Source organism: Antedon mediterranea, chromosome 4 (assembly GCF_964355755.1).
Source record: "Antedon mediterranea chromosome 4, ecAntMedi1.1, whole genome shotgun sequence".
In the NCBI taxonomy this organism is placed as follows: domain Eukaryota; kingdom Metazoa; phylum Echinodermata; class Crinoidea; order Comatulida; family Antedonidae; genus Antedon; species Antedon mediterranea.
Genome location: NC_092673.1, coordinates 22,903,456 through 23,147,248, shown reverse-complemented (window position 1 = coordinate 23,147,248; position 243,793 = coordinate 22,903,456). Strand labels below are relative to the sequence as shown.

General features: G+C 34.6%; 9 protein-coding genes, 1 long non-coding RNA gene, 2 other non-coding genes and 1 pseudogene across 19 annotated transcripts; 6 read left to right on the top strand and 7 right to left on the bottom strand.

The window, feature by feature from the left end:
- Nucleotides 1-3,091: 3,091 nt before the first annotated feature.
- On the bottom strand, nucleotides 3,092-48,814 carry LOC140046954 (N-glycosylase/DNA lyase-like). Its single transcript, XM_072091730.1, has 5 exons — nucleotides 48,602-48,814; nucleotides 4,502-5,156; nucleotides 4,180-4,374; nucleotides 3,931-3,981; nucleotides 3,092-3,652 (listed from the first exon to the last, which is right to left on the bottom strand). The coding sequence occupies exons 1-5, from the start codon at nucleotides 48,679-48,681 to the stop codon at nucleotides 3,518-3,520; spliced, it is 1,116 nt and encodes a 371-aa protein (XP_071947831.1). The 5' UTR covers nucleotides 48,682-48,814; the 3' UTR covers nucleotides 3,092-3,517.
- On the top strand, nucleotides 40,840-45,811 carry LOC140046612 (uncharacterized; annotated as a pseudogene).
- LOC140046955 (uncharacterized) lies at nucleotides 46,947-48,399 on the top strand. Its single transcript, XR_011844885.1, has 3 exons — nucleotides 46,947-47,042; nucleotides 47,559-47,620; nucleotides 47,750-48,399. It is a non-coding gene; the product is annotated as an uncharacterized lncRNA (long non-coding RNA).
- A 1,399-nt stretch (nucleotides 48,815-50,213) lies between the features above and the next one.
- Nucleotides 50,214-60,171, top strand: LOC140046953 (AP-3 complex subunit mu-1-like). The gene is made up of 13 exons (XM_072091729.1): nucleotides 50,214-50,334; nucleotides 50,653-50,731; nucleotides 50,919-51,024; nucleotides 51,445-51,557; nucleotides 51,843-51,964; nucleotides 53,280-53,406; nucleotides 54,407-54,553; nucleotides 55,231-55,304; nucleotides 55,907-56,009; nucleotides 56,488-56,646; nucleotides 57,222-57,272; nucleotides 58,043-58,111; nucleotides 58,557-60,171. Exons 1-13 carry the CDS (start codon nucleotides 50,300-50,302, stop codon nucleotides 58,620-58,622), a joined length of 1,251 nt encoding a protein of 416 aa, XP_071947830.1. The 5' UTR covers nucleotides 50,214-50,299; the 3' UTR covers nucleotides 58,623-60,171.
- Nucleotides 60,172-61,363: 1,192 nt separating this feature from the next.
- LOC140048127 (heparan sulfate glucosamine 3-O-sulfotransferase 1-like) lies at nucleotides 61,364-66,211 on the top strand. Its single transcript, XM_072093162.1, has 2 exons — nucleotides 61,364-61,480; nucleotides 64,272-66,211. Exon 2 carries the CDS (start codon nucleotides 64,410-64,412, stop codon nucleotides 65,718-65,720), a length of 1,311 nt encoding a protein of 436 aa, XP_071949263.1. The 5' UTR covers nucleotides 61,364-61,480; nucleotides 64,272-64,409; the 3' UTR covers nucleotides 65,721-66,211.
- Nucleotides 66,212-71,301: 5,090 nt separating this feature from the next.
- LOC140047707 (guanylate-binding protein 6-like) lies at nucleotides 71,302-98,169 on the bottom strand. Its single transcript, XM_072092744.1, has 20 exons — nucleotides 98,103-98,169; nucleotides 97,301-97,410; nucleotides 96,828-96,995; nucleotides 95,125-95,185; nucleotides 94,745-94,893; nucleotides 93,972-94,058; nucleotides 93,620-93,811; nucleotides 93,130-93,303; nucleotides 92,527-92,723; nucleotides 92,103-92,232; nucleotides 91,274-91,438; nucleotides 90,914-91,004; nucleotides 85,892-86,058; nucleotides 79,781-79,855; nucleotides 79,589-79,674; nucleotides 78,911-78,959; nucleotides 76,957-77,070; nucleotides 76,450-76,533; nucleotides 74,242-74,453; nucleotides 71,302-72,992 (listed from the first exon to the last, which is right to left on the bottom strand). Coding segments are annotated over exons 1-20 (2,379 nt in total). The 3' UTR covers nucleotides 71,302-72,991.
- Nucleotides 98,170-98,746: 577 nt separating this feature from the next.
- LOC140046949 (bromodomain-containing protein 2-like) lies at nucleotides 98,747-123,866 on the bottom strand. 3 transcript variants are annotated; one of them, XM_072091722.1, is made up of 22 exons: nucleotides 123,730-123,866; nucleotides 120,252-120,423; nucleotides 119,780-119,938; nucleotides 119,178-119,324; nucleotides 118,464-118,632; nucleotides 117,969-118,174; nucleotides 117,371-117,628; nucleotides 116,705-116,806; nucleotides 116,190-116,318; nucleotides 115,535-115,732; nucleotides 114,656-114,969; nucleotides 114,093-114,241; nucleotides 113,468-113,638; nucleotides 112,953-113,084; nucleotides 112,260-112,397; nucleotides 107,832-107,890; nucleotides 107,167-107,275; nucleotides 105,429-106,520; nucleotides 105,200-105,267; nucleotides 104,310-104,444; nucleotides 103,391-103,482; nucleotides 98,747-103,120 (listed from the first exon to the last, which is right to left on the bottom strand). In XM_072091722.1, exons 1-22 carry the CDS (start codon nucleotides 123,792-123,794, stop codon nucleotides 102,931-102,933), a joined length of 4,254 nt encoding a protein of 1,417 aa, XP_071947823.1. In that variant the 5' UTR covers nucleotides 123,795-123,866; the 3' UTR covers nucleotides 98,747-102,930. The 3 variants fall into 3 exon arrangements, with proteins under 3 accessions (XP_071947823.1, XP_071947824.1, XP_071947825.1); XM_072091723.1 differs by having other exon boundaries at nucleotides 118,485-118,632; XM_072091724.1 differs by lacking the exon at nucleotides 123,730-123,866 and adding an exon at nucleotides 123,565-123,722.
- Nucleotides 115,110-115,250, bottom strand: LOC140048161 (small nucleolar RNA SNORD10). The gene has a single exon (XR_011845067.1). It is a non-coding gene; the product is annotated as a small nucleolar RNA SNORD10 (small nucleolar RNA).
- On the bottom strand, nucleotides 115,849-115,988 carry LOC140048160 (small nucleolar RNA SNORD10). The gene has a single exon (XR_011845066.1). It is a non-coding gene; the product is annotated as a small nucleolar RNA SNORD10 (small nucleolar RNA).
- A 1,156-nt stretch (nucleotides 123,867-125,022) lies between the features above and the next one.
- On the top strand, nucleotides 125,023-132,648 carry LOC140046952 (WD repeat-containing protein 5). Of its 2 annotated transcripts, none has more exons than XM_072091726.1 (13): nucleotides 125,023-125,131; nucleotides 125,977-126,093; nucleotides 126,227-126,323; nucleotides 126,697-126,770; nucleotides 126,877-126,966; nucleotides 127,475-127,564; nucleotides 127,859-127,942; nucleotides 128,374-128,429; nucleotides 128,710-128,756; nucleotides 128,970-129,045; nucleotides 129,617-129,725; nucleotides 130,163-130,250; nucleotides 131,289-132,648. In XM_072091726.1, the coding sequence occupies exons 2-13, from the start codon at nucleotides 125,989-125,991 to the stop codon at nucleotides 131,387-131,389; spliced, it is 1,017 nt and encodes a 338-aa protein (XP_071947827.1). In that variant the 5' UTR covers nucleotides 125,023-125,131; nucleotides 125,977-125,988; the 3' UTR covers nucleotides 131,390-132,648. The 2 variants fall into 2 exon arrangements, with proteins under 2 accessions (XP_071947827.1, XP_071947828.1); XM_072091727.1 differs by having other exon boundaries at nucleotides 125,023-125,161.
- Nucleotides 132,649-133,902: 1,254 nt separating this feature from the next.
- Nucleotides 133,903-165,455, top strand: LOC140046951 (dual specificity testis-specific protein kinase 1-like). The gene is made up of 9 exons (XM_072091725.1): nucleotides 133,903-134,075; nucleotides 155,897-156,023; nucleotides 157,698-158,008; nucleotides 159,699-159,838; nucleotides 160,287-160,335; nucleotides 160,847-160,996; nucleotides 161,763-162,020; nucleotides 162,668-162,754; nucleotides 162,960-165,455. The coding sequence occupies exons 3-9, from the start codon at nucleotides 157,811-157,813 to the stop codon at nucleotides 163,719-163,721; spliced, it is 1,644 nt and encodes a 547-aa protein (XP_071947826.1). The 5' UTR covers nucleotides 133,903-134,075; nucleotides 155,897-156,023; nucleotides 157,698-157,810; the 3' UTR covers nucleotides 163,722-165,455.
- On the bottom strand, nucleotides 138,687-146,617 carry LOC140048124 (uncharacterized). 5 transcript variants are annotated; one of them, XM_072093158.1, is made up of 8 exons: nucleotides 146,513-146,617; nucleotides 142,787-143,026; nucleotides 142,422-142,673; nucleotides 142,059-142,325; nucleotides 141,591-141,966; nucleotides 141,306-141,475; nucleotides 141,021-141,182; nucleotides 138,687-140,869 (listed from the first exon to the last, which is right to left on the bottom strand). In XM_072093158.1, the coding sequence occupies exons 1-7, from the start codon at nucleotides 146,552-146,554 to the stop codon at nucleotides 141,033-141,035; spliced, it is 1,497 nt and encodes a 498-aa protein (XP_071949259.1). In that variant the 5' UTR covers nucleotides 146,555-146,617; the 3' UTR covers nucleotides 138,687-140,869; nucleotides 141,021-141,032. The 5 variants fall into 5 exon arrangements, with proteins under 5 accessions (XP_071949259.1, XP_071949260.1, XP_071949255.1 ...); XM_072093159.1 differs by lacking the exon at nucleotides 146,513-146,617 and adding exons at nucleotides 144,165-144,218; nucleotides 144,846-144,936 and having other exon boundaries at nucleotides 142,059-142,673; XM_072093154.1 differs by having other exon boundaries at nucleotides 142,059-142,673.
- A 186-nt stretch (nucleotides 165,456-165,641) lies between the features above and the next one.
- Nucleotides 165,642-199,958, bottom strand: LOC140046948 (uncharacterized). Its single transcript, XM_072091721.1, has 32 exons — nucleotides 199,839-199,958; nucleotides 191,160-191,372; nucleotides 190,614-190,885; nucleotides 189,865-190,319; nucleotides 189,200-189,293; nucleotides 188,514-188,655; nucleotides 187,891-188,089; nucleotides 187,415-187,650; nucleotides 186,828-187,043; nucleotides 186,595-186,717; nucleotides 186,071-186,404; nucleotides 184,350-185,473; nucleotides 183,898-184,038; nucleotides 183,383-183,599; nucleotides 182,029-182,297; nucleotides 181,537-181,740; nucleotides 180,748-181,134; nucleotides 179,992-180,219; nucleotides 179,475-179,588; nucleotides 178,796-178,906; nucleotides 178,389-178,496; nucleotides 177,877-178,064; nucleotides 177,377-177,724; nucleotides 176,502-176,822; nucleotides 176,109-176,268; nucleotides 175,747-175,891; nucleotides 175,053-175,276; nucleotides 174,420-174,644; nucleotides 173,647-173,835; nucleotides 173,193-173,456; nucleotides 170,971-172,710; nucleotides 165,642-169,436 (listed from the first exon to the last, which is right to left on the bottom strand). The coding sequence occupies exons 2-32, from the start codon at nucleotides 191,251-191,253 to the stop codon at nucleotides 169,213-169,215; spliced, it is 9,096 nt and encodes a 3,031-aa protein (XP_071947822.1). The 5' UTR covers nucleotides 191,254-191,372; nucleotides 199,839-199,958; the 3' UTR covers nucleotides 165,642-169,212.
- Between the last annotated feature and the right edge of the window lie 43,835 nt (nucleotides 199,959-243,793).

The window sequence follows — 243,793 nt, the reverse complement described above, 5'->3', positions numbered from 1 at the left end:
CGTATTGTAAAATATTGATTGACGTCATGTACCGATACGAGGGCTACCCTTTTTCTACACGTAACCACCGCATCATTTCATAGAAAAACTTTCAATTTTTTGAGACGTCATGTACAGATACGAGGGCTACGCTTTTTCTACACGTAACCACCGCATCATTTCATATAAATTCCTATTACCAACCGATAACAGAATTTGTGGCACTTTCAAAATACTATGCTAATGTACTGTAGATCCTTTACATGCTACTGAATTTAACGTTAATTTAAATCCTGATTGGAACGGAAGTAGTAGCCGTAACTTCATAATAAATAGAGGGAAATATCCATGTGTTATAGGCCTAGGCCCTCAAGATTTCGTCTGATTACGGACACATGAAGGGTTTAAGCACATGCAGATCACATGTATTAAACGCGTCGAAAGTAGAATATCAGCATAAGTTTTGCTAATCGATAGTTTAATAATGGCATTGTTTACGTACAGATCCCAGATTTTGTCCTATGACCGAAAGTAAGTGTTTTAAGCACGACATTGCCGATCACGTGTTTATTGACCGATAAAATATAAGAATAACGTTTGCTAATCGATTGTTTACGTAAAAATATAAGTTAATTATGTTTTTTTTTAATGAACCAGACATTTCAAAACAATGGGAGTGACTAAAAGTACAATAAAACGCGTTTTTATCTCAGGATACGGTACTTAATGTGAACGTTTTACTCTTTTTAAAAATATGTTTAATGTAGCCGGTCCAATTACATTTCATTAATGAGTGATTGACAAAAAAAACTAAATTGGGCAAACTTGAGCGGCCTTGACCATCTAAAAGTATTAATATTCACATCCGTAATAAGATAACATTATGATGTACATTGCCGTACCTCAATAAAGCTTGGTTCCCAGTAGACACAACTCAAAGACATTTACGCAACGTAAGGCGTTTTCCAATCTCAAGCAATAATTATTGTTAGTGGTAATTTGTATAACCGCCCCACCCCCTGCCGTTTCAAATCCGGTTTAACACAAACCACGTGAAGTATAGTATTTATTTTATTAAATAATGACAAATAAGAAATAAACATTTTGCATATGCATTTTAAACTATAAAAAAATCTATAATTTTTGGAAACACGGGCGGGCGGGTTTGGGAGAAATGCGAGCGGGCGCAAACAATGTGTGTAGCTAATGTGCCATGACAATGCGCATTGCAACAGGCAACACATTATTTTCTAAATTGATATTGAACTTTATCGGAACCGGAAAAATTCTTACGGTTTCATTTTGTTAGATTTCATTGTCGTTTTTTGCTAAGTCAATAATTATAGGATACTGTAAATTATTAAGAATAAACTAGTTAACGTTTTGTAAAAATTACAGTCGTTTTACATAGAAATCTTAAAAGATATTTTTAATTATTTTTAAGACGAATACATTTTTATTATTTATTTGTCTTGAAGTCATATAGGCCCTAATTATTTATATTCGTTATTATTAAATTCTTCAAGAATTCGTGGTGATTCTGGGAGCGAAAGATTGGCGTCACGTTCTCAAACACCAACAGGTAGGTGTCGTTTCTTTGTCAACCATCAAATATTGTCAGTAACATCATTCGTGAATTTCACATTTATATATGTTGTTTGATTTACCTTGTACAGTTTTTGTTTTCTTCTTAACTTAAAGAGAGAAATGAGTCATCAGACATCAGGGCAAATGAAAAAGACAACAAGAAGAAAAACCAGCGGAAGCCAAAAAAGAGACAGGGAGAGAGGAGTCTCCTGGAAATTGCAAATCCATCCGGGAAGACTACTGTAGTCTTCTCCAACAACTACGTACCTCTAGTCTTTCTGGAAGGAATGTGAGCGAGGACGAACAATGCCAAGAAGCTTCTGATGAACGAACGACAAGTTTTCTACAAAGTCTTCGACCAGACAGGACGACGTTGATTAATCAACCTATGACGAGTGATATCCAATGTATCTTGGAAAATAATATTAATAATTCGAAGAAAAAAGAAATAATAGAACAAGTTCAAGAAGGAATCAAAGAGAGAACCAGAGGATTTTGAAACCACTGATAGACTAATTTGTTTCGAAGACACTGACATCATACCACAGCTCACGGCGTGATGCGTATCTTACAATGACCGAAATCGACCAATGGGGACAACGATCGAGTGACTTGGAACCCCTCAAAGTGGTTTCAAAAGCTGCCCGGAAAACCAACAAAAAAAAGTTTGCTTCAGGCAGAAACCAGGAAGGCAACACGCTGTAGAAGATTATTACATGCTTCATTACATCAACCACAAAATGTCCCCTAAGTCAACAGATTTTATTCAGCCCAGAAAAAATACTTTTGAATTCATGTTCAGCTGATATAATGTCTTTTAAAATTGAGGTAGGCCTAATTAAATTATGAAATGTAGAATTTTCCTATGTTTAATTGTTGTATATCTTGATCTATAAGGTATTACAGTAAAACAGGATTATATTTTGATTAATCAACCAATGACGAGTGACATACAGTGTATTTTGAAAAATAACATTGACCGACGAAGCTCGAAAAAAGAGAAGTTCAAGAATAAAGAAAAGAAGTCTAAAAAGAAGGAACCAAAGGAAACAGCAGATGATTTTTAAATTGTTGAAAGACTCGTCGAAGACACTGATTTCGAACGACAGCTCTCCATACCTGCACCACGGCGTGATGCGTATATCTCACCATGACCGAAATTGACCAATGGGGACAAAGATCGAGTGACTTGGAACTTTGTTATCATCATGCCGGGACATTTTAGAGGAAGTAGGCCTAGTGCAATGCAAATATTGTGTGAAGCTTAGAATATGATTTTACCTTATTTTGGTTATCTACCTCAAATCTTCAGTGAGAATATGCATGGAGTGCCAAGGAGAAATTAATTATGATGAAAAGTTGTACAATTACGTAAAGTGATTTGGAACCCCATGAATTAAATAAAATATATTAAAATATCTGCTTATAAAGGTTTATTTATTAAACAACAAAGTAGCAATAACAAGTAAAATTATCTCATGATTTAAAATGATATTAAAATAATCTTAATATTTTAATTACTTGATTAAAAAGTCTGTTTATTTTTTATTTTTGTTTGTTATTTTGTTACTGTTCATACCAGTAGTGAATAAATGTGTTATTAAACATTACATAATAAAAAGGATCAACTATTTTGATTATCTACCTAATATTAAAAACCACGTCTTCCATTTTTGATATGTTATCACAAATGGCTATTTCCAGTATAAATAAAGCAGTGTTCAGGAAAGCAACACACTTGACCAACATTTAAATCGGAAGAGATCCTTTAAAGCAAGCATCCTGTCACTCAAATTAGTAATAACAACAAAATTCCTGGTCTGGCTTGAACCTCAATGACTTCCCTTTTTCCTGTTTCCCCATTTCCTTCATCAATCCAGATTATCCCAAAGGAAATCATTTTCTATATTTAGTTTTTAATTTTCAGTTTTTTCTGTCAAAATATTTCCCTTTATTCTATCTCGGTTTTGATTCTCTTTGCTACTTCTTTCTCGGTTTTTACCAATTTTCTTGCCTGCCTTTTACGATTTTTCTGCTTTTCAGTAGTTGAACCATGTTCTCTCTTAATTTCTAATCCAGGTTCATGCTTCCATGAGAAAAAGCAATAATTTATAAATAAAATATAGTTGATCAAAATTGGATTATAGGCAAGATATTTCAGATTATACTAGGGCATCCTACAGCACACTCCTTAGATTGCCAAAAGGAAAGTTCTATTACCTTTTAAAATTCTGCAGAATTAAACTTTTTTGAGTGCTGCCCTCTCTTTATTTGCATTTATTCCACATAGTGGAAGAGGGCGCTATAATAGTACTGTACTTGATTTTTCTAGGAAACTGTGTTAAACAATGTAATTGCATTTACCTGTTTTTCTTGAAGTTCTTTGAATTTTCGAAGATCAGCACTGAAAAGAACCTAAAAAATAATGAACAAATGAATAGAATTTTAACTTGTGATACAAAGCAAGTACCGCAAACAATAGTACTCAATTTAAGCTAGTAAGTCACATGTTAGTATCTGTATAATGTGGTGTTTAGTATTCATATTTTTGGGGGACTAAAAGTTGAGAAATCACAATAATGTTGCATGGAAAATAATTTAAAGATTATTTACAGAGTGCGCCCATCCTGCATATTGTCCAAACAGCTGCCGGTAACAGTTCCCTATTTCCTGATAGACTTTGGCTGTTAATGATTTTGTTTTCGTCAACTTCGGCATGTAGTCGCGTGCAGTAATCTGCCATACATGTGTATCAACCGGGATAGCTTCAGTTTTGTCCAATGAAAACAAACACACACAATCTGCTACCTGTAATAAAGGATTAAAAGTATAAACAACAATCAAATTGATTGGAAAATCGAAGTATGTGCAATCTAAATTTTAGCTAACAGATTCTGAAGCATACGTAACATTGATGAAAACAATTATAATTAACCTTTGGTCCGACGCCCTTAAGTTTCAATAGTGATTCCTTAGCTTCAGCATACGTAACGTTTCTTAAAGATTTCACCCATTCAGTTCCGCCATTCTGCATTATGAAATCAGCTGAGCTGCTGATGTAACCAGCTCTGTATCCAAATCCTAGCTTCCTAAGCTTCGTTTCAACATCTGGCCCAGTAAGGCAGGCTGCATCTGGAAAAGAATACCACTTTTCGCCATCCATTTCCATCAGCATGTCTCCATAATTGGTGCACATTGCTTCAACCATACCAGTAATGCGAGAGATGTTGTTGTTTGATGAACAAATAAATGAAATTAGGTTTTCTGTTGGGTCTATGCGTAGTGTTCTGACGCCAACAAACTTTGAAGCAATCTTTGAAAAGTTTGAATCAGCTTTGGACCATTGATCGTATAAATCTTTTAACGAGGTGTTTAATTGAAAGTAATCTTTAAGAATGTCTTCATCCGTAAGTTGAAATTTGGTCTTTGTTGTTGCATGTGTGGTAACTCTGCATTTGTTAGACAGTTTGTGTTTTGGTGTTTCTGGTCGGTTAACTTCATATAGTACGTCGCCTTCATTGGTTTGTGTCAACGTCCAGACGCCACCAGCCAAGACACTACGAAAAACACCTGGTTTGATTTCTTTCCATCTGAAACAAAATTAATGAAAGAAAAACGATTATTACCACTAGCGAATATATATTTGATTCCAGCTAGCAGTAGAATGCTCATTTAACCGCTGAAACACTGTTTTTTTTTAACTTCACAAGTCACTTTTGTAGCAAGCATTTTGCAAATCTGCTGCAATTTCCACTATCCACGTTAAATTATGTACTTTTTGTTTTAATTAAGAAGTTTTTTCTTTTGTTCCTGTTCTATTGTTTTCGATCCACCTGTATCAAATCTGCATAGCCAGGTACTATAAGTAAGCTAGGCTTGGCTAGAAGAGAGCATTTTTAAGTAATACCATACCAATGCCAATCTGTGAAATAATTATTAACAAAGGTTTTTCAGTGGATTCATGTTCTAATGGCTTGCATCCCAAGTTATCCCAAAAAATTCCTCCGTGAATTTTGAGCTGGGGAAAGGGGGTAATTTTGAGGTCAAAGGTCATTTGTTGTCACATTAGAGATACGTCTGTTATTCTTTTAATAACATTGTGAATTTTAAATGTACCTCATTTTATTTAGTATCAAATTTAGCTTATTAAATTAAACAAATATTTGTTTACTTGATATAGGTTAATTACGCATTTTACTATAACATTGTAGTGATAGCATAAATAAATAAACAATTGATATAGTGATATAGGTAGGCTTCATTGTTTGCCATAATTAATAAACTGTGTTGGACTTCCGAGGTCTAGGCCTAGTGGAAAGTAAATTCATGTGGGATGTCATTATTATTTACTAGTTAGACAAAATCGGCCTGGGCCGGCCTATATGAAGTTTCTAGAATGTGATTTGATCAAGAGTATTGTCTTTGTGCTAGGCCTAGTGGGACAAAATATAGTTAACGCCTCAGGGCCAACCTGCAAGGTGCCTATTCATTTAGGATTAGCACTTGTAATAGACCACAGGTTTGCTTCGAAATGGCTGGTAAATGTGCTACATAAACTTGGGTACTGTTCGAGTTATAGCGAAATGTCAAATTATAAGTACACCTACTTAAACACTTATGCTGAGGGTGAAACTAACAGCAGTGATGGTGGAACACCTTTAGAAGAGAACAGATTGCAACAGTTTGTTGGTGATAATATTGACCATGACATTACACTGAATGGACATGTTGGGTTCCATGCAATGGGGTTAATCGAAATCGTCACTCCAGAAAACCAAAGTGTTCAAAAAATGAACAACTCTAAGAGAGTACCAATGTCATATCAAAAGTAGGGATAAAAGCAGCAGCAACCTACAGTAGTTGTCCAAAAGAGTTCCATGGGTTGTTATCATAAAAGTTTAAACCGTATAATGATATCATATGTTCTTCCAGAACTGGTAGGTCTGTTTACATGCATACACAATACCAAGGAACTACTGAGAAGTAAACTATCAGATATTTGCCAATCATCAACAGTAACCCTAATGAGTTATCGACCATCTTCAGTACTTTGACTTTCTGTATCACACACACTACCTGCAGTGGTCACATTTGACCAACCCCTCTATATAAAAGCATGTCAGATACAACAGGAAAAGAATCTTCCAGTCGTCCTAAGATTAGGTGGATTCCATATGTTAAAGAGCTATCTTGGATGTATCGGTAACATAATGAAGGGATCTGGCTTACAGTAGATGAAATTCTTGGAATCGAATATGGACAAGTAACAACAAAGCATGTGTTATCTGGAGGTGCATACTCAAAGGCACTGTGAGCCCATTTCCTCACTGATGCAGCATTAATGTATCAAATGCTCAATGATGATAATAAAAGTAGCATCCCAGTTGCAGTTACTGATCCAGATCTCATGAAAATTAAAATTTCAGAGGTTTCATCTTCAAGAACAGGCCAGTTATGGGTCCAGTACCACAACATGATTACTACAATTATGCATTTCATTAAGGCAGAAAGACTAAGTGACTGGAATTTGCACCTTGCCACAGTTAGAGCAATGCTACCAATTTTTGCTGCAGCGGGGCATACAAAATATGCAAAATGCAGTCGGTTGTATTTGCAGCAGATGTTACAACTAAACGCAGATCATCATACATTGTATAAGAAGTTTGAAGATGGTTACCACACCACACGATATTCAGAAAATAAGTATGGAGGAGTATGGTCTGACCTGACAATTGAACAGACATTAATGAGGTTTTCTAAATCTTCTGGCGGTCTCATTCATGGACGCATGAGGAATACTGGGTCAGCTGATGTCTTGTGGGTGTGGACTCTTTCATATCTATCGGAATTGCGTACGTTGTTCGATTCAAGACTTGGCATAAATGACATGAAAACCGTTCATACAGAATGTGGGGAATCTCGTATGAAGAAGGACTTTGAAACATTTAAGTGTTTTGTAGAGTGGTTTAGAGGGCATAACCCCTTTGAGAGATGTGAGGATAATGAATGCATCAAGTCTTTATCGACTGGATTAACAACAACAGATATGAATGAAGTTAACTGTGAACGAGCATACTCAATTGGAACAGCGATACAGAAATCTATGGATGACAAAACATACAATGATACAATGTCCAAATCCAAGCAATTAAAACCATTGAGTTCTCTAGAAATGCCCATCAAAGTTGATAGCAAAAAGATCCACGTTGAAAAAACCATTATGTTCACTCGTCTAGCATTACTAGCAGAACGTGATGGAATAAATGAAGACTTATTCAAGTAAGAACTCACTCCTGTGCCTACCGCATTATTTCTTATTGACAGAACTATGAGGAAAGTGGACAAAGCAGCATTTGGACGTAGCATGAAAGATACAAATGTTGTAAATTCAGAAAGTCTGAACATAGGAGCAACTATCATTGATGGAGGATGGCTCTTACATCAAGTTCCATGGGAATTGAATTATTCGTACAGCCACATTTGTCACAACTATCTGAGCTACATAAGAAAAAGATACTGTAACTGTGTTATAATGTTTGATGGTTATCCATCAATACCTACAACCAAAGACCATGAGCATTTCAGAAGAATGAAAGGTAAAAGTTCATGTAGAGTAATCGACATCAGAGGTGACCTAATCTGTCAGAACAGTAAACAAAAGAAGATGCTGACACAAAAATAGTAAAAGTTGCAGTTGAGACCAGAGTACCTAATGGGAAAAATATCATGGTAGTTGCAGATGACACTGATGTTCTTGTTTTATTGTGCTAGTGTACCACAGTAAATACGACAATATAGTTTTGAAAACATCGAATGAAATGTATTTAGTGAAAAGTCTTCAAAACAAAATTGAAAATGCCGAAAAGTTTCTTTTCACATATGCATGGTCAGGTTGTGATACTACATCTTCCATTTTTGGAACATTAAGCTCAGTACAGCAAGATACAGATGTTATTCCAAGCAAGCTGTGAAAGGCAAAATAATACCAGACAAGTTGCCTCCCAGTAGTGGATCCACTAAACAACATTCACAAACACAAATGTTATTGTTATTGATGCTGTAGGAAGTGTAATGGACTGTGTTCAAATGGTCAAAAGAAATGTGAAGATTCTGAAGAATCTGATTTAGATCATTAAAGAGAACATCAGGAGACATAATTAACTTTTTGGAATAGGGATACATTATATAGAAGAACGAAATATGAGGTCAGGAGACATAATTAACTTTTTGGGATAGGGATACATTATATACAAGAATGAAATATGTGAGGTCAGGAGACATAATTGACTTTTTGGGATAGGGATAAATTATATACAAGAACAAAATATGTGAGGTCAGGAGACATAATTAACTTTTTGGGATAGGAATAAATTATATACAAGAACGAAATATATGAGGTCAGGAGACATAATTAACTTTTTGAGATAGGGATAAATTATATACAAGAACAAAATATGTGAGATCAGGAGACATAATTGACTTTTTGGGATAGGGATAAATTATATACAAGAACGAAATATGTGAGGTCAGGAGACATAATTGACTTTTTGGGATAGGGATAAATTTACAAGAACGAAATATGTGAGGTCAGGAGACATAATTAACTTTTTGAGATAGGGATAAATTATATACAAGAACAAAATATGTGAGGTCAGGAGACATAATTAACTTTTTGGGATAGGGAAACATTATATACAAGAATGAAATATGTGAGGTCAGGAGACATAATTAACTTTTTGAGATAGGGATAAATTATATACAAGAACAAAATATGTGAGGTCAGGAGACATAATTAACTTTTTGGGATAGGGAAACATTATATACAAGAATGAAATATGTGAGGTCAGGAGACATAATTAACTTTTTGGGGTAGGGATAAATTATATACAAGAATGAAATATGTGAGGTCAGGAGACATAATTGACTTTTTGAGATAGGGATAAATTATATACAAGAACGAAATATATGAGGTCAGGAGACATAATTAACTTTTTGGGGTACTGTAGGGGTAAATTATATACAAGAACTAAATATGTGAGGTCAGGAGACATAATTCACTTTTTGGGATAGGGATACATTATATACAAGAACGAAATATGTGAGGTCAGGAGACATAATTAACTTTTTGGAATAGGGATACATTATCAAGAACGAAATATGTGAGGTCAGGAGATATTGAAATATTTGATTGGGATAAATGTTTTTCAGCATTGAATAAAGCTTTTTGGTTAATAAGTAAAGCATATTCATATCTTGTAATAAAGTCTCTACTTCTTCAGAATTACAACTTCATGACTAAGGTTATGATTTTCTAGGACCAAGGATCGCCGAGATACACATGTTATATGCCTTATATGGTCAAAGGTAGATTTCCACCATTTCTAATGGATTTTTGAAAAAAAACTTCATGATAGGAAATATAAATATGTATATAAGGAACATTTTGGTGCAAAAATTAAGTCTCTCGGACCAACGGTTGCTGAGATACACATGTTTTATACCTTAAAAGGTCAAAGGTCATTTTCCACCATTTCTAATGGATTTTTGAAAAAATATTTCATTATAGGAAATATAAATATGTATATAAGAAACATTTTGGTGCAAAAACTAAATCTCTCAGGCCAATGGTTACTGAGATAGTGTCACAGGAATTGTAAGGTCAAAGGTCAGATTTAACCATTTTCCCCATCCCCTAATGTCTGGAGGAATTTTTTGGTGTATGAATCTGCAAAAAAACCTTTGTTAATAAATTTTTTCACAGAAAATCAAGATATTCCCTAACTAATTGGACATTATACCTTATTGGATACTACTGTACCTTGTTGAAATTGAATTGTTGGATACTCCTTGTATTGCTGTTGTTTTGTTTATTATATGTGATTGGTGGTTTGTATTGTTGTATAGTCCCTAGGGTGGATAAAACAGGGGGGTGGTGTTGCAATTTTGTTTAAGCCTACCTTAGTTGTAAACATGTAAACATTATTGTTATTCCACTGTTTTTTAATTGTGCTCTTTCTCTGGTTTGTACAGTAGGCGCTAATAAATTTGCTTTGAAGGAGCACAACATTTAATACGTGATACCGCTCCCCGGAGACCCAGGTACCCGGACAAGCGCAAAGACCAACCACAGTCTCCATTGACTGGCAACAAATGGAGCGTCATCACCATCACTGTAATGATATTAATTGATAAAACTAGTATAGCTCTTGATAAGACACATAACATGGTGATACAATCGTATACTTGGAATACATTAAAGTTATACAGTAGTTTAAAGATAAGTTTTATAATCCTATTATTAACTAGGCGAAACTAAGAGGCGTACGTTATTCGTTCAGGATAGAAAAGTGCTAGGCTAGATTACTGTTGTGGGCATGTGCTGGTGAACGGTTGAACCGCCTATCACGATACGGCTAGTTTAGTTAGTGCGTGGTAAAGTAGTCGGTATCTTGCTTCACAAGCGACTGTCCTAGACACTTGGAAACCTGCTGTTCCAGCAAACGGTGATGTCCCTGCCCAGCCAGCAGAAAAAATTAATTTGAGGCTTATACAAAGCCCAAAGGAAACAAAATACGAGCTACTGTTGAATTTAACAACAGAATTCAAAGAGATGGGAGAAACCTTTAACAACTTTCTTACAGACATGCGTGTACTGGTTAAGGCATGCGGGTTTAAAGAGGAAGACAGAATGTTACGGGACGCCATCGTCCTGCGGTCAAAGCATGCACGAGTGCAGGAAAGGCGTCTAGAGGAAGGTGATGAGCTGACACTGGCGAAAGCAATACAAATTGGCCTGACACATGAAACATCGCAAACTAGTCTCAGTGTAATGAGCAACGACAAAACCCGTAGACATGGTGAGGTCACATAGAAGGTCACAAAAAACTGGCGGGCATAACAACAAACACAGACCTACCAATGAAAAAAAATGCCAACGATGTGGTACAACACATCCTCCAAAGTCATGCCCAGCATGGGGTAAAAAATGTAATAAATGTCATGGTCTCAACCACTGGGCCAAGTGTTGTCGAACCAAATCAGTCAAATCACTGTATTTAGTTCTAGTTCCACAGTATCTAGGAGAAGATCTATTTCTTCAATTGGTGGTGTAGAAGTGCCATTCAAATTAGATACTGGAGCACAGGTAAATATCCTCCCTGCTAATTTCTACAGAAAGCTGATAGATAAACCTCCACTTGACAGATCTGATGTAAAAATTAGTGGATACTCCGGTACCATTATACCGATAGATGGTAGCTGTACTACTAAAGTAGCGTACAAAGGACGTAATGCAAAGCTTTCGTTCCTTGTGACCACAATTGATGCCAGCTCTTCAAAGCAACATCAACCAGTGTTAGGTCTTAAAGCATGCCAGCAACTGCAACTGATTAAAGCTGCATGGAATGTTGATATGGATGACCTACATACGCACAGAATACTAGACCAATATAAAAATGTTTTATTAACTTAGGGTGTATGCCAACAGAACACAAAGTACATGTGGATACGTCAGTGGCACCGGTACAACATGCTGGTCGAAAAATTCCATTCAAACTACGTGAAAACGTCAAGAAAGAAAGAGGAACCAACTGATTGGGTCAGCAGCTTAGTAACTGTCAAGAAAAAAAATGGTGACATTAGAGTTTGCCTGGACCCAAGAGGTCTTAATCGAGCGATAAAAAGGGAACATCTTAAGTTGCCGTCACGTGAAGAAATCATGGCAGAATTTGCAGGGGCAAAGGTGTTTAGCAAGCTAGATTCTTCATCAGGCTTCTGGCAAATTAAATTGGACAAGGAAAGTTCAAAACTAACATGTTTCATCACACCATACAGGAGATATGTCTATCGCAGATTACCATTTGGTCTAAATATGGCGCCGGAGGCATATCATCAACGTGTCCATCGACTATTTGAAAAGATTGATGGAGTAAACACGATGATGGATGATGTTCGTTTTGTGTAGATCCCCACACGATTATACTTGGAATACATTAAAGTCATTAGTTAGTTTTACTTTTATATACAATTTTAAATTTAGTATTTTTCTGCTTTTTACTTTATCATTTTCGTTAAAATCTAGCCACCATTATTTCAATAATTTGCTGTTGATTTTTTGTTAACCAATGTTATTTAATAATAACAATTTTGTTTGTACATGCTAATTACTTACTTATTTTACAATGCCTCTATTTGAGGAATTCCTTGTGCCGAAATGCGGAATCGGGTAAGTTTCGTATAATCCAGGACTTGTCGTACCCATGCAGGGCTTCCGGTATTGCTCATGAAGTCTCGCAAGTAAGTTACAACACTATTTATTGCTTTAGTACTAAATAACGGGCCCGGTTCAATTGATGTCGAAAACTGACATTGAGGAGGCCTTTCGAAATAATTTCAATTCACCATGATATTCCAAAATAAAAAGATGAATGAATGAATGAATGTCATCTTTTGGGTACTACTATGACTGCTGCCTCCCAATGGGTGCCAGTCGATCCTGTAATATATTTGAGTCTTTCAGTACGGCCTTATCATCTAAAATGCGAGAAATGTCCAAAAAATTCGGACGTTTGCCAAAATGTACTACAGTAATCGTTATATATATCGATGGTGGGTCTCCTCAATTACGCATGTAGCATAGTATTATAAATCTTTTGTCGCTGGCAAAACATCCAACAAGTTTTATCCGTATGCAAATTTTTCGCCGCGACGAAAAAGTGTTTTTCTTTTTTTTCAGTTGAGTTCTTGCAGAAGCAAATGAAGAACAGTTTGAAGAAATGCCTAGACAAGCGAACCCAACTGACGAGATCTGGTGCTGACGCATCGGTGTTGCCAAAGTCGAACAAATGAGGTTTTTACATGACCGCACAGCTAACAAACCCACCAAAAGCAACCTTCAACCAGAACCAGGGACCATTGAAAATGATGCAGCAACATCCAGTGATACTAGTATTAACAATCCGATTGTTTGTGCCAAACGAAAAATTACTGAAACACCGGCACCCCCTCCTAAAAACAGACACGAGTCAAAGGGGCGTCAGTCATCGGATCCACTTAATACAATTCTGCTATGATGAACATTCACTGATGCCAGTGTAGTCACAATTGAGTTTAGTTTTATATTGTATTGTATCAACGTTGATAAATCACTCTCCAGTAGTTCATTCATCTAAAAACACATCGCGTGAAGTTACAGTACGATTCACCAGTTGCCTTTACCATTCTTGCCCTTTATTATTGAAATAATGCATATAGTCTTGTTGGACTGTAGCAGCATTGTTTGAATAATTGTTAGAACCAAGTCGCTGCATAGATTGCAATCCCCTCCTGTAAATCCGGATGGTCCGTCACGGTCAACAAAGTTTGGTGGACAATAATTGTTATTATTAATTGCATTTGTTTTCATCAAAAAGTTATGAATTACAACAATGGCTTTTGTGATTAGGATACTTTTTGTACACTGGCAATAATGGCCCTTCGTAAGACGCGTTTATCCATAGATCAATTCTGTGACGGAAATGGTTGCATCATATAGGGTTTCAATCCAAATGCATCGTCTCCAATAAATACAAATGGAAGACGTTTGTCTGAATTTGGGAGCCGTCGTGGTCCTGGGATGTGTAACAAATTATTTTCAATAGCATACCCCAAATGACTATTAATCTATCAAAGTAAATTGGCAATACATTTCCATTCATCCTCCGACGATGGGTGTTTGATGTAACCTTCCTGGTTTAGGACCGTCCAGAGAACATTACACGTTTCATTTATTATAATTCCTACTGTTGCTGGGCTCATGTGGTAACTTGCACCTATTGTTACTTGTGCATCTCCAGTCAGTAAGTATCTCAGACAAACGAGAAGATGGAATTCTCCCTTTTGCTCACGTTCTTCATATATCTTCCTTACCCAAAACCGTCGTCTTCTTCTAAATTGATGCATCCGTGTCTGTTGTCTAACATTCACTGCAGCCATTTTCATTTCGCGCTAATCATCGCTAATGGCGCGAAAACTACCGAGCGAATCGAATCACGAATTGCTAGTGTAAAATAAAATATACAATCGTACAAACTTTTTCGCCGCGAAATAATTTGTGTCGCGCGAATAAATTCGTCTAGTGTAAAATAGGCTTAAGGATAATGTCGACACACTGGTCATTTTAGGCATACCACTGGTATATTGGTTTCAACTCAGTTCATTTCGGCAAAATTAACAGAGCTATCTCATTTATTGGCCTGGATCCTTCTAAATACAAAGGGCACAGTATTCAAATTGGCGCAGCAACACACCCAGCGTCACTTGGCTTGTCTGAAAGCAATGTTGTAAGTAATGTCAGGTTTATTTTGTTGCATATTTGATAAGGCAACTTGCTGACATTAATATACCCAACAGTAATTATGAATGAATAAAATCAGTACCTTTTAAATTTGAATGCGACATGTTTTGAGAAACTAATCTTATCTTTGAAAAGCAGCTACACTCCCAAAGATTGTTAGTTGTTCTGCTGCTTTCTCCCACCAACTCACTCCATCCTTATTTGTGGATGTTACTTGGCTTCTTATAGTGCAATTTCGGTTAATTCTCGCTCGTAGGCCTTTTTGCGACGGCGCGGAACGCTCAGCTTTCGACCTATTGCAGCCGGTTCCAAGAAGCTCAAGCGTGGCATATGCGTTCCCACCGATCTCTCTCCTTCCGCTCGTGTTGTCGCATGTTCATCGCCATCACTGCCGTGTGCTCCTAGTGGCTCCATACTGGACGCGCCAGTCATGGTTCCCACTCCTCTACAGCTTACTGTACGATCACCCACTGCAACTACCGGTCCGAGCGGACCTTCTATCGCAGGGCACAGCACATCTCTTACTAACAAACATCCGATCCCTGCGCCTGACTGCCTGGCCATTGTCAGGGATCGCCTCAGAGATATCCAACTTGAAATAAATAGTCTGTGAAGGTCTGGAAGAAATAAATCAGTCACACTCATAGGAGAGGATACAGACCTTCTTATCCTCCTTTTGCATCATATCCGTCTAAGCTTCAATAAGATAATTTTTAGATCCGACAAAGCATCAGCTACAACGACGCGACATGATAGGCAAAATCGCAGCGGCGGAGGGATCATCATGTATGTTCGTGAACACCTATCTTATTGAGTTTGGTCTGAACTTAATAACGAATCACTATTATATATTCATATTTTAGTCTACTCTGTAGCAATGTTAGTATACTTATAGGCATATGGGAGTCACGACTTAAAGCGATGAGCGATGTTTTTAATGCACCTACTAAAGAATCACCTTTAGGACTGTCTGATCACAACGTCATCGTATGCACCCCAATCGTAGGAACATTTAAGTCGCCTAACGTCTTCGCTTACCATACAAAACGTAGCTGTAAACCGGGTGCCAAGGAAAACTTCGAACGCGACATTAACAACATTGGATGGCAAGATCTATATTGAATGTATGGATGCTGTAACCAGTTTGAACTGTATCATAAGAACATTTCTGAACTCTTAAATTTACACTTCCCCCAAGTAACGATTAAAAGACTTCTTAAAGAAGCCATGGGTAAATAATGCGTTTAAAGGTTTCTAGACGGCAAGCAGCTTTTGCAATTGACCCCATGTCTGCCGAATATAAGAAACTTAGAAATTTATCTAACCGAATGGCTAAATCTTTGAGAGGTGATTTTTATCGTAATAGCCTGCTTATAATAGCATTTGGACCGCCAATTGCGCCAGGTAAATGCTGAGGCAAGGTGTTCGCTCTTACCTTAGAACCAAGTCGGAGGTAATTGTGGAGGGTGCAGCTAGTAGTTAATGAACTGCATCGAATCAGAGCCCTCGGTGAGCGAGGTGCTCTTTTGAAAAGGATATCGTCAGAGCCACTAAAGAGTTGTGAATCGATGCACGGACTTGGGAAACCGAACGTTACCTGTGCCGCTGTTGTGCACCATCTGTCCACAGAGGCATGATGGTGAACACATTACCTTGGACAGCTCCGCAAACCTTGCGCCTGTAGCCACATCAGTGATGGACACACAAAGCTCATTGGTAGCTTGTCTCCCACCGCCGATTAGTACCTAGTCCGGTGCTACACTGGCATTTGTCGGTTTATCCAGGTAAGCTAGGCAAGTAATAGACTACACAAACCAGAAATGTAACGGTAACGTATACGATCTTACCACGAAAGTTAGTGGTTTTTTTCCAGTCCCTTACTTCTGAGTTCAAACCCCTTGAACCAAAAACCAATGATAGTAACACTGTAGTTCCACCCCATTTAATTATCACGCCAGAGACAATTGAGTCTAAGCTTAAACTTGTGAAATGTAATACTGTAAGCCCCAGGCCCAGACGGAATCACTCCGTGGGTACTACATGATTTTGCCAATGTCCTTTCCAAGCCAATAAGTGCAATAACTCCAGTTTAAGGAAAGGGGTTCTCCCCATCCTTTGGAAGTCAGCCGATATAATCCCCATTCCAAAGGTTAACCCACCTTAGGTTCTTGAGAATGACTTGCGTCCTATTTCGTTGACTTCCACCACCATGAAAGTTATTGAAGGGATCGTAGGGGAAATGATTTGGGTCTAAATTAAAGATAAAATCAAGTTGAATCAATTTGGTTGCTCTAAGGGTGTGTCTACCACTGACGCTCTTTTAAATTTGTTAACATTTTGAATATATATTTATTGTGTTTATAATAAGTGATATTTAATTGTAATTTTGTTTTAATAATTTGATTGTATGTTCTACCTTTCAATCTTTCGTTTGATTGCAATAAAGTTCTATTCGTATTCGTAATTTGTTGGGCCTAATTGTGCAACCGATTTTCATAGTCAAAGGTCAGATTATGACATGGTCTATGAATGATACAGATATGGTGTTATCAGAGTGGAGATGGAAGGAAGAAGACAACTGCCTAGTTCCACAAATGACAACCAAGGATGCTGCACCACCTCATCTGCTCAAAATGATACATTGCAATTGTAAGACTGTACAGCCAAATTCGGATCATACACAATGATCGATTTATAGAGAAACAAATTTCTTTATACCCAACTTGTCCAGGTAAGACATGTACCTCATTGATAGACATGTTGTGATTGTTGTATGTTACAAGAGGAAAAAAAGGATGCAGCAACAAAGGCAGACCCAGGCAACACATTCTTCCAAAGTGACCTGAAGGCAAATGGACAGGTTTAGGCTCTGAACAAGCCATCAAATTAGCGGAATCACCAGCATCCCAATAACAACATTTACAGAATTGCCCACAATAAACACATGCAGTGTGGTGCTTAGACTTCCCACTATCCACTCGGAGTACATCAAATTTAAGAAGCTATGGAGTTTGGTATCCTAAATTATGCGGTATCCAAAACCAGATGAGGTTCTTCAAAAGAGAGCATCTACGAGGGGTAACCGAATAAAGAATATTTTAGCACAACACAAAGAGAATTTTAAAGAAAATGTAAACATAAAATATTTAGTAGAATCTTGAAGATAAACAGAAGCTTATCACAAAGAAACAAATATTAAACAAAAGTTTATTACAAAAGTATCAAATGCATTCCTCTGGAATTTAACAAATGCTCCTGGGTGGCGCAGATGGTGTACTGTATCACACTTTTATTTGAATCTGCTATTTAGTAGAATTGTAAAAAGAATACAAATTACAATCTGAAACTATTTAGCATAACCAAGTATTACAGAGAAGTTTAAATTAATATAAAGTATTTCATCAAGCCAATATTAAGTAGAAGCTAATTTTTGTAGTCAGTGAAATTGTATAATCTAACTATTGAAAAGAAGCAGACAAAAAATATCGACAAAGAGAAAGAGAAATAATTAAATTATATATTCTTTTTTGTTTCTAATTTCTATTTTCAAATTTAATACTCAAGGCTTATCAAAGGGAGTTGAAGAGAAAGATTCCTCAAATCTTTAATGTTAAAAAGAATAACATCACCATCACCATCACCATCATCGCCAACTTCTCCAGCATCTCTTCCAATCTTACCAACATTGCGGTGGATGATGTTGACCACTATTTCAAACTATTGAAGCTGTACTAATGCCTACGTTTCCCGTGATCAATCACAAGACTATTTTAACACTTTGACTGCCAAACACAAAGATCTTCGTGTTTGGAAACACAACGCTTGACTTTCGTGTTTCGTGTTTTTTTACGAAATGCGGTAGATAGGTTAATTGTTGGTATACTATAAATATGGACACTATATTCGGTCTGAACCGTCAGTATTTTATTATTTGAAAGTAACTAATCTGGTTACAAACGACTGTCAAATTGGTACCTGTCGAAATAACATACACCGCACATCACAGGCGCGTAGAGCGATGGGTTGGCGCATTGTGTATCGGTCGCGCGCTAGCTATGCCGCCGAAGCATTACAAAGGTTTTTGTGGATTGGCATCCTATCTTCAATGCTGAAGCAGCATTAACATCCGTCTCAGGTGAACATAATGATCTGGAACCTCTCACGCCAAATCATCTACTCCTACTTAACAAGTTTACCTCCAGGATTATTCCAAAAGAACGACATCTATGCTTGTTGCCGTTGGAAGCAAGTTCAGTATGGCAGACGTGTTTTGGAGAAGATGGCTGAAAGTATTTGCCGGCCTTACAAGAGAGACAGAAATGGATGAGATCAAAGAGAAATGTTGAACCTGGTGATGTCGTACTTGTAGTCGACAATGCAGCACCTAGGAATGTATGGCTATTAGGAAAGATAACAAAAGTTAAACCAGATAGCAACGGAGTAGTTAGAATTGTTGAAGTACAGACAAAGAATTCTGTATTTGAATGTCCAATATCAAAATTAGTCATTTTATTGGAAAATGATAACTAGTAGTAGAAGGATTTGTATTACCATTTAGATTTATATATATATATATATATGGGATTTGTAACAAATATTAAATCTATTGTTGTTTTAGTAATTTCAGTTATCCTTGTAAAATCCTTTACAATTTGGTGTAGGCTACTTTGTTTTACCAAATTATTAATTTTTCTTAGGTTCATCCTCATATAGTGTGGTACATTGCTGGAACATCAAATCTAGTTTAGATAAATAGTCTGCATTTGCACTGGGTGGTCTATATACAGTTCCAACTAGCATAGGTTTTGTATAGGGTAGATTAACTTCAACCCAGAGAGCCTCAATATCATCATGTCTAAGAGTATTTACCTCTTTGTGTACAATACCACATTTGACATAGCATATTGTTAGTAAGCCATGATTCAGAGATACACAGTATGTCAAATTTGTTTGTGTGTAAAAAAGCTCTTAAATGATCATTGAATGTTTAGATGACCAATTCTAAAACCTTTATCAGGGGGGCATCTAAGGTCAATTAACCCATCATTAAAAGGAAGTTCATTAAGTGCAATTTTAAAGAAGCAACAATGGCAAAGCCAATTACTTTCCTGATTTTGATTATCAATTACACAATTTGCATGAAAATCTTAGGAACAATTAGCACATGAATATATTGAATCTAAAGAAAGTATGTTTTTTAAACATTCACCACATTTTCCAGTAACTATTTTATACGTTTTGTTATCAGTTAGCGAATGAAGATTAGAAGTTTGTCTTGCACAAAATCGCGAATATCTCGACTTTCTTGCGCGAAACTACAAAAAACTCAAAAAGTGGGTTACTTTTATTTTACTATTACGATTTACATATTGCGATTTGAAAATCAATGATACCATTGTAAAGCTAAAATCTTTATGATTATTTTAGTCTAAATTACATATAAATCAGATCACATACATAGTTTCAATCAGCTTTAATAAAAACATCGAATTGGGCTAAAAACGCTGGCGGTGGCAGTTTCTATAAGGAGTGGTTGATGACCACAAATACAAGCACTGCAGACACCGATTCATTGAAAAAAACAAATAAGCAGCCGAAATCAAGTGGTGGTACTAGGCCAAAGAACCCACCAAATTAAAAAATGGGTACGAGGAAAGAAGTCCCCACCGTCTTGTCACCCACCACGCCAACAACACGGCATAGCGAAGGATGGTGCACCTGAAGTGAGCCCACTATCACTGAATTTGATTATGCTACCTACACATGGAATCTTGTTTACCAAATTCAAATTGAAAACCATTCCACAATGATCCAGCAAGAGAGCTGGGTATTGTCAGCAACTTGCTAGTTGCTGTACAATCGACAAGCATGACGATCGGGTTTGATGCGACAACCCAGGATGGGATCCATGTGAATTAGATACACATTAGCGTACTGCTGACAAAATTTCTATAGTTTTAGCTCTCGATGAGTTGCCTGGTGGTAACGCAATATACTATGCAAACTGGCATATTTACATAGCTTGTACATGAAAAACAAAGAAACAAAAGCAAAGATTAAAAATCATATTTTTCAACATTAATAAAAAATGTAAAATTGTAGTAAATATTGTAACTGGTTTAAGAGTTACCAAAGTGATTGAAACTACTTGTATAAATGGTATCAAATCTGATTACTTAAGTATCAAGTGTGGAATGTCACAGGAAGAGGATAGACGAAATTCATGCTAGAGGTATCCAACTTGAAATAAATAGTCTGTGAAGGTCTGGAAGAAAGAGGATACAGACCTTCTTATCCTCCTTTTGCATCATACCCGTCTAAGCTTCAATAGGATAATTTTTAGATCCGACAACGCATCAGCTACAACAGCGACAGATATCTCCCCTTAAAGAAAGCACTTGGATCTAACCTTCGTTCAAAGGCAGCTTTTAAAAAGCTGCTTGGTGATGATAAAGTTCTAAGCTCTTATTTGCAGATTATGACAACACCATATCTGTATCATTCATAGACCATGTCAGAGTGGGGATGGAAGGAAGAATACAACCGCCTAGTTCTACAAATGACAACCGAGGATGCTGCACCACCTCATCTGCTCAAAATGATACATTGCAATTGTAAGACTGGACGTGGTACACCTCAATGTGGCTGCAGACGATATGGCCTACAGTGTACATCTACATCTGGATCATGCCAGCTAGAAGGATGCGAAAATTGACAGGGTAATGCCATATTTATAAAATATTATCATCAATATAATATTATTTAATTATTATTTTAATTTTCGCACCTGTCGCCGTATAGCGTGGCTCATTTGAATAGTATTTAAGCACCTGAATGACTCGTTATGTATACGTAGTTCTAGGTTGACGAATCACTATACATTCGTCATGCTAGGGATTGTATCGTGCGATGCTGGTGCATTTACAATATACTGACTTAACTTAACCTAAAACTGATCTTGATAGATTACTACGTTATTATCTTAGTACAAATAGGCCAATTATTTATAATAGCTTTCTCCCCGGCATTGGCTGGCGTGGTACTTTTTTGTAGGTAACACTTCACATAGCCGGGATTTGCAAATTGTGTGCCCGATGGGCTTGGCTCCCGTGCTCTATTATTTACACATTTGTTATTCATATTGTTATTATTTCAACAACAGGAAAAAAAGGATGCAGCAACAAAGTGACGTATTGTCAGCGACTTGCTAGTTGCTGTACAATCGGCAAGCATGACAATCAGGTTTGGAATCCATGTGAATTAGATACACTACTGAAAAAGGGACAAAAAAGAAAACGAAAAGAATGTTTTTCATCTTGTCATTAGTAAGTTTTACTTTTATATACAATTTTAAATGTTTTACCCTGTTTTTAATATTTAGTATTTTTTTTTTTTCGGTGTAAATAAGCAGTGAGTATTTTACCCCCATGATACCGCATCTATTGCCATTGGCTCGCCGTTGAAAGCACTGCAAGGTTAACTATTACTGTGCTAGCCATATTCAAATCAAAATCCTTCAATAAGGTTTCCAAACATCTGCGTCACTTATGCAAATTAGTAAATTTGGCCGAAATTACCAGCTGTGATTGTGACCCGATATGTAAAACAGTGGTGGTACTGTATAAAAGTAAGTGTAATCATGGCCCCGAAGTTAGATGTTGATAAGCTGAAGAAAGACTTGCTTCAGGAGCTGACTACTTCTATTACTGAAACATTAAACAAAGCATTTGATAAGCTGCAGGAGCAAATCAGTAATATTGAAACCAGATTGGACTATTTAGAACAATATTCACGTCGCAATAACCTTAGATTCTACGGTTTACAGGACTCGACAAAGTCAACTGATGATTTGGTGGCGGAGGTTATTCGCGACAAAATGGGTATCACTTTCAAGTCCGACGATATTGAAGTATCTCATCGAATCGGTCCTATTACTGACAAGCCTAGGCCAATAATTGTTCGGTTCAATTCAATCAGGACCCGTAACAATGTGTTTGCAGCCAAATCCAAACTGAAGGGTATGCCGGTTTATATCTCGGAAGACTTAACAAAAGCAAATTTCAATCTCTTTTGGAAGGTAAGACACCATGATGGAGTTCAACGTGCCTGGACTAACAGATGCCCTGTGTAAAGGTGAAGAAAAACCGAAGCATATCAAGAATGAAAATGATTTTGAACGACTGATTGCTGAACATTAAGAACGTTTAGACTGTGCGCTGTGTCATTAACAGTTCGTTTCTTACCGACGGAATATGACCATTATTTGTTGATTTTAGATAGCAAAAACGTGTTCTCTTGTTTTTATTTCAATGTTTACTATGTTCGTTTGGCTAAGTGTTCTCATATGTGCTAGCGTTTTTAAAGTGAGTACTTTACTTATTTTTTTTACTGATAATGGATAATTTATTTATCATAAATTTGGGGCGCAATAATGTTGCTATCAAATTAAGTATTCTAATGTGCATGCTTTTAATGTGCGGCGTTGATCATGTTGTCAGAAAGGCCAATAGGCTGCTTGGGCTGATGTGGCGCAATTGCAAACATTTTTCTCCATACACCAAACGTGCGCTTTATCTTTCCCTCGTCCAACCATCTTTTAATTTCTGTTCAATTATTTACAATTCACTCTCTGCTTCTCAAAGCCTCCAGAATTGATCGGACCCATAACAAGTTCTTGCGCTTTGTCGGCCCAGCAGCCAACCTGCCTCCTATTGTTTCCCCGACATCTAGGAGAGCAAGACAGGACTTGCACTTCCTGTATAAATGTCTTACTTCTAAGTTTGATTGTGATCTTGTTTCGTTGTTTTATTTTAATGTTCCTGTTCGTAATCTTCGTAGTAAACCCGTTTTTCATGTTAAATTTTCTCGTGTCAATGTTTGTAAAAATGGTATTTTCTGTAGACTCTCGTCATTGTACAATTCTTGTATTTAAAAAAATAATTCTTTAGATATTTTTAACTGTAATTTTTCTCAATTTAAATGTATTATTAATGAAATTATTATTATTTAAATTATTTAAATTTTCTTTTTCATTTGTATATATTTATATTGGCTCATATTTTATAGTTTAGCTTTTATTTTCAACCTGTTATTGGTGTTTTACACTGTTGGTTTGATATAAAGAATAAATGGAATAAAGAATAAATATACATCCAAATCCTGGTCCGGAACAGTTTACAGTTTGCCATATTAACATACGTAGTCTAATCGTTCCAGGTAAACTAGCTGAAATTCAACACCTAGCAAATTTAAATAACTATGATATTATTGCTTTAACAGAAACATGGCTAGATCAAACTATCTTGAACCATGACATTTTACTAGACGGTTATCAAGAACCTATTAGAAATGATAGAAACCGCCATGGCGGCGGATGTGCTCTTTACATATCTAATTCTATACACTTAGTTGATTCCCGTATTTGTAATGATCTCTTGTCAGATGTGATAAGGTGTGAAATACAAGTTTCAAACTGGACGATTTTGACTTATGTATGTTATAGGCCACCACAAAGTGATGTTAAATCTGATCAGGATCTACTTGACTATTTTCAAAACAGTACTAATAACTTTGTTTTATAGAGTTGGAATTAAGACTTGAAATAAAGAGTTGGAATTAAAACTTGAAATAAAGAGTTGGAATTAAAACTGGAAATAAAAAGTTGGAATTAAAACTTGAAATAAAAAGTTGGAATTACTTTTATACACAATTACCCTGTGTTTATATTTAGTATTTTTCTGTTTTTTACTTTATTTGAAAATTTCTGTGAAGGTCTGGAAGACACGAATAGCAGAAAACTGATTTTGAAATTTAATTGTATACAGCTTCCTTTAAAGAGAATGAAGAAGCGATCACCACCACCGTAAAAATGGAAACTGGCAGCAAGTACATCTGCTGTAGTACGGCATTACAAACAACAGAGAATGCGCCTCATCCCACATGGCTTCATTTGTTAGAGATTTGCAGTGACAGGAATTTGTGGAAGATAAGTATTAGCATTGTTATGTATTTTATTACATGCACTCATTGATTGGTCCTACTACAGAGGGATTTAGATAATTTGACTGAAATGACCATGTAGTGAAAAAATGAGCTGGACTGTGCTTAATAGAATTATGTATTTGTTTAATAACTAATGAAGGCACACATCAATTTTATACTGTAATTTATATTTCTCAGAGTGCTGCTCCAAAAATTAATATCAAGCATAAAAGGTATCAAATTAAAGAAGCTATGGAGTTTGCTATCCTAAATTTTGCGGTATCCAAAACCAGATGATACCCACTACCATAGGCCTAGGTTCTTCAAAAGAGAGTATCTACGAGGGGTAACTGAATAAAGAATGTGAAATGCGTGATTCAATTCCTGGGCGGCAGATGGTGTACTGTATCACACTTTTATTTGAATCTGCTATTTATTAGAATTTTTAGAAGAAGAGAAGTTTACATTAATATAAAGTATTTCATCAAGCCAATATTAAGTAGAAGCTAATTTTTGTAGTCGGTGAAATTGTATAATCTGACTATTGAAAATAAGCAGACAAAAAATATCGACAAAGAGAAAGAGAAATGATTAAATTAACAAGAATAACAAACATCACTATCACCATCATCACCAACCTCTCCAGCATCATCCCCAACATTATATGAGTTAAAAGTTGAGTATTATTATTACACTGAAACAAAATTCAGTACAGACTATCCACTGGAATGCCATTCAACAAGACCGCGAATCAATTTGGTTGTGCGAAATCAACTGCTTGCATGGTCTGTTTCCCGTGATCAATCACAAGACTATTTTAACAGAAAGGAGTATTTTAGAATTGTTCTTTAAGGAGTGGTTAATGGAGACAGCAGGGAGGCAGTACTTTTTTTAAAAAAAGTTCCCGACCACAAATACAAGCACTGCAGACACGGATTCATTAAAAAAAAAACAAATAAGCAGCCGACATCAACTGGTGGTGCTAGGCCAAAGAACCCACCAAATTAAAAAATGGGTACGAGGAAAGAAGGCCCCGTAGCCGTCTTGTCATCCTCCACGCAAACAACAGGGCATAGCGGAGGATGTCGCAGCTGAAGTGAGCCCGCTATCACTGAATGCGATTATGCTATACATGGAATCTTGTTTACCAAAGAGAATGGTTGGTGGATTCTAATTGAAAAACATTCCACAACGATCCAGCAAGAGAGCTGGGTATTGTCAGCGACTTGCTAGTTGCTGTACAATCGGCAAGCATGACAATCAGGTTTGGAATCCATGTGAATTAGATACACTACTGAAAAAAGGACAAAAAAGAAAACGAAAAGAATGTTTTTCATCTTAAAAAAAAAAGATTGTCATTGGTAAGTTTTACTTTTATATACAATTTTAAATGTTTTACCCTGCGTTTATATTTAGTACTTTTCTGCCTTTTGCTTTATCGTTTTCATTAAGATCTAGCCACCATCATTTCAATAATTTGTGATCAATAGCAGGACTATTTAAAACATTACATCCAACTAACAGATGGGCCAAACACGGTGGATCTATCTTTGTGGGGAACCCACACGTCCATAGATCTGGTCATGGACCAAAAGATACAAGCGAGTGGCGTTTTGGTAACCGAATACAAAAATGTCAAGCGGATAGATTCGACAACATCAATGTCTGTAGAGGTAGGAGTTGGAATTAAAACTTGAAATAAAGAGTTTGAATTAAAACTTGAAATAATTGAAATTCTAATTTGTCACCATCCAAGGAAGTAAGTAATGATGGAGTTATTTCCAAAGCTTACAGAAGGTGGTGGCTATGAGCTGCTTTCATGTTCCGGAAACAATAGGATTTTAGTCGCAAGAAGTTGTGCATACACACAAAAAAACATCAAAGATAGAACTGTGTCTGGACGTATTTATATCCGACCGATTTAAAACAGTGACTACTTCGCATGCAGCTAAAGTAAGTGACGTTGAAGCGTGTCGTCACAGAATCTCATGCATATATGCAAACGGATGTTTTCTCCAGGTTTTGTCTCTGCTTGATTTGAATCGTACACTGTTAGTTCTGCAGATAGGACAGCAACAACAGGCTAGGCTGTAACCACCAAGGCCTAGCAGGTTGAATACAACCGAATGGTGCCATTGCGGCAATTGTAGGCTTATGCTGTAGGAATGTCGCTGTTGACACACGGCAGATGAATTTACTGTACAAGAAAGAGAGTAAATGACCTGGAATGTATTGCATTAACAGAATGTTTTAAGAAAATTTGCCTAGACTAGTAAGGAACTGTTAGGCGAGAACTTTTTTTATAGAACTTTTTTTATAGACTTACTGCAAGCTAACAAAGAGTGGAACAGAGGTAACTGCATACTGCATAAAGGCAACTGATGGTAGACTCGGTAGTGGAAAATGGAAAAGAAATGCAACATTCACAATTTATTTGAACGTTTCTTACTATTAAATGACAATCCCAGAAGACAAGCCACAAATACATTTACAGTACATCTCTCCTGGTGGTGATTCGATTGAGGACTTTTTATTATATACTTATTATTATCCTCCAGTCGTCGAAGTTGATGGTCACAAAAAAAATACCGTACCAAATTTGTGGATAAACTACGGTATTTAAAAATTTTTACCGTATTTTCTGTACCCTTTTCGGCTGCCAATAGAAAATGGCCTATATTTTTTTATCTGTGACATTATGAAAGTGATTTGATTTTGTGTATACTGTAGTATATAGATATAAATCTGTGAGGGGAAGCTAAAATTTCCGGATAACTAAAAGGCCACCACATTTATAAAGACATTTCTAAAAAAATTAAGCAGGATTATGGAATAACAACATTGGAAAAAAAATAACTCCGAGTCTGGGAGGGACAGAATTGCTTGTTCCCATTACGAGGTTTTGGACAGAATATTAGGAGATCGAGCCACACAGCTGTTCCTCATTACCTAATGGATCGAAACCAGGTACAAAGTAGTAGAAAGTGAGGCGTAAAACTAAAAATAAAGCAGAATTACGGCATAGACTTGTCTCTAAAACAAGTAAACTCAAAGCTGAAGAGCCTGCGAAAGCATTACAACAAAAAAAATAACAAGAGTGGAGTTACAGCGCACACGCTCAGTATACTTGGGTCAAACACGGACTTCCGGCTCGCGTACAGTTTCAGTAAAAGGATGAAATACCACCGAAATATTTTTTACGTACGGGGTACTAAAAACTATAGCCAAATACCAAGTTCAGCTATGAATATGATAAATGGGTCAAAAAAAAGAGAAGGTACAGAAGAACAGGGAAAAGTTGTTTATTCATTAAATTAAAGAAACTGAAAAAAAAAATGAAATATGTACTAAAATTGAACAATACAAAAATTACAATTTGGACAATTTTGATATTATATCGCATCAATTTAAATATAACTTTCTTTTATTTGTAAATCGTGAGCCCCCGAAATATGTTTGTAAAATGTAAAATAGGATATTTTTTAGAAATAGTGTTACATTCAAATATAATAAAAATAAATCTGGGAAAAATGGCGAACGTTTTACAATTCTTTAAGAAATTGGTCTTAACAAGAAGGTCGCCAAAGCATACATCAATTTCTTAAAGAATAAAAATAATTTTTAAACACTCATTTGGATAATTTCTTCACACTTTGTTTCTTCTGAATATTTCCAAATTGATAAACATAATAAGGTCTTTTGAGACCTTTTAAAATGAGTATGGTACATTTGTTTCTTTTTCTATTGCGTTTCTTTTTGTTTCTATTTTGGTAAAACTGTTGTTACTAACCTGATGTTTTATGTGTTATCATACTTTACCAAAATTAAGTAACTCTGATGTTATATCTGTAAACAATGATTTTGATCTGACTTTCGAGGCATGTTATTTAACACGATTGACCACTGAATATCTGTTATTCAAATGCTTCTGGGCAGTCCTAAAGTGATTCCAGCTAGCATTCTTCCAATATATATATATCATCATATACCATATGTACAGTATTCATATTTGATTTTGAAGAATATCATTTTTCCTTGACATTGACAATCCATTTTATCCACTTCTTTTTCACGACATGTCTGGATTAATTTCAACTCAATCTCGTCATAGCCCTTGCATAATCATGTCTCAATGTTTTGAATGTTTCTCCTCTGTGTATTTGGTTATAATTCAGAGATGCGATTCCAATGACCAGTCCACATTGTGTACAATATAATACAACTTTTGAATGTACTGTACAGTAGTATCACATACTACTCAATCTGGATTTTAATAGATGTTTATCAACTTTCTCATCTTATCCATCTCTTATGTTGTTGTACAGTAGCACTTATTATTGTGTAGTATAGTATTTTTCCAGTGTACGAAAAAGGCTGCATTACAGGTAACATTACACAATATTTTTACACATCTACTACATAAGTTGCCTTAGTGCGAGGTTAGATTTCAGTTGCTCATAAGCATTGTTGCCATCGAACATCCTTCTTCACTTGCTCTTTTGCTTGAAGAAATTCCTTGTAAATTGTTAATCAGCATATGGCTTATTTTAAAGCAATGATAAAATCACTGGGACTCAGATGTATTCAAACAACAGATAGAAGAGGCTGGTTAACATCAATTAATAATCTAAGACCAGTGTTAGCTATAACATCAGGTTAACATAACCTTGGTAAAATATGATAAAACAACACATTGGGTAAGTAACAATTTTCATTTAAAAAAAATACAGTGAACTCTTTACAAGACTGTTCTCACAGAGGAACCAATTCGTGTTCAGAAATCACCTTGATTGAAATTTTACAAGATTATAATCTAAAAAGTTATTCTTTCAATGTGCATGTTGTTAAGATTTACATAAATTTAAAAAGTATTTTAACTTGTTATTATTTTTAAGCAATTCAATCTTTGTATGGTCAAAAAAGTTTTACCAAATCAGAACAAATAAAACAAACATTTAACATTGTAATAAATTCTTCAGAAAAATATTATGCAAACAAGCAGGCAGACACAGCTTCAAAGGAAGTCGAGTTCCATAAAAGAAATAGTGAAGGAACTGTAGCATCAGTTGGATCGCAGTGTAAATCATGAGGGGTTAGCTACTGCTATGGAATATGAAGGTAACACAAGAAATTTTAGATGTCAATCATCACCATAGGTGGTCTACATTACACATTGCTACACCATGGAGGTTAGCGCATACGAAAGCCTTCTAAGAAAAAAAAGTCAAGTTCATTGCTAAAAGCACTGATGTCAGTTATTTTTACTGAAAAAGAAATGGCGAATTGGCAAATAAGAAGCCATTGTGTCCAGACAAAATCACGGCAACCATCCTACAGGTGCAGAAGCAGTTTGGCGCTGCTTGTTTTAAGCCGAGAGAAGACGAGCTCACAGACAATTAAGTTCAAATGCAGATAGTACACTTTTAAGTTAAAAAACCACTAAGACAGAAATGAGGAAATTCTTGGTTACTATTACCAATAATCATTGGTGGGGGTCACTCATGTCATGAGCCATAAGATGCCTTTGCTGTGTGTAAAGACTTGCCAAATAGAGAGGTTCTTCAGATATTGATGTTAGTAATAGGTATTTCATCATCATTAGCATACAGGCGCAATCTGATATAGTGTAGAATCATCTTGGGCAACCTGACTTAATTAGAAAGGCATTTTCATATTAGCTTCCTGGTGGGAAATACTGTAAATAGATTTACAGGTATTGATGATCGTAATAGGAATATCATCGCATTAGAAATTTAGTTGTAATAATATCACGACAGTTGAAAAAGGATAACACAGTGTGCTTTCAGGCAACCGACATGCCATCTTGTGCAACCATCTTTCATAACAGAAAGGCATTGCAAAGATTATGTCCAGTGGGAAATACTGGACAATTTTACACCTTCTCACTCACTCAATAAATGATAGGAACAAAATTAGTACAGTGGAACCACAGAAGACACTACACAAAGAAACCAATTTTTAAAGGATAAAGTTACTTTAATTGCATAATTCTTAGCCTTTAAGAAATACAAACATTGTGCCCGAATAATCATATAAAACAAATGATATTCACTAGTATCACAAGTACAATTCTTATACAGGTATTGTATAAATGATTGAAATAATAACCATCATTTGTCAATTCATTGACATTTCATGAGTTAAAATGCAATGGGGGTCACTGATTAAGATTTACCGAATGGTGCCAAAGATAATAATAGCCAACTACTTTAGGCCTAAGTATAATGGAAGAGCTTAACAAAATTTTCAATCATAGAAAGATTTGTTGAGCAACAATTGAATGTTCCTGAATTGGATGATCAACAACACAAGTTAAAATGCAAGAGGAAGAAGATGAAGGAGACCAATGCTCTCACATTGCACCATAAAAAAAGTTAATCTGGATTTCAAGATGAAGGCAGTGTAGGGGTACCTGTAGGAAGTCATCGATCTTGTCCACGTGGTGAGTTAAGTCAAATTATTTAGTTCCAGATCATATAATACTATTTAAGTTGTAACTGTAATTTGTCGTTAAAAGAAAAGTTTGATTCTTAGCCTCGATCCATCCCCCGGCGCAGCGGGTGACGTGTGGCACCATGGGCCGGAATACAAACAAATCCAAACTCTAATGTAAATTTCTTTTTAGCTTATGGTTAGGTTTTTGCAGGTAAAGCTAATTTAAACCCCACGAATTATCAATATACCTCCTAAACAGCAAAAAGGTAGAATTGTGTACATCAAAAAAGCAATGGTGAAGAAAGCGACATCGAACTCACAATAATTCAAGATGGTGGTGGTGTGCCGCCATCTTGAAGCAGTCAAAGCTGGAATTAATAAATCGTAACTTAATGTCATGAAGGGTGTTAAAAGAGAATGGTTAAGTGAATACCTAGACGAGTTCATGTGAAGGCAGCTTACTGCTATAGCAGGTATATACTAGGTATACTGTAGATATTTGCCATGTAATACATGTTCCACAACGAACTGGACAGTGGGACGCATCCTACCAGGTCGAACAGAGCCCTTCTAAATTCTAAATAAATATGGATACCACTCCCCTGTGTTTTTTATTGAAAAGATTAACATTAGTGCAAAGAGCCACTAGGCGAGACAAGCCACACTAGAAAGGTAAGTAACACCGCCAGCGATAAGTTAAAAGAACATGCAAAGTCATGTACAAGTGGGGTGAGAGTATTTGGATTACTGACCATTACATAAAGCGAGCTCCGAATGCCAGTTTAAGTTATGTGGAAAGTAAGATAGCGCATAAATGCAATAAGACGTTGGAATGGCTTCAACAAAATCAGATAAGGAAGAATTACTTTCAAAGGGCAGAATGTTTTGTTTGCGAAACAAAAAAATTGATCATATGCAGAAAGAACACAAACCTTAGCAGAAGACAAGATGCAGCACTTAGATGACAATCGCAAAGGCATGGTGGAAAAAGCTGATAGAGCTGGGCTGTTGAACAAAAACACGCTAAACAACTTGATGCAGTATGGAGAGCTGCGGCATGACAAGTATGAATTTGAATTTGGAGGTTTAGGAACGAAGAATAAACAAGAGTTAGCTTTAAAGGCGCAGCTACATGTCAGAAAAATTCAAGTTCTGGAAAGGGAACATTAAGGCAAAGATTTTACAGTGTAATGAAATACCCTTCCTGATAGTGGTTCAGCTTACCGCTATAGCAGGTATATACTAGGTATACTGTAGATATCTGCCATGTAATACATGTTCCACAACGAACTGGACAGTGGGACGCATCCTACCAGGTCGAACAGAGCCCTTCTAAATTCTAAATAAATATGGATACCACTCCCCTGTGTTTTTTTTTGAAAAGATTAACATTAGTGCAAAGAGCCACTGGGCGAGACAAGCCACTCTAGAAAGGTAAGTAACACCGCCAGCGATAAGTTAAAAGAACATGCAAAGTCATGTACAAGTGATGTGAGAGTATTTGGATTACTGACCATTACATAAAGCGAGCTCCGAATGCCAGTTTAAGTTATGTGGAAAGTAAGATAGTGCATAAATGCAATAAGACGTTGGAATGGCTTTCAACAAAATCAGATAAGGAAGAATTACTTTCAAAGACCAGAATGCTTTGTTTGCGAAACAAACAAATTGATGCAGAAAGAACACAAACCTTAGCAGAAGACAAGAAGCAGCACTTAGATGACAATCGCAAAGGCATGGTGGAAAAAGCTGATAGAGCTAGGCTGTTAAATGAAACACGCTAAACGACTTGATGCAGTATGGAGAGCTGCGGCATGACAAGTATGAATTTGAATTTGGAGGTTTAGGAACAAAGAAGAAACAAGTGTTAGCTTTAAAGGCGCAGCTAAATGTCAGAAAAATTCAGGTTATGGAAAGGGAACATTAATTAAGGCAAAGATTTTACAGTGTAATGAAATACCCTTCCTGATAGTGGTTCAGCTTACCGCTATAGCAGGTATATACTAGGTATACTGTAGATATCTGCCATGTAATACATGTTCCACAACGAACTGGACAGTGGGACGCATCCTACCAGGTCGAACAGAGCCCTTCTAAATTCTAAATAAATATGGATACCACTCCCCTGTGTTTTTTATTGAAAAGATTAACATTAGTGCAAAGAGCCACTGGGCGAGACAAGCCACACTAGAAAGGTAAGTAACACCGCCAGTGATAAGTTAAAAGAATATGCAAAGTCATGTACAAGTGGTGTGAGAGTATTTGGATTACTGACCATTACATAAAGCGAGCTCCGAATGCCAGTTTAAGTTATGTGGAAAGTAAGATAGCGCATAAATGCAATAAGACGTTGGAATGGCTTCAACAAAATCAGATAAGGAAGAATTACTTTCAAAGGGCAGAATGTTTTGTTTGCGAAACAAAAAAATTGATCATATGCAGAAAGAACACAAACCTTAGCAGAAGACAAGATGCAGCACTTAGATGACAATCGCAAAGGCATGGTGGAAAAAGTTGATAGAGCTAGGCTGTTGAACAAAAACACGCTAAACAACTTGATGCAGTATGGAGAGCTGCGGCATGACAAGTATGAATTTGAATTTGGAGGTTTAGGAACGAAGAAGAAACAAGAGTTAGCTTTAAAGGCGCAGCTACATGTCAGAAAAATTCAGGTTCTGGAAAGGGAACATTAAGGCAAAGATTTTACAGTGTAATGAAATACCCTTCCTGATAGTGGTTCAGCTTACCGCTATAGCAGGTATATACTAGGTATACTGTAGATATCTGCCATGTAATACATGTTCCACAACGAACTGGACAGTGGGACGCATCCTACCAGGTCGAACAGAGCCCTTCTAAATTCTAAATAAATATGGATACCACTCCCCTGTGTTTTTTTTTTAAAAGATTAACATTAGTGCAAAGAGCCACTGGGCGAGACAAGCCACTCTAGAAAGGTAAGTAACACCGCCAGCAATAAGTTAAAAGAACATGCAAAGTCATGTACAAGTGATGTGAGAGTATTTGGATTACTGACCATTACATAAAGCGAGCTCCGAATGCCAGTTTAAGTTATGTGGAAAGTAAGATAGTGCATAAATGCAATAAGACGTTGGAATGGCTTTCAACAAAATCAGATAAGGAAGAATTACTTTCAAAGGCCAGAATGCTTTGTTTGCGAAACAAACAAATTGATGCAGAAAGAACACAAACCTTAGCAGAAGATAAGAAGCAGCACTTAGATGACAATCGCAAAGGCATGGTGGAAAAGGCTGATAGAGCTAGGCTGTTAAATGAAAACACGCTAAACGACTTGATGCAGTATGGAGAGCTGCGAAATGACAAGTATGAATTTGAATTTGGAGGTTTAGGAACGAAGAAGAAACAAGAGTTAGCTTTAAAGGCGCAGCTAAATGTCAGAAAAATTCAGGTTCTGGAAAGGGAACATTAAGGCAAAGATTTTACAGTGTAATGAAATACCCTTCCTGATAGTGGTTTAGCTTACCGCTATAGCAGGTATATACTATAGGTATACTGTAGATATCTGCCATGTAATACATGTTCCACAACGAACTGGACAGTGGGACGCATCCTACCAGGTCAAACACAGCCCTTCTAAATTCTAAATCAATATGGATACCACTCCCCTGTGTTTTTTATTGAAAAGATTAACATTAGTGCAAAGAGCCACTGGGCGAGACAAGCCCCTCTAGAAAGGTAAGTAACACCGCCAGCGATAAGTTATAAGAACATGCAAAGTCATGTACAAGTGGTGTGAGAGTATTTGGATTACTGACCATTACATAAAGCGAGCTCCGAATACCAGTTTAAGTTATGTGGAAAGTAAGATAGTGCATAAATGCAATAAGATGTTGGAATGGCTTTCAACAAAATCAGATAAGGAAGAATTACTTTCAAAAGCCAGAATGCTTTGTTTGCGAAACAAACAAATTGATGCAGAAGAAAGAACACAAACCTTAGCAGAAGATAAGAAGCAGCACTTAGATGACAATCGCAAAGGCATGGTGGAAAAAGCTGATAGAGCTAGGCTGTGTAACGAAAACACTCTAAACGACTTGATGCAGTGTGGAGAGCTGCGGCATGACAAGTATGAATTTGAAGGTTCAGGAATAAAGAAGAAACAAGAGTTAGCTTTAAAGGCGCAGCTAAATGTTAGAAAAATTCAGGTTATGGAAAGGGAACATTAAGGCAAAGATTTTACAGTGTAATGAAATACCCTTCCTGATAGTGGTTCAGCTTACCGCTATAGCAGGTATATACTAGGTATACTGTAGATATCTGCCATGTAATACATGTTCCACAACAAACTGGACAGTGGGACGCATCCTACCAGGTCGAACAGAGGCCTTCTAAATTCTAAATAAATATGGATACCACTCCCCTGTGTTTTTTATTGAAAAGATTAACATTAGTGCAAAGAGCCACTGGGCGAGACAAGCCACTCTAGAAAGGTAAGTAACACCGCCAGCGATAAGTTAAAAGAACATGCAAATTCATGTACAAGTGGTGTGAGAGTATTTGGATTACTGACCATTACATAAAGCGAGCTCAGAATGCCAGTTTAAGTTATGTGGAAAGTAAGATAGTGCATAAATGCAATAAGACGTTGGAATGGCTTTCAACAAAATCAGATAAGGAAGAATTACTTTCAAAGGCCAGAATGCTTTGTTTGCGAAACAAACAAATTGATGCAGAAAGAACACAAACCTTAGCAGAAGATAAGAAGCAGCACTTAGATGACAATCGCAAAGGCATGGTGGAAAAGGCTGATAGAGCTAGGCTGTTGAACGAAAACACGCTAAACGACTTGATGCAGTATGGAGAGCTGCGAAAGGACAAGTATGAATTTGAATTTGGAGGTTTAGGAACGAAGAAGAAACAAGAGTTACTGTAGCTTTAAAGGCGCAGCTACATGTCAGAAAAATTCAGGTTCTGGAAAGGGAATATTAAGGCAAAGATTTTACAGTGTAATGAAATACCCTTCCTGATAGTGGTTCAGCTTACCGCTATAGCAGGTATATACTAGGTATACTGTAGGTATCTGCCATGTATTACATGTTCCACAATGAACTGGACAGTGGGACGCATCCTACCAGGTCGAACACAGCCCTTCTAAATTCTAAATCAATATGGATACCACTCCCCTGTGTTTTTTATTGAAAAGATTAACATTAGTGCAAAGAGCCACTGGGCGAGACAAGCCACTCTAGAAAGGTAAGTAACACAGCCAGCGATAAGTTAAAAGAACATGCAAAGTCATGTACAAGTGGTGTGAGAGTATTTGGATTAATACTGACCATTACATAAAGCGAGCTCCGAATACCAGTTTAAGTTATGTGGAAAGTAAGATAGTGCATAAATGCAATAAGACGTTGGAATGGCTTTCAACAAAATCAGATAAGGAAGAATTACTTTCAAAGGCCAGAATGCTTTGTTTGCGAAACAAACAAATTGATGCAGAAAGAACACAAACCTTAGCAGAAGACAAGAAGCAGCACTTAGATGACAATCGCAAAGGCATGGTGGAAAAAGTTGATAGAGCTAGGCTGTTAAATGAAAACACGCTAAACAACTTGATGCAGTATGGAGAGCTGCGGCATGACAAGTATGAATTTGAAGGTTTAGGAACAAAGAAGAAACAAGAATTAGCTTTAAAGGCGCAGCTAAATGTCAGAAAAATTCAGGTTCTGGAAAGGGAACATTAAGGCAAAGATTTTACAGTGTAATGAAATACCCTTCCTGATAGTGGTTTCAGCTTATGTACTGCTATAGCAGCTATATACTAGGTATACTGTAGATATCTGCCATGTAATACATGTTCCACAACGAACTGGACAGTGGGACGCATCCTACCAGGTCGAACAGAGCCTTTCTAAATTCTAAATCAATATGGATACCACTCCCCTGTGTTTTTTATTGAAAAGATTAACATTAGTGCAAAGAGCCACTGGGCGAGACAAGCCCCTCAAGAAAGGTAAGTAAAACCGCCAGTGATAAGTTAAAAGAACATGCAAAGTCATGTACAAGTGGTGTGAGAGTATTTGGATTACTGACCATTACATAAAGCGAGCTCCGAATGCCAGTTTAAGTTATGTGGAAAGTAAGATAGTGCATAAATGCAATAAGACGTTGGAATGGCTTTCAATAAAATCAGATAAGGAAGAATTACTTTCAAAGGCAAGAATGCTTTGTTTGCAAAACAAACAAATTGATGCAGAAAGAACACAAACCTTAAAAGAGAATGGTTAAGTGAATGCCTAGACGAGTTAATGTGAAGGCAAACAGAAAGGCAACGATTTTACAGTGTAGTGAAATACCCTTCCTGATAGTGGTTCAGCTTACCGCTATAGCAGGTATATACTAGGTATACTGTAGATATCTGCCATGTAATACATGTTCCACAACGAACTGGACAGTGGGACGCATCCTACCAGGTCGAACAGAGCCCTTCTAAATTCTAAATCAATATGGATACCACTCCCCTGTGTTTTTTATTGAAAAGATTAACATTAGTGCAAAGAGCCACTGGGCGAGACAAGCCCCTCAAGAAAGGTAAGCAACACCGCCTTGTGTGAATATGATCACACTTGACCAAATTGAATTTCTAAATAATAAAAAAACTAACAGAGAGAAGTATCTGCAGAAAGTGAAACAGAAATCTGCGAACACAGTTCAGGCGAACTACCGTAAGTACAGGTAGGTACTCATTATTTCACTCAAAACAAAGGTAATTTTATTGTACCAACATTTTTTTTGGCCATATTTGTATTTGTATTTGACGCTGCTACACACTTGGTAAGAAAATCCTCATGCGTCTACTTTATTTAAAAAAATGATTTTTAATTTAGATCATCAGGCAGTTGATGTCATTACCGGTGATTCCGCTAGAACACATACAGGCAGCGTTTAGACACCTTGAATCGACTGGAGACGTACTGGCGATGCAACAGCTAATGAGATACATGCGGTCATTTTGGATAGATGGAGCGGTGTTTGGACCGGAAGCTTTGGTAGTCTACAGACAGGCACCATCGATTCAACCGCAAAGGCAAACGTGGTAAGAAAAAAATCAAATAACTAAAAAATCTTAGATACAGCCTTTCTAAACATTATTAAGTGATTCGCCCCGCCCCCCCAGAAAACATGATGCTTCCTGTTCACACTGTGGCCGAGATAATAGTAAAACGTATTTGGTCATTGTTGAGCTTTATGAGTTCCATAAATTTCATAACAGTAGGACAAAAGATAACCCTGTTATGGCAGCAGATGAGGAAAGGCAGATCAACTGCTTGCAATTATGGAAGAAAACTGACAGCCAAAAAAGTAACGCCATCACTAGTGGACTCACTAGTGAATTTGAAGGATTTGTCGCGCATGAAGGCCATTGAGAATATTCGTAAACTTTGGACTGCTGCCGTTTCCCGTACAAGACTGAATTTCACCCCGTCTGACTACTCGGTCCTGTGTGCAACCATCATTATTCAGAAGAGGATTTCGAGGTTCGCTTCAGCCTCTCAGATGAATTTGATGTTTCTGGGAAACACAACAGAACATTAAAAAAGGGAGCCATACTCTCTAAATTTAAAAAAAAAAGAGAAGATCAGGGGCATACGAAGAGAGGGAGCGTGCAAGTTGAGTGAATGAGTCATGATTGCTAGGCCTATAGGCTAGCCTAGGATAGAAGAACAAAATTGTCTTCTCCCGACGGCAACAAACAACAAGCCTTATAACGGAAGAGACTCATGGTATGCAAATTAAGTTTACATTCCAACGCACGCCACCAACCGATTCTAATATAGCGGATAAAATCGAACCTTGCCATTCTATTAGTTACTGGTGCAGTAAGGACCACAATGGAAATAAGTTGAATTAATTTTAAACTTTTGTGTTATCCTTGTTATATTCATTTCTTTGTCTATGTAAGTTTATTTGTTACTTGTCGTCTCTTGTTTTATCAAATTGTATTGTATATTTATATATATATGGATATTTCGAAATAAATCAATCAATCAATGCGTTGATTTCAACAATGAAGGTATGATGAGTGATGACATGCCTGAAACTACAAGAATGTGTAACATTGCTGTGCAAACTGATGCATATGACGAGCACTGTGGTTGTTGTATTGGAAAAGTCAGGAAGACAATGGAGTGTTCTTCATTCCAGTTTGTCCCTAAAATGGCAGACAAAGGTATTTTCACATAAAAAAAAATTAATACTAACTATAACCTGCTCTCTCTTTTTCTCTTATTTTGTTAGACTACATACAGTACACTTTTTATTTTTAAAAAAATCTAATATTCCCCGATAGTGAAAGTGAAACCAACAGTGGTGGTAGTGATGTAATATTTTCTTATTAAAACTTTTTTTCACAGAGTTAGTCAACACATGTTTATAAATTATTAAGTTATTAAACAGTTAGACACCAACATATGGTAATTATATATATTATATTATATGGTTATAATCTAAAATTCCAATTTTACAGTTTGAAATATATGATTACTGCCTGTGTTGATAAAATATTATTAAAATATGGAATTGTCGTATTCGATTTAGACTTTCACCGTTGAGTACAGTTTTTCCGTTGAGTACTTCTTTAACGGAGTATTTTGAGCGTTGAGATTGTTCTTAACGAAAAAGCTTTCGTTTTCAACGTTTTCTATTCAAATGACTTTCTGCACAAATTTATAATTTGAATACAAAAAGTACTCAACGAATCTTTACGTTGACAACGAAAGTTCCCAATCGAATACGACAATTGAGAGTACAAATTAAATTTCTGAATGAATGAAAAATGTGTACTGTGTATTTTTTATGATATTGTTTATCTGGTAAACTAATACAATTTTTGTCCAATTTCTATCCCGTCAATTGAAAGGGAGTTTATTACTGTACATCCATTGTAATCATGTTACAGTACAGTTTTTTAAACAGTTCAAGGTATTTAAAATATTTTTTGATTAAAACAATTCAATTTTTTTTCAGAGTATGTTGACAAACTTTTGGACTCTGTGATCATATGCTGCACTGATGATGCTATTCAGCCAGAACTTAATGTCCCTCCACCTCTATGTAACAGATTTGAACAGCCTAACAAAGCAGAAGCTATTGCTGCTCACCGGACGCGCTTCCTTAGGTAAACATGCTGTAATTTACAAAGTTGGGTATTAAAACCCTTTGTATTTCTTCGACCTAAATTTATTTCTTATCTTGGAAACGGCACACGAAGGTATTACAGTACTACACGATTACTCTTGCCAATATAACCATGAGTCCACGTAATAAAATTGTTAAGAATATTATGTAATTTTAATATCAGAAACTCAAAATCATATACTGTACTCAAGTTCATCTTTAAGGCATCCTGTAATTGGCGATTTTCGCTGTTAGATGTGCTTGAAATAAAATAACCCATTTTCAAGCGCACGATTTTTGAAGTTTGATGTGCAAGTGTGTAATTATTTTACATTCCTCCTCATTTATCAAAAATGAAATACATCATAAAAAAAAGAACAATAATCAAGTGCAAAAACGGTATTTCTAAGCTGCGTACGGGCCAAGTGCGCAAAAGCAAGTTCGCAGCGCAATTTTTTTTTAAAAATGTGAAATGCTTAAAAATGCTCAGAAATTGTAGAGGGTGATTGCATAATGTCACGGGTCAATGATTTTCCGCTCGAGTTGCTTCTGGTAGACAAGCAAACTCTGAGTACAGCGTGGTCAGTGTGTTTACGTATAGACAATGGCAGTCAGCACCGCTAGTTTGTCGTTGCCAAACATTGTTTTATCAGCAATAACTGATAATTTATCAACAACTGAACGTCGAAGATATCTTCAGAAAATATCAGGTATCGGTAAAGACCCATACTTGATCAATAAAGATGAATTTTCGCACGAAATCGACAGTCTGTCGGACCTCACATCGATGGATATCATGGCATACTTAATCGCTACGCCAAGCCCATACACAGCTGAAAATTTTCAAGCCTACAAATCTACAGAGGCTTACAATCAATTTGCTAATGGATTTCTGTCGGATATGGGCATTTTTTGTCCCCCACACAGACCAGATTTTAAAGTTGTTAGAGGAGATGCAAGTAATATTGAATTTACTTTGTTGTAGTAGGTCTTCCGCCGCTAACTAGGAGGAGGCTAGTAGGCTAGTAATAGTATATTATTATTAGCAGTAGTAGCCTACAGCCTATGCCTTGTGTAAGACTGGGCCTAGCTAGATAGAAGGGATACAAACAATTGTACTACTTATTTATTTAATAATTTTATTAAGTTCTAACCTTTTTTGGAGAAAAGCCTATGCCCTTTTTTATGTACTGTATGTAAAACCATTATTTTATGGTACAACCATGAAGTTATTTTAATTTATATCCGGACCATGGATGGATAAGCATGGTTAATTACTGATAAGATAAGCAGGAAACCGACTGAAATAAACAATTATTAATAGTACTGTATAATTAATAAACACAATGCAATCTTTTATATAATGTCTGTAAACTAAAGGAATAATATTATTTGTTGTTAATATTATTTTATTGACTATTGTGTTGCACTCACAGTCGGTCTCTAAGAAACCGTTGTCACCTTGGGTTATCTGCAGTGAGGGCAAAATCCATGGTGCACATTGTGATTGTGTGGCAGGAATTGGAGGTGTGCACACATGTTTCAACCTTGCTATTTGGCATCGAAGCAGGTGTACGCATCAGAGAAAAGAAAATGGTAACCCAAGTTAAAGCTTATTGGATGGAACCAAACCGAAAGTATGTGGTGGCAAAACCAGTGGCTTCAATTGACGTTTCATCAGCAAAGGCCAAAAAAAGAAAACTAGATGAGTAAATTGATGAGGGCACCCCAGATCCACCAGTTTCAACTACTACACCATCAGTGGAAACATGCACAACGGCTTTCCATGTCATGAATGACCCAGGGCTTGCATTCCTTGTCGAGCAGCTGACACTGATTGCACCAAAATCTGTAGTCCTGAGTACTTTGCATAAATACTGTGAGGCATTTGTTCCAGTAGAGGTTGAGGAAAAGTTTCCACCTGTTATGAGCAAGCTGTATGATGCAGAGGCGCTGATGCTTTCGTATCCTGAGCTTGTTAAGAAATGTGAAAACATCCATTTGCATTTGACGAAAGAAGAAATTGTGAATGTTGAAAAACAGACCAGGGAACAAGCAAAGTCGAGCAGTTGGTTTCGTTACAGAGCGGGTAGAATTACAGCATCCAAAATGAAAGCGGTTTCCAGAACTGATGCTGGGGCACCAAGTGTAAGCCTAATAAAAAGCATCTGTTATCCAGAAACCATGAAATTTTCAACTGATGCGACTAGATGGGGCTGCAACCACGAGCTAGACAAAAGTATGAATCAATCACAAAGGCAAATCATGTCGAATTTAAAGTTACTGATTCTGGTCTAATGCTGAATGAGAAATGGCCGTTTATAGGTGCATCGCCTGATGGCTTTATAACATGCAATTGCTGCGGTGATGGTGTACTTGAGGTCAAATGCCCATTTTGTAAGAGAAACAAGAGCATTGAAGATTCTGCAATTGACAGAAAGTTTTGTTTGGAGGTGGCTGACCAATCAAATATATGTATATAAATATAGTCTAGGTTAACATACAATACTCAACTATGTTGAAAATCAAATACCTCCAATAAAATGTTTAGAAGATACACGATAATTTTCGATTTTGTTAACATTTATGTCCTCTCTATGATGAATGTTGGCTAGCCAGACCCTCTGCCTTTTAGCCTTTCCCTTTATTTCTTGCTTTTCAGCACCATGTACAGTACAGAAAGAAAATACTGCAACTTTACCTACGAAGTAGCTTTGTAGATAGAACGTAGGCAACGTTGTTGGCTTCGTAGGTTCCATTGTTTGGCTTCGTAACCTCAATAAACTTTCAATGAGCTACGTTCTGAACTTCGTAGGGAGTTCGTAACCAAAATAAACAACCCTACGATGTTCTTAGTAAAGTAAGGTGTGAAATTAATGTGTTAAATTTAATTGGCGGAGGACAAAGTTGTAAATTAATAAAAAATAAATAATATTTTTTAATCGTAATATTTTCCTTCGTGCGTGTTTACATAGTCATAGTCATAGTCATATATACTTTATTGTCCATTTAAAAACAGAAATGTGATTTGAAAACTGGCAAAATACAAAAATATAAAATACAATTTACAAAAACACACACAAAAAGTTAAGAGGCTAAAAATTGTTAAAATTAGATAAAAAATTATCGGTTACATTTTACCTTTGTACTCTGGAGTTATATAAGTGTATAGCATTACCTACTCAACGGCAAATATAAATTTCCCACGATGTATAACGTAGAGAGAGACACGATCCAACACAGGTGAACCGCAACGAACAGGCCAACTAATAAACATAATATAGCGAACGTCCCATCCAGAAACGATGCCGAGAAAAAAAGATCGTAAACAATTCATTCTAAATATAGCATCAGGACGTTCAATCGGTCGTTCAAAAAGACTGCCGACAGAACGACCGTAATTAATACAGACCTAGTTTTTTTTTGGGTCACTTGGCATGAAACGCGATACTCTCTGCTTACCGCAATCTCTCACATGTTTTTTTTTTTAGGGTGGCAACCGTCTGACGACGATAAAACAGTAATTAAGATCGTGTACCTGGATTTTGTGTCACATGACATGAAACTTAATACTCTCTTTAAACTGCTCAGCTCACATGTTTTTTCCCCTCCAAATTCTGGTCGGGCCTTTTTCTTTATACATGTCGTAATCATTTTAAAAGGCCTATTTATTTATGTTAAATCTTAATATGGAATATATATTTATTTTGCATATGTTTTGTTGGTGTCCTAGCCTAGTTGTCGTTGTTTTTATAATTCGCTAACCCAACAAGGTAGGAATAAATAATTTATAGTGTGGGCCGCCGAAACAGGCTAGCTAGGCCTAGCCTAGCCTCGACTCTCTCTACGTGAGCTGATGTCCACCGGCCCGATGTCGTTTCGTCGGCGGATTTCCGTCCAAATTAGGATAACAAACAATACATCGTAGGCTACAAACAATACATCGTAGGAGAGAACAATTACCTACAATGTAGGGCGGCTACAAAAATTGACCTACTATCTTTAGGTAGGATTTTAATTAGCAAACAATACATTGTTTGTTTGCATTGTCCATGCTTCTACGAACCACCCTACGATCGAGACGTAGCCTAGATTTCATAACAATACATCGTAGGCTACGAACAATACATCGTAGGTAGGAGAGAACAATACATCGTAGGCTACGAACAATACATCGTAGGAGAGAACAATGACCTACGTTCTACCTACGATCTACCTACGAAAGCCTACGCGTAGATACGAAGCAGTAATTTCTTTCTGTACTGTAGCCTCGAAACTTTAGGAATTCTAAAAAAAGAAACTCCTACATCTCTGTTTGAACGACTACCACAATCTTTCACTGCACAGAAACTTGGCATTACTCAAAAATAATATACAATTGAAGAGCAAATAATACATGTAATCACTGTGTGTGTAAACACCATGCCATGTGTGAGCATAGTAACTGGAGGTTGTTTGTCTACCAGGAGCATTGGAGCGTAGCGAGGTCAACTTTTATAACCTTTTGACCTCATATGCAATCACCCTAGAGGGCCTACTAGACTAGGCCTAGAAAGTTTATTTTATAAGAAATTGATTAGAAAATCGGTTAAGCAATGTACCCCTATTTTTTTAACGCCGTGGTTAGGATTCCGGCACCGGAACTCAACTGCCCACCGTTAGGGAATCCAACACGCTATTGCGCATGCCCAGAGCTCTGGGAAGTGAATTATAGCTTGCACGAATAGTGCCACACACACCACACCACCGAGAGTCGGAGTGTTATAGGGATTTACTGTAGCCTAGATAGTCGTTGCGCGAGCGAGAGAGCGATGGATGAAACTTGGCCTATGCCATACATGAATTAATAATTAAAATACGACTACGCCACGCATTAAAATAATTATAATGATATTAATAAGTATCAGTATCTATCTAAGAATCGTAATGCTGTTTTTAGCGTTGCGACCCTGACTTCCCGAACAGTTTTTTCACATCCACGCGGTGGCTGCCGTCAACAAATCAACTTGTGATTGCATGTTGTTATGTACAGTATAATGCGTTATGAAAAATCATAAAACTAGTCATGTACAGTATAGTAATTATATAATTCATAATGATAATTACAAAATAAATAGGCCGACTGGTCACGTCTAACTGGTAGCCCGTATTAGTAGGCATCTAGGCTAGTTCGCCGTGTGGCGCAGCTATGAAATGATCCATCGCTGTTGATAAGTATAGAGTCGCCGATTACCTCGCTCTGGGCATGCGCAATAGCGTGTCGGATTCCCTAACGCTGGGCAGTTGAGTTCCGGTGCCGGAATCCTAACCACGGCGTTTTTTTAATGAATAATGGAATCGCCGTGGTTAGGATTCCGGCACCGGAACTCAACTGCCCACCGTTTAGGGAATCCGACACGCTATTGCGCATGCCCAGAGCTCTGGGAAGTGAATTATAGCTTGCACTAATAGTGCCACACACACCACACCACCGAGAGTGGGAGTGTTATAGGGATTTACTGTAGCCTAGATAGTCGTTGCGCGAGCGAGAGAGTGATGGATGAAACTTGGCCTATGCCATACATGAATTAATAATTAAAATACGACTACGCCACGCGTTAAAATAATTATAATGATATTAATAAGTATCAGTATTTAAGAATCGTAATGCTGTTTTTAGCGTTGCGACCCTGACTTCCCGAACAGTTTTTTCACATCCACGCGGTGGCTGCCGTCAATAAATCAACTTGTGATTGCATGTTGTTATGTACAGTATAATGCGTTATGAAAAATCATAAAACTAGTCATGTACAGTAATTATATAATTCATAATGATATGAAGTTTATATATGAATGAAGCAACCACTTTTTAATTACAAAATAATGAGGCCCACTGGTCACGTCTAACTGGTAGCCCGTATTAGTAGGCATCTAGGCTAGTTCGCCGTGTGGCGCAGCTATGAAATGATCCATCGCTGTTGATAAGTATAGAGTCGCCAATTACCTCGCTCTGGGCATGCGCAATAGCGTGTCGGATTCCCAACGCTGTTGAGTTGAGTTCCGGTGCCGGAATCCTAACCACGGCGTAATACTAATGGAATACGCCACGGAGGTCACCATCTAAACAATGCATACAATATATAAACAATGCAAGCAAGCTTGGCGTTCCATACTAAATACATCCCGGTCAGGAGGTCTAGTCTAGCCCTACATCTCTGACTGTAGTGTAGAGGTAGGCCTAGCTAGTTAGGCTAGCGTACTAGCCTAGGCCTAGCTAGTACTAGTAGAGTAGGTCTCTAGTTAGGTATGTCAAGATACGTGACGTCACACACTGTGGGTTTCGTCGTGAAACTCGTTCCTGTTTTTTTCGTCTTCATAATGGTGCTTGATTTAAAAAATTAATTTAAAATGCTTATTGGCTGAATTTCACTAACCTTTGAACTTGTTTACATAGTGAACAGGTCAAAGTTTATTTTTGTCAAAAAAACAACATTTTTAGAAAAGCGATCGCGACGTGGTACACAAGTTAATTTTAGCATTGGAAAAACGCATTAATTTTACACATTTCGTAAGCATTGTCTTTTTCAAAAAATATCCTGTATTTTTCTTTATAATATAAACAGTATTCCTACTAAGTTTGAAGAAAATTGATCGTTAATCAATCACAGTTTAGCCCACAACAAATAACCCAACTTCAGAGCTGGGGGTTGAGAATGGATGTTGTTCAATACACTATATTCAATGAATAGTGCATGTTAAAGAAGATTAAAAATGCCATATTTGTTATGAAATCGACGTACTATAGCCAGATTTGTGACTAAAATGTCAAATATAAATATTAATTATTATTATTTTATACGATATTTGTTTAGATTCCAATGTAATTAATTAGATAATTTAAGATTAAAACACCATTTGAATAACTGGTGTGGTTTTGGAAATTGCATATGGCGGTGTACTATTCTGTCATTGGCTGATATATGCCACGTGACCATAATGGTGGTCTGCCATTGGATGATTTCAATAGTATAAGTAATAATCATCTTTTGTTTTATTTTAACTTTTTATTTTGCTTTATTTACAGTAGATATCAGACTTTAATTTCAAGAATCAAGAAATCCAACTATTATTTCAACGATTTGTCTGGTAAGACCATTCTATTAATTGAAAGTAATATAGAATTTTATTTAAATGCAATATTTATTTATTGTTTAAACTTGATTTTGTATGTTTTGAAAAATGTTATAGTTATGATTATATTTTATTTTTTTATAGAAATGTCAGGAACACATAAAAAAGAGAAGAGAATGCTACCAGTAAAAGTGAAAGGCGATTTATTAACGCAATATTAGCAGTACTGTATATAATTGTTTCCTGTATCTTCTGGGAGGGGGATAAAGTTTTAAATCATTTATTTCTAATTCATCTTGATGTACAGTATAGTTACATGATCTTGCCAATTAACCTGTGTGAAAAAAAAATTCAAATGATTTTTATGTGTTAAAATATGCTATGTTTATGGTTCAAATATCTATTTTGCGGGAGGGGGGTAACGTTTAAATATAATTTATTTTTAATTCATCTTAATGTACAGTGTAGATACATGATCTTGTCATTCAACCTGTGTGAATAACAAATTTCAAATGATTTTATGTGTTAAAATATGCTATGTTTATGGTTCCAGTATTTCTATTATTGGGGAGGGGGTAAAGTTTAAATACATTTTTTTTCTAAATCATCTTGATATACAGATGAATGTGTTGTGTTTGATGTTATCAGTTTGATATTCGACTGGTGTGAAAAAAGAATTAAAAAAGAATTACAAACAAAAAAGTTATGACTTTATATTTTCAGAAGTAAAAGAAAGGTCACAAAATTTTGTATACTTTGTATATACAATTTATCACCGAATTTGATTATTAAAAGAAATCGTATAAAAAAAAATAGTTGACTGATTTTGTTCATTTAAACTTTGTTGAATTCCATTTTTTAAATAGAATTATAAAAAAATAGTTTGGTTAAAATCAAATAAATTTGAAATTTTTCTTGACATACCTACTCTAGTGACTGACACAGTGAGTGTGTGGCTAGCTGTTGGGCTTCCTATACTCCATTGCTCCTTCATACCTGAAACTCTGACCACAAACTAAAGCAACATCCAGGCGTAATTCTTGTAATGTACACGTTAACTTCTTCCAATTCGTCATGTTCCAGGGTACGCGGTGCGTGATTGGGAATAGGCCTAGGCCGCGCCTACACTTCTTGTTTCATGTTATGCAGCAGCAGCTGAGCCCGCGTGTGTGTGTGTGTTGTGGTGGTGGTGGACGCGGTGTGTGTGTGTGGTTAGGGTTTTGGTTGGTTGATGAGCATCACGTGGTTCTTTTTTTAATCACGATGAACACCGCCACCATGCGTTCATAGTGGTGTTCCAATAATAAATCCTCAATCAATCAATTTTTTTTTTCAATTAGTGTTTTAAATAATAATAATAATATTAATTTATTTGGAGATTACACTTTTACATCAGTGGCACTCGACCAAATGGAAGGTGCCGCATCCAAAAGAAATGTAAAAAAAAAAACATGATATAGAAAATAACAATTACAATAAAAAGTCGAGGTAGGTCAACATGTCAAAACAATTCAACTACAGTACCATTGATAACACTACAGCAGCAGGAAACCCACTGACACCTAAAAATACAAAATTACAAGAAATAAACAATAATAGAATAGGTAGGAACTGTACAATATAAAATGAATTGGGCAACAACAATGTAGACCTAACACTATAATGAGATAGATATCAATCATTTAGTTTGATTGATATGAACATTACTCGCCTAGAACATTACATCTGTGTGCCTATGCTCTTTTAACATAGTGCTTACAGTAACAAAGACATTTGATATGGAATCGACGTCATACATATAATGATAGTAGTTATCAGTTCCACCTAATACAAGATTTAATTTGGTGTTCAGGTCACCAGAGATAAAATGTTCACATACTTCTAAACGATTGATATCGATTAACATATATTCAAGATCGTTTAAAACATCATCAATCTTTTTTCCTTCTTTTTAAAGTTCAACAATTTTTATGAGGATCGATCCCAAAAAGGTACTTATAGCTATAGGACCCGGCCAAAATAATGCTGCAATATAAGTACGAATTCTCAGAAAGAATCACAGGAGACGAGGACGCTATTATTAAACTAAGGAGGGATGTTTTTTAATCAGAATTTGAAAGAAGATGAAGCAGCGCCGGATCTCAAAGGAAGATATTTAAAGAAAGATGTAGCATGCATGAACTGTTAAGTTCTAAGTAGGGGAGAAGGAGACCATGGAGACACAGTACGCTGTGATTTAGTACGTACGCGATGCCGAACACCAACCTAATAAATGTAACATCACATTTCTTAGGCTTATATAATAACAATGTAATAATGTATATCGGCCATCAATTCAGTCAGTATCAACACTATTATCTCATCTCTTTTATTTATTTGTATTTATTATAAATTTTATTTAAATATTGGCCTCTTAATCATTAAGAACGGAACATAATGTGTCATTACTAATAGATAACAAAACTAGCTCTATATGAAGACCATAAGAAAGTCCCGTAAGTGACCTATAATCTAGCACGTAAGACATGAGGACGCGCATCAAATAAAAACCGTTAAATCGTGATAAGAATAAAAGGCCGGAAATATGAAAGGCATTTATGGCGTTTCATAACATATCGACAGAAAAGTCAATACTTCAATCGCGTAACAATTTTGTTTTTATAAATTCTGTATAATACAGACAAATCTATCAATATGATCAGCAGCTTATTTATGATAAACGGCTCCGGGTAAGTGTTTTAAATATACAGAAATTGGGCCCCTATAAATTGTTCATAATGTGTAGAAACTGCTAATCCAAGTGAGGTCTAGACCTAGGCTAGCTAGCCTAGCCTATATAGCCTAGGTTAGTAGAAGTAGGCTATTCTAGCTAGCTTGCCTGCGCCGAGACCGCCTTGACCTCTACGAATTAAGCCTGTCTATATATGTATGCAATATGCCCTGGCCCTGCCCACTGTAATTGGCCTAGGCCCTCTACTACACTAGACCTAGGCTCAGTAGTATCATCAATTCCAATATACTTATTTTCCTTTTGAATTGTTTGTTAGGGATATTTTCATGGAAAAGCATTGGCGAAGTGTTATATCAAGATCGGTGTGTGATTATTTCTTTGAAGCACAGAATAAGGTGATGATATTGTCAATTATAATCTATTATAAATAAGTGAACAAGATTTCTTATGTCAATAAAATGATGTACTAGTACTGTAGGCCTATTACTACTCTTCTCTACTTCGCCCACATGCTTTACAATTCTATAAAAATAGTAGACTACTATTAACACAATGAATTATAAACATAAATTTTTGATACAGGCCACTAGCAAGGAGAATGTGCCTCCTATCATCGCCACTCCTCATCATTACTTGATAAGCATATACCGCAACTCACTATTTTATGTAGCTGTAGTTCAAACAGAAGGTAAAGTGATTTAAGATTTTAATATTTAAAACTATTCTGAAGACCAAAAGCTTGTTCACACCTACTGTACAGGCTAAATAGTTTCATATTGCACACAGCATACAACACTGTATTTCTGAACTAAGATTAATAGTGAAAACCACCTACAACACTAAACTGGATTCATTTGAAAAAGCTCAATGTACAGATTACTGAGGGATAACAAAAAACTTAAATCAATCAAATTAAAATATGAAATCCTTTCCTATACAAAACCATTTCAGGTGTGAACATACCCTTATTTTTTTTGCTTTACAGTAACTACTTTGATGTTGGGTCATTCATTGAATATTTTGTACAATGTGAATACAACTTTCCTATAATATGTTTATTATATATATTACATAATAACTTTACACTGATTTCTCTATGTTATTTCAGCTCCACCTCTGTTTGTCATAGAGTTTCTTCATCGTATTGTGGACATGTTTATTGATTACTTTGGTGAATGTACAGAGACTAATATTAAAGATAATTATGTTGTAGTTTATGAGGTAACAACAGATAAGTATTTTATATTCTAAATAATATGATTGTATATAAAACAGATAATATATTTTATGTACATTTTTTTTATTTTATTATTATTTTTATTTTTTTTATTTTATTATTGAAATAACAATAATACCAGGCTTTTGAATTTAAAGATGTCAAATATTGTTTTAGCTGTTGGAAGAGATGCTGGATAATGGACATCCAACAAAATACGAATGAATTCATTAAAGTAAACGTTGATATTAATGAACTTATTTTAAACTTGACCTTTTTTTTTGCTTTAGTTGTTGGAAGAGATGCTTGATAATGGATATCCATTAGCCACAGAGTCTAATGTGTTGAAAGAACTCATTAAACCTCCAAATATTCTGAGATCTGTTGTCAATACAGTTACTGGCAGTTCTAAGTAAGTTCTATAAAGCAATCACATTATTATGAAATAGTCAATAGTAATAATAAAAACACCTTTAAAAAAACCAGATTTTAAATATTCTGAGATCTGTTGTCAATACAGTTACTGGCAGTTCAAAGTAAGTTCTATAAAACAATCACATTATTATGAAATAGTCAATAGTAATATTAAAAACACCTTTAAAAAAACCAGATTTTAAATATTCTGAGATCTGTTGTCAATACAGTTACTGGCAGTTCAAAGTATAAAACAATCACATTATTATCAAATATAGTCACATAAAAAATGCTTTTAAAAAGCGAATTTAAAATAATTAATTCATGAAAAATGAAGGGAAAATTGCAACAATAACGTTAATATGGTGGGCTTATATTGTTTTTATTAAAGCGTGGTTCCCACTAACGACGCAACACAAGGACGTAACGCAACGCAAGTGAATTGACCAATCACAAGCGATGGCTTATTCGCTTGTGATTGCTAACTGTCTATAACTTCGCTTGTCATTGGTTAAAACGTTTGCGTTGCGTTTACGTCCTTGCGTTACGTTCTAGTGGGAACCAAGCTTAAGAGTGTTTCTTTTGTTTTTGGAAAGACATTCTTAAACAAGCATAATAAGGTATAGTATTCCTAGAGTGTTTCCTATTTTCTGAAAGAGTGGGTTCCCTGGCTAGATCACACTACTGTAGGTCTTTGTATTGTAAATTACTTCCAACAACTTACTGGTACCCATGTCTGTCTGTACACATGGATAAGCAAGTAAAAAGTAAAACTCTAAAACGTTATGGCTGGTAGTGTAGATTTTTAGGTTCTTTTTTTGTGATTGAAATCACCACCCATAATATTAGACAATGGGTTGTTTCAAAGAAAATAATCGATTTTTTTTTTTTTTTTTTTTGAACGAGAAATAAAAAAAAATTAGTATCTGGGCGAACCTTTATTTGTCCTTGGTGCATTGCACATAGCAATTTAATTCAGAGTTTACATTATCTAGGGAAGGAAATAAAGTAATGTATGTCTTTTGTCTTGTTTGCATGCCAACAAAAAATAATGTTAACTATATATAAATGTGTTATTTTTTAATTCTTTTATTTTAAATGCTTCTGAAAGTAAATTTGTTATTCAGAATATAGTATATTTTTATTTTTATTTTATTTTATTCAAACTCATTCAACAGTGGGAAACCCGCCCCTTACAGAATGGAATAAACTATACCATATAAAAATATATATAAATCTTAAAATCTAACAATACAAAATTATACTAATTTTATTACAAAAACAATATAATTTCTGTGTGTGTTTTTCTTCAGTGTCAGTGATGTACTTCCAAGTGGCCAACTCTCAAATGTACCATGGAGGCGTAGTGGAGTCAAGTACACAAATAATGAGGCTTATTTTGACGTCGTTGAAGAAGTTGATTGCATAATTGATAAATCTGTACGTTTAAATGCCTAATAATATACATCTTAAAATGAAACTGTAGTGTTGATGCCTCTCTGGTGTAATATATTTACCCTCATATTGGGTCCCAATGCATTCATATGGGTAGCGGATAATCAACTATTATTAATATGATACGCATAAGTCGGTCTGTAATTACTATCATCCAATCTTTATTTACGATAGTACCTGTATCAGCAACTACAGTACCGCTGGTCTACCTGTCATCAAATGTGGAAGCTACACTGACGGGACATCCTGGTGTGTTTAACCAAGTCTTGTTACTAAAGCAAACTCTAAACTCTAGGATAGTTTATGGGTATAGATTTACTCAAGTGAAGTCCTGTGAGGCAAATTAGTGAACATTCTATGGTTTTAACCACTTCTGCAGTATCCCATTCATACACTTTGCCAAGATATACTTGGACTGGTTAATTGTCATATCTCTCCCAATGTCTTTTCCATAGGAAATGTTCACTTTGAAATGACTGAATGAATATACACATTATTTGGTCAATCATTTTTCAGTATGGTGCATACTTATCAAAGAACTTATAACACAAGAATCTCCTGTTCTTCAATTTGCATTCAAAACACAGTATCGGAAGTACAGGGTTAAAAGGTCAAACTGGGCGACGCCATTTCACAGCATGGAGCAGCGCCCCCTCCAAACTAGGAAGTCAATTACTCTACCCCCCCCCCCCCCCTAGAGTATTAGCAGATCCCCTCTATGATTTTGACTTTCTAATTTGATGCGGGCGCCCTACTCCTCAGTCAATTACTCTATCCCCCCTAGAGCATTAGCAGATCCCCTCTATGATTTTGACTTTCTAATTTGATGCGGGCGCCCTACTCCATGGCTCACAATGGCGCCACCCATAGCTCTATTCTATCCCACAATGCCTTTCGAAATTGTTACGCGCCTCGGACGAACAGGAGATTCTTGTGTTATAAGTTCTTTGATACTTATTAATATATCACAAATTATTTACTATAGGGTTCTACTGTGTTTGCCGACATCCAGGGTGCGATAGCTTGCACTGTCAAACTATCAGGAATGCCAGACCTTACAATGTCTTTTATGAATCACAGAATTATGGACGATGTCAGCTTCCATCCATGTGTCCGTTACAAACGATGGGAGGTGAGTAAAAAACAGGGCTGGCATTTATCTTTTATGTTTTAATCTTTTTATTATATCCAATCACAATTAATTGATGATATAAAAGAATTTGAAATTATCTTTTTGCTTAAGTGAAGATTATTAATAAGTGAAAATTGTTGTGAGTGAGGCTTTATTTATCGAAGCAGTTATTTATCTTATAAAATGGACATATTTATCTAAGTAAAACTATTTTTAACACACCATTTTTCTCACAAGAAACGCTGCTCGACCTTTTGACATAACGTTATTCTTTCTTCAGAAATAATGATTTATCATCAATTATTTTTGTTTAACAATCAGTAGTAAACATTTTGTGTAACATAAATTTAGTCTGGCCTACTGTACTGTCAAACTGTAGTACTATAGCTTCGCATGTGGTACTGCTAATTAATGTCCTCTGGGAATATAACTGCCTATGGCGTGGCGTGAAAACCTACAATTGTACCATAAAAAAACATTTTCATCTTTACTTTACTTTGTGCTTTGAGAAAGCACCTTTGCCTTTCTGCATGTTGTTTTCGTGTTATTGTTGTTGTTTCTGTGTTTTTTTAAATATATATTTATATTTGTCTTTAAGACTGTTATTGAGCATGACTGTTTATGTAAATGTGAAATAAAATAAGCATAAGAATTACTATAATTTTTTTTTCTTGTAGTCTGAGCGTGTGATTTCATTTGTACCTCCAGATGGCAACTTTCAGCTTTTAACATACCATGTTGGAGCATCTAAGTATGTTTATTTATTGCATTGCCTTTCTATTGCACGTAATCCCTTCAGTATTAGGAGTCTAAATAATCGATAAGTTTTTCAATTATAATGCTTTAATTGAGAGAGGTATACTTAGGAGTTTGTTAGGTGATCATAATAATTTATGCCAATAAATTCTTGAGAAATACATACTATATGTCAACAGATAATTCTTGCTCCTCTCTCCATGTTGGTTGTCACATAATACATACTATATGTCAACAGATAATTCTTGCTCCTCTCTCCATGTTGGTTGTCACATAATACATACTATATGTCAACAGATAATTCTTGCTCCTCTCTCCATGTTGGTTGTCACATAATTCTTTGTATTTCATTCTCTTTTTTTTTTATTGTATTGATAAGTTTCATATGGACAGTTTGTCTGAAATAAAGTTGAATTAAATTGAATACCTTTTGTATAAATACAGCACATAATTTATGCCAATAGATTTTAAAGAAATTAATAATTTGTGGAAAAATGAATAATTTATGCCAATAACATCTGGAGAAGTGAATAATTTATGCCAATAACATCTGGAGAAGTGAATAATTTATGCTAATAACTTTTCAATTTCTTCTAGTCTAACAGCTATTCCATTATACATCAAGCCTACTATATCATTTCGTGAAGGATCTGGTAAATTTGAATTGACAGTAGGACCAAAACAAACTATGGGAAAAGTTGTAAGTTCATCAAACTTGATGCTAAAATTAATATTTTGTATATATCTTAAAGATGGCTGTAAAAATCATATCTCTTAGTACTACCCATTGCTAAAGATAAATCCCCCCCCCCCCTCCCCATGAAAAAATGATAACGTAACACCTTGCTTTTCACACCTATTGTATCAGAAACAATTCTCTCCTATAGCTAGTTTCTATTCACTATTGTTCATGAGAAACAATGCTCTCCTATAACTAGTTTCCATTCACTATTGTTCATGAGAAACAATGCTCTTCTACAGCTAGTTTCAATCCCTCCCACTGTGCCCAAGTATGGTAGTGATATGCCCACCCTTGTCCACTTATATTCCAAGTTTCCTGGACTTTCTGTACCGCAAACTTATATCAACAACATAACATATGTGATATTGTTTAAAGTTTTTATGTTTTATGAATATATAAAATGTCACAATGCCTAATTACTAATTATTTACATTAGGTTGACAATGTTGTACTAACATGTGACATGCCTAAGACTGTACTCAACGTTACACTAACAACAACGCAAGGATCGCACAGCTTCGATCCCGTCTCAAAGGTGCTGAGTTGGGAGGTTGGCAAAATAACGCCACAGAAAATACCTTCAATCAAGGGAACTGTAAGATTATATATCTGTTTATCAATCATTAGTATTTACATATAAAAATTATGTATATTATCTTCCTAGCAAAATGAAATGAGCCAACATTAATATTATTAAGTTCTGTTCACACTATCAAACTAGTTTGATGTGTGATGTGCCCAAGTATGGTAGTGATATGCCCAAATGTAGTATGACATCATCATGTCCATATATGGGCACATTACATTTTTTTGTCACATAAAAATTCATAGTGTGGACAGAGCTTTATACCCCGATTTAGATGTGATTGTGATCCATTGTAGAAGTAGTGACATAGGATCGCACCCATTCACAATGTAAAATTGTGTGTGTGTGTGAACTAAACCTATAAGTAATTGATATTGCATTACAATTTGGTTTTACAATCTTTATTACTCCCAATCACAGATTCCACAGGCACTGATAACATCATAACCAAATTATGAATACAGTTATTTTTGCCAAGTTGCAGTTTAATATAGTAAATTACTAAATTTTATTTTAAAAAAGTTATAGAACAACAAACATCTTAATATTAACTATTATTTAATTTTTAATGTGTGTATTTTCAGTTGGCCCTTCAAGGTGGAGTTCCACCCCCAGAATCAAATCCTTCAATTAATGTAAGTATTATTACTATTCTTTTATACTGTATATATATATTGTTACTATTAACACACCAGCGTGTATATATATATATATATATATATAAGATTAGTTAATAGGAAATATCTAATTTGATGTTCCTCCTATCTTCTGTCATTGAGTTACTGCATGGAGTAAAGAATATTACTCCATGGTTACTGGTACATATTCAAGATGTTAGGACCTCTCCAGTCCACTCAGCTGTAAATAAGTACCTAGTTGGAGGATAAAGCAGCATGGAAAGGAACAGGCCACAAAATGCAGAGGCTTAGTACAATGAGCTCCTTCCCCTCGATACAGGACTTGCTATTCGACTCTATATATAGTCTGTTTATTAGCAAAGTGGTTAGGACATTTTACAGAAAGATTAGGGTTCCTCTCCTTTCCAGTCCACTTAGCTGCAAATGAGTACCTAGTTGGAAAGTGTAGATGTAATTTTTTCACAAGCTTTCTTGTACAGTATGTCCTCCTTAGTACATATCAGGTCAAAGATAGAAAAATGTATACACCTTCCATATGAAATTCAAACTGTAAAATATAAAAAAAAGCAGTTATATCTTGAGGTGGGTCAAACTTAAAGTCTTTCTGACTTATATGACTCTCCCCCCACATGAATACTTCATTGCATTTATTATTCTGTATGTATGTTATAATATTGTGGAAATAAATTGATTTGATTTGATGATTGGCTATGTCTGAAACATGCTCTTTGATTTATTTTCTGTACTGTATTATGTTTTCTATTAAGGTGCAATTTTCAATCTCCCAACTCGCCATATCAGGACTTAAAGTAAATCGTCTGGACATTTATGGAGAAGTAAGTTACTTCATTTATAATAATACTGTAGTATAATTATTATTATTATTATTTCATTCAATACCAAATCAATAATATACTAGAAATTCCCAGGGGTTATAATTATTGTTTTGATTCATGTGTGTGTATTTAAAGCAAATTTATAGTTATATAAAGTAAAGGTGTTTTACATTTGACTCATTTTTAACTCTGTCAACACTTTCAAACTTTATGTGACAAAAAATGTGATGTGTCCATATATGGACGTGTCATATCACTACCAATACCATATTTGGGCATATCACTAACATATTTGGGCACATCACACTTTTTTATCAAACTAGTTTGATAGTGTGAACAGGCATTAAGCATTTGTTTTTTCATAATTATAAACCATTTAAAGGAGTTAAGTATATAACATGATTGACTCTGTTTATCTAACATTAACTATTTGTTTTTTTTCTAGAAATATAAACCATTTAAAGGAGTTAAGTATATAACAAAAGCAGGCAAGTTCCAGGTACGAACATGAAGCATGCAATGAACAACAGCTAATCGGCAGTGAGATATAACAACAATATTGTACTTGAAAATGTCCATCCTTTATAAATATTATTAATATTCAAAAAGTGAGTTTTCTCTGGATTTCAAAATGTTATACATTCCTAACAATTCTGTTAACACAGTAAAATCATTTGTGGAGTAGCTTTGCGTCAGGGTGTTGAGTTATTGGTCAGATGTTTGCCCTACTCTAACTTAGTTACAAACAATTACAATCCTGTTTGTGCAGTACCTGCTGCTTAATACTTGTGCCCAAATCTAACTCCTAGCCGTCAGCACAACATCGGTCGTCTAGAGGTATGAACGCCAGGCTAGTGATCTGGAGGTCGTAGGTTCGAGTCCCACCCGAAAATTATTCTCAATGTACTTGGTATGCAAATTACGTCAAAGTAGGGCAAACATCTGACCAATTACAGTAAAATTACATGTTATTAATTAAGAAAATGCAAGAGCTTTGAAAACAGATTTCATATGAATTAAAGAAATATATACTTAAAGTCGAAAGGAATTTGCCATACCAGTAGGTAAATTGAGTAGTACATGGACCAACACTTTAGAGTGTACAGTACAGTAATGGTGTTACCCTTTCACCCTTTCACATCCCATAGTAAAATTTGAGTTTCCACACACTTGGCCGTCAATGCTAGAGTTTTGTATGCTGTGCGTCCTGTGTTTGTAAACTTCAAAGGTTTGCTAGGTTATGTGATTAGCTTTTAAACCATGCGTAATGTAATTTGAAGTTTAATTTATTCACACAACATATTATTTTAAAATGGATACGTGGCATATATTATGTTTATGCAATTGTGTTCAGAGAGACCAAATAATAATTTTATTCTACTTTAAAAAAAAATAATGATACTGTATAGTTGTTACTGTACATGTTATAGTGATAACATGTGATAGTTGTAACATGTGATAGTGATAACATGTTATAGTGATAACATGTGATTTGTGAATGTATTTATTGTTTCCCTTTTAAAACTAGTTTGATGTCACTTGTGTAATACCTTTAATATGATACAGTCAGCGCTCCTCTTTACTGTAGATTCCCTGAAAACCGGGATCTTTATTACCCAATATGTGAAAAAATTGCCCTTAAACCAGCCTTTCTTGGAAACAAACAATTTCGGTCGTTAAGCCCAAGGGTGTCCAGAGTTCTAAATTGAGAACATTTTAAATAAAAAATGTATTTATGTATAATGTTTAGTTTTCTGTATGATTAGGAAAAATAAGTATTACAAATTGTAAGAAAGTAAAGTCATAGATAGAAGAGTGTATGCTTTTGAGGTCCATGTTACTGGTGTCCGGTAATCATAACTTTATTTTATAATAGGCGATACACTTTTAAAAAAACTCTCTTGTGCAGTTTACGTCCTGTAACTACTGTATACGTTGAAACAACACATTTTGGGTCATGCATGAATAGTTTAGTTTTTTTTTATGCAGTATTCATAAAAACAAATAAATATATTATCCCTTTGACTTTATCTTCATTAGACACTCCCACTAGGACTCAATGACAAGCGACTGTCGAATAATCCATCACTTGTGATTGGTCAAATTCTGCTTGCATTGCATCCTAGTAACATATAACCTGTTTTTTTAAAGTAAATTAATCAAATATGTAGAGAATATATATAATAAAACTAATGTTATTAATTTAATATTTTGTTTCTACAAATGTTGGTAATTATGTAAAGAATTATAAAATATCTATAATAAATAATAATATGATGAAGTTATTTGTAATAATGATTAAATTATACTGAATTTATATCCCTGTTTAATGAAAAAGTGACGAATGTATACATTTTATATGGTATACTGTGTATATAATTTTAACGCTTTTAATCGCTTTTGATTGGTCAAACCACTGAAGCTTGGTTCCCACTAGAACGTAACGCAAGGACGTAAACGCAACGCAAGCGTTTTAACCAATGACAGGCGAAGTTATAGACAGTTAGCAATCACAAGCGAATAAGCCATCGCTTGTGATTGGTCAATTCACTTGCGTTGCGTTACGTCCTTGTGTTGCGTCGCTAGTGGGAACCACGCTTTACCGGTACATTGCGTTGCGTCTCAAGTGGGAACCAAGTATTACGTAATACGTAGGCCTACGCACATGTTATTCAATACGTACTTAAAGCGTGGTTCCCACTAAAACGCATCATGACGTATCGACGAAAAGTGCTGTATTGTTATTGCAATAATTGTAGGTTGCGTTACGTTGCGTCGCAAGTGGGAACAACAAAGCTTTATATAATAACACGATTCGCATAGCAATTGTTTTATATATTTTGCGTGAAATTAGAGACTATATTAAAGTCTAAAAGTGCTCCTACTCATGCTCTCCATGTCCAAACTACGCCTATGGCTTTTATTCATCATTCAAAAATTGATTTCAGAACACAATAGGCCTATACTTTAATAAAATTAAAATCATTTAATTAACTAATATTCTTTTGGTTTGATTTTATTCCAATTCTGAAATGGAAAAGACATTTATTTTGAGTTTAGTTTGATTTAAATTGTTTAATAAAAGTTACTAAAAACGCCCTCACTAATACATTTTTGGACTGTACCACAAAAATATCGGTGTTGTTTTAGCAAACCTATAAAATCTTTTTTGTTCTACACCTCTTTTTTTAATGGACTAGTCGATGAAAGGTCATGTTCTTGTAACCGGTTAAATTGTGGTATAAGGTTAAGATGTATAACATCGTTAAGCTTGACATACATTAAAAATGTGACGACCATACAGGTTATACTACAGTACAGTATCTAATAAAAACATCACAATTCGATAACCTAATAATTTGGTCAGAGGTAAGTACATGAAATTTTATTTATCTGCTTGACAGGAGCGCGTTGGACCATGCATTATAATAGGCGTAATTAGGGTATACACCCTGTGGGGTTGATCATCTGGAACCTATTTTTTTTTCCATTTAAAACTAAGATACCTGTTTGCATTACAGAGTAGGAGGATAGTAGACTACATTGTATTTCCAAATGAAAATAGTAAAAAAATAATAGGGCCAATAATGATATAAAAACCCACAACTTAGCCTATAATAAGTAGGCCTATCACATTATTATTCTAAGAGCCGAATTAATCAATACATTATTTATATTTACTAAATTTCCGTAAATCTTTTTAATAATTGTAATCCTGGGTTATTATTATTATTTGATTGTTTTTTAGAGTGGGTTACTATTAGAAGAGGGTTACTATTTAGAGTGTGGATTACTATTAGAAGATTTACGGTATATTAATGGCAGAAAAAAGATATATTAACAAACGAGCCCTTGTTTTGTTAGATTAGAAATATCTATCCTGATGCTTAAAGAAAATGTAAGGATATAATATAGAGACTAAGTCTACAGAGAACATAATGAGGAATACACGTTTTAGTTGGCAATATGTCTCAGACTTGTACAAACTTATGAGGATAATAACAATTGCAGAGCCTGTAGATATATATTCTTACTGATTGTGTATCGGAAGACACTTTTTAAAGAACCTTGAGAGATACAAAGACAACAGCCAGTAAATGACTTCCTCTTAATCTTATACTTTCCTACTGTATACTCTTTAAAACAACCGCACACACTTTATCAAACTTACATAGAAAATTGCCCCAACAATGGATAGGACAAATAATTGAGGCTCAGAATATGTACCTATAAATATAATTTATAGGATCCATCGCATGCCGGGATCCATGCTCAGAATACAAATACAACAGACGAACGAACATTATGACACATACCTCCATGATGACACTAAAACTATTTTACACTAGAACGATACGATACGACGATAAATAGATAAGCATGCATTTTCTTACATAAAACAAAAGAAATTAAACAGGTTTTCCTTCAAGAACTATAGAATAATCATTTATGCTGTCTTTGATAAAAAATAATATTTTTTTTAAACCCAATCAAATGATGTCATGATTAATAAAAACAATAAAATCGTTGTATTGTCACGATATTATTGATTGGACGTGTGAAAATATTATTTTCATCAAAAGAATCGTAGATGGTTATGGTTATCATAGGATGAAAAATTGAGCTTGAAAAATGCCTATTTATCGTCGATAGTTGTTGTAAAGTGTAAATAGGCCTTTTGTCTGTAAAAAAGATTAAAATCAATAAATGAATGACAAAATAATGGTAAAAACATTTTTATTGTTTATACACATAGGCCTAATCTTCAAATTCATTTTTTTAGCACCACTCAGCTACGATTATTGTGCGTTGAAGTACATAATAAAATGTCTCCATTCTATAAAATGTATTTCGTAATTGTAGACCTCCCAGACGGAGTTTTGTCTTAATATTAGTAAACAGATAAATATTTTGGCACATATGGCGTTTCATACGTATACTTGAGCTTGGATATTTTCAGACAAAAATCGAAATAAAATAAAATAAATAAGAAAAGACAATAAAAACAGACTTGGGGCAAGTCTATTGTAGACCTACCCACTCACTGCTCAAAACACTGAGAACACTTTTCACAAATGAACCGTCTGACACTGAGCTAAGACGCAACCTTTTAGTAGACAACAAATTAACACAGTGTAAATTGATCCTATTTTGTAATAATAACAAATAGTAAATTAGTCAAGAGCTCCAGTGGATTTATATGATTTGTTTTTTTAAAAACAAAGTGTATACATTTAAATCTCATCCATTTCCATTTCGATATCTTTGTATATATGCATAGGGTTAAACTATAGCTACGATTGTTTTCCTACGGGTCCTGCGATAGCCAACTGTCACGTACGATAATATTATGCCAGCCAACTTTAAAGAAGTGATATCGTTGAGAAATTTTCGATATTGTTTTATTTACAATCAGTATTAATATTTCGAAGATTTTAGCATTGACTAACTATATTTTAAATCTTATGCTCAACTTTATACCGATTGACTGATGATGTTACTGCAGCAGTTCATGATTCAATGGAAAAAATGTAGATGGATAATTGTACCAGATCTTATATTTTTTGAAGGTTTGCATGGCGAAATCAATGTTGATATAAAGTTTGCGGTACACCACGTGTATTAGTTCTGAAAAGAACTGTTGAGTTTCTCGACGTTTCGATCAATATACTTTGATCGTCCTCAGGAGTGAGAATGCATAAAGTCCAGGAAACTCGGAATATAAGTGGAAAGGGTGGGACTGGTGTGAAAGCCAGAAACAATGGCAAGTTCACACGGTGGGAAGGATTGAAACTAGCTATAGCAGAGCATTGTTTCTCAAGAACAATAGTGAATGGAAACTTGCTATAGAACAAAAAAACGTGATGTGCCCATAATGGACATGATGGTGTCATATCACTACCATATTTGAGACATCACAACCATATTTGGGTACATCGAACTTTTTTTTTTCAAACTAGTTTGATAGTGTAGACAGAGCTTTAGTATGAAATGCCAAACGTTCAGTTCTTAATTTTGTGAACATATCCTTTTGTGAATCAGGTCTTTATTTTTTTTTAGACAAAGACGAATTTAAATTAAACTATTTTAAATACTGTTATTATTATTTCTTGCTAAAACATTGTAAACTTTGTAAATCATGTCTTTGTATATTTTGTAGGTGCAAGTTATCGCCGACATCAACATATCATGACTACAAGTCACAATTTACAAGTATTGTCAAAACTCCATGATATTTGTTTTGGTAAATCACAAGTTTATACGAGCTGACGAACAGCGATTATTTTTATGAATCATCATGTCAGCCTTTACTTATAATGCCAGAAAGTTGTGTAGAATTGGCAAGAAAACTAGGCCTATACTGGTTATGACGACAGTTTGCCTGTTTTTGCTTGTGTTTAAGAAGAGTTTACTCAAGCTACAGAATGACTATCCTCAGCAGCAAGCTGTCCAGAAACCTATCCACGAGCGTAAATTACAGGAGCTTAACGCGGCAGACCAACCAGTGGTGACTGCACCAAAAAACACTTCATTTCATTTCCAAAGAACTAATAATAAGTTGAATAAACCTAAATCAAAACCGGTGAAGAAGTTGAAAGAGCCGGACGATGATCCAAACGCTAATCAATGTTATCAGACGCGCGATTGTGCGCGGATGAAGCCGGTATCGCCCAAGTTACGCAAGAAGAGGGGCTGTGAAAAACGTCTTCCAGATACTTTGATTGTCGGCGTGAAAAAGGCGGGAACCAGTGCATTGAAATCATTTTTGTGCTTTCACCCAGATGTTATTGCAAGTCATTTTGAATTGCATTACTTTGACGTGAGATACTTTCTTGGTATAGAATGGTACTTTGACAATCTACCTTATGCCACATCCAAACAGAAAGTAATGGAAAAAACGCCCAAATATTTTATATATCCAGATGTCCCTAGAAAAATATGCGACGACATATCTCCGAACGTGAAAATAATTATTATTGTACGTGATCCAGTGACGAGGGCTATCTCAGACTATGTTCACGAGGACGAATCACGTGCACGAATGAAGGTGGAGGGACAGCGAAAGGACCGTTTAACTCCATCTTTATCCCCTGAGATGGAGGCAATAAGAAACATTCATAGAAGAATAGACAAACAAAACATAGAAAGAGCTGGATTGAATATTTATTCTAAATTGGGTGAAACGTTTGAGGATAGCGTAGTTGACGAAAATGGTGACGTAGTACGCACAAACGCAATTGTGGATAGTGGAATTTATGTGGTTCATATCTTGCGGTGGATGGAATACTTTCCGCGTAACCAAATATTAATTATAGATGGCGATGCGTTTATTAAAGATCCCGTACCAGCTCTTCAAAAAGTTGAGGATTTCATTGGTGTAAACAGTTATTTTTCTAGAGACAATTTTTATTTTGACGAAGAGAAGCATTTTTACTGCGTATCAAAACCAGAAAAGTCATGTATGCCAAAAGTAAAAGGGCGTAAACATCCTAATATTGACCCGAAAGTTTTGAAAAAATTGAGAGAATTTTATAAACCTTACGATAAATGGCTTGTAGAAGTAACGGGACAAAACTACACGTGGATGAAGTATGATAAAGAATTTTAAAATCGATTTAGATCTTTATTATTGGCCATAATTTATATATTATTATTATTTTGTAACAATATTTTTTCATTCATAGTTAGAACTCTTTCGAGACCCAACAACAGAGTGTCCTCTGGCGAGAGATGAACACTACTGTATTTCTCAATTGAAAGACTATAAAGTGTAATACCATATTATTATACTTCGGGAGGAGTGGAGGTATGTTGGTCTCTTTCCTATCCCACTTTCTCTCTCCCTGTCTCTCCACTGCTTGATTTCAAAACTATCTGCTGATAACGTTCAATGTCTTTCATAAAAGTACAAACAAGTATATGGCATCGCAATAAAACTCTTGTAAAACAATGCGATGTTTACTATGTTTACTAAAAATTGCTGAAAATGTAGTTACTGTACTTTTTTATAATTATTATTACAAATGTCGCACGTAAATGTATTAATTTGAATTCATAATGCGTACTTTTTTAAAGTTTTTTAGATTTAAATAAATGTAACGGAATTTTTATCTCTAGGCTAATGTATTTTTCTTTCAGTCTATACTTTAGTGTACTGTAGAATTTACTCGCTAAGCTTGTTTCACGGGCACAGTTATCGCTACTTTGGTGGATAGGAACCAACCAGTTACTAAGCCCGAACGCACCCATTGACGCGTTTTTCCAGGAGGGTTTACCACTAAGCCCGAACGCACCCATTCACGCGTTTTTCCAGTTGGGTTTACCGCAATTCTAAGCCCGAACGCAACCATTGACGCGTTTCTCCAGAAGGGTTTACCGCAATTGTAAGCCCGAACGCACCCATTGACGCGTTTCTCCAGAAGGGTTTACCGCAATTCTAAGCCCGAACGCACCCATTAACCGCAATTTCTATCGGATAGCCTACATAATAATAGCCTAACATACATTTTACGTATTCAAATAAACAGCATATAGCACTCATGGAAGTACCATAAAAAGGGTCTTTAAACTGTGTGAGATTTAATCCATCCCAACCTTTGACCTTATCTCCATGCTTTACTCTTACTTGGATATCTGGACCCATACCGTAAACGAATTATGTACGAATGATTTAGGGCCATTGGTATTACGTTGTCGTAAAAGAGATATTTGAGAAACCATGAGTGGTATCGGTGTTTTTGGTTCATAATCATTTTCAAGGGTATTAATGATGAACAATAAAGCAGGAAGCACAAACAAATCATTTCGAATAATTAAACAAATACATTAATTTCCTTCCTATAAAACCAAAGAAATAGGCCACGGACATAGGGCGGGGGTGATGGCTGTATACCCGGGGCTTCGAGGAGCTTATTTTGATGATGATTGTTTTACATATATTTTATAAATTCGACATAATGAAAACTTTCGCTCATTCTTTATATTATCTTCACAACGCACATTATGTGATGTTTCCTTAACCAACTCTTATAAAAAAAAACTGAAAAACCACACTGCAGTATGACAAATGCTTTGTGGGGGACAAAAAAGCTGAAAAGAACAGATATTTTTTGCGAGAGTTGTTGATATTAATGTTATGTTATCCATGGAGGCATAACATTTACCCCCATGTGTTATCTGTCACTTAAATAGAGACAATGCAATGTATGAGACACTAACGTCAATTTGCATAATGCCTACAGTCAGACACGTCATCATGGTAATGCATATCTACTATAAAATCCACTAGACGGAAACTCCGTTGGCAGAATTCAAAATGTGTTTTCCGTAATTTTATCCGGGCTCTTACTTACCGTACAGCAATGAGGTAAAATAAAAAGGGCAGGGGTCGTACTTAAAGGCGTTGAACAAATTCAATTCACTAAAACTCAATTCCGAAACTGTTTTAATTTGTCTTTCGACAGACCACATCTTATAGCTATAGACCTATAGCTGTGTATTTTTAGAAGTATGGGCTATTGCAATTCTCTAATTTGAATTTAGGTTGGATAAGATGCTTTTTAGTTTATACATTAATATATTTAACTCATTCTTACAAACCTACAAGGCGTGGGCATTCAGTAATTAGAATAGTCATTAGGACGGATATTGGAGAGTGTGACTTAAAAGCCAGGCAACGTTAAGGCGATGGGGTGATCAACCAAGGCAATCAACAAGCGGTACCGAGTGGGAAATTTAATTAAGCTTTTCAGCCGATGATACCCAAATCCGACCTAAATTACCCACGAATTCTATACCAATAAGCCTGTTGTATCTTAAGCTATGTCTCACTATCAAATATGATGTGCTACACTACCATGGACATGCCCATTTTGGTCAAAGTGAATAACTATTATGTGACATTAAAGTGACAAATTCCATTTTCAAGGGGAAAAATACATCTTTGAACATAAATTAAATACTGTTAACTAACTAACTTTTCTGTACTTTTGTGATTCGTCGTGAAAATGAGGTGAAATATATTTTAAAGTAATCTACATGTAGGCCCACAACGGACTTGCCAGTCTACGGTTCTAGGTCATGTTGCATATTACCTCCGTATGTTTCCAAACATGAATGATTTTAACCTAATTGTTTGCTGGCCCACCGAGAACAATTAGCCTTGGTTGTTGTAATATCTGATGGTTGTATAAGCCTAGCTACACATTTGGCGTCATGGAAATCCTTAAAAAATACGTCATGCAAGATACGGTTCTATAGGCCTAACACGAAACATCATCACTTATGCTTGCGCGATTGCTTACGATATTTGTTTCGGCTATTACCATCTAAGAACAAGTGTTCGTATATAAATCATGGAGGAATTTAAGTAATCTCTTCCATGGTATATAATCAAAGTTTCCGTACGTGTAAAACATTATTCGATATTAGGCCTATAGATACATTCTAATCGATTATTGGAAATTTGAAAGGGGTGCAAATTCGCGCGTGCACGACTACAGTGTAAGGTCGCTTTCTGTGACATTTTAAAGCTAATAAGCCCAAGGCATCCTCATGAAAAAGGATACCATTGACTAACTTCTATCTGAAGACGGAATACAGTTCTTGGCAAGACCCAGTGGAGAAAAAAACCCATTATTTTACGAATGTATATAATATACTGTACTGTACAGAATTAAATATAAACCTTGCCATGGACACGGCAGATAATATTAAATTGTTAAATAGTTTGGGCCAAAAATAGGCTATGTCTATTATATCTTTTTAAGATGATTTGTGATTCAGGACAAATTATGTTGTATCCGATTTCCTGTGTATGTGTCAAACTCGTGTTTCCAATTTAGCAATAATGTTCCTTGTGACTTCAAATTAACATTTTCTGGACTAAATTTATGGGACTGAAAGTGATCTATCGGGTTAGGTTTCAAATCCAGGTAAGATCCTCGGAAATGAAGGCATCGTGCAATGGTTCCATCCAGGCCTCTAAAAATGGAAAATCTAATATAGGATTACCAAGTTCGGTATGTTAATATTAATCGATTTTTGCCGGTGTGATGGTGTGTGTTGAAAGTGGTCAGGAGTAAATCTGTGGGTTCCATCTAGGCCTCTAGAAATGGAAAATTAGAATATAGGATCTTCGGTATATTTATAGTATTAGTAATCACTTTTTGTCCGACGGTGATGGTGTGTCTTGAAGGAGGCCAGGTGTAAATCCCTATATTAGCTATTCATCGACAAGAAAGCTGGCTTTCATTTTTTTAGCAGAGGAATCCTATACGCATGTATGAAAGTGTGGGACGGGGAAGGTCAGTTAGACTGCAAGATACGCGACTCGGTGGGTATCACAGTATCGTAAACAATAGCTCAATACCGTACTATAACAACGAGTCGATAGGCTAAAGCTCTGTCTACACTAACAAACAAAAATGTGATGTGCCTAAATGGTCCTGATGATGTCATATCACTACCATATTTGGGAATATCAGTCCTATATTTGGGCACATCACACTATTTTTGTCAAACTATTGTCCATTGTTTCGTAAATTTAAACAGTTTCTAAATGAGTTTTGACAGCAAACCTTTGTGTCTTTAATGATTATGTCACGACGTATAACGCATTCTTTATCTCAAAATACTGTCCAACACGGTAGGCCTACACGACAAACCGATAGAACTACCAAACTTGCATTTCCAATTAAAGTTAAGTTGACGTTCACCAGAACATGCAGGTGTCATCACGGAAACATAAATTCGTATTTTGTGTCTTCAAAATCGACGGATAAAGTATAATAAACTTGAAGCTGGCGTCATTATACTTTTAATAAGTATACACACTCATCCTTTCAGAAACAATTATTATTGACCTGACGTGAATCTAAATCATCGTTTTCTTTATGGCAGTCTAGTTGCTGCACGCGGCACAACATTTTATTTCACAAATATTTTACTTGCAAAGGAAAATGACAGTAGGCGTAATATTGGAGAATCTATTAAGGATAAGAGGCTATTTTAGAAATATTATTAATGTAGGTCTGTTAATTAAATTTATGATTTATATGGCAAACACGGCGACACAAAAAAAAACCAATTTTTTTTTACACATGTACAAATTCAACGGATTTGCAATCAACCTCTTGATTGCAAGTCCAATGCTCTAGCCATTGCACCACAGTGCTCCACAATATTGGTCACCGGTTTTTACTGACGTTTTATGTTTCCCCGAGTTTCTACCTTCGTACTTGGGGAGGGATGATGTAGGGTGATGGGGAGGGTTTTGGACGGTATTCGTAAAATTATATAAACATTGTTTAAGGCCTAATCACCCAACGCATTGAAACAAATTTGTTCCATTCAATAAATTCGCCAAAGACAAAAACACATAGGCCTACGACACGTGGAATGAAATCTTGAACGGTAATATGCCTATTAATATTAATGTATTGCAGTAGGCCTACTAAATATAACAAAAGCAAAATTCATCAACAATAACATTCATTAATGTCGTATGGGAATAAACGGCGCCAACTGTAAGATAGGTTTATTAACACAAACAATAAGTACGTTGCTATTTGTCCAACAAATTAATATTGACGTTTTGTTGACGCGTTCGAAACACACGTCATGGTGCAACAGGTTCCCAAAGGTCGACGCATTTTCTAATTATGCGCATACTGATTTTAAGTGGGTGGTAATTGGCCAGATGACTATAATTCTCTTAGGAAACGATTCACACGGCAGAATATTTGCAGTGCGATTCTTTACCTCGTATACTAGGTCTACATTTTTGTATATAAACTCTGTCTACATTATCAAACTAGTTTGACAACAATATATGGCGGTGATGACATCATCATGTCCATATTGCACATGTTTTTGTCAAATAAAGTGTTATAGTCACGTAGACAAAGCTTTAGAACCATTGTTGAACGGCCAATATTTAGAAGAAACACTGCGAGAAATGATAAAACATAAAACTGTTTAGCACAGGCCAGTTTTATGTTCGAGTCTGGGAAAAAATGTGGGTCTAGGCCTATACGCAAATGATACTTCGATACTAATTAGGAATCCAGTAATACCCCTTTTTTAAGGGAGGGGGTGGGGGAGGGGGTAATTTCGGGACTCAACAAAGTGTCCCCAATATAGAGGTGTCCCTGAAAATGACAGTCGAATTAAGAGACGCCTTTAATCCCAACAAAGCCTCAGGGTTGTCCCTTACAATTGTAAAACCACACGGTATAATTCCGCCGTTCCTTCGTGGAAAAGTATCCCAAACAGAATAGGAAGGGGCGTCCTTCCTACACTTTTTTCGTCCGTTCTTTTTATAGGTGTCTCCCTGATTATGTGTGTATTGAAAGGAGTGGTTATAGTAAATGTACGCGATCATTTTTACACAGAACTATTCCATTCCGACAGGAAGGCGGGGCCGACGTCAAGTAGAATAAACTCCGTACTGAAAATATGTTAGTCCTCTGTAGGATTAGGTTTAATGTAATGTATTTTCAAAGCCATGAAATGTCATTCAACATTAATTCAAAGTAACATACAACTATTAAATTACATTATATAACGTTAAACATAAATCACATTTAGGCCATAACACTTTTCTAGTCAAAATATTTGACGTAAACCTTGATTAAATACTCAAGCTGAGACATATATTATAAACCACCTGCTATATGGCTACATGTGATGACATTTTGGTATTGTATATTTTTCTCCAAGCGTGATCTCGCTTGTTACATCGGGACGAAGTACCCCCCTAGGCTAATACGTAACTTCCCTTGATACCACTACCCCAGGCCAACGTCCCACTTGGCTAATATGTAACTTCCCTGTGTGATATCACATTTTTACAACATCATCGATTTCCCTGTAGGTTAAACAAGTTGTTGAGATTATTTTTACAATGTACCTATACGCAATTACATTTTTAAAAGACGTCGACGAAACGGCTTGTATGCGACGCCCGACTGTATGCATCTTTTAGACTTCTAACCAATCGGACGACAGGATATAAGATAACTGTCAAAATGTGTATCCTCTGATTTGTAAATTATTTGTTTTCAAACTTTTCCCAACACACGTCACGTGTCTCCACCCATCATAAGTGTCTGGGAAAACTTGCATTCAAATATTTATGATTATTTCCACAACCATCAATGTTGTAAAAAAGGAACCTGCATTTTTAAAACTCTGTAACGTTTTCCACATGACGTTAATTTACACCTACTGAAAATAAACACTTTAAAAAGAAACTACAAAAAAGTATAGATAAACAACATATTTTTATATAAATTTTTCGTTTTCCACACAACATTTGTCCCTATTGAAAAATAAACACCTTAAAAAGAAACTACAAAAAAGTATAGATAAACAACATATTTTTATATATATTTTTCTAATACTTCTGAAATTATAAGAAAATAAACTAGACAAATAAAAGATAAATACTTAATACTACTCACTGTTATCTATAAACATTCAAAGACTAATTTACATTTATAAACATTCAACAGAACAATTTACGTTCCAATCATGAATATTTAAATTAACATAATTTACATAGACTCTGATTATTTTAGTGTAATCATCATGTACATTGTAGCCTATAGATCCGTATGGTATAACATCTTTATTCAATATTATCCTTTCTTGCTAATTATATATTCATGAGATTTATCATTCACATGAATATTCATAATCTTAATATATAATTTGGTGTTTATAAAACCAATGCTACTTTGCATTGGTTGAAATTGCTTCCCCTGATGAATATGCATTATTGTAAACGCTCTTTTTTGGTGACACGTTGTGTTATGTCATCAAAGCCGCCGTTTGAGTGGCCTGACCTTCACCTATTTTGAGTGGCCTCATATTACATCTGCAAAACATTGTTTTAATAATAAATACATAAATGAAATACAAGATGTATATTAAACATGGGTAATAAACCTCACAGGATTTCATACAACATTTATAAGTGTCATTAAGTTTCTGTGAAACATAACAAAACACAATGTAATGTTGTATATGTGCAACTATATGAACAGAATATATATATATATATGCCCACATATGGACATGATGATGTCATATCACTACCATATTTGGACATATCACTACCAAATTTGGGCAAATCACACTTTTTTTTGTCAAACTAGTTTGATAGTGTAGACAGAGCTTAAAAGTAGGGCATCAACTGATAGTGATCTATATTACGTATGCGTAGTTTGTAGATTTTTTTCACAGAAGTTCTAAGGCATTGTTCTCCAAAAATAAATTTTAAGAATGTGCCATTTTAAAACATTGCAATTATTGTTGTATGGAATATGCCTTGACAAAAGATCAGAGAAGAGAATACAGTACAGCATTCCATTTACATCAGTCCCATGTGTAACTGAGGAAATCCTAAAGGACGTCCTAGTTATGTCATGTTAATTCATTGTGTGCATGGCGGGAAAGTTGGAACGTGCTTCCTCGCTACATCCCTTTCTTGTAGCGGCGGGAAATTCCCAGTGAATATAATAAACTTATTGACCATCACACTTACTAGTGGTGCAGTGAAATTTAAGCTTAGGGCCTGTTCAGACCTACAGACTTATGCTTCGTATTATACGCAGCGTAAAAAGTCATGTCTGAACCAGGAAAAGATTAGTGTAAGCCACCTCTTATGACACTGATCTTTCGTTGGTTACGAAGGTATAAGATTAGTGAACAACGCTTACAATATGAAAGCCATGTATCAATGATTTTGACCTCCAACCAATCAAATTTACTGCTGCATACCAGATTCACCCAAATCGGTGACACTTCTAACCAAAGCGTTAGTTAAGATAGTCTGAACACTTTGCTGCTACGCTAATTAAAATATGACATTGCTTGCGATACGAAAGCATAACCATGAACCTGAACATACCTTTAAACTACAAACAAATTAATAAAACATTATATAAACCAAATAAATAATTTTACACTTACTGTAAAGCAGGAATTCGTCCGTATGTGAGTAAAAACTCTATAGTTAACAAATTTTTTTTATATACAGTATTTATTTTGATTTCTTGTAAACGTTTGCGGTGGCCTGTTTTCATTAATTTTTTTTCTATAATTATATCAATTTGTATACTTACCATGAAATCACAAAAGACTTGAAATAATCCATGTTCCATCGCAGCCATTGTATAAAACCAATAATCGCAGAGTAAATACCTTGCCTGTCGTAGATTAGCTTTTGGATATCTGCATCATTTGCCATATACCTTTCAATTATGCTGATTTTTAGATAAACTGGCCAATTCGCAGCTTTACCTTCGTTTAGATTCAGCAAACATATTTCTTTAATCTAAAAAAAAATTGCTTGTCAAAAAAATGAAAAATGAACAAAAAATAAAATAAAAATAAAGGATGTAATATTTTACTGTTTCTGCTAAGACTAACTTTAATGTATCAGCACCCACTCTAAAATGACTAACTTTAATGTATCAGCATCCACTCTAAAATGACTAACTTTAATGTATCAGCATCCACTCTAAAATGACTAACTTTAATGTATCAGCATCCACTCTAAAATGACTAACTTTAATGTATCAGCATCCACTCTAAAATGACTAACTTTAATGTATCAGCACCCACTCTAAAATGACTAACTTTAATGTATCAGCACCCACTCTAAAATGACTAACTTTAATGTATCAGCATCCACTCTAAAATCATCTGATCCTGTCAGATTTCAACTACTACATCCCTGTGAAAGGGTTTTATTGCCACAGGCCTACAATTATTATATTCATGATGAAGGGGGGGGGGGGGGGGGAGAAAGAGAAGGTGGAGAAGAGATACAGACTCCTCTCCCTTCTTGTAAGCCCTTTTAACTGTTAATTCAACTTTCTAAAAAGGGAGGCATGAGTCTATGTAAAGGAAGCGCCTAATGAGTGGTAATATTTCAAAGTACTCCTACAACAGATACTGTCAATGCATACAGTAAATATAGTATTTTTATATAAATTTGTCAATATTAACTTTTAATCATTATGGAATACAATTTGGTTGTATGAATATTATTTAGGTTATAAGCATGGCACTAATAATTTTAAACATCCATCAGGAATTAACAACTATTAACACAGCTGTTACATTATCAGTTGAAATGTCTAGGTGTCCTTAAATCCTTAAGGAAAAAGAAATATGATTTCAGAAACTATTATAACATAACAATGAAAACAACAAAATAATTGTAATTGCATAATAATATATTGAATTATATATTTAATATCATTTTCATAAGACATCATAACATAACAAGAAAACAATAATCACATGAGGAATCATAGTCAGAGATTTGCAACCTCTGACAGGAGTAAAAAGAAAAAAGGGACCAAGAATCGTGATAAAAATCTGTCTGAAATAATAAAAAGTGGTCCAGAATTGGGATCCTGGTCCGGATCAAAACTTATCAAGAATTAGTCTGTCCGTAACCACATCACTATCTGTGGTTTAAATGTGGTAAAGATCTGTCTGTTGTTTTCATGTACTACCTATTGTAAAATAATAAAAAGTGGTCTAGAATTGGGATTCTGGTCAGGATTGCCTCCAAAATTTAATGGATTAATCCGTTATCGTATATCTATTTGTGGTTTAAATGTGGTAAACTCACTCACTTATACTACATTATTATAAGTAATTTTTTATTTATTGAAAATAATTTCTATAAATGAAAAATCATAATTGCAGAGTTTTACATCCGGCAGTATTGTGACAACTCCCACGAGAATAAAAAAGTGTTTTTGAAAAAAATATTAACCATGTACTTCCCTGTGAAACGTCCGCCCTTTGATCCTTGCATGATATGCCAATTTTAATTTACAATCAAGTTTAATAATGTATGAATATGCTTTACTGTAATTCAATACAGAATATTAATTTTTTATTGGCAAATATTACAAAAACAGGAAAAAAAAACCAGATACAATTTTGCAGACACAATAAATAATAAGGAGGAAAAGGTGTTTATAGATATTGTACTGTACTTATCCTTAGTTTGAGCATGTCGTACCATACATGTATTATCAGAAACATACACATATTTGGCTGGCCACGGCCATTGTCGCTTATTTAAATTGAAAATTCTCCCAATAAGGATCTGTTCAGTTCATATACAAAAAGCAGACCCTAAACCCAGTTGAATAACGCTGTTACAGAAACAAGAGGGAGCCCTATGTACCAATACAATGCGATGAAAGTAATCTAAACTATTTGTGTATATAGTGTGAAAAAATCTTAATTTAGGATATACAAAACAGTATATCTTTGATTTTGCGTTGAGCTTATAACAAACTTACGTATAGAGTTATGCTAAACACTGTGTCGTATCGATCTGCTGACAGCAATGCGATCCTTTTTGCTATATCAAGTGGCACACCAACCTTACACAGAAGAAACAATTGAAAATGAGACCACAAGAACAGAGATGAGTTTATGAGTTAAAAAGAAAAATTCTTTGCCCAAGTTGGACATAACAAAATTCTTAATGCACTTATCATACTTAATTCCTTTAATAAAGAAAACAGGAAAGATATGTGGTAATAGCAGGAAAACAGCATTAACCAAACCTTATTATTCTCTCAGCATATTCTTAAAAAATAGACCTTTTCCCCAATACATTATTGTCATACATGTTTGATCTTGCCTACTTTCTAAAGCTTGGTTCCCACTAGAAGACAACACAGGGATGTAACCGCAACATAAGAAATTAATTTGACAAATCATCTAAGAGACGAAGATGTGCATTGAGGGAATATTTCATGGGCTACTCAGGGGAGGGGCCTTAAATTGGAAAATATAGTTACCTCATGTTGATAAGCTGCCATGTTTTCATGTCGTCGTTCACCACAAACGTAGTGTAAAGATTTTGTTAGAAGGAGTATACCTTCCTGAAAGGCAGGCAGGTCTTTGAATTCATCCTGTAAATGACAAACACAATATCAATAGCTGCTTGTGTTTCATGGTGTGGGATGTGACACTAGAAAAATTGTGGTTGGTAGTGCATTGTTATCTGGTGAAGATGTGGTGGGTTGGTGCATTGTTATCTGGTGAAGTTGTGGTGGGTTGGTGCATTGTTATCTGGTGAAGATGTGGTGGGTTGGTTGATTGTCATCCGGTGAAGTGGTGGCACTGGTAGTGGCGTTGGTGAAGATGTGGTGGGTTGGTGCATTGTTATCTGGTGAAGATGTGGTGGGTTGGTTCATTGTCATCTGGTGAAGATGTGGTGGGTTAGTGCTTTGTCATCTGGTGAAGATGTGGTGGGTTGGTGCATTGTCATCTGGTGAAGATGTGGTGGGTTGGTGCATTGACATCTGGTGAAGATGTGGTGGGTTGGGTCATTGTCATCTGGTGAAGATGTGGTGGGTTGGTACGTTCATTGTTATCTGGTGAAGATGTGGTGGGTTAGTGCATTGTCATCTGGTGAAGATGTGGTGGGTTGGTGCATTGACATCTGGTGAAGATGTGGTGGGTTGGTGCATTGACATCTGGTGAATATGTGGCAGGTTGGTTCATTGTCATCTGGTGAAGTTGTGGTGGGTTGGTGCATTGTTATCTGGTGAAGATGTGGTGGGTTGGTGCATTGTTATCTGGTGAAGATGTGGTGGGTTGGTTCATTGTCATCTGGTGAAGATGTGGTGGGTTGGTACGTTCATTGTTATCTGGTGAAGATGTGGTGGGTTAGTGCATTGTCATCTGGTGAAGATGTGGTGGGTTGGTTCATTGTCATCTGGTGAAGATGTGGTGGGTTGGTGCATTGTCATCTGGTGAAGATATGGTGGGTTAGTGCATTGTCATCTGGTGAAGATGTGGTGGGTTGGTACGTTCATTGTTATCTGGTGAAGATGTGGTGGGTTAGTGCATTGTCATCTGGTGAAGATGTGGTGGGTTGGTTCATTGTCATCTGGTGAAGATGTGGTGGGTTGGTATTGAATTGTCATCTGGTGAAGTGGTGGCACTGGTAGTGGGTTGGTGACGTGGTGGTGTGTTGGTGAAGTGTTTGTGTGTTGGTAACCTGGTGCTGGATAGTGAAACATCATTGTGACATTAGAGAAGTGGTGGTGATAGTGGTATAGCATGTTCTGGTAATGTGGAGATGATAATATTGTTTCTTTCGCAAATATTGTTGTGGCAATAAAACACTGTGCATTGACAGGTCTATTTATACGCAGTATTACAATGCTTCATATAATATTCTGAACATAATTAATTTACTATGATCTGAACAGTCAGTAAGACAAAAAATACATTAGAACAGCCTAATTGAATGTTATCGCTTTAAGTAATAAATTAAAATAACAGAAAACGAACCTAATAAGTGTTTAAAATGATTGCATTAACAGAATGTTGAATGATTCAAACACATGATTTGGTAATAATAATAAGTCTTAGCTAAAAACACATAAAATGAATACATGATGTTTTAACTATTGATAGATTAGAATAAGTATATTACAATTAAAACACAAAAATTCAATACAACTCTTATTAGCTCAATATGTGGTATAAATTTAAGAACAATGCCTGATGTAAAAATGTTAAATCTCTGTCTACACTATCAAACTTTATGTGACAAAAATGCGATATATAAACTATCCATATATGATCATGATAATGTCATATCACTACCACATTTGGGCATTTCACTACTATATTTGAGCATATCACTACCATATTTGGGTACATCACACTTTTTTTTGGTTTGACAGTGTAGACAGAGCTTAAGTTTTGTTATTAATTCTTGTATCTAAACATTCCTACCAAATCTTGACTGAATCGATCCAAAACCTTGGCAGTTTCAGAGTAAAGTCTGCCAAAAAACACATACAAAAATGCAAAATTATTGCGAATAAATAATGGAAACTAAATATAGATACTGCAAATAATTATATAAAGGTTTCTCAATGATTTTATTTATAAAATGTGAATGTACGGTCACAGAATGGAGTCCAAAGGAAGCTTACGGTATGTGTCTTAAGCTCTGTCTACACATATCAAACAATTTTGACAAAAAAAGTTTGATGCGCCCAAATATGATTTCGATATTCCCAAATATGGTAGTGATATAACATCATCTTTTCCATATATGGGCACCACACATTTTTTGTCACATAAAATTTGTAGACAGAGCTTTACAGTAATGTTGTCTTTTTTTTAGCAACTAGCACTTTGCAGCAGATATGAATTGTCAAGGTAACTTATTAATCATCCTCATACCCTTTTGTTTTGTAAACTACCAAATCAACTGCCAGATATCAATTTGTCCTACAAAAAAGTTGCAGGAATGTTTTCAAAAGAAATTTTTTTGCAAATATTCTCAAGTATAAAGTACAAATTACGTCAGAGTAGGGCAAAACATCTGACCAATTATTCAGCACCCTGACGCAAAGCTACTTCCAGTAGTTACAAACAATTATGATATCAAATGTAACAACCTACATGTGATCAAGAGCGGTTTCATTCATTGGTAGAGGAGCTTTGGTAGCATCAGTATTGGCTTTCATCTGTTCTGTTAGATCATGAATCTATACATTCAATCAAAAATTAACATTGTCAGATATTTATTACACAGAGACAGATCCAGGATATTGAGTGGTTTTCCATGGAAAATAATCTAATTCTATGACTTACCTTTGAGTCTAATGTACTTTTCAGTAAATTGTTATTTCTCAATTCACATCCTTTGGCAACCTCTGTGAAACCATTCTGTAAATAAATATAAAATCAAATATTCATAGCATATCAGAATAGGCCTACATCATTTTAATTTAATTTTTTATACTAAGATATTTGTTCTTGTCTGCTTTTAATGAATGATTTGGCTACAGTGATCTTCTAATTGTAACCCTGGGTTATTATTCTTTGATTGCGTTTTAAGGTGGGTTACTATTAGAAGGTGGGTTACTATTAGAAGGTGGGTTACTATTAGAGTTTTGGGTTACTAATCTTAAATTAGGCACCTGAAAATAGTAACCCATCCCCAACTTTTCCGGTCAGCAACTCATAGCAAAATAATAAAACAGTACGAATAAACAAATTTGGTTGAACTATAACTTCATTTTATAAACTCAAAAACAATCAATCTTCCCCCACTCCCGAGATCAACACACATTATCTCCTTATTTTCAAAATACGACTGCATCATAAGTTTTTGTGACTCTAATCCATAGTGGGTTATTATTATAGATTGACTAAGGTGGGTTACTATTAGAAGGGGGGTTACTAATTAGAAGAATTATGGTATACAAAAACATATGTTATGAACTTAATTTATTATTTATCTAAAAAAATATAGTACCATATATTTGGCAATAGGCACCATATTTTCCATACCTTTTTTTCCGCCAGCCTGCAATATACTCTTGTTAATTTGCCTAAATCTTGTACATACACATACAAAATCGTTCATATGAACCAGAAGGAAATGATGGGAATTTTTATTTTTATTTAATTAAATAAATCAACGTTTTTCTTTTATTAAAGGATGGGATGTTTGTATTGTAAAGAACACTATATTGTAGACATCGGTAAATCAAAGCATCCAACCAGAAACTTTTTTTTCTTTGTGTAATAATGATGACATTTTAACAGGAACAGAAGAAATGTACACTGTATTTACAATATAGTTTACAGTATTTTAATACAGTATTTAAAGGATACACAGCAGAAACAAGTCATAGGACACCAACCATGAGCCAAGTTCTCAATGAACAATATATGGACACATAATGTAGTACATTCAAGGGAAGTGACGATAATGTGTTATAGATCAGAGCAAGATTAATGGCCTCCCTTGACAATATTATCTCAGAATAATAAATCCTCTAGATAAAAATCAATTCATCCGATTCATAAACGGACAATCATAACTTGATAACAACCAATCAAAAATCTTGCATCAAAATGACTAGATAGAGACGACAAGCGAATAAAATATATCTGGACCACTTTCTTGCTTAGTTGAAAAAAACAAATCTTCAATTCAGTTTGGAACTTTTATACTAGGTGTCTAATAGCAAAATATAATCATTGAAGTCTTTACGTTTTTTAGATCTAATTTAAAGTCACAAACTACATTTAATGTAAAAATAAATAAAACATGGTCCTATTACGATAAACTTCTTTTGTCTTTAAATGGTTACAATTTTGAAAATAAGTCGATATAATAATGTACATGGCCGGCTATAAATCACAATATGCATTGCGCGGATTGATGTTTTTGTTTTTTCTTCAGTAATTCACCCACTTTTTGATCCACCAGCTGGGCCAACAAAACTAAGTCTAGCTAGGCTAGGCCTAAAAGAACGTCCACAAGAGAACATTCACTGCATTATTTCTCTATTTTTATCATAATTTACCATAAATTTAAACATACTTTTAAGACAAGGAATGACCTGGCTTAATGTTTTAAAAGTAATATATATACATTATTTTTACAAAACATCAACAATTGTAGGAAATGGGTCTTTAATTTTAAGTAAGCTTGTACATTTGATGATTCTGAATGAAAACATCCTTGCCCAAATACGGAAATGGGAAGCATAGTTTTAGAGTAAACATCCTGAGGAATAAATGGAACATGATTAAATGGCAGACATCTTTGACGATAATAACATAAATTCTTTAGGGCAAAGGTCAAAAGTAATCTCAAAACATTCCCCCCATATGTTTTAACATAGGCTCTAAATGACGATTCACTTAATATTGCTAAAAAGATAAATATTTTTTTACAAATGGCATTTCATAGTATAATATGTTGATGATGGTGGTTGATATTAAAGGGGGGTTCCGGGTTTAAAATGAATAGTAAAAAATGTAAAATATATTTGTTTGTCTCTTGAACGGTAAAAGTTTCAATTTATATAAGCGCCCAGTGAAGCAGAACGAAGGCTGTGAAATCAGGCCAGATTACAAGTGCAGCTATGGCAAAATCACACTGTGGTTACAAAATAGGAAATTCGTGAAATGGTCCATCTTCCGACGACTCGTTATCATAAACCATATCAATTACTTTTGTAAAATTATACTTATCTGATGATCTGATTTTAGTCGGTCTTCCCATTTATAAAGTCAATTTTTTATGAAAATTCATCAAAACAGTGAAAAATTAGATATGTTTGCACTTTACGTTTGCCGATTTTCGCACCGACTTAGGGAAAAATCAAAATCAATGAAGCATAACGTATACTGTACATTCCTGCTGAGGATCAAGCGAGACGACGATACACGTGCTCTCTCTGCTGCCCATGCCTGGCATCGTCACGTGATAAGCAGATACAACAATACCAAACTGGTCGGGTCGAGTATACCCCGTCTATAATCACAACATGAACGATGTACAGTATTTGATTGAAGGTCGACTCGACCTACGGGAATGGTATAGATAATATAGCTCGAATGAGAGAGTTGGAATATTTGTGTAGTGCAGCCTATAGTAAAAGGCCTGGTAGTATCAATTCGCATAGGGTCTACTACACTAGCTAGCTCAATTTTTAACTGGGCCGGATCGGCTAGGTCTCCTTCCTACTACCTGGTCTACTTGCTTGATGCATGAGTATCCGCTTTTTTGGAGAGTAAACTAAACCTATTTATTTTAGGCCTACTTAGACGATCGGGACACCATACGTGTGGACGGCGATCGGACCTTGTTTTGCTCCCGGTTTTGCTTCAATATTTACAGCCGATTTTGTAGAATGTTTTAGGTTTAGATTGTTTAGGAGTTTGGTTGATAGGATGGGTTTTGTTATTTATGGGCCAATCATCTAGTAGTAGGCTAGCTAGGCCCATGGGCCCCATTGTTTTAACGTAGCCATCGTGGCATGGAATCCCTAGTCAGAATGGCTCTCGCCCATATTATTATTAGGCTAGGCCTAGAGGAGTATTGTACGTGAAGCCGATAATACGATCTGTACTATAGAGGTATAAAAATAGGCCTAGTATAATTTATGACTCCGTATCTGTACTAAATTTTGTATTTCATTAAATGTCAAATAAATATATGCTACTACTGTTATTATTACACTTTAGGCCTAGCTTAGAAAATCTACAAAAAATGTATTTCACAATGATCACAATGGTGGTCGTCGTTTGACAGGGGAGAGAGATGTAAATTAGTTGACAAACACAACGTACATGACGTCGCGAGTTTGGAATCCACTGGTGACGTGATTTTGTGAATATCTCATGAATATTAATGAGCTTCCCTAAGCTGCTAAAAAACAGACTTTCCATGAATTTACCCTAAAATGTATATGAAATTTAATTTTTTTAATTTCTCGTTATTACTTCTTCATTCTGAAATGTCTATATTGTTATAATATTTTTTATTTAATAAATAAATGATATTTAAAAGCAATTTTAAACCCAGAATCCCCCTTTAAAGGAAGGAAATTTTTGTTAAAGCAAAGGCCCTGGTGTTTATATATGGTTCACCTGCAACCAATCCCAGTATCTTCATTTGAGCTGCAAATAGGGATTTTACAGACAAAAATCGAATTGCAGACTGGTGCAAAAGAAAGTTTAGAAATAACATTAAACATGTCAGTAACTGTAAAATGTTTTGTCAGGTGTTTCTTAATCATATCAGTACATCAAAAAAACTTTTGTTGTTCTTGGATAGCTAGGGTTAGAATCGAGCCCAATGTAGAAGAGGGTACTGCACTCATAACTTCTAAAGTACAAGTGGATAAATTTGACTCAGGAAGTTCAGTTGATAAACTTAATGCAAACGTAGCTGCGACTACTTGCCGTAGGTACCATATGTTCTTGTGATGCAAGATATCTTATCTAATAGCTATAGTACCCTTGAACCATGGAAGAATTGATAATTTATCCATGCTTGAACTTAAGTTTCAATCTAGGCACATTATACTTTCGTGAACTTTATTTATTTTTTTTTTATTAATAATAATTTCTTTGAAAGTTATATGTTAATTCGTGGTTGAATCATGTCTGATATTACAGTATATTTCTTGAGGGTTCATAGAAAGTGTGTCTCAAATCCCTAGACAATCGGCATTGAATATACATCCATAGATCATAAATCAACTACATCAAAGACCACCTTAAAACATCACACACATTATAATACTTTTGAAATATAGAATTGCTGAATAATGATGCAACCATTAATATAAAGTATTTCATTGCATTGTTTTTGTGATTATACCGTTTATATTAGTTTGCTTTGAAGAGACTCTTTAGTAGACACCGGTTTTAATTAATGTATTGTATTATATAATGTAAATTTTTGCTTTTATAATCTAATTCTATCTGATGAAAATATTGTGACTGTGATTTTTTTAAATACACCTCAAATGAATGACTGAACTAGGTTTTCAATGACCCGAACACATTACATTAACTAATGTGTTGGTGCTATAAAATAAAAATATGGGAATGTCATGGTGTTATGTTTTTTTAATTTAAAGTGCACATGAGCTAGATGTGACCTACGGTTTATAGTCCTTATCCAAGAAGACTCGTTCTACCACCAGGACCGAGTCTCGAACGAACCCTTGCCGATGTTATGGCTCGGGCACTTACTCGCTTACTTTGATGGTGATGGAATTTAGGTCATTCTATAAACCCAGTAGTGCTTGAAATTCCCTTTATAATTTCCTTTTTATTCAAGATGTATTGTCCCCCAAAAACATGAAAAAATGAAGATTAAGTAAATCAGATTTGAATATGTTATTTTGTAGTTTTAATAAAGTTAATCAGTTCCGTAGAAAAAAAATTACAAAAAAATGTTTTAACTTATAAAAAGATAAAATACACCCTTTTTCAATCCAATTTTCGGTCAAAGTGGATATACTATTATATTACAATTTTACATTAAAATGGTATATTCATTCAACAAAAATGCTGTTAAGAATTATTTTTTCAGGGGGACAAAACATCTTTAAAGTGATTAAGTTTATTATGTGTATTTTGTTTATAAACATTAAATTATATGTGGCATAACACATGTATTTTTACAGCTTTGTTTCTATAATCTAAAGTATGCTATAAGATTGAACGCCTTGAGTTAACCATAATTACGACAACATTCATCTGTGTCTTGAGACTTGTGGTAAGGACATGAATAATGTTAGAAAACATCCGCTGATGCAGTTAAGGAAATCTCACTGCCACCTACATCAAAATAGCAATCTGAATATTCTGCCATGTATTCAGTAACATTTAAAATATTTTTGAATCATACTTTAAGTTAAGCTGTTAGGTTTCAACTGTATTGCCATGCGATTAAAAACAAAAGCTTGGTTCCCATTCAAATGCATTGCAAGTGATTTGGGCAATCACAAGCAAGTCAACCCACTTGTGTTGTGACTACGTCATTGCGTTGTATGGCGACCACACTAAAGGGTAAAATAGAACCTCTTCTTTGAAGGGGACATTTTCCCATAAATGAACAAGGGGAAATATATGTTTTAACACTACAGTCAACCATTATTGACAACCAAATAAATGTTTTTTTCTTAAATGTTTTTATTCAAATTGCTCTTAAAGTTGTTATCCAGAATTTAAAATTGTTTTTTATTAAGAATTTTTTCATTTAAATTTGGCCAAATATAAACATTTCTAGGTGAAATATGATTACAGTTACATCGAAGTGGGAACCAACCTGTGGCGAGTGCCCAAATATGGTAGTAATATGACACCATTTTTTTTCACATAAAGTTTGATAGTGTAGACAGAGATTTAGATAATTAAACTACATTTTTACAAATTAAAATTTACCTGCACAACATTCATGTACACATCATACTCCTTTTCTTTGTGGAAGTGTTCTGTATCCCTCCGGAAACGATCCAGTACCTTCTCCGAACTTTTCTTTATCAACCTCTTTAGGTCATTAGGGGTCATTGGGTCTTGAGAAGGGTGCATTGTAAGCAATTTTAATTCAGCTGAAATACATAATAAAGCATTTTAAAAATAAAAGTAAAAATATTTAATCTATTCCATAGTATTTCCATAGTAGAAATTCATTGATTGACATACAGTAATCTACAATTTACCAAGCATTTTGATACAATTTTTACTGTATTTTATCACTTCTCGATATTAATTGTGTTGTATTTAGGGGGTATTTATTTGATTAAACACTAAAAAAAATACACCTCCCTCGAATAAATGCCTCTCCGAATAAACTCCCCCTAAAAACCATCCTGAACAATCGAATTAATACGGTAGTTTAATCTTTGCAATCTGGTTATATTTAAATGTAAACAACTTATATCCATATGTAAACTATGATCAATATGAACTTATGTACATGTTAATAAGTCTAATAGTTTAATTGGAGTATAATTAGATTGATATAATACTCCTACTGCATATCCTATTAATCATAACATATTATATATATAATCTTTTTATAGACAGAAAAATAACTTTTTTAAATAATAAATGTATATTATAAATATGAAAATATAGATCCCAGTGGATATTGGACTTTAATATACAAATAAAATTTAACAGCTGGACGTAAAACGGACACTTCTTAATCCTGAGATAAGATGGGAAAGCCTAGAAGAAAACCGTCTATGCATCATGTAAGGCGACAGAGCTGACGTTGTAAGTCTTTAAAATCCAATGAGAAACATCTTCAAATCCGATGGGAGTTGTCCAATGAAGAGACAGTGTTTAAGTAGGGTGTTCCTGTTTATTAAAAATGAATTATTCATATCCATCTGGTTTCCTCTATTGCTGTGAAGCATTTGATTAACTAGTTTATGAATATGAATTAACCAAACTGACCAATCACAAAGTTTCTTCTAATCTGATGTCCAATAACAGACCCGGTAGAAATAATTTATCCTTGAAGGCAGACAAACGGGATTTTCTCCTTTGTACTTAGAAGCATTATCTCATGAATATGTATTAACTAACTAACTAAAAATGTTAAAACCCATTTTACTAGTATTTATAAAATCTTTTTTTCATACAATACAGTACGAACCCCTCATTTAGGTCAACTCGTCTAATCGGGGGGCACCCCTATTAAGGGGTTCCTTTCTCTGGAACTAGGTAATATATGTTTATACACTCAGTTTGAACAACCCGTCTAATCAGGGGGCACCCCTACTATGGTGTTCCTTTCTCAGGAACTAAGCAATATATGTTTATACACTGTGAATAACCCCTATTCAAGAGACATCCGTATTAAGGGGACAATTTGTTGGGCTCCAATATGTCCCCTTTAATTTATGTTTGCTTTTCTTCTGTCTCTTTCAGAAATAAAAACAAGTTTTTGCTTTTCTGGGTTCAGACTCTCTTGACTTGAAAGAAAGAAATAAATCTATTTATAAAATATAAACCATTTGCTTTGTACATTTTGAAAGTGAAACACTATCTATGTTGTTATCTTCTATTCAATTACTAAATGACATTTGAAATGAATGAATTTTTTATAAATTTAAAAACATCACATGAAATTATATTTATTTAGGCTTATTTGACCTGGATTTGCAATTATTTTTTGTTTCAATTCACACTTGGCAATGGGAAGCCGACCACTGTGACTTATGGAATGGAATCCGGAATACATTTAGCAATAAGAGACAACAGGAAAGATATCTACAAAAACAATTCCAGGCACTTAAACCTACTAAAAATATTTCTTGATTTTAGAATTAAATAAAGATAAATTATTATATAAAGAAATATCATTAGATTAGAGTAGAATCTATGAATTAAATGACCTAAACAAATAAATCCATTTATAAGTTTAGAGAAAGGACAACGTTTCTTACTTTTAACAGAAAGTGCAAATAATGAAAGAAGAAATTATCCCAAATAACTCCTTAAAGTAAAGATTATCATCTTATTAATAGTTATGTACATTCTTTACAATTTCATTTACATTACATTTTTTGAAAAATCAAAAAATATTTCAAAGGTAAAAAACAATGTTATTTATAGCTCATTTATTTCAAACTTATTTGAAAGGGTTATCCTTTTATCTAGAACCACAGGCTAGTTGAGATCCAGGGGTTCTCTATAATAAAATGATAGAATTTCTTTTAAATTAATGACAATGAATAACAATAAATCATAATGTGTTTGATGATGAAAAGAATGTCCCTTCCCCCAAAAGAGTTCATAAAAAAATAAAAGCCATGGATGAATTATGGTCTTATAATCTCTCCTTTATTTATCTGGAATTTACTGTTAATGTTCTATTTTCATTTCCTGTCTCCAAGGATTTTTTTTCTGTGAAGGTTGATGTGGTGTTATGTAATCCCTTTCTGCTCATTTGATGATTTTTACAGCTGTTTGAATGTCTGGGTAAGCTAAATGCATTTTATGTGCAGTGTAAATTGTTGGTACAACAGCAGGGGTGCAACTATTTTGTGTGGTTTTATGTTTGCATTGTGTCTGCTGAAACTGACCTGGTTCTGACCACTAGAATAGCAAGTACTGCTATCAGATTAATTGACAAGCAGTAGACATTGCAGCTAAAGACAATAAAAGAAATATTTTTGCTAAATTTTGGGTATTCAAGAAAAGGTGTAATCATATAATAGTTTTTATTAGGTAGTGTCACACTCCTTTTTCTTATTGTTTTTATATATTTATATTGTAAGTTGTGCAATATTATGAGTAAAACATTATTTATTGTTAATGTTAAGTTAATTCTTTCCTGGCTTGACAGCTTTGCTAAACTAATGTGTTGGTAATAAATGTAATGTTATCATGCAAAATAATAAACTTGTATATAATTATCAAAATATATACTGTATATATAAACACAGTAGGCAAAGAACACTAATTCTAAACCGCCCAGCGATATACCGAAATTTTATTAATTAATTTGAAACGATAAAAGATTAGGAAATCTGTGAGAATGAGAAAAAGATTTGAACCCGGAACCTTCTGCTTGATATGCAAATGTCCTAACCATTAGATCACTGATGCTTTCATGGTATTGTTCAAACTCGATTAGATAGCGACTCTTTAACACTCATGGAAAATATAAAATGAATGAATTAGAAAACATATATCCATCCTACTAAAGGAAAAAGAAATAAATAATATGTTTACAAAATAATAAATAAAACTGCATTAATTTTCGAATACAGTATAGTACTGAACATCCCATTAAATTCTTGCTTAAAGGAAAGGAACACCCTAATATCTTACCTAACTATTATAAAAGTAACCCTACCAACTTAATATTCAGCACAATTTATGTTTAAATCGGATTTGTAGTTTTCTAGTAAACAGGATTTTAAAGCTGTTTTCAAGACATTTGAAAATCGCCATCTTGTGCTCATGGCAGCCTGTTTGTGACGTCAGATACGGCCGACGAAAATTTTAAGATTCGCGGTTGCATTCAGCGCTTCTATTGGCTAAGCGAATACGCTAATATGATTGGCTAATAACGCGACATGCGGTCATGCAGGACGGCGATGACACGGTATGAGCATGCGCTGGCTTGGTAAACAAACCTTCGATCGATCTTTTCTTCTGCAAGCCAATTCGTAAATCTTTCAGCTATTGTTTATCTATTGTTACTTTTATTGCCTAGCTGTTTCAAACGGGATTTGGTAGAGGAATTAACTGGCAAACCTTCCAAACGGAGGCTGTTGGTTGACGATGCAGTGTCTACTTTATTTTCGTTAAACACGAGTTCTAGGCCTAGTAAGGCATACAGTACAGATACACTGGCCGAAAGTACACCATTCTTCGACGGCTTGTTATGCTCGAGAATGTTCTTCTTCTCTTCTTTTTTCCTCATCAGCACGACGCAAAACTAACTCTCTTTCTGTATATTCTGGTTCCAAATTTTTTGAATTATAAAAACTCCAAGCCATATTCCAAAAGTATTAGGTATGTTAGGCTATTTAATTGATTTTATTTATGGTTATATCCCGCACTTCCATATTGAAATACTGTACTAAGACGATGGGCGCTTGGATTTGCTTGAATGCGTCCACCTAATCTGACGTCACATAATTGCTCTTAACCTGTCAAAATGGCGCTGTTCAATTTTCGATATTTTGTCGTTTAAAAGTCTATTTTTTAACTTAATTGCTTACTATTGTACCTTGAACCATTGTAATCATGTTTTTATTACATTTATCTATAAGCACAGTGGCACATTTAGCCCAGGGTGTTCCTTTCCTTTAAAGTCAGTTTTTTTTCTAATAGTGTAATGTGCTTTATAACAACATTATTATACTGTAACACAATGCACTACTTCTTGCCTATCTGAGGAGGTTTCAGTTAATCCTATACGTTGCTTCCTCTGTTATTCCTAGGGTTCAAAAGTTGCTTTATCTCCGATTGGACTGCTCCATTATAGGCATAGGGATTTCCATGTACTTTGAAAACTAAAAACTGATACTGTATTGTTTTGTAAAATAGACATTATTTAACATTTTTATTTATAAATTTAAATGTGACAACGTAACTAATGAATTTATATAAAAAGAGAAGTCAAATTTTAATCATTTTAAAGAGGGCACCATTTCATTTTTAAATTTGAAATATTGAAAAAAAAAATACAGATCTGCCACACTGAAATACATAGAAATGTTAATCCTAGAGTTAAAGGCCCATTCACCATAGGAAGATATTGATCGCCCATAATAGAAAAATATCAAAGACAGCATAAATTGCTATCCTACAGTTCTAGAATGAAAACTTTTTGAATTTCTTTTGTTTTATGTAAGAAAAATGTATGTTTATCTATTTATCATCGATCGTTATCATCATAAGAGTGTTGCAGCCTTCAGGCGTAGTTGTTTAACTTACCAACCGCCGCTTTACTTGCATTTTCAAACATAGCTTCCAACGCCTTTGAATTTTTGAAAAGGTATGAATTCTTAACATTTTCTACAGAAGCCTGTAATGTAATGAAAATTAATTGTTATGTGAGTTTTGAATACTTTATTCAGTATTTATTCTGAATAAAACGTTCAGTGCTAAAGCATTGATCAAAATTAATTATTTTGTCTTTAATTAAGTAATCGTTATTTTTAGTCTTTTTTATGGAAATGTACAACTTTATTAAACTGCAAATGGCTGATTTTAAGTCTGATTTTATTAACCTTCACCTTATCATGTTTTTTAGGGAAAATACATCTTTAAATAATGCTGAACAACTGTTATTACCTTGAGTTGGTGTAGGTGTTTCCTGTAGGCTGTTGTTTCCTCAAGTTGTTCCAGCAGTTCAGCATATCCTGTGATAGCACCAGAGAGGGCTCCATTGTAAGTGCCAAGCAAACTTGATGTTTGTACTGGTAGAGATAGCTGCGATAGGACTTCTTCAACTTGTAGCTGAAGATAAACCACAAATTTATTAAATAAGTTAAAGAAAATACTAACATATAAAATCAGTGAATAACTTAATAAAGGTTACACGCACAAAAATAAAATATTATTCTTAAAATTATTTACATTCTTTTCAATTTTCTTTCATATTAATTCATGGTCAATATGGGGACAGGACAAGCAGTGATATGTCATCTCCCAGTGGCAAGAGTGTAAGAAAGCTGCCAAAACTGGTCCAGACAGAATTTTGGCCCCGAACCATATTTGCTGCGACACACCAAAACTGGTCCAGTCGGAATTTTGGCCCCGGACTATATTTTTCGCGACAGGCAAAAATTAGTCCAGTCTAAATTTTGGCCCCAGACCATATTTTCACGACAGACCAAAACTGGTCAAGCCAGAATTTCGGCTCCAGACCATATTGGTCGTGACAGGCCTAGTACAGACATTTTAGGTTTCTTCAAGTATACAGGGCCTCCCATTCTATTACATTTTTCAGGTGTTTGTACTGTATTATGAATGTTCAAAAGTTTTACAAACAAAAAAATAGTATTCTCTTGCACAATTTAAAAAAAAACAAACAAAAAACCATGTGCTCAGGCGTTAATTGAACATTTGAACCAAATTTGACAAGTATAACCACGGTTCAACTATAAAAGTAATAGCTAACCTCTTGTCTGTTTTGTATTTCTCCACAGCGGAGTTTAATCTTCTTCTCATTCATTTCGTTTGCCTTCTCAAAGTTTTCTTGTATTGTTGAGTTCATTTCTTTTGAAGATTCCACATATACATGTTCCAATCTAAACAATGAAATCATTAGCAACAACAATGTGCCCAAATATGGTAGTGATATGCCCAAATATGGTAGTGATATGACATCATCATGTCCATTTGGGCACATCACATTTTGTTGTCACAAAGTTTGATAGTGTAGACTGGTTCTACTGTAGTAGAAGTACTGTAACAAAAGAAAAGAGAAAAAACTACATGACACTACCATGAATGCCATGACATTAGCCCAACATTTAAGAAGCAACACAAAGAGATACTTCATGTTGAAGTGCTCATGCACGGCAAAAGTGACACTGACATACCCAAAGAGTACTTGTTGCAGAAGCCTCAATGTCTTCTTCTTAGCCATTTCATGCCATTCAAGAAGCTCATGCTGATTAATAGCTCCATGCAGGTGTTTCTCATGCAAGACCTCCATATCAGTGTCGTAAAACTTAAAGCAGTCCTGTACTGCAGACTGCTTCATGTCCTGGATGAACCCATGCCAGCGACTTGGTACCTGATGAACCAAAATAGTACAGCTGTAATTTTACGTTGTCTAAAACTTCTATGACTACATGAGGGATTAGAGAATTGTTAATTGTGTTTAGTGTTTTGTGTCTTCATTCTATTAATGAGTGTTTTCGCGATCCAAGAATCACAACTTAAAGTAAAATGCGTATAAATATTTACATTGGTTAGTGAGTATGAAAGCTAACAACTCTTAAGCTCTGTCAACACTATCAAACTAGTTTGACAAAAAAAGTGTGATGTTCCCAAATAGAGCAGTGATATGCCCAAATATGGTAGTGATATGACATCATCATGTTCATATATGGATACATCACATTTTTTTGTCACATAAAGTTTGATAGTGCAGACATACAGCGACACTAATTATTATCTATTAAACAATGTACAATTACCTGTGCAAGAGAGCCCTCATTTGCTGCTGTTACCAATATATCAATCAAAGTTGCCAGTTCAGGGCCTGTCATTGGACGATCATTTTTTCCTTTCGGTATGATTCCAAGCCTTAATTTTTGCAGAAGGTTATCTCGTTCTAACTTGTATTCTGCTGTTAAGTCTTCTTCTCTTGCCTAAGTGTAAAACATAACATTTGTAGGAATAACAACAATGAATTGTATGACATAAACCCCTATACATAACAGCAAAGTTCCGGTTATATACTCTAAACTGTGCAACAATTCAAACACAACATGTTTTAATTTGTTATTGTCAGGCCTGCTATTGAATGTGTGAAATAAAAGAAAATCAACAAATATTCAAACCATAATATATAGAGGGTGACCCTAAACAGCGTAGGCTGACAATCAAGGGGCCCTCTTGATGAGTGACAGTGTCTGTGTGTACTAGTACACTGGGGTAACCCCCTACCCGTCTTGAAAGATTTACCTGTGACAGGTCTTGCAAGAGATCTTTCCTTGTTGCAGGAAAGAACAATGTGTGACAGTTGACGGATTCAAACACATCCAGTAAACTGATCCTATGGTCTTCACTCTCCCATGTTGATGAGTCCATCATGCCTTGCAACCACTCCTTAGGGGACTTATCATCACCAATTGCTTGTACAAAATCTTGAACCACCTATCAGACAATTAATTTTGTATTAATATTCATCGTCAATTAAGGACATTCGGATTAGGTCTAACTGCAGCCACAGTGCAGAACCTACCAGAAACGACAGGGGCTGAGATGGGCCAGCACACCGCAAACCACATGTATTAAATTAACAAATTGTACTCACCCACATCAAAGGTGGAAATGTCAACAAATCATGGTTGAAATCACTTGCCCATTTGGCACGGGACATCTGTGAACGTAGAGCAAAAAGCTGTAAGGAAAAAAACATATAAAATGGGTTATTACCAAAGAATTCATGAACTTCGGAATCATGCATCCTCAACTAATAAAAACCAATACTTTGGGCATTGTATTGCAAGAGAAAACGTACTGGCTTACTGCCACATAGGGCTGAAACGAAGGTCCTCCGCTGAAGTTTTTTTTAAACGATAATTCTCTGGATATTTTTCGGGTGAGTTCAGTCTTCATTTCCTCCACAGGAGTGCAACTATACATTGATTTTACATTTTAAAAACCTCAGACACTCACAAATTTCACATTCCTGCCACTGGCATTGCATACTAGTGAGTGAGTGGCCGAGCGGTTAAGACAGTGGAACCGTAATCACGTAGCCATAACATCGGCAGGGGTTCGAGGCTCACTCACTCCATGGTTCTGGTGGTAGAACGAGTCTTCTCGGATAAGGACTATAAACCGTAGGTCCAGTGTACACAACTTGCTCGTGTGCACTTTAAAGAACCTAGTACATCTTTCGAGACGAGTAGGGGGTTACCCCGGTGTACTAGTACATCACAGCCACTGATCACCAACTGGGCCCTCTGGGAGATCAGTCTTTGACTGAAGAGGTCACCCAGTATAAAGATAAAACAAAACAAAACAAACACCTGACAATAGGCCTGTAAGTCCAGTCCATACAAAGATAAAAAGTGTACTCACCTGTGTCCTCCTTGCCAGAAGTTCTAAGTAATCCATATCAGCTTGGTCTATAATCTTTACTGAGTTATAGATAAGGTAGGAGCTGAGTAAGGTGGCAACAGCAAATATCTTTGCATCGTAACTTTCAGAAACATTATTAGCAGCAAAACCTTTAAGACATTCAAAACAACTTAACATTTAAAATCCAATTATTGAATAATTAAAGAGAAAGGAAGGGGGAAAATATAGATTTTTACAGGGATTTTAACCTAGTACCACCTTGATGGAGAAGTGTGCACTAGAAATCTTTATCATAAAAATTATTATTTATAATTATAGTCACTTAAAAAAATGTTCAGTTAGTTCACGAAGTTAAAAAATAAAAAATGTCCACACTTTACCTTCTGTATCTAAAAATATTAATGATATATTCTGCCCACTGGATAATGTTACTGGTAGTGGCTAGAAATAAAGAAATAATATTATTGAGATGCATTGAATGAATAGAGTTCTGCGGTGCTGACGTCACGACGCGTTGCTCCATGGTTGCTAGCCAATTAAAAAATGCTTTCAACCTGTCTGAGTGACTCCAAGGTCACCAATGGTTTGGAATAGGCTTATTGAAGTATTCATTTTAAAACTTAATAATTTTCAATAAAAACAAACTAAAATTTCAAAAGATCAGTTAAAAAAAAAGCTAAGATACATAATTTGATAGAAATACAGATCTATATAGTTTATTAACATAGTAGCATTGAATGCATTTTTTGGTTGGCTAGCAACCACGCAGTGCCATCTATCGTTGTGACGTCACACCGCAGAACTCTATGGTAATTACAATTACAAAGTATTCAAGTTCAAGAACCATTGACATATTCTGTAATACAAAATTTGTCTTATAAAAACCCTTCCTCATTATGGGTTAAGCAGTATCTGACAGACTAACATATTAGAGGTTATCATCATTTTTTACTCTCACTGTCTTTTCCTTTGGATCAGATGTAAAGTCGTTGGTCCGGTGTATATACAGTACATATATTGCACACTTTCATGATAAAGACATTGGTACACTCTTCAAAAAGATTAGGGTATGACAGCTGATCATGGTAAATGCTTTGACTTGAGTACAGTTTTACAGAAGGGGTCACCATAGCAGAGAAGAAATAATTCAAATCATTTTATCATTAAGACATCTCTAATTATCCTAAGACATTAAAACATTAGTACACTCTTCAAAAAGATTAAGGTATGATAGCTGATCACGGTAAATGCTTTGACTTGAGTACAGTTTTACAGAAGGGGTCACGACAGCAGAGAAGAAATAATTAAAATCATTTTTAACTTTAAGTCAATGGCTACCAGATGTCTCTGTGAGACGGTTATTTCCTTGGGAGGGGGGGGGGGGGTCACTCTTAAATATTTCAATACGGGGAGGTGCCGCATTTACGGGTATATTTTCGAGGGCCTGGTAGCACAAGTGTGGGAAAATATGGAGAGTTGGTAGCACAAGTGTGGGAAATGACAGGGTGAAATTAGTAGTTTAAGTCAATGGCCCGCCCACCCGTGTCAAAATGTCATGATTTATCGCAAAATTTTGCAGGTATTTTAGCATACTGGATGCTATAAGTCCGGCTATATAAGCCCATCGCTAAATACCTTTGAATAGGCCTAGAGTTTTCGCATCAGCAGAAGAAGACGAAACATAGCCTAGGACAAAATCATTCAACTGTGACCACTCTTGATCATCGTCGTCATGCACCGCGGACGCGCGATAAACTTGTCAAAACACGTTCGTGATTTTGCCATGAACGGTCTCTTTGGCCATGCGCAAATCATGCCGGGAACCAGTACAAATATTGCGCCCTCTCTGGCGTGGCCTTGTTTCTGCCGTCTTTTATTTTGGTAAATGGTAGTTCAAGTCCGTAGTATTTTTCAGTAAACAGGTAGCGCAAGTGCCTCATGTCTGGAAGTGGCTGCTGCCCCTCCCCACCCCCTTTTGGTTTATATACAAGTGACCCCCCGGGGGTTATTTGAACCAGTACCAGTATTAGGAACATGGACTAACGCTAAAATGTGACCCCTGTGAATATAAAACAGAACTTACCTTTCCCCACATCCAAATTCCCATAGTTTCTGGCTTGACAAAGGGTCCTATATTAAACCCAAAGCCCTGACGTTTGCCCATTAGCTGGTTGAGAAGAAAAGATTTGCCAGAATGATACTTTCCAACAATGGCAGCCACTGCAACTGGTCCTTCTATCTGATACAATGTCTGTTGAGATATGAATGATTTATTACTACTTTTCATCTTATTCAATAGTCATAAAGGATGGCATGAAATGACCATAGTTTTTAAAAACACTTAGACAGTCAGGCCGTTCAAAATATAAGTATCCCCTTACTTCGGTTTGGGTTTGTTTTTTAGCATGGTTGGAATCCCTTTTATCGTAGTGAAATGCCAAAAGGCTTCCTACATTCTAGGAGTTTATCAGATAATTTATATTGTTTTTACAACTTTTATAACATTAACATGACCACAGTGCTGATTTTGTAATGTTTACCCTAACTGTACTGTACCTTGACATAATCATGATTCAAAATCAACTGCTTATGTTGGATATCTGGCTTGACAAGCTGAAGTGGTTCATCTCTCAATAGGTTATAATCATTGCTACACCACACACATTCTTTAAAATAAAAGTGCTGTTTAAAAAGTGCTTGAATAACCAAAATAGAATGCTAGACGCGGTGAAACAAGAGAGACAATTTAAGTATTTTTTGCAGTAAAAACTAAAATACATTTTTTTTTAAGGTTACGGTAAATTTTCGATCCAGATTTTGGTAAAAGGGGGGTAACTAAAAGTGAATAACTATTACGTGGCATTAAGATGGCATATTCAACAAAAAATTTGAAGAGAAATATTTTTTTTAAGGGGACAATAAATATAGGCCAAGCCTAGGCCAATCAATGGGCCAATGCCTAATCTTTATTTAAAGATGTTTTTTACACAAATTTACTTTTTTTTAGCAGATTCCAAAATATCAATTTTTATATTGTTTTATACACCAAAACCAAACATTAAGATAAAAGTACCATCTCCTCAGCCTTGCTACTACTTGGGCCTAGCCTAACTAAGTAGATCTATCTATCATCATAAGGCTAGCTGGTGGTTTAAATGCCAGCAGCCTCACCATCATCGTCGGCGATCTCATCATCATGTATGATGACGATGTAGCATTTAGCCTAGCTAGGCCTAGGCCTAGGCTATGCCTAAAACTATCTTATTTACATCACTTTCTTGATCAGTGGGTATTAAAAAGCATGCATTTATTGGCGCCGCATTTATTTACAGGCAAAAGAAACTACAGAAATCTTTACCATTAACAAATATTATTAATGTTATGATCGCTGAAAAAATCCACGTTTTCCTCAACAAAAGCGCCATATTGAATGAGGTTAAAGTTAGCGCGTATTAAACGTCATATTATTAACTAACCAATCACAATGTATTATAATTTGCCACGTGACTAGGAAAATAAACTTTTTGAAAGTTTTTTTTCCTAACAAATACTATAGGCCCTATATCAAAATTTGCTGCCAACTGCTTTACATGTCTCCAGAAATGTTAACTTGTTTTATACTTGTAACTTTACTTGTTTTTTCTAGTAAAAAATAAATGAAAAATATAATATTTTACTAACTGATTTAAGTAGAGGTAGAATTATGCCTTTTTAATGAATGGTACCTTAGTAGTTGCATTGTTGATAATCTGGATTAAAAAAATAATAATGAAACATGTCTCGAAACTCATATAACTATCATAAGCAGCACAACATTTATTTTGACCAATCAACACATGCTGGATCATCATTTATCACGTCCTGATTGGTCAAATTATTTGGGTTGCCCTTACATCCTTGGGTTGCATCCTAGTGGGAACCAAGTTTTAATTTGGAATCCCTCATTTCATTTGTAAAAGACCTTGTAAAAGACTTTACAGTACAAACATGAGTCATACATTTTTTGAAGTATTTTATTGTAAATATTATAGACAACTTTCTTGTATTTCAAACATGTCAACGTACTATAATTTTAATACTATATCGCCTACAGAAAATAACGTTCAACATGAATATCATTAACATAGTCAAGTAATTAGCCACACCCACTCATATTGAACAAATCACAAAACAGAAAAACAATCACATGACACTTCTATTGATTTGTGTACAACAAGCAATATTACATACATAACAAAATAATTAACATATGAAGATATCAAACACATTTTTTTTTTTTTTGTTGCTTTTCTTATATTTTACTTTTTTTGGTATGAAAATAGTTTAATGACATTCTGTTTACTAAGATAGCCCAGTAGTGTATTTATCAATAACTAATTAGGCCATTTTTTAAGTATTGACTACAAACTAATTCTTTCCACTGATATTGCTTAAATTTAAATTACAAAAACAAATTATTTAATACACCCATCCCATTAATAGTCATCAATGTTTCGTATATCAATGATCGGGACCACTCATACCAATAAGACAATGGCAAGAGACATGTGCATTGGCACAACTAAACAACTTTCAGCTAATGTATTTTTATCTCACCAGTGCTGAGCCAAGTCAACAAATCGTCCCCCAAAAATAATTATTTTTACTTTAAATAATTAAGTTTAAAACAATTGACTGAAAATGAATATTTGTTTTATCATTTATCATTCACTAGGTGTGGAAATTCAGATACAAACAATTGTTCAATCACAAATAGTTTGCATGACTTTTCCCTTCAGTTTGAGTACTAAAGCATTTTGTTTTTGTCAAGTATTTACCTATGGGCTTATTAAGGGTGACTTATTTACCTAGGTAAGTTGGTTCCTATCCAGCATAGTTGTGCCTATGGAACCAACTTATCCAGGTAAATAACCAACAAGCCTTTTGTTCGCAATTTCAGTGTGTCACATTGTCATTTTCAGTAAGATAAGTGGGCCTTATAAACTTATAAAATAAGTTTTTATTAAAAACCATATACAAAATATCTCTACTTTTACTACTATAAAAATGAAAAATGTTTTTTATGTGTTTACTTATAATATCCAGAAAGTGAAAAATAAAATTTAAAACAAAAATAGAGTATAGTATGATATTCACTATTTTACATTTGAATATTAAACTTCAATTTAAAAATACCTCTAATTAAAGACCAATTGAATACCAATTCTACCTAAATACTGTAGTTAAAGATCAATAAATACAATTGAAACCTCTAATTGACCAAAATAAAAAACACTTTAATTTAAACTATTAATCAAATAAGAACTAAACTTTTATATTGTTTATCCAATTACTACTGTATATTCAAAAGTCCAAAATTTATTTGAAAAATAGCAAAATACAATGCCTAATAAAGCAATTGGATTTTCGTTTAAACCTCAACCATGGTGATGGTACTCTCTCTCTCTCTTATTGAACTTTTCCCATATTTATTATATAATACTAGTAGATGACCGAAATAAAATATTGATGCAGATCAAATTTTTCCAAGATACTAACTACAGCAATACATATTTCATGACAAATCTCCAAAGCTGAAATAACTTTAACTAATAGTTATATATATAGTTATGTATTACATATTGTTATAAGTATAGCAAAGTACCTTAAATTAAAAAACAAAACACTTTTTTTGCTAAACCGCATTAATCAAACAAACAACTGCTTAAAGTGGGTATAAGACATAAACATGTCACATACACACACACCTTTAATTACAGTACACAAAATCTATCTCTGAATATTTGAATTCTAATTATAGATTCCCAATTCTTAAATAATGGGCCGCCACCGGGGGTTGAAAAACTTGTTGATACTGGGAATATTCTGATCTTATATGATAATAATTACGACTATATAAATCTATTATGACATATATGGTCATAGTATGTCCTATGTAGTTACTATGACATATATGGTCATATTATGACTACATATGGACATATTATGGCAATCAAAATATTACATTTACATTTTGTCTATTAAATCATGTGGAAAATTGCTTTATTTTGAACTGTTACAGTATAACACAATGTAGTACGCAAGACACTAAAAAACGTCGCATAACCAACAAAGTGTTAAAATATACACGTTCATATGTTAATCATGTCTCATCAGATATGTTCCCAATCATATTATTTACAATTAAATAAAAAGTTATTTTTCTCTATATATAGTGTAATTTCAAACTTTTCTATTTATACAATCATGTATGTGACGTCGCCTTATGGGCAAGTACCTATCTCTATTCGTAATCTATTTAAAATTTTAACTATTTATAAAGCATGCTAGATTGTACAAAGCCAACATTTTCCAGATTATTATAATAAATTTTAGGACTCTAGCAATGCAACTAAACTTCCATCAGAGAGATGAAGCATTTTTTTTTTATTGTAATTATAATATTAAACCATAGTGTCTGACATTTCCACACAAGAATCTTTGGACGATAGTTCTGATTCCATTCATATAAAGACTGATATAATAAATATTAACAATTGAGAAGTATCGGATTTATTAAAAGATGGTTTGTCAAAATAAACCAGCAAACTATATTTTAGAATTTAGATATATATTACTTTTTAACGCAAATATGAAATTATAGAGTGAACAATCCCTACACAACTTTAATGTGTGAATTTAAAAAGCTATTTATGATTTACAATATACCACATTACATTCTACCACCATTCTGTTAGAATAACGTCTACACAAACATCAACATTAATACCATAGAAGATAAATAAAAACAAAAACAAGTCCTTTTTTTCTGGATTTTTCTATTTTTTTACATAGATTTTATTTTTATTCATTTTTAATTATATTTTATTTCTCTCTGTTACAAAAAGTTAAACAAAATTGTTTATTAAAAAATAACTGAAAAATTACAAAATACAAAAAAAAATTTACAGGACTGAGATAGAGAAGTTAAGCTCTGTCTATACTATCAAACTAATTTGACAAAGCATGATCTGCCCAAATATGGTAGTGATATGTCCACATATGTTAGTGATACGACATCATCATGTCCATATATAGGCATATCGCACTTTGTAAAACTAGTTTGATAGTGCATACAGAGCATTAGTTAATTATTGATATTAATTATCAAGATTTGTTATGGATTGGGGTTATTGATATCAAGGTGATTTAAAACAGACGTAAAGTTGTAGAGGTGTTTAATTTTATAACTTTTGTCCCAAGTTTAATATGAATTTTGAAAATATGTTTCAGAATATAAGAAAAATACTTTAGAATCAAAGATTCAAATTATGCATCCCATTTAAAACTTACATTATTTTCTAAGGCTTCTTTCTAGGTTTAAAAATCATTCACAAAAATAACTTAATTGTGATGGAAGAATTGTAAATTTGTCCTATACCACAAACTTGGTTCATTTGTCAGCTAAATAAAAGGTAATCATTTACAAATTAAGGCAGCTATATTATATATATTTTATGAAGTTTAATTTATTTTATTTTCTGACAGTGCACATTTTATAAATAGTGTCATGGATTTATTTATAATACTATAAAAAAAATCCATTAGTGGTTTTGTTATAATATAAAGTTTCAAACACATTATACCTGTTGAGACTGGAAAGGAAAGGTCAAAAGTCAAACAAATACCCACTGATCATATATACCAATCATAAAATTACTGACTGAAAGGTAAATCACCTTTGTAAGTATCTAGTGTTTTATTTTAAGTTATCCATTCTCAACGGTAATGCTTTCTGGAATAGTATTGTCTTTAGCTCGTTTATTCCACATAGCCCATAATGCTAGAAACATGTTTCACGCAATAGTGTTCACGACAGAATGTACGCGCACTTGGATGCGTGGACAGTTTAATAACGGTTTTATCAATCAAACCAGGTTTCTCAATATTCCGACAAATCCTTTCTTAGTATTGATTCCTTGTGATAAGCACCTTTGTGAAAGACATTTTGATCGCATGACAATGTTGTGACAGGAACGGACACCCTCAGCACGGGAATATTCTCCCCTGGGTGTCAATAATACACACAGAACCATTTCTTTACATTCATACATATCATTCTCCATCCAAATCATTGTGTTTTCAGCCATATAATAATGTTATGATTCAAATTTTTCCATGAAAATATTGAGCAGCAACGAATGAAATCAGAACATTTTTTCGAAATCCTTCATAACTTCCATTTGGGCATTCATATCAATGTTTCCGGCCATAGCTTCTCGCCTTCTTCTTTCTTGCTCTCGTAATCTTTCCCGCTCTTTCATTGACTGCTGTCTTTGCATGTTATCCTGCTGCGATTTACGAGCTCTATCAAAAGCTTCTTCCTCTTCTTTTTCTCTGCAAAATATGTTAATAATACAATTAATATGCAAAATTATTCACAATTGTTAAAATATGGCAGATGAAAATGATTAATATATGAAATATTATTAAAATATTTGCCATTTTTCTCTTTAAATGGCAACTGACGCTGTGCTATCTCTACACCATTACTAAAGTTTGTTGCGAGACATACCATCTTTCTGTAGTATCACAATTTTCCATGCAATGAGCATATTAGGCATCCTATGTTTACAAGGAGAAAATACATTTCATCCACAAACGTACCTTAATTTTTCACGTTCCATACGAATTCGGTCTCTTTCTGCTTGTTGCTTTTGTTGTTTTCGCAACTCTTCTTGATAAATAAACTGCTTTTGCTAAAGAAAACAAAATCATACAAGAATAAAATACAGTATTTAAAATATATCTTGTACTAAAAACTTACAAAAGAAGAATATAAATAACAATGTAAACTAGAGTACATGCATCAATATAGCTTTGTGTTGGGTGTTCACATCCACTTAAGTCTTCCACCTAGGTTACGTCTAATTTTTTAAACATTGTAAACTAGAGTACATACATCAATATAGCTTTGTGTTGGGTGTTCACATCCACTTAAGTCTTCCACCTAGGTTACGTCTAATTTTTTAAACATTGTAAACTAGAGTACATGCATCAATATAGCTTTGTGTTGGGTGTTCACAACCACTAAAGTCCAACCAGGTTACGTCTTTTTTTTTTTTTAGCCGATTTTTTTAAATTACCTATGCATCCAATAGAGTGTAAATTACAAGATGGATAAACTATTTAATAATTTATCATAAGTCTCATTTGAGGCTTAGGGAGTGGAGTTGAAGGAGTCGTGAGTTACAACCCTGGACCTAGGTCAGGATTGAACCCTGGACCTTAGGGCTGGAAGACAAGCATGTTAACCACCAAGCTACATCCACTACAATTTCCACAATCATCTATTTTAACCCATCTCATCTCTGAGCAAACCTTTCTGTTCTTAACTATTTGACACCCATCCCCTCTCTAGCTGCATCTCTGATTTAATAGTACAAATTGGGTGGCCCACTATGTTATTACAATACAATTAGTGAAGCCTGGTTTTGTACATTAAAGTGTCTGATTCATGTATAGTTTTTAGGGAAAAAGCCCAATATTGTTTACAAAAAGCAGGTGTAGTTAATGTTGTGCTTACCCTTTGTTTCTTTTCAATTGCCTGCTTCTTAAACATTTCAAAACTTGCTTTGGATGACGATTGTTTGACTGTGTTCTTGGGATTCATAGACGTAGCTAGATTAGACCACGAGTTGACATTGTGTATTCGTACATCCTAAAATAACAACAGAAGCCACATTTTTAAGAAGGGATAATACAAACACTCTAAAGCTCTATCTACACTATCAAAAGTGTGATGTACACAAATATGGTAGTGGTATACCCAAATATGGTAGCGATATGCCCAAATATGGTAGTGACACGACATCACATTTTTGTTTTTCACATAAAGTTTGATATTGTAGACAGTGCTTTGCAGTGTGTCATTTGGTGTAGTCAGCAGATGATGGAAATCACAATGATGAATTTTTGTATTCAAATCATATCGCCACTCTCTCCATGTGTTACAACTTTCCAATTGTTAAAAAAGCATTTGGTTTCTGTTGGTCATTTATGTTAATTATTACATAGTCTTCTATGTAAATATGGAAACTTTATTGGTCGAATGGCATCTGTGCATCCTGTATAAATCTTTATTTAGAATGCTAGACCATGAGTCGATAGTACTGTACACTTATGATGGCTATGCGTTAGGGATAAAGATCTCTAGTTGGAAAATAAGTAAATTTATCTCTTTCTAAATTTTTAATTATTTTCGGCAAACAGTTATACAGACATAACAATACAAAAAAATAGCTAGAGCGCCAAGGAGTAGCAAAAGAGGCCAACAGCTTCTGTCGCCGATTAGGCGTGCCACTCCAACAAAAAAGCTAAAACGAACAGTAATCAATATAAATATATAATAAAATTATATGGTTTATTAAAATCTTTAAAATGTGTGTTTCAGAAACATAATGTACTAGAGCTTACCTTTTTCTGGCCTGGAGTACTGTCAAGTTTCTTTAGGTTCTCAGAGCTGCCACTGTTAGACAATGTTTCTAATATATATATAAAAGTTAATTTTAAAGCATAAATAAGAAAAAAAAAATGAATATGGAAAACAAATGACAATGGTTTAGTAGCGATGATAAAAAATACTTAAATGATAGAGTAACTGTGAAAAGGTGTCAATGACATAAAAATGAATTCAGACACTTACCATGTTTGTTGTGCTCTTCCTGCTGTTGAACAATACCACCCTTTGTGGGTACGGAATCAGTTGGCACATCATCAGAGCCTATTGTGAATTTAACAGGAGAAGGTTCCTTGTTTCGATCAGGCACCGTACGTTGCTTCTTTTCAGAAACAGGTGCCGAAGCTGACATTGATCGGCCTTGCCTCTTTTGAACTGGTTGAGGTGGCTGAGAAACCAACATAGGTTGCGAATGCGAGTTTGGAGGAATAACAGGGCTTTCTGGTGATGACATGAAACTATCGTCAGAAGAGAGCTGCGCAGATGCTGGGGACTTTTGACGATTTCTAGGTGGTGTTGCTCTCCTCTGCGATGGAGAGGGCTTAGTTGTACTTGGGTATTGTCGTTTATTTGCAGAAGAAGGCTGAGCTGGTGTCTGTTGCAATGGTTGTTGGACATGGTTGACCTCGGCTGGTGGTTGTTGATTGGCAACTGGAGGTATCGGCAAGTCAGGACGAAACACAGGTGATACAGGTAACACTGGTTTGGTTCCAGAGTTTCTTCTCGTTTGCACTTGATGCATCTCTGGCTGTTGGTAGTCAAGTTGCTGTGGCATCTCTGACATTTGATGATGGTTGCCAGCAGGTTGTAAAATAGGCGCTTGTGTTTCGAATCCAGGTACATGGCTCTGTGCTACATGGCTCGGTGCTACATGAAGCTGCTGCGCCAACTCTGGCATGTTAGTATTTGTCTGTTGTTGTATATGTGGTATTGTAGCATGCTGCTGTGGTGGTATGTATGGCTGTGGTACATGTTGCTGAATTGCATGTGCCTGTGGCATATGTTGAGGCTGTGAGGGTGACATGATTGATGCCTGTCGGCTAGATGTTCTTCTTTGAGGTGTGGTCGTCATTAAGGATGGCTCCTCTGGTTCTGGTGAGGTCATTTCAGGTGCTGGTGGAATGGCCTGAGGTGCAGCATTCAATGGAATTTGATTACCTGCAGATGGTGGGGCTGGAATGGAGGTTCGGTTCTTAACAGGAAGAGGTGCTGCCTTACTTGATGGTCTACCAGGCAAGGCTGGCATTGAACGATGAGACATAGGAGTTGGTTTCGGTGCTGAAAAGAACAAATCAAAATTCCCTTCACTAAATGTTAAATATATTGACTATTACTGTATAAAACACGTAGGTTTATACCTTGCATTCTTCTCCAATATCAGTAATTAAGTGTTATTGCATTAATTTAATAAATGTTTACAAAAAGCTCAACATGCAGTAGCTGTGATGTCATTTGTAATATTTTTTAATTCATAAGTTTCTACTACTTGTAAAATCTTGATGTGTTTGACAAACAGTTTTTACTATTGTAAAATTATATAACTTCACATGACTTATTTAAAAAAAAAAAATAATTTGTCAACTATGCTAACATTCGAAATACATTTAATCATGTGAAGCTCACAATTACCGAAGTGTAAATGTTTGATTCATAATTATAATAATAAATAACATTATGTAAAGTCTCGGTTGGGGCGACTTTTTCTCATTCTCACATATTTCCTTATCTTATTGTTTCAAAATTAATTTATTAAATTTCAGTATATCACCGGGCGGTTTAGAATTTATTCTGTGCCTGTGATGTTTATATATAATTATATGGTTATATAACTATATAAAGCAAGGTAAAAACATTCATTTTAGGAACTAATTTAATTAGAAAGTAAGCTACAAACTAGACAAATTAGTAAATGACATGAACATACGTGTTTTTTCCCTTGGTGGTTGATGAGCTGCTGGTTGTGTAACAGTTTTTGCTGGTTGACTGACAGGTGTCTCAGTAACTGGAAGAGGTGTATTAGGCTGAGCATTTGCCTGTCGAATATAAAAGAAAAAAATAAGCCTATACAATCGATCAGTTTTCAACTACACAATTATAGATTATGGGATGCGACTTGATTTAGTAATTATACACAGCGGGAAAAATTTCTTTTTGTATAAGCGCCTTCGATAATTTCAAAAGGGTGCCATATTTACAAGGTCAATCGGGACAAAAATGTCCATCTTGGCCCTAACGCGGTGACGTGAATCGTCGCGCTAGCCTCAGGCCTAGATAGAACTTTTTGTCCCGATTGACCTTGTAAATATGGCGCACTCTGGAGTTATTGAAGTTGCTTATTGTGACCCAGATCCAAATAGTAAGCTCTGTTTACACTATCAAACTTTATGTGACAAAAAAATGTGATGTGCCCATATGGACATGTCACATCACTACCATATTTGGGCATATCACACTTCTTTTGTCAAACTAGTTTGATACTGTAATGTAGACAGAGCTTGTGAAATACACAGATGTGACGGAATCCTGCATGTGTTATTTAAGGACCTATTAATACTACCAGTTAACTAGAGCACAGTAGTAACATCTTACCATTTTAACATTGCGCGGTTTTGTTGAAGTTAACTTTTTTTTCTTTTTCGGTGATGGATCTAAAATAAAAAGCACAAAATCAGAGTAAATAAATAAATTTCATGAACATATTTATTAGTGTTGAGCACAATATTCTCAGTATTACACAGACAATAACATTGTGCATGAAATTATTAATAACTAGATAAAAACAAAACTTTCCTAGCCAAGTCATGAGAGAGGAAAATTGCAAAAACTAGTGGAAAGCATCATATCATAAGACTGAATAAATAAATATGCCATGCCCATATTAGGGTAAAAGCATACACTCAATGGTATAACTACACACTCTGGGGTGTACGCATTACAGTCAGGGTATAAGCAATACACTAAGGGGTATAACTACACACTCAGGGGTATAACTACACACTCAGAGGTATAAGCATTACCTTCAGGGTTATAAGCAATACACTCAGGGGGAAAAGAACACACTGGGGTATAAGCACACACTCAGGGGTATAAAAAATATACTCAGGGATATAAGAACACACTCATAGGTACAAGTACACATTCAGGGGTACAAGTACACACCCAGGGGTGTAAGTACACGCCTAGGGGTTTAAGCACACACCCAGTAGGTGTATAAGCAAAATCCAGGGGTACAAGCACACACTCAAAGGTATCGGCACACCCTCAGGGGTATAAGCACATACTCAGGGGGTGTAGATATACACTTAGGGGTATAGGCACACAGTTAGGAGTATAGATATATGCAAAGAGGTATAAGAACAAGGTGTATAAGCTCAAATCTAGGGGTACAGGTACACACTCAGGGGTATCGGCACACCCAAGGGTGTAATAATAAGCACATACCCTGGGGTTAGATATAAGCAAATACTCAAATAATATATTTATGTAATGCTTATAAGGTCCTTTAAATGTTTTTATAACCTTCATATGTTATGTCACACAACCAACTGGGCTGAATGTATAGTGTTTCAATATGTATCATTTTAATGTATTGTCATAACATGTTTTCGGTTGATCAACATTTGCGATTCATTTTGTCATAAACCTAGTTCAGAAAATGTAAAAAGTCCATCAAACTAGTTTGACAAAAAAGTATGATGTGCCCAAATATGGTACCGAAACGACATCATTGTATTCATTATTATAGGCACATCACATTTTTTGTCACATAATTTTGAGAGTGTAGACAGAGCTTAAAGTCCCATTACCTATGTTTTTTAGATCTAATTTAAGGTCACAAACTTTATTTAATCTAAAAATAAATACTATATAGTCATATCGCGATAACTCTTTTCATATTTAAAAGGTTAAAAATGTGAAAAATTAATTCTAGTAATTTAAGCGCCCCTCTATAAATCCCAACATGCATTGCGCACGGATTGATATTTTCGGTTTTCTTCTGTGATTCACCCACTTTCGATCGAGAGGGCAATCGACGCGAGCTACTTAGGTAGTGCATTTTTTCTCTCTTTTTATAACAATTTACCATAATACATTTAAGACAAGGAATGACCTGATTTAATGTTTTTAAATTAATATATATGCATTATTTTTACAAAATGTCAACAATTGTATGGAATGGGTCTTTAAGAAAGTGGTTTTTTTTTAGCCGAATTATTTCTGATCTTGCTTTCTTGGTGGTACAAACTTTACTCGATATTCCATCTATAAATTTATATGGTAGGTCGATTTATATAGATAGGTATTATGAATCAAAGGTTGTGTTAAAAAACAATTGTGAAATCGATGTAATGAAATGATGAAAATTGATAAAGTGTATTATTTGATCGTGCTTTTAATCTTATTACCTTTTGAATTGTTAAAATAGACAGATGGCAAAAAACCAGTATACTGTGTAATCTTTTACTATCATAGTTGTATAGCAAATCCAGATTGTTTAAATGATTTATCTAATATAGGCATCTATATCTATAAAGGCAATCAAAATTAATAAATAAAAATATTCAACCTGGTTAATATGTTTGCCACCTAAAACCAACTCAAAAGGAAACAAGTAAAAGCATGAGACAAAGTTGTAAAAGTTTGTTTTATTGAGAATCGTATAATATACAAGCATTCGTCCACACTACATCACAATTCACCCAAACAAACACCACTCTTTCATTCATATATTTTGAAATGTTTGTGTGTACCAACCCATGGCTGGCTGACAAAGAAAAACTACAACACATTTAGGCTGACAACCAAAGCTTTCATTTTCCTTCTGAAGAAAATTTCTCCAGTGTTTTATTGATTTAGCAGACTTGTTGTGTAGCCAATGAGACCACAGTATATCGGTTGACAAAAATGTAAAACACGTGGGTACATTGTATTTACAGACGAGCAAATTGGACTTATTTAGTCCACCTTCCTATTCCAACCAGCAGTGCTTCAAAAATTTGTGAAATACATGTATAACTTTACAAAAACAGACAAATAATATAAAAGAGGTAATTTTAAAAAACTAAACAATGAAAAATGTCTAGCAAAAATTTTAGAATGGGAATATTAACATGCTAGATTTTGTTTTTCTTTCAAATCTTTAAAATAATAATATAACTTTAACCACAATTTACAAAAGCTACCAAAAACTATTGTTCTAAAAAAAGAAAAAGCACCATGGAAGTTCGTTCCAAGACTTTTTTAAACCTAGTATCATACGTATAAGTAATTACACTATTAACAAAATCTAAGCTAAAGTCCACACATGAAGAATAAGCAGGCACAATTTACTTATTTACAAATGAAAACTGCCATCTTCAACAAGTATAGAATAAATCGTTACCCTCCCTGTCTGTGAAATGTATAATATATATTAAACTAAACAACATTTATCAATACAATAACATGATATCGATGACATCAATGTAAAAATCACATTACAACATTTGACACATATAAAATTATTCTTAATTTCAAACAAAGTGTGCATGTGTTTCTCAGAACCATGTAAGGGCAGGCTTTAACCTGCATATTGTCAGCCTTAAAAAAAAGTATTGTACTTTTCCTTTGTCAACCACTTTGGCACGCACAAACATTTTATTTAAAGCCTGTTTGGACCAGACCATTATTCATGTAGCGAATTTGTCCTCCACTATCAATCTACATACATGTAATACTAACAAGATTGATGAAAAGCACCATCCCACAACTCCCTCTCACACTAAATGAACATGTTCATGAAACTATGCAAAAACATATGAAAGTTCTTCAAAGAAAAATAAAACAGTGAAGACGTGATGCTAATGTAGACGGCTACATCCTGATGAACAAATTTGGATTTCAATCTTCAGATGCGTACGGACATAGAGTGGTTGAGATTTGCAGCTAGGCCGGTATGCTTGATGGCAAGCTTACCCCAACACGGATCTGAGCACACATGCCTCTCCCTTGGGCCTCTTCAGCGACAAGGAAAGATCACCTATCTGGGCTTGGCCCAACCTAAGCAAACAGCCTAACCAAAATATACACTTAAATTTGAGCAATGCATCCATGCATCTGCCTCATTCGGCATAAAAGTATCATTTTATGATTTTAATTGATAGCCGCATCGGCTCTAGTATACCAACGTACTTATCAAGCCAAACTGTAAATATTTAAAATAAATTAATAAAACACTGCAGTTTGCATTAATATATAAAGTTATATTACAGTTTACTACTTTTGACAAGGAAACCCTGAAGGATTAACAAGTTCTTTTTTTTCTCTCAATTTATATGAAATATTAAAATTAATCTCAATAGCACTGCTTCAGAATTTACAATTATATGTTAGAATTCATTTACACCTGTAAACTCATGATATCCATTATGTGGCAATTTTATAAACTTTGTTTCTCTTTGGTCACAAATTCATTGATGAAATATCAGCTCAATCATACATTTTTTAAGAAGATTTAATATATACATGTGAAATTTGAATCTTTTAAGTTAATACGAGTATCAATGGAATAAATTATATTAAAATTTGGTTAGTTTTTTTTTAAAATTTTGCATTTTTATTAATTCAACTAAGTTGAATATTAATTCATTTGTAAAGAAAGCTTGGAAAGAATTATAAAATGAAGTAATAGTGTCAATGTGGCAGTACTATGTACTCTATACTCGGTAAAATTTAAAACAATACCAACTATGGCTTAGTTGTTTTTCGGTAGGACCCCCTCATTGTAAGGCCACTTACCATATAATCAAGTGCCTAGTAGTACGGAAGTTTTTGTTTTTTTTTACAGATTGTTTAAACGAGCATAAAGTTAATAAAAATGTCAAAATTTACAACAATAATTAAAGACTTTTTAAATATCTGTAGGAAAATATAACCCCACTCAGATAATACCCAAACGAAAATAGTATTCTGGAGGGTCAGGGAGAGATTTGAGAAATGAGTGGTGGTGATGGTAGTACTGGATATTAGATCATTCACCTGTTTCTGAATCGCTACTGTCTGACGACGATGAACCACTACTGCTACTGCTGCCACTACCAGTATCAGATGAGCTGCTACTACTAGCACTTAACCTTGTTGGACCACTGATGCTGTCAACAGCTTCTTGTGTAGCAGCTAAAAAGCACAACAAAAAAACCAAATTAAACTAGAAATCACTAGTAAAGATGTTATATTTTTTCATTATAAGTATTAAAGTTAAAGAAAATACAGTACAACACATCTTTTGGAAAATCCCTTTCTTGTAAAATGAACAAAGTGTTTTAACACAATGGCCCACCACCAAAAGGACACATTTAGGAATTCTGAATGTGTCTCCTTAATGGGGTTCTATTGTAGTACACTGAAAACACTGTTAAACATAATTTTAATTAAGCCCTTCATGGTAAAATGCGGACTGTCAAAATTGAATCATTCTTCAGACATAACATTTGTTCCTATGGCATGAAACAGTCATCTCCACTATTTTCAGTAGTGACTGTGATTAACACAGGATGGATTACTATCACCTACATTGATTATAGATCTGTTTTATTGCCCTAGAAAGGACTAACATCCTTGCCCAATGAGGTACTGTTTTTATTTGTATAGTTTACCCAGTAAAATATTATGATTACAGCCAAAGCGTTGCACTAAATAGATATTTGGTATGTCCTTCATTTACCCACTAACCTTTCTTTGATTGCTTCTTGTTTGAATAGTTCAGGTCTAGTTGTCCACTAACATCTTCTAGACGCTTCTCAAGCTCTTTTTTCCTTTCCTTATCTAAATCTTCTTTTGACTTTCCAGTTTTATTTTTAGAGGCTAAAGAAAGAATATATTTCATTTATAAACATTGTTAGCTGACCACCGACAGACATGGACGTAGGCAGAAGCAAACTAGCACATTTGAAATCACAACCATCACATTTTAGCCAATTTAATATCAATCCACTAATCTGTAATTCACTAAAGAAATCTCAAGTATTTACACAATTTTTACACAGTTCTCTTTCACTCAAGTAAGTTCCCTTCAGTTTGATTTAACACTGGCTATTACTAAACTTTAAAATCAACGCAGAAAACTATTATCGCAAAAAAAAAAACACCCCTAGAAAAGCATTCAACCCAGTTCAACAGCATAGGACAAATGGCACACAACAGCTCTACTGGATGATTACACAATTTTCTATGACACTACAGCTTACAATAAGGTTTTCTTGGTTTCTTCCGCAAACATGACATGACGTATCTTTCAAGCTGTCGCAGTGTGGAGGGTTTTAATGTTTCAAAGTCGATTTCAATTTCATCTGGGTTGGAATCTTTTAGTGATGGTTCTCTCGATTGTATAATATGTACAACTCGTCCCAGCTTGTCACCTGTTCGGAAAACAAATTAGATGGTCAATTGCATGGATTTAATAATATTGCTAGGCAGATATATCTGCTTCTTCAGCCTTAATGCATTCTCTAAGCTAGGCTTCAACTACATCCTGAAATTATTATCGTAAAGGAAAAAATTCAATTTAACATTTATTATGGCTGGTAAAAAGATAAGAATTGTTTTATATATACAAATTACTTGTTCCCATGGCATGAAACAATCATCTCCACTATTTTCAGTAGTGACTGTGATTAACATGGAATGGATTACTATCACCTACATTGATTATAGATCTGTTTTATTGCCCTAGAAAGGACTAACATCCTTGCCCAATGAGGTAAAGTTGCGGCAAATTGTTGGCAACATTAGTGTGAAGCTAATATTTTAAAAGAACCATAAGTCAACTGAAGCTGGTTCATTCAAATTGAGACAAAATTTAGTTTATCTTACCAGGTAATTTATTAATATCTAAACTCAATTGTCTCTTCTCATCGTATGACATGGGTTTCGCATGATCTTCATCTTCACTCTCGTATGTACCTCCAGCAGCGGCTGCTGGCAATGATGCTCCTGCTGCACCTTTTTTCGACTTGCTAGACCTAAGGTGAAAGAGAGCAAATTATTATTTTTGCTAAACATTCGCACAGAAGCATAACAAATTTGAGAGCAATTCAAAATCTGGGTTTTTAGCATGGAAAGCAATAATTAACATGATTCAGTGTTGACAATAGGAAGCTTTCGATTTGCGATTACCAACGTAGGACTATCATGTGTCTATGGTAGACGTCTGGACCTAGAAAACATCTAAATGTCATGCCATAAGTTTGGTTGTCAGTTCTAGCAAAACGAAAGCTACGTAATAACTACAGAAAAAGTAAAGTTTATCTTGTCAACATAGCTGTTATTCCATGTAACAAAAAGGCAAGGTAAGGAAAAAACTTACGGACTGACCTTACCTAATATTAAGTACTGTTAAATAACATTTTGTACAAAAACGGAAGAGTATAACATACTTTGTAGTTGTTTTCGGTTTTCTTGGTTTACTTTCTTTTTTTGACTGCTTTGCCTTCTTTTCTTTCGCTTCTTTTGCCCGTTCTTCATCCCTTTTCTTCTCAAGAAGAGCCAGCTCTTCTCTGTGCTTTTCCTCTTCTTTTCTCTGTTCTTCTAATTTCTGTTCTTTCTTGTTTTTATCTTTCTTTTTCTTCTTTTTATGTTCTTTTGAATCTTTATCTTTCTTTTTCTTTGGCTTACTTCCTGAGGGGACTGCTAAAGATTGTGTGGCCGGAGAAGCTGTAAAGTGAGATAATTCCTTCTGAACTCGCTCCAGCTGAAATAAAGAGTTTATAAAAAAGTATATTTTAAAAGTTAAAATAATATACTTTTTTATTAAAAGTGTCATTACCTTGGAGAGGTTAAAAATAAAACAAATTTACACTTTACATATATATAATATCTGAAATTCTGTTTGTAATCAGATCACAATTTTAGATCCTACACCAAATCCTAGCACTATCATCAAGATTCGCTCAAAGGTAAAACACCAAGGAAAGAAATCAAGGATAAAAAGCTGGAAAGGCTCAGTTGACACGCATGAGATCATCATATTACATATCTTTGATAAAATATTTACAACAAATATTATAATTGTTATTACATTTTTGCAATCTTCATAGCTAAATTTAGATATTTAAGACAAGATAAAACTAGGTTTCCAATTCTAGGGTTGGGTTCGAAAAGAAGTTAGAGGTATCCCAATTTGTGTTGGGTGTGCACTGTTTTAATATTAGGCTGCATGGAAGGCTTTCAAATAAGTTCCAGACTCACTGTGTGGAAGCACCTGCCCACCTCCACCCTGCATAATTACATCTATTTCACAAAGTGCTTTTTCTTACCTGCGCTTGTAAATCGGCTAATCTCATTTCTCTTTCCGTTTCACTATCGCCATCTGAACTACTCGCCGACGAATCGCTGCTACCAGTGTGACTAACCCGTTCTGTACCTGTAGGTGCGCCTGGCACAGGTTCTTTTTCTTCTGGTTCCGAGTCCAGTAATTCATCTGGCATTTTTGCAAATTTTAATTCAAATACCTCCTACAATATTAATATAACTACCAGTTTGTAAAATGTATATAAGAAAAATACATGTCAAACAAAACTATATGCCGTAAATTGAATTGATTTATGCCTATACTCTATAAATTCTGTTTGTAATCAGATCACAATTTTAGATCCTACACCAGCTCCCAGCTTTCTTATCAAGTTTCTATCAATGGTAAAACACCAAGGAAAGAATCAAGGATAAAAAGCTGGAAAGGCTCAGTTGACACGCATGAGATCATCATATTACATATATTGAACTAAAAACATTTTGTACACAAAAACTTGTTTTCTCAATGCTATCTCTAGAACACTGTTGAAAAATGACAATTTTGTATTCAATTTTATCGAACAAAATATAAATAAATTAACAAACATACAAAAACTGGCAAAAACCAACAAATATTCTTTTACATAGATGACCAAAAAAACCCCAATTTATATTCTTTACCTGTAATTTTTTAGCCATGGCAACAACATCATGATCTGGTGGATTATATTTGTAACAATTTGTAAACATTACTCGTACATCAGCTGCAAACGCATTCGCACTTTTGTAGTCCCTCTTTTCCATTCGTGTCTGAAGAGAAAACAAAAACATTTGGAAATAATGTATTAATTGACAAGGCCAAAGTGTTTAGGCAAGAAACATGCCAATACAACTGGTGTTTGCTGATTGAGTTTGTTTACAGCAGATGTTATTTTCGAGACTTCTGCAGGAAATTTATTTATATTTATTAAACTTTGTGGGTAGCTCTACCCACTGTACTACTGTAGAGCAGTACAGCTGACTTGAAGAGGCCCTCTTGAAAATCACGGATTTCATTCAGTTACTCATAATCAAGAACATTATATTAGCTAGAGTACAAGGCCCTGTTTACAACAACATATAAACTTGTTATCACAATAATACATTTAGCTAATTGTGATTTAAAAAGTTACTGTACTGAAGCAGTAGTCACTAACCTTAATTGATCCAAGATCCATGGGTTTTTTAATAATATCATAATAGTCATGTAAGCCCAATGCATCCACATCCACTGGCTTGTGAAAAGGCCATGCATATGCCTGCAAAAAACAAAACGTATAGTACACTAAAGATTAATATAGTTTTGCAGTACAGTGTGTTTCAAGATAATGTTGAGAATTCCAACAGTCTTCTGAACCATCTTACAACATTCGTATAGATAAAGTTAAAGCTTGGTTCCCACTACACCTAGGATGTAAGCACAATGCAAGCTATCGACCAATGACAAGTTGTGGATCATCAAAACTGTTGCTTGCAATTGGTCAACTCACTAACATAGCACCTACATTGTTGATTTACGTCAAGTGGGAACCAAACACAACTGTAACAGATATATCAGGTTACATACAACACGTTCATAACATGCCAACATTTAAATATTGTGTAACGTTTCCTTCCAAACAACTACCTTGCCAAAATAGGTGTGAATTCCATGAGGTATATATTGCCACAGTAGATCACGGTAAACCAAAACAAACAAGTGTTCTTACTAAATGATGATCATTCTGTAGGCTACCTAAACCCCTTAGGTGAACGGTCTGATTGACCATTATTATTATCTATAGATAATGTATCTTATACAATTTTTCTGTAAGTTAACTTACAGCATGTTTTTTAGACATAAGTTCTTTGAGTATAATATTGCAATAACGTAATTGTTCCGATAGTTTTGCTTTCTTTCCTTTAGAATGTTGAGCTGTATCCGGTAGATCCCGTTGAACTGGTTTCTTTTCTCGCATACTCTCTCTCCGAGACGGTATTTTAGCAGGTTTTTCAACAATCATAAGGTCTGTAGGTGATATCGTTTCTTCTGTCATTGGAGTTGTGGTATCTGCTTTTCTTTTGATGCCTTTTGGTTTAACCTAAACAATATTTTAAAATATGTTAGCAATATGAATGCTTAAAACAAAACCTGATTTCATCTTGGCCACATCAGCAACGAAATGTCAATGATCAGGCTTATTAGTTCAAATAAAAAAATTGTATTTATACATGTAATTGTTCCTATGGCATGAAACAGTCATCTCCACTAGTTTCAGTAGTGACTGTGATTAACACAGGATGGATTACTATCACCTACATTGATTATAGATCTGTTTTATTGCCCTATAAAGGACTAACATCCTTGCCCAATGAGGTACTATATTATCAATATCGACATTCAGAATGAAAAATAGTGATTATTGTTCTATAAATTAGTACCTTGGCATGAAGTTGCGGTGTTGAGAGTAGAACTGGTGTAGCCGGAGGCGTTGGGGCAAGACCTGGCTTGTTGACTGCTGCAGGCGTTGCTACAGGCAAGTTGGCTGCTGGTGCATAATTCATTGGTTCGGTTCCGTCTCCTAGAGTATCTGGTGTTGTTGACACTGGTGCTAGATGTTGAAATGGTGCAGTCACTGGTAATTTCCCTAGATAAGAAATTTGAAAAGCGATATAAAGAGGATAAAAATAATTGTATTCATTATTTTTCCAGCAATTAAGACCAGTATTTTATAAACATGATTCTGCTTACCTGGATATTATTTATTATATTCTCCATTGAGAGATACAACTAAAAGAAATTGTACCAGATGGTGAAGTCCACAAATCATGCCCATAAGTGGGAGCATAAAATAGACAAATATATTTCACCTGAGCATATTGAACAAATCGGCTACAAATCAGAGCAGTGTATTTTCATACATTCCCTTCACTAACCTAAATAGCCGTTGTTCTCACCTCGTTGAGCCGCTGCTTTTTTGCCTTTCTTGCCATCCTCACCAGCACCTGGTTTGGTTGGAGGGGCAAGTTCAATTTCTTCCTGGGGCATTTGAGCCACTTTTGTTAAAAATAGTTTCTCCAATGCCTGCGCCATCAAAACAACATCCTATGAAATAAAGGGAATGAATAATTATAACTAAAACAATTTGAACCACCAAGTTCTATAAATAATTTTGGTGAAAGAAATACATTAAATGTTAATGTTCCGTGTTTACTGTGTGAACTACAGCTTTTTATAGTGGATTTCCTTTTTTAGAATGCAGTCGTTACAAGATTATCTAAACTTTCCTCAGTAAAAACAATTTTTCACCACTAGAATCAGTGTAGGTAAGGAAACATCACTGGAAAGTATTAACCAACACATTGAATAAATAATAAAATTTCACTTTTGAAAAGTCAAAAGTAAAGTTAAGCTTAACCAAAAACTGTTGGTTTAAGAGAAAATTTGATTATTTCTTATAAATAGTCTTCTATTATTGTGACATTAAAATGGCATATTTAAAAACAATTTTTTTTATAATTATTTGTTATGGGGAACAAAACATCTTAATATAGAATGAAATAATTACTTAGTAAAAGAGTGAAATGTTATTTCACTTGCATTTAAGCTCTGATTTCGCAGTTAAACGTCTGCCTTGCAATAATACATACCTCTCCTGGTTTATTGTATACATAACAATTGGTAAACATCAGATTATAGTCTGAAATGCAAGCTTTTGCACTGTAGTAATAATTTGTTTCGAGTCTCTTTTTTATTGTACCGAGATCCATTGGGTTTTTTATGATATCAAAATAATCCTGAAACAAAACAAATAAATCATTTAAAAACATTTTTAATAAATAATCCACATTGCAAATTCATCTATCACCTTCAATTATAGGTTAAAACTTATGTTCCACTACTTTTAAAAATAGATTTGAATTGCTATGTTTGAGGCTGGGTGGGCTTATCAACAAGAATCAAAATGCAGTGATTTGTTGCGAGTATATATATATATATATACTGATGAAGGGCTAGTGTTGCCCGAAAGCTCTGCTAACTTTTCTGGCTGTTTTACTTTGTCGTTTTGATTTAGCTTTTCGCTTTTTTTGTATCTCCATTGAGATCCAGCCACTGATACCCACAACATTGTCATTTTTTCAGTTATTTGCCTTTGGATTTATATATACACTTTCCTTGTCTCTGCTATGCTATCCCCCTGAAGCTCAATTTTTTATTTAACAAACGCAACAAAAATGATGTGTCTACTTACTGGAATACCTAATTTCTTTGGATCAACAGGCTGGTGAAAAGGCCAAGCAAATTGGTGTTTCCATACACTCTTCATGACTACTGTTTTGAGGTACATGAGTTGGTTTGTTATTCGCCCACTTTGTCTTTTGGGCACATTTGGCTGGGATATCTTCTTAGTCTAAAAGTTAAGAAATTAATTAATTTGTATTTCTCTATTTATCATAATGCATAAAATAATTATTAATTATAAGTATTTGTAATTTCTTTATTCTTCGTGATGGCTAAAACAATTATTTTAAAAAATAACATGGGTAAATGGTGATCACACTAAGTTTAATGAAGTTTATGTCATGGACCCCGATCCAATCCGGAATAGTAACATTCAGCATGACAAACTAAACAATCAAACAAATTGGATTGGGTTGTTACATTTAATTCATTTGCAGTAAGAACACTAAAAAAACTTTGGCTCAACCATAATGTCAACTTACCGCGTCTACTTCCATCATTAGTGGCGTGTTATTGGGCGTCGGCTTTCTGGTTTTGTTCTTTGCTACGACTGCAGCGGTCGCGGCTGCTGCAGCTGCTGATGCCGCATCAGCTTGTGTAACCGCCGTCACCCCGTTTACAGGGGCATCTCCTGTCAATGTCTTTTCGGAAGCTCTGTATTAATGAAAACAAATATAATTCTTATACTACTAGTGATTAATTTACTTTATTTACTAATTTAAGTACTTCAGATTGTTAATACTGTTTTTTGTGTGTTTCTTTGTGATATTTTATATGATTCAGTATTGGCCCTTCTCTAGGTTTTGTAACAAGCCATTTTGGGCTTTATGGGGGTTCCTTTTTTGTTTATGGGATGGTGAAGTACTTAAAAAAAATGAAAGTATAGCATAGCAATTTATGGAAATAGGTAAATTGCACTGTAGTTTTCATATTCAATAATATCGATCTAAAAAATTGATATATAGACATACGGTAGACATTTTTTAAATATAGACCAAACTCAAAAAACAATGTAAAACTGAGCCAGCACAGTAATTTATTTCGTCAAAGTTTGTATTTGTTCAGGTATGTTTTTCAAGGACAATGCTCCACAAATGTATTGTACAATACAGTAGGTCTATTTATTTATTGCATATCAAAAGATCTAGTCTGGGTTCCAGACGGAGTTTTGTCTTAATATTAGTAAAAAGATAAATATTTTGGCACATATGGCGTTTCATACGTATACTACTTGATTTTGGATACTCCGTCTGGGGAAACACGCACAAGTCACGTGGTTTGACACCAAGAATTCTTGGTGCATACGATTATCCGGTTGACTAGTTTCAGCTGCATGCGATTGGCTACTCACTCGTACACCGTATTAATATTCATATTTCAGAATTTCAAAGACTCAACAACTATAAAGATGATGCGCATGCGCTATGTTACGTTTAGACAATGTGTACTTGGGTACATTTATGAAAGTTTCTGACGGGGTTTCTGAAGGCTAGAAATAATTTTATATGCCTAGTAGTCTGGTAAACATTTGATGGGATTTTTCCCAAGAACATGAAAACTCGTCTTGATATGATAGGCTATGCTTCTCAGCTCCGCATTCCGCAAATCAAACATTGAATGGATCATTATTACGCGGAGATAATTTTGATTTAATTCCCACCCAGACCCTGTCCTGTTCTGTGTGGTGGTGTAGCCCTGTTGTTGTGTGCCGCCGGTGGTGGTATGTAGGCCTACTTTATTGGCGTTTTATTTGGCAGGTCATACGTGCGAATTGAGTAGGACCTACGAAAGAGGCCTAGGCCAAGGACTAAACAATTAATAAACAAAACAACTTGGCATTACGATTTTATATTTCAACAGTCTCGATCGTACATTCAGCACTGTACGTACTCGATCTTTTTCATTTTGAAACAAAATGATCATTGGTTGATTCGAAATCCATATTTACATACCGCCCGCCCCATATAGCCAAATACGGTATGATAACCTACGTCATTCTTATCGGATGTTTGCGGTCTGAAAATCGATTTCTATACGTGTTTCACAAGTCTGTATTTTCGGACAAAATCGCGGTCGAAATAAAAACAAATAAAAAAAAAAAAAAGATAATACAGACTTGGGGCAAGTCTACAAAAGATCATATGAACATTAATTTTCAAGATGGAATTTACTTTTATTTAATTTCTTTTAACCTTTGACAAAGAAATCGTTACTAACATTGAACAAAAAACAAGATCTATGCATTACACTGATAGAACAAAATTAACTACAGTGTCACGGTGGATAAATCACCTCAGAACAATCAAAGACAATGAAATGGTATTTTAAATACCCTACAATACAACCTACAGAATGTTGTTCAGTAATGTTCTTTTGTTTGGAAAAAATACAGAAACCAAGCATTGTTATTCAAATTCTTGAATCTTCTATTCCTTAGAAAGACTGGAATTAACATTTTCTTTCTTTAAAATGGGCACTACATAAACACTGGCTCATCACAATTAAATGATTCTATTTACTTGTTCAAATCTCATACTAATTTTTATTACGGGAAATTTAATTCAAATAATAAATATATTTAAATTAATTAATTTATAATATAATAATTTATTGTGGTCAGCATGTGGGTTGCAAATATAAAATTAAACTGAGTAGGCCTAGGCCTACTAGGTAGATCGGAATCTTTGATAGACATTTAGAAAAAAATAGAACAGCTCTACTCATGAAAATAATACGCCTTTTTCACGAAACGGAAGACATCTTCGATCGATGACAAACAATGCCGTGCAACAAAGCGTAACCAATAGAAATAACATAGCGTTTTCAGCCTATTTTCGGATTACAAGTTACTTGTACATACTTTCGTATGGACAACATTTTTACTGTAAAATGTTCTTAAAAGATTAGCCTACATAACTGTGTGATTGAAAAAAATTATAAAAATTAGTTTCACTACTTAAAATCCATTGAAAAAAACACCACAGTGTATAAGCATAGGCGCCGCAACTGCACAGCGAAAAAACGCCGGTGACAAACGCCAATTATGAATTTTTAAGTAACTTGTCATCCGAAAATAGGCTGAAAACGCTATGTTATTTCTGTTGGTTACGCTTTGTTGCACGGCATTGTTTGTCATCGATCGAAGATGTCTTCCGTTTCGTGAAAAAGGCGTATTTAATTCAATTCAGAACGTCATTATAACATTCATTTGTATTGAAGCTGAATACAGGTACTGTACCTCTTACAAAATTGTAGTGTAGACAACATCTAAGTAGGCTAAACCATTTTCTTTATTATTAGTTTTAGTAAAATTATGACATAGATAGGGCCTATGCATACCTCTTATCCTAATTAGCCTAAATAGAATGTAAATTGTGAGTGAGCAGGTCAAATTCAATCAATCAAAACCATAAAAATTAAACATTTCAAATTGTAACATTTTTATTATTTTATTGTAAAATATTTATAAACATGCATCACAAACTTTTAATGAATCAATATTCTTACACCACTAAATCAATTTTAAAGAACAAAAACATTATGTAAAGTAAATCCATAAGTACGATGGCCGGTGTGAGCCTAGCCTTACCTACAACAATCAACTTCACGGGACACATTCACATGTCCCTACGTATCGATCGGTAACACCTACCTATTGGGTGGCCTGGTTTACGCTGGCTAAATAACCAAATTTAAACTTCAAATTCTGTGCCTATTCTATCGATACTTACTACAAAATATATACCAATATGGTCTACAACTACTAAAGACATTTACTATACAAGAATTTCTTACATAAAATGGGCACTTTTCAGGAAACAGGTGAATTTTAGGACGGCTTTCTTCCTGGAAAAATGGCCAAACAATGGATCTCTCCTCAACTTCTCTTCCCGCCCTCTGATTTTTATCTAGTTTATCAATTCTAAACTAAATCATACAAGTAAAATGTTCGTTTAATACCCTTCAACAGTGTTCTTAGCGGCCTGCTGATAGCCTTGCATCGACGGATGGCTCTTAGTGTCCATTCCAAAATTCGGATTTCTTTATACACCCTGAGCTTCCGATCAACGGCAATGGCGGACCAGCAGTATAAGAAATCTTTTATTAAAAAAAATACAATATTGTGATTGGTTGAGGGCGGTCACATGGTTTACGTTTTGCAACTTATCGTTGCATTATTTTCCATTTATTTGTGATTTTAACTTACTTTTTGAGGCAATGGTATTATCATAGGTTCACATGAGTATTTGTGAATCAATATATTGCATTTTGGTGACAGCAAAGTGTCCAACTAAAAGGTACCACTAACAAATTTACTGTGGCGTCACACCTAAAACGACACTGCAAATGATGAAATTCTACTTCAACGTCAGCTAGCATCCTCTTTGTCTGATTGGTCAATTAACGTCAGCTGACAATTACTAAGTTCCTTTGTAGAGCGGAAACATTTTATTTATAATTACTGTATTCAGTAGGCCTTACTGCAGTAATAATAGGCTCGATGAGAAGGCCCTAATTAATAATTTGTAAAAGTTATATCAATGATGATATATAGATTACAGTCCATTATGATAATAAATATAATATATTAATAATTATAAAACATTGTTAGAATTAAATGTTAAATGGATAATAATATTTAATTTTCATATAGGGCTTCTATTTTGTCACTTCATATTCATGGTTTTCTTATTTAAAAAAATACATCTGAAATGCTAGACCATAGAGGTATAATAATGTTTGAGCCTTCATGAATCATGTACATTATGTTAAAATATATATTGTACCGACCGCTAAATTCAAAGTTTAGAAAACGGCGCTTTAACCCGTTGATTTAAGTCCAAATTAATCCGGTGCACCAAATATAAAAAACGTTTTGTCTTTTTTATCTTTACTCAGTGGGATAGGTTACAGTGCCATTAATACTGCTAAAAGTGCTATATCAACAGTTGCTAAATTTTATTAAGGAATTTTTAAATTTTAATCCATGCTTAAATCAACGGGTTAAAGCGCCGTTTTCTAAGTCATAGCTATATTGATGTAATGGCTAAAAAATAATAATCATTACAATGAATTAATGTTCAATTCTTAATTTGAAGAAGACAACAAAGATGTAGGCCTACTTACAGCCTACGATAACAAACAGATATAAAAGTTTAAAATTAAAAAGTTAAAGGATAAAAACGCATACAGAGTACTATGTACTAAATGTAATTGAGGGCGCACTTCAATTTTATTCAGCGCATGCCGAAATTAGATTTTAGGATATTTCTTTTGTTACTGAGTGTACAAGGACAGTAAAAAGCATAATTTGATTCAGAAAAACCTGAGCAGATGCTCAGATATTGTAGCTTAAGTAAAGGTATGTAATTATAGTGGAATTTGACATCAAGTAAGTACATTGCACACTTTTGTTGTCAGTTAGTTTGAGCCAAGCAAGTCCGATAGCGTTCTTTCCCGCCTGCTAAAAAAGAGCTGGCGTTGTTCTGCGTTTTGCAACCGGCTTGAACCTGGGTTTACTCTCCGTGTTTAGGCCTAGGCCTAAAACTATAGGGCCTAAGCCTACTACTGACCGAGTCGGTGCTGGTCTATGTTGTTGATTTACTGTTGTTTGAAAATTGCCATGGTCAATTATTTATAGATATTCAAGGCCTACTCTAAATTTTGAAATGGGAAGTGACATTTGATATTATTAATTAATAAATGATTATTAATATTATTAATTAATTAAATAAAAGTTTTAACTTTTATAATTAATCCTAGCTAGGCTCCCCAGCCAAAAAAATGTGCCACAACATACAACAACCTTATTAGCCTCATTAGCACAGAACAGAGGTGTGGCACCACGGCTATGCAGTGACAGCTTGGCCTATTCCTGGTGTTTCATGCCACAAACGTGCAACATTAACAATATAATTGGAGTTATTTACTTGTTTAACTTACTCCATTTATAGAGGACGTTTTTGCTTTTGATCTAAAGAACTGATTGAAGTTATTACCCCTCTTACAGATTTGCAAAATTATTTTGTTGAGAAAATAGATCAGTCTTGAAATATACAAAGTTTTGTATATTAATGAATAAATTCCTTGTTTTACATTTTGTTTTAGTAACTATTTTATTTATAGAATTCATTTATTTGATTATAGTTCATACTCAACTGAGCTACAGTAAACAAAAACAAACAATTTATTAAATTCTTTTTGTAGGGAAAACCTGTTATGATGACAACCCCTGAGACAAAACCTGCAAGTACAGAAAGTGCTACCAAGCCTGCCCCAGCAAAGGCACAAACAACTAGTTCGTCACTGTCGAGCCTTCCCAAGGTATGAAGAAGAGGGTGTTGTAGAAAACAAAAATTAAAAAGATCACTTCTTTCTGGTCAAATTCGAACATACTGTACTATGAAAGCCTCTCACTTTTTTTACCTTTACCCAATATGATCATTTGCTTTTTCAGAAACCAAACTACAGTTTAAAGTTCACTCTAGCGGGTCATACAAAAGCAGTTTCATCGGTCAAATTCAGTCCAAATGGAGAGTGGTTAGCAAGTTCTTGTAAGTTCATTGATAAGAGGAAAGCGATGGCATAATAATATTAAGGGACTAGCATGTGGGTTCGAGACCTACCATTGTCACATGGTTGCTTTTATTGCCGTGTCCTTCATTTGAAACATAAAGCCGTTCCATATACATACAATGCATAATAAAGAATTCTGCGTACCATTCTAAAAGAAATGATTGTCTAGTAGTGTACTGGTCATGGTAGGCACTGCACTGAGGACAATAATTGCTACAATAAAATTTATTTATGTGTAGCAATTTTTAAAAAGTGTTATTCTATGAGATATCATGTACTTTAACAGAAGTAAGACATGTTCAATTGTATTTATTTTCCTATTCTATTAAAATCATGTGTTTCTTTCTGTAGCTGCTGATAAACTAATCAAAATTTGGGGTGCATACGATGGAAAGTTTGAAAAGACCATAACAGGACATAAACTGGTAAGATTAGACCTTGTACTTTATATTAAAAAAAAAATAGTGTATACATTCGTATAGAGGACAGGGATTGAAAGTATTTGTTATTTTGTTATTATCTTATTTACAGGGTATATCAGATGTAGCATGGTCAAGCGACTCCAAGATTCTAGTGTCAGCGTCTGATGATAAAACATTAAAGATATGGGAAGTTAGCTCAGTAAGTAAATCCTCGTCACCATTTTTTATATGACCATACTGCATTGAAACACGGCTCTCGTCGGATCATTAAAGTTAAACAACGTTTCTTTTTTAATGCATAACGGTATATAACCACCCAATTTGTACATCTTGACCAAACAATTTTCCCAAATTCCATGATACTTCATCACATGGGACTACTGTGTCAAATGAAAAATTTCACATGTGATTCTGTATCTACCCTAATATAACCTTAAATGAATTCCTATGATACATTATATCACAGCATTTTCCTAGATACAGTAGGGATGAATTTGGTGTTTATGCAAGAAGGAAAATGATCTACCCTTCTTACAAAAATAAATCAATAAGCATATTTATTTATTGGGAATTGAAAATTTGTTAAAATCTTTTGAGCTATCAATTAGAAGATCATCCACCTCCTTAAAAAGAACTGTTTTTTGTTGGTTTCTTGTATGTGGCGTTAGCAAGAGAATTATAATATTGACATGTTGTTTCTATTTTAGGGAAAGTGTATGAAGACACTTAAAGGTCACACAAATTATGTATTTTGCTGTAATTTCAACCCACAATCGAACCTCATTGTCTCCGGATCGGTAAGTATACAACTTTATTATTATTCTGAATCATATCATATAGTAAATATGTTTTACATAGATATTATCATTAACATAAGTCATCAGTTCATCTATCTACACTATCAAACTAGTTTGACAAAAAAGTGTGATGTGCCCAAATATGGCGCTGATATGGCCAAATATAGTAGTAATATGACATCATCATGTCCATATATGGGCACATCACATTTTTGTGTCACTTAAAGTTTGATATAGTAGACAGAACATTACAATGAATAAATATTAATCATATTTATTTTTTAAATATTTCAGTTCGATGAAAGTGTTCGAATATGGGATGTAAAAACTGGCAAATGTTTGAAGACGCTGCCCGCCCATTCAGATCCAGTATCAGCCGTACGTACTACATACACGAGACAATCACAATGCAAAATATAGTATATATTGAGTAGTAATAACCTGTTACCAGTTATGTACAGGGATTCTACACTATGCTCCTCTCCAACAAGTTTTAGAAGCTATTAGGACCACGTCATATGACTGAATGAATGACTGGAAATGGTTAATTCATGTAGATCACCTTGTGTACAGGATTGGCACCATTATTTGAATATATGCCTAAATTAGAAAAACAGTAAATAAATGTACAAAGACCAATTAGACGATCGGTAAACGAAAAAATGGATCAGTAGCTTCCTGAGCATGTTTCCCCATCACCCGACTACTCCACGTTCTGGTTAAATGGTCATTAGAAATAACATAGATTCTGTATTTTTTTTATTGACCTTAAATGTGTAATTATTCATATTCATGGTACTTCTTTCTAGGTTGATTTTAACAGAGATGGATCTTTGATTGTATCTAGTAGTTATGATGGTTTATGGTAAGTAGTATTCTCTCTGTCTCTCTTTGTTCTTAAGCTCTGTCTACACTATCAAACTTTATGTGACAAAAAATGTGATTTGCCCATATATGGACATGATGATGTCATATCACTACCATATTTGGACACATCAAACTTGCTTTTTTGGTCAAACTAGTTTGATAGTGTAGACATTAATGTATGCCATAAATAGAATCAACACTATCAATGATATACAAGATGAAATAACATTTTTCAATTACTTTAACAAAATGGGAATTGCATTTATTAATCTTTTTAGTCGTATTTGGGACACGGCATCTGGTCAGTGCTTAAAGACACTCATTGGTAAGTTGGTGTAAAATAATATTATCTATGTCGTCAGATTTATCTGTAAGCTCTGTCGGCACTAAAAATAAATGTGATGTGCCATATATGGACAAAATGATGTAATATCACTACCATATTTGGGCATATCACTACCATATTGGGTCAAACTAGTTTGATAGAGCTTTATACATATGGTAAATTATCAACTAAAGAATTATGATTCATTTTTAGATGATGACAATCCTCCAGTATCTTATGTAAAATTCTCACCAAATGGAAAATACATCTTGGCTGCTACACTAGACAAGTAAGTCCTGAGTAATACAGTCAACTCTCCCAATACCCTACTCTCAAAACAAGACATATTTGGCCAGTCCAAAGTTTTTTTGGTGCTTGGACAGTTGACTGTATACGAACAAACTTATTCAATGCAAATATCAGTGGAAGTCTTCAAGACTCTATTTGTAGTGAAATAAAATTCATTCTGAAATCTTAATTAAAAAAGTTTGAAAAAACAAAATTACCTTTTGAATGCCATACGCAAAATAAGTGATTTCTTAATGAAATAGCAAAAATAAATCAAGACGTCAATTTCATTAGCATTACCAAAACATTACTTTCCCATGAGACAAGAGAAAAAGTTTTACACAGTGGCTGCAACTACACCTATGGCCTATTGCCTTAGCCTATAGTTGCAGGATTTGTGGACTGCCCATTCAGCCAATCGTCCTGCTTGCTTTAATGTCGATGTAATAGCACTCTCTATTTAAATGTAAACGTTTTAACACTACAACCAACACCTATTCAGGGGAATCCCTATTACTGGGACATATGATACAAAATACATTTTTTTTCTTCAAATTATTTTATCTGAACAGCACATTGAAACTGTGGGACTACAGTAAAGGAAAATGCCTAAAGACGTACTCAGGACATAAAAATGAGAAATACTGCATCTTTGCTAACTTCTCGGTCACTGGAGGAAAGGTAAGTGGACATTGGACGGTTTAGCAGCTAATAAAAGTTTTATCTTTATATATTATTTTAATACTGAATTGAAGAATTGTAAGCAAAATTTTGAATGGTTAGGTCGTGCATTTAATGTAAATAACTTATTGGTGATTTTGATGATAGAGGAAAACTACTATGTTACATTTTTATTTAATTATTTTAGATCAGCGCCATTGGATTAGATATTATTTTTGTCAATAATATGATTATGATTCAGTATAGGTCCTTGAAAGCCATATGCAGATGCTGTTAATAGCTATGCTAGATATTTAAAAATGTACAATCTTTACTATAATTTCTAATTTTGGATAAAAAATGAATAATCGTTTTAAAACATTTTTTTATTGGCAGACAATTAAAAAGATTTGAGAAACATTTTTTAATTAAAATTTAATGTAATCTTTTTTTGACAGTGGATAGTGTCTGGATCTGAAGACAACATGGTATATATATGGAATCTACAAACAAAGGAAATTGTACAGAAATTACAGGGACACACAGGTATAGGATTTTTATATGTTCTAGTAAACTTCACCAGTGCAATTGCGATCCTCTTGATACATCATGTGTAAGTGTGTGGATGTGTGGATGTGTAGATGTAGATGTGGATGTAGATATGTAGATGTGTAGATGTGTAGATGTAGATGTGTGGATGTAGATGTGTAGATATGTGGATGTAGATGTGTAGATATGTGGATGTAGATGTGTAGACGTAGATGTGTAAATATGTAGATGTGCGGATGTATATGTGTAGATGTGTAGATGTAGATATGTAGATGTTTAGATGTAGATATATGTAGATGTGTGGATGTAGATGTGTAGATGTAGATGTGTGGATGTTGATGTGTAGATGTGTAGATGTAGATGTAGATGTGTGGATGTAGATGTAGATGTGTAGATGTATTTTCATTTTACTTTTATTTCGGATACGTACATACATAGTTACAAAAGCAATTTCATAACATTAGAAAAAACAAGTTGAAAAAAAAAAGCAAACACACATACACAAAAGTATAGCAAACATCGTATAACAAACAAATCTCATCAAAAATTAAAATGTAATATATTTGTGTGTATTCCTTTTATTTACTTGATTCTGCATTAAAACCATTATATAATTACGGTACTTTAAAACAGCAGGTGTGTGTTCTAAAACAAATACAATGTATTTTTGAGAGAATATTTATTTATTTTTTTTTTCATACACATCTAACAGCGAGCACAAACTTGCCAATTACAGGATGGATAAACTATTTTACAATTTATCATGCTTATAAACTATGTCTCATTTGAGGCTTGGGGAGTCGTGAGTTACAACCCTGGTACTAGGTCTGGATTGAACCCCGGGCCCTGGGATTGAAAGGCAAGCATATTAACCACCAAGCTACAGCTCCACTACAGTTTAATGTTCCATTTAACTTGTCTCTGCCTTATGAATATGTTCATATCAATTATTTTACTAATTGGGTTAAAAATTATACACAGTAACCCAATGGTATTAAATGTTGACATACATTATAATGTTTTAACCTCTTACAGATGTTGTACTTTGCACAACTTGTCATCCATCAGAAAATATAATTGCATCAGCAGCACTGGAAAATGATAAAACCATCAAGATGTGGAGGTCCGACTGTTGATCTTAAGAACATTTACATTCAAGTTCTTCATTTTATAATAGTAATAATTTTACTGCCAACCCTTGATCGTAAACATGTTCTTCCTATTCTGAAAAAAATGTTCATTTCACAGTATAGTATGACTTGTAAAACCCCTATTAAAGCGTGGTTCCCACTAGTGACGCTACGCAAGGACGTAACGCAACGCAAGTGAATTGACCAATCACAAGCGATAGCTTATTCGCTTGTGCTTGCTAACTGTCTATAACTTCGCTTGTCATTGGTTAAAACTCCTGCGTTGCGTTTACGTCCTTGCGTTACGTTCTAGTGGGAACCAAGCTTTAGGGGACACCTTCAGAACCAGGAGTTCATTAATAGGGCTGTCCTTTGAATGGGGTTGTTTGTAGTGTTAAAACATATACTTCCCCATGTTTGTTTCAAAGGAAAGTGTCTCCTAAATGGGGATGTCCCCTGAGTAGGGGTGACCCAAAGGAGGTGTTCTGTATTTAATTTTTCTTAAAATCATGAAAAAATGGGTTCATTGTACAGTTTATTTTACAGACCAACTGGCATAGGTGTTTAGCACCTGTTTGGTCTTGCCTTTTATATTTTGTTTTGTCTTTTTCTTTGTATTGAATATGGCAGAAATTAAATAATAAATACATTTATTCCTTATTCCTTATTCAATAATGTTCACTGCCCTCTCAGTTTGAAACATAGGACTAAACAAGGTGCTAAGCCTGTACATGAATGAAAAAAGGGTTATCAACTGTCAAAATCAAATAAACTGTAAATAATTGAATTGTAAGCGCCCAAGTCTAATCTGCTATTTCATTTCTATATACTATATTCTGTTCCTAAATTTTGTGAAACAATTTGTTGTTGCAAAATCGGGTTACGTAACATTGTCCAGTATTATATGACAATTCTGTAATACAGTTTCACATATGCATCACATGTGACGTCTGTATGCTAATTTTAAATTATGATTGTGGCCTATGACACAAGCGTGATACATGTGTGACACCGTATCACAGAATGTGCCTATGATACAGTACAAATAGTATGAAGACTGTTTAAACTATCTTGTACAGTAACTGTAGGATAATATTTAAAATATTAGCTATCATTCTGTTTTTAAATAAAAATGGTTCATGTAAATGTTTTAATGTATACAAAGATATTTGTTTTTGTAAAATATAATTTAGGCTAAATTTAGGTTTTGGTCATCATTAGTGCGAAGACAATGTGTACCAGTTGTATACATTATGAATTTTGTTTGAATTGATATTAAAAATAAATTAAAGAAATAAAATGTGTATTTAAAGAATTCCTGTGTATCAACATTCATAAGGGCAGATATATTTCGGTTTCATCACATTTCATGAAGAGACGAAGTACAAGTCAATGAAGCACATGAATTAGAAAACAGAATATTTGTCACTGTCCTGCGCGGTTTGAAAACGCATTATTTTTCTACGTCCTTTGTTCTATTTATTGTATGTTGTCCTTTGTATAACTCAAAACAGCATAGGAACATGTATGAAGCCCTCCATACACGGGGTACACAATTATGAAGAAAAGAAAATTGTTGGCATCATTGTCTTTACAGAATAGTTAATAGGCGTACATCGTAACATTACGGCACAGTAATTTCATAACCTTTTTCTGTGTTTCAACCTCTAATCCTCTCTCTTACATTTTAAGAGAGATGTTTGTTAAAACGACAAACGTCATTCTGACGTTATAAATCGTCTATTGGAGTCTCCCGTGAGTTATGAATTCCGTGTAAACACACCAATAAAGTGTTTTTGTATAAAACGTCTAAAGCAATGAGACCCGGTGGTATTTTTGTTTCCTTTTCCAAAGAAATATCACAACTTGCTTTTTATTTAAACATAACATAATATTTTAACAATGGATGTGTGACGTCAAACGAATGCACTATCTCTGTATTTTCAATATCTGCACTTTGTAAGAAAGGTTTTGCTTTGAAATTACAAGTAAACGAAAAAACTATTTTATGTATAGCCTTACTATTCAAGGAATGTTAGCCCTCGAACAAAAAATAAGGCTTATTTTTCTAATATTTTTGTTGTATTGAAGAACAAATCTTGAAGGGGCCTCCTCCACTAGCATTTTCCTAAAATAGGGCCTCTGTGGCCGTTATTATAATGATTTCCTTGTTAGCTATCGTAAATTGATGTTATTACGATATATTATGAATTCGTACGAACTTGGTGCATCTGAGCGTTATGGGTACATTAACACCTACTACCAGTCCCTATGGGAATTACCTGTTTGTATTAATAATATCATAAATCATGGAATAGTGACATAGCTTCCACATGAGATTGTTAGATAGATCAGGGAGTTGTCTAATAACAACTCCCTGGATAGATCAATGCGAATTATATCCGATGGGTTCTGCTATCCGCACGGAGCTAATGTTCGCTTTTGCGATCAAGCGATTGGCTGAACCAGTTTATACAAAAGGTGTACAAGTCAGTGTCATCTGTCAGTCAAGACAGTAATAATACAGTACGGTATGCCATTTGGGATAGAATTACTACAATGAGTTAAAATGCACGTTTACCACGTCCGTTCGATGTAAACACGAGTTAGTAGTCTAGGACCTGGAACATTTCTTGGAATTTCGATTAGGTCTACTCAGGAACATAACCCAATTTTTGCATATTTATTACTGGTGAGTATTATTTTTTTCGATAGCTGGCTGGCTAAGAGTAGGTTAAGCAAGTAGGTCTACACCAAAGGCAATTGTGAAGTATTTTTAACCATGTGCTTAAATACTCTATTATTTATCAGGGATAAATAATAATATAACAATATTAAAGATTGTGCATTAGGATATAGGCCTAACAGAAGCCTATTTGTCAAAATGAAAGTAATAATATATTTGCAAAGTGCGAGGTCTACTGATCTTCAAATATGCGTAGGTCTATAACAAGACATTAAGAGGCACTACTAGGCCTACCTGTCCCACACATTGGCATTAGGACTACCTTTTTGTATACAAATAAAGCTTATAGAATTGTTCTTTCATGGGGAAGATGAGCACTGTGGCATGGAACGAGCTGGTCTTATTCGATAACAATTACTAAATGGTCTATGATACTTGATAGGATTAAGGGTATAGCCTAATCATTTCTTTATTATGCTTTATTTATTACTTCTCAAAGGCATACAGACTATGCTGCTAGCCTACATATTAATGCTGCTAATTATTATACATATTCTGAACATGGCTAAACGCGGCTTGCGTAAACAACGATTGATTGGTGTGATTTTGTGCTTCTGTAAATATCAGATAAAACCTACACTAATACTGGTAACTAAATCAATTGATTGAACAATCCTGCATACCGATAAATGCAACCTGCCACAGTGTCTGGTATGTATTTATTAAACATTGATTAATAATAGTACGGTGCTCTATTGTATGTTTCCAAACAAGACATGGAATAGGCATATTTGAATAGAGCTTTGTTTTATTGCTCAAATTTTGTAATGTCAATAACAAGCTAATATCTTAAATTTGGGTTACTTTTTGATGAATGTGATAACAGGTCTATACAATACAATATATTACAATATATATAACGAGGCAAATACTGTAACTATGACAAATGACATTCTACGGGTATCAGTGGCTGGATCTCAGTGAACAAATAAATAAGCAAAAAGCTAAATCAAAATACAGTAAAACAGCCAGAAACTTTTTCGAGAAACCCTAACTCTTCCTCACTACAATCATGAATTGGGGGGCTGACGGTTAACGTACAATATTAGAAAGAATACATCATTTATTCTTGTATGGTAATCCCCAACCATTGTGCCCTTATTCGCACAAAACAAATCAGGAATAAAACAACTTCTCTAAGACCTGTTAATCCGTTTAGGCTACTTAAAAGCTTTGTGTGTCCCCACACATCTGTACAAATTCGACCTGGGTAAATCTAACACTGACTGTACGAACATACCTTGGCAATTCCAATTGTTGTTTCAGCCGTAAGCAGCATGTTTCACAAGATAAAGTTCAATATAATTATAATATTCGATGACCAATTTGACCGAATTCAAGGTGATTGTGCGTCACCATAGCGATATAATTAGGGACCTTTTGTCTTTTCGGTTAAATAGTGCAATTTGGACATGCTGATCTTAGTTTTAGGCCCTACTTTGAACACATACCCTGTACTAATAGGCCCAACAGTGATCACAATTACATATCGATAGTTTTCCTTATGTTAAATTTTTTTTTAATAAAAGAACTGTCAAACTTGAATATTACATTTTTTGTTTTTATTTAACTTCAATATTTTTATTTTCGTGCTAAATAAGAAATTGTAGGCCTACACTCATATTTAGCGACCCGTGTCTAACCTACACACAGTCACACACAAAGACTGCGTATTTCTGTATTAAGCGTGGTTCTCACTAGCGACGCAACGCAAGGACGTAACGCAACGCTGGTGAATTGACCAATCACAAGCGATGGCTTATTCGCTTGTGATTGCTAACTGTCTATAACTTCGCTTGTCATTGGTTAAAACGCTTGCGTTGCGTTTACGTCCTTGCGTTACGTTCTAGTGGGAACCAAGCTTTACTATTATATCATTTTAGAAAAAAAAATTTTTTTTAAAGTTTTTTTTTCTCTCCATATTTCGTGCCCTAGGCCTACTGTACAGGCTTGTACCGTAATACTATTCATTTAGGTAAAATGTCAGTAGCACCATCTGCATCCAAGTAAAGTTCTGTGCATCACAAATTGTAGTGGACGTTACTGGTACTTCTTCGCCATAGAAAAATTGTGTCCATATTTCTGATATAAATATCTCTGCTCCTTTCCAGATATTGTACACGTCACCAGCTCCGGCCTTTATTTGTCATTGTATTCAAATCCACTTTCAATTTGGGTAATATATACTGCCACCTCACCATATTTAAATTGTGTGCATGTTTTAAAATATAAATAACCCGTCTCATTGATGTTAGTGCAACACTTCATGCAACATCCATGTACTGTACAATAATTTAATTGTATCAAAAGTCGGTGGATGGAACTATAATCTAATTAACTAAACTATCTCATTTGAATATATTGTTTTATATTGCACTAGACATTATTTCGGTCTGTCTGTCAATCTAGGTCTGTCCTATGTCAAACAAAATCTTAGTTAGGCTGTGGTACAAAACACTAATGAAATACGGACACCTTTAATATAGATATGTATATAATAATTTATTCAATGACGTATGGCTATAAATATATAAATAAGGCGGCAAGTAGGTGGGTTTGATTCGTATGAATATAACGGTAGGTTTCAGTTTAGCTCAACAAATTATCAATTATTCTCCCTCCAACAATATCCGAGATAAGAAGCTTGGAAATTCACATAAATCACATTAAATGAATGGAGCAGGCCGATGGGCTTAATGGTCAGTTATCGACAAACAATCGCTTAGTAGGGGTGTGAAACAAAGAAAACTATTCGCAGTAAGAGAGAGAGGGTAAAATCTGCCTATAAAGACATAATTTGATGTTATATTAAGCAGAAGACTATTTGTTGTATTTGTCAATTTTCGTTCTCATTGTATTGATGTTGTTAACAAAAATTTGTCATTTTTTGGCATTAAAACATTAATGCATCTGTGCACTATTTGTGCAGCATACGTTCGTTGCGTTGAATTCTTTGTGAAAATCAATCACTTAGTAGAGATGCGTAATAAAGCAAACTATTCGGTAAAAGAGCAAAGTGTAAAATGATTGTTGTATTTGTTAATTTTCGTTCTCATTGTATTGAAGTTGTAAAAATTATTGAAGTCATTTTTTGGCACACATTAATAATGCATTTGTTCACTATTTGTGCAGTATTCGTTCGTTACGTTGAATGCTCTGTGAAAAGCATTTTACCACCAGTATTATCGATATAAGACAATGTTATGCTGAACAATTTCGGTAAGAGAGAAGGCAGAGGGCAAAATCTGTCTATAAAGACATAATTTGATGTTATTAAGCAGAAAAAATTGGACTATTTGTTGTATTTGTTAATTTTCGTTCTCATTTTATTAATTTTGTTAAAACAAGTATTGATGTAATTGTTGGCAATAAATACATTATTGTATTTGTGCACTATTTGTGCAGAACACGTTACGTTGAAATGCTTTGTGAAAAGCATTTTACCAGTACTAGAGATAATAAGACAATTTTGTGCTGAACTTCATCATTGTATGTCACAAAAGATGTACCTAAGTGAATCGCAAATAGCAAACAGTCTGTGACGACATCGGATTGACACTGCGCATGCCTGCACAGATCCGAACTACCAACAATGCGCATGTCACATAGAAACGAGTGGCCTTACGTACCCAACTCCATTCCGAATGCGCACAGACAAATGGACCTACAACTACCATGTCGCGGCAGTTTAGAGGCGCCTCCACTTCAAACCTCATTTTGAGATTTATTCGACCCCAAGACACATCGAAAAGATCGCTACAACTAAAACACGATATTGAACCAATCTGCCGCCAACACATACCCATGGTCCAAGCCTAAACACCTCCCAATCCCATCTAGGTCTAATATTAGAAACATTAACGACTCCGATGAAATCTCCTATTTATCCCTGTAATGTTTCAGACCACCGCAAAAGTGTAAAGGTAGTAAATTAATTTTTTGGAAAAGCGTAATCTGATTGGTTGAAAGTTTCGTAGGAAGATAAACAAAATCCATAGCTGCGCATCATACGTTGATGGGACCTACACACTGTTTAAAATAAAATGGACAACCCATAGCTGCGCATCCATACGTTTATGGGACGTGCCTACACAATGTTTAAATTAAAATGGACAACCCATAGCTGCGCCTCCATACGTTTATGGGACCTACACAATGTTTAAAAATAAAATGGACAACCCATAGCTGCGCATCCATACGTTGATCGGACCTACACAGCATTTAAATTAAAATGGACAACCCATAGCTGCGCATGCATACGTTTATATTATGGGACATACCTACACAATGTTTAAATTAAAATGGACAACCCATAGCTGCGCATCCATACGTTGATGGGACCTACACAATGTTTAAAAATAAAATGGACAACCCATAGCTGCGCATGCATACGTTGATGGGACTTACACAATGTTTAAAATAAAATGGACAACAAATAGCTGCGCATCCATACGTACGTTGATGGGACTTACACAATGTTTAAAATAAAATGGACAACAAATAGCTGCGCATCCATACGTTGATGGGACCTACACGACGTTTAAATTAAAATCGAAAACCCATAGCTGCGCATTCATACTTTGATGGGACATACACAATTTTTAAATTAAAATGGACAACCCGTAGCTGCGCATCCATACTTTGATGGGACCTACACAATGTTGAAAATCAAATGGACAACCCATAGCTGCGCATGCACACGTTGATGAGACCTACACACTGTTTAATTAAAATGGACAACCCATAGCTGCGCATCCATACTTTGATGAGACCTACACACTGTTTAAATTATAATGGACAACCCATAGCTGCGCATCCATACGTTGATGGGACCTAGACAACGTTTAAATTAAAATGGACAACCCATAGCTGCGCATCCATACTTTGATGGACCTACACAATGTTGAAAATCAAATGGACAACCCATAGCTGCGCATGCACACGTTGATGAGACCTACACACTGTTTAAATTAAAATGGACAACCCATAGCTGCGCATCCATACTTTGATGAGACCTACACAATTTTTAAATTAAAATGGACAACCCATAGCTGCGCATCCATACTTTGATGGGACCTACACAATGTTGAAAATCAAATTGACAACCCATAGCTGCGCATGCACACGTTGATGAGACCTACACACTGTTTAATTAAAATGGACAACCCATAGCTGCGCATCCATACGTTGATGGGACCTACACAATGTTGATCGCAAAACAGACAGGTCATGGTTCACCGTCAACGTACAATCAAAAGGTTGTAGACCGATAACGCTGCCAATCGGAAAGGGTACTGCATCAATTTGTATAGGAAAATTACGTTTTTACAAATTATGAATTTACCTTTTGTTCGTTCTACTAAATACGGCAACAGTACACGATACCAGAAAACCTTTCTTTTCCATTGGATTAGCACTTATAAATTTACGCGGGAGCAGAAGATTTAAGCTTAATTTAAGATGCGATGTGTTAAGTCCTATATTGTACAGCTTTTCGGAGATTATATAATGCTACCATATTTAGTGAAAGGAAAACCTTCACCAATTGTAGTGAACGATCAATATTACTGAAATAAAAAAGATGTTCCAAAAGAGATGCTAATTTATTCAAATATTAGACCAATCAGAGGTTGAGTTAAATGTTAAGCATGCACCAATAAGCATGAATCTTTAACAGAGTGATTCAATTCCGTGTTCGAGTTGCAACGACCTTTTCAATGCATCTAAGAGTCGAACAAATCCCATGAGATTCAAAATGAAGGCACCTCTAACCAACCACGACACAGCAGATACAGATCCATTTGACATACGCATTCGGAATACAGTTGGGTTATAGCATAGAGATATTATAGTGAACCTCTATGGTTATAGACTACTCGCTTTCATATGTGCACACCCACTGATGGCAACCCTTTTCTGTGCATTCATCCGCAATGGCAAATAACCTTTGTCGTCAAATACTGCTTACCATTTGCCACTATGATGATCCATAAAATGATGAGATTTTTGTTTTGTTCAACTAACAAAATATTTACTTGTGTTGTGCATTATAAAATAGAATTGTTAAACAACCATTGCCTTTGTAAATGTTGTACAATCTTTTTGTTCAACTAACAAATATGTGCTGGTGCTGTGCATTATAAAATAAAATTGTTAAACAACCATTGTCTTTGTAAATGTTATACAATCTTTTTGTTCAAATAACAAATAATAATTTATGTGCTGGTGTTATAAAAATGTTGAACAACCATTGCATTAGTAAATGTTGTGCAATCTGTTTGTTCACCAGGTAAAAACGTTTAATTTCAAATTATGCCAAAATGTATTGTTAGATGTTGTTGAACAAATTAACAAATAATATTCACTGATGTTTTATATCTGCATTAAGATGTTAAACAGCCATTTGTTTATGTGCCTAATTCTGCATTATGCCATGTATGGCTTGTTATGATATTAAAAGCACCTCTTTTTTACTCTCTGTGTATGTAATTTCTCTTCCAATTTGCAATGTTTCATATCCCTATTTCAGCAAAAGTAAGTAAATAAAAGCACCACCAAACCCAGCAGTCATACCCCAAAACAAAAAACATAACCCATGTTGCAAACCGCACAACAAATCAACAAATATTTCAAAAGTTAAAAAAAAAGAGTCATTGAAGAGTTTCAAAATTCACCTACCGAAAATAAACACACTTACCGCCCCCAAAAACCCACCGCCAATAAGCCACACAAAACCATTCCTGCAAAGAGAATTAAATACAACCTTTTAAAGCTGATGGTCCAATGATCAAATAATAACTTTTAAACTATCTTTCAAAATAAGATAATATCAATATACTACTGACCAGTTAAATCATAACAAGTTAAAATCACAATTTTAATGTGTCTCACCTTAACTAAAACTTAGCAGACCATTCCAGGGATGGCTAGATCCACCCCTAGAATGAAGTTGCCAACCGTTTCTCTTTGGTTAACAGGTGTTGTAGGAGGTTGTAAGACTACATGGCGGGTCTGATAAATAACATCTTCAGTACAAATATCATCAAAGTCAGCCTAAATATAATAAATAATATAAATAATATAAAAGTGTAAATAAGTTATATCATTCTTTGTTACCATTGTCATTATTTTACATCCGTAAGTTCTATATTAGTAGCTAAACAAAATAAGTCTTACTTTGTATTTTTGTATTTTGTTCTTTTTAAATCCAAGTTTTCTTTTTAGTACATCGAAGAAACTAGCTTTAGGAATTTCAATCTCCTTCTCTTCATCAAACTCAGCCACTATCTCACATGCGCAGATAACAAATCCATCGTCAGGTCGTTCATCCGACTCTTCTGTAGAATCTGAATAACATTGATAATTGAATATTTAGTCGTAATTCATGTCATTTCCATTAATATTGCTTATTCACTATAGAATCATAACAATTGATTTAAGAAATAAATGCTATTATCATACCGTTTCCCTCATTTTTCTTATCCTTCTTCTGCTTCTTCATTTCTTTCTTTCTATTCTTTTCCTCCATATTCTTCTCCTTCTTTTCCTTCTTCTTTTCTTCCTTCCTCTCTTTTTCCTCCTTCTTCTTTTCTTCCATCCTTTCTTTCTTTTCCTTCTCCTCCTCTTTCTTTTTTTCTTTCTTTTCGTTCTTCTCCTCCTCTTTCTTTTCCTTCTGTTCTTTCTTCCTTTCTTTTTCTTCCTTCTTCTTTTCTTTCTTCTCCTCTTTTTTGTTCTTTCCCTTCTTCACATTCTTCTCATCTTCCTTGTCTTCCTCCTCCTCCTCATCATCAAATCTTTGGAGTGGTGTCACATTAATGATATTGTTTGCTGCTTCAGGCTTTAAGTAAAACAATTTTCATCTTTAAAATTAAGTTAATAAATATAGAATAAATGAATACACCAGAGTATTGTATTATTATTAATGATTACCATGTCCTTCTGTCTTTTCTCCTCTTTCTTTTTTTCTTTCTTTTCCTCTTTCATTTTTTCTTTCTTTTCCTTCTTCTCCTTATCTTTATTTTCCTTCATTTCTTTCTTTCTGTCCTTTATATTTTTATTTTTTTCTATTCTCTCCTCCTTTTTGTCATTTACATTCGTCACCTCCTCCTCGTCTTCCCAGTTTTCCCAGTCTTCCTCCTCCTCCTCGTCAGATCTTTCGATTGGTATCACATTAATGATATTGCCTGCCACTTCAGACTGTAAGTAAAATAAATGGTCAAGTTCATTTTCATCTGTAATTAAATTAATATAAAATAAATGAATAATTCCGAGTATTATCAATATATTGATTACTGTGTTATTGTTTTCTTTCTCTTCTTTCTTCTTTTCTTTCTTTTCTTTCTTCTCCTCATCCATCTTTTCTTTCTTCTCTTTCTTTTCCCTCTTCTCTTCCTCTTTCTTTTCATCCTTCTCCATTTTGGTCTTTCTTTTCTGCTCCTCCTTTTCCTGCTTCTTCTTCTTTTTATCCTCCTTGTTATCAGCTCCTTTCATTATGTGTGCATTATTCAGTGTACTACTTGTATCAATACTTGTGAGAACGCTAGACTATAAAGTATAATGTACGTAAATATAAAGTTATTGATGATACTTACTATCTGGCATGGTAAATGTTTAAAAAAAGACAGGCTGTTGTTAGGCCTAATTATTATTTGTCATACCTTTTGAGCATATCCATCGTAGAAATTTTTAAGCATTTTTTCAGCTTCATCTGCAGTTGCCAATGTCAACTCTTGGTCGAAACCATGATCAATAGCTACAGCAGCAGCATTGTTGGTGGCAGATGCAGCATTAGAGGCAGCTGCAGCGTTAAAGGCAGGTGTAGCTGCAGCAGCAGCAGCAGCGTTGGTTGTAGATACAGCTACATCGTTGGTGTCAGATGCAGCGGCAACTTGTATGACCTATAAAACATTTAATCAAATTTAATTAGCAAATGCATAAAACCATGAATGATGTAATGTATTGTAATAAAATCAAATAATGAATGACGTCACCAGCCAATCAACTATCACATAAGACCCCAAACAACTATTCTGTCATTGGTCAATCAATTATTTATCAATTATTGATAAATTTTTGAATAGATAATCTATAATAAAGTATAACGTTCAATAAGCCAATTTAAAATAATTTTTCAAAATAATTACAGCCTTCATAATTGAATTATTATATTTATTTATTATTAGGTGATTTTGATTACTTCGGTTGCTTTTTGATATCATGTTAAAGTTTCATTCATTAATTCATTATTATTATTTATTCATTATTATTTTAATTGATCAGATGATAATGATAAATTTATTCAATCAATAAGACCAATTATTAGTAAATAAATGATAATTTAACCAATAATTTATTAACAATTTATTTAAAGAAATTACCAAATTATTAGTTAATTTAAATCAATACTTAAATTCAATTCAATATACAAACTGTATCTAAGTTTGTTTATGCAAACATTAAAAAAAAACACGAAACATTTACAAGAATAGTTTTGTTAGAAGTGTTAGCCAAAACAAAACTCCATAGATAGAAGTAATTATGAATATCATTATTGCAGTAGTAATGAGAAAAATGTAAAGTACATTAGTTAGAAAAACATAAAATATAAACAACAACACAAGGTTTAGTTTATTACAACAAAACAACAATAGAAAAAAGTAATACTTTATTACTATGCTATAGTGAATATTATTCAATGAAAATTATAACATAGGCATAATAGAAGTAGAAGTGTTAGCCAAACAAAACACCATAGATAGAAGTAATTATGAATATAATATTGCAGTAGTAATGAGAAAAATGTAAAATACACACAACAACACAAGGTTTAGTTTATTACAACAAAACAACAATTGAAAAAAGTAATACTTTATTACTATACTATAGTGTATATTATTAATGTTATATAATCATTCAAATTAAATAAAAATGAAGATAAAGCTTTCACATTACTATATAACATTAACAAAACAATATGAAACATTCACTCAAAAGCAACGTGCCCCATCAAACTAATTAAAAATGAAGATATTTTACCCGTAGTGTTGTTTAGTCTTGATCTGGAAACATCTGGCCAATAATATATAGAGTCTAGGCGATAATAGTTATTGACAATACAATACAATGACATGTCATTTAAAATATACAAAGAAAAAGGCAAAACAGTATTTTTGTTTTAATCAGCCACACGGTTGTTGTGTAAGCTCACATTGCAATACACACAAAAATCGTATTACAAAATTCCCATCAAATTTATAATTACTAGGCCTAGTGTAGGCCCTACCTAGGTAGGCCTACTAGGCCTAGCCTAACTAGGCCTAGGCCCTCTTGCCTAGTTTAGGCCCAGCCTAGCTACTCTGGAAACTATTTGTTTTAAAATTAATTACTAGGGCCTAGCCATAGATAGGCCTACTACTAGGCATAGGCCTACGCCCTAGCTACGCAAACAATTAAAACAAAAACAAAAAAAACAGCAGGTTCCTACTAGCTAGGCCCTACTAACTACCTAGCTACGCTACTTCTAGTTGCGCAATATGTACAGGATTTCGCGTTACAAAATCAAGCGTGCAGTTATGAGATTCGGCACTCGCGCCACCTCGACAACTGTTGTTGGGGCTACTATCTCTAGTCTGCTTGGACGCTAGAATCAAACTTTAATTTTAACAAATAATCATTAATCTTTAAATAATATCTGGTATGGTATTATTATTAACTTACCAAGTGGACATTTGTTGAATTCTTTGTACAACAGAGCATTTTATTCAGTAGCAGCAAGAGATACAACAAGTTTGTTTCATTATTATTAACAATAAATGCAGAGTAAACAAACGACGTAACCAGGTAACAAATGCGCGTTTCCAATCGGTAAATCATGCGCGCGTTCAAGCTGACGGCGGAGAGCTCTCTCTTCGCGCTCTATCAATTTGGTTTCCTATTGTTTACATTGTTCATGTTCATGATAAACAAATGACGTGTGGTGTTTCACACATGTTCCGAATCGAACGTCAATGTTTCGTTTTTACGACGCTCTACGCGGCTCTCTATGCACCAATCGCGGCCGTTCGATATGTGCGTAGTCGCGTGAAAACGAAACCTTGTACATTGACGTTCGATTTATTGATGGAGCCGCCCGGACCGGAACAGGTGTGAATACCCTTTTTAGCCGCGACGTTTAAATCTTAAACATAAAGAACTAGGCCTAGGCCTCCTAGGCCTACTTAACAATTATTATTGATATTATTATTTTTTGTTCCAGGCTAATCAAATGGCAAAAACCCGACAATTATTATTGATATTATTTTTTGTTCCAGGCTAATCAAATGGCAAAAACCCGTTTAAAAAAAAAGCTTTTGCACAATTCAACAAGTCGATCGCGAAACGAGCGCGCCGATGTTCTGGCTTGAGCGCAGATGAAGGTCTCTCTCTCTCGGCGCCGCGTACCACACGTCACCCGCTGCGCCGACCCCCATGTGTGGGGCGCGCCGGGGATGGATGATCAAGGCTAAGAATCAAACTGTTCTTTTAACGACAAATTACAGTTAATTACCGAACTTAAATAGTAGGCCTAGTATATGATCTGGAAATAAATAATTTGACTTAACTTACCACGTGGACGACGCTGGTCGAATCCTTCTTACAACAGAGCATATTTTATACTTATAGATACAATAAAACTTGTTTATCAAAACTCGAAAAGTAATGTTGTGAAGGAGCCTACGCAAAGTAAACATACGTAACCAAGTAACCTTGCGCGCCTTTTCATCAGCACATGCGCACAAGCTAATACTTTTAATAAAGCGTGATTACGTAACTTCAACTATGCTTTGACAGGCGCCTGAACTTTGAAACTTTCTTATTTTTTCTGGTTGAAATGAAATTTATTATTACCCGTTAAAAAAATCATTATAGGCCTACTGTATACTATTTCGAAGATGAAGTATAAAGAACTAGGCCAACAGTATAATCATTAGAAATGATTCTATAATTACTAACCTATGGCTACTACTTTTAAATTAAATATTTATATTACTACAAATCAAATAATTAAAAAAAAATCATTATTCATATTATTATTTTTTGTTCCAGGCTTAGCCAAATCAAATGGCAAAAACCAGTTTCAATTTAAAAAAAAAAGCTTTTGCGCAACAAGTCGATCGCGAAACGAGCGCGCCGATGTTCTGGCTTGAGCGCAGCAGCAATGATGAAGGGTCTCTCTCTCTCACCCGGTGCCATACGTCACCCGCTGCGCCGGCCCATGTGTGGGCGCGCCGGGGGGATGGATCGAGGCTAAGAATCAAACTTTTCTTTTAACGACAAATTACAGTTAATTATCGAACTTAAATAGTATTGTATGATCTGGAACTAAATAATTTGACTTTACTTACCACGTGGACGACGCTGGTCGAGTCTTTCTTACAACAGAGCATATTTTATACTTATAGATACAATAAAACGTCTTCCTTAAAACTCGAAAAGTAAGGTTGTGAAGGAGCAACGCAAAGTAAACATACGTAACCAAGTAACCTTGCGCGCCTTTTCATCAGCATATGCGCACAAGCTAATATTTTTGATAAAGCGTGATTACGTAACTTCAACTATGCTTTGACAGGCGCCTAAACTTTGAAACTTTCTTATTTTTCCTGGTTGATATGAATCAACAGTTTAAACTTAATTGGTAAAACTAACCTAAAAGATATAGGCCTATGGCAGATTATCCCTTTCATTTATTCTGTTCTATATTATTGATACACACAATTACAACTTTTCTGCATTGCGAGGAAGGGGATCGAGGCACGCTTAACAACGCGATGAACTTTCAATGTAATCATTCTTGTCCATTTCTTCCTTTTCAAAAGTAGTAAATGTAGGCCATTTTGTTAAACTGTGCACCTTTAACAACAAAAAAGGACAAACAAATTGTCTGTAATGAACAATGCCTAAATATCGTTAGCCTGTGATGGCGAAACAAATATTGTCGGTGATTCGGTTAGAAACGTCAATGAATGCCCAATCCATTTTTGTAGGCCCATTGAAGTATTTTTCTTTCGTTTGGTCATAAAGTACCTACCTGTGGTCGGTTGAATTATCAGTGAATATAATATAATAGGCCTAACATTTTGTTGCTAAAAGGTTTAGTCATATTTGTAGTTGTCAACATTAGTGTTGATGGCTCTGTTGAATTATGATTTGTTGTCAAATGGTTTATAGGTCACACATGTGTGATATTGTTGTCCGATTTTTGTATTATTCCGGTGTATTAAATTGATAATGTAGGCCTATTGGTCCATGATCAAGTAGTGCCACCTGTAAATTGATTGTCAACACTCAAAGCTGACGAAGTTTGAAGTATAACGTTACGTCATGATTTGTTGTCACAGTTGACGTCACACGTTCTAAGATTGTGATAGTAAAAATTAGAAAAAATGAATCACTCACTTAACTTCTAGTTCATAGAATATGTTTACATATTTAGGACTATAACGTGTCGTCATACATTACGCGATATCGCCGTAATTTGAGATCGTATCGACTACCACCAACAATGTTATGGATTTCCATAAGTTGAACGCACGCTTGTAATAATAAAGCCCATGCTACATTAAACTACATGATAGGCTTATAGATTTAACAGAGTAGTATAATGTATTGATATTATCTCCACTCATCCGGTCCCTTGATGAGATACTCACCTTCGTCGCTGCAGAACTGAATCTTCTTTTCAATCATATATCCCACGTGTTACCAGAATTTGGAATAACTTACCCAGTGAAATCCGCAACTTAAATATTTCTGTTAGTTCTTTTAAAACCAAATTACTTAATTATCTCAATATTTATTTTTAAAATAATTTTGATATTGAAAATGTGTGTAGTTGTTCGCTTTCTTGTCGATGCTTTTATTGTAGAACGTAATTTATTTATTTTTCTCTGTTCTGGGTTGACCAACTAGCATAGGTTTTTAGCACCTGTTTGGTCTTTCCGTGCCTCCTTTTATAATTGTTTTGTCTTCTTTGTTATGTATATGGCAGAAATTGAATAAATAAAAAAACAAAAAACAAAGCTGCTGCGGCAAAACGAAATGCGATTGATAAATTTTACGCAACACGTAACGCACATCATTTTCATAGGATGATACAAACTAATTAAACTAGGCCTAGAGAGAAATTAGAAATGATATACTTAATTGTTTGTGTTCCATATTTTGATTCTCTTGGTTTTTCACCTCCGACGCTCGTTGCCAACATTTTCAATTTGCTGCTATTTTTTTGTGTAGATTATTTGTATGAAATTGTTTGATTTTAATTAAAAACATCAAAATTAAAAAAATCCTCAATCATGCTACGGATTTTTATTTGCCTTAGTGAATTGTTTTTGATGTTTTTCAGTTAAAAGTGAGATAAATGAAATAAAGATACCGAAATTAAACTAGGCCTATGGTGAAAGTATAAATTATAGAAAAGTATACTGTCGACACATGGAGGTATAACAATTTTATAAAATATTTTTATACCTCCATGGTCGACACATTTATGATTTGAAACATAACACAGGATTTTATTGTTATCCTCTGTGAGATTTAATTGTTTATTTATTTTGAGATAAAATAAGTCCCCATTCCTGCTGAGTATTTTCCTTAAGAGAATTCTTCCATTAATCGTTCCTTCCGGTTCGTTTCGGATGCCGATTATACCAGTCCTTTTCAACATAATATTAAAATAAAAAACGTTTTTCATTTTTATAACACTTAGCTTATTGACTATCGCCCTCAAATATCTAAGTAGAAACATCACAGCACAACTGTATATAATTAAATACCAGAGCAGTAGAACGTCAATTTATACTACATGTAGATCACGTCCTGAGTTCACATGTGGCAGCGTCACTTGATAAAAAATAATGTGATCATACAAGGAAATAAGAAGGTACGTAGGCCTATTGCATTATCTAATATACAATATTAAACATTGATAATACGTAAAATTCATGCGTTGCAGCGTATTTCACATACCGTAATTTAATATTTTGAATAGCAGGTGCATAAAAACGGCGTACTTTTTGGATTGGTAGTTGTCTGAATTTAAAATGTATACGAGTACTATAAAAATGTCTTTCTCATTCAACTTTTGAAATTGCAATTAGGCCTGGGGTTTCAAAAGTTAGATTGCTTTTGTCTAGTTTAACCCCATTTGTAGAAAAACATAACATACATAAAAAACAAACAATTTTTTTTTTTATTCTTTGATTTGACAATATAAAGGAAATATATATATTTCCTCCACGGATTGACAACCTTTTTGTTTAGTCGATCCACCCACTATTTCTTCCAATTAGGAAAAAGTTTAAAATAGAAAATTTCATTTAGCAAAACATAATATTTACGAGCAAATTCATAAAAAGGTATCGAGGAAGCTTTGTGCACTCGGCCCATGGTAAAAATGGCCCATTGCGTCACGAGTGGCTGTTTCTAATACTAATAGGTATACACACTGTCAGTGAAAAGTGAGTTTACGTAAACTTACCATTCCCTGTTAGAGATTAATATTAATATATATGGAATCTTTGAATTATTTATTCCCAATTCACACGTACAATAATCTTATGACAGTTATCACCTGTTTTTAAGTTGTATTATAACAAGCAGGTATTATGTAAGTAATCGGTTTAAAGCCCAAGGTATTTTTCTTATACTTTGATTAATCACAGAATAAATTAATAAAAATGGTACGATTTAAATTTAAAATAGTCCGACCATAATTGTAAAATTAAGCTGAGGAAATTGCGTTTATCACTGCAATCACATACACGAATACAATTTCTCGTTGAAAATAATCGACTCCTTATAACACTCTTCTTCTTCAATCGTGAAAATATATTTCGGGTGTAGTATCAACATCACAATAAATGGATTTAAAAGTATTAGTGCATGCATCAGCCAACCACACGTACGGCGGGATTACTGTTTGTAACGGCACGTAGGCCGTAGCACCACTGGTTTGAACACCTTCTGATGCACTCAATACAATAATTCGTATATTTATAGGAAGAATACCGATAGGGCGTAAATGATTGCGTCTTTCCTCTGGATTAACCTAACAGTGGCCTATGTACAGTATGTCTGATCTCACGCATAGAAAACAGCCTAGGATCACCTCAATAAAATGAATCGACTTAAAACTTAAATGCAGCTCCCGATACCTAACGTACTCTATTATGCGCTTAAATGATAAAATGCAATGAGGATATTCATTCATCTAGATAATAAGTTCGATAGGTTTGTTGTACTGATAGTAATAACTTTTTTATAGCCTGATCAAAGGTTTCTACAAATGTGATTTGGCACACTTATGTCCCCGTAGAAGGAGTTGCGTTTCACGAGAAGGTGTTAGTAAAGGGGATAGTTGGAAAAACCCGATATGATTAAATAAAACACGGAGGGAAAAAGATCAATGGACATATATCGTCTGAGTCTTGTTGAATGGGCATTTCGCCAGTGGCGCACCATTATTATTGACATTTTCAGCTAATGATATCAGGTTTTCTATTGTTAGTGTTAGTGAGTAATTTTAATTTAAGGTGAGTTACTGAACATGGAACAGGTTGTAGACGGCGATTAGAATTATTTTGGCACAAATAGACTGGGGTCTAGGCCTAATGGTGGAGCGATTCGTAGATTTGTTTAGTTTAATTTGTTTAACACCATGAAAATGTACATTACGGTACCGTATATTACATATAACATGTTTTTATGTATTTTATGTTTATAAAGGGAGTTCTAAAGCTCTGTCCACACTATCAAACTTTATGTGAGAAAATAATGTGATGCGCCAATATATGGACATGATGATGTCAAATCTCTACCATAATTGGGCACATCACTACCATATTTGGGTACATCACATTTTTTTGATAGTGTAGACAGAGCTTTAAGCCAGTGATCTTTATATAAACTCCACATACTATGATTATCACTGATTACAAATATTACTTCGTTTAAACAATTTTCTCGTAAATGTTAATGTTTTCATGACATCACGAACTTATTCTATTAATCAAATAAATGCTATATTTACTAACTGCAACACATCTCCAGTCGAATTATCTCCAGAAGCATTTATACGATTGTGACGTGAACATCACATTTGGTACTCTGTGTTCACACAGTGACAATAAAAATCAATTTCTTCGTTCACACAAAGTTGCTTGAATCTTGAAATATGATTTTCTTCACTAGGCCACAATACACTACTGTATCAAGTGGTTAATTAGTTCAGGATATGAATAAGGTGTCAGATCTGGAATACCGTACCTCCCAGTGTAAACCACTTACAGGACAGGACGTACGTAAAGGCGTAAGTAAGCACACGCATGTAATTTGACCAATCACGAGCGATATATTATTTGAACTGTCGCGTGCCATTGGTCACCTCGCTTGCATTGCACTTGCGTTACGTGTCAGATCTGGAATACCGTACCTCCCAGTGTAAACCACTTACAGGACAGGACGTACGTAAAGGCGTAAGTAAGCACACGCAAGTAATTTGACCAATCACGAGCGATATATTATTTGAACTGTCGCGTGCCATTGGATACATCGCTTGCATTGCACTTGCGTTACGTTATAGTGAGAACCAAGCGCTGTACCATTTCTCAAACGGTTAGAATAAAAACCAATGGTTACCCCCTGATGTGAATCAATATGAACTTATTTCCAAATGTACGTTGTATCTTAGAATATAAAGTAGATTATTCTACCAAATATAACCATTAAAATCCCATTTATTTAAAATAGTCCATGTATATTAATGAGAAAATTTAACTATTATCATTAGACACAATCTCTTAATTTTACAATATATATTAGGTGAGCAATCCCCTGAGCATAATCTGTTGTCAACAACAAGTTAACGAGTTCTTTTTGCGTAACATCATTTGAATAATAGAACAAGTCACACATCTACACATAATCAAACATCGTATACTCTATCTCTAACAATATTTCAACCTTCTGTCGACTAAAGCCGAAGTATAGTCGTTATCTCGGGACCGTTCTATGGCCACCACCAGGTAGGCTTACTTCTATGAATGGATGACTGGTTGGGAGCAGGAACGCTAGTAGACCAAACCCAGTACCGTTTTTGATTACAATCATGCAGGAAATCACCTCACGACGTATATATAGACGATGTTAAAATATTTTTAAAAGGGTTATTGACCCTAAAAATAATAATAATAATAATAATAAATGTGTATATAACAATGTATAAATAAGTTATTTCTCCATGGTACGAACAACCGTTACGAGCTCGCTCCCCCCCCCCCCCATCCCCAATAAACATTTAAAAATAACCGTTCAATGCATACAATGCAGTTGCAATAATAAAGAACTAAGGCCAAATTATGACGATTATTAAAAATATTTTGTGTGTGCTGTGACATCATGAAGTTCGATTTGGACGAGGCATGGCGTCGTGAAACTATGTTTTTGATTCTTACAATAAATCAATTGTAAATTACTAAATTTAACACGAACTTATAATAATAATTGTTTTCATTGCATGTCAAATAGTTAAATCTATTAGGTCTACACTAATCCGTTAAATGCTCTTGACAACTACGTTGAATTTACTTGACAACTACGACGACGTTAAATGCCCTCGACAATCTACGTTAAATGCACTTGACAAACTGATACAAAAGTAGATATTTAGCCGGTAGATACAACAACTGCTTTTTATCGCAGCTCTTTCAAAGAACTATAATTTATTTCATTTATGACTAAAACAATATTAGTATATGTTATGCATTAGCATCATATTAATATTGACGTGCGCTTAATGTATTGATGCTGGGTAGGTTGGCACGTATTGCATCGTTGTAATAATAGTTCTGAACGTTGTCTCATTTCCATGAATAGAACTATAAAATGTGTCACACAACATCGCAATTATAATGTTGAGAAACAATTACAAAAATGTCTCTGTATATCAAATTATCAGTCAATTCTGGTGTGTTACATCATGATACTAACGCATCGTGTGTCATGTCTCGGAGAGTTTTGACTTAATATTAGTAAAAAGATAAATATGGTGGCACATATGGCGTTTCATACTACTTGTGAGCTTGTATTTTCAGACAAAATCGAAATTTTAAAAAATACAGAGACAATAAATACAGGCTTGGGGCAAGTTTAACAGGGAGAATGAAATATAATAAACTGTTTAACATACCATACGGAATCTATCGGGTATCTATAGTCAAATTCATTAGGCCTACCAAAATTGTAACATTACATGTAACATGGCCATAATCGGCAGTAATTGGTCATGTATGAATTATTTTGAATGAGGTGCAGTATAGTCCCTATTAAGGGGACACCTTATTAAAGGGGAAACCCAGCCCGGGGACACTTTCCTATGAAATAAAGAAGAGGAAATACTATGAAACACACCCTCATCAATTTGAGGGGCCGGGGACATACAGTTTGGTTCAAAAAGTGTCCCCTCAATTGAGGTCTACTAACTTTAATGCTATTTACATGTGTCAAGCATTGGTATTGAATATATCTAAAACAAAATATACAGAAATCCTAACAAAATAGGATACTATATAACATTTAGTATTAGTATACTATTTTGTATTTTGTATTCTACATAGCTTGGAATTAATATAAGGTCGAGTGCTTATTAAAATGGATAATCAACTCTAAACTGTTGTATTACAGTATACAATTAGTGAAAAAGCTTACAATGAATTTATGATTCATTTTTTTCAATTCATTTTCATTTGTATAATATATATTGCAATATAATTACACAATTGTATACTTCTCTTGTCATGATTTAATCAATCTAAACACATTTTATCTTATTATACTATTTCTAATAAATAAGAATACATAAACATAGCTCAGTGTGAAGGTTAATGGAATAAATCATAATAATAAACACAAGTGGACGGAGGACGCAATCTAGGAAATTACTGCTGTTATTGTTCATTATTAAAACATCACCATTATGATCGAGAAAACATAATTTGCATTAATCTGAATTTTATGATTACTATGAATAATTCCGAGGATAGCAATGACTATTTCTGGTATCTGATTTATTTTCGTGTATAAAGGTCTGTCTACACTATCAAACTTTATGTGACAAAAAATGTGATGTGCCTATATATGGACATAATGATGTCATATCACTACCATATTTAAGCATATCACTACCATATTTGGGCACATGACACTTTTTTGTTAAACTAGTTTGATAGTGTAGACAGAGTTTAAGATCATGTTGACTTACTGTAGGCCTATCCAAGCCTCCTCATTTGTAGGCCTAAAAGATTTTAATTCTGGAAGTGTCCATGTCATTTATAACATGTCGTATCTCTCCCAGACGCTGACTGCCAATTCTTCAATATGCCTCTTGAAAAGCCTACACGTTTGAATTCAATTCAAATTCAATTCATGTGTTACATCAATAACTGCCGCCTTCTGACGATGACTACCAAGTCGTTCACATGATTCTTTCTTTGGATCTTATGTTTTGTACATGTGGTCCAATGTTACTTGACTTTAAGCTAAACATAGGCCTATACACTTGGTAATGCAAATCGCTTACATATAATATTTCTGAAGTATTTAAACTATACAGCCTTCTTACAATGTGACGTTTAATGCCTCCAAACTAAACGCTTCATGACGAGGCCTAACCGTTTGGTTTCTTACTTTATTGCAACATAGGCCTATCTCTGAATGGTAGGCTACCCTCTCTAATCCATTCAGTAACATTTTCAATTCTCTTATACAAATTAGTGGCAATTACAGTTTCAAAATATCCTAACACAATCAAATAATTATACAAATTGGATGCAATAAAATGATCTAAAAATAGGGCGCCTCTGTTTAAAAATTAAACATTTAGATTTATACCGAAAGATTGGCTCTTGTGTTATTTGTGTACAAGAGACTGAAACAAACTGCGCCATGCATTTCTACTATACAGCGAAATCCAATTATCAAATTATAACGGTATAATATCACATCATACGTCACTCTACATTTTAATCTTTTATTTAGATTTATCTTGAATTGTATAGAATATTATTATAAACAAAGTAACCTGCGATGATAACTCATCTTGGTAATGCTTAGGCCTAATTGTTCCGAGAAACGTTTTCGTAATTGTGTATCACACAGCACGTTCACTTTAGATGGATCATTTGGGACTATTACAGATCTAGGTACTTGTGAGAAAACAACACATTGGCCTATATAATATTCGAAAGCGTGTTTATCGAAGTTATTTATCTGCATTGCTCATCCGTTATCTTTTGTCATATGATCAAGGATTGTACTTTAGTACTGCACTATTATTATCAACTCTACATGGGCACCGTACCTTGAATAGTAGGTAACTAATGTTCCGCGGCACTGGTTACACACCTGGGTTTTCCTCATGACGCTTCGGCACTAAGGAGAATTTACTAGAACGCATGGATTTACTTTAAAGCTGACAAAAACTAATTCTTAAGAATTGTTGTTTTACAGAATTCTGGAAGTTAAGCCAAACTTCTAGGAGACTGCATGGCATTCGTGGATACTTGGAAGGACTTTGCTTACGGGTTTTATTCCGCTTACGGACTAAATATCATATTGTTATTTTAGCTGACGATTGTCAATTGCTGCGATCCAACGGCGATACACCGTGACCAGTGACCTAAAAACCAAACATATTATATGGCTATTAGTTATTGTTTCTTTTTTGCCTGCAGAGCTTCATAATATACAGTACCTGTAAAATTGCTTGGACAAGAGATAGAACTTAGTAGCCTACCATGGCATATACGTCGAATTCAATCATAACCACGATATGGTCTCCATCAACAACCTCTGGCTAAGGTAGGTAATGACTCGTTATTAATCTTCAGTAGACAATGTGTGTAATATACTTAAGATACCGAGGTAAAGTAAGCCAGTACAATCAATCGAATTCGGTCATGAACCAGGGATAATAAATATCACTATAACAATATCGGATATGAATATGACAGTGTTGACACCTGTCGGCTGAGTAGCACGTTAAAAAATATAACCAATTACTTTGTATCTGATTTTTAAAAGGAAAATAAGATACAGCATAATTAAGAGATTTATTGAACACGTTACAATTTAAATTTCTCACAACTGGAATATGACTAATGATTATAGTATTGTTTCGACATTAGAAAATTAAAATAACAATACAATACCCCGACCCTGCCTTCCCCCAAAAAAACATTGATTTTATTCATCAAAATAATACACTTGGATAAATAAATAAAGTTTATATATATATTATTCACTGACCTGGCTATATTCAACCATAGTTTATGGCCTTGCTAAATTTAATCAATCAATTAATCAATCCGAGCTATTTTAAAATATTTAACTTATGTTAAATTTGCTTTCTTAATGTAATAATAAGGCTATTATTAGATTTTTATCAAAATATCCATAAAAAATGATAAACATTATTGGATTCATTATGCATGTTGAATGAGTTATGTGTGTGTTTTTATCATTTCTTCTATACATCACTTCAACCTTTTTCCTTTCTTTGGAGTTTTAATATTATTCAATTTTATTGCGGAAATACAATTTTATTCGATTGGAACTTTTACCGTTGAGTACAATTTTTCCGCTGAGTAGGCCTACTTATTTAACGGAGTATTTTGAGCGTTGAGATTGTTCTTAACGAAAAAGCTTGCGTTGTCAACGTTTTCTATTCGAATGACGTTCTGTTGAGCACAAAATTTACAATTCGAATACAAAAAGTACAAAAGACAACGAGAGTTCCAATTCGAATACGACAAATCATCATTCATGAGCTTCAAAACATAGTAAAATATCGTATTGATCATAGTCCTATATTGTTTATTTGCTTGTTTCTGTATTTCCACACATCATATTAATATTAGTTGTGGCATAGTGGACAAGTTTAAAGAATTTTAATCCTTACATTTAAATTGTATTTCATATTGTTTAAATCAGTTTCTTGGTGGTGTGTGACTAGCAATTGAGGGAATGGACAGTGTTGACATCTATCGGCTGAGTAGCACGTTAAAAAATATGATCAATCATTTTGTATCTGATATTAAAAAGGAAAATAAGATACTTACCGCCACAGCTACTGAAATAAAATTATCATGCTAAATTGTGTAAGTGCCATTATGATATCAAATAGAACACCTGCAATGTATGGTAAAAAAAAAATTAACTAAATCATCTGTCTGAAAGAGAAAAAAAACACTATGAAAAATGTCGCTTTTGTGAATAACGATACTTTACGAACAATTCAAATGTACTTGATTTTGATGTACTAAATTTATCAGATTATTAGACACTTTCTGAAATATGTGGTGGTATTCGTGTAGATGTTATACATGTTCTTCTTAAAGGGAAATTGTTTAATTCTATTTATTTATCCAAATAATGTGGAAATGAAATACCTTCTCACCGTGTCTTATTGAATTATGATTTGAGTGTTGTTTTGTTAATGACTCACTGATTTTTCTTTCTTTTTCTTTCTTCCAGATCATAAAGAGTCTATTGGCCCGTGTTGCACAATTCACTACAGTAGGCCGTGGTGCTTTCAGATCCATTCACATCTTGTTCATACCACAAGCACTTGTTTTACTGTCGTTGACATGAGACCCAGGCATCTTTCAGTGTTTAATTATAGGCCTCCAGATGCTTCGCCAACGCCTCCGTCACCTGGGCGAGACTCAGGGCCGCTCCCTGGGAGCTCCTGTTACGCCCTGCGTGCGGCAGTAGCAAATTTGTCGTTCTGGAACGATTTTCAAGCGGAGAAAATCGGAAGCGGATTTTTTGCAGATGTTTATAAGGTAGGGATTGCAAGAATTAATGGAATTACCTATTAGTAAAGAAAATCGTTATTGCTTTAGTTAATTATGCTTCTAGAATATCGTCGGTCATATGCAGGTCATTGTACAACGTAGTTGAATAATTAACAGTGTACCTAGGTCTAATTTAAGTTAGTGGCTGTTATTCATATCATAACACCATACGGTATTCTTTATTATGAAAAAGGTCTATCTAAAAAAATTAAAGCGAATTGTTGATGCTTTCACGGTGTGCATTAACGTTTCAAATCAGTATAGATTTTCACTTGAATGTATCGTCAATTCTTAAATTCAATCATTATGAACTTTGAAGCAAGTCAACCGTTGTAATTTTAAATCATGTTTTGAATAGACTCTCGAATATGAATGAACCATTCACATGTAAATGTACTATAGCGGCAAACTAGCGTATTGATTCATTTATATCATAATCATGTTTGCATTTGCTGAGCTGATGCTCATACCGAAATAGTCTATACCGTCCGATACTATTACCTTCATGTATGGCAATATTTGTCCAGTACCATGCGCAAATTCTGAAATGCAACATCGTGTTTCACGTGATTGTGTCTGTACCACGGAAAGTTAGTTTAGGTTTGGTTAGGTTAGTATCACCTTTTTCTGGGTTTATACAGAGAATCTGCTAGGCCTACACGTTTTAGAGATTATTAGGTTTATCCCTTTTCTCTGGGTTTATACTAAGAATCTGCTAGGCAAAACGTTTTAGAGGTTTATCACTTTTCTCTGGGTTTATACCGAGAATCTGCTAGGCCTACACGTTTATTAAATCATTGCAGGCCTACAATTATAGATCAAGGGATATCCATAGGCCTATTTCCTTATTATACTTCAAAACAAGATCAGCGACAAAGATCTTGTTGTCTTTTGGTTCGTTGTATTCATTCGTTTATTACGCTGAGTTAAATTCCAATTATGAAATCTCTATTCATAATCATAAAGACGATTATTAGCATCAATATGCTTGGGATTGATGTGGCGATTGTTTAGCGTTATTTGTATTGTTATTAACACTTGTTTTGAGGATGTCTTAATTTAATTATTTATGGCTTGTTGATATCGATTCCTGTTCTTGTTATCATGGACTGCTCGGCCATTTGTTGCGGCGCCAGAGATTTATTTTCTCGAAGAATAGAACTACCGCCCCTAATTGTATAAATTAAAGAGATTCAGGGTTCCCTTTTCATCGGAGACGTGAGAAAATAGACAGATATGTAATATGTTTATGTTTATTTTATTTTATGCTGTTTTTTATTTTAAACTATTATTCGAACTGTCGCTTGTCATTGGTCAACTCGTTTGCATTGCGCTTGCGTCGTTGCGTTGCATCTAAAGCTTGCTTCTCACTAGAGACGCAGAACAAGGACGTAAAGCTCTGTCTACAATATCAAACTTTATGTGACAAAAAAGTGTGATGTACCCAAATATGGTAGTGATATGCTTAAATATGGTAGTGATATGACATCATCATGTGCATATATGGGCACGTCACATAAAGTTTGATAGTGTAGACATGGCTTAACGCAACGTAAGTGAATTAACCAATAACAAGCGATGGATTATTTGAAATGTCGCTTGTCATTGGTGGTCAACACGCTTGTGGTATCATACATGATATATCGTATTTGTAACTTTTTAAATTGTGTTTTTATAGATAACAAGACGACATAGTGACTGTGCAACACCACCCGTTATGGCAGTAAAAATTATCAAATCAAAAGACAGGGTGGATCAGCAAAACATGCTGCGGGAATTAGAGTTGATGAATCGACTAAGCCACCCTAAGATAGTCAGGTTGGATACGTTTCCATTAACTGAAAAGGCAATTAATTAACAGCTGAAAATTACTGAATACATGTAGTTTTTGATTAATTTTCTGGCCAAGTAAAGGGATATATAATAGCTAGACACAAAATAAAAAGAGTAATTGCTGTATTTAAGCTTAGCATGTTATAGTGTGTATAGTGGAAATATTATTTACAGTATAACCGTACGAAGTTAATGATAATACAATTTTTTTTTTAGTCTAGAATAAAATGTAGTCATTGGTTTCACAAATCAATTGATGCTCAATTTCCCAATTTTGAATCTAACGCAGAATATGTAATTCAATAACATTCAATCAGATAAAAAAACACAAAGATTAGTAGGTCTAAAACATCAGTATTTTTTTACAGTATTATTACTGCTATCCTGGCCATGTAAATAACGTTCGTTACATTTTTATTTTTTCTTAAATCAGATATCTTGGCGCATGCGTGAAAGAAGCAAGGATACATCCACTACTAGAGGTATGTAGTATATCAAAAATACAATATTAATATTCTAATGTAGTAATACAGTGATTATTGGCTATGTGCTATGCATTAATTTTATTTACGGTTTATGGTATTTTAAAGCAAAATTACATGACACTTTAAACGAGAAATGAGTATAAAACCGTAAAAGTATAGTAAATTGTCTTGAAATCACAGAGCCTGAGGAATTGCATTTCTCTTTTCATTGTGGTTATTATTCCATACACAATGCACTTCCATTAAATAAAAAGAACAATTGGCTGTTTCGATATGTTCTGTCAAGCTAGTTGTTAATTGAAAGCCTTGTTGAATAAAATAGAATCAATCCAAAATGGAAAACACCACAGTATAAACTGATTTTTCACGCGTGTCTTCTTAATATGGATTGATGGCCGTGGTGTTATAGCTTTTCCATCGAAAAATGTGTCCACTGAAAAATAGTGGCGTAGAGGTGGTTGCTGTTGTGTAGTGTCTGTAATATGAAGCATTTTACATTGTTTTTCAGTACATATCTGGTGGTACATTAGAAGAAGTATTAGCTAACTGCAGTATAGACATCTCGTGGAAGCAGCGGATCCAGTTTGCTCTGGACATCGCTGAAGGAATGACATATCTGCACTCAGAAGGCGTTCTACATAGAGATCTCAACTCGCGGGTAAGTTCAGAATGACTTACGTTACTCTCATTCTGTTAATCGTTACTAATGCTTCGGGCTCCACACCAAACCAGTTCATAACTTCGTTATGGAAAGAGTAAAGCCGATTCTGTGTCATGTCTACGAGAAACTGAGGGGCTGTTGTATGTCGAGCGACGACCGTCCGTCCATAATAAACCCATGTTGGAGAAAAGTTGTAGATAAATGACAAAAAATGTGCTGACTAGATGATAAAGCATAATATTGCCAGACTGAGGTGTTTATACAAAACCTTCCTCTTTCTGAGGCCTAGATGGAAATAAGAATGGGAGATCAATAAAATCAATTCGTTTCGCACTAATACCTCCCTGTCGGAATCAAATGCTCATAAGCTTTGGATAATTATAACATCGTATCACAACAAGACACAAGCACTCGTCGTGCTTAATACAGCACTTATACGCTGATCGTTTGTGAATTATCCCGCGGCATTATAAATTAATTAGGTCAATCTCATTTAATGCATCTAATTTAGGTATAATCACAGTATCATTAACATGTTTTGGAAAATTTTTCGGCGTGTCATACCTTATTAATATAAAATATGAAGGTCATTTGATGGTTTACAATCCTTATATGAAATTATGGTAATGCGAAAAGAATTTTGGCGGTTATGGGACAACCTATGTCCTATAAGGGACTAGTTACGTCATTAATGGGTTGTGCGCATGCGATGACGTTGGGAGATTTCGATTTCTTGATACAGTCTTGTACTTTACCTTTTCAGAATTGCTTAATCAAAATGTTTGACGACGGAAACATGGAAGCAGTGGTTTCAGATTTTGGTTTAGCTCGAGTTGGTCTTGGAGGAGATGCAGACGTTCCTCGGCGGATGTCCGTGGTAGGGTCACCCTATTGGATGGCGCCAGAGATGCTTAGGGGCGAAGAATATACAAAGAAAGTTGATGTGTTCTCATACGGGATATTACTTTGTGAAATAATAGCAAGGATAACGGCAGACCCGGATGAATTACCAAGAACTCCGGTGCGTTATGAAAATGAATATGTAGATTATAACAACATAATAATTGGCAATATAATGAACTACCAGCCATGACTAACACCTTCTTACAAAAACTTCCCCTCAATCAACGCAGGCTCCCTGAATAGAGTTTGGACCTTTAGTGCAAAAACATATTATTTCCACTCTATTTCACGGAACAGTTTTGTAATCATAACCATCTACAATATTTTTACCAACACAAATGTAATCTTTAAAGTAATCTAAATTGAAAGTGTTGGATGTTTTTTCAAAAGATCCATAATACATTATTAGCCGCCCTGAAGCAAAATAGATTTGCTAGTGCGGAATTAATTACACACACAGTATGATTTTGATTACAAATATCATGGCTATTATTCATATAGACAAACGCAAAACACAATAGAAATCTGTAAATATGGTTCGGGCATAAAAACCAGATACAAATATTTACGTCACCACGATAGGTTTAGGCCTAGATATTATCGAAGGACATGAATTTGGGCGCTGGCACAGCTAAATCTGGGTGCTCTAAAAGCAGTACGCGATACCACTAATCCTATTAAAATAATCCAAATATCTATAGTAGGCCATAAGCTATATGCATCATGAAATAATTAATAACATTATATTATATCTTTTTATTTTAGCGATTTGGTCTGGACATGAGTTTATTTCGACCGATGTGTTTTGGTTGCCCGGAACCATTTCTAACACTTGCTGAAGAATGTTGTACAGTAAGTAGACTAAACTGTATATTAATTACTGTAAAATCCCTCCTTTGAGACACCTATTCAGGGGACACATCTATTCAGGAGACACCTTTCCCCTATTCATGAGACACATTCCCGTGAAACGGACATTCAGCGGGGAACTTTGTTGGGTTCCAAGTGTCACCTAATAGCAGAGGTTTTAATGTGTTATATTGTACTTTCTTTGTAGTTGGATCCAATGTGTCGGCCCGGTTTTCCTGAAATAGTCGACAGACTAGAAGGTATGCTTCATGTGCTCGATCGTGGTGGAAGACTTGCATCGGGCGACATTAGGCGATCCAGCGTTGCTGTTATCATAACATTAAAACTAGCGACCGAAGAATTAAAAGAAGCATTATGGGAAAATGAATCCACCAGTGACGCCATTGATGTCGATATCGCTTCGTATTTTCATTGGAATCAATTTTATATCGCTTGGATTATATGCACTTTGTTGTTTATGTATTATTTAAACTTTGCGTACGAACCGAACATGATTTTATATATTATTTGGTATTTGTTTGTCAATATTTTATCAAGCAAGATCTTTCTTTTCACCTCTGCAATAATCTGTTTTCTGATTCCATCTGCCAAACGTGAAGACGAATTTGTCGCGACGTCTTCAACGGTCACGTCACCAGAACAAGATTGGGGTTACTTCAGTAGTGAGGATTTATCTTCAGTGGATTCAAATTCAAATTCAAAGACACTTGATCTGCAAATAAAAAACAGCAAACCTAATTACAAATCTGTTGATATGCAAACGACGGCAAAGTGTAGGCCTGCAAACCCAGTTGACGTTAAAATTACCGTAACTGGGTGTACGGAGGAACACGAACCCGTGACGTATGATTCGGTGAGAAAACGTTTAGCAATGAAACAGTCAAAAATGTTGTGTAACATCGTAAATGACTCAATTGATGAGGCTGATGAAACAGAGTCTACTTGTTAAATAAATCACTTTAATTTTTAAGTTAAGAAATTAGTAAGTAGTAGGCCTAATACTCTAGTCGTACTCGCGCAAAGAAAGATGCGCTTCGTCTTTGTTTTCAAGGACTCTATGCGAAGGGTTAAAGGTGTGGGGAGATGAGGAATGGCATATAAATTGTCACCCGTCAACGGGCCCAGTAGTGGGTGGGGAGATTTAGTAGAGAAGGACATAATCATTCAGTCAAATTAATTATAGATGTGAACATTTTACTTGCGCGAGTACGACTAGAGCTAAGCAATATTTAACTGCAATATTAGAAATATGAATAAAACTGAAATAGAAGTTGAAATTACTCACTTTACACGTCATAGCCTGATATGACTGTAAGAAGACGGTTTGAAATGCCAAATACGCATCTTAATGATTAGGTGCTACGTAACTAAAGCCTGTTTTCCTGTCGACGTTATTCGACGCTATCGTTAACAATAATCAGCGATCTTCTACGTAAACATTGAAATGGTAACGATTTACAGGAAAAGGTACTCGCTATCGTTATCATTTCAACTTGATCGTTTTCAAACGATCGTCGTTGAACTGTTAACGATCAACGACGATAGCGTCGAATAACGTCGACAGGAAAACAGGCTTTACGTATAAATTGGCTGCCACATTTTTAAGCGTTAGTTTGACATTGAAACACTTTACGTATGTTTGTTATTTTAATGCAACTTATAACAATTTGAATGTTATTATTTTATTCTGTAAGGTTATTTATAACGTTGCTAATCATTCAATATATCGTACTTTATAAACAATTTTTAAAATGTTATTAGGTGTGTGTCATAACATATCGTTACACAATTTCAGCGATATTCGAATAAAAACTGTTACCGATTTTCTATTTAAAAAAAAGGAATAGCCATCTTCAAAGACATTGTAACGCGCGTAACTATATCCGTGCTATTCGATTGGTGGATTTCGTATCACGTGCCATGCATTATCTTCTATCATGTCAACGATTGACTATTACACGTTCAGATTAATGAACTTTTAAACAAAATTGAAATTAATGTGCAACGCGGTAGGTTCGAATATAGAGCGACGCGAAACCCACATGTAGGCCTACACTGTTTCTTGGCTGTAGCTTCGTTGAATAACTATAGTTTCTACGCGTGTCTTTCAGTTTCAACTATTTAGTCACAGAATAATCAAGTAGGCCTATTTAGGTTATGTTCATATTTATAAGTTTTCGAATTGATATTTCAAGCTGTATAGTCTGGTTTAGTATTAACCCTTGGTCCTACTACACACCACGCTATACAATAAAACTACACCGCATAGTTTACGACGCAATGTATACTCAATAAAGGGGAATAAAGAGGGTTGGGTTCAGTTATATTGTTGATCTGGGGTTGTTGGTGAAGTATTAACGTGCATGCGTTGTGTGGCGTATTTGTGTTTAGTAGGACCCTATTTTTTAGCTATTCACCCGTACCGTATTTTTTAATCGGGTTCCGAATGTTAAGGACTTCGGTGATGACTGGCTAAAATTGTACAAGGATAGGATTACAAATCTACATAACGTATAAGTCTCTATATATATATTTTTTCAAAGACGAAACGTGTTGTTTTCAAAGACGAAATGCGTTTCTCTTTTTTTTTAATCGTTCGATACTGTTTTGTGAAAGCGATTACGATATCGGCTATCAGTAGTATGGTGAATTAACAGTAATATCAATGGTAATATGTATATCCCTATGTGCGTATTATTACAAAAAAAAATATTTTAAAAACAAAGTATGCATGACTAATGAAATGAATACAAACAAGTGTGCTATGTAAAATTTCACTCATAATTAATTTATTTTTGTACAATACATTTTGTATATTATGGAAAATTGTAATAAATAATGTATACCAAGACAGATAATGTTAGTTTTTTACTACATTGAAATATTTCCACTTTTATAAAGTTGTAATAACCCGTTTTGAACCTAGTTATTTTATAACTCCCCACACGTTTTTTAAACGACGGTATATCTTACCAGTATAGTATACACTTAAATCAATTATTGTTATTCATTATGTGGTACTAAAGCCCTGTCTACAAACTTTATGTGACAACAAAAATGTGATGTGCCCATATATGGACATGATGATGTCATATCACTACCATATTTGGGCAAATCTCACCTAGTTTCATATAGCCTGCGTTATACATGGTAAAATATCAACTAAATAATTATGATTAATTTTTAGAAGATGATAATCATTAAGCACATCACTATACCATTATTGGGCACATCACACTTTTTTTTATAGTATAGACAGAGCTTCACTCTTTAAATGTGATAAACTTTAAATCAAAGATCTATCGATCTCGAAACTAGTTACGTCAACACATAATTCGTGGGTTTAGCCCTCATGTTGTCACAACTTGATAGCTACCTATTCCGTGTACCGACAACATACGTTTAGAAAACCAAGCAAACCAGGTAATTGAATTTTAGGATTATCCTGGTAGGCCTACCATTATCAAGGGGTGTGGGGAGGGTATAGCGAGTGTCATGAAGGGCGAGTATCAATGATGGTTTTTTTTTTATTAAGTATGCTTACCAAAGGTACGGTTAACTTTACCATTAATCTTAACCAGAACCTTAAAATAGCCGTAAAAGTATACACATTTTGAAGTTCATTTGAAAAAGTAAAATCAACATCAGATTTAAAAATGTTAGACACAAACATCGCATTAATCAGTAATCTTAATATCCATAAAATGTTCTTATAAAACCCGTACTGCTATTTTTAAGTAAAGTATCCATCCATGTTATAAATACATACGCCAATTTATCATGTTACAATTTTTTTTCCTCGTAAAAGATATAAACAAAATCCCGAGAAAATCTTTAAATCCACTCGACTAACGGTCGTTGGTTTGTATGACCCAATAAAAAAAGACGAATTTTCATTAACACACTCTACACTATTAAACTTTATGTGACAAAAATGTGATGTGTCCATATATGTGCCTCATATCACTACCATATTTAAACATATCACTACCATATTTGGGAACATCACACTTTTTTTTTGTCAAACTTGTTTGATAGTGTAGACAGAGCTTTAATTAGTAGGGCCTAACATGAAAAGCTATTTTATCATTAGAAAGTATAAACAGATTTCATGAATATATAATTACTGAAAATAATAATTAAACTTTGAATAACCATCGTCCAATTTAAATAATTAAAACTAATTACTGACTATCTTTATCTACCCTGTTAATCTATTGTACATAGTTGGACCTATACATTAATAGGTAATTTATAGGTCCAAGGTACTAGTACTTTCCTAAATATCTAAACAATTATTTTTCATGCCGTATAAAAATGTATTACTGTATTGTATTAGGAAGCACTAAACATGTACTAACTGATATTGTTTAAACACGTAGTACATATTGCAAGCAATATTAGGCACATTTGAAACGCACACCACCTTTCGTGTACAGTATTTCTTTGAATATGCCAAAGGATACTAACAAATATGGACACATTAATCAACTATTTATGATTGATGCCCCATTCGATTTTTTGTCATTTATTTCTACTGCTACGGCTTTTTTATTCAGTGCCTGAATTATACCAAAAATTGTCAAAGTGTACCTTAAAATTACCACAAAAAATGACTTACTTTACATAATGAGTAAAAGTGCATCTGACACAGATAATAAATTACATTAAACTTATTCCATAATTGTTTTAGGCTGTGTAGCTTTTTAAGTAAATACAAAAAACGAAGCAGTGTACTGGACGTAAATTAACTGGCAATTTGAGCACAAAAAGCATCAAACATTTTGGTTACATTATTACCCAATATGGACGGAGATAAATACAAAAACAATGTAATATTTCACAAATGTATAGCAAATTTGATTACAGTACTGAAATAAAACACACCGATTCAAAATTGGTTAAAATATTTCGAATAGAACTTGGAATGCATATAAATACTTTAAAATGTCATTTTATAATACAGTAGCTACTATTAAACCTGGTCAGCTTAGAATCCATTAAAAGTTTTGTTATAATTTATTGCTTGTCATGATTTTAATAAGAGGTTTTTAAAATAACACGCCCATGATACAAATATATATCAATGGTTTAACTTTTGACATTAAATGTGCTCATTTGTCAAGGATTATTCATTGCAAATTTAATTTAGTTACGAAAGAATAAATATATGCAGAATCAAGGTATTAATACATGATATAAGATATAAAAAACTGTAATACAGTAGAGGTGTTCACTGACTAGGGATTGGGCGTAGTGTTAAAACATATAAAGCCCAGCCCCTCATTCTTTTCACATGATAGAGTTCCCTTAATAGAGGTGACCCATGAATAGAGGTAGTGTTAAAAAATATATAGCCCAGCCCTTCATTCGTTTCACAGGAAAACATCCCCTTAAAAGAGGGGAACCCTGAATAGACGTAGGCCTTTAATGTTAAAACATAATACTTCCTCATTCTTTTCACAGGATAGAGTTCCCATAATAGAGGCGACCCTGAATAGAGGTAGGCCATAATGTTAAAACATATATTCTTTCTTATTCATTTATCAGGGGTGTCCCAAAGAAGGAGCATACCTCCCTGGAAGGAGGTTCACTTTAGTGCAATGTATATACTGTACAGCACTTGATGTGAAGAATATCAAAGCACTCAGCTAATTTGCAAAAGTAAACATGAATTATATTATAAGAACAAGTACATCATACATGTTGGTTACATTATTACCCAATATGGACGGATATAAACAAAATATACTGTACATATATTAAAAATCTACCCTATTAAAAGTATTTGGTTTAGAAAATCAAGGTATATCAATAATAATCTATAAAATCTCATTAGAAATCTACTACAGTACCATGAAAGCCCTTAATAAAGCCCTCAAATATAATAATTGTACATTAACAATAGACAGCATATTTGTGTTCATAGCTTCTAACACTTTTTCTAGGTAAATAGTTATAAAAATCTTATATACAGATTACATTATTTACAAAATAAGTCACACATCAGTTAATTTCCATTTAAAAAAAAGTAATAATCACTATCGATGAAATTCTCTAACTTGCTTTCAAATCTAGTTTAAATTGAGGTGTTATCACAACGCTCAACAACGGCATGCAGCAATTTCGAACGCTGGGTTAATACTCAACGAACAAGCTTTCGTTAATTAACATTTACCATTTCGAAATAAAAATAGTACTTTAACATTTTCTGTTTGATACAAAGACTTCCTAAATTAAAATTCGTCAATTTATTTGACAGTTACTACTCAACAAGCAAGTTAGCACTTAACGAACAATATTTCATTAACTAGCGTTTACAATTCAAATAGAAACAGATTTTCTGTTGCAAGCCAAGATTTCATAATTGAAAACAGCAATTTATTTGACAGCGGTACTTACTCGTGTGAGATAATGCGCAAACCTAATAAAAAGACACTTTAAATAAGTCGTTCATCATTATCCATATCAAATGCTGCCAACGATATACCGCCTGCTTCCTGTTCCGCTTTGGATGGGTTGTACTTTCCTTTCATCTTGCGCGAGTTTCTCACATGGCGGTAGGTGAAGAAAATGGCCACAATGATGAGGATAAGGATGATAAAGATTGGAACAACAACTGCTGCGGTGGACGTACGGGAGATGGCTTCCTGACATAATTCACCTGCAAGATAAACACACAGAATATTTAAAATCTTTTTACTACGTTGTGGGTTATGAATAAAGTGGATAAATACGTACATGCATACATTGGTACCTGATCCAGCATTCTCTAGCGGCTACCAGACAATTACAATTTAAAATACAGATACATTCAACTCTCCCTCCCCAGACACCTTTGGGCAGGCACAATATTATGTCTGGTTTTCTGGAAAGTGTTTATAATGGAAAAAATGAATTTGGAATCAATTGGACCTTGGAAAAGTCTGGTTATAGGAGGGTTTGTTTTTAGGATTGTTTCAGGTTTTCAGAGAGTCCTGTATTGGGAGATTTGACTAATTTTAAGTCTGATACAGTTTTCACATTGCCTAGCAAAACCTCAGAGTTTACAAACACTGGACTCCCTAGCTGTGTGAATAAACTCCAGAGTTTACACACACTTGGGCGTGCCATACAAAAGGTGTGTTTAAACTCCAGAGTTTTGCTATGTGAAAGTGGTATAACATACATACAGTACTGTTTGATTTCCACACATTTTAATGTATGTAATAAATCATTATTTCATTTATTTTTACTTCAATGCAAATATCTTATTGTTTTAGTCTTGTTGCTATTTTTGTAATTCAAAACAAATACAAAACAGTTCACAATTTTGTAGAATGTTATCAGTAAAAACAAATCAAAATCATTTAGCTAAAAGTGTGTTCTTCACAAAAATAATTATAAATGAAATTATTAGTATTCAAATCTATTCGCAATCAGGCTAGTTTGTTAATAAACTTACATTATAACTGAATGTAAAGCCTCTAAAAATAAAGTAAAAATGATCAATCAATGTAGTGTTGTATAGAAAGGTTTAATCCGTACCCAGAGGAAATAACGCAATTACTATAAATCATCTACTACATTGATATATTCGTTTACTTATTTCAATCATTTAAAATATCCGAAAAAATTGTGTTATGAATGAATTATAGAAATTTTTTTATGAAAATTAAAAAACTAGCAGTAATGATGACCTCTGTGTGAACTGATTTTTAAATTAGTTTTAAAAATACATCCACATTTAGCAGAAAGGTAAAAGGGGGATTAAAGGGTGCTATATCTTAAAAGGCGCTGGTTTTGCTAACGTGGTTTTGAAGAAAATAGAGTAACAAATTTTGGTTATTAAAATATAGATTTTAAAAAAATACAATAATCAAATTGATAAATTTGTTTTATTATCAATAATTTGTAATGATTTTCTCTATAAATTGTATATGTTTTGCAATCACATGTTAATGCTTTAATTACTTCAGTCAGAATGGCGAGAGGTCATAAGGTCAATTGGGTATGTTTGTTGTCTGTCTATATTTGTTAAGTAGCTGATTACTCAAAAAGGTATTGCCTGATTTTGTATAAGATTTTAAAGGATGGTTTCATAGCTGTATGGGAACACAATTTTCATATGGCTAAGCGGAGGTTTGTGCATTCTGAGTGTCTTTTTAGTTTTTAAAACGTTTTTAACTACAAAGAAATAAGAATTTGAATAACTGTACCGTCAAAGTCTTCAGAACATTCACATGTATATCCACCAGCATGGTTCTTACATTGAGAGAGATTCTCACAAGAATCCATCTGCAAAAAGCACTCATCAACATCCTCTTGACAATTGGTACCAGAGAATCCAGTGTCACTGCAGTCACATTGATATGAACTAACAAGATCGCGACATACACCGTCATTAACACACGGTTCACTTATGCATTCATTGTCGTCCTGTTCGCAGAGAACACCAATGTACCCCAATGAGCAACGGCATCTGAAAAACTCCTCACCATTCAACGGAACATTGTCAAGACATTCTGCACCATTTTGACATGGCTGTGAGAGGCATTCATTAATGTTCTGCGAGCAGAACTCACCAGAGAATCCAGTTCCGGTACAATCACAAGAGAAGCCACCAATAGTGTTAGAACACACGCCATTGTTTAGGCATATAGGATCTGGGAGCTGACATTCATTGATGTCTAATTGGCAGTTGATTCCTTCATAACCAGCAAGACAATCACATTCATAAGTTTGCTGCCTTACACCGCATGTAGGATCAAGAGTACAAGCATTTCTTTGACAGACTTCATCATCATTACATGCTTCTGCTTCTTCTGGGAGGGTCGCACACAAACATGGGCCGATGTAGCGGCATGTGCCATCATTCTGACATGGTGATGTAGCACATATGTTGATCTCAGATTCGCAGTACTCACCACCGAATCCTACCGGACAGACACAGCTGAACCCAAACTGCTGATTCAAACAGGTGGCACCGTTCTGACATAAACCTAAGCTGCAGGTTCTCAGATCCAACTCGCAGTTGTCACCTATGTAATACTCTTTACAGACGCAGACATACATGTCAACACCATCTCGACATGTTCCTCCAAACTGGCATGGAATGCTACTGCATTCATCGATGTCAGACTGACAATTGATGCCTTCGAAGCCAGGAAGACACTGACATCGATAACCAGAAAAGAATTCTTCACCATCAGTGGCACTGTCAATGCAAAGAGCGCCGTTAATGCATGGCGCTGAGGAACACTCATCGATGTCAACATCACAGAGGTTACCAGAGTATCCATCGAGGCACTCGCAGACAAAGTCACCTTCTGGCATGGTAAGATCGTGAAAACATGTCCCTCCATTCAAACAAACATTGTCAACACATTTATTAACAGGATCATCACAATCGTTTCCTTGCCAATGTACTGTACACGTGCATGTATAGTTACTATTGACACGCGTACATGTACCACCATGTTCACATGGGTTTACAAAACAAGCATCAAGATGTTCACATAATGATCCGTGGTAAGTATCAGAACATAAACAGTAATAAGTAAGGCCGTTAGCCATACACGTCGCTCCATTCTGGCAATCATGCACAAAACATGCATTGTAAGTCTCGCAATTTGTTCCCTCGTAGTAATCTGGACAAGTACACGTGTAAAACGTATTATCCAATGGTTGTTCACATTGCCCACCGTTTAGACACGGATCTTGCGAACACAGCGTGTTATCGATATCACAGATCTTGCCTTCATATCCTGCTAAACAGTCACATGTGAAGTCAGCAGGGAATACAGGTATGCAAGACGCTGAATTGTTGGACTGACATGGGTTTTCGTTACACCTGTTAATTTCAGTTTGGCACAGTGAACCAGAGAACCCAGGTGTGCAAACACATGTGTAGTTCATATAAGCATCTTCACATATGGCTCCATTCTCACACATATTTCCTGGAAATAAAAAAAAATGTGTTGATATTTAAATGAAAAAAATAACAATAAAATATAATATGGTGATAGAAATAATGTAATGTGAAATGCAATTCTCCTGCTATGTAACTTTTATGGTACATAATTTAAAAGCCAATAATATAAATCTGCAATTTTGTGTTTTGTTGTTTCACCCAGTTTCCTAAAATTGTTCACATGACAGATTATTTTACAGTATATTCTAAATTTAGATGACCTTAATTTTCCAGGCCTTGGTATTTATTTATCTTCCATTCAATTTTTCGAGATCGGTAATGTTATTTTCATTATTTTTTATACAAACTGTATTTGAAAATCTCTTTGGATAGCTGGTTAACTAAGGAAAATCAATCAAAATTCTATTGCCAAAAATGGTATGTTTCTGTTTATGGGAGGTGCCTGTTCGCTTATCAGAAGTTCAACTGCTATTTTTAAGTAAAGTGTGTTACAAATGTTCTCCTTACCAATGCAATCATCCACACTAATTGAGCAGTCAAGCCCCTCCCATCCATCAAGACAGTCACATGTAAAAGAATTCCAGATATCCACACACACAGCATTCACAGAGCAGGGGTCAGGTTGACATGAGTCCACTGGTATACAGCCAAGTTCAACGTTTGATTGAGACACGGTTATGCCGTATTGTTCCTCTACTCCAAGGTAGTAAATCTGTTCGTTGTTAATTTGGACATCGCGTATACACCCTTGGAAGCTTGTTGATGGATCACCTAAAATATAACAATATTCAAAAGATTAAAACAAGCTTAATTTTATACAAATAAATAATATTTATGAGTGTAATGGTACAAATAATGGCATGAGGTGAATGATGAAAGGTTATATTTCAACGAGGCAAAGCCAAGTTGAAATATAACCTCTCATCATTCATTCACAAAAAAACAACACTATCCAACATACCTCCAGTAAGGCCACCAACAAGAACTTGGGACACTGAGCTGTGGGCTGATGTATGCATGGGGAAATCCCCTAATAGAGTGTAAGATGTACCCATGTGAGTAACCCGAATAATACTGCGATCTCTTTGCCATGACATCTGTTGCCATTCTGCATCGGTTACATTTGCTGTAATTGGTAAGCTGCTAGAAACTAAAAAATATGATATAATTCAGATATTAGTGCTTGTGATATTTTGGTAGATGGTAATACTCTAATAGCTGTAGTGAAAGATCTACTGAAAAAAAGAATAGAAAATGAAAACCGTGATACCATAATTGATTCTAAGTTTCGTCCTTTATTAGAAAATGTTAACTTTGATCCTATCCTCTCAACACAGAAAAAATATTTGTATTTCTATATGTGCTTATGTATCTAGAATATCATCTTTTGTGAAACCTTATTATACAATAATAATAAAACAATTATAATAATAATAATTACAGGGTCATTCTTCTGAAGAATTTGTTAGTGAAAGGAACAACGAAACCATCTAGAAAAGAAGGTATTACCATCTAATCTCTCGTAATTGGTTTGATATAAAGAATTGTTTACACTTTACTTATTATACATTGTTACATGCAATGGCGGGAATAACTTTATTAAGAATACTTTAATAATTGTCAACATCAAAAGCAAACTCCATGTTTAATATTGTTGTTTGTAATTGCTTATGAATAACATAACATTGGCATCTATCGAAAATCAGTAAAATGAGTATGACTGAAATGACTAACCTCCATTGAATAGTGTTTCAAATCTTAATTCTCTATCACCGGTAATTACAGCCTGCATGTAATCGTTCTCACCACCACGATTCGAGAACAGATTGACGCGCATGATTACACCAGAGGAATCACGGGTACGGTAGTATATTGAGAATCTATCACCAAATGTAAAAACCTCACTGTCAATGACAAGCTGCAATGTACTACTGCCGCCGTTGAAGGTCAAAGGCCAGACTATAAGGAGAGAATGAATGTAAGGTTCATACAAAATACACAAACCAACAGTAGTGTTGGTAGTCTATGAGTGAGATACCTACCTGTATAGACTCTACATATGCCATTATTCCCAATATCGACACCTCTCGAAAGGAAAATGGAATAGTCCAAGCGCCGTAGCGGGCCGTACAAACATCTCTCACGCATGACACTCAAATAAATACATTGAAGTTCATGTTTCGAATTAAAAAATTGGTCTAAATAATCCTAGTAAAATGGAGTGTTACCATGACTCAAACAGTGCAGGCATCAGGAGGCACAGACACTCATGGTGGAAAGTTAGTACAAATCCTACTTCACGGTTAGCACAATTCCCAAATATTTAGGACAGATTGGTTTGAGAAGTTAAATTAGTGAGAGAGTTACCTTCTTCACAATTGCTACCAGTGTAATGTGAGTGACATTGACAAGTAAAACCGTCCCAGCTAGCCTCACATACACCATCATTCTGACAAGGGTTAGGCACGCACATAGCCTCTCTAGGGCACCCTGGTACTGCTATGGGTGGATCAGTAATGGTGAAGCGAGCGGCGTTTAGCAGTGATGTTTCTTGATAGTTGATGTAGAGATCTCTAATGCAGCCAGTGAAGCTGATGAAAAATGAATGGTAATGAAACAAAAAATGAATGAGATGATCACAATGACAATTTGATGAATCATGTTTTATACCTGAAGATTCAATATGAGTATTTATTTCATTAAATAGTCAATTGGAGGTCATAATGATTTTGGTATAAAAATTCTTTTATTACACATATTGATGTAATTTTCTCAATGTTTACATTTTTGGTTAAATGGAGTACTGAGAATTAGTACCACTAGTAATATTATTTGATGTCTATGATGATTTAATGCAAAACCAAGCAGGAATAAATGAATTTGTATGAATGTAATAAATGAAAAAATGTGAATAACCAAATAAAATGTGAATATATGTTAAGTTTTTCTTTTGTATATTTACATTTTTTGTTTAACTTTAATACGATTGATATAACATCAAGTTAACACAAAAGGTATTATGACTTAATTATCAATGACAAATGTGATTAACTCGACTTACCTGGTGTAAATATCCAAACTGTTCCTGACTGGGCCCAACGAGGCATCTGGATGAAGGCTACCAAAGAAGATGGGCATGTTGATGGTGATGAGTGGGGCCGATATGATCTGATTGTTGTAGCGAGCATTTGTATAAAGATTGGTAACTAAAAAGGGAGAAAAAACCAGTAAAATTTAAAAGGGGAGTTCTTTGTGGGCGAGCCACATGGATGGCGCAATGGATCAGTAAAATCATGTAAAAAGGCATAAGTTTGTGATATATTGTTTAGTTGTGTTATTGGGCAATTTATATCTTATTGACATGTTTTCCAAGTGACATTGGTCCCACCATAAACATTTGCAAACAGTTAAAAATACACTAACCTGTAATTTCCAAAACAAAAACTTGTAATGCTAGCTGCACAGTGTACCAATCACCATTGGTCAAGTCTTGACCCAATGTAACAGAGCTGACACCACCCAGCTCAAGTAACTGTACTTTAAGGGTTCCCTCCTCTGTCAGGAAGACTGTAACACCCGATAACTGAAAAATAAGAACATTCGCAGCCTTCAAAAAACATTCCTAAAAAAGTATTTAATAATATTTGTATACTCATACAGTACTTTAGTATTTCAAAAATTAGAAAGCAAAATTACAACATTTATTTGTCTTTTTTTACCAGAAAACAATATAAACAATTGATTATAATAAGAATATTTCATCTAAATGTAAGTGATGGGCAATTTTCAGATCTAAAACAATACATAAGCACATACTGTGTATAGAAGTAATCCTGGATTTTGATTGGCTGCTGAGAACAAGAATGTGACTTCCGCAACTGCTTCGGTGCCGGGAAAATACAGAAATGAATTTGAACTGAAGCTTGCTGTAGTTTGAATCTCACACGTTTCACCTTTGAACCCAACAGCGCACTCACACATGTAACCAAGCCATGTGTTGACGCACTGACCATCGTTATTACAGGGGGAAGTGACACAAGTGTCTGACAATGAGCAACCAGTAGAGGGGGTACTTGATGAAGATGATGGTGGAGTGTTGGAGCTAAGACTGATGGGTAAATTATCAATGCTCAATTCCTAAGGAGAGAAAATGGTTTATTTATAATTATTATTTAATAATAAAAGTCTGTGAGTAAATTTGTAATCACATTTATATTTTATTAATTTATACATTAATTAATTATGTTATAGTATATATAGTCATTTCTTCATTATGTAACAATATATTATTATCCTGTTAGATAGTCTGTTTGAGTAGAGTATATAATTGTTACCCAATAAATAATCTTTGGTTTACATGAACAAGAAACAAATGTATTAAGCGTATAAATGAATTATCTGAGTTAGAGTTACATCGGATGTACCCGAAACGTACTGGCATTCTACCTGAGATAAATTAGAGTTATATCACAGGTTCGACACATAAGTATATGAGAGTTTTTTTAACAGAGTTCGCACAAGAGTATGTCAGGTATCAAATTTATGTGAAAAAAAATGAGATGTGCCCATATATGGACATGATGATGTCATATCACTACCAAATTTGGGCACATCACTACCATATTTGGGCACATCACAACTAGTTTGATAGTGTAGTCGGAGATTTAAAGTACTGTATGAATTTTTGTTACCTGAAAGCATCCTCTGAAATTATCAGTAGAATAAAGCTTTGATCTAATGTATGGCGTTAAAGTGGGACCAACACCACCGATATACAACGGGCCATTCAGCTCTAGGACGCCTTGATTTAGTGATGGTATAACTGAAGCAGTACACTGTCCAGATGGGCAGCCTCCGTTGTCAATCGTCACCACCGCTTGAAGGTTTGATATGTAGAGTCCAATGGTGTGCGGCCTAGCGTTATTAAGCTGCCCTCCGAGCACTACTGATGCTGTCTCGTGTCCATCGTCGTAGGTTAGATGAAGCTGACCGTTGAATAACTCCAAAGCAAGGTGATCAATACGGTCTTCAGGCTGGGACTAAAACAAAGAAATGTTATATCAATGCAAAATCTTGAATTGGAACAAAGGCAACAACAATTTACCAAATGCGCTAATCTTTTTCACATTTCTTCTCTTGATTCAATGTTCACAAATTGAATACAATGCACAAATATACAATTTATACTTACTCCCTGAGTATACATAAGGACTCCATTGGCTTCAGCTGTCACAATCTCAAAATTGATGGAGATCTGATCTACAGCCCTCTTTCGTCTTCTACTCACTGAATTGTATGTTGGTAAAGGGTCAAGGGTTATGTAGTTGTTACCATCCAGACTGATGGTTTGTATTGTTTCACAGTTTGTGCCAACAACACCTGAGAAAAATAAGATGACAATTATTATCAGAGGACATGTGTAAATTGTGTTTAGCACTCTAATTTTCTTTATGCAGTGCTGTAACAACATCATTATCAACAAGTGTATATCATATGGTACAAAACCAGATTCCTCGATTACAAGGAACTACCAAAACTAGGTTGTGAATTTGTAGATTTTTGGTTGTTTTATAAATTTCTCTTACTTATTCTTAATAATTCGCTGCAAGAACATACTGACTAACACTTTGGAATGCACAGAGCAGAATTTCAGGTATGTATATGAAATAAAGTTTAAACTGAAAAACTCTGGAACACACTTACCATCTGGACATTGACACTGATACATGTTGACAGCAGGCTCTAAGCAGATCGCTCCATTATTGCATGGGGATGACGAACACTCATTGATATCATCGGTGCAGTTATAACCTGGATCATTACAAAAATAGGGATACTTATTATTTCAAGGTAAAAAAACCATTTTAATAAAGTAATTATACAATAAGCAGTATAGTGTGTACAGACTGTGTTGTAGATCCCATCATCAAAGTTGTCTCTCAGCAAATTAAATTTAAACTAATAGGATCAGCACAATTAAATTTAAACAATAATTTCAAAGGGCATACTCTATTTTCATAGAATGACCAACAGCTAAATATCTAGTTTGAAAACTAATGTGCTATTTATCTGACAAATCAGCTTGTGAATGTGAATCACTGGGTGTTTACCTTGATAACCAAGAAAGCATTGACATGTATAGTAACCAACAAAGTCGGTACAAACTCCAAATAGACACGGATTGGTGGCGCAGTCATCTATATCAAATTGACACTCAGGACCTGAAAAGATTTGTTAATAATTTGTAAACATATATTTTTTTAATTCATTTAATTAATTTTATATTTTTTCTTAATTCTTAAACCTTATTTTATAGGTTTTGACTTGTCTCAGATGTACTAGGTTCTTAAAAGTGCACATGATGTGTACAATGTTGTTCTACCATCAGAACCATGGAGCGAGTGAGACTCGAATACTCACAGATGTTATGGCTAGTTACGGTTTGACCATCTTAACCGCTTGGCCACTTGTTTTATTTCAATGATTGACTTTAGTAACCAATGACCTTTATATTTTATTTTATATTTATTATATTGTTATTTTTTATATCATCTTTATTATAGTTTAATCACATGATAACGACAAGTGATGCTGAAGGCAGTGTTGTTGATACTTAATGTAATGTACATAAATGTAGTAACATAGACACACATTTTATATCATTTCCACAAGGCAATAGCATACTATAGCACAGACTCTGTGAATTTAGCCTTTAATCAATATTTATATCAACAAAATTAAGATGCTGATAATGATAAGATGATGATGTCGATGACATTAATACATTACCTGTGTAGCCTATCCTGCATTGACACATGTAGCCATAAACCTCATCAACACAGGTGCCTCCATTTTCACAAGGACTTGATAAACACTCATCAATCTCAATGGTACAGAACTGGCCTGGAATATTAATATTAAGGTTATGTTAAAGAACTTGGTACACTATTCGCAAAGAGTAAGGGATCGTCTGATGGTGTGCTGATCTGGTAGGCGCTGCACTGCTGGCTGCCGTGGGTCCTAATCCGAATTTCCTCAGTTTGAGGACAAATACTAAATACCAAAAGAATAAGGCATTTGGAAAGTATGTTTTTTGTTAAATTAATTACTAATCATAATACAAGATATAAGAAACTTTATTTGTCTTTTAGATGTATACACCATTAGCGGCTATTAGAATACTGTTGTGCTGCCTTGTGTATATATAAGGAAATACAATGTGGTTGTTGCATATATAGCTGAAAGTATTTGGTTCTTTTGAGTACATACTGTAATACCAATTGTTCAAATAAGAAATACATAATACCTTCCCAGCCTGGAGTGCACAAACATGTAAACGAATTTAGAAGATCAATACAGGTGGCGCCATTGGCACAGAAGTTAGGCGTACAATCATCAACGTCTTCTTCACACTGTGTGCCATTGAAACCAAAAGGACATGCACAGAAATAGCCGTTAAGTTGATCTGCACAAGTGGCTCCATTAATACATGGGTTTGATGTGCACTCATCTATATTATCCAAACATGTTTCACCTTAATATAAAAGAAAAAGTAACATAAATTGAACTTTGGTTAGAATAACGGAATTGTACTAGAAAAGTGGATTAGAAAAACAGACAAATGAATGCTATTTGGTGGTAAATGTACGACATGAATGAACTCTTAAGGAAGATGAAAGGTGCGCTGTTCAAACATGTGCACAATTCAGCCTAGGTTAGGTGGTAAGACAAGGGTGATTTCTACATTTAAATTTACAAACAGTACAAAAAATGATACCAAGATATAACTACATCTTTTGTAGTTATTTGATAGTAAAGTCAACTCTCTGACAAACGGAGACTCTTCCAAAACAATACTTTTTTAGGTCCACTAAAGCACCTACTTTTTATTTATGAAAATGTTAATTAACAAGTTTATGTTGTTTTTGGTATTGATGAATCAAAGAGGACATTTTATAAGTACAACTACAATATATACTTTTAGGAAAATGAACACAACATTTATGTAAGTTAGTGTATAATATTAATTGAAAAAAATGTATTTAATTAATTTCAGTCTTACCTTCAAACCCAGGGATACACTGACATACATAGCCTGCAACAACATCATTACAGGTTGCTCCATTTCTACAAGGAGATGATCCGCATTCATCAACATTCTCCTCACAAAATTGTCCTGTGAATCCGTCGGAGCAGACGCAGACCGGATCCAGACCTAGCTGTTCAACGCACTCTCCGCCGTTGAGGCAGACTGGTGGTAGAACATCACACTCGAGTACATCAACTTCGCAATGCTGACCTGTCCAATGCACGTCGCACGCACACTCGTACGTGCCATAGTAGTTTACGCATTGTCCCCCATTGGAACAGGGTCCAATGCTCAGGCATTCATCTATGTCAAGCTCACAGTTTATTCCAGTCCATCCACTAGGACACTGGCATTGATATCCTACAATATATACATAAAGTTCTGTCTACAATATCAAACTAGTTTGACAAAAAAAGTGTGATTTGCTCATATTTGCTAGTAATATGACATCATTGTGTATATATGGGCACATCACATAAAGTTTGATAGTGTAGATAGAGGTTTAGGAATAAATTTTTGTGAATATTATTGAAGGAAAGGACAGTGTAGCAAGGTGGGAACAAACCCTAATAGTCACACCTTATTCACTCTGATGCCTTGTTAACTTGAGACACCACACTCCTGTGGTTGGTCTAGAAAAGTCAATCAGGATGTGAAAGTCAGATTTTAAAGTCCGGAAAATGGCCATCAAAACACTCATATTCCATTATAAGAAGGTGGTACAGCTAAAAAAATAGTAAACAAAATTATACATTTTCTCACCTGTATCTGTATCTTGACAAGCGCCACCATTTATGCAAGGGTTAGAGAGACACCCATACCTGTCCACTTCACAGACGTCACCAATGAACTCACTCGTACATGTGCATTCAAAGCCTTGTTGGCCATCGGTCAGCTCCATACATGTACCTCCATTTTGACAAGGGTTTGAGCGGCACTCGTAAATGTCACCTTCACACTGAGCACCTTTAAAAAAACAATTTATAATTACTATATATATATATATATGGTTTGTACATACATTTTATAAATCAAAAGGTCTGATATATCAATGGTAGATATTCTTTATAATTTTAGCGTTGTGGCTGATACAAATTCATCAACAACAACCAAAACACAAAATGCTAGATGTTGTGGGTGTGCTTTTAGAAAAATCTGTTTGGCACAAGCTCAATCATATCAATTTCACAATCACCCATATAGCCCAATGGACAAAGCTGCAGAGCTCATTATAACAATATTAAATATAGCTACCTATGAATCCTTCAGCACATAGGCATGTAAAATCCAAATTGAACTCTGTTGATGGAAACGGAGCACAGGTACCACGATGAAAACAAGGATTTGGATCACAGATATCAATATCAACTTCACAGTTAGTTCCGCTGTAACCGCGGGAACAGATGCAGTCATAACGTGAATTACCATCAAGGCAAGTTGCTCCGTTGAGGCATGGATTGCTATAGCAACTGTCAATGTACACCTCACATCTGGAGCCTGTAAGACCAGGAGGACATTCACACCTAGATAAGAATTGATAGAAAAAATTGAAATTATAAGCAACACAACCTGGAAATGTTTATGTTTAATCAAGTTTTAATATATCAAATTTAATAAATCAAGTATAGTAGAATCCTTTTTTAGGAGAAATTTTTATAATAAAACAAACGATGTTTTAACACTTAAACTAATTCCTATTCAGGGGACACACTTGTTAAGGGCACATTTTATTGGTCTCAAAGGTGCCCCTAAGTACATAACCGAGGTTCCTTACTGTGATCTATTTCTCACCGTAAATGTGGTTTAGCTCACATCTTAGTTTTATTTAAACATAAATTATCATTATTATTACATTTCTACCCAGGGTAGCCCAAAAAAGTTCAAACTGTTTTCATTGGGGCACTGCATACAACATTATACATTGCTACAAACTCAGCAGAGACTTAGTTATTAGAGAGGTTTCGCAATCTTACGAATACGATAACGAAAACAGATACGTCACGCACACGTATTCGTTTTCGTAAGCCATAAAAAAATCTGTTTCGCATGGCAACAAAATATTGAGGCGCGTCCAAAATATGACTGCGGTAAATTTGAGCGAAGCGAAGGTACGTGTTGCTTGGTGCTTGGCTGTCTAGGCCTAGCATAACATCAAAGCGAGTGAGGACTTTAAAAACTGCTATTTATCTAAATTGACCTGGCATTTTAGTAAATTACTTTCAATAAATCTATAATTATATTATAATCATGAATCATTCCTAATTCAAATGCAAAATGTGCAAAATAGATCAAAAACTATACTCGTTTTGTAGTTACGAATATGACTGGTGATATTCGTCAACACGAATACACTTTACGAATATGAAATGGGGATCAGCTCAAAAGTTTCACAAATGTATGATGTATCCGTTTTCGTTATCGTATTCGTAAGGTTGCGAAACCTCCCTATTAATAAATACATCAAACAATTTGATTGAAAACGCTTACAGAAGTCTTGGTTCTCAATAGGAAAATTGTTCTAACTCTATTTTTTTGCAAAAGCAGGGACCTTAAGTTTCATAACAGTAGACTGTCACTGTTCATTAAATCCAATTCCTTGTTTACTTACATTGCATTGTTTATGAGATCAATGCACACTTGATATGACTGGCAAGGTGTGAAAACCTCACATTCATTGATATCAATCTCACAGTTATCACCCTCATAGCCCTGCAGACACTGACACTGGTACATATCAAGCTGAGGCTCAATGCAAATTGCTCCATTTAAGCATGGGCTACTGGAGCACTCGTTTATGTCAAATTCACAGTTGGATCCATCAAAACCTAAAATGAAACCAAAACAAAAATGTGGTTCATGTATGTTAAAAATGTTCTGTTATTGAACAGAACAGACAGTAAAGATTATCAACAAACCAAGGGTTGCACCTTATACAATAAGTAAAAGGAAACACTGATTTTGCATTTCAATTCTTCTTTTACAGATTCATTGATATAATTAAATAATAATAATAATTCTAAGGTTATAGATATGTTGCAAATTACATAAATATATACCAAAATACAGTGTTGATGTTGTGGAAAAATATATGTGGGAAAGTTAGTTGTATCAGCTGAAACTTACCAGGTAGACAGGTACAGTTATATTCATTAATAAAATCTATACAGGTTCCTCCATTACTACATGGGGAGGATCCACATTCATTGGCTTGTAGCTCACATACATCACCATAGAAGCCTGGGATACAATAACATGTGTGCCCACCTGCAAAATAAAATGAGGCAATCCAAATGATTTTAGCTTATTGTGGTCAAATTAGGCCTTATTTCAGGCATTTATTGTTAGATTTCTATTTCTATTAAATTTTTTAAAACTGAATTTCAGAATTGATAACATTTTAATAAATAGTTTTTATTTGTGTTTTTTTTTAGTTTAGTTTATCATGTTTTTTTATTTTTCAATTTGTTCTGTTCTGTATGGTTTCTTGGACCACACCGCATATTGTGAGTGCCACCGATGCAAAGGTGTATGGTCAACAAATAAAATGAAGTTGAGAATAAAGTGGAATACTATACCTGTTGGATGCTCGACACAGACAGAATTCTGGCCACATGGGTTAAAGTTGCAATTACGCAAGATAGCCTCGCAACGGTCACCTACGAACTCTTCACCACATTCACAACGATAGCCGTTTTCAAGATCAATGCACGTTCCATCAAAAAAGCATGGGCTACTTTCACATTCGTTAACATCTTCATCGCAAGTCTTCCCAAAAAAACCAGGATTACAAATGCAAGAGAAGTCACCGTATGTATTATTACACCAGGATGTTCGTTGAGGATTACATGGAAACGCGGTAAGACATTCATTCACATCAAGATCGCAAATTGGGCCTTGAAAATTAGACGGGCACTGACATAAAAAGCCATTAACACGGTTGTAACAGACACCACCATTCTCGCAAGGGTCAGAGAGGCACTCGTCTAGGTCCTGCTCACAGAAAGCACCCTCCCATCCTGGTGGGCACTGACATGAGTAGGAGTTGAATCCATCTATGCATGTTGCACCATTTTGACATATGTTACCAACACATTCATCAATATCGATATCGCATCTGAAACCTTCAAAACCAGCTGGACAATTGCAAAAGAAACTATTGACACGGTCAATGCATGTTCCAGAATTCTGACACGGATTTGAGTCGCATTCATTGACCTCTTCTCCGCATCGTGCACCGGTCCAGCCAGATGAGCATGCACATTGGTAACCATTCACAATATCCAGACACGTACCGGAATTCAAACACGGAGATGAAGCACATTCGTTAATATCAATTTCGCAAATGATCCCTTGAAAACCAGATGCACACGAACATGTGTAACCATTGATGACATCATTGCAACCTCCTCCATTCAAACAAGGTAAGCTAATGCATTCGTCGACATCGATCTCGCAGAAGGTCCCGACAAAACCAGACAAACATGAGCAGGTGAAGTAACCAATGTCATCATTGCAGGTTGCAGAGTTTCGACATGGGGATGATTCGCATTCGTTGACTTCGGTCTCGCATAGTAGTCCCTTCCAAGCAGGTGGGCACTGACAGAGGTAACCGTTGATACGATCACTACAAGTTCCACCGTTCAAACACGGGAATGACGCACATTCATCTATGTTAACGTCACACAAACGCCCCTCATACCTACAAATAATTCAATAAATCAGTATGTATTATTAAAAAATCTATTGTATAACACAAATACTGTAATTGAAATATTGATTGTTAAACAGATTCTTATCATGTCCCTTGAAAGTATACCAAGTTCCAAGTTTAAGTTCTAAGTTCAATAACATTTATTCAATAACGGTAATAAAATAATAATAACAGGTAAAAAAATCAGAATCGCAAACAAAATGAAAAAAGAACAAAAATAAATAAAAAACCATTATTAAGATCACTTTACCATAATGGTGACAAAATAAATGTTGTAAAAATTATAGGATCATAAAAGATAAATGGATGTAGTGCTGAAATTGTTTTAAGTTTAGTTTTGAGAAACAAGCAGAGTGTGTGTTGGTACAGTGATAAAATATACAATGGTGAGAATAACACTTTTGTTCAATTTGAAGCATTGGAATGCTAGACAATGGAAACTAAAAATGCTTCTTAGAAATGGTTGAAATTAATAAATAATAGAATCTATAAGTGTTTGCATGTTGTTGGTCATTGCAAGTTTTTGCTTGCTAAATTAAATCAGTCTCTCTGCCCTGAAGATATTTCAGAGGAACTCTTACTTACCCTTCAGAGCACTGGCATGTAAATGAATTAACCAAATCAACACACAGCGCCCCATTTTGACAAGGCACCGATAAACACTCATTGATGTCCTGTTCGCAGTTATTGCCAGTCCAGCCTGGAGCACATATACACGAGTAGAAGTTAATACCATGTGTGCATAAACCACCATTCAGACAAGGCACGGATGCGCACTCATTCACGTCTTGATTGCAGATGGCGCCCTCCCAGCCGGGCATACACTGGCAAAAGTATGCATTGACTTGATCTATGCAGATTGCCCCATTACGACATGGGTTGCTCTGACATTCGTCGATGTTAGCTGCACAAGTTGTGCCTAGTTTTAAAAAAATGCAAACAAGTTACATTATTACTTACGTCATATAGACACTGTCATGATTAATAATAATAATAACTGGTACTTCATTATTAGACCATATTGAGGGGAAAACATACATTCTTATATTTGAAAAATATGTACACAACTGACAAATGTCAAACACCCCAAGAAACAAAATGGTACAAACCAGTCCATCCAGGTGCACATGAGCATGTATAGCCATTAACAAAGTCTGTGCAGGTCGCAGCATTTAAACACGGGAAAGACGCACATTCATCGATATCAATCTCGCAATCAGAGCCAGTAAAACCTATTAAAAAAAATGTTGTTTAGTTGAACAGTTTTATTTGATTTGTGATTTCATAGATATCTCATGAAAATTATGAATTCTAAAATATGAATTATCATTATCATTCTTACCTGGACGACATTGGCAGATATATCCAGCAATTTGGTCGACACAGAATGCGTTATTCTTGCATGGTCCACTCTGACATTCATCTATTTCAATTGCACATAACGTTCCTGTGTATCCTGGTGCACATGTGCAGTTGAAGCCATTCAATCCGTCGTTACATTGTCCATTGTTCAAGCACTGGTTTGGGATGCAGAAGTTTGGAATTGAACAATTTTTACCTATAGAAATAAAAGTTAAAAATAATAAAAGTTGAAGCATTGATAAACAGTTAATAGTTAGCTTAAATTGATTATTTTAAAACCAGAAACTTTCGCGAATCGGTTACATCAGCCATTTTCGTGAAATAAAACTTTTGCGAATTTGAAAAATAAAGTACAAACAAGTAAATATTGAACAAGATCACATATGCGCGACTTTTGTGGTATAAAGACGCTAATGCATGAGCTATTGTATTAGGTCTACTGAAAGTTCTGAAAATCATTGGCGAATTTCCCAAGTTTAATGCGCACATTTCTGGTTTTACAGTATTAGAACATTGCATGGGTAATTTGCTTAAATGTGGCTACTTTATATACATAACTTCACTTACCCTTATTGAATTCAATTGTACATTGGCATGTATAATCTTGAATACCGTCCAGACATGTTGCGCCATTAAGACATGGGTTAGGGGCACAATCATTGATATTTCTGCACTGTAGAGGGCTTGCAAAGAGGACTTCAAAGCCAGGGGCACAGTAGCATTCAAAGTTACAAGCTTGTGAGGGCGCTGGACATTCTGGTTCACAGACACGAGTTGGGAAACAGCCGCCATGAGATACATCTCTGTAAATAAAACACAAGATTGTTTGGCATAGTGTCATTAACATTTTAAGAGTGAAACAAGCTAAGTAATACTATCGTGGCGAAACGGCTATGAGCTAAACCCAGGGGTCCCAGTGGTCAATGCAACTGCCTAGATTTGGAGGGCCCCTTGGGAGTGTTAACGTTACGCCACTGAATACTATGCTATTGTTGTGATGAAATACTGTATGTGAGAAAAAAACTAAATTAAAAAAAAATTACCTTTCATCCTTCACCTGCTCGTCAAAGTCAATGAGCTCAGGCGGTTCTGTGGAAATACTGTACGTGATAAAACGCAATCCTTCAAAGCATCCACGTAAAGATACCAAAGCACTAGTAGGAAACGGTGCTGGAATCACGCCGGTGTCTCGCACACCACCAACCATTAGTTCTCCTGCATTCAGTGTTTGTGCGGCCCCAGCTAAAAGACACGGGCAAAAAAATAAGATAAAATTTAGAAAATAAAATTTAGGCTAAAACAGAATAAATTTAGAGTTTTTATGTTTAGTCAAACATTTGGAATGTTACTGTATTCAAATCAAAAAGCGTACTATGAGTTATTATTACACACTTCTGATATAGGACACATCCATCCATAAACATTGGATATCAAAATGACCAGGAATTTTACTGTGAAACCTGCCCTGAGGTATCTTTCGTATTGTATATAATCATTAAATCTGTCTATTCATAAAATATTTCTTTCATAAGTGTTCTTTATTCCTTTCTTTATTCAAAGATTACAGAGCATTATAGTACAATTATAAATGTTCAACTTATTATTTTAAAAAAAATCAGGTTTTTTTAGATTGTAATTTAGATAATTATATCATTAATATACTTACTGTATTGTACTCGAGCAAGTTCAACACCCATGTCATTCTCCATCTTGGCAACACCGCCCTCACGTGATATTCGTATTGAATAGTAAGCGCCATCATTGTACGTGAGGAATGATGGGTTGGAAAATGCTCCTTCACCTTCACCCTAAAACAAGACAAGATTATGAAAATGAATTCAAAAACAAAGTAATGAATAAAAATATTGAAAAATAACAACAATCAACATAGGATTGTATGTAAAACTAATTTGCACATTTACAATTCTATATTTATTCTCTTTAAATAATATTTATTCAAACGATATGTTAATTATACCCCTTTTACACCGCTGAGCGTATAACAAACCCGTGGCGTGTCCGGATAAATTTTCTTTTCACACCTGATTCATAACACGGGAATGACACGGGTTGCGTGTATTTACACTGAAAAAATACCAACCCGTGTAAATGTTCTAGATCAATCGAAATATCGCCCTCTCACGCATGAAGACACCATAGTAACGGTCTGCTCATTATACCTCCCACAATTTTATTTTATGGCAATACACACAAAAACACCGACCTACATTTCCGCATTTTTGCGTCCCGGGTACGACTCGGGTTATACAATTCCGGATCAACTCCGCATTTTTACTGGCGGTGTAAAAGGGGTATAACTAGCTATAATTCAGTATAGTATCAATAGCTTACTTTAGTGTTAAGTCCAAGAATCAACCTGCCACTGTCCATATAGACAGTGAGATATGCCGGCCCACCAAAGTATAGGAGCATTCCATTTGATGCTCTGTAAAGAAAAATATAAAGTTTAAGATCTGTACCAGAACTAAAAACAGTTTTGAGAGTGCGTAAAGATATCGGACTAGCATATAAGAGGCATTGGATTAGGTTGAATTACAGTACGCAAGATACTTTACTCTCATTGCATCCTTTAGATGGAGGGTAAAGCCGAGGTACACTATTAAAGAGAAGATTACACATGGGACTGTCGACTGGAGTGCTGATTTTGGTCCTGTACTCTTGAAGGTCATCCAGTATAGTAAAGAATTCTTTTTTTTTAATAGTTTAAAATCACTCATGATGAGAAGTGTGGGCTGGTTCTAACATTAACAAACAGTAAAATCACCTTTTAAAAGTAAAACCCTAGGGCTGCAAATTATCAGGATTTTTTTAAAATATTTTTTTTATAAACTGCATAAAATTTGGCCCTAAAACTCTGATTTGACAAAAAAAAGTGTGATAGCGCCGAAATATGGTAGTAATATGCTTAAATATTGTGGACAATTTTTTGTCACACAAAGTTTGACAATGTTGACGGAGCTTTAAAAATACAGAATGTCTGATTTTCAGTTGATTACCTTGTTCTGAATTTAAGTACAATAATAGTTCTTGTTCCTGGAGGTAATGGGTGGTTAACAGCGAGATAACCGGTACTTGATTCCACAGTGATAACAGTTGGAGGAGCACAGAAATTATTTGGACAACCATCTCTAACACCATACTGTTCACTAGACAAATCTAGATTTATCGTTGTTTGATCAGTCCTAATATATTGCACACATGTAACTAAATATCCGTTTAAACGTTCAGTATTCACACGGAGGTCGTTAACATTTTCGTAGCCTCCTATGTAAAGATCTCCAGCAAGTAATGTCATATCAAGTCCCCCTTGCGAGAAGGGTGTTAAAAAGTCTACAGTCACTGGCTGACTATTAATTGTGGCAAAAGTACTGCCTACAAATGGTGTTCCCAGGTTGTATATTATTACACTGTATGTTGTGTTCGGTTGTAGATTACCCTCACCAATGTATAGCTATGGAATAAAAAGAAAAATCAAGTTACAAATTTATTCAGTCCTAAATTTAATCTATAATACTGTATCTATAGCTGAAATAAAAAGCAAAGTAAACTACAGATTTATTCAGTCCTATTTTCAATCTTTACTGTATCTGTAGCCGAAAAAAAAAAGCAAAGCAAACTAAAGATTTATTCAGTTTTAAATTCAATCTATAATATCTATTGAATAATAAAACAAATTAAAACTAATAATTAGTTGTTAACAAATTATTTGTTAACAATTTAAACAAGATCATAAAAGTTTACTTACTTCTATTAAAGAACTTGACACTCGCCATTCTAAATAAATTCTCTGGGAGTTGACTCCAAGAGCAAAGAAGTAGTTCTGCTCCGTACCACTATTTCCGCCATTTTGGTACAACAACATCCCGTAATCATTGCAGTAACGAAAACGAATCTCAAGAACATTCCCGGCTCCTCGTAAATAATTATTATTCGTGTCGCTGACTGCATTGTATTTGATGTAACCGTCAATATCTATGAATTTTTCTTGATTAGTTTGGGCTGCTGTGTTTTGCACAACTGCAAGATAAATAATCAAAATTAAATTATAAAACCTGAAATTTGTAATAAATATGGAAGCAAATAAAAGGTACAGCAATCAAACATGTTTTGCAAAAGAATGATAATAATATAAAACATAATTCAGCATTTCTAACATTTCTATAACTATACAACCAGGGCGATGTAGAAGACAGATTTAACATCCCCCGTAGGCAAACAGTATGCAATATGTGCAGAAATTGACGGGTTAAGTCAAGAGTAAGGTCCAGTTAGCCCAAAAATCTTCACTTACCTGTACAAAATACACAAAGTCCTAGTAATATGTAAAAACATTTTAGTCTTGATTTTCTAGATTGGAATAGCAGTCTACTTGAGTTGGATAACATTGTTGGTAAGAGACAGTACAGCACAGCTATACAACAAAACTATAAATGAAAACAAATTACGGCAGACAGGCTCCTTTCACATTGCTAACCCGTGTGACATCAAGCAATTTATGGCCAATCTGAAAATAAAACAAAAAAAGAAGACATGGTATTAGTATTAATATGTTTCAGTGGCGTAACACAAAGGGAAAAGGCCTAGGTTTAGCACTTCTAAAGGGCCCTCCAACGATGGGTAGTTTAGCCAAGTGAGCGCTCATAGTCATTACACCACTGGTTTCTATAATTTTATTATAAATTTTTTTAGTGTATAATCCAAGCATTAAATTGTTTTTGTGACCCTCATAAACATAAAAGTGAATATTATGTTACTACCTTTATTTATCAATATTTATTATTATTCAAAATACATAAATATTTTTTTCAGAATATTGTACTGTAACTCGGTGAGCTTTCTAGTGTTTTATTTTAAAATTTAGTTAATTTTAAAATTTGTTAAAATTCATTCCTTGACTATTTCAACATTTAGTACAAAATTAAAAGTTCTTAAACATACAGTAGATGGGAAATCTGATAAAATGATTAATATGATAAGTATATCTACTGTACCAATTAGATTAGATCCTGAAGACTAATAAAACAATGACAAATCAAATACGTGCAAATACTGTATAACGGAATAAAATAAAACATTACCATTATTTAAAACTAGGGTTGATATGTAAACATACATAGAACTGAAGCCTAATTTTGATTTAATTGTTATGCAAATGAGCATTTATGACTGTAACGATAAAACATCAATACTTCACAGCTGGTATGAAGCAATGTAATTTGGTGCTGTGATATGCAACCGTATACTCATAAATTTAAACAATACTTGTATTTTCAAACAAGATGAATTTCTTCAATATTTTTTAATACAGTATGTTACTATACTGTTACTTAAACCATCTTTTTAAAGATATACTAACTGCAGATAGTTTGTCTTGTGTTGGGCCAGAAATTACAGAAACGAATTTAATAAATAATAGATGTAAAAAAACAACAATGAAACAAATTCAAGGGACATTCTGAGAGAAAAAAAAAAATTCAAAAAGAAGGTAAAAAAAATATAATAGAGCGGCATACTGTATGACATTACAAACTGAGAGCCAGTGAATAACAACTCTGTTCAAAAACGTTTTCGTCTCAAAATTGCTTAGCATACAGTAGTACTGTATTGAAAATTTTATTTTCTAAAATTCTACATAAAAATAGATTTAGATATTATTTTGGAAAAAGCTAGAAAATAGGGTGATCACTAAAATTGAGTCCAGCCCTCAGTAATATAATAATCAAATTCTGTACATAATTAAATTGTTGAATATGAATTTAGTATCAATAGGCCTACTGTACTTGAAACTACATTTTGACTGGACTGTTTTGGTGGTGGTTTACATAACATAAGTTTGTTCATGATAAAGTATTTCATTTATAATACATTTTATTATCTTTAATGTCAATATTATATTATTAATTCAGCTTTTGCTACAACTGAAATATATTTTAATAAACCTTGAATAAATATATGAATAATATTATAAATAAATTAATATAATAATTAATACATTAGGAAATATTTTTGATTGTTTGTGAGTTAAGTAATATTTCATTTTTATTATTATTTTCCTGATCCATTGACAAAATATCTATTGAATTGGTCATGCAGTACAATAACATTTTGTTGTATGCATTCACCACGCTTCTCCACCTTTCCAATTTGAGCCCAAGCAAATAGTGTATTGATTTGCCTATTGTTCTTTATTCTATGCTGGCTGCTACAATCTGCTATTTTAAAAGACTAGCCATGTGGTACTTGACTAACATCACAACAGGCATATTATATTAATAAAGCTTGAACAAAAAGCCAGAAAAATAACTCTTTAAAAAATGGTAAAACAATTTTGTTTATTTTTACGTTAAAGCCCAAATTCTAATTAAAACAATAACATTAATCTTGTGTAAAAAACAGTAAAAATAGGTACAAAATAAAATAACAAAGGTGCGTAGACTTAAGTAAGGGTGATATGCATATAAACAAGATAGATCTACTTATGATAAAACATAAAAAAACCTGTAACAATACATTAATTATGATTTTGTTTAAAGGCAAATTATTATAAACACGTCAGGCGCAGAATATTAAAGACCCCTTCCCTGCAATTTTGGACGTTTTTTGGAAAATAATACATATATATCACTTTAAAAACATTAAACCATGTCATTCCTTGTCTTAAATGTACGTTTTATGGTAAATTATGATAAAAAGTGAGAAACAATGCACTACCTAAGTAGCTCGCGGCGATCGACCTCTCGTGGACGGTCTTAGGCCTAGCCTAGCTAGGCTTAGTTTTGTAGGCCTAGCTGGTAAACATCGGTAACGTACGAACATCGTACGCTACCTATATACCTAGCCTGACGTTGTATAGTTGCTGCATTAATTGTCTTTCTATTTTTGCCAGACTCCGTTGATACAAATTGGGGAAAACCCGGTATTTTCGCTGAAAAGTTAGGAGTCTTCCATTTGTTTTGGCCTCACGATCGATCGAAAAGTGGGCGAATTACAGGTGAAAAACAAAAATATCAATCCGCGCGCAATGCATTTTGGGATTTATAGCGGGCCGCTATAATTATTAGAATCGACTTATTTTTCACATTTTTAACCGTTTAAAGACGAAAAAAGTTATCGCAATAGGATCATATAGTATTATTTTTACATTAAATATAGTTTGTGATCTTAAATTAGATCTAAAAAACGTAGGGAATGGGGCTTTAATTCTAAACCGCCCGGTGATATACTGAAATTTTATTAATTAATTTGAAACGATAAGATGAGGAAATCTGTGAGAATGAGAAAATGTCGCCCCAACCGAGACTCAAACCCGGAAGCTTCTCCTTGATATGCAGATGTCCTTATAATAAATAACTTGATTAACTTTAAATGTACTGTCAGTCATTGAAGATGACTCCTGATATAATTGAAAATTGTGTATGTTGTTGTCCTATCTGTGTTTTTGTTATTCATTACCATTGTAAATGATGGATATGTCTACTTTTGCTTTGGTTGTAATTGTATAAATAAAAAAATAATATAGTCATCAGACTTTATTTTTTTTTTATTTTATTTTATTTCATCATCACCCTACAGTGACCAAACGTCACCATTAACAGGGTTGAAAGTCGTAAAATATAACATATTATATACAAGCAAAAATCAATAGATAACAAGACAACATTTAAATATTACTGACATTAGACAAAACCTTGTGACGGAAACAAGCAAGGGAATCAAAAAAAATATCAACAGATCCATCAATTTTACATAGTGAGTGGTATAACTTAGGCAAACGATTAACAAAACCATTTTTAGTAATATTTACCCTCCCTCTTGATATAGAAAATAAAGCAGGATTACGCAATTGATATTGTGGAACAGAAATTGGAAAGTACACTTCAAAATTACCATGGAAAATTGAGTTCACAGCCTTAAAAAGAAAAATTAAATCAAATAACTTACGCCTACCCGCTAAATTAATAAGAACGTCTTTGCTAATAGAACCAAATTTACGCACATAAAATCGACAAAACTTGTTCTGAACACTTTGTAATCTAGAAGACTGGGCAAGAGAAATAGAGTTAAAAATAACACTGCAGAATTCAAGATTCGACCTAACTAAAGATTTGTATAAAATAACTAATGCCTTTTTATCGTTAATATGTCTGCAATGTCTCCAAAGAAAACCCAAAAGTCTGTTGCATTTAGAGACTATAAAATCAATATGTTTACAGAAGGTTAATGAACTATCTAAAAAAATACCAAGGTCTTTGTGAACAGAGACTCTTTCAAGTATAATATTCTTAATATAAAAGTCAAAATAGATGGGTTTTTTCTTAAGCTTAAGATTAGACTTCCTGGAAATTCAAACATTTTGGCAAGCTAAAGTTTGTTCGGTATTGGGATTGGTATCAAAGATTCAAACTATGACAAATTAATTAATTTTTAATTTTATCTAACTACAGTAACAATATAAATCAGGTGACATATTTAAAACATATAAATGATGAATATCATATAAAGCATATTTTGATTGTCATAAGATTAGAATTGGTACAGCATATTGAATAATAGAAACACTGGTCCAATGATGTGTCCGGTCTTTGTACTTTATGTGGGAATGGTAAAATTGAAGACATTAAACATTTTTTATTAAACTGTAAAGCATTTGATAATATTAGGATGAAAGAATTATCCAATCTACAAAATAATCTTGTACTCTGTAATGATTATGACACATGGAATCGTTACACAACAGCAAGTGCTGATGATAAATTACAGTATATTTTAGGTGGAGATTCTATTGCGATTTGTAAAGAATCTAAGACCTTTTTTGATTTGTTTTGTAAACAATACACAAGAGCTGCATGGGAGAAACGGTCAGAACTTAAATCTCCCAATATTATAGATTGTTTTTCTTTTGTATTGTTGCTTTTATATATTTGTATTTAGATTTGTAAATATTATACACCTGTGATAACAACTATAGGTCTTCAGTACCTGATGTTGAAACACAATGGTTTGTAAGATAAACTCTTTACTATATTTTATGTTTATTTTTATATACCTTTTAAAATTATCAACTCAAACCTATGATACTGTAGGACAATTTAATACAGTACCTATATTACCATGTTGGTAATGATTTTTCTGTTATATTTTTGCAAATAGTTTAAGAACCTGTATCCGTCATATAATGTATTGTTTTGATGTATTATGTTAAATTGGATGCACCACTTCTGTGTGTGCCACCGATGCAAAGGTGTCATTTCCTAATAAATTATTATTATTATTACTGTTGGTGTTGAGGTTCCAACCTAATGAGGACAGTGGATCTGGTTGATAACCAAAAATAAAATCTGTACCGTACATATTTGAAACTTATGCAAGCATTACTAAAGAAATATGTAGCAAAGTTTCATTTCTGTACTGGCATTCTTCAGTAAAAACTAACCTAGTTCAGTGGTCAGGTGGTTAAGGCACTGCAAACCATAGAAGCCATAACATGTGCTCAGGTTCAAGATTTTCTTTGACCATAGTTTTGAGAGTAAAACAATCTTCTTGTTGGAGGGCTTAAAACAGGATGTACACATACTGTAGTTATAATATCTTATACTGTATGAACGTTATGCACTTTACCTAGTTTCAATAACCTTGCAGTGATGGGATACTGTAAATGATTCAATATCTATAATTCCATTATTCATTTTATTTATTAAATTTATGTCAGTATAAAAAAAAACACCAAATTAAAAACCACACAATTAAAAAGTTTAAACCATCATTTCATTATTACTTTATTACATTCATTTAAATTACAGTCTGCCTCTAGCTGATGGAGGCCTAATTAGGACCAACTTAAAAATATCTGAAAAAAAATCTATAGGCCTACATAAAACTCAAAAAAATATACAAAAGATCTTGTTTACCTTTAATAAGATCTTTATCAAGGTGATTATTAATATTAGTAGGCCGGGCGCAATTTTAGTATGATTCAGGTAGAGGGACGATTCGGCCCTGAGACAATTTGGCACACTTATATTTATCGTTATTGATATGCATTTTATAAGCATAAATAAGGTTTTTCCCCCAAATTTTATTTTCAGAGAAACAGTGGGGTAGTAACTCCGGGATCCAGTCAAGTCGCCCCATCGCAAAGTCGCCCCATACAAAGTCGCCCAATACAAAGTCGCCCCATCGCAAAGTCGCCCCAAAACAAAGTCGCCCAGGCACAGTCGCCCCATTACAAAGTCGGCCCATTACAAAGTCGCCCCAGCGCAAAGTCGCCCCATCGCAAAGTCGCCCCATCGCAAAGTCGCCCCATCGCAAAGTCGCCCACGGTTTTATTTCGGTATGATTATGAAGCGCCGCCGTAGTAGTACGCTGTTTTAATCATATCGGTTGCGTTTGATATCGATTGCGTTGTTACTTTGGTCGCGCTAAATGTCGTATAGGCCTACATTACAATGTTTATCCTATTATATACATAATTTGTGTTTTAATTTTTATTTTACAGGTTTTAATGAAGTGCTTTTTAAAAATCATTAAAAAAATAGTCCCTTGTTTGAAAGTTCTAAAAAGATTATCCCTGATTTATAGTTTCGAAAATGTTAAATTAGTTACCAGAGCCACAATTACGAATCTTTCTTCAACCTACGCCTGGATACCAGCTCATTTTTTAGGATAATATAATAAATGTATAAATCATAAATGTGTAGGCCTTCGTATAGATTTGTAAGACAATGAGTTGTAAAACAGTGTTGTAAGACAATGAGTGTTATAGGCTACTTATTGATCATTTTGCATTTATTGACAAGTTATGTGTCTTACTTTTATAATGACTTTTCAAAATGAAGAAAAAAAAAAGGATTTCATCGCCGATATGATTGTTTTAGGCCTACATGCAGGTATTTTAGTAAAATTTAAAACGCTACATTTTGACCATAGAAAAACCATCGTACAGTATCGTGTGCGTGTTTTTTAAAAAGGGGAATCCCCGACGGTCAGCAGAAAGACGTAGCAGCTGTGAGGAAACAGATAACAGAAGGCGCAGCTCCGATTGGTTTCAGGGAATGTTTAAGATGGCGAGTCGACTTTTATTCAACAGCACAATGACCATTTTACTGAAGAAATTCATTTCAACCCTTTTGGTTTTAGAACATTCTAATTAACATGCCTAATAAATATCCTCATATCGGGTGTATATTTAATTTTAAATTAAACAAGACAGTGAAGAGGCACGGAATAATACGTACACAGACGTACGACGAATACACACACGCATGTCATCATTTACGACATATAGTGGTGATATGATGCAATTTTATAATTGATATAATGATGGGATTGCCTTTCCAGGCTTACAATCAATGTTCATTGTAATACTATGTATATAATACTAAACTGAATGTTTATAAATAAATTGTTTTACGTAATTTGTTGCATATAAAATAAAAGACACAGACGCAGCCTACGTTTCCTATAAAATATTTCACATTTAAATAATTATGTACTGTTAAATGACATTATGCTGGATAATACTATAATCTTAAACTATGTTTACAAATTGTCATTTTTTTAAGGCACACATCTTTCCCATCATACTGACCTGTAAAATAAAAACAAAAATCAATTATTAATATAGGCCTAAATAATAACAATAAATATTCATCGTAAAACTCTGGCGGGGTTTCCCCATCTTCAGATGGTGCGTTGTAGTGCGACAACGGCGGAGTAATTACGGGGCTTCCCTCTGCTGGTAAGCTAGCACGTTAGTGCGACCGCTGAGTCGGGGTTTCCACTCTGATGATGGGGGGTGGTGTGTGCCGATCGTGTGACCTGAGACTACATGGCGGGGCTTCCCCTTTTATGCCTACACACGTTCCGTGTTATTTTGTGTATCATTGCGACATTTTACGCACTTGTAAACTATTTTTTTAACGTTTTGGGCGACTTTGCGATAGGGCGACTTTGTGATGGGGCGACTTTGCGATGGGGCGACTTTGCGTTGGGGCGACTTTGCGATGGGGCGACTTTGCGATAGGGCGACTGTGTCGGGGCGACTTTGTTTTGGGGCGACTTTGCGATGGGGCGACTGTGTAAGGGGCGACTTTGTATGGGGCGACTTTGCGATGGGGCGACTTGACTAGCATCCGTAACTCCTAGGGATAAAAATGCAATAAAGCAAACATTCTGAAAAATAATAATTATTTAGCCACACGAACGATGTAAACAGGTTACAACCTCGCTGTTGCGAATGCATGAAATAAACAAAGATTTCGAAGTAATATTGAATATGAAATTATGTTTTTTTAGTAATTTATTTTATATTTAATATCAACATTGCCAATTTTAATAAAATACGGATAGTTAAACACCTTTAAAAACTTAAAAACGGCACGCGCTGACATATTAAAATTAATCAGAACATGTCATGTGCAGTGGAATTTTTTAGTGAGCTATCTGCTCACGTTTGGCGCACAATATTAAACACGATAGATATTTTCCTCAGCGGCACGCTTGGCCGATTCCTCATGAAATCCCCGGCGCACACTGGGAGCCAAGTGTTATTCGTGCCAGTTGGCTCAGCCGAAAGCTCTAGACTAGTGTGCGCCAGGCTTAAGTGAGACGTTTTGGCCCACATAAAGTGGGAGTGAGATTCACTCAGTCTCAGCAAATACACGGGACGGGACTATAACAAATTTCTTTCTACCTGTATGACATTGGTCTGTAATAAGCCTACCCTTACTAGGCCTATAGTATAGATAAGTAGTTGGCACAGGCTTACTAACACTGATAGATAAGGCCGGGGTGGGTGTACAGAGCAGAGTGTAGGCTAGCTACTAGGGCCTATTCTATAATAGGCCCTAGCCTAGGCCAACCCAGATTTTTCCTAGGCCTAGCCTAGCTAGCCAGGCAGGCGTAGGCTAGAGCTAAATATTCGTCACATTTATATGCAAGTATGGATTTAAACAAACTCAATGATACTCACCAAATGTAATCTTAATATAGTATATTTTAATATACTCATTTACATAATTATAGTCAATGAATAATACGTCTATAATCACAAGTTTAAAGACGTAAATAAACCCGTCGTGTTTACAACGGTTAAGTCATATCGGTTCAAATTGATTGGAAAGCGTCGTATATCCATGACAAAGAATAGGAAAATGAGTCACTCTTCAAAAAATAAAACCGATCGATTGATGAGATCCCTCTATAATTGGAGACGCCCTTGGTGGCGCTAGACTTAGTATTCTTTGCTTCTGAGAGAAGAATTAAAGGTAGTTTAAACTGGTATATAATTTTATTTTATTTAATATAATTATTACAGTACCTAATTGAATAAATATTTTTTTATATATTGAAAAAAAACCCCCAATGAATTAAACAATAAACACCTAAATACATTATACATACATATTTACTCTCAAATAGCGCGGTGTATTGTACACAGTATGGTTACAGTATACACAGTATCAACAATATATCAAAAGCACCATAATAAACTGTTAATAGATTGTGATTACAGTCAATAATCTAGACTTCCATAACTTGCTTTTCTATAAAACTGCGAAATGGCCTATTCAATTTAATTTTAGGTGAAAATAGACACTACAAATATCAGTTCAAACACTGTTGAAATATGTGGCAAGACTGTTAACGTAAACGCTGTTCAAAGTGATATATCAATCATTTTACAAAAAATATATACAAAGCTGAAAAAGAAGACAAGAGATTAAATGGCTTTACAAAAGTGAAGAAGGTAATATGGTAGAATTTGATGATGATATTACAGTTTTGTTGGAAAGAGCATACACAAAGAAAGAAGAACAAGTAGAATATACTGCAGATAATGATCATAAGTATGAAGTGAACTTCAAGAAGATGATAGAAACTGATTTAACATAATAATTATTCTATTTTTTAACAATTAAGTTTAAATATATGTTTGTATTTTTTTTTTCCTTTTGATAAATCATAAAATAGACATTGGTAGTACAGTATTTAGTTTCTCCTTTTAATGGTGAATATTGTTCAAAATTAGAAAATAATATTATTTCTACATGCCTATAGATAATTTTTTTAGAAGCTGCAGCCAGATTTTTCAGATGGTGCAATATAATTTATTTTAGCTTCCTTCATGTTATTTAATGAAAAGTCATATTAAAGGTGTTTATAAAAATGCTGTTGAATGTATGGAGTTAGTACTGCATATCAGAATTGAGAAAAACATCACATTCATGGCTATGCGATGGTAGAATTATAAACATACTATGGATAGCATCTAATTGTCTAAAATTGCTGAGTAACAACAATTTTCCTATTCTGTTTAGTTGGATTCAATGCCCCTACCACTTGGACATATAATGAATAAAAGTCAACAACTAGATAAAGATGTTCTGCCAGATAGTAGTGAATATCAAGATGTTGTGGTTAAGTTCACTGCTTCATTACACGAACAGTATCAACCAGTCCTAAATTGTTTTGCCTGCATATCCAACATATCGACGTACAGCAAGGAGGTATAACATACGTGTACAGTACCGACCGACATTTTACTAAACACTTAACCTATGCCGATGTATCAACATTTTACTAAAACGACGTCACTGATAGAGACACTTGACATTACAAACATATCAGTTGACAACAAATTGTCCATAGAATGCTTACATTCATTATAATAATAAACCTTTTATAGATAAGTCGCATTCAAAACATCGAGTTATGGAAACAGTATGCTGCTAAAAGGGAATCATTTTCAGAGACCATGCCAGGTACACAATTTGAAAGAGTCTTATATCATGCCACTGATGAAGGAACCATTGACAAGATCAACAAAAGGGGTTTTAACAGAAGCTTTGCTGGGAAAAATGGTATGAATAGTTTAAAGATATATTTTTACATGACAATAAATTACAAAATAACTGCTTATCGTGATTTAGTTATCATGCTTCTTGGCAGCACTCGACATGAAGGGACCCTTAGTGGGAATCTTTGTATATGTTGTCCATACCTGTGCCCAATTCAGCAAAGGTGAGGCTGCAAGTTGCAAGTTATTCCCCCAAATTTGCAATAAAATTTATTTATCATCATGATATGTTTAGCATATGAAGAGAAATCGTTCAAATTAAGCTGATTACATTATTTAATAGTTTTAGGTTCACATAAAATGACTGGTTTTATCATGATAAATGTTGAATGTATTATATATTACTGTATTATATATTTACAGCAGCTGCAAATTTTGGACACGGAACCTATTTCGCTACCTCTGCTGGTTATTCTGCTCGTGACACCTAATCAAAATGAAATGCAAACGGACAAAAACACATCTTCTTGTGCAATGTTCTTGTAGTTCAATGTACAAAGGGACAACCAGGTATGATTGTACCACCATGGCTTTCACAGTGTATGTAATGATCCTACCAATCCCCAAATTATCGTTATATTCCATGATGTACAAGCATACCCTAGTTATCTCATCACTTTTAAGTAGACCGAAGTATCAGTAAGTAAAGTAAACATAGAGTTACCCTATGCTAACAACAGTATAACCCAACACTATATATTCATTATAACTTTTAAGTAGCCATTTAATATCAGTTTTAGTAAGTAGGTTACACATTACTATACAACACTAAATATACCTTTAAGCAAAAATATTAAGTATCACTTTTTTATAAACCATTTTAAATAGGCAAGAGTTAAAATATTCCTGATTTAATATATAATTCCTGATTTAATATATAACTTTCATCAAACCTAACATTAAACTATGATTTATAGAAATTTGTGCTTTAACTGGACCAAAATAAATACACCTTTTGCAGATGTTTTACTTTCTTTTGCATAAAAACACTGTTATTAGTAGCCTATGATTCTACAATTTATTTGGTTTATTAATTTAATAATTTTAAATGGTTTATATTGAAACTTAGAGTTCACAAAAATGTTGGGGTTGTAATGAAGAACAGAAATAATGCCTGTATCTCTGGAGCAGAAAATTAGAACCTATAAAATTTAATCATGAATATTGATTCAAATGTGGACTCATTGTTGTCATTATTCAGCCTCTTTTTCTTTTTAATAAGTGACATTTTCCATTCCTGATATACAATAAATAGTTTACATAGTATTTGATTAAATTGTATACTTATAATGGTAACGTATAATAAATGCTTATATTGCATTTACGTCCTTGCGTTGCGTTGCTAGTAGGAACCAAGCTGAAGTCACAGTATATCTGGTAGTTGTAAACTAAATCACAATGCTGCATTACATGGCTTTCAGAGTTTTTATTTTTTGTTGCAATGTAGATTTTTCTTCACTGTCCTCCATACATAAAACAAGGTTGTGAAATATCCAATACTGTTTTGTAACCACTAACATTTCTTGAACAGCACCCTCTGTTGACTCTTCAAGCATGGACAAAAGTTCAAGGGTCTGAACAAATAGATTGATTACTGACTGATTGGTTGGAGGAATGAAACTAATAATCTTTAGGCTGTGACATAAAAACTGACCAATCAGAAATCCCCTACTTAAAGCTTGGTCCAATGAGGTATCAGTTGGGATTTTGCTTAACAAATCCTAAAAAACAAAAATGTTTATTAATAATAAATACTTATATAATATCATGCACATAAACAGTTTATTAATAATTGAAACATCATTAAATAATGTAATTTTTAAGTGTATTATTACGATGAAATTAAGTTTATGAGGATTATCCTTTAGGCCTACTACCCCAAAACCATAGCTAAAATCGGCACACGTTCAAGGTATCTCGACCATGGTGGTAAAACATGTCTTGGATAAGGATTTTTGGGAGTTTTGGTGTACACATCGGACTAAGGGTTAAAATTTCGAATTGGCTCATATTTTGTACATTGGTAGACCTTTATGTAAGAAAAAACTGATACTGTGTAGTTTGTTTGGTAAAATATCCCTTAGTTTTCGAGAAAATCGAAAAATAACGGTTTTCGGCCAATTTTGTTAATTTTTGGTGTATAATTTACATTAATTTTAATTTTAGCGTTTTAATATTTTACACTTACGTTACCTAGCATCTAATGTAGTTAAGTTTAAAGAAAAATCATTAAATCCTAAGAGTTTTACTAATTAATTACTAATTAGCATATATAAAACTCTTAAAAAGTAGGGTAAAAACAAACACTTTTTTTTATGTGCGACGACATTTTTTTAAACAAAAAACTCCTCAATCTAAAGTTTATTTATGAATCAAGTAAAAAAAAAATGGAGAAACTTTTTTTGGTTTTTTTTAAAACCATATTTAATGAGGGTGATCCATCCAGCTATTGCTGATCATTAGGGACCCTCAGAGGTTCACAAGACAAACATATACACAAGATGCTTTACATAAACAAAGTCTTATTACAAGTCTTTGGGAGTGGAGTAATTTGGTCCTTAGAAAAAACCCTGACATGTGACGGGACTTGAACACAGGACCCTTGGGTAGCCAAGCATCATAACTACCAAGCCACAACTCCACTCAACAAGCCACAACTCCACTCAACAGCCACAACTCCACTCAATTACAGTTCGAATCCGATGAGCAAGTTCTTTTTACTTTATAGTGAGAGAGATTATTTAGAGGGTTAGGTTTAGTTATATTTAGGAAGTAGTTCGGCTATCTTTCACATAAGTGGCCCCAACTTCTGTACGAAAAAAAAAATCGCTTCCCGGCCCCTGACAAATTATTTTTTTACAATAAAATTCGGAACTATTTACGGCCATTGATTTTGTTATACACGGAGTATTCTTTGACTTTGAAATATTTGTAAGCTACAAAATCAAAGCAATACTGGAAATGGGACTTTGTGCTGTGTGAATTATTAATCTAGGGTGCGATTCAGAAAGTGACAATGTGCATGAGCGGGACAGACTTCAACGTGTCCACCATCTCATGCATGTTGAATTTAAAATATTTTAATGATAAAATATGAATTGGTAATTTATGATGTGAAGTATTGGATAATATGTTTAAGTTTTGATTTTATTATTTTTATTCTTTATTGCAAAAAATGTCACAAAAAAAAAACAACAACCACAAAGTAAGTGGCTGTAAACACAACAGGGAAATATATTCCTATGGCTAAAAGCCAGTGTACTCTCTTTTATTTGATAGTTTAACAAAAACTGTTTATTCAAGAAATCAACATCTCCCACAATACCTGGAAACACATCAGGATTAATTTCCAAAAATACAGCAATCATAATTTGTTGACATTTCACAACTGCATTCTGCATTCATATCAATTATTATTGTGAAAGATCATCATAGCAAACATTTGATCACGCACATGTACTGTATCTTATTGTAAATACTTTTGCTGATAAAAAGAAATTTACTTGCTTACTAACGAGCTATAAGTACATCTCTGATCTACTTTAGGGTTAATCAATGTGTCGTGTTTTACTTACTGTACATCAGTCTAGTTACTATTTTCTACCTTTTAAGAGTATTGGTACTGAGATTTTGATTTTTAACGTTTTCATATGGCCAGTAAATAGTTATATTACAGTACCTTCTGTATTGTAATCAAAAAATACAAATTATTAAAAAATGTCTTAAGACAACCAAAACAAAATAAAAAATGAAAACGTCAAAGAAGAGGTGGGAGAAATAGATTTAAAAAAATCAAACAACTGGATGGAAGAAAAGAAAAAACAGTTGAAGGGGGTGTCTAAGTTTTCTGGAATCGGAAAGAAGACAATAGTCTAGTGTATATCAATGGTCACTGATCTTTTAACTTTTTCATGATAATACTCATAAATAAATAAAATAATAATAAAACTATTGTCTATAATGCCTAGCTAACTTCCTGTTGAAGGGAAAGTTTTTAATAGAATAATGGCGCACATGATTTTATCGGGCATTCTGAAACTATCGGTAAAAATCATCATATAAAAGGTTTGTAGTGATGTAAATGCGAACAAGATTTTGGTTTACTTAGGCCTAGTGGTTCACTTTATAAGTTTTTCTTGATACTGTGAAAACACTAAATAAACAAGAGCAATCAGAGAGTTGCAACCTCCACCGGGTAGAAAGACAAAAGGGATCAAGAATCGATAAAGATAACGTACGACCTAAAATTAGTAAAATAATAAAAAGTCCCAATTGTGACCGTTGTCTTGATGGCCTCCAACATTTAATGGAGTCGTCCGTGAACACAATATCTATCCGAGGTTTAAATTTGGTAAGATCCTTATTTTTGACTGAAAATGACGTGGTGGAAAATCAGTACAAAAAAGGAGCTATAAGTAGATCATTGTATTATCTCACAACAAAACAAGGCCATATAGATGGCTGCAGTCGCGTGCTCAAGTTATAGTGTTTACTGACCGACCAACCGACCGACATAGTGGCTCGGTGATGTCGCATTGTATTGGTTAACAAAAGTAACCTGTCTATTGAATATCATGTCGCCTACAATCAAACCAAATGAAAAGGATCTACCGTACTTTGGACGTTATAAAATAACAGTGGATAGGCCTACTGTATATTGTATATTAAAATCATCGACTTGAATCTAAGCAAAACTGAATCAATTTCAACAAAAGCTGTTGTTGATAATGATGATGATGATGATGATAATAATTGCTATTATTAACATAATTCCAGTACAGCAATTATAGTTAATAAATGTCTTTGGTGGCATTGTATATCAAGATAATATGTTTACGTTTTGATTTTCTTATTTTTATTCTTTCTCTAAAAACATCACAACAACAACAAAAAACAGCCACAAAGTAAGTTACTGAAAACACAAACAGGAACTAAATTCCTATGGCTAAAAGCCATTGTTCCCCTCTTTTATTTGATAGGTAAAACAAAAACTAAAAACATTTATTTAAGAACAACTCCCACAGTACATGGAAGGACATTATCAGGAATAATTTCTAAAATTAAAGAGCAATCATAATTTGTTGACATTTCATAACTGCATTCTGCATTCATATCAATTATTATTGTAAGCTCTGAAAGATAATGGCATCATATCAAACATTTGATCACGCTCACGTGTTATCGTATCTTATTATAAATAAATTTGCTGATAAAAAACAAATGAACTTGTTACTAATGACCTATAGAAGCAAAATCTTTGATCTACTTTAAATTTAATCAACGGGTGTTGTTTCTAAGCAAGTACAGTTCCTATTAATTTGGTAAAGATTTTTACTTACTGTACATCAGTTTAGTTACTATATTTTCTACCTTTTTTTTTTTAAATAAGCCTAGTGGTACTCAGATTTTGATTTGTAACGTTTTCATATGGCCAGTAATTTATATTACTGTAGTGGTACTGTAGAAAGTAAATTTGCTTCAGCTCCATTTAATTTCCTAAACTTAGTTCCACCATCCTAAAAAGTGCACCTTCCCAAGCCTTGATCCTATATTATACGATAAATTAAATTTAGCTGAATTGGTACATTATCTTTCACAGACTTACTACTAGCCAGGATCTGCCAAGGGGGGTTTCGGACACTAAATACATTTCTCCCCGCCCCAGGATGGGATCTACCAATGAGCAAAACGATCGTACTTTTTTCCTCCTCCTCACACACGTGAACTATTTAAAGGACGATAACATTTTGTTGCCGTATGTTAGATGCGCGTACTCTGTACTGAACCGGCCATTGTTTGATCATTCACTATTACTTTTGTGACGATAGAATTGACTTTGATAGATTTAATTCTTTAATTTTTAACCCTTTTGATATTAATTTTAAAGATGTTATTAATGACAACGATGCCCAATTATTTTCCGAAAATATTGACTCTTGTGCCTATGAATATCGATAGTCTTATCAACAAATATTCAACACAAGATTATTCATTTAGTATCTTTCACTTAAACGCACGCAGTCTTGTTAAAAACCGAAAGTGATAAAATATTAAGCATGACAAAGTAAGTTGTTTAGTTTAAATGGCTAATAGGTAACGTTTTACAGATTTTTTGAAAGTAATTAAAGATACAGAAAGTTTTATTTTAACAGGGAGATCGTTCTATAGTTAAGTTCCAGCTATTGAAATAAAAAATTGATTTCTAGTTAATCTTGTAAAGGGAACATATAAACGTGTCATTCTCAAATTATAATCATTACTAGCATACAATGAGGAAGTTTATTATTAATAAATAAAAAATTATATGAAATAATTTCATAATAACTAATTATTACACACACAATTACTATAAATGTAGAACCTGATGAAGCAGTCTGTAGTAGCTTATAAAGATCATTTAAACTAAGCATATTAAGTTGTTTCAATAAAGGTTTGGATGGGGTTCGATAATGGGAAAAAGTAATGATTCTAGCAATACGTTTTTGTAACAAAATAAGTGTATCAATATTACATTTATAATCAGATGCCCAGATAATATTACAATATTGGAAATGAGAGGAAGAATAAGTGTATTATAAAGAGAAAGTAAAATACATTCCGGAAAAAAAAGTTTAATTCGATTTATAATACCACTATCTTTTTATAAATTATAATTGTGATGACTGGTCCATTGCAAATTTTCCTGGATGTAAACCCCTAAAAGGATGATTGCATGTTTACGTTCAATTATTTTATCATTAGAGACACTTTGTTTTCATCAATCTGTAATTTATCATTAGGAGTATGGAATAATATGTAATTAGTTTTGAGGGTATTAATCAATAACTTATTTGAAATAAACCAGTCATTAAACTTAGATAATTCATAGTTAACAGTAGTAAATAAATTGTCAACCTTTGAAGATGAGTAAAATAAGGTAGTGTCGTCGGCGAAGGATATCACTTGAAGATTCTCGCTGACATTTGTCCGGTCATTAACATAAATTAAAATTAAAAGTGGGCCAAGTACAGACACAACAAGTGATATCCTCCGTCGTCGACGTTTTACATAATTTAATTGTTAATTGTCACCAACAATGAAACCAAATGAAAAGGATCTACCGTACTTTAGAAGTTATAAAATAATTCTTTATTGCAAAAAATATCAACAAAGAAAAACAACCACAAAGTAAGTGGATGGAAACACAACAGGGAACTAAATTCCTATGGCTAAAAGCCAGTGTTCCCCTCTTTTATTTTATAGGTCTAAAAACCGTTTATTCAAGAAATCAACAATTCATACAGTACCTGGAACTACATTATCAGGATCAATATCAAATTACAGCAATCACAAGATAATGGCATCATAGCAAACATTTTGATCACGCACATGTTATCGTATCTTATTGTAAATAATTTGCTGATAAAAAAGAAATGTACTTGCTACTAATGAGCTACATAAGCACAATCTCTGATCTACTTTATGGTTAATTATCACATCGGAATTTGGTAATTAACTATTTTATGATGATAATCATATTATGCACTTATGTAATGCCATAATGCCAAATCCTTAAACGTTAATTTAAGGTGACTATAGAATACGACAGTTCAGCCGGGAGTGAAAACAAAACTGTATTATTCGCAGCAAAATCTATGGGTAGAAATCATCTAGAAGCTTCATTTTTACAACAGTGGCACACTTTAATGATATAGGTGCGTCCAAATAATAACTTAAAATGAAACAAAATAAATGTTGTGTGAAATACAGCATACAAAAATAAATAAAATTATTGAATTAAAAATGAATGAAAATAAATGTAAAAATAATAGAATGTAGTGTGAAATACAAAACATAAGTCTTACAAAAAAAATTAATAAAACAAACTTAAAAAGAATAAAAATAAATAAAAATGTTTAGATACACACAAAATAAATAAATACAATTAATTTCATGGTATGAATCAAAATAAAGAGTATAACGGTGTGTGTAATGCTCAACACTAAGGCATAAAATAACAAAGATACTTAAAAACGTATGAACATTAACTAAACAGAAATCAAAATGACACACAAAAGTTGAAAAGCAATTCATAACACAACAGCATTGACATTAGTAGTTTAAAATAGCACAGCGCTTCTTCCATAAAGATTTAGCCAATGATTTACAGAATTTGTCGATTAAAGGTGGTGGTCATTTCCTAGAATAAGAAGGGTTTTGTTGAATAAAGAGAAATAGAAATAAAATGATTACATTCCAAAAGTTGGAATTTAGCAATTTGGTCTTTTCTGTCTTCTTCTACAGTGGTACCGTACATGTTAAGAGAAAGTGCATAATGGTTTCTTCATTTCTGTTGCACAATTTACAACAACCATTAGCATTAGGGTCATTTGACCATTTAGATGTTTTTCTTTCAAGGGGAAGGGTGTTTAATCGCAGCTTAAATTTTAACGATGCTCCTTCAAAGTCAATTTTATCAAGTAGATACTGTTCAAGTTTTGGTTCATTTTTTATATAGGCCTACATATAATATTCAATTGACGTTTTACATTTACCATCTTCTTTCATAATTATTTTTGTATTGGAAGCCCAGTTGGCATCAAAGTTATCATTACCATTTCGAATATCAGAAAAAATATTATGTGTACCACAATTATCAATGATATTTTGAACACATAAATGAAATTTTAAATGATAGATCATTAAAGTTCTCTGTCAATTTAACTAGTGTTTTCAGTAATATCCTAGGCCAACGTTCGTCTTCCATCTTTAAAATTCTTTCCATATAATTAATTCTATTAACATTTTGAATATATGAGATTTAAAGTCTTGTTATTGTTTATTCAGTACAATTAGTTAAGTAATTTGATATTTTGAGAAAATTCAAGAACAGTAGCAGAATTGTAACAAATGTAACACCAGCACTTCGTAGGTCTTGACGATCAGCCACAGTTGTAATTTTATAATTTGATATTAAACCAAGTTTCTGAAAGTCGGATGACTGGTAATTTTGTTTTTATGAAAAAGAAAATTCAATATTTCTTAATAGATATTATTTAATTAAAGATTGAGTTTTAAATTTAACATATGACCTTTGTTGCGATTTATTTTGCTTTGTAAAGCTACATGTTTTCGAAGAAGATTAGTATGTTTGTTCTTTTGTAATTTGTGACGGATGTGATAGTTTGTAAAGTTACACATCATTATCAAGATTTCACAGAAATTCTTATCAATTTTGGGCCTAGTTTTAACCAAGGACAATGGTACAAAGCAAACATTTGATCACGCTATGTTGATGTTTTTGTATAAATTGCTTGTTACGTTTAGTAAAATATCAACTGTGTGCCTTGCTTCATCAGAGTGTAGTTTAATTCTTCCTCGTCTACATTACATATAGAGCCAACCTGTTTACAACAATTTTGACATTTTGAAGTCTTACTAGACTAACACGTTGCTGGCACTGCAATATCGTAAGTATACGCACTATTCGTTCTAAATTAATGCTCACCCTTATTTATTAGTCGCGTGGACGCGACTCAATATGTCGGTCGGTCGGTCTGTCGGTCCTGTATCACTATGCGTTTTATCGCTTTTCTGTACTTTTTGAACTGTTTTGATGTACAGACAAGTTTTAAAGTACATTACTTTTTGAAAGTTTATTTTTTTCTGAGAGCACGCGACTTATGGCTGTTGGCCTTTGTTATACTCTTATACAGTTCACTATGTCGGTCGGTCGGTTGCTTGGTAAACACTAACTTGAGCACGCGACTGCAACCATGTACATGGCCTTATTTTTATAAGCCGCACACGATAGGCTATGTTACGAACCTGGGATAAACACTTTAAAAGGCAAAAATTACACTTCTTTGGCGTCTCGACGACCATGTTTTGCCAGTTGTTACGTCAACTATATACAACCTATGTTATGTACCACAGTGGTTGGTTGTTGGGACGCAGGTGTAAGAGGGAAAACTTAACTTAGATAGGACAGATGAATTTAATATCCATAAAGGTGTAAAAAGCAAGGGTGTGTGTTTTCACCAATTATATCTAATCTAATACAGTTTATTAAGGTAATATATTTTGGAAGTATAAATTATGCAAAGTGTTTGTAATGAAAGATAATTAAGACCTAGAAAAGCTTCAACGACAAATGGCACGATATTTACTAGTCTGAGTTTCATTTTAATATTAATAAAAAGATGAATATTTTGGCATATATTTCATAAGGTATAATCTTGACAAAAATCGAAACGACAATAACTACAGACTCGGGGCAAGTCTGGTTATATTACACCCCGTGAAGCCCTTAATTAATATTGTGATTTTGGTTGGGTCCTTTGTCTCAAGTACATGGAATGTCTAGAACAGAGTTGTTTAATCGATTTATTCAAATTGATAATAGTAGGTGACCAAACCACTCCATGGTCAAAGATCTATATATTTATGCTACTAAATTGTTCGCATTTTTTACGTATTTTCTCCGAAACCGTTGAATGGTACGTGCTTACATTTGGCATACTCACGTTTATTGAGGGGCCGCACATTTTTTTCTGAATTTTAAACACTAAAAAAAAAGTTTAGTGACTCTGCGCGGTCACTATGCGTTTTCACCGGAATGAAGAATTAAAGACAAATGTATGGTGAGAGAGGGAGAGTTTTAATTCTCAACATGACCATTATAATAAACAAATTATCTTACGCAGCAAACAAATGTAAAAAAGGAAATAATTAATTATTCATATTAAAAGAAATATCAGAATATGCATATATAAAAGTTAATATAAGGCTTCTTCTTTAACAGAACACATATTTTGTCCTTTTTGGCGTTTCATGAATTTGGAAATTCCCATAACCGGCGGCTGAAATGACAGATTCGGCAGAAAGGAACGAAAAAAAAGTTTTATAAATAAGTTAAACGTCTTGGGTAGTGAAATGAACACAGAATCCTCCAAATACGCGACTTTCAGTCGATTAACAAAAGTGCTTATCATATCATCCCGCGTACAACACGGTATGGACTATTCTATGGTCCATGGAGGTTGCAGTGGTTTCGGACAGTACCCGGACGGGACAGCATCAGGTACGAACAAAAGCGTGTGAGTACATGTGCCATAAGATGGTATATTTGATGTGGGGAACAGACGATCGGGACCGGACCGCGGACGATTTTGAGTTGTATTTTGTGCACACTATACTACTACCATTTCGTAGGGTCTTCCTTGGCATTTGCGCGCGCGGTTTTCTCTCTGCATGGTCTTAGCTTTAGAAACACCCATCATGAGTAGAGGGCGACATTTAAAAAAAATATTATACAAATTTGTTTTCGGTATTAATTTTCGCTTTGACTAAAGATACGGTACCGTATCCTAACTTCCGTTTGCTAAAGGTACGGTAAAATTACATTACGTCATAGTCAGCCAATGGGGTGCTGGTACATGTGTGACGTCATCGTATAAGGACTTGGGATTTTTTTCATATCGCGAAAACAGTGATCAACCGGCGGCTTAAGCCTTAACATTTTCTTTATTATGCTTTATTTATCGCTATTATCCCTGTCGTGTGACAAAACTAAATGTAGCCTAGGCCTACGTCTGTTATTATATTGAAAGGCTAAAATATGTTGATTTTAATTCTAGAATACAGAAATTTACTGTTTCAAAAGAGGCCTACTACGTACTATAACCATGCTATATAGCCTCGGTATATGAGTTTGTTTGCCAGGCTGGGGCCAGCTGCATGTGTGCGCTGATTTGTGTAACTAAGATCTGGGGGCTATAGGCCTATTGTCTAAATCATAGTATTTGAGGGCCCCTTTTATTGTCCGCATTTGCTTTTTGTTTATGGTCACCATCACCATCTGTAAACAAAGTTTATTAAAAAATATAGGCCTAAATAGGCAATTTGTAATAAAAATAAAACCCTTATAGTAACTATAGGCCGCGCGCCTATGGACGAATGAACTATAGTAGAGCAGTTAACGCCATAAAAATAGCCAAGTTGTGCACTTTATTACCAAAGCATGAAACTTTCCACAAAGTTTCTTTGATGTATATAGATTCAAAATATCGGGGGGTGCCAAGTGTCCAACGTCCGGTGTGGCGGCCATCTTGATTTAAAAATGGCCACCATAAAAACAAAAAGTGTTCATATCTTGGCAACTATAAACAGTAGAGACTTGATTCTGGTGTTAAATTGTTCACAAACCACATATTTCTATTTGCTCTAATGAAAAGTTTGTACCAAAAATGACCGGAAATGACGTTTCTTCCAGTTTGACCTTTGACCTCTTATCTGTATATCTCAGTAACTACTGATCATTTTCAATCGATTTTGGTGTCATTTTGTTCAGAATAGAGACATTTATATTTGTAGTAATGAAACATTTTCACATAAAATGACTGGAAATACACTTTATAACCTTTGACATATATAATTATGTGAACATACTGTATGTGGTTTAATTGGTATAACACCTAATTTTTTTACCGAAATAAATGACACGGAATTATTATTTTGAATTTTTAACTTTTGATGTGATAGGATAGGCATAAAGTATGACAGATCACTGAGCTCATCTATGCCGACATGTTTGCTAAACTGTGATGTGTCAATCGTTTTTTCGTTGCATCTAAAAAAATGTACTCCATTTTTATGCTAATGCCCGGGCCTTTGCTGTAAACCTTTCATCTGAATCCTTTTCCTCGATTTTCTCTAGTCATTGAAGTTTTAGCAAAATCCGAACTAAATCAATTCGTAAAAGACATCTCAATATAATTATTCAAGTAATCCTCAAATTAGTGACATGGACCTACCATATACTGTTCTGTACAAGACCTGTTTAGGCATCCACCTGTGGACTTTCACTTTAAAGGTCTTGGTTTCCTTCCTAATCATACAAGAAACAATGTCTAATTCAATCAAAGTAGTGGGTCCAGACAAAGAAGGGGGTGTAAGACCATCCACAGACAAAGAAGGGGTTGTAAGACCATCCACATACAAAGAAGAGGGTATAAGACCATCCACAGACAAAAAAAGGGGGTGTAAGACCATCCACAGACAAAGAAGTGGGTGTAAGACCATCCACACACAAAGAAGGAGGTATAAGACCATCTACAACAGACAAAGAAAGGGGTGTAAGGCCATCTACAGACAAAGAAGGGGATGTAGGACCGTCCACAGACAAAGAAGGGGGTATAATTAAGACCATCCACTGACAAAAAAAAGGGGTATATGACCATCCACAGACAAAGAAGGGGGCGTAGGACCGTCCACAGACAAAGAAGGGGGTACAAGACCATCCACTGACAAAGAAATGGGTATAGGACCACTTACAGACAAAGAAGAGGGTATAAGACCATCCCCAGCCAAATAAGGGATGTAGAACCATCCACAGACAAAGAAGGGGGTGTAGGACCATCCACAGACAAAGAAGGGGCCGGAGAAGACCATCCACAGACAAAGAAGGGATATAAGACCATCCACAGACAAAGAAGGGGGGTATAAGACCATCCACAGACAAAGAAATAAGACCATCCACAGATAAAGAAGGGGGTGTAAGACCATCCACAGACAAATTAAAGGAGTGCAAGACCATCCATACACCAAGAAAGTGGTGTATAAGACCATCCACATACAAAAAAGGGGTGTAATACCATCAACGGACAAAGAAAGGGGTGCAATACCATCAACAGACAAAGAAGGGGGTATAAGATCACCCACAGGCACAGAAGGGGGTATAAAACCGTCCACAGAAAAAGAAAGGGGTGTAAGACCATCCACAGACAAAGAAGGGGGTGTAAAACCGTCCACAGACAAAGGGGGTGTAAGACCATCCACCACTGACAAAGAAAGGGGTATAGGACCACTTACAGACAAAGAAGGGGTATAAGACCATCCACAGACAACAAAGGGGGTGTAGGACCATCGGACCATCCACAGACAAAGAAGGGGATGTAAGACCACCCACAGACAAAGAAGGGGTGTAAGACCAGCTACAGACAAAGACAGGGGTGTAAGACCATCCACACACAAAGAAAGGGGTTTAATACCATCAACAGACAAAGAAAGGGGTGTAATACCATCAACAGACAAAGAAAGGGGTGTTGTCATATATGTGGAGGGGTAGGAGGCGATTTACAATAAGCAAACACAACAACGTGGTTCGTTTCTAGTCGGCCATGTTACATCCGTGTACTTTTATTCGTGTATCCTTATTAAACATAGAGGGCGGTGTATTAGTAATATACATTATCATGACATCTTCCTTACTTTGAGTTCAAAGAACAGAATATTATTAATTATAGTATAAATCATTAAATATTATTAAGTCAGTGGTTGTGCTATATTATTATGCTAATTAGTAATAAATGCATTAAAGTATTGATACTGTATTGTTGGTCTTATTTATCGAGACGATAGCATTGTCATTAATAGTCATGAGCCACAGAAACATTAACTAATAAACAATGTCCAAAAGTTCAAAATAACGAATTCCATCTTAAACAATAAAGGTGCACAACGTTGCACAACATATTTTGTGTGTAAAAGTTCACAAGTCAAGTTTGTTGACTGACTTCACTCGACGTCCAGCACGAGTTGTGTAGCTCTGGTTTGGTTGTGGTGATGCTACGTCGGTTGTAGTGTTGTTGTTGGTTTCTGGAATACGGTTTTGATATTGTTCTAGGTGGGTATCAGTGTGACCTGTGTTTTGCTGTAAGTTTTGACGATTTCTCCTTAGTTGTCCGCTTGCAGTCTGGACAATGTAGGATCTTGGATGATCTGTTTCACTTGCAACATTTACTGGACTCGACCAAATTTTATCGTGGCATGTCTTAACACGTACAACGTCACCTGGTTCCAATTCTGGTAGTGATTTGGTCCCGTGTCGTTTATTATAATAGTGCTCGTAACGTTTCTTTGTTTCTTTATCTTTTTCCTTTAATTTGTTTATGCTAGGCCATTCTGGTTGAAGCTTCTTTACTTGTATTGGTAGTGTAGTTTTCGGCTGGCGTCCCATTATCAATTGTGCAGGACTATAGCCTGTTGCTTCAATGGGCGTTGATCGATATATCATAAGTGCCAACGTTGGGTCTGTTTGTCTTAGCATAGTTTTCGCTGTTTGGACTGCACGCTCTGCTGTACCATTTGCTTGTGCGAAGTGTGGGCTGGTTGTTACATGGTGAAACCCAAATTCTTCTGCAAATAGTTTAAATTGACGTGAAGTGAACTGGGGTCCGTTGTCGGAGATGACCGTTTCGGGGATTCCCCATCTAGCGCAAACAGTTTTAATCGCTTCTACTACTCTCATGCTTGTTGTGACTTTTTTAAGGTTTGTGATTTCAATATATCTTGAAAAGTAATCGGATATTATGAGGTAGTGGTTGTTTTGAAACTCACATAGGTCGGTAGCTATTCGTTGCCAGGGTCGGTCCGGTAGTGGTGTTGTTATTAATGGCTCCTTCTTCTGTGTTCTCTTGTAGAGTTGACAGTGACTACATTTTTCAACAAAGTTAGCTATGTCCTTACTGAGGCCATTCCACCAAACACATGATTTTGCCCGCTCTCTACATTTTGTAACACCTTGGTGTCCGTCATGAATTCTCTGTAAGATTTCGCTTCTCATAACAGTGGGGATGTATATCTTGTCATCAAAGGTTATAATTCCATCATCAATAGAGAAGTGACTTCCTAAACTATGCAATGGTTTTATGCTATCAGGAGTGTCGCTGAAATGCTTTGGCCATCCTTCCAGTATGACTTTCATGAGCGTTTGGCATTCACGTTTAGTTGCTTCTTTTATCCGCTTAAGTCTGGATGGAGAGACTGACCAGGTGTTTGTTATTGACTCTAGATAGAGTGCTACAGCTTGCTCTGTGTTTGATTCATTTGTGTTTATAGGGCTTCTGGACAACGTGTCTGCAATAACCATGTCCTTCCCAGGTACGTGTTTTGCTTTGGGGTTGTATCTCATTAGCCTCATGATTAGTCGTTGACATCTTATAGGAATTTTATCAAGATCAGTACTGTTGATGAGTGGGACTAGTGGTTTGTGGTCGGTAAGTAGCTCATATTTTTCTAGTCCACAGAGATACCGATGAAATCGTTCACTAGCCCATACTGATGCTAATAGTTCCTTTTCTATTTGAGCGTATCTGCGTTCACTCTCGGTCAATGTGCGAGATGCATATGCTATCACTTTTAATTTGTTTTCCTCTTCTTGCATTAAGACTGCTCCCAGTCCGAAGCTGCTAGCATCTGCTGATACGGTGATTGGTTTAGTTGAGTCATAATACGTTAATGTCTGTGCTTCTGTAATAAGTTTCTTGATTTGCGCAAATGCGTCTTCCTGTACTTGACCCCATGTCCATGCGTTTGAGTCTTTTAACAATTCTGTCATGGGTCTTGATTAGGAATGTAGCGACCCACGTAATTAACCATACCGAGTATACGTCTCAATTCGCTGACATTTGTTGGTGACTGAAGATTGCAGATAGCTTTTGTCTTGTTTGGGTCTACGCTTGTGCCTGCTGCGGTGAATTTCTCACCCATGTATATAAGTTCTTGTTTTCGGATTTGGCACTTGTTTTTATTTAATTTAAGGCCAGCCTCATTAACTAATTTGTAAACTTGCTGTAACCTTTTGTCATGTTCCACCATTGTGCGTCCAGATATTAATATGTCATCTTGCACTACAACAATGCCTTCGACGTTTTGTAGCATGTCCTGCATCTTTCTTTGAAATATTTCGCTGGCACTTGTTATGCCAAAGGGCAGTCGTCTGAAAAGGTATCGTCCCATTGGTGTTATGAACGTTGTGAGTTTTGAACTCTCTTGGCATAACGGAACCTGATAATAGCCACTAGTTGCGTCTAACGCTGAGAATACTGTGGCGCCCGCCAACTTGTGTGTTATATCATCTATCGTTGGAAGAATATATCTCTCTCTTTGGACGGACTTGTTCAGTTGGCGTAAATCAACGCATAGACGAGCATCCCCAGACTTTTTTAGAGTTACTGCCATCGGGGCACACCATTCTGTAGGCTCAGTAACCTTTTCAATCACACCGGCTTCTTCCATTTTCTGTAACTCTTTTTCCACCTTTGGCAGTAGAGGCAATGGTACTCTTCGCGGTGCGTTAATGTGGTACGGGACAGCTCCTTCTTTTAGACGAATTTTTACCGGTTCAGTTTTCCACAGTCCAATAGTGGTACTATTGATCTCCTGTATGTTAGCAGTAATAAGCCCCATCTTTGACGACGTGCTGCGACTTAATAGATTACTCATAGTTCCTCTAGTCACATGGATATCAAATGTGTAACTTTCATTGTTATACATTGTTTTGACTGTAAACTTGCCTAGTGACACTAATTTTGTTGTTAGGCTCTTGAGAATAATGTGTGTTGGAGTTAACTTTGGTTTTGGCTTTAGTTGATTATATGCATGTTCGGATATTATTGTAGCATCAGCTCCTGAATCAATTTTGAATTTGATCGTAGTGTTTCCAACTTTCAAATTTACTAGCCAAGGCTCCTCATCGTTATCATTACATGTGACAGTATCTAACAAGTACTCCTCCTCTTCCTCAACTGGTTCGTTTGTCAATGATAGTTCCCCCACTCCTTTAGTGCGGCAACATTTTGCAAAGTGTCCCTTTTTGTTGCAGCGACGGCATTCTGCACTTTTCGCTGGACAGGTTGTACTTTGATGTACATATCCGCACCGGCCACATTGTTGGGTGTTTCTTCCACCGGTGTGGTTATATTTATAGTTTGTATTGTCATTACTTATTCTAGGTTCGCTTACCCTAGGTCTGTATCTGCTGGTTTGTCTACCATGTCCTACGCTTGCAATAGCTGCTTCGACTTTGCTGGATGAGCTAAAATCCAGTTGGTTTGCCATTTGTTTATCAACAAGTTCAGCATTTCTTGCTAATTGTATAGCGCCCTCAAGCGTAAGCTTTGTCATAAGTTGAAGTTCCTTTGAAACCTTTTTGTCTTTTAGACCAACGACAATTCTATCTCTGATGTTTTCGCTTTTGACCACTGGGCTTTGAAAATCACATTTTTCAGCCATATCATATAGTTCACGCACGTACTCCTCGACGGTTTCTCCCTCACGTTGCTGTTGTTGGAAGAATTGTGCTCGTTCGTGAATAACGTTTATTTTGGGGATAAAATGTTCATTAAATTTATCTCTTACTTTAATGTAATTTTGTTTGTCCTCATCTTCGGTGAAGGTAAAAGATTTGAAAATGGTTTCAGCCTCCATCCCCATCGCATATATTAAGGTACTAACTTGTATATCGCCGTCTTCCTTGTGTAGCTTTGTAGCCGTTCGATATCGTTCAAAGCGGAGGCGCCACTCGGGCCATGCCGCCGGTTGGGAAAAGTTAAAATTGGCTGGCGCTGCTAATTTCGCCATGCCTTGTTTTCTGTATACTCGACGTCTTTCTATGTGTGTCGATAATCAAAATAATCCCGTCGCTGTCACCATGTCATATATGTGGAGGGGTAGGAGGCGATTTACAATAAGCAAACACAACAACGTGGTTCGTTTCTAGTCGGCCATGTTACATCCGTGTACTTTTATTCGTGTATCCTTATTAAACATAGAGGGCGGTGTATTAGTAATATACATTATCATGACAGGTGTAATACCATCAACAGACACAGAAGGGGGTATAAGACCATCCACAGACAAAGAAAGGGGTATAAGACCGTCCACAGACAAAGAAAGTGGTGTAAGACCATCCACAGACAAAGAAGGGTGCTTAAAGACTATCCACAGACAAAGAAGGGGGTGGTGTAAGACCATCTACAGACAAAGAAATGGGTGTAAGACCATCCACACATAAAGAAAGGGGTGTAATAATACGATCAACAGACACAGAAGCGGGTATAAGACCATCCACAGACAAAGAAGGAGGGTTAGGACCATATTAACCGAGGAAGCATACAAAAATAAGATGCAATCAAAATAGGCCTACCACTTGAAAACAATAAATTTTATTGTAGAATAACTGTGGCTTAATTGTTGAAATAGAAAGGGTTCTTTGTAAGGTCATTAATAATATATTGATATAAACACGATCATCATACTATTCATTTGACAATCAAATACAGTCTGTCTCGAAAAGAAGCTCATACTATCACCTTTTCGAGGTTTTACGGTATTCAATAACATGTATGTTATTTCCTCTGTCAAACTAACTTTTAGCGAATCAGAAGGTGCCAACATCATTGAACTAATGGTACCACCAAGCACAATGTTTACCAATTTTATGTACTATATACAATTTAAGTCCATTAATCATTTAATATAATTACGCCTATCAGGTTAAAGTTCAAAATTAGGTGCACTTTAGACCAACAAAAACCACCTACAGTATATTCACATAATTAAAAATCAATAAATTAATGTCAAAGGTCATAAATTGTATTTCCGGTCATTTTATGTGAAAATGTTTCATTACTACAAATATAAATGTATTTATTCTGAACAAAATGACACCAAAATCGATTGAAAATGACCAGTAGTTACAGAGATATACAAATACGAGGTCAAAGGTTAAACTGTAAGAAACGTCATTTCCGGTCATTTTTGGACGAAACTTTTCATTAGAGCAAATAGAAATATATAGTTTGTGAACAATTTGAGACCAGAATTAAGTCTCTAATGTGTATAGTTGCCAAGATATGAACATTTTTTGTTTTTATGGTGGCCATTTTGAAATCAAGATGGCCGCCATACCGGACGTTGGACACTTGGCACCCCCCGATATTTTGAATCTATATACATCAAAGAAACTTTGTGCCAAGTTTCATGCGTTGGTAATAAAATGCACAGCTCATGTCATTAACTGCTCTACTACTAGACGCAACATTGAATTATAATTCCCTTACTTATAATTTGGCTATCAACACATTTCTACTGTAGTGTAAGTGTTTAATGTTGTATAAATAATATTTGAGATTGAGTGCATGATTTAAACGCTTTATGTAACGTCCACCAATCACATGATCTTGCTCTATTACATACTACAGCATCGACGATTCTGGATTCAACATTACTAGGTATAGCCCCGAGGCTGAGTCACAGAATCATAAGCGCACACATCCATGCAGCCTGGCGCCGCCAATAGGCATTCTCTACAGACGCGATGTGAAAAAAATCTAAAGTCCTTATACGATGACGTCACACGTACCAGCACCCCATTTGCTGATTATGACGTAATGCAATTTTACCGTATCTTTAGTAATCGGAAGTTAGGATACGGTACCGTATCTTTAGCCACGGCGATTAATTTTTAGATTTTTCACGCTGCTGCTTTAGCCAGCTACGTCCCAAGAGGATTACTCATTCAGAATCTAAAGCAAGCAGCAGTTATAGTTCTAGAGCCCGACACTTTTGGTTATTTGTAAACTAGGATGGGTCATGCTTTACAAACCCCAAAGCACCTCTGGGATAGAAGAGAGTCTATGAAAAAATTTGATAATACAGTATTATAGATGCATGTAGACAGTAATCTGTAAAATCTTGTTCAATAAATAATGAATTGTTCTTGCTGTCAACATAGGCCAGTATTATAATAATTCACTGTCAAATAATCAAAACATTATTTCTGGTATTATGTAATTCACTGTCAGATAATCATTGAATTATTATCAAAACAGTCCATATAATAGTAAAGTTTTTGTTTGCAATAGGATACAATTTGTTGACACTTGAAGCATCTAGGCTTGATGAAGTGACCCCCAGCAATAAAATAAACTAAAGTGACAGAAATTGAGTCTGTTTAGTATAATAAAGTAATATTATTTAGACATCATTTTTATTTAAATTATTTAATATTAAGCACATCATCTTTTTTTACAGATTCAGTATTTTTTATTTTTCAATTTCAATTGCACAAGTATGAATTCTTGTTGTATTTTACTTTAAATACAACAATTATTTACTTCTGTAACAAAAAAATAATATTTATTCTTGTATAAAAACAGAAAAGAAACGTTTATTTATAACCCAATAATCTGACAGACAATTTAAGTATTTTTTGAAAACAAAAATAAATTAGGCCTAAATAAACATTCATCCCTTATATAGTACGTAACAAATCACCAGAACCAATTACAGAGTTTAAAAACTGTTTAATAATGATTTTTAAATTGCCATCACATATAAACAGCAGACAGACAAATAAATGTAAACACAACCCCAAGCGTATCAGCGATGCTCCATACCGAATACTCAATTTTATTGGGACCAAAATAAAACATGATGATCGATTTTACCATATTGAACACAGATCTATCAGGCCCTGCACTAAGACGAATAACAATTAATAATTTGAAATGTTTCACGAGTTGTTACGTCACGTACAGTATCAACTATGCAACCTCCTCTGTTGTGTACTGCCATGCCGTCTACAAAATACCATTCCGGCCGCCAAATTAAAACAGTGTTTAGTCTCGGCAGCCGGCCAACCGTATCAACTGATCGTGTCGTTGAAGTTTTAATTAATTACACCTATCCTTTGAACAGAGCGAATTGCGTAAATCACGGCTATTTCAGTGAGTAAAATGCTGTCGCAATTGTTATCAATGGTACATTGGAATTAGAATCCGCAAAATGTGTAAATAATAAGTATCACCTCTTAAAGCAAAAAAATGAAAACGAGACCAAAATTTAATTAGGCCTATAAAATTAGCAACATATAAAAAAATAGGTAAATAAATAAATAATAAACACAAACAAAATGAATCCAAATGAACATGAACAATTACGGAAATGTGTGAGCAATGGGCAATGAGGTCGTGTTTCCGCTGCATTGTATTTTTCATTCGACTTGTGCACTTTTTTATTTTATCTATACACCTGTAGGTAAATGTGACCTATTGCATACACACTATTTCTGAACATAATTAAAAACAATGTTATGGTCCCAGTTAAGTTTAAGTATTATTTAAAGTTTAAGGCTACTGTAGATCAAACAACTTGATTGTAACATGTAAGCGCTCAAATGAAACCACATGTATTTGCAAATTATGTAACAATAGTTTATTTGAGAAATTTTGTAAAAAATATCTAAGCTCTTCATGTGAGAAACGGTACTCTGTAAAGTAGGCCTACTCCCAATGATAGATTTATAATATTGTATTGTTGCTTGCAAATAGTTTTAGTTAAATGGTTATAGTTTGGTTTAATTATTCCTGTCTTTTTTTATTCTTTCTGTTTTGTTTATTAGAGCGCACCGCACCGCGATTCAAAGCTGCTGCTGGTTAAAAATAAATGCCATGTTGGACGCAATGTTCCCGGAACCACCAGTAGGTGGCACTGCACACGACTAAAGGCCATACACGTAACACTCTCAATTACTTTCGTAGTGAAAAATCAGCTAATTACCTAAAATTCTCCAGAAATGTATGTTGTATGTAGCCAACAATTTTACGTTGTACCCAACAATTTGACATTGTTTCGCATGGAACGCCTTAGAATGGTTTCAAGCGGGTTGGTGGAAACGCTGAAAAACATACGAAACAGTATATATCTGAGCCAAAAAGTGAATTTTTATATTTTATTTAAAAGACCTGTCACATTCGGCATGTCTTCAGAAGCAACATGTTCGGAAGCATTGGGATGCTCGGAAATGTCACCCAAACAAATTTCAAAGTTCAAAATGATCATGAAGATGATGGATAGGACTTACGAGTATAAAAAAGATGTCAACCCTGTTCTGATTGGATTTTTTTGAGTTTGAGAGAGATTATTTAAAGGGGGATTCTGGGTTTAAAATTGCTTTTAAATATCGTTTATTTATTAAATAAAAAATATTATAACAATATAGACATGTCAGAATGAAGAAGTAATAACGAGAAATTAAAAAAATAAAATTTCATATACATTTTAGGGTAAATTTATGGAAAGTCTGTTTTTCAGCAGCTTAAGGAAGCTCAGTAATATTCAAGAGATATTCACAAAATCACGTCATCAGTGGATTTCAAACTCGCGAAGTCATGTACGTTGTGTTTGTCAACTAATTTACATCTCTCTCCCCTCTGTCAAACGACTACCACCCAATCATTGTGAAATAAATTTTTTTTAGATTTTCTAACAGTAGTAGCATATATTTATTTGACGTTTAATGAAATACAAAATTTAGTACAGATCATGGAGTCATAAATTATACTATTTTTATACCTCTATAGTACAGATCGTATTAATATCGGCTTCACGTACTAGGCCTAGCCTAAATCATTTTTTTTTATGGATGAGAGCCATGCCACGATGGCTACGTTAAAACATTGGGCCCGTGGGCCTAGCTAGCCTACTACTACTAGACGATTGGCCCATAAATAACACTAAAACTCAGTGGATTCCAAACCCATTCTATCAACCAAACTCCTAAACAATCTAAACTTAAAACGTTCTACAAAATCGTCTGTAAATATTGAGGCAAAACAAGGTCCGATCGCCGTCCGCACGTATGGTGTCCCGATCGTATAGGCCTAAAATAGCTTACTCTCCTAAAAAGCGGATACTACATCAAGCAAATAGACCTAGGCCTAGTAGTAGGAAGGAGACCTACTAGCCGATCCGGCATAGTTAAAAATTGAGCTAGCTAGTGTTAGACCCTATGCGAATTGATACTACCAGGCCTTTTACTATAGGCTACACTTGTTAAAATTAGCAATACTTATGTTTACAAATATTCCAACTCTCTCATTCGAGCTATATTATCTATACCATTCCGGTAGGTTGAGTCGACCTTCAACCAAGTACTGTACATCGTTCATGTTGTGATTATAGACGGGGTATACTCGACCCGACCAGTTTGGTATTGTATACTAACTGTATCTACTTATCAGGCATGGGCAGCAGAGAGCACGTGTATCGTCGCCTCGCTCCTCAGCAGGAATGTACAGTATACATTACGCTTCATTGATTTTGAAGGCTTTCCCTAAGTCAGTGCGAAAATCGGCAAACATAAACTGAATCTCCAAATGATTTTACACAATTGAAAATTGACTTTATAAATGGGAAGACCGACTAAAATTACATCAGATAAGTATGATTTTACAAAAGTAATTGATATGGTTAATGGCAACGAGTCGTCGGAAGATTGACCATTTCACGAATTTCCTATTCTGTAACCACAGTATGATTAACTTGTAATCTGGCCTCATTCCACAGCCTTCGTTCTGCTTCACTGGGCGCTTATATAAATTGAAACTTTTACCGAGACAAACAAATATATTTTATATTTGTTACTATTCATTTTAAACCGGGAACCCCCCTTTAATTGAGAGGGTTAGGTTTTTAATATTTAGGACAATTTTTATTATATAAGTTTTTTCCAAGACAAGTTCATAGTTGATAAAACTAAGCCATCAGACAAATAGATGCACTATTATTAGACTAAACAGCGTTGCCACATACATGGCTAATGTGAGTACAGACACTGGCCCAACATTCTCTTCCAACATCAACATCTGTAGAAGGATTCTGTTGGTGAGAGTATGCATTACCCATACGGGGAATTAATGCATCCTCTCACCAACAGAATCTTTCATCAACAACAGTCATCCTCCAAGCACAGGAATATAACACAAAAGTATGTGCCACTATATACCAGTACATTGAAATCCCTTCACCATGCTTTCAAAGTAATTGTACCTGGTCATTTTGAAACACCTTCATCTTTTTAATTATTGTGCGGCACAAGATCTATAAATGTACGGGTAGCCCCTTTCATCTGGCCAGACGCACGCAACACATGACATCTATGCCCCTATCTCTAGTTCCGCAAATTAAAAAAATTAGTCTCGTTAGCAGCTAAACAAGTTCAGTTATCGCATTGAGTATAACACGTAACAGAAGCGTAAACCTATCACATTTTTTAATTTTTAGGTGCACTGGGTTTTAGCAAGAAAACAATATGAGTCTTGGAATTGGATCATCGTCTGCTGAGGTAGGTTTTTGAATGTAAACCTTTGACCAGAAGTTCAAGTAGTGTATTTTGTGTTATACAAAGTAGTATATTAAATTTTGTAACATACTGTAGGCCTACTTTATTTGTATCTATTCAAATATCTGCCGTAAGAAATACGGTGCATTGTAATATAGTCAGTTAAAATCTCCCTTACCGTGTCATAAACTCATCATATATTATTATTATTAATGCTACTAAATTGGTCGCATAATTTTAGGTATTTCCTCCGAAACCGCTGAATGGTACGTGCTCACATTGGCGCACTAAAGTTTATTGAGGGGCCGCACCCGACAATAAAAAAGACAAAAAATAACAGTTAACGGCCATGTTTCGCGAGTTATGTCACATCCCTCCCTCCCTCTCTTTAGAGAAAGTTTTGGAAAAATATTTTCGCCGCCTGCTGGCCATGTTGCGCAATATCAGGGACGCCCATAAATAGGAACGCATACTAGCCAAACTTTACCAACCAGTATCTCACTTTCTGTAGACTTGCCACAAGTCTATTTATTTCAAGGCTTATCGATGTTTTTCTGACCCTGATGATGTATATCATATAAATGAAGTAATTAAAAAAGGTAACCGTACTGTATAATTGCCTACATCAAATCCATAATATCGGAACAAGTAGACTTTAACAGAGTCTACTATGGCGATTTGCTTTGGAAAATGAACGGACTACCTACCATAAACTATGCTAGCTCTGTTTGGCTCTGTTAATGGGAAAACCTCACAAGACAAAATTGAGAATCTACAATATAAAATGGCTAGAATAATAATACTAAAAGCCCCAAGAAATGTTGCCCGAAGAAGCATTGTATGGTGATTTGGGATGGCAAAGTATTGTTTCCCTACAAAATGATTACAGAGTTCAATATTTTAACAGATTAAAGAATATGGAAGATTGTAGGTGGTCTCGATTACTTTTCAAGGCAATTTTATCTGTTCAAGAAAGTATGACATGGCATTGGTTATCCAATGTAAAAGATATTTTAAATAAAACAAATTTTATAGACAAATTTAATCAAGAACCATCTATTAACTGGATAAAGCCATTTAGGAAAAACAATAAACAGGTTGATCATAACGAGTGGTTTTCAAAGACCCAATGCAAAACAACGTTAACGAAATATACTAGAACTCCAAACCTTGAACAATATTTGTTAGATAAAACTAATTTTAAGAGTATCAATTTAAAATTTAAAGCAAGATCAAACTCTCTAGATCTTAAGGGTCGTAGACAATCCTGGTCAAATCATAACACAGAATTATGTAAGATGTGTAGTACTAACGAAAAAGAAACAGTAAACCATTTTTTATTTAAATGTCCTTCATTAAACTCTGTTAGAAATGATGTATACTTAGATCTTAAGAACAACCTCATAGACAATAATTTAAAGCCCCCTTCCCTACGTTTTTTAGATCTAATTTAAGATCACAAACTATATTTAATGTAAAAATAATACTATATGGTCCTATTGCGATAACTTTTTTCGTCTTTAAACGGTTAAAAATGTGAAAAATAAGTCGATTCTAATAATTATAGTGGCCCGCTATAAATCCCAAAATGCATTGCGCGCGGATTGATATTTTTGTTTTTCACCTGTAATTCGCCCACTTTTCGATCGATCGTGAGGCCAAAACAAATGGAAGACTCCTAACTTTTCAGCGAAAATACCGGGTTTTCCCCAATTTGTATCAACGGAGTCTGGCAAAAATAGAAAGACAATTAATGCAGCAACTATACAACGTCAGGCTAGGTATATAGCTAGCGTATGATGTTCGTACGTTACCAATGTTTACCAGCTAGGCCTACAAAACTAAGCCTAGCTAGGCTAGGCCTAAGACCGTCCACGAGAGGTCGATCGGCGTGAGCTACTTAGGTAGTGCATTGTTTCCTAATTTTTAATCATAATTTACCATAAAACGTACATTTAAGACAAGGAATGACATGGTTTAATGTTTTTAAAGTGATATATATGTATTATTTTCCAAAAAACGTCCAAAATTGCAGGGAAGGGGTCTTTAAGTATGTATTTGGATAATTTTTATTATGGATCTCACGAAGTAAAACACCACTTTATGCTAGACAATTTATTCACTGAAAATGACAAATTCGGAGAAATCTTTGATTTTTATTGTAAAAAATATTTAATGAAAGCATGTGTTACTAGATCTACAATGTTAGGCGTCATGTCCAAATGTTTCCAAACGTACAAACCGCGTCAAACGGTCACCAAAATGGATGGAAAGTGCAAGTTGGCTTCACAGTCAATCTTCTATAGTAGGTCTATCTATCTGAAAATTTCTTAGTTTTTGAGTACTTTCTATCTCCATACTTATCAGATTTATCCTTAGTAAGGTTTGTTCTAGTAGTTAGTGTGATAGCCCTTTAAATTTTTGTTCACTCACAATTAAATGAGTTTTTGGAAAGGAACAAGCTTTTATATCGTTTTCAGTCTGGTTTCAGACAGTCCTTTTCAACAGATCACTGTTTAATTCACTTGACAGACTTCATCAAAACTCAAACAGCGAAAGGGAAATTTACTGGTATCTTACTTATTGACATCCAAAAAGCTTTTGACTGCGTTAGTCATGACTTACTTTGTAAGAAACTCAGAAAAATTGGAATCGAATCTGTCAGCTGGTTTAAATCATATCTGGAATGTAGACATCAAACAGTCAATATTGGTGGGGCTGTTTCAGAGCCTTCAGAAATTGTATGTGGAGTGCCACAAGGGAGCATCCTGGGACCACTCCTGTTCCTCATCTACGTGAATGATATGCCTATGTCCGTCTCATCATTGTTAATGCAATATGCTGACGATAGTGCAATTGTCAATGCTCATCATGATCCTGATATCATCAGTAAAAATCTTGCTAGGGATCTGTCTAATTGTAATAAATGGTTAATTGACAATAATTTATCACTTCACATGGGAAAAACTGAACTAATGTTGTTTGGTCCCAGGATGTCTCTCAAGAACTACACAAATTTTAGCGTCCTTTACAATGGCTATACAATTTCTTTGAATAGCTCTATAAAATACCTTGGTATCGAACTAAGCAATAGGCTTAATAGTGAATTAATTGTCTCAACAATTATTAAGAAAGTTAATGGTCGTATTAAATTTGCGTATAGGAATTGTCGTAACTTTGATCGCTGTATTCGTAAACTCATAATGGAAGCCCTGGCTCTAAGCCATATAAATTATGCTATATCATCCTGGTACTGGGGTACAACCGCGGATTCCCGTACTAAACTTCAAAGAACACAAAATAAAGTAATTAGATTCATCTTAGGGAAACATAATAGATACCATATCACCAAAGACGATTATACTTTTCTTGGTTTATTAGATGTTAAAACCAGGGCCGAACAAATGACACTACAACACGTACAGACAATATATACAAAAAGTTGTCCAGACTTTATGTTAAATAATTTTAATAGGATAAATCATAACCATGGTACTAGAGGTAAAGATTGTAATTTTATTGTTCCAATGAATACTGTTAGTAAGACCTTTTTTATTAATGCAATCACACTGTGGAACAAATTACCAATAGAAATAAAAAATATTTTTACACACAATAGTTTTAAAAGGACTCTTAAGAAATTTTTATTAACAAATATGCAAATTATATAGACCTAAAATTATGATTGACTTTTCTTGTAAATAATAGTAGATATTTTTGTAATAATAATGATTATCAGAATTCGGCATAAAATCTAACATGTAATTAAATTAATTTGTAATACTGTATAAAATAATAATAGATCCATATTTTTGTATAATTATTGTAATATTATTTTATTATGTTGGGGACCCCTTTGGAAACAAGCCTCTGGGCTTAAAGGGCCATCCCCTGCTTTCCATGCTTATTTTCTTGTCTAGTCTTGTATTTTTATATTTAATGTTTCTCTTTTTATTTCATTTACATTATACTGTTTTATTTATTTGTACTGTATTTGGAAAGCAATAAATATTACTTACTTACTTACTTACCGTTGATAGCTTGATCGTTTAACGCGTGCAACGATCGTAAAAGAGCTAATTAATTTATGCATTTAGTATTGTACCGCCCACCGCCCACTGTAATTGTTTAGCCGTTAGACGCGCGTTTAGCGTTAAACGTCGTTTGTTTTAAAATGTCATGTGTCATCGCCTTTAGAAGCATGGACAATACACACAAACAATGCATTGTTCGCTAATTAAAATCCTATTTAAAGCTGGAAAACGTCAATTTTTGTAGCCGCCCTACGCATCAGTTATCCTAATTTGGCCGGAAACATCAGCCGACGAGACGACATTGGGCCCGTGGACCTCAGCTCACACAGAGAGAGTTCAGGCTAGCCTAGTTTCGGCGGCCTACACTATAAATTATTTAATCCTACCTTGGGTTCAATAGCGAATTATAAAAAAAACGACACCTAGGCTAGGACACCAACAAAATATATGCAAAATAAATATATATTCCATGTTAAGATTTTCCAGTCATAGGCCTTTTAAATGATTAAGATATTGTGTAAAGAAAAAGGCCCGACCAGAATCTGGAGTGGGAAAAACATGCGAGTGGATTCTGGGAACAGGTTAGATATAAATAGAGGAAATCCAGGTACACGATCTTAATTACTGTTTTATTGTCGTCAGCACAGCATCCACCACCCTCTAATGGACGGCTGGCCGTACTGAGTTAAAAAATATCATGTTAGAGGTTGAGGTAAAACATCGAGTAGTATCGCGTTTCATGCCAAAAAACCCAGGTCTGTATTAATTACGGTCTTCTCTGTCGGCAATCTTTTTGAGCGACTTGAACGTTTTGATACCATATTTAGAATACCATCTTTTTTGTGGGCATCGTTTCTGTATCGACGGATGTTCGATATATACGAAGATCGCATCCACAATGGATTTTTTTTTTTCAAATTTGCAAAAGTTTTATGTCACAAAAGTGTCTGGTTTTACAGTATTATATTATGCTAGTAAATTCTAACTTAGTTAACAAATTAAAAAATACAGCGACGACAAAGCTCAAAAGCCTTCACATTCCTTGTTTAATAAGTATAATAATAATTATTATTAATACAACTAGGCCCTTGTGCAACGGAAAAATAGCCAATGATTTATATATTTATTTTCAAGAATATTTACGAGGGTGGTCCATCCAGCCGAAGCTGATCATTAGGGACCCTCACAAAATTACAATATGACGAGACATATATAACAATAAAAATTTAATTAAAATAAATCAAATTTATAAAGATAAACAAAATAAAATAAAGCACAAAAATAGAATCAAACATTAAATGAATTAAATTAATGATCAGTCATCTTTTCAATGATCTAAATAAGATTACCGACCGGCAGAATTTGAAGTAAAAACATGTGAGCTGTGAACAGGAGGAGAAAGGGGATATCGCGTGACCAACATCTAGGTACTTAAAGTTTACCTTTCTTATGTTATCGGCCTGCAATCTATGAGCGCGCGAACACCGACGGTCGGCCGAGCATTCACTGCTGCTATTTTTAGATTTTATCGATCGGCTACTGTAGACGTTCGCTAATGCATTTAGAAGTGAGATGTGAATAGTTCACCGGTGGCGTGGCACATCGTGTTGCTTATTATAGGTGCTTAGTTCATCGTATGAACTTCCTAATGATATTTTCAGTCGGCTATGTAAAAGAAAGCGACTAAAAAACATTCCAGGCCCCTGTTTATTATTAATATTAAATTATTTATTGAGGTTACGAACTTATAAACATTTTAGAATGATGTTTGAGATCACCACCCCTGGAATACAATTCAGCTACAAACTCTCTTAATTAAAAGGCAAACTGAAACGGGAATTGTTTGGGCCTGTTTGTGATGACTCATCGTTAAACGACGTTCACGAAGCGATTCGCAACGACGTTTCGATTCGTAAAAATCAGTCAAGCATGTTAGTGGGCGGAACTATTACAAGCTATGCATATTGTCCATTTTCCAAACGGTCTGACGATTTTAGAATTTTCACGCTAACGCTAAAACAAAAGAAAACGCGATTAACGCGCTTTGTCAGTTTGAAAACATTTGGACATGACGCCTTATCAGCATTACCTCTCTCAACTAATTAATTAATGTAGTAAACAAGCTACAGACATCTCTATGAGGATGTATCTGCAAGTTTTATTTATTTTTATTTATTTATTATCCTGTATTTTGTTGCTCTGTTTTTATTTTTGTAGTTATACTGAAACAACAATTGTTGAAATATAAATTTTGACAGGTATTATGGGGTCCTCCTAAATACCAAGACCTACCAAGAACTACCAAAAACTACCAAGACCTACCAAGACCTGTCAATTTAAAGTGTTAATTTAACGAAATATGATATCTATAGACTTCTTATAGCATTTCCTACAATAAAACCTAAATTTTAGCGCGATATAGACACCAAAATGTTAAATATCGACAAGCTTCGCGAAACCAACTGAGTTGATGCATACATTGCGTCACAAATGTCCGTATTGCGTCAACTAGTATGGCTCACTGACACTCGACGCATCTCTCCTGTGTCGTAGGCCTAAATTTAACATTTTTGGTGCCTATATCGCGCTAAAAATTTTGGTTTTATTGTTGGAAATGCTATTAGAAGTCTATAATATACAACATATTTCGTTAAATTAATACTTTAAATTGACAGGTCTCGGTAGTTCTTACTAGTTGACGCAATACGGACATTTGTGACGCAATGTATGCATCAACTCAGTTCGTTTCGTGAACGCGAAGCTTGTCGATTATTTAACATTTTTCTTGTCTATATCGCGCTAAAATTTAGGTTTTATTGGTGGAAATGCTATTAGAAGTATATATATATCATATTTCGTTAAATTAAAACTTTAAATTGATAGGTCTTGGTAGGTCTTACTCTTGGTAGTTCTTGGTAGGTCTTGGTATTTAGGAGGACCCGTATTATGAGTGTTGCCCAGTGTTTTTTAAGTTACTGTACATAGGCCTACAGTAACAAAAGTCAAAGACCAGTTGTTGTACTCGTATTTGAGCGAACATGGCAAACGCCAATATGGGCCTAGCTAGGCTATGGTATACCACCGGCATTACTACCACGCCGCAGGGCAGGGTGGCATTAATGATAACAAGATCCAGTTTTCCTGTTGGGGAAAATCCCATTACTTTGTAAAGTGTTTACCATAATAGGCATATAAAATCATTTCATGATATCTAGCTTTCACAGAAACTTTCATCATCCCATCATCATTTCACGAATGTTCGTCGCAATGCAAATATAGGCAAAGATTGCGGTCAGTCTAATTACCGAAAACAACAAAACAACCGAAAACAACCATAAACAACTAAAAACAACCGAAAACAAACCGAAAACAAAATAAAATAATCTAAATACCGAAAACAAATTTTGTATAATATTTTTTTTAATGTCGCCCTCTATTGAAGGGTGTTTCTAAAGACCATAACAGAGAGAATACCGCGCGCGGAAAAGCCAAGGAAGACCCTACGAAATAGTAGTGTGCACAAAATACAACTAAAAATCGTACAATCAATCTATGATAACATCGCATTTACTTACAGAATCTATAAAAATATTTTAATTTTAGTCTTTTGATTTTTGATCCAGAAACCAGCGCATTTACTCCTCACAATAATTGTGAATACGTTAATCCATAGTATACAGTAGAAAGTAAATTGACTATGGTAATCATGATCAATTTAATTATAGATTTTCAAAGATAATAATACAAAAATGATATTTTTAAGAATATTGATATTAATATTAGGGACTATAATGTATACTTAAAACCAGCTCACGATAAAGGATTCAATAAAATCTATTGAGTAAAATTACCGTAATCACCTGTAATCACCTGTCTTGTCGGGCTCGTAAGTAGACCATACATTTCTGTATGGTACATGTCATGCCCTCCCAATTTCATCAAGTCATCACTGCATGGTTTTTTTTTTGTGTTTTTTTTTTTTTCATTCGTTTCCTTGATTTAAATTCTTCTGCAATACACTTTATCCCGTAAAAGTAAATTTGTTGTATTTTCTTTCAATGAATTTATCAAGTTTATTTTTAAAGGCGTTTACTGTGGTGGTGATAACGGCTTCCTCTGGTAGACTATTCCATAGGTTAACAATTCTGTAAGAAAAATTGTACTTGCGGATATCCAGTTTAGGTCGTCGCTTATATATGGTGTATCTATGTCTTCTTAGGTTTCTCTCGTATGTTTTCATAGGGAAGAAGTTACGCATTCCACTACCACTTAGGCCTGTCACCATTTTAAAAACTTGAATCATATCTCCTCGTAATCTTCTAAAGGCCAATGTTGGTAGATTTAGTCGTTTTAGGCGTTCTGTATAATCCAGGTCTTTTAACGACCGTAGTCGAGTAAATAACGTTTTTTTCCTTAATCAATTCAGTATTAACTTAAGTGACAAAAACCGGGGACGAAAACGCAAAGTTAGGTAAAATCATGCTTTGTTTTTTAAAAGACTACACACGAAATGTGTTCATAGATTTTGTAAGTAAATGTAGTCTACGGTGTATTTCATTGAATTTGTACGATTTTGAGTTGTATTTTGTGCACACTACCATTTCGTAGGGTCTTCCTTGGCTTTTGCGCGCGCAGTTTTCTCTCTCTGTATGGTCTTACCAGGGAGTTGTATTTTACACTACTACCTGGTCTTACCCTCTCTCTGTATGGTCTTAGCTTTAGAAACACCCATCAATAGAGGGGTGTCACGAAACCTAAGACCACGAAAGCTAAGACCCAAGACCTAAGATTACAAATTCTAAGATATACTACAGCTTAAAAACAATACTTGTTTATCCATACATAATTTTAAACACAGTAGGTTTCATTTATTACCATAAATATAATTTAATACTACCGCAAAACATAGATAAACTCACATTATTTTTGCCCGTTGAGTAAATGTATATTTTTTCTTTAATTGGTATATATTTACTCCAATGTGTTGGTTCAGAGGATGTTTTTCTTACGCACCTGCCTTTCTTGTATTTTGACTCCAAATTTGTTGACTAACTTTATCCTGAATACCACACTTTAAAATTAGGACTTATAAGTACTTTCAGAAGGAGAAACACATAATAACAAATAAATAAATCCTTTAAATTTATGATTTTACAGACGTTTCTTTGTATACTGTAATGTAATTCCTCGAGCTCCCCATGCTCAATGTTTTTGTTTCTATGGAGCGCCAAAAGAGCAACAATAATAGTACAAGTATAAAAACAGAAAGAAAACGAAACAAAAAAACTTATCATGATTTTTAAGTTAAAATTTATTTGCCAGTATTTATTTCTTCGTACTTGCATGATTATACTATTATCATTACAATTTTAATTTTACATTGTTCCATCCACACTGTAGATGGACTCCAACAGAGTTTTCAGCCCTCTATATAATTTTTGCTCTTTTGACGTTCCATGGAAACAAAAACATTGAGTATGGGGAGCTCGAGGAGTTACATTACAGTATACTGCTACTAGTGTACTGTAGGCTAGTCATTTTGTGTGCGAGAAAAACGTCTGTAAAATCATCAATTTAAAAATGTATTTGTTACTTTTTATGTGATTCTTTTTCATGAAAGTGCCAATTCTAAGGTGTGGTATTCAGAATAAATGTTGGAAGTTAAAATACAAGGCAGGTGCGAAAGATAAATATTTGTAATCTTAGGTCTTGGGTCTTAGCTTTCGTGGTCTTAGGTTTCGTGACACCCATCAATAGAGGGCGACATTAACAAAAATATTATACAAATTTTTTTTCGGTATTTAGATTTTTTTATTTTGTTTTCTGTTTGTTTTCGTTTGTTTTCGGTTGTTTTCGGTAATTAGACTGACCCGCAAAGATTGTATAGTGATGCTACATGGCGCAAGACAGATAACTGTTGCCAAGCTCCTATCTTATAACCCTACGCGCCCTTTAAATCCATGAACTCCATGCGGGCGGACAACATATCTGGATAAACGTAGGTTATAGCACCTTTTATTTTGATTTACAATGGTTAAATGGTTTAAATTTTGCGGTCCACCTCGAAGTATCTTTGGGATTGGACACTTTCCGATTAATTCTGTGTGTTTACATTGACATGCTTGGTTAGACAACTTCATTCTTTGACTGAGACATCGTACGATATTGGAGTGTTGACAAAGTGCGAGGCAGCGAGGCATGCAAGGCATCATTTTATCATTTCCAAAAGTGCGAGGCATATATAGTTTACAATTTCAAAAAGGTGCGAGGCATATCTTAACGTGCTATTATGCTATATTATAGGCATAATAATCAATTATTTATATTTGTATAATAGGCCTAGTGTATCTAAATAGATTCTTGTATACACTCAACATGTTTATTTTTATGTAACCATTGTTTTTTTCATTCAAGTCATATCGTGACAAATTTTACTTTTACAAAAGTGCCCAAACTGTTCAAAAGTTGTGCATCTGTAATTCGGTATGCGCCATATTTTAAAAATCTGAACGACAGTCTTCAACTTCGATAAAAATATTGTTATAGCGACACTTATCATCAAATGACTGCCATGTTTGTTGCCATTTGGAGCGTGTTCACTTTACAATTAATTTAACATGTCTCTCGAACATAGCAGAGTGAAAATAATATTTTGTCACACACCCACGCCTCGATCCGGTAGACCTAGTGAGAGATTGAAAATCCCTCTTTACTATTTAGCAAGTAGTGGCGGAGTGATTCTGCCCTGAGAGGATTTGGCCTTGTGGCGATTCCCCTCCTACAGTATATAGCACGTGGTTTCAGACTTCTCTCTGAGCGGCGTGCCAAAAGACATTTTTGAAATTCCATTCTCTAGGAAATCAACACGTGTACCTCTCTCGCAAATAAAATGAACAGCAAGTTCACTAATTGGCGGTGAATAAAAGGTAACTGATATGCCGATCAAATAAAATCCGCAAAGAAAAAAAATTGCGAGAGAATTCTGAAGCGCGTGTAAAAAAGACTTACGTCCGACAATCGTAATACTAGGCCCAAAATTAAACTTTAGCTAATATGCTTAGCCCTAACCCAGAGGCCTATGCAGAAAATAATTTAATCAATTTTTATATAATAATAATTGGTGTAATATTTTAATAATGATACGCTATTCCTGTTTTAGTAGGCTAGGTATATTACGATTTTTATTTATTGTTATCGTCCATGTAACGTACTAATAAACCTGGCGCTAGTTTCTTTCGCTTGTATTTTTACTCCAAATTTGATAACTGGCTTTATCGTGTGAATACCACACCTAGAAGTACATCATGAGTACTTTAATGAATCACATAAAAAGTAACAAATAAATCCCTAAATTAATGATTTTACAGGCGTGTTCCTCGCACACTTCACGCATGCGAATTTCACGCATGTTCAATATTGTTGTTTCTACGATAATAGAGGACTAAAACTCAGTGGAATCCGTCAATTTCTCATGCATTTATTGGTGAAAAACACGTTTTATTTCAATATATTTGTTAATCTGTCAATAAAAATACTGTAATAATGTTACCACTGATAGTGATACTGTTCTGTTTTCAAAGAATAATAATCGATCCTAAATCAACATCACTACCTTGCCTTGACCTAGGACATCCTACTAAGGATATTATGATGAATTGTTCTATGTTATTCTTTAAAAGGTTAACGAAACCGTGCACAGTATCAACAGTAACATTTTTCCTTACTGACTGACAAAATCTTCACCAAATTATGTGTTAAATATATAGATTCCACAGAGTTTTTAGCCCTCTAATTAATTTTGCTCTTTTGGCGTTTCATAGAAACCAAAATATTGAACATTGAGTGTGCGAAATTCGTGAACTGTATGCGAGAAAAACGTCTGTAAAATCACAAATTTAACAGATTTAATATTCATTAAAGTAGGCCTACTAATTTTAAGGTGTGGTATTCAGGATAAAGCATGGTTTACCATGGAACTATAGTTCCATGGAACTATAGTTCCATGGGTTAACAAATTTCGAGTTAAAATACAAGGCAGGTGCAAAAGGGAACTAGCCTACTAGCGGGCCTAGGCTACTTCAATTTCGGTGATTTCCTGCCTCGCAATTTTGAGAAATGATAAAATGGTGCCTCGCATTTTTTGATGATGGTAAAACGATGCCTCGCATAAATTTGTGACTTGCCTCGCTGCCTCGCACTTTGTTACTACCCACGATATTGCCTTGATAACAACTTATCTGGTTCATATTTGTCCGCCGGAATGGCATCCATGGATTACAAACGACTCACGCAGTTATCTATCTTGCCCCGTGTAGCGGCTCCACACAATCTTTGATATAGGTATTTAACAGTTTGTTTGTTGTTGCTAACGTTTTCCGTCTTCCGACATTACGCTTTCCACAATTTGTTTCCATTTTTTTCTGTTTATGGCAGGATGGTTTGTTATTGTGTTAGTGTCTACTAGTCCTTGTAAGTCTTTCTTTATTTGATTCATCCAGTTATTTCTTGGTCTTCCTACGGGTCGTTTTACTTTCCTGTTAGTTTCCTTCATTGTTTGTTTGATTGGGGTATCATCCGGTAATCTAATTATGTGTCCATACCATTTTAGTCTCCTTCGTTTAATTCTTTTACTCCATTCTTCTTGTTTTGTTATCTCGTATATTTTCGTGTTACACACTCTATCTGTTAATTTAATATCTATCATCTTTCGCAACATTTTCCTGTGATATATATCTATACTCTCTTGTAATTTTTTGTTTAGTACCCAGAGTTCACTGTTATATAAGAAAATACTTGCTATGTATGCGTCAAACAAACGGGATTTCACGTCTATAGACATCGTTTTGTGTTCTAGCGACGGCTTCAGCTTGTTATATGCCATAGCTGCTAGTGATTTTCTTCTTTTAATGTCTTTTTCTGTGTCCAAGTTACTACCGAGGTATTTGCATTCTTCCCATTTACTATCGGTGTTTCTTCCTATTAGGTATTCTTCTGTTTTACTTTCGTTTATCTTTAGATTGAATTCTGCTAATTTCTCTGTTACATTTTTCTTTATTTTACTTATGTGTTCTTTTGAGTCGCTAATAAATGAAATGTCATCTGCATACTGCATCTGGATATTAAGCTGTTGTAGGGGTAGTGGTGTTGTGTTTGCTGATTCGAGTGCCTTTGCTAGGTATAGTGTGAACAGTATCGGAGACATACAGTCACCTTGTGGTACTCCTAGTGTAGTAGTAAACAATTTTCCTGTCTGTTTTCCAATTCGAACGCTTAATTTTACATTGTTTATCAAAACTTTCAACATGTGTAGTTCATCATCTTGTAATATATGTGTCAGTATGTCGAATAGAGTATTCCTCCGCACCGTGTCAAATGCACTGGTCATGTCAAGTAGTAGTAATATTATTTCGTAGTTAGATGACGCAATTGCCTTTTCTGCTAACATTTTGCATGTATGTACATGTTCGGTAGTGCTTCGTCCTCTGCGATACGCGGCCTGTGTTACAGGGACATGTTCATCTAATCTGTCGTTTATCCTATTTAGTAAGCATATTGCTAGCATTTTCCTAAGAACCGACAGTAGGATGATGGGTCGGATGTTTTTTGGTGGACCTTTTTTCTTGCCTGGTTTCGGTATTGGATGCAATATGCCTTCGTTGATTTCTTTAGGTATGTTTCCTGTTTTAGCTGTTTGGTTATATATTTCTGCTATGTGGTTAAAAACTTCTATAGGTGCATATTTTACCATTTCAGAGTATACTTGGTCACTTCCTGGGCTTTTATTATTTTTTAAGCATTTCGCTGCTTTGGCAACTTCATCACCTGTAAAGGGAGACTTCATTTCAATAGGTTTAATGTTTTCGTTTATAGGTTTTTCTTGTGATTTGTGATAGACAATTTAACAGTGAGGAGGTAAAACTATTGTCATGTTATTGAAAACACCTAATATAATACTGTAACATGGGTGTTTCGAAACTAGAGACCCAAGACCAGAGACCAGAGACCCGAGACCCTATACGAAAAGGGAGACCCCACTATACGAAAAGGGAGACCCCACTATACGAAAAGGGAGACCCCACTATACGAAAAGGGAGACCCCACTATACGAAAAGGGAGACCCCACTATACGAAAAGGGAGACCCCACTATACGAAAAGGGAGACCCTGGACTATACGAAAAGGGAGACCCCACTATACGAAAATGGAGACCCCACTATACGAAAAGGGAGACCTCAAATATACGAAAAGGGAGACCCAAATATACGAAAAGGGAGACCCAAATATACGAAAAGGGAGACCCAAATATACGAAAAGGGAGACCAAAATGTTCGATAACTTAAATACGTCTTTTTACTGTTTTTTTTAACTTTCTGGTTATCTGCTCGTGGCGTTATTGTCTGAACGGTTTCTGCCATTTTGGTGTATCGCTTTTCACAAAAACTTACAAACAAAATATTACCATGATGTTGTTTACAGTTGCGCAACGTTTCATGAAATTTGCGTATTTTATCAGAATGAGAATTTTGAATTTATGAGAATAGGTTGTGAGCTTACTTATAGTTTGAGCATATGAGGTTTTTTTATGTATTGAATATCGTTTTTTAATATATTCAGTTCTTTTTTTAGAGCGCAATCAAGTTTAAACTATGTTATGTCCGACAGCCAATTCAGGCCCGTAGCCAGGGTGGATTTTTTATGGTTTGGGTGAAAGTATATATTCTCTCGTTACTATCATCATTATATCATTACCATTAAAATTATAATTTTACATTGTTTCATTATCCACATAAGTGTACATTGATTCATTGTATTGATTGAAAACATATTTTCACAAATCATATTAAAGAAGAAACTTGATGTAAAAAAATATTGAATAATACAGTAGCCTGGATTTATTTAAATTATATGTGTTGTGAAGCTTTTAACGCTGTGTAAATTGATAGGCCTATATATTTCCATCTTTTGTGGGGGTTTCCCATCTATTTTAATAAAATGTAAATATTAATTAATGCAGAAAGAAGTAAAAATAGAATGTGAAATTCTCGGCTGTATATTAAATAATACAGATGTTTATAACATCTGCTTTAACTGTGTAATGTGTCATATTGGATAATGATTGAAATTGTTTTGGTCGCCTTCATAGGGTCAACTATATTGTGTTTTGAGAATATACCCTTCCCAGCATGCCAAGCCAGCTGCCTGAATCTTCCTGTTCGGCGGAAAGACAGTTGTGAACGTTCGAAAGGCGACCCTCGGCCGACCTAAAACACTGACTGTGAACAAAACTTTGGTTTTGAGTTTCTACAGTTAAGGCGGCTCTGGGCCGACGTATAACTGTATATTTTAGGTTTCTATTTTCGTATATTTGGGTCTCCCTTTTCGTATATTTGGGTTTCCATTTTTGTATATTTGGGTCTCTCTTTTCGTATATTTGAGTCTCCCTTTTTGTATATTTGGGTCTCCATTTTCGTATATTTGGGTCTCCCTTTTCGTATATTTGGGTCTCCCTTTTCGTATATTTGGGTCTCCCTTTTCGTATATTTGGGTCTCCCTTTTTGTATATTTGGGTCTCCCTTTTCGTATATTTGGGGTCTCCCTTTTCGTATAGTGGGGTCTCCCTTTTCGTATTGGGTCTCGGGTCTCTGGTCTCTGGTCTCGGGTCTCTAGTTTCGAAACACCCACTGTAACATACATGTCTGAACAACATCCCTGGATGGTGTTTACCAGCCTATATTTGAGACCCAGAGAGTGGCTTGTTACTATTAATAGTCTAGTATAATAATTGTTAAAACACACTCACTCTGACTCTCACTCAGGAGAGAGACAATAAATACCAAATCACTAATGATTGTCTTATGTCATTATTGTTAATACTGCAGTAACATCTAATTATAACACTATAGAGGGCATCGAAGCAATCACTTGTGTAATTTGAAAATTTTTGCAAGAAACTTTTTGGACTACTCGCGGTAACTTTACATCATTTAAAAGAACAAAATAAAAATACTTAATCATTAAAGATGTATTGTCCCTTTGACTAATTCCCCCAATTTTTTTTTTTTAAATTTCGAAAAAAAGTGGGTCATTTTGAAGTATCATAATAGTTATTAACTTTCACCAAAAATTAGTCAAAAAAAAAATAATTTAACCGAAATACAGATGTTTTTTTGTTCAAAAAATAACTTTGACTTCCAGTCAAAGTTTTCAATCAAAACATATCCCATAATGCAATGCACTTGTTTGGCTACTCTGTATGCATAATCATAAAACTTCCTCGCGATCTGTGTGAAAAAAACCTTCTCAACCGTGATGAGTTGTAAACAATCCTAATTAGCATCATGCATAATGTATACTCATGGTTTGAAATCTTTGTTTACTTTCGCTTGCGACGATTTCTCAGACGAAATGTAATCTAATTAATTTACCTGTTAATTACGTAAACTGTTGTTTTTGGCTCGAATTTTCGACTTAAAGTGAATAATTTAATATTACTTTGATATGGCCAATTTAAATTTAGAATATTTTTTTTTTCATTTTTTGTGTTTCAAGGGACAATGCATCTTTAAACTTTTTTTATTTTTTAAATTATATTCTTTAGAAATGTGTAAATTTTAAAAATGTTGAAACAATATTTAAAATACTACCACATTTCAAACATAGCAATGTCATAGCAAACTCTCCTAAAAGGGAGACTTTATTCTGTATATAGGCCAGTGGCCTTTAAACATTTCTTAGTGTGCCAATTAATAAAATGTTTGTTTCTTGACAGCACATACAATTAATAAAATTTGCTAATAACTTAATCGTATTTGGTGGTTTTATTAATTAAATAATGAAACAAAGTAGAACATATTTGAAATATAATTTGGAATGAGACGATTTCTTTCTTGATTATATAATGGACAGTTCAAAATAAGATGAAAGACATCCTCTACTTCTCCTCTGTTACATAGTCTACAAATACGTTCCAAACAGGGCACATTCATCCTTTTACCTATTTAGGATTCTAAATTCTAGAATACCAAGTCTTGCTTAGTTAACATAATGATGTGGAGTGGATTTTTCAGTACACAAAAATAATCTTCAATA

Bases quoted from the DNA above. Each gene is read 5' to 3' on its own strand.
- LOC140046954 (XM_072091730.1), bottom strand. From the start codon at position 48,681: ATGACGAATTGGAAGAAGTTAACGTGTACATTACAAGAATTACGCCTG. The intron at 5,157-48,601 runs GTATGAAGGAGC...ATTTTGTTTCAG, and splicing joins GTTTGTGGTCAGAGTTTCAG to ATGGAAAGAAATCAAACCAG. The intron at 3,653-3,930 runs GTAAATGCAATT...TTCTCATGGAAG, and splicing joins AAGAACTTCAAGAAAAACAG to CATGAACCTGGATTAGAAAT.
- LOC140048127 (XM_072093162.1), top strand. From the start codon at position 64,410: ATGTCAGCCTTTACTTATAATGCCAGAAAGTTGTGTAGAATTGGCAAG.
- LOC140046953 (XM_072091729.1), top strand. From the start codon at position 50,300: ATGATCAGCAGCTTATTTATGATAAACGGCTCCGG. The intron at 50,732-50,918 runs GTGATGATATTG...TTTTTGATACAG, and splicing joins TCTTTGAAGCACAGAATAAG to GCCACTAGCAAGGAGAATGT. The intron at 53,407-54,406 runs GTACGTTTAAAT...TATTTACTATAG, and splicing joins ATTGCATAATTGATAAATCT to GGTTCTACTGTGTTTGCCGA.
- LOC140047707 (XM_072092744.1), bottom strand. From the start codon at position 98,169: ATGGCGCTTTTGTTGAGGAAAACGTGGATTTTTTCAGCGATCATAACA. The intron at 95,186-96,827 runs GTAAGTTCTGTT...CTTTATTTCTAG, and splicing joins GAATTTGGATGTGGGGAAAG to CCACTACCAGTAACATTATC. The intron at 92,233-92,526 runs GTATGTCAGTGT...TTCATTGTTTAG, and splicing joins CTGCAACAAGTACTCTTTGG to ATTGGAACATGTATATGTGG.
- LOC140046949 (XM_072091722.1), bottom strand. From the start codon at position 123,794: ATGGACACTAAGAGCCATCCGTCGATGCAAGGCTATCAGCAGGCCGCT. The intron at 112,398-112,952 runs GTTAGTGGGTAA...TGTGCTTTTTAG, and splicing joins CAAGAAGCAATCAAAGAAAG to CTGCTACACAAGAAGCTGTT. The intron at 104,445-105,199 runs GTAAGCTCTAGT...TTGTTATTTTAG, and splicing joins GTACTCCAGGCCAGAAAAAG to GATGTACGAATACACAATGT.
- LOC140046952 (XM_072091726.1), top strand. From the start codon at position 125,989: ATGATGACAACCCCTGAGACAAAACCTGCAAGTACAGAAAGTGCTACC. The intron at 126,967-127,474 runs GTAAGTAAATCC...TTTCTATTTTAG, and splicing joins AGATATGGGAAGTTAGCTCA to GGAAAGTGTATGAAGACACT. The intron at 128,430-128,709 runs GTAAGTAGTATT...TAATCTTTTTAG, and splicing joins AGTAGTTATGATGGTTTATG to TCGTATTTGGGACACGGCAT.
- LOC140046951 (XM_072091725.1), top strand. From the start codon at position 157,811: ATGAGACCCAGGCATCTTTCAGTGTTTAATTATAGGCCTCCAGATGCT. The intron at 160,336-160,846 runs GTATGTAGTATA...ATTGTTTTTCAG, and splicing joins GGATACATCCACTACTAGAG to TACATATCTGGTGGTACATT. The intron at 160,997-161,762 runs GTAAGTTCAGAA...TTACCTTTTCAG, and splicing joins ATAGAGATCTCAACTCGCGG to AATTGCTTAATCAAAATGTT.
- LOC140046948 (XM_072091721.1), bottom strand. From the start codon at position 191,253: ATGTTATCCAACTCAAGTAGACTGCTATTCCAATCTAGAAAATCAAGA. The intron at 188,090-188,513 runs GTAAGTATATTA...CGTGTCTTTTAG, and splicing joins ACTTGCTCGAGTACAATACA to CTGGGGCCGCACAAACACTG. The intron at 176,269-176,501 runs GTATGTGCTTAT...CTTATTTTTCAG, and splicing joins CAGGATTACTTCTATACACA to TTATCGGGTGTTACAGTCTT.
- LOC140048124 (XM_072093154.1), bottom strand. From the start codon at position 146,554: ATGCTCTGTTGTAAGAAAGACTCGACCAGCGTCGTCCACGTG. The intron at 141,476-141,590 runs GTATGATAATAG...AATGTTATTCAG, and splicing joins TAAGAAAAATGAGGGAAACG to ATTCTACAGAAGAGTCGGAT. The intron at 141,183-141,305 runs GTAAGACTTATT...TATTATATTTAG, and splicing joins ACAAAATACAAAAATACAAA to GCTGACTTTGATGATATTTG.